The 243,793-nt window shown below is 43.1% G+C and overlaps 6 protein-coding genes, 1 non-coding gene and 2 pseudogenes across 13 annotated transcripts; 4 read left to right on the top strand and 5 right to left on the bottom strand.

Moving 5' to 3' along the window:
• Nucleotides 1-5,171: 5,171 nt before the first annotated feature.
• On the top strand, nucleotides 5,172-24,913 carry LOC106999112 (uncharacterized). The gene is made up of 4 exons (XM_077939061.1): nucleotides 5,172-5,623; nucleotides 7,614-7,661; nucleotides 19,670-19,781; nucleotides 24,392-24,913. The coding sequence occupies exons 1-4, from the start codon at nucleotides 5,597-5,599 to the stop codon at nucleotides 24,562-24,564; spliced, it is 360 nt and encodes a 119-aa protein (XP_077795187.1). The 5' UTR covers nucleotides 5,172-5,596; the 3' UTR covers nucleotides 24,565-24,913.
• Nucleotides 24,914-39,971: 15,058 nt separating this feature from the next.
• On the bottom strand, nucleotides 39,972-57,051 carry GREM1 (gremlin 1, DAN family BMP antagonist). Of its 2 annotated transcripts, XM_015141773.3 has the most exons (2): nucleotides 56,771-57,051; nucleotides 39,972-43,932 (listed from the first exon to the last, which is right to left on the bottom strand). In XM_015141773.3, the coding sequence occupies exons 1-2, from the start codon at nucleotides 56,935-56,937 to the stop codon at nucleotides 43,377-43,379; spliced, it is 723 nt and encodes a 240-aa protein (XP_014997259.2). In that variant the 5' UTR covers nucleotides 56,938-57,051; the 3' UTR covers nucleotides 39,972-43,376. The 2 variants fall into 2 exon arrangements, with proteins under 2 accessions (XP_014997259.2, NP_001028020.1); NM_001032848.1 differs by lacking the exon at nucleotides 56,771-57,051 and having other exon boundaries at nucleotides 43,377-43,931.
• Nucleotides 57,052-77,380: 20,329 nt separating this feature from the next.
• On the bottom strand, nucleotides 77,381-133,536 carry SCG5 (secretogranin V). Of its 4 annotated transcripts, none has more exon segments than NM_001260672.1 (6): nucleotides 77,381-77,961; nucleotides 83,690-83,743; nucleotides 90,202-90,314; nucleotides 95,022-95,171; nucleotides 131,454-131,686; nucleotides 133,452-133,536. In NM_001260672.1, coding segments are annotated over 5 exon segments (639 nt in total). In that variant the 5' UTR covers nucleotides 131,680-131,686; nucleotides 133,452-133,536; the 3' UTR covers nucleotides 77,381-77,865.
• Nucleotides 91,439-91,710, bottom strand: LOC694228 (large ribosomal subunit protein eL38 pseudogene; annotated as a pseudogene).
• Nucleotides 133,537-136,682: 3,146 nt separating the features above from the next.
• On the bottom strand, nucleotides 136,683-160,541 carry ARHGAP11A (Rho GTPase activating protein 11A). 3 transcript variants are annotated; one of them, XM_028850693.2, is made up of 13 exons: nucleotides 159,378-160,539; nucleotides 155,134-155,204; nucleotides 151,814-151,910; nucleotides 150,980-151,233; nucleotides 150,163-150,326; nucleotides 149,773-149,919; nucleotides 146,620-146,694; nucleotides 145,662-145,829; nucleotides 142,311-142,440; nucleotides 141,386-141,494; nucleotides 139,527-139,665; nucleotides 138,951-139,184; nucleotides 136,683-137,972 (listed from the first exon to the last, which is right to left on the bottom strand). In XM_028850693.2, the coding sequence occupies exons 1-13, from the start codon at nucleotides 159,504-159,506 to the stop codon at nucleotides 137,596-137,598; spliced, it is 2,094 nt and encodes a 697-aa protein (XP_028706526.2). In that variant the 5' UTR covers nucleotides 159,507-160,539; the 3' UTR covers nucleotides 136,683-137,595. The 3 variants fall into 3 exon arrangements, with proteins under 3 accessions (XP_028706526.2, XP_001084475.4, XP_028706527.2); XM_001084475.5 differs by having other exon boundaries at nucleotides 136,683-139,184; nucleotides 159,378-160,541; XM_028850694.2 differs by lacking the exons at nucleotides 136,683-137,972; nucleotides 138,951-139,184 and having other exon boundaries at nucleotides 139,261-139,665.
• A 388-nt stretch (nucleotides 160,542-160,929) lies between these two features.
• On the top strand, nucleotides 160,930-193,225 carry LOC720095 (golgin subfamily A member 8F-like). Its single transcript, XM_077939059.1, has 21 exons — nucleotides 160,930-161,068; nucleotides 167,306-167,377; nucleotides 180,370-180,418; nucleotides 183,651-183,770; nucleotides 184,693-184,752; nucleotides 184,936-185,016; nucleotides 185,870-185,908; nucleotides 186,174-186,221; nucleotides 186,310-186,394; nucleotides 186,489-186,595; nucleotides 187,644-187,730; nucleotides 187,836-187,943; nucleotides 188,136-188,223; nucleotides 188,623-188,741; nucleotides 189,105-189,173; nucleotides 190,818-190,893; nucleotides 191,325-191,416; nucleotides 191,977-192,077; nucleotides 192,160-192,260; nucleotides 192,367-192,522; nucleotides 192,609-193,225. Exons 3-21 carry the CDS (start codon nucleotides 180,398-180,400, stop codon nucleotides 192,809-192,811), a joined length of 1,761 nt encoding a protein of 586 aa, XP_077795185.1. The 5' UTR covers nucleotides 160,930-161,068; nucleotides 167,306-167,377; nucleotides 180,370-180,397; the 3' UTR covers nucleotides 192,812-193,225.
• On the top strand, nucleotides 190,056-190,794 carry LOC106999109 (golgin subfamily A member 2 pseudogene; annotated as a pseudogene).
• On the top strand, nucleotides 192,078-192,159 carry MIR1233 (microRNA mir-1233). The gene is given in 1 exon segment (NR_032729.2): nucleotides 192,078-192,159. It is a non-coding gene; the product is annotated as a microRNA mir-1233 (primary transcript).
• Nucleotides 193,226-214,593: 21,368 nt separating the features above from the next.
• Nucleotides 214,594-237,200, bottom strand: LOC106992337 (golgin subfamily A member 8G-like). Its single transcript, XM_077938790.1, has 20 exons — nucleotides 237,176-237,200; nucleotides 227,381-227,484; nucleotides 225,572-225,691; nucleotides 224,609-224,668; nucleotides 224,345-224,425; nucleotides 223,452-223,490; nucleotides 223,139-223,186; nucleotides 222,966-223,050; nucleotides 222,762-222,871; nucleotides 221,619-221,705; nucleotides 221,406-221,513; nucleotides 221,126-221,213; nucleotides 220,512-220,726; nucleotides 220,176-220,244; nucleotides 218,458-218,533; nucleotides 217,595-217,686; nucleotides 216,935-217,035; nucleotides 216,752-216,852; nucleotides 216,519-216,674; nucleotides 214,594-216,432 (listed from the first exon to the last, which is right to left on the bottom strand). Exons 1-20 carry the CDS (start codon nucleotides 237,198-237,200, stop codon nucleotides 216,233-216,235), a joined length of 1,965 nt encoding a protein of 654 aa, XP_077794916.1. The 3' UTR covers nucleotides 214,594-216,232.
• Between the last annotated feature and the right edge of the window lie 6,593 nt (nucleotides 237,201-243,793).

Below are 243,793 nucleotides of genomic sequence, written 5' to 3'. Positions count from 1 at the left end.
TTGCATCCAGGCATAACCAGGCTCAGTTACACAGCTTGTATGTGACCGGGAAGCCCATTTTGTGTCATTTCTGCACACCTGTCCTCTGTTGACACCTTATTAGAGACACTGCATTTTGGTTTCACAATTCTTCATCTCCCTTCCCAAGGAATGGGCACTCTACCAGACTCTTCCAGATCAGTGCTTTGTTGGGAAGTGATGAGTTTTAACATGTCCAATTTGAAGCCTTGTCCAATTCTGTATCCTTATTTGTTCCGAGACTCTTAACCAATACTGTGATATAAAGTTTGCATTTGGGAGACTTGTATAGTTAACAACTTACTTGGAAATAAGAAGATACTAAAATGGCGGCTAGCTAACTCTGTCTCTTAAGTTACTGTGCAATTTCTACCAATGGAGAGATGAGGGAAGCAAATTAAGCTTCATTCAGTAGGTCTGCTGTCTGGTAGAACTTACGGAACTCATTTCCTCCTCTATCCCCAGCCCTTCTCCTCACTACTCTGGTGATAACCAGGGGCATGGACCTTTTCTCTCTTACCCTTCTCTTCTCTGATAGGTTGGCTTCCTTCAACAGCTCACGTGAACTCCAGACTTTATTCTGTATTACATCTCTGAAGTTCTTGATCTGGGGAAGAGTGACTTTTACTCCATTTTTATATGAAGGTAGTAGATATAGCCATCAATTTATTTTTCTACATTCCCTCTAACCTTATGTAACTATCTATTTTTAAATCTTCTCTTAAATATACTGAGAATCTCTAGTCTGTCTCCTTTTCTAAAGGCTGATCCAACTACACTTGTGGGCCATTTTTCCAAGCTTTGCATGAAACTTGATAACATTGGACCAGCAAAATGCTAAAGAGACTATAGTTTCAGGCAGCAAATCACATCCAAAGAATTTGGCGTGAATTAACCTCTGCCACACTATAGCTATCACATAGGCTGAACATTTTCCTAAATTCTACCTGTGCAGACACTGAGGGGCTCTCTACCTTTGAAACTATGAGAATGTCTTAAATGAATATGAATATTTCTCTCCATCTACATAGTATGAGCTGCCAATGCATTATCTTATACTTAGTACATCAAGAAGGAAATCAGATGTTTTCAGGCACACGTTAGCAATGGTTTGTTAACGTCCTTGGCAAGTAGTTTAAATTGTGTGCTTTCCTTCATTGTTCTCTTCAGGGACTTTCTTCCACTTTCCTGTCATGAAACTGCTGTATTTTTGATGGTTCAACTGGGTTCGCTTTCCAGATCTGTCTTCCTAAAATGAAAGGTTAGTCCCGTAGACCACTGGCTATTCAGGGAATGACTCTACCTCCCCATGACAAGGATGATAAGTGTTCAGGGATGAACCTGGAAACTCTTAGCATGGAGTTTGAATTCCAGATTTCTTTATAGGAGATGTATAAAAAGGAGTTTATAGCATACAAAAATTATACTGCTCTTCCCAATAAGGGACTAAAAGGACATTTGAAATCTTTATACTTTAGATGTTTTTGTGAGTTACAAATATCTCCTCCTTTTTTCTCTCTTCATGCTAACTTGTCTGTAGGTAAAATCTTATTTCTTCATACATTGGGCCACAAGGCATAAGGAAGGTAACTCAGCCCCACCGAGATTGTGTTCTGCATAATCTGAAAGGCTTCCATTTCTATTGAAAAATCCATGAGCGAGAGGGAAAGCGTAGTAACAATTCTCCTGTTTGCTCACAATGACACAAATAGGTTTTGGGGATCTACCTAAGGGATAGGTCTACAACAAAACTACTAATTTTATAATTCTGCAATTCTATAATTTCCCGAGGCATAAGTAATATGACCCTACTGTCAGCTAGATGGCTAATCTTCAAAGAGTGTATGTATTAATAAAAAGGATTTCCCTTTAAAGAACTAATCTAAAATACTTCTAAAAAGGCAGAAACTTTTAAAATTAGAAATTGGATAATTTTTAGTCTTTAAGAATCTTTAGAGAAAACGTTGATTTATCATAGTCTTTTTCTTTCATTGAGTTTTCATTTAGACTAGCATGGCAAGCAGGGTGGCCTTGGACTTCGATTTAGGGGATTGCGCTTTGGCCTGGAAAATAAGCACTGGCCTGCATGCCTAGAACCTAAGTGACGGCAGTCAGCATCCTAGTGTGTATCAGACCTAGCAGAAATGTAAATTATTTCAAGTACTTTAGTTTTCTTAGTGATACCCTGGACCCTGGATGCAGCTTTCTAAAGTGTGTCTGATCCATGCAGTTATATGTCTTCATAGAGCTGGGGCCTTGTGAGGTTGCAAGCAATGGGAAGAGCAAGAAAAAAAGGATGCATGGAGGGGAAAAAATTTGAACGAAGCTAATGCAATGTTTTGCTGATAGATTACGTTGTTAGGGAGCTGGTGATTTTTTGCCATGGTTGTATCCTGGACAGCTTTTTGTGGAAGTTCAAGACATCTGTATTAGGCAAATGTGAGTGCCCATGATCTTGTATTGATCAGTGCCAGACAATGTACTGGGAAAGCAGGTACCCCAGTGAAGCTGGTCTGTACTTGGTTTAACAGCTCCAACAATTTCAGATCCATGGGGCTGCTTGTCCATAGACCCTGTTTACTCCATGCCTGTTCAAAAGTCATTATGACTTCTAGCTTTGTTTCACTTTCTCCTTTCAATACTTCTGTTCCAGCTTCCTTTTCCTTCGTATTCCATGGCTATTTTTTTTCTTTCTTTACAGTTTCTCCCAGACCCAGATTTTTTCACCTCTCTGCATCATAGACAACTGAATATCTCCCTTGGCCCCTCCTCCCTCCCCTCACACCCTGTGCTCCATCCATTCCTCAGCCGTTTGGACAGGGAGCCCCGCTGTCACCAAGGAGCCCATGTGAGACACACTGCTGTGACTGCCTCTTGTTAATGTCAGCATCACCTCATCACTTAAGCAAAAAGGAAAATCCATAAAAGAGATGGAAAATACGTCTCTTTTTATTTTACTTTATTTTAAGAAGGTTGGGCAGGGTGGCGGGGGGGTGTTATTCTAGGCCTTCTCAAGTTTTCATAGATTTTACTTTAATTAAGGCCATTCTCTTGATAAATTTGTACATCAGAGCAGGTCACCAGCTATGATGCAGAAGGCCAAATTTTTCAATCTGAAGCAACTCCGCTGCTGGACAAATTGACTTAATTCTGTGCAGGCAAAAACACTTTGAATCATAAGGCTTTTTATTGCCACTCCATTCTTACTACTACTCATGATTCAAACATCTACCCCTGTTCTGAATCAGGATGCTGACACTTTTTGGTTATTTTCGGATGAACAGTAACTGCTACACTCTTGAAAGCACTTAAAGTGTAAGCGTGTCCTAAATAGCCATTTAACCTGGTAAAACATTGGCTTTTCTGTTTAGTTAAGTATTAGACCAATCTGTAGATATAATCTGAAAGGATTTTAGGCAGTCATGAAGACAATTGGGGAGAGGAGAAGGCCCTTTAAAAGACATGAAACCTTACGTGCTCTTGGATATTTGTAAGCATAATAAGCTCATTGGATTCAGGTATTTTCCCTTTGCGTTTTTAAAAATATGTATTTCTGATTTGTTTGCATATTTAATTTTGTCAAAGCTGAGAAATGCTCATGAGTTGAATTTATAAATGTCATTTGCAACCAAATGAAGTATTTATTTTTAAAAAGAAAAGGTGAAGGAACCAATACTGATTTGTACATAATAAAAATATGTGTGCGTATTATATATATATATATTTTTTTCCTCCTTGACAGTACTTGGTCACCATATCAAGTGTATTTTTGTATATAATATATATTGATTAGAAAAATGTCAATTGTCTAGTCAAAAAATTCTCTGTGATAGATTATATTTATCCTAATCTGTTGATACCTCTGTTAATTTGTTTTAAGAGATAGAATTATATTTTTTGGAATTTACAGAGAATTGCATTCATGACTTTCAATTGTAAATATGCTAAGGGCATTTTAATAAATCTTGGTTTCATGTCCATCTGGTATGCAATGCAGATTTGTTTTCAGGAGGCATGTAAAGCAATCTCCCAGTAGTACTGTAATGTGGATAATAGCTGTCATTTCTAACTTGTATTACCACTCAAGTACACTGTTACTTCTGAGCTGCAAGAGCTGGGTCTGAGGAAGTCTATCACTGGTATTTCCTTTTTTCTCCCATTTCTACCCTTTCAACTGTGGGCAACTTGGCCAGGCATTGAAGGCTAACAACCAACAGACAAAACCAGCCAGGCATTAGGCTTACCCAAAAGCAACACTGCTTGAATATAAATTGCCCAAGGGACGGGGCACGAAGAGATTGGTGACTTCAGGCTATGGGTTGAAAACAATAAACTAGAGAAACAGAATAGAAACATGATTGTATGTATTATCTTAGCACACGGTGCACATTATTTTAAAGGAATAATATGAAGCATGCAGGTATTTTATAAACATAAAACCAAAACACTTTAAGCAAAACACTCTTCTATTTAAATACAAAGGTAATTGTGTTCTTTAATTAATACATTTCTTTGGTGTTCCTGAATGCCATACACTCTAGAGTTCTAGATATTTGCTGCAGTATACCCTATCATGTATAGCAATGTTTAATGAACAGACAGTTATTATCTAGGAAGACATTTCACCACTACAAAATCTTCTAAATCATAGTCAATGAGCTGCAAAAAATCTTTGGACATTGGAGAAAATCTCTCAGTAAAACTGCTGAAGTTCAAGGGAATTGCTAAAAATCACAGTGTCGGTGAACACTTCAAGACTAGAACCCGGATTTTTTGACACTAAGGTCAAAGTCCTTCCAACTGATGGATTCATTCATCAAATTAGACTGCTCTCTCCTTCAAAATACTCTATCATGGAGAAATATTCCAGAACTATTTGAAAAGAAGAATCCAAAGGCTGCTAACATTTTTAAGAAACATTATTAGGGTTGTGTTCTGAATTACAACACCCATGTGAGGGTAGAGGCCTGGGTGTCATAAAGACTTTGGAAAAAATACCAGCACACCATAGGAAGAATCTCATTTCTGGTCTAACCAAGATTTATTCTCCCCTGCTTAGTTAATGAGTATACATTTTTGCCTAGTCTTTAAATAGTCTATGAAGCTGATGCTCCAACTAACATCTGTTTTTGTGTTTTGTGTTCCTGTAACAGAATACCTGAGAATGGTCAATTTATAAACAGAAATCTGTTGTCTAACAGTTCTAGAGACTGAGAAGTCCAATATGGCACCAGCATCTGGCAAGGACCTTCTTGCTGCATCATCACATGGCAGAAGGCAAAAGGCCACAGAGGCAAGGGGGGCCCTAGCGTTTTTCATAACTGCATTAATCCCACCCATGAAGATGAAGCCCTCATAGCCTCATCACTTCTTAAAGGTCCCATGTCTTAATACTGTTACAATGGCAATTAAACTTTAACATGAGTTTTAGAAGGGACATTCAAACCATAGCACAGGTTTTTAATCCCTGAGGCTAAATCTTCTCCTCCAGATCAGCTGCCCACTTTCACCTTGCTGTGAGTGTCATTACGGAAATAAAAGACTTTACAGTTCTCCACTGGCCCTTCATGCACATGAGATGCCACTGAGTCCAAATCTTCTGAAGGTAATGTCTGCTTCATGCCCATCATTGTGTAATGATAAATAGTAGGAGAAAATAACTTTATTAGTTATTAATTGCTGTATAACAAAATGCCCCAAAATTTTAGTGCATTAATGCAACAATATTACTCATTTCTCTTGGCTTTTGTTGATCAAGAGTTTGAGAAGGGCTCAGCTGTACTATTCTCACTTGGAGTGTCTCATAAGGTTGTAGCAATATGTTTATTGACATATCTGTCATCTAAACATCATAACATGTTTATCAACATATCTGTCAACATCTAAAAAAATTATTAATATGAGTCTGTTATCGTCTGAAAACTGGATGGCTTGAGTGGGACTGGAAGATGCACTTTCCAGTTAGCTGACTCAGCTGGCAAGTTGGTGCTGGCTCTAAGCTGGAAGCCTCAGTTCCTCTCCACATGGCCCCGTCTTGAGTGGTCCAAAGTGAAACATGTAATGTTCTTTCTGACCAAAGCTCAGAAGCTGGTCAGTTTCATCATATTAAGCTATTTATAAATCATCTGTGCAGATTGGGGAAGTGAGGAACTAGACTCTACCTCTTGATGGAAGAATGTCAATGCCACATTGTAAGAGCATGTAAGATGGGATGTCTATTGGTGAGACCATCTTTGGAAAATACAATCTGTCACAGCAGCTTGCCCTGTGTTTTTCTCTCTAGTCTTTCTCCTCCTTCCCTTGTTCTAATTTTTGTCCTAAAACTAGGTTTTAGATTTCTTTTTCAAAATTTTTCCCACTTTTCCCCAAATCTTCCCTCCCTCAATCTGCATATTGGAGCATAGACATGTTTGACTTGCCTCTCTGGAATAGAGGCACTCTTTACCTTGAAGAAAGTGAAATGTATCCTAACTAGTGGAGGAAATAACTGACTTTATATTTTATTAGTGACTTTACAAACACTGATTGAGAAAAGAAGGACTCAGAGATGATCCTAGGATTTTACTTTAAAATCATAAGCCTGTATTGTTTATCATATGTCTAGGAAAGATGATGATCCCTGCTAAAGCTGGGTCTTGGCCAGTAAGTAAATGAAATCACACCTTTTCAGTGGCTTGAAATATTCCATTGCCTATTATAATAATAGTATATATGTATTAATATAATGGAATATTATTCAGCCTTAAAAAAGAATGAAATTTCAACACATGCTACATGAATGAACCTTGAAGATGTGATACTAAGTGAAATAAGCCAGTCACAAAAGGACAAATATTGCATGGCCCATGATATGGTTTGGCTGTGTCCCCACCCAAATCTCACCTTGAATTGTAATAATCTCCACATGTCAAGGACAGGGCCAGGTGGAGATAATTGAATCATGGGTGCGGTTCCCCCATACTGTTCTCATGGTAGTGAATAAGTCTCATGGGATCTGATGGTTTTATAAATGGGAGTTCCCCTGCATATGCTTTCTTGCCTGCTGCCAGGTAAGATGTGCCTTTGCTCTTCCTTTGCCTTGCACCATGATTGTGAGGCCTCCCCAGCTATGTGGAACTGTTCCTTTAAAGAGTCCATTAAACCTCTTTTTCTTTATAAATTACCCAGGCCCGGGTATTTCATCATGCAGTGTGAAAATGGACTAATACAGTCCACTTACATGTAGTACCTAGAGTAATCAAAATTATAGAGACAAAGTAGAATGGTGGTTTCCAGGGGCTGGAGGAAGAGGGAATAGGGAATTACTATTTCATAGGTATGGAGTTTCATTTTGGGAAGATGAAAAAGTTCTGGAGATGGATGGTGGTGATGGTTGAACAACCATGTGAATGTATTTAATGCCTCTCAACTGTACACTTTAAAATGGTGAACTGGTAGGTTTTATGTATATTTTACCACAATAAAAAATAATAGTGTATACATATGTATTAAGGGCTTCCTGTATGCCAGCTAGTCTATTAAGCATTTTATATGTATTAATTTAATATGCATAATAATATTACAAAGTAAAGAATACTACTATTCCTATTTTACAGATTTTAAAAGTGAGTTTTGGAGAATTGAATAACTTTCCCATGCAGTCGGTAAGTGGCTAAAACAGAATTCAATCTAAAGAAACATTCTCAACCACGATTCTGTCTCTGTCTCTAAGGTCACAAAAATTGAATTAGCTAATTCAGGAGAAAGAAGAATGTATAGACAAACATTTTGAGGTCTTGTCACATGGGTGGTCTTATAATTTCATTTTTGAGAGAGAGTAAAAATGTACCATCTAACAGGATGCTTCTTTCTCAGTCATTTTGCTCTTTAACCTTGGCTTACTTTTTGTCAAACACCTAGCCCAAGAGCATTGAAGCCACCAGCACTTCTGTAAAAGGCAAAGGAACTAACAGAATACAGTTGTATACATATATGCTTCAAGGAACAGCTCATATACATCTGCCAACACTTTCTTCCTTCTATAGGTGGGGTGAAGCAGGGCATAATACAGACAAAAAGTGAGCAGGAGCTGGTGAGAAGCACTTGAGGGACACTATGAGACTAAGAGGAGCAGCCATCTAATCCACCCTTGAGTTGTTATCCTAAAGTAGCCTCATAGTGAATCAGTCTGCAAATATATCTAACAAAGTAGAACAATGTCCTAGCCATGGAAAAAAAATGTTTAAAGAAAATTGGATCATACACTACCCAGAATTTCCCAGCACCATCTACCAATATTGTGGCTATGTCATTGCTTGATCTGAAGCCAAAATGAGACCCAGTTGGAGCTGATTCAGGGTTATTTTGAAGATATTTGCCACTGAAATTAAATCTTCTGTTGAAAGAACCACAACAGATAGTTGTCCTCAATTTTCTTACGCTGGCCAGAAATAGAAGGAAAGAGAAAAATCCTTCAAGAATGAAAATGCCTTCCCTCATACTTCAAGTTCTAGAAAACATAAGAGTTACCAGATTATTCAGTCACTTTGCCTGACCTTCTAAGACTTCCAGCCTAGTTCCAAAGATCAAAATGGTTTAGCTACCTCTGGGAAACCATTGCATTTGGGGGGATTTGTCCCACAGAAGAATTTTGGCCTAAGTCGTGGGAAGAGAGTGCTGATTTACAAAGTCAAAACACCTCTGCTCTTTAGCTTCTGCTTCTGATTCAGTGTGAGAGAGAGGAGAACATGAAGGACCCCACCAAGGGCTCTCCCAGTGGCCCATTACAAGCCTCTCCAAAGAGGTCCTTTCTGATATAAGAGCCCGCTCATCTCACTGGATCCCCATGTAAAATTTAGTGGTAACTTAGAGAAAAATGGCCTCCTAAAATACACATTTTTATTGATATGTCCTCTAATGAGAAGTCATGACCCTAAGAAAACTGTAGGGGCAGCACAACATAAGGAAAGATCATGGCCTTTGTGATCAGACCCAATCTTATATCCCAGCTCTGCCACTTACTAACGTGGTGACCTGATGCAAGTTACAGCACTTTAAGCCTCAGATGCCTCATCTAAAAATAGGAATTAAAAAATATCTCAAATGGATTGTATAAGGTTGTCAAGGGTTCTTAATGGACACACACACACACAAATATTGTCAAGGGTACAAAGAAATAATGCAAAAATGTGTGACACAAAGCAATAAACATTATTTTCTTCTTTCATTTAAGAATAGTGGCATGAGTGGTGTAAGGTTAGAGAAAACTAGGTCCATGCATGTCTGTGTCTTTTCACAGTGTCAGGCTTTTATTCATGTTATTTCAATCACAAAAGCCACAGGCTACATGGAGTTTCCAAGGAGGCAATTCTTCGTACTATTTTCTTTTCACTCAGTAGTCAGAACCAGGGCATGCAGGCTCAAGCCACTCTACAAGTCAGTTTAATATTTCAAACCATAGATAATAGCATATTTAATTAATATATAAATGTTATAGGTTAAATACCTTACAGCAAAGTAATATTTAACATCAAGAGAAAAAAGAGATAGGAGAAAGGGTTAATGAACAAGTCCAGGGGGAGCTATGACGACAAAAGGAGTCCTGGTTGCGTTTGGGTGGTTCATAGGTGATATGGTTTGGCTGTGTCCCCACCCAAATCTCAACTTGAATTGCATCTCCCAGAATTCCCACGTGTTGTGGAAGGGACCTAGGGGGAGGTAATTGAATCCTGGGGTTCCATCTTTCCTGTGCTATTTTCATGATAGTGAACGAGTCTCACGAGATCTGATGGGTTTATTAGGGGTTTCCACTTTTGCATATTCCTCATTTTTCTCTTGCCGCCGCCATGTAAGAAGTGCCTTTCACCTCCTACCCTGATTCTGGTGCCTCCCCAGTCATGTGGAAGTGTAAGTCCAATTAAATTTCTCTTTTTTCCCAGTCTTGGGTATGTCTTTATCAGCAGCATGAAAATGGACCAATACAGTAAATTGGTACTGGTAGAGTGGGGCGTTGCTGAAAAGATACCCGAAAAAATGTGGAAGCATCTTTGGAACTGGGTATCAGGCAGAAGTTGGAACAATTTGGAAGGCTCAGAAGAAGACAGGAAAATGTGGGAAAGTTTAGAACCTCCTAGAGACTTGTTGAATGGCTTTGACAAAAATGCTGATAATGATATGGACAAATAAAATCCAGGCTGAGGTGGTCTCAGATGGAGCTGAGGAACTTCTTGGGAACTGGAGCAAAGGTGACTCTTGCTATGTTTTAGCAAAGCGACTGGCAGCATTTTGCCCCTGCCTTAGCGATCTGTAGAACTTTGAACTTGAGAGAGATGATTTAGGATATCTGACGGAAGAAATTTCTAAGCAGCAAAGCATTCAGAAGGTGACTTGGGTGCTGTTAAAAGCATTCCATTTTAAAAGGGAAATGGAGCATAAAAGTTCAGAAAATTTGCGGCCTGACAATGCAGTAGAAAAGAAAAACCCATTTTTTGAGGAGAAATTCAAGCTGGCTGCAGAAATTTGAATAAGTAACAAGGAGGTGAATGTTAATCCCAAAGACAATGGGGAAAATGTCTCCAGGGCATGTCATAGGTCTTCACCGAAGCCGCTCCCATCACAGCCTAGGAGGAGCAAATGGTTTTGTGGGCCAGGCCCAGGCTCCCCATGCTGTGTGCAGCCTAGGGACTTGGTGCTCTGTGTCCCAGCTGCTCCAGCCATTGCTAAAAGGGGCCAAGGTACAGTTTAGTCCCTGGTTTCAGAGAATGCAAGCCCCAAACCTTGGCAGCTTCCGTGTGGTGTTGAGCCTGCAGGTGCACAGACGTCAAGAATTGAGGTTTGAGAACCTACCCCTAGATTTCAGAAGATGTGTGAAAACGCCTGGATGCCTAAGCAAAAGTTTGCTGCAGGGGCGGGGCCCTCATGGAGAACCTCTGCTAGAGCAGTGCAGAAGGGAAATGTGGGGTCGGAGCCCCCACACACAGTCCCTACTGTGGCACTGCCTAGTGGAGCTGTGAGAAGAGGGCCACCGTCCTCCAGACGCCAGAATGGTAGATCCACTGGCAGCTTGCACTGTGCGCCTGGACACTCAACACCAGCTGGTGAAAGCAGCCAGAAGGGAGGCTGCTCCCTGCAAAGCCACAGGGGCGGAGCTGCCCAAAACCATGGGAAGCCACCTTTTGCATCAGAGTGACCTGGATTTGAGAACTGGGGTTCTCAAAATTTGGAACTTTAAAATTTGACTGCCCCACTGGATTTCAGACTTACATGGGTCCTGTAATCCCTTCGTTTTAGCCAATTTCTCCCATTTGGAATGGCTGTATTTACCCAATATCTGCACCCCCATTGTATCTAGGATGCAACTAGCTCATGATTTTATAGACTCATGAGCGGAAGAGACTTACCTTGTCTCAGATGAGACTTTGGACTGTGGACTTTTGGGTTAATGCTGAAATGACTTTGGGGAACTGTGGGAAGGCATGATTGGTTTTGAAATGTGAGGACATGAGATTTGGAGGGGCCAGGGGTGGAATAATATGGTTTGGCTGTGTCCCCACCCAATCTCAACTTGAATTGTATCTCCCAGAATTTCCACGTGTTGTGGGAGGGACCCAGGGGGAGGTAATTGAATCACAGGGATCGGTCTTTCCCGTGCTATTCTCATGATAGTAAGTCTCACGAGATCCGATGGGTTTATCGGGGGTTTCTGCTTTTGGATCTTCCTCCTTTTTCTCTTGCTACCACCATGTAAGAAGTGCCTTTCACCTCCCGCCGTGATTCTGAGGCTTCCGTAGCCATGTGTAAGGTATGTCTCAGTCTCAGGTATGTCTTTATCAGCAGCGTGAAAATGGGCTAATACAGTGGGTCTTGCAAGGAAGAGCGTCTGAGGTGGCACAGCCTTCAGTGGGAGATGCCAAGTATTAACTGCAAGCCTGTGTCAGTTAAGATGGCTGTTTTAAGCTCCTGAAGACTTAATTTTTTTTTATAGTCACAGTGTCTTCTGGTGAAAACTGATAGTGGAAGAGTTTGTTTGTTTGTGACCATATCTAGTTGGATGCAATCTTTATTTCTTTATATGTTTATTAAACAAAACATGTTATCCATATTGGCAAAGTGCCCTATGGAATATAAAGTAAAGTCTTTTTCTAAGATGGAGTTATGTCACAGGTGCTCTACACAAACAGCCAATATTGTTTTTCCTGGGCCATCCCCTTTTGAACTTCGCAATTGGAAAATATTGGCTCATCTCCTGAGCCTAAACCTTGTCACTTGATTGCTCAGTTTGCATGTGAGTTGATTCATCCTGGCCTTCCCCGTTCGTCTAGGGGTGAGATACTCTTTCAGTTCTAGTTAGCCCACAACAGTACTTTATTTATTCACTTGGACGTTTTGCATTTCAATTTCCACATTCGTTTAGACCAGATGATTTTTAAGTTTCTCTGTAAGCAGCTATTGTAGAAAGCACCGTGTGAGCTCCCGTCTTCGAGACCTACAGTATACCAAAGAGGAAACACACCATTAATAAAAATGAATGGGCATTTACAGTAAACACATAATATTTGGGAAGAGGCCATTGACGCTTAGAGCTGAAGACTGGCTCTTTAGACATTTCTCTTGAAGAACGGCAAAAAAGAGAGAGCCTATTCCAGGTAGCGTAATGACCCATGTGGGAAGCAGACAGTAAATACGGAAACCCTATAACCACATTTGCAGTAAATCAAAGGATATGGCAGGGTGTTGTCCAGACAACAGGAATGTGTGTATGTAGTTTCATCCTGTGTCGAGGCATGGTAGGTAAGATGGGTCTCCTCTTCACTGAGAGCAACAAGAAAAGAAAGAACATTTTTTAAAATTTACTAGAAAGACTTTACAAAGTAAAAATTACTGAACTAAGGTTTGAGAGAAGATCAAAGAGAGAAAGATGACATTTGGCATTGCTTTCCACCCAGGGATTATAAAAAAGGTTACTGAGCGGCTGGGAAACTTTGAGGTGTTAGAGGTGCAAAAGTGAGATCAGGCACCATTATGTTTAAAGCTGATAAAATCACCTTGTTTTGGGCTAAGGGAGTGGTTCTCAAGTACCAGGGGACTCTTGGCAACGTCTGGAGACATCTTCGATAGTCAGGACTGGGAAGGGATGCCGTTAGCAACTAGTGGGGAGAGGCCAGGGAAGCTGCTAAACTTCCTACAAGGCATAGGACATCCCTTCCACAATAAACAATTATCAGACAGAAGTTTCCATATTCCTGAAACAAGGTGACACCAGATGGCTAGTGCTCTCAAGTGCCTGGAACAACAGCAACACAATCCTTTCTGGAGGTATATAATGTCATCTTACATCTGTACAAACAAACCAATTTTTCAAATAAAATTTGTGTCACACAATCAAGGATAAACCAGCATACAAGGAAACAACAGTCATGAATGAGAATTAGGAAGCATGCTCGATAGAACCAAACATGCATAGGCTTCACATATTGAAGCTATCAGCTTACAATGTTCAAGGAGAAAAAAGGAAACGATTGGAAATTTTGGCGAAGAACTGAAAACCATGAAAGATTACAGGGCTAATTTGGGAGAAAGAAAAATTCTAAAACCAAAAAATGCAATAATCCCAATTAAGAATGCCCAGGATGGGCCGGGCGCAGTGGCTCACGACTGTAATCCCAGCACTTTGGGAGGCCGAGGCGGGCAGATCACAAAGTCAGGAGATCAAGACCATCCTGGCTAACACAGTAAAACCCGTCTCTACTAAAAATACAAAAAAAAAATAGCCGGGTGTGGTGGTTGGCGCCTGTAGTCCCATCTGCTGGGGAGGCTGAGGCAGGAGAATGGCGTGAACCTGGGAACCTGAAACTGTGAATGCAGTGAGCCGAGATCGCGCCACTGTACTCCAGCCTGGGCGACAGAGCAAGACTCTGTCTCAAAAAAAAAAAAAAAAAAAAAAAATGCCCAGGATGGGTGTTACAGCAAATTAGAAATAAAGTAATAGAGAATTGGTAAACTGAAAAGCAAGTCCAAAGAAACAATCTAAAATGAAACTCAAAAGAGATGAAACATTGAACAGAAGGTACGAAAAGTAAAGGATACAGTGAGAACAAAAGTATAAAGCTATATTAGCAGGATTGATGGCGAAATGTTCCAAAACTAAAGCAAAACATCAGCCAACAGATTCAGGAAGCTGTTGGAAACCCAAGCAGTATAAAGGAAAAGAAATTCACTCCTAGATGCATCCTAATTAAACTTCAGGAAAACAGAAATAAAAATAAAATTCTAAAGGCATCCAGGGGAAAAAAGACATTAAAATCAAACAGTTATTATACAGGTTGAGCATCCCTAATCTGAAATGCTCCCAAATCCGAAACTTTTGATCACTGATACGACGTTATATGTGGAAAATTCCACACTTGACCTCATGTGATGGGTTGTAGTCAAAATGCAGACGCACAACCTCAGTTTATTTAGGATTCCCAAGGGAAAACAGACCATCCAGCAGAATGCCTCCTCATTCCTAGAGGACCCACTTCCTGGTCTCTCAACTGCTTCTGATGTTTCTTCTCATCTAAAAAGTTAAAATTCAGTATATAGGAACCTTTTAATCAAAACACGCAGCAAAGGTAGAGATTGAAAACCTGCTGTTTGTGGTTGCTATTGTTTAAAAACTGATATAGGTATTCTGGTGACGCTACTGTGCTGCTTAGTTACCCTGAACATTATTTTTTCACTGCCTTCACGGTACCTCCTACTTTTTACTGCTAGGTACTTGTGTGAGTAAGTGTAAGAAAATGATTGCTTATCAGTTACATATAAATTCAGTCAGGAAAGATGGTGATGCCAAACAACCACAGATTGTCCATACAGGTGGCTGAGAGAGCGGCACCTATGCTTCCGGATGGTTCCATGTAAACAGACTTTGTTTCATGCACAAAATTATCAAAATATATAAAATTACCTGCAGGCCATGGGTTTAAGGTGTATATAAAACATAAATGAATTTCACATTTAGACTTGGGTGTCATCCCCAAGATACATAAATGAATTTCACATTTAGACTTGGGTGTCATCCCCGAGATATCTCACTATATATGTGCAAATATTCCAAAATCCAAAAACATTTGAAATCTGAAAAACTTGTAGTCCCAAGTATTTTGGATAAGAAAAACTCAACTTATAGTAGGATGGTAGATTTAAACTCATATTTGTAATTATGTTAAAAGTAAATTTATATGCCCCAATTAAAAGACAAATTCCATGAGAATTGATTTCTTGGGAAGACCAAAAATCTTTACAGCTATTGATGGGATATATAAAGATTCAGAAAGGGTGAGAGTGCAAGGATAAAAAACGTATAAATATACCATTTAAAGTTACAAAAACCAGATCGTTAGCTGATTTCTCGAGTGAAAGCATGAAATCCAGAAGATAATTATATGATTTATTCAGTGCTCAAACGACACACACACAAAAGAGAAAATTTGTCACCTGAAGCCCTGCCCTAAATTGATACAGTTACATTAATATTCACAAAAGTATACTTTAAGGAAAAAAGCATTATTGTACATTAAAAGGAACACTTCACATTGAGAAAAGGCTTAACTTACTAGGAAGATAAAACAATTTCATTTTGTATTTATGTAATGGCATAGTCTCAGAATATTTAATAGAAAAATAGAATTATAAGGAGAAACAGAAAAAGCCACCCAGCACTGTGGGAGTAACTGGCAGAACACACAGAAAGAAATTAGAAGGAAGTAGGATCATGAACAGCATGATTAATATATTGATCTAATCTACGCATATAGAACACAACACTCAACAACTGTCTAAGCACATACAAAATGTTTACAAAAATTGACTATGTGTTGGATCATAAGCAACTCTCAGCAAATTTAAAATAACTGAAACTATAAAATATGTTCTGTGAAAGCAAAGCAATTAAAATGGAGATAACTTTTTAAACTAGAAAATTTCCATATAAACAGTAAGAAATGTTCTTCTAAATGACCAGTGGGTAAAAAGAAATCACAATGAAAATTTAAAAATATTTTGAGCTGAGAGATAATATTTTTCATGGAAAAACTTGTGTAATAGAGCAAAATCAGTGTTTTGCAGGGAGGTTATAATCATAAGTGTAATATTACAAAAGATGATTAAATATTAATCTCAAGAAATTAGGCATGCTATAACAAAAGTACCTAAGGGGAAAAAAGAAATTAGACAAATAACAATATATAGAATCAAAAGAAAGTAAAGAATGAAATAATTAAAATAGAAAATAGGATTAACACCAAAAGTTGATTTTTTAAAGTCTAATAAAGTTTTTAAACCATTGGCAAGACTAAATGAAATGAGAGCATGAGAACCAATATGGGAAAGCAGGAACAGAGGACACCAAAACAATGGAAGAATATTTCATGTTCATAGATGGGAAAAATTAATATTGTTGAAATGTCCAGACTACCCAAAGCAATCTACAGATTCAGTGAAATCCCTATCAAAATACCAATGACATTCTTCAGAGAAATAGAAAAAACAATCCTAAAATTTATACAAAACCACAAAAGATCCAGAATAGCCACAGCTATCCTAAGCAAAAAGAACAAGACTGGAGGAATTATATTACCTGACTTCAAATTATACTAGAGAGCTATAGTAACCAAAACATGGTACTGGCATAAAAACAGACACATAAACAATGGAACAGAATAGAGAACCCAGAAACAAATCCACACACCTACAGTGAACTCATTTTTGACAAAGGTGCCAAGATCATACACTAGGGAAAAGACAGTCTCTTCAATAAATGGTGCTGGAAAAACTGGATATCCATAAGCAAAGGAAGGACACTAGATCCCTATCTCTTACTACATACAAAAATCAAATAAAAAATTGATGGAAACTTAAATCTAAGACCTCAAACTATGAAACTACTACGAGAAAACTTTTGGGAAAATCTTCAGGACATTGGTCTGGGCAAAGACTTCTTGAGCATTATCCCACAAGCACAAGCAACCAAAACAAACATGGGCAAGTGAATCACATCAAGTTAAAAAGCTTCTGCCCAGCAAATGATACAACCAGCAAAGTGAAGAAACAACCCACAGGATGAGAGAAAATATTTGCAAACTACTTCTTTGACAAGGAATTAATAACCAGAATATATGAGGAGCTCAAACAACTGTATGGAAAAAAAAAATCTAATAATCTAATCAAAAGATGGGCAAACAATTTGAACAGACATTTCTCAAAAGAAGACATACAAATGGCAAACAGGCATGTGAAAAAGGTGCTCAATATCACTGATTATCAGAGAAACGCAAATTGAAACTACAATGAGATATTATCTCACCCAAGTTAAAATGGCTTATATCCAAAAGACAGGCAATAACAAATGCCAGCAAGGATGTGGAGAAAAGGAAACACTTGTACACTTTTTGGGAATGTAAATTAGTACAACCACTGTGGAGAACAGTTTGGAAGTTCTTTAAAAAACTAAAATTTGAGCTACTATATGACCCAGCAACCCCACTGTTGGGTATACACCGAAAAGAAAGGAAATCAGTATGTTGAATATTTGTCTTCACTCTGGTGTTTGCTACAGCACTGTCAGAACTGTTTACAATAGCTAACATTTAGAAACAAGCCAAGTGTCTATCAACAGATGAAGAGATAAAGAAAATGTGGTACATATACACGATGGAATACTCTTCAGCTATACAAAAGAACAAGATCCAGTCATTTGCAACAACATGAATGGAATAGAGATCATTATTCCAAGTGAAATATGCCAGGCACAGAAAGACAAATATCACATATTCTCATTTGTCTGTGGGATCTAAAAATCAAATCAATTGAACTCATGGACATAGAGAGTAGAAGGATGGTTACCAGAGGTTCTAAGGGGAGTGTGGGGCCAGGAGGTGGGGAGGGGTCGAAGGTGGGAATGGTTAAAACAAACAAACAAAAAAAGAAATCAAGATGAAAGAAGGGAACCATGGAACATTAATGTAGAGCCAGTAGAAGATTAAAAAGATGATTTTAAAAATCTTTAACAACATATTTTAAAATTTAGGTGAAATGGAAAATTTCTTCTAAAAATGTTCAATTCACCAAAACTAACAAAAGAGAAATAAAATATCTGAATCCTTCTAAAATTATTAAACAAGTTAAACATAATCAAACTAAACCCAAAGCTTTCACTTAAAAAATTCTTTAATCATTTAATGAAGAGATTACATGAAACTTACACAAACTCCTCTAGAGAATGAAAAAGAAAGATGATCAAATAATCTTGAAAATAAAATTGGATAAAGGCATATAATGGAAAATTACAGGCGATTCTCAGTCATATGCTTAGATCCAAAAATCCTAAACAAAATATTAGCAACCTGGGTTCAACTAATATATAAAAAGACGATATACTATGACTAAATTGGCTTTATAATTCCAGGAACTCTATGGTTGTTTAATATTGAGAAATCAAACAATTTAATTCACCATGGTAACAGAATAAAGAGGAAAAATTATCATCTCTATTGATGCTCCCCAAAAACATTTGACAAAATGCATCATGAATTAATAATGGAAAAATACTTTTACCAAACTAGAATAAATACATCTGATAGATATGTATTCATAAAACAACCTAATTGAGCGTTATATCGAATGGTGAAATACTGAAAGCTTCTCTTTGAGATTGAGAACAAGGCAAGAATGCTGCTATTATTATCTCTAATCACCGTTATACCAAACGAAGATCCTAATCAGTGCAATAATCTAAGAAGATTAAAGTTGTAGAAACTAGAAGGGAAAAAATAAAACTTATTCACAGATATTATTGTATGCACACAAAATTCAAAATTATAGACAAAGTGTTAGAATTAATAAGCACATAAAAGAGGTTTTGAATATAAGGTAAACTATATATATGGTATATAAACACACACACACATACATATCTCAACAACCAATAAAAAATGTTTATGTGCCATTTGGAATCACATAAAAGGAAACACATGACTTCTACATAGAAAATTATAAATCACTATTGTGAGCAATTGAAAACCTAAACAAATAGAGGGATATAAGCATATTTCTACGTTAATGGAGTATGAAGGATGTGTCTTAGTTTGGGCTGCTATAAGAAATTACCATAGGCTGAGTGTGGTGGCTCATGCCTGTAAATCCCAGCAATTTAGGAGGCCGTGGCAGGTGGATTGTTTGAGCCCAGGAGTTAGAGACCAGTGTGGGCAACATGGTGAAACTCCATCTCTACAAAAAAATACAAAAATTAGCTAGGCATGGTAGTGTGTACCTATGGTCCCAGCTACTCAGGAGGCTGAGGTGAGAGGATCGCTTGAGCCTAGGAAGCAGAGGTTGCAGTGAGCCGTGATCAAACCACTGCACTCCAGCCTGGGAGACAGAGTGAGAGCCTGTCTCAGAAAGAAAGAAAAGAAGAAAAGAAAGAGAAAGAAAGAAAGACAGAGAGAGAGAGAGGGAGGGAGGGAGGCAGGGAGGGAGGGAGGGAAAAGGAAAGAAAAGAAAAGAAAAGAAAAGAGAAAAGTAAAGAAATTACCAAAAATGGTTTCTTACTCTCTTTTGTGTTGCTATAATGGAATACCTGAGGCTAAGTGATGTATTTTTTTTGAAAAGCCTTGTTTGTTTCATTGTTCTACAGGCTGTCCAAGAAGCATGGCACCAGCACCTGCATCTGGCCAGAGCCTCAGGCTGTTTCCGCTTATTGTGGAAGGTGAAGGGGAGAGGAAGGAAGCAAGAGGGAGAAAGAGAAGGTACCAGAATTTTTTTTTTTTTTTTTGATATGGAGTTTCACTCTGTTTCCCAGGCTGGAGTGCAGTGGCATGATCTCAGCTCACTGCAACCTCCGTCTCCTGGGTTCCAGCAATTCTCCTGCCTCAGTCTCCCTCTTGGGCTGGGACTACAGGCAGGTGCCACCACGCCTGGCTAATTTTTGTATTTTTTAGTAGAGACAAGGTTTCACCATATTGGCCAGACTGGTCTTGAACTCCTGACCTCGTGATCCGTCCACCTCAGCCTCCCAAAGTGCTGAGATTACAGGCGTGAGCCACCGCATCCGGTCGGTGCCAGGATCTTTTTAACAACTAGCTCTTGTGGGAACTATTAGAGCAAGAACTCACCCAGAGGGAGGGCATTAACCAACTCATGAAGGATCCATCTGTAAGACCCAAACACCTCCCATTAGGCCCCACCTCCAACACCAGGGATCAAACTTCAACATGTTTGGAAGGAACAAATAGCCAAATCATATCAGGTGGGGAGGCTTAAGCAATAAATACTTATTTCTCACGTTTCTGGAGTCTAGAAGTCCCAGATCAGGGGACCAGCATAGTCAGGTTCTGGTAAGGACCCTCTTTCGGGGTGCAGACAACTCACTTGTTGTATTCTCACATGGTGAAAGGACAGTGAGAGAGCCGTCTGATGTATCTCTTTTTTTTTTTTTTTTTTTTTTTTGAGACGGAGTCTCGCTCTGTCGCCCAGGCTGTGATGTATCTTTTATAAAGGCACTTATCCCATTGACGAGGGCTTCATTCTTATGACCTGATTGCCACCCAAATCACCTCCTAAAACCGTCATATTGGGGATGAGAATTTCAGCATATGAATTTCGGGGGGCCATAAGCATTCAGTCCATTTCAGGATGTTAATTCACCCCCCAACTAATAAATAGATTCAATGCAGTTGCATTTTAAAATCCCAACAAATATCATTGTAAAACTTGACAAGCTGATTCTAATATTTGAATGTAATTGCAAAGTGTCAAGAATAGCCAAGATGATCTTGAAGAAGAGAACAAGTATTTTAGAAATGTATTCTACCAGATATCACGATTTTTTGAAACTATATAGCTACTATAAAAGTGTGAATTTGGTACAAGGATAGACAAATAGAATACAATAAAGACTCCCCAAACAGACCTATATATAACTATTCGATCTATTACACAAATGCCACTCTAGAGAAGTGCAGAAAAGCTGTTGCAGTAAATAGTTCTGGGATAATGGTACACTTATATAAGAAAAAGAAAACTTGACCTCTAGCTAATATATATGAACAAGTATCAGTTCCAGGTACTTTGTTGATCTACATGTGAAAGCAAAGCAATCAAGTTTTTAAAAGACTGTATTCATGATTTGTGAAAGGAAAATATTTTTAATTAGGACACAAAAAGCTACCAACCGTAAGATTTGATAAATTTTACTACATTAAAAGTAAGAGCTCCTCTCCTATTAAGGTAAAGACTGGGAGAAGCTATTTGCTACATGGTTCTAATAAAGAATTGTCATCAGAATGTATAAAGAACTCTTATAAATTAATATGAAAAGACCTCAACTAATAAAAGAATCAGCAAGAAACTGCACAAAAGGAGATAGCCAAATGGCCAATAAATTTTTGGAAAGACACTCAACCTCATTAGTGATCAGGGAAGACCACATAAAAATCACAATGAGATTCGCCCAGCACGATGGCGGTACCTGTAATCCCAGCTACTTGGGAGGCTGAGGCGGAAGAATCGCTCGAATCCAGGAGGCGGAGGTTACAGTGAGCTGAGATCACCCCACTGCACTCAAGCCTGGGCGAGAGAGAGAGACTTCATCTCAAAATAAATAAATAAGTAAATAAATAACAATGAGATTATTAGCGTGATTTAATACACACCCACTGGAATGGCTGAAATTGAAAGAACCAACAATATCCAGCGTTGATGAAAATGTGGCAGAAGAAAATCCTCTGATGCTGTTGGAGGGAGTGTGAATTGAGACAATGACTTTGGAAAACACATGGCATTATCAGTAAAGCTGAGCAAACACACAGCTTATAACCTAGCAAAATTCCACTCCTAGATAAAGTGCTCAATGGGAGAAGGTGCGCTTTGGTACGGAGATACACATACATAAATTTTTATAACCACCTCATTCATAATAGCCAAAACTGGAAATCTCTCAAATTTCCATCAAAAATAGAATATATTGTTTTAAATTATAACATATTCACAGATTAAAATGTTGTACAGGAATGAGACACGTGCAAATAACAAATGGAGGAATCTCACCAACAAGGTTGCCCACAAGATAATATGCCGTGTGATTCCGTTTACAGAACATTCTGACACAGGTAAAATAAACTACAATGTGCAGATATGCACACCGAGGTGATAAAACTATAGACAAGAGCGAAAAAGGGGACCCGTGAAAGTTAGAATAATGGGTATTGTAGGGAGAAGGAGATATGATTGGGTAGCAGCATGACTGGATACATAATTTGACAGGCCCAGTGCAAAATGAATATATAAGATTCCTTGTTCATAAATTATTAGGAATTTTAAAAGAGTGTCAGCAGAACACTAACCAAGGTGTGGTGCCTGCTAAGCACAGGATCCTGTCTCACATCCATGAAGCCCTCCTGGGTCAGTACACTCAAAGGACCTCCACGGTGCCGGCAATGTGACAAAAGTCTTTGACAATAATTCAATAAGCTCTACTTTGTTTTGTGGGTTTGTTTTTTTTTTTTTATATATATATATGATAAAGCATGATAAAGAAAGGACATTTTTTAAAGGACCAAAACAAAACAAAATGCAGGAGCCATATTTTATTCCGATCCAAGGAGCCTTGAAGACTAATGCAGATCAATTTATGTGGGAAAAAGAAGAAAAGGAAGGAAGGAAGGGGAGAGAGAGAAAGAGAAAGAAGAAAGAGAAAGAAAGGAAAGAAGAGAGAAAGAGAGAAAAAGAAAGAAGAGAGAGAAAAAAGGAAAGAAAAGAGAAAGAAAGAAGAAAGTAAAAGAAGAGAGAGAGAAAGAAAAAGAAAGAAAGAGAAAGAAGAAAGAAAAAGAAGAGAAAGAAAGAGAAAGAAAGAAAGAAAAGGAAAGGAAGGAGGGAAGGAAGGAAGGAAGGAAGGAAGGAAGGAAGGAAGGAAGGATGGAAGGAAGGAAGGAAGGAAGGAAGGAAGGAAGGAAGGATGGATCCTAGGGCATTGGAAGGCTGGAGTATTGTCACAGCTCTCATTTATGACTTTAGGCAAGTCACTTGACCTTTTAGAATCTTGGTTTCTCAACATGCCAAATGTACATTCACTTCCCTACTTCACAAAGTTATAAGAATCAAATTATATCAGACAGTAGCACTTTAGAAAGAACAAATGTCATACACTATAAGATAGTGGCACTGGAGAATTCTGTATGCTTTAAACTTCATGTTTATGTATCCCTATGCTATGTACACCAGATGATTTTAATTTACAATGAGATCTTCTGGTTACCTTCTTCATGTTTTGCTTTGGGCTAGGTCAAGGGATGGCAATCAAATTTCCAGGCTCCTTTGCAACCTCATGCGCATTTGAATTTCAGGACTCAGAGGCCAGACCCACATATAAATTTGTTACTACAGCCATCTCCCCTGCACACACAGTCTAAAGTAACATCCTGCTTCCTGCGCACAGCACTGAGACCACTCATTTCTATCTTGCTGATTGGGAGTCAGAGGGAAAGCCTGTGTATTTGAACTAAGAACTGATGCTCATTCTCAGGAATTGAATAAAAAGAGGGAGTCTGGTCCTTTGGGATAAAATCCTGTAGTCCCTATACAATTCTTTCTTAGGCCCAAAGTTATATAAGTAATTTTGATCACATAGTCAGAACCTGTTTGGCATTCATTTCACATATTGAAAGTCTTCGTTCAGTTAGGATGAATTTTTTTGAAAAGCAGAAAAATATAGAGAAGAAGCAGGTAACCCCCAGGTCTGAAAGGACACCTTGAAGCAGTCATTTTAAGAGACCTCTATTCAAAACATGAGCAAATCCAGCCACATGTGCAGTTCCACCACTGTGGGTGAGTGTATCTCCATGTAGAGTTGTTCAGATAGATTCTTGTAGGTGCTGACTTCAAAGATCTTTCTAAAGTGCTTTCGCTACCATAGTGTCTGTAATGCCCTTGGGTATACAGATTGGGTCTTATAGTTTCTTCACATTTTTTCAAAACATCTAGGAAAGTGCTTTGTGAGCACTGAAGAAATATCCTAGGCAGACTTGAGTGTCAGTGCAGTGAGGGCCTGCGTTTCCTCCCAAATTTACACCCCCTTCAGACTATTATTTAGGCTTCTGAAGAGCCTCTCTTGGGAGCCATCCCCATCAGACTTAAAAGCTTCAGCTGTGGCCATAGTTTATATTTTAGAACCATAAAGTAGAAAGAAATGCTTTATGGCCTAATACCTGATAGCCAAGGAATTGATTGAAAACTGTCTGGAAAATCCGATAGATGTGTTGACACAAAGGGGCACACTGAACTCTGCTTTCATGCTGCAAAGGTGAGCTGCACCATGGGCGCAGAAAAAAATCAAATCAACCTTTGCTGTTTGTTTTTCCAGTCCTCACCTCACCAAGTGCTTTCATGGCTTGTCTTTCTGCTAGAAGAAGTTCATCGGGGATTCTTGAGAAGAAGAATCAGAATTGCGCTGTAATGGCGGCATTTGTTTGCAAATGCTTCTTACAGAGGAAACCTCTGGCCCTGGTGGTACACAGGTGCAGAGGCAGAGGGTAGAGTGAGTCTCGCTAAGTGGACAGAAGAAGAGAAGAGGTCGGGCACGGAGGCTCACGCCTGTAATCCCAACACTTTGGGAGGCCGAGATGGGCGGATCCCCTGAAGTCGGGAGTTGGAGACCAGCCTGGCCAACATGGTGAAACGCTAACTATACGACTAAAAATACAAAAATTAGCCAGGCGTGGTGGCAGGTGCCTGTAGAATCCCAGCTACTCAGGAGGCTGAGGCAGGAGAATCTCCTGAACCCAGGAAGCGGAGGTTGCTGTGAGCCAAGATCGCACCACTGCACTCCAGCCCAGGTGACAAGAACGAAACTACGTCTCAAAAAAATAAAAATAAAAACTAAAAGAGAGAGAGAGAGAGAAGATGTCAGGAGATCTGAGTCACAGTATCACCTTTGTCTCCAACCAGTCACAAAGCTTTCCATTACTCTTGGACCCCCTGAGCTCGGCTTCTTCATCCTAAAATATGAAGGACAGTGCTGCCCTGGCTACCTCGCAGTGTGGTTATTTGGCTCCAGTAACATTCTGTTTGTAGAAGGACTTTTTAATTTAATAGAATGTTAAGCCAGTGTGAGTTTACCCACTCTTCCACAAGAGAAAATAGATGAAGAGAAGCCATGACTTACTCAAGGTCACATAGCTGCAGTGAAAACATCATGTACTGAGACTTGAACCCTTTCTCCTGCTATGGAACTGGTGCTCTCCAGGGTGGCTGACATCTTGGGGCAATTGTTCGTGGTTTGATCCGCTTGAGGGCAAAAACGGGGCCAAAAGTTTTTACAGATTCAATTGAATGCCTCATCAATAGTATTCACTGAAGATAAATTAAAGGAGGCTGGCACCGTGGCTCACACTCTTAATCCCAGCACTTGGCTTGAGGCCAAGAGTTCAAGACTAGCCTGGCCAACATGGTGAAACCCCCATCTCTACTAAAAATACACAAATTAACTGGGCATGATGGTGTGCACCTGTAATCCCAGCTACTCAGGAGACTCAGGCAGGAGAATTGCTTGAACCCTGGAGATCGAGGTTGCAGTGAGCTATCGCACCATTGCACTCCAGCCTGGGTGACAGAGTAAGACTCTGTCGCAAACAAAAAAGAAGGAGATTTCCAAATGCCATTTACCTTCTCTCAATGGGATGAGATTGGGTTCAGATATTTGCATCTTCACCATCAACAGAATGAATGAAATCGAACTCTTGGCCTCGTCATCTGATTGCCCAACACAGGCTGCATCAACAAGGACAGGAATAAAACTTTAACTGGGATGAAAGTCATAGAGGACTTAGAGAAGGAAGACATTCTGATTTGATATATTTCATTTAAATCAGATTCTTCTGCTTTACTGCTTTGCTAATAGGATTGTTCTGCAAGGATTTTTTTCACATATCTGGCTGGGACTTGGAGCGGGAAACTTCATTTTGAAGAACAACTGGAAAAAAAAATTCCTGCCCCCAAGTAAGCCAGCTTTGTTTCCTTACAGAGAAATGTGCATGAGGCTTTGCCTAGCACTTCTCATAAGCTACTGGCATTTTTTTGGCTTCCATTGAACCACCCCAGTTGCCTATATATAGCCCTGTCTTGTGTAAAGAATTTAAAAAGCATTAGAATGCAGAAATCAAAGAGACAATAAATTTAAAACCAATCTTATTGTCTGCAGCCTAAAGTGTTATTCAGATCAAAGGGGAGGGGACATCTGGCTTCTGGCTTGCTACAAAAGGCAGATCACGTTACCTACCAATTGCTGAATTCATCCACTCTCATTTTTGGGGTCTAGAGAACATGGCTTTTTCAGCTCCCACTGAGGCCTATTGGGTGAATCAGTCAAACCTCCTGACACTCTCAAAAAGAAACAAGCTCTACAGGATCACGTAAAAATGTACTGATGAGTTCGTTCCTTGCCTCTTTGGTCATCTGTGAGTCCTTCAAGAACCCAAAGCCATGGCCATGTTTTTGTCACATGGCCCAGTCTACCGACCCCTCCTGTATAGGCCCATTCCCCAAAGCTAGAACCTTCTGGTTTGCAAAGCTAACTTAGTTAAGGAGACACATCCGTGTTAGATTATTTGACTCTGTTTTTGCCCAAATCACAATTGGAGACTGAGTCACCAAATACGTCGTTGAAAACTTGTGTGCTTCCTTTCTCTCATTTTGGTTATAAAAACATAGATTTGTCTTACCATACATTTTTTCTAATGGAAGTTTTGAAAGCAAGGTCAATTGTGCTCTTCAACTAGGAATCTGCTTAATGTCTGTATAAATTCTACACATTGGCTGGGCACGGTGGCCTCTGCCTGTAATCCCAGCCCTTTGGAAGGCCAAGGTGGGTGGATCACCTGAGGTCAGGAGTTCGAGACCAGCCTGGCCAACGTGGTGAAACCCCATCTCTACTAAAAATACAAAAATTAGCCAGGCACCGTGGGAGGCGCCTGTAATCCCAGCTCCTTGGGAGGCTGAGGCAGGAGAATCACTTGAACCTGGAGGCAGAGATTGCAGTGAGCCGAGATTGCGCCATTGCACTCCAGCCTGGGTGACAGAGAAAGACTCTGTCTCAAAACAAACAAACAGACAAACAAAAATATAGACATGATTCAAGTGAAAGGCCTTTCTTAATATCCACAACAAGAAACAGTGCACATGGCTCTGACTTCATTTGTTCTAATGAACGAATCGCAAAAATGCAGGATGGGATTTTTTTTTTCAGACTGTTTCAGAGACAGCAATCAAAGAAGGAAGTGCCTCAATTAACAATATTTTCCAGTTACTCAGTACTTCCTCATTACAACCCTCTCCCCACTAATTCCTCACTCCAAAAAGTCTAGAAAGGAATGCAGACAATGGCAATATGGATTCTGTATTTGGAACATCACATAGAGCTCTTGGCAGCATTTTTTGACTACTGACATGGTTCACTCATTCTCCAATATAGTGGATAAGGTTCCTATTAAAGGGCTCCACAAATTGCTGTACTGCTCAGTCCCACGTGTATATTTCCCTTCCATTGCAATTTCCTTCTACTGATTTTGGTTCTCTACTTGCCTAGGGACCTTCTGGAAACCTACAAGACAAATCAAAATTTTCTCTTTAATTATTACTTCAGCCTTTTCCTCTCCTCACCTATTTTCACCCACCTTAATCTTTCAGGTAAAGCTTTCACTGCCAGCCAAAAGTTAAAAAGAGAAAACTCACCAAGAGATTTTGCATCATCCTAGGCTGATCATCTTCTCCAAAAGACATGATTCTCTTCCACAATCTTAATTCATTATTCACTAAGCATCCCATTTATTGCTGATGAAAGGCTTTCATTCACAAATAGAAGGAATCTCAGGTGAGAGGTAAAAATTAGTGAGGAGATCTTAATTTGATTGCAAGACATGTTTCAGGGTAGAAGAATATTTTAGAGTCTTCAATTCCTGGAGGGAGTTGGAATTGAGATTTTTCCATCTAGTATTTCATCACCACTAATGGCTCGTTACTTCTATTTTGAGAATAGTGTCCAGTTTCCCTTGAGTCATGGGTGAGAATTTGGTATAGATGTGGCATTCAGGTGTTAACAGTGTGTCTGGAAAGGAGGTGACTAGTTAAAATGGTTAAATAAAATACAAAAGAATAGACCAGCAGGGAATAAAATAGCTCTTCCAGTCTTCCTTCCAACAACTGGAATGCCAAGTTTTCAGTGTCAAGTATCAGGGTAAGAAATCCAAATAACATATTCTTTAACACCCACCTCTATTCTTCTCCCTTTTTCCTTGACAAACGGAGCCTGTCTCTGGAGCTCAGTGCCACATTCCACAAACTTTTCTGTATGCCTTCCTGCTCTCAAAAAAAGCCAGAAGTGGGGTTGTACAGATCCTCACTACTAACTCCTGAAAGAATAACTTAATGATTTTCCTAGTGAGGGTGTTAACATAAAATAACCTGTGGCTCTGAAAAGACTCAGGAATGCCCCCAACCAGGCTCTGCTCATTATATCTAGGTATTTATGGTAGATACAATAGCAAAAATGTTTTGTATTCCTCCATTAGAGAGCCTGGATTTTATTCTGACAGATATATAATTCTTCTCAGATTTCTAAAAAGTGGACCTTTTTTTCTACCCCTGCCCTCTTCCATCCTTCCATAAAGCGTAATCAATAAAGCCAAATTTTGGCAGAAGAGAAAGAAAGTGGAAAAGCAGAAATGAATGTCTAATAATTGAAAGCATCATGGACCCCATTATAGTTTATGGCCTTGTTCTAGGGGTCGGATGAGCACACTGTAAAGAATGTGGCACTAAATTTATTAGCATGGTTATCATCTTTCAGACAAGACATAAAGCTGAGGGGACCCACTTCTTCCATCACCTGCCATCACTATAGATCCCATGGCACCTTCTATAAGAAGAGTCGAGTTATCCTGGCCCACATCCAGATTCAACTATTTGATGACTTATATTTCCTTTGTAGTATGCCTGGGAGACATTATGGGCTCTTCTTCTTTGAAACTCTGTCACTACCATAAGCACAGCCAAAATGGCTCCAGCAAAGGGATGTAAGAGAAAAATTCTCACATCCTAGCATGTGGATCAAGTGAACAGATTGAGCAGTGTGGCCTGAAGTAGGAAGCTGAGCCTTGCCTGGTCTGACCCACTCCACCATGACTGCTCACGTCTATCAAAAATTCTAGATTGTGAATGGGCCACATCAATGCCATACAAATTATGGGTTTTCTGAACTCCACGCATTATATCCTTCTCTCAAAAAAGTTTTGAAAAGAAAAGAAAGGTAAGTTGTATTTTCTGACTTGCCCTTATTATCTTGAGACTTAATCCCCAAACATTCTAAAGTATTTAAAAGAAAGCAAATCACTCATGAGGTATTACGCAAATCATTTTATTTATATGATTTCAGCTTGCTTACCTCTAAAATAGTGGTCATTTAAATATCTATGTTGCCTTTCTCTCAAAAGTAATGAGAACCAAACAAAATGATGTATGTAAAAGTACATTTTGTTTTTATTTTAAAGCAATCTACATAATCAAGTTTTAAACAAGTAACAAAGCAGACAATGCTAGGGTTGGAGATTTGGAGAGGGAATGGGAGGAAATGGTAATGAATAGTGCAACAGCTCCTTCTGTAGCCCAGATCATTCATTTCTGTCTACAAACTGGAGCTCTGATCTGCTGGAAGATAAGTTATCTCTGCTATATGCTAAGGTCCTGCCTCTATAAAACCAGTTTGGGTGCTTGATTGTACAGATACAGGATAACACTGCACTGTTATCCTGCATCTGTACAATGTACAAAGAGAGTAACATTGTCTTGCTTGTATTAAATGATGATCTATCAATTCACTAGATTAAAAGCAATAAACAATAATATCTGAAACTTTCTTAACGACTCAGATGTAGATACTGATTAGGGCTCTTTGGCTGCAAGTGATAGAAACCCAATAGATAGAAGCTAAGCCAAAAATGGAATTTATCCATTCATGTAACTGAGAGTGTAATTTGAAAAAAAAAAAGCCACAGATTTTTGGGTGCTTCTCCATTCAAGAGGTGAAGCCCAAATACCCTCATCTTAGACGTGGGCAAACTTAGTGACTTGCTCTAACAAATAACATAAAGCAAGAGTAAAGGTTTGGAACTTTGGAGAGTAAGCCATGAAAGGCACTGTGCTGTCAAGGCTGTCAATCTTTTCTGTCTCTTGGATCAGTCACTCTAGAGGAAGTCAGTTACTAAGTCGTGAAGAGAGGGTCACATGGTAAGGAACTGAGGCCTCCATCCAACAGCCATGTGAGTACACCACATTGAAAGTGCATCTCCAGCCCCAGGCAAGCCTTTAGATAATTGCAGCCCACTACTGACACCTTGCCTACACACTCACCAGAGATTTTGACCCAGAACCACCCAGATTAGTCACTCCTTTATCTATATCAGAAATGCATGAGATAATACATACTTGTTGTTTTAAGCTACTAAATTTTAGCATAATTTGTTACCAAGCAATATATAAGTACTATAGGATACTTCAAAAGTTGGCTTGACTTCAGGCATGGCTCAATCCAAGAAAAAAATTCATCAAGATAGCCTCTTCCCTTTACAGCTCTGATTTTCTGTGTATAGAGGCTTCACTCTTCAGATAGTTTCATCCATATACCTGGGAAATGTGACTGCCAGCAGCTATTGGCCTACAGGCTTATTATAACTTGTCATCCTGGAGAAAGGAAAAAAATCTTTCTTCCAGCCTCCATATTCAAATCTTAAGGAATAATCTTATGGGCTTTGTTTGAGTTTAAAGTCCATTCCTAAAACCAATCCTGGAGGCCAAATGGAGTGGGCATTCTGATTTGCCGAAGTGGTCTCAGGTCACCCTTATGTCTTCTCTTCTACAGATTGCCTTTTCATTCAGTTGGTTGTTGGCTGTGCAGAAACATTTTAATTTGAGGTAGTCCCATTTGTCTATTTTTGTTTTTATTACCTGTGCTTTTGTTGTCATGTATATGAAATCATTGCCAAGGGCAATGTCATGAAACTTTCTCTTCTGTTTACTTCTAGGAGTTTTACTGGTTCAAGTCTTACATTTAAATAATCCATTTTGGGGCCGGGCGCGGTGGCTCAAGCCTGTAATCCCAGCACTTTGGGAGGCCGAGACGGGCGGATCACGAGGTCAGAAGATCGAGACCATCCTGGCTAACATGGTGAAACCCCGTCTCTACTAAAAAAATACAAAAAAATAGCCGGGCGCGGTGGCGGGCGCCTGTAGTTCCAGCTACTCGGGAGGCTGAGGCAGGAGAATGGCGTAAGCCCGGGAGGCGGAGCTTGCAGTGAGCTGAGATCCGGCCACTGCACTCCAGCCTGGGCCCCAGAGCGAGACTCCGTCTCAAAATAAATAAATAAATAAATAAATAAATAAATAATCCATTTTGAGTTCATTTTTGAGCATGGTATAAGATAGGGTCCAATTTCATTCTTTTGCCTGTGGATATTCCGTTTTCCCAACACCATTTGTTGAAGAGACTATCATTTCTCCCATTGAGTATGCTTGGCACCCTTACCAAATGTCAGTTGACTGTATATTCATGGATTTGTTGCTGAGCTCTCTATTCTGTTCTGTTGGTCTGTATGTTAGTCTTCATGCTGGTAACATAACTGTTCTGATTACTGTACCGTTGCAAGATATTTTGAAATCAGGAAGTATAATGCCTCCAGCTTTGTTCTTCTTTTTCAAGATTGATTTGTTTATTCATTGTCTTTTGTGGCTTCAGATGAATTTTAGAATTATTCTATTTCTGTAAATAAAACTGCCATTGGGATTTTTGATGGGGATTGCATTGAATCTATAGATCACTTTGGGTAATATGGGCATTTTAAGAATATTAAGTCTTACAACCCATGAATACACGATGACTAAATCATGAAGAAATACAAAGACTGGACAGACCTATGACTAGTATAAAGATTGAACCAGTAATCAAAAAGTTCTCAATAAAGAAAATCACAGGACCAGATCATTTCACTCGTGAATTCAACCAAACATTTAACAAAATTAATGCCAATTATTCTCAAACTCTTCCAAAAAATCAAAGAGAGAACACTTTCTAACTTCTTTTATGAAGCCAGAATTCCCTTTATACTAAAGCCAGCCAAAGACACCACAAGAAAAGAAAATTACAGCCCAATATCCTTGATGAATATATAGATGCAAAAATCCTCAACAAAATACTGGCAAACTGAATTTAACATTATATTAAAAGGATCAAACACTATGACCAAGTGGGATTTATCCCTCGGATGCAAGTACACTTCAAGATATGAAAATTAGTTAATGTGATAGTCCATTAACAGAATAAAGGATAAAAATTACATAATCATTTGATGAATGTAGAAAAAGTATTTGACAAAACTTAACACACTTTCCTGAGAAAAACACTCAATAAACTAAGAATAGAGGGAAAGTACCTCAACATAATAAAGGCCATATATTTTTTAAAAACCACAAGTAACATTATACTCAATAGTAGAAAATCTTTTTCTTTAAGACAAGGAACAAGGCATACATGCCCACTCTCATCACTCCTATTCAATTTAGTGCTGGAAGTCCCAGCTAAAGCAATTAAGCAAGAAAAATAAATAAAAGACGTTCACGTTGAAAACCAAGAGTGAAATTGTTGCTGTTTGCAGATGACATAATCTTATACATAGAAAACCCTAAAGATTCCATCAAAAAACTGTTAGAACTAATAAATTCAGTTAAGTTGCAGGATACGAAATCAAAAATCAATGGCATTTCTATACCAACAATGAACGATCTTAAATAAAAATTAGGAAAACAATGCTATTTACAATAGCACCAAAAAGAATAAAAGACCCTGGAATAAACTAAGAAAGTGAAAGGTCTGCATACTGAAGACTACAGTACTTTGATTTGTTACTGTTCCCCAATATCATAAAAACAAGGCTTAGATACTGTTTACTAAAGGATTTTATTATCTCCTATATTTATGGCTGAAATCATTTTCTCTGTTTTCCCCTTATTTGTCACTAAACAATGTAGCATGAATCTGTTGGAAAAGAGGTTCCTTGCCTTCCAGACTATTCATTTTAAATATGTCAATACTAACCCCTTAAGTATAGAAGTTTATTACTACACCACAGTGAATGAAAAACATTAAATGTGGAAAAGGCTTTTAAGTAGATATTTATTATTTTTGACACCTTGTATCTCTTTTCCTTACAACAATTTTGTTTAACTACTTTCCCCCTATTCCATATGGTGCCATCCAGTCTTCTTATCACCATGCCTTTCATCTCCTGTGTCCTTTCTAGGCATAGGGATAACATGATACCACATTGACAAATCAGAATGCTCATTCCATTTGGCCACCATGATTGATTTTAGAAATGAACTTGAAACTCAGACTAAGTCCATAAGCATTTTCCTTAAGACCTGAATATGGAGGCTGAAAGAAAGATATTTTTCTTTCTCTAGGATGACAAGTTATAATATGCCTGTAGGCTTTGAGATCACTTTTTTATGACCTTTGGGCTTCTTGGATCAGAATGTTCATTTTCTTCCCCTGATTTGGGAAGTTTTCAGCCGTTACTTCTTTTAATACGTTCTCAGTTCTTTTCTCTCTTTTCTTCTGTGATGCCAGTAATGAGTATATTGTTCAGCTTGATGGTGTCCCATAAGACCCTTGGGCTTTTTTCACTCTTTTTCATTTTAATTTCTCCTCTAACTGAATTATTTCCAATGACCTGTCTTCAAGTTCATTGATTCTTCTGATTAATCTAGTCTCTTGTTGATGTCCTGTCGTAAATTTTTTCAGTTCAGTTATTCTGTTCTTCAGTTCCATTTCTTTGTGGTATTTTTAAATATACTCTATCTCTTTGTCAAAATTCTTAGCTTTTTTCATGCATTGTTCTCTTGACTCTGGTGAGAATCTTTATGAGAGCTATTCTGGATTCTCTGTCAGGTAAATCACATAACTTTATTTCATTAGCTCAGTTTCCAGAGATTTATCTTGTTCTTTGGTTTGGAACATCTTTGTATGATTCTTCATTTTCCATGGCTCTTTGTGTTTGTGTCTGCACATTAGACAAAGCAGCCACCTGTCCTGGTCTTCACAGGTGGCCCTCAGAGGAGAAGACCCCCACCAATAAGTCTGCCCAGCAACTTTGGGGCCTTTAACAAATCATTCCTTCTCCAGGGAAAAGTAGGCAGCCATGATTTTTGGCCTCTCTGTGCTGAACCAGGAGTGAGGGAGTAGAGGGCAGGGTGCCATGTCATCTACTGGTCTAAACGTCTGTCTCTGTCCTTCCCCAGGTGGCTAGATTGTACCAATTCTGTCAGAGCTCCAAGGCTGACAAGATAGAAGCCAGTCCTCTGAGGAATCTCCTCAGAAAAGTTGGAGGTCCTAGATATGTGAACCAACTCCTCTCACCTGGGAGAAACTGAGTACTAGGGAGTCTCTTGCTGACTATATGGCACGGTGCTGGGGTTAGGGGTTCGGACAAGGTGGTATCTCAAATCTCTCTACCAGCTTTGGTGAGTCTGGTTTTTGCATTTGCTTGGAGTGCAGGAGTCCTTTAGTTTCTGGATTCCTCACAAAGGAATTTAGCCATGAATTTTTGCAGAGTAAGTGTGTTTGTAGATTAAAGAAGGATGCAGCATTTGCTAATACAACATCTTGCTGATGTCACCTGCCCCATTATCCAATTATTTTAAACTTCTGCTCAGTAAACTTGTTGGTGCCAGAGGAAGAAGCAAACGTTTATAATCCCCTAGGTGGTAATCACTATCAGGATTATAGAAAAAGGTTTAGGACTGCTGCCTTAATTCAGGTCTTATCTTTTCTCATTTAAACTGTTTGTAACCAGACTAAGGTGTTGAGTTTAGGAATGCACACTTCAGTGATGAAAGTATAGCTATAAACAAGGAGGTAATTGCTTTAAGCTTTAGGAGAATTATAACTATAGTGGTACAGGAAAAGATTAAAATTAAGTGAGGTATAAGGAGAGTTTCTGTGAAGCATGGAAAAATTTCTTCACCTAATGGGAATTACAAGGGTGTTTGCCTTACAACAATTCTTTCAGAGTAGCAGTTCTTTTGTAAATTCCTTAAGATTTCTATATACAATATTATGTCACCTGAAAATTGAAATTATTTTATTTCTTTTCTAATCTGGATGACTTCTTTTTCCTTTTTTTTTTTGCCTAATTGCCCTAGCTAGAACCTCCAGAACAATATTGAATAAAAATAGGGACAGCAGGCCGGGCGCAGTGGCTCATGCCTGTAATCCCAGCACTTTGGGAGACCGAGACGGGAGGATCACAAGGTCAGGAGATCAAGACCATCCTGGCTAACATGGCAAAAATTAGCCAGGCGTGGTACGGGCACCTGTAGTCCCAGCTACTCGGGAGGCTGAGGCAGGAGAATGGCATGAACCTGTGAGGCGGAGCTTGCAGTGAGCCAAGATCGTGCCACTGCTCTCCAGCCTGGGCAACAGAGAGAGGCTCTGTCTCAAAAATAATAATAATAATAATAATAATAATAATAATAATAATTAGAGACAGCAGCAGCAGATATCCTGTTAGTTCTTGTATGGGGAAAGCTTTCAGTATTTTTGTTGTTGTTTGTTTTGTTTTGTTTTTGAGACAGAGACTCACTCTGTAATGTAGGCTGCAGTGCAGTGGTACAATCTTCTGGACTCAAGTGATCCTCATGCCTCAGCCTCCTAAGTAACTGGGATAACAGGTGCATGTTACCACACCTGGCTAATTCCTTTTTAAAGTTTTAGTAGAGACAAGATCTCACTATGTTGTCCAGGCTGGTCTCAAACTCCTGAGCTCAAGCAATCCTCCTGCCTCCACTTCCCAAAGTGCTGGGATTATGGGCATGAACCACCGTGCCCAGCCTGGTATATGTTTTGAAATCAGGAATTGTGAGTTCTCCAACTTTTTAAAATCTTTTCTAAGATTATTTTGGCTATTTTGGGTCCCTTTCAATTTCTTATGAATTTTAGGATTAACTTGTCAATTTCTTAAGCCACCTGGGATTTTGATAAGAATTGTATTGAATCTGTAGAGCAATGTTAATTTTTTTCATCCATGAACACAGGTTTTATTTCCATTTATTTTGATGATTTTAAATTTTTTCACAATGTTTTATTGCTTTCAATGTACCAGTCTTGCACTTCCTTTGTTACATTTTTTCTATGTATTTTCTTCTTTTTGATACTATTGAAAGGGTGTTCTTTTCTTAATTTTATTTTCAGATTTTTCATTGCAAGTGTGTAGAATACAATTTATATCTGTATATTGATCTTGTATCCTGCACCCTTGCTGAAATCATGTATTAACTCTGTTATTTTGTAAATTCCTTAGGATTTCTACATACAATATTATATCATTTTAAAATTGAAATCGTTTTATTCCTTTTCCAATCTGGATGACTTTTTCTTTTCTTTTCTTTTCTTTTTTTGCCTAATTACCCTATGTAGAACCTCCAGTATAATATTGAATAAAAATAGTGACAGCAGAGATCCTGTTAGTTCCTGTTGGGGGAAAGCTTTCCGTCTTTCACCTTTAAGTATGATGTTAGCTGTGGGTTTTTCTTTTTCTTTCTTTCTTTTTTTTTTTTTTTTTTTGAGACGGAGTTTTGTCTTTGTTTCCCAGGCTGGAGTACAATGGCATGATCTCAGCTCACCACAACTTCCACCTCCTGGGTTCAACCGATTCTTCTGCCTCAGCCTCCCGAGTAGCTGGGATTACAGGCAGGTGCCACCACACCTGGCTAATTTTTTGTATTTTTAGTAGAAATGGGGTTTCTCCATGTTGGTCAGGTTGATCTCGAACTCCTGACCTCAGGTGATTCGCCCGGCTCGGCCTCCCAAAGTGTTGGGATTACAGGTGTGAGCCACCGCACCCGGCCAGATGTGGGTTTTCATAGATGCCATATGTTAGGTTGAAGAAGTTCCCTTCTCTTCCTAGTGTGTTGATTTTATTACAAAGGGGTGTTGAATTTTGCCAAATGATTTTTCTGTGTGTATTGAGATGATTGTGTGGTTTCTGTCTTTATTCTATTAATATGACGCATTACACTGATGGTTAAATCAATCTTGCATTCCTGGGGCAAATCCCACTTGGTCAAAGTGTATAATCCTTTTCATATGTTGTTGGACTCAGTTATCTGGCATTTTGTTGAATTTTTTTTGCATTTACAATTAAAAAAGATACTGGTCTATAGTTTTATTTTTGATGTATTTGTCAGAATTTGGTATTGAGATAATACTAGTTATAGACGATAAGGTGGAAAGTGTTTCCTCCTCTTCTATTTTCTGGAAGAATTTGTGAAGAATTTGTACCAATTTTTCTTTAAATATTTGTTAATATTAATCACTTAAGACATCCTAAATTGGGCTTTTCTTTCTGGGAAGTTATTTGATTGCTTATTTAATCTCTTTACTTGTGATAGCTCTATTCAGAGTTTTATTTTTTCTTGAATCATTTTCAGTAGTTTGTTTATTTATAGGTGTGGTGGACACCTGCATAAACCAGATGAAATGTCACCAAAATTTGGTTTAAATGCTGAGACTGATGATGTTACACACACCCCAAGAGAGTATGAAACATTTATTACTCACATGAGGCTTTTTGTGGAGAGCAGCTCACATCTCCTAACCTGGTCTGAAAAGGACTTGAGAGAGCCAGGAAAGGAGACTGGCTTGGGCTTTTTATGATGGTTAGAAAGTATGACTTGGAAGAGGATTCCCACAAGCAGGCAGGGCCATGCATGGTTTGATCATACTACATTTCCCCAGGGTTTGTTCATACTGCATTTCCCCAGGGTTTGTTCATACTGCATTTCCCCAGGGTTTGTTGTTGTTTCTGTGTTTAATGACTTTTCTGAACTAATCTGTGAAGTCTGTATTTTTTGTTGTGTGTGGACACTAGAGTCTCTGCTTGGTTAGTGGTCATCTAGTAGTTGGGCAGGGATTTCCTCAATGATTGGAACCAATCATTCAACCAGTCTCTGCCAAGGAGCTGTGTGTGAATGCTGAGGCACACTCAACACTCCGCCAGGCAATTAACAACTCTGCATTCCCTTTACTTATGGCTTGTGCAGAGCCTCAAGATCAGCTTGAAGTGACAGCTTAAGGCTTTCTTGGGTCTTTCCTGAGCATGCGCACAGTCCTGGGCATGGATGGAGTCCTATTGTTGCATTTGGCAGTCTAGATTGCCAATAGCACTTTGGAGCTTTTCAAAGCCCCTATGAAAATCTCATTTTCCAGCTTCTTTTAAGCTTTTTATTTAGCCAATTGCTTTCCCCAACTGTTATACATTGCCCCAGGCAGCCACGAAGATAATCAATTGCCTCTAGTTGTTTTGACAAAGTTTTTCACACTGGGAAGCTTCCAGTCAGGTCAAATAAAGGTAGCCTTGCAAGTGGAGCTTCCAGGGCCTGCCAAACAGGTCAAAATAATGACAATTGTCTAGGAATGGGACTTTGAAAGAACTCCAACTCCATCCTGCCCCCTTCAGTGGCTGCCAGACTGCCAGTTTTCATGGTAATTGCTGGCTGTTGGTTTCAAAGCTATTGTGGAGCTGGAGAGGGGCAGATGAGAATAGTGCAAGTTACACAGTGCTCACAGAGATTTCTTCTTTTTCTTGAATAAGTGCTCTGCAAATTGCTACAGGTCTTCAGTTAATTTCCAGAGCTGTAAGAAGTTGAATCTATTTTTGCCAGATTCTCATTGGTTTTATGGAGGAGAGATTCTTTGAGGGTCCTTAGCATTGTTGCTGACATCCTCCCACATACTTTTTTTGAAGCTTGAAATGCTCTTCCGTGTCAAGTCCCACTCACCTTTCAGACCTTGTATTTTTCCTCTTGGTTGTGGCTTTTCTGAGAACACTGTTTCCTTGGTACTTGCTTCCATTTTCCCCCTCCCAGTCCAAGAAGACCATAACAAAGAGTGGTGGCAAAGAGGCTTTGACTGAATGCTTCAGTTTTTGGGCTCCTGACGATGCAACTATAATCTCAGGGTGGCCTTAATCGCTAGATGTGAACAATCTAGTTAGATCTATTTTTCAAGTGCTGTGTTATGTTCTTAAAAGAACAAACCAATGAAAGTTGCTCACAGTTTTGCAGTGTTTAAGGACCCAGTGCCACAGTAAGACCACGTAAGTTCACTGCTTTCTAGCAGTGATCATGGTACTACCTCACTGAGCTACCGTGAAGATTGAGTGAGAAACAATTTAAAGAAAATCCTTAGCACAGTGTCTGGCGTAACCATCCCATACATAGCTGCTGGGATTTTCATGATCGTCACAGCACCCATACCTAATAGAAATCTTGTATTATGTATCTGAGTAGAAAGGGACCTCAGAAATTGACGCGTTCACAATTGCACACCAAGGGCAGTGACTTACTCTACCTTACATCCCTGTTAAATGATATCTAGCCTGTGGTTTAGTATTTCCAAGGACAGGAGTTCACCATCTTTTAAAGGCACCTCATGGTATTGCCAATCACTCCTATCATCAGGAATTTTTTCCTTCTACTGAGTCCCCAATTTTTCTCCTGTTTTTACCCTGAAACGCCCTGAAATGAAGTTATTATCATTTCTGTGTGATGGCCCTTCCATCTCTGGGCCTCCCTTATAACATTCTATAGCTCTTCTTTCTAGGTGTGCTCTAAGGAAGAGGCTGGTGCTTCCAGCTTCAGACCAGCTCTCCCTTGCCACGACCTGAGGTATCCTATGGAAATCAAGCAAGGTTTGAAAGGCCTAGGCAAAAGGAATAAATTCCACTGAAGATCATGGCGATCCAATTCTCTTTTCTACCTCCCTTCCCAGGGTAAGTGCATCCCTGCTCCACCTCTGCCCTAGGAACACTACCAAACACAAACGCACACTCACACACACAAAAAGAACAGGTTTAATTTATTAGTTGCTCTTTGGCAAAAGCTATATAGAACATTATTGGGGTGAAAATTAAATTCTAGTTACAGATTCATGAAACTTGAAGCCAGATTAGTTTTATGAGACTATCAACTCCCCTTTCATCCTCCTACACAGCAAGGTACCTCAATCATAGTCTATATAATTTTTTGCTGTTTTTAAATGATTAAAGCAGACATAATACATAATGCAGTTGATATTAAATATCTTGAGGAATGACAAATCAATAGATCTACTTTCACTCTTAAGCATTAACTGGTCACTTATAAATGTTCTGTTTATCCACTTTTCATTTTAGATTTTCTCCTTAAAAGGGCTTTATGTGTGAGCTATTCACCATTATCTGCTATTTGTTTGTATACACACATCATAAGTCTTCCAAAATAGCATTTAAAGTCTTTCTTAATATTGCTTTAGAAATGTTAACCTTTAAGGAACATTCAATTTAAAAAATAAAGGTTCAGGCACTGACTCAGTAACACACATTCAGATGGGTCAAGATTTTGTTCCCCCTGACCAGATAAGAGACTCCAACAACATACAATGTGCCAGCTTCTTCTTTGCCCAACTCAGAGAAAGTCATATAAAGGAGAAAAAGAAAACATGCTTGCAATCACAGTGACCAAAGGATTTGAATTAATAATTACATTAAATAACCATAACTTTTCATTTAACTATTCACATTCCACACAGTGGAAATTATCCTCTCCTCCAGATTTTTCACTTACACTCTTAACTTTGAAGAACTACAGTAACAAAAAAACAACCTACAGACTTCCAGGATGTGTGTTTTTTTCTTTTAATGCCAAGCACAAAGTACATCATAAAATTCATATCTGGTGTTTGGCATTATTTTAATAGGTACAATCAAGATCGCAAATATCTTGCCATAAAAATATTCTACTATAATAATGAAAAAATATATCATGACATCATCAGTGACTCGAATAAAATATGTCACAGATATGGCATTTTCAATGAAAGCTGGAAGCCACACCACATTTGTACTAGTCTTAATATAGGCACAGTAAGAAGAATAGACATTTCCCTCTTTGGCTAGTGCTGTGCTTTTAGGGTAGTTATGCTGCTGGTTATTCCAGTGGAGTTAGTGTTGAGGAAATTCTCTTTACTTGAGCCAAATCTGCACTTATAGGCAAGACTGTGGTACAAGCTCCTAAAAAAAGATTACTGCTGCCAACTTAAGTCATCTCTGCTAACAAAATTGCATGCTTGTGGCAGAGTTAAAACAACAAGAGAAACTCACTGTGCGCTGGTTCTGAATGTCATTTTTCCTCTCTGGTGTGGTTTTACATTTTCAGTTTCTTTCCCTTTTCCTCTCGCCCACCCTCAAAATTCTGCCTTGGCATTTGTGTGCTTCATTAAATCCACTCTGTGCTTTATTGTTGGAGAATATGGACAATACAAATATTTGGGGCAGGGTCATACAGTGTATACAAAACCCACACACTATGTGTTTGGACAAATTCGCCTAGTGTGAGAATCATCAGTAGTGAGTTTAAAAGTTTGAAAATTAGACCCAACATTTTGGGCGTTTAAAATATCTCCCGCCTTGAAATGGCTCCTGTTTAGTTTGTTAGATGGGAGAGCACTGGATCAAAATAAAAACAGCTTCTCGAGTTGCAAGGGTTCTCTGAATGCCAGAGCCTTGATGGGCAACCGAATCTCAAGTCTGCAGTGTTTGTTTTCCATATTACATAGGACTTGGCTAGGAGGCTGAGGAGATACAAAGCAAAAAGAATATTCAGGGAGTTTGTATATAAAACCTCAGGCTTGAAGAAAACAGGTTAACCAAATCCAAAGTGCAATAAGGTTCACCCACCCTGCACTTTGGCCCTTAGATAAATCCTAAGTAGGCACTGCCAGTAGGCCAAGTTTAATCAGAGGACAGTGCCTACCAGTAGATACTGAATAGTTACAATCAGTAGCAGATGAACAGCTAATACACCCGGATGCTATGCTCTCCTAACAGGGTCCGCTCGATCCTCAGTGAGCACATAAAGAAAGGGAGGTCATATCCCTTACATCTCTACCAGGTATTAACACCTAACTACTCTCTAGCCAGAAGCAATTCCCTTTATTTCCTCACTCTCCTCCTCTTCTCTCTAGCCCAATCTCCTGACAACTGTTAAAACAAAAAGACCCCAAAAATACCTCTTGCTAAAACAGAGTAGTCCCTAAACTCTCTCATCTTAGACTACTGTCAGGTACACTCAGCACCGGCAGAATCTTTATCAGTCAGGCTAGTGGCTCTCAGAAGCATTATGGGAAATACTGAACCGGGAATAAGCGGATTTTAACCATGAAAAAGGAAAGCTATTAGGAATTTCAGCCTCTGAGATTTTGTTTAATTCCTACCCCTATGCAGAGAGTTCTAAACTGCCTCTCTTTTCCATCCGAGGGACTAAGCAGAGGGCTTGGTTTGGTTTGGCCAACTTGCTTGGGTCTGAACACAGGAGTGGTCAATGTATGTTTTCAGTTTGGTGTTAGGTTTGAGCAGATCGCAGCAACGGCCAAAGTTAATCACTTTCTGGCAACCTCATTTCTCCTCTGTTCACTTGGGTTCTGTTAAATACCAGGAAAAGACTTTCTCAGAGGCATGGGCCTCACTGTGTTCTGGTATTGGCCTTTCAAGCTTCTGCAATGTCCCTACTGACTTTTGCTGGGCCTGATTTGGTCTCACCCTCCATCCTCCCTTTCTCACTCCACTATCCTGGTTGTCCTTGCCCACATTGGCCTCTCCCAGAGTCTGGAGGGTCTTCACAAAATGAAAAACATTTGCATCATGGTAAGTGAATTAATTTAGAAACCTTGGCAAACAAGAGATTAGACTGACATAGTCACTGACAACTTAAGGAAGGATGGACTGTGGGGAGGAGGAGGAGAGGAGGATGCAAGCACAGGTTAGAAAGGACTTTTCCATGTTGAATGCAGCACTAAAACAGGTCTCTTGCCCTCAGAGGAGCCTCTTCCATGAACCTTCATTCAGAAGGGAGATTCCGGTTCCCAGGAGGGCACAAAAACACAAAGGCAGAACCAGACCATGGCCCCGCCCCTTTAGATGTGAGCTGGGGTGATGCGGATTTCTGGTACATCCCCATTAAAGCAGATAATGTTTACAAAATAGGAAGTGCTCTCTAGCCGAGACTGTGTTTCCTCTGGTGTCTAAAAACACCCACCGGCACCCGTCCACACTCATGCACACAAACTACGCACAAGCAGGCTCCTGCCAGGAGGCAGCTGGGGGTTCTTCTGGCCTCTAGGTTTAAGCCAAATAAGAATCTGATTGTTTTAGGTCTGGGACTTCCTGGGGCTGCATTCCTAGGACAGGCTGGGTGCACCTGGATTTGGCTTAATCCAAATCGATGGATATGCAACGACACTGCTTCACACGCGTGACTCTCTTCTTCTTGGTAGGTGGCTGTAGTTCAGGGCAGTTGAGTGTGACCATCATGGTAGTGAATTTCTTGGGCTTGCAGAAGGAGCAGGACTGAAAGGAACCTTCCTCCTTCCGGATGTGCCTGGGGATGTAGAAGGAGTTGCACTGGCCGTAACAGAAGCGGTTGATGATGGTACGACTGTTGCAGCCTTCCTCGTGGATGGTCTGCTTAAGCGGCTGGGTTTTGCACCAGTCTCGCTTCAGGTATTTGCGCTCGGTCACATGCAGGGCCTCTTGGCTGGACTCCAGCACCTCCTCCCCCGGCATGGCAGTGCCCCGCCCTTGGCCCCGCCCCCGGTTCCTGGAGCCAGGCTGCTGGGGCGACTGAGTCTGCTCTGAATCATTGTGCTGAGCCTTGTCTGGCGGGGGGATGGCACCTTGGGACCCTTTCTTTTTCCCTTCAGCAGCCGGCAGCAGGGTCCCCAAGAGGAGAAGCAGGGCTCCCACCGTGTAGGCTGTGCGGCTCATACTAAAGGAAGCAAGCACAGAGAGGGGAAGACACAAAACATGGCAAAGTTAATTTAAAAATTAATAGTAGCACCTAGCATTTAAATGCACTCGTTAAACACTTACGTAAAACATTCCATTTACTTCTTACAGTACCTGTATGAATTAGGTACTATCATCTCCACGACCCAGCCATCAATCCATGGAGTAACTCCCCCAGATTCCCACAGTGACTAAGTCAAGTTTTAAACTCAGCCCCCTAGGGCCAGCTCTTCTCTGCACCTATTCTCACAAGAACTTCTTCCTGGCCTCTGGCACCAACCACATTTGACTTTGTATTGCGTTCACTTAACCATATTCATTCTTGTATTTGATAATATTTAGTAAGCTCCTACTGTGTTAATGCCATATGACCTTTGCACCTTTTCAGGGGAACTCATTTTCTATTTTGTTTTACAGCAGGATGAATTAACCTCTCTGCCCAGAGGACTTCATTCCTCCAGAAATGTCCCAGTCTTTTCTCCCCAGCTAGCCTGAGGCTTCCTGAGCTGTGAATGCTTCTGAGACTTTGCATTTTTATCCTATGTGGAAGGAGAGATTCATGGAGACCAGAAAGCATTTGACAGAGGGAAAACAACAAAACAGGAAAGGTCGGGATCCTGGTGCAGTAACTTGCTATCTGATCTTAAGGATGTCACTTTATCTCTCAATAAATGACTCCATTTAAGCAAAGATACCAATACTTTGTCTCCCCAGGTAGGTTGTTCAGATCCAACTCAGTGTCAATGTGAGAGCAATTGGAGAACTAACCAAAAGTGTGGCAGTGCTGCACATAGAATGAAAGACAGAAGCACGTAGGTGACGTGACTCATGAAGCTGCTCCACCTCTCACTTATTCTCATCTTGAAACTGGGCACAGATACTCAATCTATCATTCTTTGTACCACGATATACATTATTCTACCTTTTAAATGGTGAAACATGGCCGAGCACGGTGGCTCACGCCTGTAATCCCAGCACTTTGGGAGGCCGAGGTGGGCGGATCACGAGGTCAGGAGATAGAGACCATCCTGGCTAACATGGTGAAAACCCATCTCCACTAAAAATACAAAAGCTAGCTGGGCGTGGTGGCGGGCGCCTGTAGTCCCAGCTGCTAGGGAGGCTGAGGCAGGAGAATGGCGTGAACCCGGGAGGCGGAGGTTGCAGTGAGCCGAGATCGTGCCACTGCACTCCAGCCTGAGCGACAGAGCAAGATTCTGTCTCAAAAAAAAAAAAAAAAAAAAAAAAAGTGAAATATGTCACTCACATGTGTCTGTGTATATATAATTTAAAGGGTAGAAAAATGGGCATGGTAGAACAAGTATGTGCAAATATTTACATTAATAAATGGCATGGGTATGTTGAATAAATTAGTGGCAATGAATTACTGTGGATAGGTCTGAAGCTAGATATGGGTCCGCGAGGGCAGTGACATGTGAAGAATGACAAAAAATAACAAGGAGGTGAGGTGAGGGAAAATCAACAAAAAATCGGAAGCCATAGACAGAGAAAAAAATGAATGAAGTGAAGAATACAATTCAGAGAAAGGGGAACTCTTCTACAAGTTGAGTGTTCAGAGGAGGTAGTAAAGGCAGACAGAAAGGGAGGAAGAAGACAGAAGGGAGTGGGGTGGAGAAGGAGCAGCATAATTTTAAAAAGGAGAGTGCAAGAGAGAAGCCTCAGACTCAAAAGATTTTCCTCCTGGGACAGTGCTTCTTAGACTTGAAAATGCAGACAATTATCTGGGGATATTGCTACGATGCAGGTCTGCCTTTTTATTAAGCTTTGAGTAGCAAAGCCTATAAGCACTTGCTGCCATGGGGCACAGAAAGAATTATTAAAATGTGGAAGGATTTTCTTTTCAATGGATGCAGTTTCAAATTCACAGCCTCCCTCCTGCGGCCATCACAACAATCGGACCTGAATCCTGAAGGTTCTCCTGTCCCACTCCTGTGGTTTTCTGAACCTAAGAATATAGCTGTGTAGCACCCATTTTCCTTCTCTCTTTGGAATACCAGTATTACACATAATAACCACTACGTGCAATTTAACAGTAACCTTATTATTTCTCCCGCCAAAACTGGACAAGTTGGTATTATTAGTCAGAGCAATTACCTTGCACAAAGGCAGTGTAGGATCTAGATTTCTAATGAACAGCACATGGTAAGTAAACACCATTCAACCCTAGGATAATGTCAAATTAAAATAAATATTGAATTTAAGATATCTTTATATGGCACCATCTTTCCAACATTAACCTAGTACTTTTAGACCAGTTCAAGTTTGGAGCTGATAATGTGCCATTCAGCTTTTGCTCCAACTGTAGGTTTCCCAGCTTTGGTCAGTTTATGTTACAACATCCCTGCTCTTTATACAGAGTTTTTGTTTTACCCTAACCACAAAAAAATTGATTTACTTTGTAGTTTTTTTAAAAAAAGCACTTATACCATACATGCTGTTTGTCTTACTGTAGCCTTGTAGTATAGTTTGAAGTCAGGTAGCATGATGCTTCCAGCTTTGTTCTTTTTGCTTAGGATTGTCTTGGCTATACGGCCTCTTTTTTTGGTTCCATATGAACTTTAAAGTAGTTTTTTCTAATTCTGTGAAGGAAGTCAATGGTAGCTAGATGGGGATAGCACTGAATCTATAAATTACTTTGGGCAGTATGGCCATTTTCATAATATTGATTCTTACTGTCCATGAGCATGGAATGTTTTTCCATTTGTTTGTGTCTCTCTTACTACCTTGAGCAGTGGTTTGTAGTTCTCCTTGAAGAGGTCCTTCCTTCACATCCCTTGTAAGTTGGATTCCTACGTATTTTATTCTCTTTGTAGCACTTGTGAATGGGAGTTCACTCGTGATTTGGCTGTTTGTCTATTATTGGTGTATAGGAATGCTTGTGATTTTTGCATATTGATTTTGTATCCTGAGACTTTGCTGAAATTGCTTATTAGCTTAAGGAGATTTTGGGCTGAGATGATGGGGTTTTCTAAATATACAATCATGTCATCTGCAAACAGAGACAATTTGACTTCCTCTCTTCCTATTTGAATACCCTTTATTTCTTTATCTTGCCTGACTGCCCTGACTAGAACTTCCAATACTATGTTGAATAGGAGTGGTGAGAGAGGGCATTCTTGTCTTGTGCTGGTTTTCAAAGGGAATGCTTCCAGCTTTTGAGCATTCAGTATGATATTGGCTGTGGGTTTGTCATAAATAACTCTTATTATGTTGAGATACGTTTCACCAATACCTAGTTTATTGAGAGTTTTTAGCATGAAGGGGTGTTGAATTTTATCAAAGGCCTTTTCTGTATCTATTGAGATAATCATGTGGTTTTTGTCATTGGTTCTGTTTATGTAATTGATTACATTTATTGATTTGCGTATGTTGAACCAGCCTTGCATCCCAGGGATGAAGCCAACTTGATCGTGGTGGATAAGCTTTTTGATGTGCTGCTGGATTCATTTGCCAGTATTTTATTGAGGATTTTCGCATCGATGTTCGTCAGGGATATTAGCCTGAATTTCCTTTTTTTTGTTGTGTCTCTGCTGGGTTTCGGTATCAGGATGATGCTGGCCTCATAAAATGAGTTAGGGAGGAGTCCCTCGTTTTCTATTGATTGGAATGGTTTCAGAAGGAATGGTACCAGCTCCTCTTTGTACCTCTGGTATAATTTGGCTGTGAATCCATCTGGTCCTCGGCTTTTTTTTGGTTGGTAGGCTACTAATTACTGCCTCAATTTCAGAACTTGTTATTGGTCTATTCAGGGATTCGACTTCTTCCTGGTTTAGTCTTGGGAGGGTGTATGTGTTCAGGAATGTATTCGTTTCTTCTCGATTTTCTAGTTTATTTGTGTAGAGGTGTTTATAGCATTCTCTGATGGTAGTTTGTATTTTTGTGGAATCAGTGGTGATATCCCCTTGATCATTTTTTGTTGTGTCTATTTGATTCTTCTCTCTTTTCTTCTTTATTAGTTTGGCTAGTGGTCTATCTATTTTGTTAATCTTTAAAAAAAAAAAAAAAAAAAAAACAGCTCCTGGATTCATTGATTTTTCAAAGGGTTTTTCGTGTCTCTATCTGCTTCAGTTCTGCTCTGATCTTAGTTATTTCTTGTCTTCTGCTAGCTTTTGAATTTGTTTGCTCGTTTCTCTAGTTCTTTTAATTGTGATGTTAGGGTGTCGATTTTAGATCTTTCTCACTTTCTCCTGTGGGTATTTAGTGCTATAAATTTCCCTCTAAACACTGCTTTAGCTGTGTCCCAGAGATTCTGGTACATTGTGTCTTTGTTCTCATTGGTTTCAAAGAACTTATTTATTTCTGCCTTAATTTTGTTATTTACCCAGTAGTCATTCAGGAGTAGGTTGTTCAGTTTCCATGTAGTTGTGTGGTTTTTAGTAAGTTTCTTAATCCTTAGTTCTAATTTGATTGCATTGTGGTCTGAGAGACTGTTAGGATTTCTGTTCTTTTGAATTTGCTGAGGAGTGTTTTACTTCTAATTATGTGGTCAATTTTAGAATAAGTGCAATGTGGTGCTGAGAAGAACATATGTCCTGTTGATTTGGGGTGGAGGGTTCTACAGATGTCTATGAGAAAACTACTTTAAATTTCATATAGAACCAGAAAAGAGGCCGCATTGCCAAGACAATCCTAAGCAAAAAGAACAAAGTCGGAGGCATCACGCTACCTGACTTCAAACTGTACTATAAGGCTACAGTAACCAAAACAGCATGGTACTGGTACCAAAGCAGATATGTAGACCAATGGAACAGAACAAAGGCCTTAGAAATAACACCACACATCTACAGCCATCTAATCTTTAATAAACCTGACAAAAACAAGCAATGGGGAAAGGATTCCCTATTTAATAAATGGTGTTGGGAAAACTGGCTAGCCATATGCAGAAAACTGAAACTGGACCCTTTCCTTGCACCTTATACAAAAATTAATTCAAGATGGATTAAAAACTTAAATGTAAGACCTAAAACCATAAAAATCTTAGAAGGAAACCTGGGCAATACCATTCAGGACACAGGCATGGGCAAAGACTTCATGACTAAAACACCAAAAGCAATGGCAACAAAAGCCAAAATTAACAAATGCGATCTAATTAAACTAAAGAGCTTCTGCATGGTGAAAGAAACAACCATCAGAGTGAACAGGCAGCCTAAAGAATGGGAGAAAATTTTTGCAATCTATCCATCTGGCCAAGGGCTAATATCCAGAATCTACCAGGAACTCAAACAAATTTACAAGGAAAAAACAACCCCATCAAAAAGTGGGCAAATGATATGAACAGACACTTCTCAAAAGAAGACATTTATGTGGCCAGCAAACATATAAAAAAAAGATCATCACTGATCATTAGAGAAATGCAAATCACAACCACAATGAGATACAATTTCACACCAGTTAGAATGGCAATCATTAAAAAGTCAGGAAACAACAGATGCTGGAGAGGATGTGGAGAAACCGGAACACTTTTACACTGTTGATGGGAGTGTAAATTAGTTCAACCATTGTGGAAGACAGTGTGGCAATTCCTCAAGGATCTAGAACCAGAAATACCATTTGACCCAGCAATCCTATCACTACGTATAGACCTGAAGGATTATGAATCATTCTACTATAAAGACACATGCACACATATGTTTATTGCAGTACTATTCACAATAGCAAAGAGTTGGAGCCAATCCAAGTGCCCATCAGTGATAGACTGGATTAAGAAAATGTGGCACGTATACACCATGGAATACTCTGCAGCCATAAAAAAGGATGAGTTCATGTCCTTTGCAGGGACATGGATGAACAAGCAAACTAACATTCTCAGCAAACTAACACAGGAACAGAAAACCAAACACCGCATGTTCTCACTCATAAGTGGGAGTTGAACAATGAGAACACATGGACACAGGGAGGGGAACATCACACACTGGGTCCTGTTGGGGGGTGGGGGGCTAGGGGAGGGGTAGCATTAGGAGAAATACCTAATGTAGATGATGGGTTGATGGGTGCAGCAAACCACCATGTCACGTGTTTACCTATGTAACAAACCTGCACATTCTGCACATGTATCCCGGAACTTAAAGTATAATAAAAAGAAAAAGAAAAAAAAGCATTTATGAGAAAAGCCCAGTTATAATACAGGACTGAATTTTTCCAGAGACCAGGTTAAGACAGTGTGGCAACTCCTCAAGGAGCCATTCTCCTGGTCTCAAAATATACTGTGAATTTGAGAAGGTTTTACGAATTTCTGGTACTTATTCAACTGAGACAAAGATCTAAAATAAAATATAATGCAATTCACTTACTCCCCATTTCAGAGGAGGAGTACACGAGATGGCCCCAGGCCTATTCCCCAAATCTTCCTCCATACCTCCTGAAAATGGCCTCCAGACAAATTCACCCGTCCCCTCCTAACCAAGACCCTCTGAGTTTGTCATCACAGAGGCCAATCTGAGACTAACTGGGAATATATGCTGACTGCATAGGACAGGTTTACCTCGTAAGGCCCCTTCCACAAACATCTATCCGAAAAATGCAATTTTATTTCTCTGAACCAACTTAAGGCTTTCTTTATACTTAATTTTTCCTTCTTGGCATTTTCACATGTGTTATTGAGTAAATATCTAGGATGAGAGTTGATGAGGGCTTATTCATCACCTTACCCTCAGTGCCTGGCATAAGGCAGGTGCTTGTAAAAATTTGGTAAATGCATGATTGTTATGAACCTCATTGATTTACAGAGTTACCATCCTTTGCATTTTAAAATGCCTTCACCAGTGCCCATGAGCAGAAGAGCCAACCGCAGTCCTTTGGATGTCTGACTCTCAGTGTGGCAAATTCCTTCCATCCCAGAGAGCTTCCTAAGACTTGTCTTTCTTTTGCTAGGAAAATTCCAAATGTCCCTGACTTTTCACCTGTTCTCGTATGGAATGCTATGGGTTTCATTTTCTAATTGAAGCCATTGAAATTAATACTATGGCAGAAGCCAACAGCAGAGCTATAAATTCAAAATTAGTCAACTGTGGTTTTCAATTTTAATTTAGACAGACTTTCTGTTTCTATGGGAGGGTGCCTACCTTCTAAGCCAAAAGGTCTACAGTGACAGACAGACTTTTTTTTTTTCTTAAAAGTACATTTTTCTCAAAATAAGATTTATTAGCTATGGAAAGTGAAATGCTTTTTCGTTTTTTAAAAGTCTATTCTTCAAAAATCTTTAGTACTAATTGTAAGATGTCTGAGTTGTCAACCTTTGTTTATTCAGAGAGAAGTAAACACCAACTTCAAGAATGTCACAATCGAGATCTCAGCTTCTCACAGAACAGCAATGCTCTGAGGCACACTAGCTGCCCCACATGAATGACAGTAAGCAGGGTAAGAACTATAATTCATAGTGGAACCAGGGCTCTGCCACATCCTTGTCAATCACCCAAGCTCTCCCCACCCCCAGACTGCTCTTGATTCTTCAGTGAAGGAAATAGGAATGATACGCACTTGAAATCCCAATTGTATTGTCACCAAATAATGTGCACTTTGTAAATATCAGAGATGGAGAGGAAATGCAGAAGATGTACATTTCTTGAAGACAATTCTTTTCCACAGCAACATGTAGAAGGGTGTCCCATAGTAAAAATTCAATCCATAGCTCATCCAGACTTAGGTTCCTATGACATCATCCATGCCCTGTCATTAGCTGCAAACGCTTTATGGTAATTTCTACCACTTATGAAATGGCCTATTCACATCATTAAATTAAATTAAGCTGCATCTCATAGGCTCAGTGTGCATCAAGATACCTAACATCTCTGCTGATTCTTTTTTGCAGACAGTATATCTTCGTTTCAAACTCAGCCTCGGTTTCGCATCAATGCAAAAAAATGTGATGTTATTCTCATCATGAGTTTTCTTTGCAACTGTCCTCCACCAGCAAGTCTCACCTCCTCTCCCCTTTTTATTATCTTTGCCTCTATCCTCTCTTTCATTCCACTTGTCCCAGAGGACACATACTCTCAAAGCAGGTCCTCTCTATAGCATGCTTTCCTTCCAGTTTCCCTTAGGGATGAAGAGTAAACATCTACAAGCAAGATAAGCCATATTAACCACCTCTATCCTGTGCAGGTCATGGCAATGTATTCCAATTTTCACAAAGCCTCTAGGAACACAATATTCTAATTCTGAGGGACTGAGAAATAAAAATGGTATATGTATGACCTGTTTCCAGTGTTCATGATGTCTTTGGGACAGTTGAAGCCAGCTCCTTCCATCACTCTTCTTGCTGTATTTCTCATTTTAGCTAAGCAACCTGCTCATAATCAGTGAAAGGGAGTTTTGAGTAGGAATTACAGTGAAAGCCAAATGTCTGTGCATGGACTTCTGGTCAGTTCCTCCTGATGAATCAAGCTTTAGAAAGACATTCAATAGGCATGACATCAAATTATTCTCCCAGCATAAGATATAGTGGAAGTGGCCGGGTGCGGTGGCTCACGCCTGTAATCCCAGCACTTTGGGAGGCCAAGGTGGGCGGATCACAAGGTCAGGAGATCGAGACCATCCTGGCTAACACGGTGAAACCCCGTCTCTACTAAAAATGCAAAAAATTAGCCCGGCGTGGTGTCGGGTGCCTGTAGTACCAGCTACTCGGGAGGCTGAGGCAGGAGAATGGCGTGAACCCGGGAGGCGGAGCTTGCAGTGAGCCAAGATCTCGCCACTGCGCTCCAGCCTGGGCGACTGAGCGAGACTCCGTCTCAAAAAACAAAAAACAAACAAAAAAAAGAAATAGTGGAAGTGACTACAAATGCTCTAAGTGCAGGCCAGGTTTTAGAAAGATCTATTACTTTTTCTTAGGTCTAAATCTTTGGGAAAAGTATAGCTTATTTTTAATTTGATCTTTAATTTTTAAAAAGATAGTTGTGCTGATTTTCTTTTTCAGACAAGTTGCACCAAGGAGATAAGAAGAGTCCCTTGTTGGCACACAGGTAGAGGACAAAGTCTCATCCCCTTTGTGTTGTAAGAACCCTAAACACCCTCTCTAGTCTGAAGACCAGGTTGGCTCAATCAGGCTAGGGCCCAACATTGCACAGGACAGGGAGGAGACCACCTGGTTGTGAAATATCTCAGGAGCTCTATGTTTGTCAAAGATTTTCTTAGGAAAGTTAACGACTATATACAATTCTTGAGATCAACAACCAACGAGTTAGAAAGTAATAAATATTAAACGTTCACTGAGCAGCACTGCTAAGAGACGGCCAAGTTATGGGTTCTATTCTGTAGTGAAGATGTGTTAGTCACTGCGTAACGTGGGATTCAGGATTTTTTTTTTTTGAGATGTCACCCAGGCTGGAGTGCAGTGGCGCGTTCTCGGCTCACTGCAAACTCCGCCTCCCAGGCTCAAGTGATTCTCCTGCCTCAGCCTCCCGAGTAGCTGAGATAACAGGCGCCTGCCATCACACCCAGCTAATTTTTGTATTTTTAGTAGAGACAGGGTTTCACTGTGTTGGCCAGGCTGGTCTCGAACTCCTGACTCCGTGATCTGCCTGCCTCAGCCTCCAAAAGTGCTGGGATTACAAGCATGAGCCACCCCGCTCAGCCAGGATTCAGGATTTAATTTCAGAACTACCCTGTGATATAGCTTGGTTCTGTATAACATTACTACTTTTCCTAACACCATTACTAATAATAAGAGTTACCTCTTATTTTGAAGCCCTTACTGTGCCAGGCATTATGTTGAATTCTGACCCAATTTTATCATCTATTTTTCATAACAAAATATGAGGTAGATAATGTTATCTTCCTTTTACCAATCAGGGAATCTACACTCAGAATTATAAATTTGTCCAAGGTCACAAAAGTGGGAGAGCCAGCGTTTTTTTTGTTTTGTCTTTTGGTTTTTGTGGGTTTTTTTTTTTTTGACGGCGTTTTCACTCTTTTCACCTAGGCTGGACTGCAATGTCGCTATCTGGGCTCACCACAACCTCCGCCTCCCAGGTTCAGGCAATTCTCCTGCCTCAGCCTCCCAAGTAGCTGGGATTACAGGCATGCGCCACCACGCCTGGCTAATTTTGTATTTTTAGTAGAGACGGGGTTTTTCCATGTTGGTCAGGCTGGTCTTGAACTCCCGACCCCAGGTGATCCGCCGGCTTCGGCCTCCCAAAGTGCTGGATTACAAGCGTGAGCCACTGCGCCCGGCCGAGCCAGCGGTTTAAAACCAGTTCTATCTAGCCCAAATACAGGTCCTTAACCACTGTCCTAATGACACCCAGTGCTGTCCTTAACAGTGGGTCAATGGATATTTTTCTAATGCAATACAATTTGAAGAGTGCTACAAATAAAATAATTATCTGTTTTGTATCTTCATGTTCACATGTGAATAAAAAGATTTCTCTTGTCCCAGGACTTCCTGTTGTACTTTGAATTTCTAAGAGCATATGTTAAAACTAAAGAAAATTCCTGCAGGTAGATGTAAGACACGGGCTGGTAGCACTTGCCTGATAGTTGCCTTTTGGTTAGAGGCTACAGTCACCTCCCCTAACCACTGTCCCCCACCTACCTTTCCTTTACATACAAGGTTTAGATTTCCTGGCTGTCCTTTACTGTTGAACACGCTCCAACAACAGTTCTTGGGGGAGGTGTCTGTGGCATGAAATTTCTTTGCATTTTATCACTTTTAATACCTGACCATTAAGACTGAAGGCATCTTCGACTTAGTTTCAAAGACAGGGTAGGCAGCCCTCATTCAGAGATGTGGGGACATAATAGGTTTTTATTCTTCCCTGTGTAACTACTCACATAAAGACCACATTAGCCAACCTGGATTTCCTACAGAGCGCGGGTTACCAAAACATTTCACTAAAAATGAACTTTTAAGAAAATAGGAAACCTGTGAAATTACAAAGTTTACAAAAGACTCTAATTCCTACAATGACCTGGAGGTTAAACACACACACACACACACACACAGCCACTACCCTGCTAAAAAAAACCCTTAAATAGTTAATATTAACAATTTGACAGTGCCATTTATCCAGAGATAGTAATCAAATCACCTACTGTTGTAGACTTGGCTTGGGGGGCAGTAAGAATCTATAGTTTTCTTAAGATCTTTCCCTCCTTGCTTTGAAAAGTACATCCCCCCTCTTATGCTCCCCCTCCTTCCAAAAAAAAGATAAAAGGGGAGGGGGAAGCCCTAGGGATGAAAGAGGACTCCTCACCCGAGAATGGGGTTATCTTAACCTCTTCTATGCTATTTATTTAACTTGTGTGTACAGCCAGAAGGAAGCCACTACTCTGGGGTCCCTGGGACAGCTTAAAACCCTAGTGACCCACTTAACACAATAGATTGTTTTAATCAGTTCGTGTCCTGGCACCATCTCGAAGGGGAACATAAACAGACGCGCACACCGCTCAGATTCGCTCTTTCCAGCAGGAGATCCAATTACCTATCGGTGGTCACCTCTCTGCCCTCGGACCCTTTAAGAGGAGATTTTAACCCCTAACGCTGAGGCTATATTTCTGTCTATGAGAGCCGGGATTCGGAGTCGGTCGAGGAGCGCATTAGGGACAGTTCCGGGCGCGCGGGAATTTCTTCACAGCAGAGGCTGGTCACCTGCCGTCCGTCCCTCCTCGCCTGGCCCGGGGACCGTCGCCAGAGCCTGGCGCAGGTAAATAAATACCAAGCTGGGGCGCCCCCAAGGAGGAGCTGCGATCTGAAAGCAATGCCAAGCGACAGCGGTGGCGCGTCTGTTCTTCCGGAGCCTGTAGTCTACAAATAACCCCGGCCAGCAAGGAGGTGACAGCCCCGATGTACCTCCCACTCCCCTACTCTGGCCTTGCTCCGCAGGCTGTGGAGGGGCCAGCGGAGCGAGCCGGGCAGCAAGAGAGAACCAAAGACGCCCAGCTCGCTGCAGCCGCCAACCCGCCTCAGCCGCCAGTCCTCAGGAGCTAGTGAGGCGCAGCGAGGCGAGGCCGGGGCCTCTAGAACACAGTTTAAGGGGTGCGCACGGAAGTGGAAACCAGCCGGTGGCCGCTGCCCGGCGCCAGAACGTCTACCATTCAGTCCGGGCGTGTGCGGGGCCGGGAAGAGGCTGGAGTAGAGAAGCGAGCGCCCGCGAGTGCGTGGCCGGTCCGCGAGCGCGTGTGGTGTGCGCCTTGTGAGCACTGCGGGTTCCCTGGACCCCCGCGGCCAGGGCCGCGCCCCGCACCCCAGCTGTCGGGTTACCCACAGTTCGGTTTTCCGCTGTGGCTGAACACAGCGGCTCTGCTCTTGCCAGTCTCCATCTCACCTCGGGGATGGGCAAATGCACACATCATGGATTCTCCGGATGCTCCAGCCCGCGGACTCCAATGGGAGCCCCAAGACGCCCCCAGACCCAGCGCGGCGCCTCAAGCACAGGGGACCCTCTGAAGGCAACTGGCCGCGCCGTCAGCGGCCGACTCGCAGGTCCCGATGCTGCTGCGCTCTGGCGGCCCGGACTCCGCGCCCTCGCTAAGCCGGCGCGTCTGCCCCGCGCTGCTACCACGAGCACCAGGAGTGTGTTCGGGGCCCTCCGGGAAGTGGAAACGGGATGTGGGGTCATCCTGCCCGCTCCTGATAACCTTTTTTCCTACGTTTCCCTGCAGACCCAGAGCAGCGAGGTCACGGTGTCCTCGACCTCAGCAGGAAGGACCCCGCCATGGTTCTTCACGATTCGCCCACGCGAACAGCGCACCCGGGCCCGAGCGCACGGAGGCCTGCAGCGCGTGGAACTGAGCGGGTCCTGCGTCGTGTGCGGCCCTCTTCCCCCCAGCCCACTCACACCCCTGCCCGGTGCGTCCGCGCTCACCTGTCAATGCGGCTGGTCCTCGGGGCCTGCGCTTTCGACGCGTGGCGCTGAGTGCGGCCGCGGCCAGAGCCGCCGGGGCTCGGCGCGGGGTCAGCGGGACCGAGAGTGACGCGGCGGCCGTGCACTGGGTCGCCCGGTCCGCGGAGGGCGCACCGAGTGCCAGGCATCGCGCCGTCTCCCGTTTAAATGCCGGCGGCAGCGCGCGGCGCCCGGGGCCGCGCCTCTCCATTGGCCAGGCGCCGCCGCCGCCGCCAGACCCGCTATCCGCCCCCTTTCCCGGTACTGCCCCCGCCCCCCGCACCCCTCCTGCTTCCCCGCGGGGTCCCCTCTCCGCCCGCCTCGCCTCTTTGTCTGCTCCCCCCGCCCGGGCCGGCTGGGAGAGGTCACCCCAGGGAACCGCGCCTGGAATGCACAGCAAATCACATTTTCCGCTCCCGTTGGAGAGGGAAGAGCGGGAGGAAATCCCCCCGGCTCCCGGCCCCTCATTCCTTCGCTGCCCCAGGTCTGGGCTTTCCCTGTCGGCCGCCCGGCATCGCCTGCGCTGGTCCCGCGCTCAGTAGCGGAGACTGCACCGGGAAGAGGAAGATCTCCGTGGGATCGTGCTGGATTCGGCCATTCTTCCCCTCTGGAGGGAACGGGACTGCGGGATGCTCTGGTCGAGCGACCGTCGTGGCTCCCGCGCGGCCCCGCCCGAGGCCCCCAACTTCGAGGGCGTTGACCCCGGCGCCCCCGTTAACCCGCGGGCTCGCCGGCCGCCAGCAGGAGCCTGTCGCCAATATGACACCCTCCTCTCCTCGCCCGCCACGGGTTCTTTCAGCCCAGATGCCGGCGGCCTCTGTGAGTGTACAGAGGGCAGTCACGGGAGGAGAATAAAACTAAAAGGACCGTCAAAAGTCAAGGCTTCCATTCCTAAATAATATTAAGGAGAGAGAGAGAAAACAGTCACTGAGCGACAGGGGTTTTCTGTAGCATATTAAAGACGAATAAGTGAGGAAAATAAAACGTTAGATGACGAAGTAACTTCCCAGAAATTTAGGACAAAAACCTACCAACGTGTAAAACCAATGTCACATTCTGGATACCAAGAACATAAATATTTTTCGAAAAATGAGTGAACACTTTCATTTGTTCTCTTAGCTTGAAAAATTGGTTCCTCAAAGAGGCCGTAAGTTCTGTGTGTCGAAGCTAAAGTCCGTGCAGACCAGCTCCATCAGCCATGTCAAATGAGGACTTTGGAAAAGATTTGTTACAGAAGAAAATATGAAGGTGTCTGTATTGTCTAAAGCAAAATAAACAAAACAATGAAATCCATCAGAAGATACTTATGAAGCACCCGTAATTTAAGTACTCGACTAGGAAAACAAAACCAGACGAGGAAACAGCCTATTTTTTTTTCTCTTTAGTCTGGCGTTGGGGGGAAGAAGCAAGAAATATCTCCTAGATGCTGTTAGGAACGTGCAATAGATTTTTTTAAAATAAATGAAGCAAGAAGGAAGTCTGCATTCATAGCTTTACAATCTTAGTCCTCTGAATGTTTTGTCTGTGCAGATGGCAGTTTCTACACACGAACTCGAGGCTGCACTGTACAATTCTCATTTTTTGTTAAATCATCCAGTGAGCCACAGTTTGTAGTTGCCTGCAGGATGGGAGCATTGAACCAGGTTGAAGACCTGTCTTGCTCACATGGGCTCCTGGAGAGATAGGTAATCAGAAATACACAAAATACTTAGGCGATGACCAGTCCAGCCAAAGCCCACCACCAAGCTGTATTGGAGCCAGCTGTTCTCCCCACGTGCAAACTGCTGTACTCCTTCGGAGCATATTTTACAAATTCATTAACTCCTTCTCATCTAAAATAAAAGCTTTAGTCACTTCTTTTTTTCCCCAAGGCTTACATCCTGCCCCAAATCAACACACAAAGAGGCTGAAATTACCTCCAAAAAATGGAAGTGATTTTTTTTTGGAGCCCTGACGTTGTGATTTTCTCTATCTCCATCTATCAAATCATGATGACTCTTCCTCATGCAGTTTCTCAGGCCATATTTTCTACAATAGAACTCCCACCTCCTCCCCCCAACACACGCCCCCTCCTCTGTATCCCAAAGAGACAGAAAGAGCTGTGCATCACTGCAACATTTTTCTTCATTCTCACTTCTCTCTCCCTTCTCCCTGGCATTATAGTATTTCCTGCCACTAGAATGTAAGGTTCGTAAGGGCAGGGATTTTGTCTAGGTCGCTTTGATTACATGAAGCACATAGAATAGAGATTGTCTAACACAGCACTCAGATTCAATAAATAGTTGTGGATGGAGAATGTTGAGCACATTTCCACTAAGATTATCAACTGAGCCAAATGCTGAGGATATAACCATTGTGGATAGAGTAAACACAGGCCCTCACCTCACAGAGTTTATAGTCTAGTATGTTTGTAAATATTTATATAGAAACACAAGTTTTTTGCCCAATATTTTTGTTTCCACAGCTCCTAACAAGTTCTTGCAAACCATTTTCCAATCAGGATGAAGGCATAAGGGTAAAAACTCCCTAGACCTCTCTAAACATGGTTACATAATTAAAACCTGCTTTTAGTAGGGGAGAAGACATAGAATGACTCGATGTAGTCAAAGTTAAACTCTTAAATCTGAGATGCCTAAACCATGATCACTTAATGATTAATTTTATTTAATGAAAGTACTTTCAAACTACTTTGAGGTTGTGAGAAGAGTAGATTCTGCTCAGCCACTGGTTTGTAAAAGTAAAGTCCATTTCCTCTTGTTTTGCTCACCTGTGTATGGAATGTGCTAGCCTCCCTCTAACCCCAAGAAGCTAAAAGAGGGCTGCTCCCCAGGTTTGGAGAAGAACTTTGAATACCTTTATAGAAGAGTTTTTACTTAGATCTGCAAAAGCTGCGTACAGCTGTTCATCCAATTGCAGAGACTATGTATGCCATCTTGCATAGGATTAGAAAAGAAGCCCTTCACACAGTTTGAACTGAACTTGTATGCCTTTTCTAAAGAAAAGAAAGTATTAAACTATAAACCTGACAATGATTAAGTAAAAACATATTGACAACAGTCAAACAGCAGTTAAATGGATCATATTTGGAACGAATTTTTGTTACGTTAGTAAGAAAAAAAATCCCCACAGATAACCCAATGGGAAAAAAAAAAATTGCACATGGCCAAAGCACATGGGCAGGTAATTCACAAAAAAAGAAACCTGGACAGCCGGTAAATACAAAAAGATGCAACATTACACCAGTAAATCAGGGAAATATAAACTGAAATAAGAAGATACTGTTGCTTATCTATTAGGTTACCAAAGATCTAAAAGTCTGACAATACCCAGCATTGGAAAAGGTAGAGAGAAGCAAGCAATCATATGCATTGCTAGTGAGAGGGTAAATTAGTACCATCATTTCAGAGAGCAATTTGTCAATATGTGTTAAAATTAAACATGCACTTAGTATGCCACTTCATATATTCTATGAAACACATAGAATATAGATTGTCTAACACAGCACTCAGATTCAATAAATAGTTGTGGACTGAGAATGTTGAGGCATTAGACTTCTAGGTAAAAACCTTAGAAAAGTTTGAATGTGTGTATGAGGGCTAGAAACTTGTGTAAGCATGTTGATTGTGGTATTGTTCATAACAATCTTAATGTCCATCAACAGATATAGGAGAGGGCATAAGAAATTATTTTATTCATATGGCAAAAACCTACACAGCTAATAAAAGAAATTGATTAGGCTTTTATATTTTAACATAGAGCTCAAAACATAGAGATGCTTTTTTTTTTTTTAAAAAAAAAAAAGGAAGCTGCAGAATGATATAAGTAGCATGATACCATTATGTGTATTTTGTAGTAAACATATAAAAATAGCATAAGTTGCTTGTGAAACATGTGGTCATGTGCATGTATAAATAGCGGATTGGAACCTAGACCTCTAATGATCTTTACCAGAATGAGGAGGGGAGGAGGTGGATCAGGCATGGACAACAAAAGAAATTTCAACATTACAAAACATTTAAACATTTTATTTCTTTAACAAAAATCTTGAAAGAAATATGACAAAATGTGGACAATCTGAATTTCTGGGTGATGGGTACGTGGATGTGTTTGTTAGATAATTCCGTCTCCATGTTGATAAGTTTTTAAACCCTCAAAGTTAAAACAAATGTGATGTTTCTATTATGATTTCAAGAGTGACTTTGATCATCATTTGGAAACTGAACATTTTTGCTTCCCGTGTGTCCTTTGTAACCAGCTCCAATCTGAGTAGGCATGTTTTCAGAATGCAAACAAACCCTTATGTAAGTGTGTATGTCTACTGACCTGTCTGAAGGCTGACTCCTGGCTATCCACCTTGCTATCTATGCCTAACCAGTTTCCTGTGTATGAAAAATGCACGTGCATATGAAAATTTTGGACAATGTTGCCAAATACAGGTATATGAAATGAGTTATTCAGGACCATTATAATACAATTCATGCCCTATTTCATGCACATATTTATTGTGTATACTCCACGTGCAGTGCAATATGCAAAAGGTGAAAGTTTCAAACTATGAACATAATCCTTCATAGTCAATAGTTCTGGCACAGTGGGAAAAAGCACTGAACTCAGAGTCAGGAAAGTCAGAGTAAATTCCTGATACTTCCCCTTAGAAGCTGAATGTCTCAATTAAGTATTTAAAGCCTCTGGGCTGAAATTCAACCATCTGTATTACAGGAATGGTGATAACACCCACCTCTGGGTAGATGCTGGAATTAAGTAAAACAAGCTCTGTGAAAGTGCCAGGCACCTAATAAACATCAGTGTCTGCATGGATACCAGAGTTCAACTGGGAGCTAACACAAAAAAAAAAAAACAGTACGTCTAATATCAGCGTGTGTTGGGTCTTATGTGTCTTTATATTCACTCTGGGTAATGCAGGGGTGGCACACAGCAAATGCTTGACAAAGCTATGAAATGAGTACTTGCATAGGGAGAAAGAAGGAAGGGAGGGGAAGAAAATAAGGGGAAAAGAAGGAGATAGAGGAAAAGATAAAGAGAGAATGGAGGGAGGAAGGAAGGAAAGAAGGGAGAGAGAGGGAAGGAGGAAGACAGGAAAGAAAGTGATACCTTTCAGTAAATGGCACAGAAACTTTGTGTGTGTGTGTGTGTGTGTGTGTAAAACCAGTAAATAGTTTTACCAAACACTTCTGGCTCTTTTTTGCTTGCACTGTAAGAATCACGCTAACCTGTGGCCGGGCGCGGTGGCTCAAGCCTGTAATCCCAGCACTTTGGGAGGCCGAGGCGGGTGGATCACGAGGTCAGGAGATCGAGACTATCCTGGCTAACATGGTGAAACCCCGTCTCTACTAAAAATACAAAAAATTAGCCGGGCGTGGTGACGGGCGCCTGTAGTCTCAGCTACTTGGGAGGCTGAGGCAGGAGAATGGCGTAAACCCGGGAGGCGGAGCTTGCAGTGAGCCGAGATTACGCCACTGCACTCCAACCTGGGCGACAGAGCGAGACTCCGTCTCAAAAAAAAAAAAAAAAAAAAAAAAAAAAAAAAAAAAAAAGAATCACGCTAACCTAAAGTTACCCTTCTCAGGATGGTTCCACTGCAGTAATAGAAGCTAAGAATAAGAGACCAGAAGATGCCCAAATGTGTAGTTAGACAGGCTGAAACTCCCATCCAAGAGACTGGGGAGCGAAACAAGACAGGAAGCCAGAGACACCAATGTATTTCTCAGCAAATATTCACATACCCAGTGCTTAAATGGAACAGAGTCTATCTGAAAGCAGGCTCGTTTCTTTGTCTGCAGACAGGATAACTTGTTACGTTCGAAAGGTTTAAACCATGTATTTGTTTTGAGCTCTTTGATGTGACCTCACTCTTGGGAAAAAGATGTGATGGGACTTTATTAATAATTTTGTTTTCCCTTATAGCTTGTGTTCTTCATTTTCTAATTTTTTTTTTTTGGTGGAGGAGTTCTCTTCGAAAAAAACTCATTTTACCGCAGTTTTAAAATGCTAGTTCATTGGGGAGGATCTGTTGAAAGTATCTGTTAAACTGAAGGTTGCAAGGTTTTACCCCACTGTCTCTGGCTATCCTGCTCCTCACTTTTTTTTTTTTTTTTTTAAACTTTTGGCTTACTTAGTCCATTCCCAGTCTTTGTTTCCTTGATGACTCTGCTATTTACTAGAAGTCATTTTAGGATCCACCTTTTCACTCTTGTGTCCTTTTTTAAAGGCATGTAAGTATAGGTGTGATTTTACTCTTGCTGCAGCTCTCCTAATATGTCACTTGGACTGGTTCATTACATCTTATAAAATATTTTATAGGCTGGGCATGGTGGCTAACGCCTGTAATCCCAGTACTTTGGGAGGCCGAGTTGGGCGGATCACAAGGTCAGGATATCAAGACCATCCCGGCTAACACAGTGAAATCCCATCTCTACTAAAAATACAAAAAATTAGCCGGGCGCGGTGGCAGGCGCCTGTAGTCCCAGCTACTCGGGAGGCTGAGGCAGGAGAATGGCATGAACCCGGGAGGCAGAGCTTGTGGTGAGCAGAGATCACGCTACTGTGCTCCAGCCTGGGTGACAGAGCGAGACTGTCTCAAAAAATAAATAAAATAAAATATTTTATAACATAAAGTTATTGTAAAAATATTACAAACTCATCACAGAAAACTTGGAACTAGAGAAAAATATAAAGAAAATAAAAATATGCCGTAATCTCACAATCCCCAAATAACCACTGTTTGCTCACACACACTACATATATGTACATATATGGATTTCCTTCTAATTATATAGTGTATGTGTATGGTGTGTGTGCGTGTGCATGTGTATATGAGAGAAAGAGAGAGAGAGAAGATGCTCTATATAATAAGATGCCTTATTTAACTTTTAAATTTAACCTAATATTTTAATTATTTTGGGGGACATTATTAAAAGTTTTCAAAAATATCAGTTTAACAGTAGTAGAATATTCTCTTGTGTGAATAACATACTATAACATACTATAACATTTTATTTTCTCTTGTAAGAGTAACAATGTGTGTATGTGTGTATACATGCATTTCTTAAAGTGGCCTTTTATTCATTACCTGATGTGTACCAAACACAAGGCTTTATGTGCATTATCTAATTTAATGATCATAACACTTGTATAAATTGCTACTATTGTTTGTTCTGTGTTAAAGATGAGGAAGCTGATGTCTAGAGAGGTGGTGTGACTGTCTCAAGGGCACACAGCTGTATGAAGCAGAGGAAGAATTCACAGCTGCTGACCCCCATGCCCCACACACTGAGCTTCTACCCTCTATACCGGGAACAAGAGTCTACACCATACACTCTTAGAACTGGTATTCAAATACCACTGTTTTTTCACCAAAGAAAAGTATTCCTAAGTGTCAAATGTCTTAAATAATTTGATAGCTGGTATTGTCAAACATTTGGTTGTGTAAAATACGAACACATGTATGAGGAATATGGGTTTAGATATCACATGAGTTTACTTATAAAGAATGCTGAACACGGCCGGGCGCGGTGGCTCACGCCTGTAATCCCAGCACTTTGGGAGGCCGAGGCGGGCGGATCACAAGGTCAGGAGATCGAGACCACGGTGAAACCCCGTCTCTACTAAAAATACAAAAAATTAGCCGGGCGCGGTTGTGGGCGCCTGTAGTCCCAGCTACTCGGGAGGCTGAGGCAGGAGAATGGCGTGAACCCGGGAGGCGGAGCTTGCAGTGAGCCGAGATCGCGCCACTGCACTCCAGCCTGGGCGACAGAGCGAGACTCCGTCTCAAAAAAAAAAAAAAAAAAAAAAAGAATGCTGAACACATGGCCATCGAAAACCCATATGCTGCCGGGCGCGGTGGCTCACACCTATAATCCCAGCACTTTGGGAGGCCAAGGCGGGCAGATCACAAGGTCAGGAGATCGAGACCCTCCTGGCTGACATGGTGAAATCCCGTCTCTACTAAAAATACAAAAAATTAGCTGGGCGTGGTGGCAGGCGCCTGTAGTCCCAACTACTCCGGAGGCTGAGGCAGGACAATGGCGTGAACCTGGGAGGCGGAGGTTGCAGTGAGCTGAGATCACACCACTGCACTCCAGCCTGGGCAAAAGAACAAGACTCCATCTCAAAACAAAAAAAAAAAAAGAAAAGAAAAAAAGAAAACCCATATGCCCTGTCTTGAAGTTTCCTACAAAAACCCAAGCCTGACTTATTGCCATTAGAACCGTTATTAATGACTGTATCTGTCTTTCTCTCTCTCTCTCTCTCTCTCTATATATATATATATATATATGTATTTTTTTTTTTTTCTTTTTTGAGAGGGAGCCTCACTGTGTCACCCAGGCTGGAGTTCACTGGCGCAATCTCAGCTCACTGCAACCTCTGCTGCACTGGTTCAAGCGATTCTCCTGCCTCAGCCTCCTGAGTAGCTGGGATTACAGGCACCTGCCACCACGCCCCGCTAATTTTTTATTTTATTTTTGTATTTTTAGTAGAGATGAGGTTTTGCCATGTTGACCGTGGCTGGTCTTGAACTCCTGACCTCAAGTGATCCGCTTGCCTCGACCACCCAAAGTGCCGGAACCACGAGCGTGAGCGTATCAGTCTACCTTTAAAATTAGGAGCTTAAAATTAAATTCAGTGTTTTGGGCTTCTTCTCAAGGTAAAGAAGGATGGAGCTAAAGGTGGAAAGCAAATTCAATACCTGCTTTCCCTTCTAAAGATCAATGTGAACTTGTACACCAATTTGCACTTGGCTCACAAACAGTCCAAATTTAAATCTCTTTTCAATCTTGGTTCCTTCACTCTTCCCTTCGTAGCGTAAAAGGTTGGATCATCTGGAATATGATTTGTCGTTCTTTTTTAAAAGAAAGATGAAAAATGTAAACTGTGGGCTCCTCACTGCTTATGTCAGAGCAATACATGTGTGCTTTATATAAACTAACCATTTGTCTATTAATGTTTGCAAAGTACTCCGTAGACATGAGGCATTTGGGACACTCTGGAGAAATGTGGTGCCTTTGGAGAGAGGATCAGAGAAGGAAGAAACCAATAGTAAGAGAAACTCCTTTATATGCACATGTATAATAGAATGTGAAAGAAAATCTTCAAGTTGAGCATCGAGCTGCCTTTTCCCTTAGGTTGAAAGTTAGCCAGTAGGAAGGAAACATTTCCAAGGAGACTAGGTAACCTTGCCTGCAGTGTTTGTTTCTACACTCTGTTTTACTTGTTCGAGTGACAGAGAAAGAAAACAAAGCTGATGGACTTTGGACTGGACAACGTAGCAGTGTGTCCCCAGATACCAGCTTCCAGATGATCTCCCTTGGGTCTCCCAGATGGAGCAGAGGTTTTCTGGTGACTCTGGTCACTGCATCAGCCTGAGCAGACAGGATCTCAGGATCTCCCAAGTGCACGTGTCTGCCTGCCCACGTCGCCACGATTTTGTAGAAAGGTGGCTGAGCATGGGATAGGCCCTTAAAGACTGTAAAGCGTGATTCTTTGTCATGTGGACATTAAGCCAAAGAAGAATAACTTTCTGGAAAAAAAGAAAAATCATAATGATTTTTGCAGCACTACTCTGCTAGCCAGAGCAATCCATGGATGTCTGTGGAATCATTAGGATGTACTTCCCCTGGAGAAATGTATGTGCTGGTCTCTTGGCACAAGCAACTCTAAAAAGTTTACCTAGCCAACACCTCAGGACACTAGCCAGAACCCCTCGTTATGTTTCCACTCTTCCAAGGAAGGAAGAAAGAAAAGAGGAAAGGAAGGGAGGGAAGGAGGAAAGGAGGGAGGGAGGGTATTGGTTCTTTTAAATAAGAAAGACAAATTATTTCAGATAACAGCAGCTTCCCTTAAATGGTATTTAAGCTTTAGCTCTGTAGTCCTAAATATCTATTCTAACAGCAGTTATTACTATGTGAGCTCTGCACTGTCAATCTAGAGAAAAGAATCTTGCCACTAAGAAGGAAAATTTCAAAGTGAGAGTTTGCTTTTAATACACACGTATAATACAGACGTTCAGTTGCACAAATGTAGCAGAGAACAAGAGAGGAGTGTGCAGTTGAGCAGTAAGCATCCACTCCTGCCCCTGGTGTTCAATGCCAGCCTGATGGTCTCCAGCTAATGTTCTCTCTGCATATGCAACACTTGAGCCCAGCAGGAGCTGAGCACATACCACAGGTCACCACGTTCACGCCTTTGCTCTTGCTCCTCCCTCCCCTTGGAATTCCCCACCCTTCTGTCTTCTGGTTGAATTCATACTCTGACTTCAAGCCTCCTTTTCAGAGCGTTCTGCCTTTTCTATTATTCTTGTCATATTTTTCCTTTATTATCGTTACATGTATGCTGGATGCATCTTCTTCAATGAAACGTAGACTCCTTGCATGGAGGAAGTGTCTCCTTCTCTTCTTTGAGTCCCTGTGGCCCTAGCAGAGGCTGAGTTGAATCGTAACTAAAATGTTCCAGGTCTCCTCATCATTTCCACTGCTGTCTTCTATTTTTATCCCATCACCTGTAGGAACCGTGTCGGAAGAACTAACTGCTAGTTTCTCCAAAATGTCGCTGCCAGTGGCAGTCTAGTTGCTGTCTTGAGTCCATCCTGCCTCTTCACTGCCCACTCCCAAGTCCAGGTCATGGTCATTTCTCACCTAGAAGGTTGCAGTTGCTTCTTTACTGCTCTCCCCACTTTCGCTGATGCTGACCCACAGCCACTGGACGCTTCTTTTTTGTTTGTTGTTTGTTTTGTTTTGTTTGTTTCATTTTTAGATGGAGTCTTGCTCTGTCACCAGGCTGGAGTGCAGTGGCACGATCTCAACTCACTGTAACCTCCACCTCCCAGGTTCAAGCAATTCTCCTGCCTCAGCCTCCCGAGTAGCTGAGATTACAGGCATGCACCACCACACCCAGCTAATTTTTTTGTATTAATAATAGGGATGGGATTTCACCATGTGGGCCGGGATGGTCTCAATCTCTTGACCTCGTGATCTGCCCGCCTTGGACTCTCAAAGTGCTGGATTACAGGTGTGAGCCACCGCGCCCAGCCTAGACATTTCTTAACTCATGTACTAGGCTATGTCCTTCCTTTGACTAATACCCTTTCTTCCTGGTTCTTACCAAATTTTTAAATTATGCAATTTATAGATTTGCTTGGTTTTTGTCTGTTTCCTCCATGTGCCTTAAGCTCTGTGGTGGCAAGAACCATCTCTGTGTGGCTCACTGACTCCCCGGCCTCTACATGGCACTTGGAGTACATGGATGCTCCCAGACCTTTGTTGAATTCATAGATTAAAAGTGCAGCTGTTCTCATTTTCCTTCATGTTATAACCCTTGCTGTAGCCCCCTTTTTGCCTTGCTCCTGTTTCTGATTTCTCCTTCTTCTTCTTCTTCTTCTTCTTCTTTTTTTTTAGAGACAGGCTCTTACTCTCACCCAGCAGGCTGGAGTACAGTAGTGTGATCACAGCTCACTGCACTCCTGACCTCCCAGGCTCAAGTGATCCTCCCACTTCAGCCTCCCAAGTAGCTGGGACTATAGGTAACCACTAATTTTTGTATTTTTTGTAGAGATGGGGTCTCACCATGTTGCCCACATTGGTCTTGAACTCCTGGGGGCAAGCGATCCACCCACCTTGGCCTCCCAAAGTGCTGGGATTACAGGCCTGAGCCATTGTGCCTTGCCTGGTTTCTGCATTTTACCTGGAACTCATTGGAGAACTCAATGAAGAACTCAATGGAGAACTCATTGGAGAACTCAATGGAGAACTCATTGGAGAACTCATTGGAGAACTCAATGGAGAACTCATTGGAGAACTCAATGGAGAACTCATTGGAGAACTCATTGGAGAACTCAATGGAGAACTCATTGGAGAACTCATTGGAGAACTGAGCCTCAGGAGCCTCTGAATCCATTCCCTGTAGGGGAGCCTCAGTCCTTAGTTTTGTCACAGAATCAGAGAGCACATTCCTGTGCTCTGGGCGCCCCACCCACTGAACAACAGTGGAGGCAATGATGGCACAGACTCACTCTGGGAACTGCAACTGCACCCCAATAAGTTCTCCCTGTAAAACCAAACACAAGATTACATTCCTCAGACCCCAAAGAAGTGAGTAAGTTTTATGGCCTGTGTCAGGGCAACACCCACTCTGCTAAAAATATCATGGTAAAATTTCATAAGAAGTAAATAATGCACTGTTGCTTTGTGTTTCTGGGAAACCTTAAGGATTTGTTGTAGAAAGATATTTTGGTTTTCTTAGCCTGATGAAAAAGCATGCAAAGGAAAAAGTCATATTGGATAAGAGAAAGACTATTTGGGTATGTGGCCAGGAATGATGCACATTTTGCCACTTACTTCATTTTATGTTTTCATCTTTTTGGAAATGGAGGCAAGTAACTAGCCAAGTACATTTGAAGGGCATCCATAGTTCCAAATGCCTCTTCCTTTGTAATTTATTGATGAAGGACTAAGTAGCTCATCTAATTCATCTTGAGGAGATAGGAAAATGCTTATGGCAACAGCATTTTATCATGGTTGTAAGGCTTCTGAAAACATAATTCCAAACGATAGGAGTGGTTTGCAGAGCCATCTGGGAGGAGATGGGCTGATTAGGAATGTCTGGGGTCTTAGAAATAAATTCAGGTGAAGTCGAAGCATGTTTTCCAGATCTGGTAGATTTTCATAAGACTATTTATGGCTGGTGTAGTTTAGCAGGCTTCTCATAGAGCAGTGGAGTTCCTGTGTTCTACATCCTTCCCACCAGGGCTCTTGTCTTCACCCATTCTCACACCATTTCTGCGTGCAGTGTTTCCCCAAATTCACTGTGTATCAGAGTCACTGGAGAAACAAAACAAAACAAAAAAATTGATCCCCAGAGCTTGCTCTATACTACTGCATGAGAATTTCCTGGGCTGAGGCCCAAGAATCTGTATTTTTACAAAGCTCTCCAGATAATTCTGATAAGCAGCCAGGTTTGACAATATGAGGTGTGGTGGAAAGAATTCTATTTGCATCTAAGCTCAACCATCAACTACCTAAGCAACTTTAGAGACACCAACTCTTGGGCTATCAGGAAACAGAGAAAATGATGCCTACATCACAGGGCTATTGAAGAATTAAAGGAAATTACATATGTGATCTATCCCACTGCAAATTTAGTAGGCTGCGTTAGTTAATCCTCTGCTGATGACCTAGCAGCTTAAAAGAGTTTTTTTTAACCTAAAAAAGTGTTTAACTTCCTCTTCTGTGTTTGATTCCTTATGAAACTTGGTTTCCCCTTTCGTCAGTTACCAAGGATCAGGCCATATGTAGATGAATCATAAGACCATTATGCCATGTGTTCCAAGAGCCTTCCAAGTGCATTGCTGCAAGAAACGCTCAACATTTAATGTATATTGTTTTTCGATATCTCTTTCCAAATTGCCAGTACAATTTCCATTTCTGGGAAATTACATAGACATGTCTGGATCCAGTTCTTTTATCTTTGCATTTCCAACTGGTCTGTTTTCCTTCTTTCTTCCCATCGAATTATTATATTTTGACAGTTTTAAGACCAGCTCTTCCTTGATCTTTTCCTTCCTATAATATACTGAATTGAAATGAGCCCATTTTCCTTAGTGAGCCTTCTCTCCAAACACAAAATACTCTGAAGTTCAGATTCTCCTTCTGTGAGTGGGTTAACATCACACAAAGTTTGTGGTTTCATCCATCATAAACAAGAGTGTTTTAAATGAACTCTGTTTCTTGTCTCCCAAGAATCACAGAAAGGTTGAGGGAAAGTGAAATAAATTTTCAGAAAGAAAAGTTACTTATTAAAAATAGCAGTGATAAAAATATGTAGATTGATTTAGGAGGAAGAATTTGTAAATTGTTTTAACTTAAAAGGAAACGCTCTTGCAGGCATTCACAATGAATCAGGGGGAAACACTTTGGCTTCTTCAAAAAGCTGTTTACTCTCTTTGGTGTTCACAAAACATATCCAACAAAAGCCTCTTCTCTTATGATGCGAGGGAAGAAGGCACACTGCATTTGAGAGCATCTGATCATACTTGACTCAGGAATGTTACGGGTTTTGGTTGTGTGCCCAGTTGATCTGAGCATATTAGCAAACACAGTAATAGTATTAGCTGCTGACAGGGTTTGGTATCAAACACATCCATTTGCAAAAATAGAAGAAATACCACATTCACATTTTTCAATGCTCCCCTTTACTTAAATACTGCAATGTGGTTTGAGTTGTGAATCTATTGAAGACATCTTTGATGAATCAACAGTCAAGGCATATGTAGAAAGTGATTTGGAAACAGTTCCCTGGGTTGTTGGTGGGGGAAGGGAGATAGTGTTGGGGCATCTTGCCATTCTCGTTCCTGCTTTTTCATTGGCCCCCGCCGCTTCCTAAGTCTATCTGCTGTTAAATGAAGGTAACTCCCTCTCTCCTACCCCAACCTCTCTCAGGGTATTCTGGAGTATGATAGACTAATTGCAAAGAAATGTGACCTTCTTGGATAACTGGTACCATCTAAATACCATGCATTATTCCCCTGTCAGACACTCTAAAATAGGATGAGCCAGGCTGAAATCTTCCAAAAGCTGTGGAGGATAAATAAACTCACATTCCAACTCAAAACTCAACAATGACAAAAAAAACAAGCATAGTGAAAAATGATAAAGATCAGCCTCCGCTGTTACCTTTTTCATTCATACCATTGTCCGTTTGGGGTCTATGTCATGGGGATGGTTCCTATGCCAATCCTAATGATAAAGCTTGAGTTTGGTTTACATCTGTGCTGTGATTATTCATCTTCTTTAAAGCACTATTTCTTACTTTATCAGCCAGGAAGGTGGGAAAAAATAATCTCTAAAATTCTATAGTTTTTCACCTTTCTCCTTTGGAGCTATTATAAGATAGTAAATTGATAGTAAAACTGAGAGCAGGACAGCTGGGCTCTACTTTGAATTTTCATAGAGCTTCAGCTTACCTGGGTTTTGGCTATCCCTATATGGAAAATATATATCAGTGGTCTTCAGTGTTTTTGGCACCAGGGACTATTTTTGTGGAAGACAGTTTTTCCACAGATGGCAAGGGGCATATGGTTTTGGGATGCAACTGTTCCAACTCAGATTATATCAGGCATTAGATTCTCATAAGGAGTGTACAACCTAGATCCTTCACACGGACAGTTCACAACAGGGTCTGCGCTCCTAGAAGACTCTAATGCTGCCACTGATCTGACAGGAGGGGGAGCTCAAGTGGTAATGTTCACTCGCCCGGGGCTCACTTCCTCCTCCACTTCCTCCCGAATGGCCAGGTTCCTAACAGACCACAGACCAGTATTGGTCCATGGCCCAGGGGCTGGGAACCCCTGACGTGGTTGATACCTGACTCCTCAGGAGACAGGCTTTTGGAAGCAAACTGGAACACCAGATAGATACACTCCCACAGATGCTGAAGTTGGAAGAGAAAGAAAAACATCTCTTTTTCTGCTGCTGTTTCTGCTATGAGAGATGGTAGCTGCAGGCAAACCCACCATTCTTGGGTCAAGACAATGACTTTGGGAGTGTCACACATCAGTGGTAGTGATGTGGTGGTGGCAGGGACACCAACCACTATTTCCTGACCTCTGGATTCCAGCTATGTGGGTGAGCTTGAACTGGTTAAGCCCAGCTGTGGATCCCTGCCTCATGCTCCTCCACATCTTTAAATAATTTTGTAAGCACATAATTCCTCGCATTATATCCCTTTCATATGGACATATCCAGAGTAAAGAGTTTGTTTCTTGCACTGAAATCTGATGAATTCTGAATTTGGAATCTAAATCGAGGTTTAACACAGGCGCTGTATTGCAGGGAATTTATCTTCACATCAATATGATAAGGTAAGTATTATCTTTCCCGTTGGTTACATGAAAGAACTAAGGTTTGGTGAGATGGAATTGTTTGCTCAAGGCCACACAATTTGAAAGTCACAGAACCCAGAGTCAAATGCAAATCTAATTACAAAGTGTCTGTATCTAACTACTCTGTTAAACAGTGACGCCATGGGATCAAGTGTGTAATAATAGTGTACAAATAGCTGAATATTTATGGTTGCAAATGTGCTTTAAACTTCAAGAAGGAAGAGCCTGTATCTTATACCTCTTTGATAAGACTCCCCAGTCCCAGAATATAGCTCAGTATTTGGCACATAGAATAGATCCTTGATAAGTTACTGCTGAATGAATAAATGAATGGTATTGTGATGAGTCCTGTCAAGGAAGGTGACACCATATGATGGCCACCTTGTGAGGAAGTGACTATAGTTTCCAAATGGGCTTTATTAAGATGCTCTGACTCCTCAGGTGTTCAGTTGCCACGGCTAAAAGCCATTACAAATATTTTTGTTTCCTGTGTATATAGTTACGGTTTTTGTTGGGAAGAACGGCTTATCAACAAGTTCTACTGGCACATAACATTCATCAAACAATAGAACATTCAGTCTATTAGGATGGGCTGTTAGGTCTTTCTAACTCAGCCCATCTTAGAGCAGCTCTTTTCTAAAAGAGTCTTTCTTTTGCAACTTAGAAGTTAATAAGTTTTTAAGCCCAAATTCAAGGACATGGTTCTACAAGAATCTTTGCAAACACCCTGCCTTAATTTATGGACTTCAGAAGCCAATGTGTGAAACCCATAAATGTCTTAGCAACTTTCTCCATGGATTCCTCTGTGCCCATTTGGAACAAGTTTTCTTTTACTATATAGTTATGATAATTTTCAGTGGCCCTTGCCTTCTCACAGGGCTTTCTGGCCACCAAATCTGCTATATTCTACACATTTTCTTTGAATTGCCACATTCATGTGTATTTTAGCAGGAAATTTGATCCACGTTTCTGATTCACCTATGGTTAAGTCACCAGACAATTTTGGAAGAGCAGCCTGATGGCCAGAAAGTCTTAGTAGAGTCTCTCTTTCCCTTTAGAAACAGAAAGTTGAGTATGTGAAGTACAAGCTCCCCGAATCCTGCCAGGCCTAGGCTGTTGGTAAAACCCAGGCTTCAGGAGGCTTCAAAAAATACTACCTTCTCAAGATATGCTCCTGGCTAGGTATGCCAATTGCCTTTGGAAATAATGTCCGGGAGCACTTCGAAAGGTGATGGCCTGGATCTCTCCCTGACCCCATCTTAGGACTCTCCTACCCTCCAAGCTTGCTCCCCATTGAGTGGCCAGTGTTTCCCCAGGTGTCTCTGTTCTAACCCCCAAGACTGTTGCCACAGCACATGATACCAGTGACGGGCTGGGATATGCCTTCTGCACTGCCCAAGTGGCTATGCCATGGTCAGAGGAACACTGGTCAATGAAAACCCACAGCAGAACCCGATGCTCTGTCTGCCCACAGATCTGCCCGATGCTCTGTCTGCCCACAGATCTGCCTTGATGTTGAGCAGGGCCGTCCCACACATCTGGTCTGTCTCCCTAATAAATGAATCATGCACAACCGTCATGGTATGCAGCAAATTGAGATATTTGGCAGGAACTCTGTGCCTTGACACTTCCTGAACTACCGACATTTGGGCAGTGACTCAGAAAAGAAGCGGGTAGTTCCACTGGCTGATTCTAAGACAGACTTGAAGGCCGGGTGTGGCGGCTCACGCCTGTAATCCCAGCACTTTGGGAGGCCAAGGCGGGCGGATCACAAGGTCAGGAGTTCGAGACCATCCTGCCGAACATGGTGAAACCCTGTCTCTACTAAAAGTACAGAAAAACTAGCTAGGCGTGGTGGCAGGGGCCTGTAGTCCCAGCTACTCGAGAGGCTGAGGCAGGAGAAAGACGTGAACCTGGGAGGCAGAGCTTGCAGTGAGCTGAGATCACACCACTGCACTCCAGCCTGGGAGACAGAGCGAGACTCCGTCTCAAAAAAAAAAAAAAGAAAGACTTGAGAACCATGTACACAACTTCACATCAATTTGTAAACCCCACCAAAGTGCGAGGTAATTCCACCTTTCCCTCTGTACACAGTCTAAGATGATTGACCTTTTATGACTTCTTTAAAACATTCTATTGACCGGGCACGGTGGCTCACGCCTGTAATCTCAGCACTTTGGGAGGCCGAGACGGGTGGATCACAAGGTCAGGAGATCGAGACCATCCTGGCTAACATGGTGAAACCCCGTCTCTACTAAAAAATACAAAAAACAAGCCGGGCGTGGTGGCGGGCACCTGTAGTCCCAGCTACTCAAGAGGCTGAGGCAGGAGAATGGCATGAACCTGGGAGGCGGAGCTTGCTGTGAGCTGAGATCGCACCACTGCACTCCAGCCTGGGTGACAGAGCGAGACTCCGTCTCAAAAAAAAAAAAAAAAAAAAAAATTCCATCATACTCATTCATTCAGCAGTTATTATTGCCTTTGTTAGGCTGCGTACAAGATATCAAGATAAAAAGAAAAATGAGACAGAGCCTATGGCTTCAAGGAGCTTATAACCCAGTTGAATGAGGCATACACATAATAAGTAAACAAGTATTGGGTATGCTAAATTAAGTTTAGCCCAAAGCTGCCTCCTTACATAGTGTAAGCTCGGCCTAAAGTTTTCTCTGTACATAGCAAACTGTAACCTAACTGGATGTGTAAACAGGCTGTAACCTACTCTTATGCCAAACACTGAGATTCGGCCAAAGGTGGCCAACTGTTCAAATCATGTTCAGATAAGGCAAACGCTGAAATGTAACCAATCCAGCTGTTTCTGTCTCTCACTTTTGTTTTGTATACCTTACTTTTCTTTTTCTGTCCATCGGGTTTTTTCAACCACACGGCAGTGCAGAGTCTCTCTGAACCTATTTTCCAAATTGCTCTTTGCTCAACTAAAGTCTGTTCAATTTAATTTGTCTAAGGTTTCTCTTTTAACAGGTGGTAGAGCAGGCTCTGTATATAGAGTAATTCTTATCATTACACCCTCTTACAGGGACTATATGAAAGGAGGCGTGAGGTCCCATAGGAAGACAAAAAGGGGTCATGAGAGAGAAGTAGCTGGGATTACAGGCATATGCCACCACACCTGACTAATTTTGCATTTTTAGTGGAGACAGGGTTTCTCCATATTGGTCAGGCGGGTCTCGAACTCTCAACCTCAGGTGATCCGCCTGCCTCAGCCTCCCAAAGTCCTGGGATTACAGGCATGAGGCACCACACCCAGATTCCAGGCCAGTTTTTACCATGATCTACTCTTACTTTTTAACCATCAACTGTGGTTCTATTGTTGAAATTTTCGAATACATACAAACACAGAAATAAGAAGTGCAAGCCGGGTGTGGGGGCTCATGCCTGTAATCCCAGCACTTTGGGAGGCCGAGGTGGGTGGATCACTTGAGATCAGGATCGTTTGAGAGCATCCTGGCCAAGATGATGACACCAAGTCGCTACTAAAAATACAAAAATTAGCAGGGCATGATGGTGGGTACCTGTAATCCCAGCTACTCCGGAGGCTGAGGCAGGAGAATCGCTTGAACCTGGGAGGTGGAGGTTGCGGTAAGCTGAGATCACGCCACTGCACTCCAGCCTGGGTGACACAGCAAGACTCTGTCTCCAAAAAAAAAAAAAAAGAAAAAAAAGAAATAAGAAATAAGAAGGACAATTAACTCCCAAGTACCCTTGACCTAGCTTCAGCAGTTATCAGTGTATGGCCAGTCTTGATTATCTTGATTATCTATATCCCCATTCCCTCCCGACCCTCTACCTCATCACTACCACTGGATTAATTTAAAGCAAATCCAAGACATCATATCATTTCATCTGTAAATAATTCAATATTGCCGGGCGCAGTGGCTCACGCCTGTAATCCCAACACTTTGGGAGGCTGAGGTGGGCGAATCACAAGGTCAGGAGATCGAGACCATCCTGGCTAAAACGGTGAAACCCTGTCTTTACTAAAAATACATAAAAAATTAGCCGGGCATGGTGGCGGGCGCCTGTAATCCCAGCTACTCTGGAGGTTGAGGCGGGAGAATGGTGTGAACCTGGGAGGCGGAGCTTGCAGTGAGCTGAGATCGTGCCACTGCACTCCAGCCTGGGCAACAGAGCAAGACTCCATCTCAAAAAATAAAAATAAAATAATAATAATAATAATAATAATAATTCAGTATTTATCCCTAAGAGATAAGGGCTCTTTTAAAAAAATAGCCATAATATAAATACTATGTAACATTTAAATCATACCAAAATATTCAGTCACTACTCAAACTTCCCTGATTGTCTGATCAATACTTTTCTTGATTTGATTTGAGTCAGGATGCACATAAGACCCACACACATTGTATTTGGCTCATGTCTCTTAAGCCTTTTAAAATCTATGACAGTACCCCAGCACTTTTCCCTCCTCCCATTTATTTGTTGGAAAAAGCTAGGCTACTTATCCTGTAGCGTCTCTTCAAGCTGGATTTTGCCGATGATTCCCAATGGTGTGTTGAATGCATCTCAGTTCTGCCATCTGTAAAATGGGGATAACACCAGATCCATTAAGTTCACAGTATTATTGTTAGGGTCATATGCTATCATGTATGTAGATCAGGCTGTTCTATTACACAAAGAAATTGTTCTTTATCATGCTTTAAAAAGAAAACTTCATATGCCAATGCTTGCATACATGTTTATTAAGACGCAGCCAAGTGAAATGTGTCAGCTCCTCCTCTTGAGTGCAGCCTTCTTTATTGGTGTATAACAATGCCCAAGGGCTGGATGAACTTCATAATCAAAATCGAATGCCAGCTTTTTACAGACTTGGCCAACATAGTATGACCTCAGACACCATTTTAAACTGCAAGAAATCTGAGCCTTTCATAGTCTTGCTTTTTATTGTTGACATTTACATTTTAATTTTTTTATGATCATTGCAGATCCACATTTTAAAAACCCAAAAAACAAAAAAGCTCTTATTCTAATTTAGCAGAAAGCAGAGTCATCGGTGTGAAGACAATACACTATCAACATACAACTTCTTTGTATCCATAATTATCTATGTAAGAAACATGCTGTCATTCACAGGGGCTCCATTAACACGTGCACATAAGCCATGCTGAGGCCTAATAGGTAATGTGGGTTTTCATCCAGCATCTTCTCTTTACTCTGGGTCCTTATCCTCATCTGAAAAATGGGGGACAGACTTCTTTGCCACAACATTATCCAGTCTCTGTCCTTGTAGATATGGATTGACACTCTGAAAAACGAACAAACAAACAAAAACCACGTGGTTTGGTGTTATATGTGAACATCAGATACAGACAGCTCAGAAAAGAAATGAACAAGAATTGTTTCTGGCCTATTGGGTTAACAACAATGTACCAGTGGCACCTATCAACCACCAAACAACTACTCCAGTGTATGAATTACTACCTCAGTGGCCTATGAAACATTTTCTGACTGATAGATAGCTCTAATTGTGTTTTTCACACAACTATATAGCCCTTTATCAGATGCAATGTGGTCTTTTTAAAAATTAGTATTTTTGGCACAAAGCTTTGGGGTAAACCAGCTCATAAGTCCTTGCTACTAAGTTAGGGACCAAAACCCATAAGAAAGATAATTATTATTCTATGGCCCTATTTAGGTAGGAGGGGGAATCTGAAATGCATTAAATTATATTTTGCATGAAAAATGTTCTAAAGGCCGGGCGCGGTGGCTCAAGCCTGTAATCCCAGCACTTTGGGAGGCCGAGACGGGCGGATCACGAGGTCAGGAGATCGAGACCATCCTGGCTAACACAATGAAACCCCGTCTCTACTAAAAATACAAAAAAATTAGCCGGGCGAGGTGGCGGGCGCCTGTAGTCCCAGCTACTCGGGAGGCTGAGGCAGGAGAATGGCGTAAACCCGGGAGGCGGAGCTTGCAGTGAGCCGAGATAGCGCCACTGCACTCCAGCCTGGGCGACAGAGCGAGACTCCGTCTCAAAAAAAAAAAAAATGTTCTAAAGAAGAAGAGTAGGGCCAAGTGGGAATTAGCATCTGAAGACTGGTCGCAGATCACCCTGCTGCTGGGATTGATTCTTCCTCGCTAGTATTTTACTGAGGAGAATTCATTAGGGGCTCAAGCGATCACTGCCACCTTCCTTCAGTCAAATTCAAAAACTGAAGCACAAAAGGAAGCTTCCTGAAAGGGCTGGAAGGCTCCTTTGTTTTTGACTGAAGACTCCGTACTCTGAAATCGCTTTCATGTGTTGATATTCTTAATGAGTAAATGTTTCTCCATTCCTTCTCTAATACATATCTATTTTTTGAGGTTTGGATTTGAACTAGTAATTGAAACTTTACAAAATAGTATTTAACAAGCAGGAAAAAAATTCAGAAGATTTGGAAGATGTTTGTTCATTGAAGTTGCCTTCCAATAATGGAACAAAAATATAAGAAAGAAGCTGTAGCCGGACGCAGTGACTCAAGCCTGTAATCCCAGCACTTTGGGAGGCCGAGGCGGCCAGATCACAAGGTCAGGAGATCAAGACCATCCTGGCTAACATGGTGAAACCCCGTCTCTACTAAAAATACAAAAAAATTAGCCGGGCATGGTGGCGGGAGCCTGTAGTCCCAGCTACTCGGGAGGCTGAGGCAGGAGAATGGTGTGAACCCGGGAGGCGGAGCTTGAAGTGAGCCGAGATTGAGATCGCGCCACTGCACTGTAGCCTGGGTGACAGAGCAAGACTCCACCTCCAAAAAAAAAAAAAAAGCTGTAGTTACAAACAATCAGCAATTGAGCAGCAACCTGTTGCATGCTCAATCCCCACATACGAACGAATGGAGGCTGTTCACAGGGGAGCTCTCTGGTCCATGACGTGGCCTGCCATGACTCTTGAAAGGTGAACAGACATTCATCAAAAGAAAAGGAATGAAACCTGAGTTTAGCATTTACAAATGTTCTTTCACATTCTGACTGCTAAACACATGAATCGTGAAAGGTCCGACTCACTCTGCAAAGATGCATCACAAAGTAGGTGAGAATTACAAAGTGAGCAATGTCCTCAGACATTTGAAAAGTGACATGTCACAAGACAACACCTCGCTGAGAATTCATCTTAGAAATATTTAAAATAATAAAAATTCCTTTTATCAATTACAGTGGTTTGGCCTACCCCAGGGGATCATATCAGAATCTTTGGGTAAGTAGAGCAAGTGTGGACTGAAAAAGTATATTCAGTATCACAAACATTTTGTTTAGTAATAGCTATTCCAAAAATTCTAATTTTTTTTTTTTTTTTGAGACGGAGTCTCGCTCTGTCGCCCAGGCTGGAGTGCAGTGGCGCTATCTCGGCTCACTGCAAGCTCCGCCTTCCGGGTTTACGCCATTCTCCTGCCTCAGCCTCCCGAGTAGCTGGGACTACAGGCGCCCGCCACCTCGCCCGGCTAATTTTTTTGTATTTTTAGTAGAGACGGGGTTTCATTGTGTTAGCCAGGATGGTCTCAATCTCCTGACCTCGTGATCCGCCCGTCTCGGCCTCCCAAAGTGCTGGGATTACAGGCTTGAGCCACCGCGCCCGGCCAATTCTAATATGTTAAAGGAGGACATGAGAGGTTCAAGTTTATCAAATATGAGATTAAAAAGTTCATAAGCTGTTTAAGTAAGATAAATAGTACAGCTCAAATATTAACAAGAAACAGCTTAAGAGTTTAAAAGTTCATAGTCATTTAAAAGTAGATTGACCTTTTATTTGTGAAGCAATGAGGAATTCAGTTGGATTTGGGTGAGTACATAAAGTTGCACACAGCCATATGGGGCTTGGTTGCAACTTTGAGGAGAACCTCTCTCTCATGGGAGAAGTCCTGCCCAGACCCACAACATGCAAAGGTTGGAGGGGAGGGGAAAAATTAATGAGGAAGTAAAAAGAGGAATCACGTGAACTTTTTTGATAAATATTTAACTGAGTATTGAATCCAGCACTTAGGAATAATAATAATGAGCTTTGGGTTTGTTTTGTTTTCGTTTTTTTGTTTTGTTTTGAGAGTCTCACTCCATCACCCAAGCTGGAGTGCAGTGGCATGATCTCGTGTCACTGCAGCCTCCACCTCCCAGGTTCAAATGATTCTCCTGGCCTCAGCCTCCCGAGTACCTGAGATTACAGGAGCGCACCACCATGCCTGGCTAGTTTTTGTATTTTTAGTAGAGACGGGGTTTCATGTTGACCAGGCTGGTCTTGAACTACTGACCTCAGGTGATCTACCTGCTTCAGCCTCCCAAAGTGCTGGGATTACAGGCGCAAGCCACTGCGCCCAGCTGAGCCTTGGCTTTAATTGTGCTCTGAAAAACTCAGGGCACTTCTGTATTTATCTTCTCTCACTTGGGCAAGAGACTGGGTAGGGCACACAGAAACCATGATTCCCATTTCAAAACTGGAAGAACCACTGGGATTGGATCTTTGCTTACGATGTCCTCTGGAAACTCACAGCAGATGCTGAGTTTCGTTGGAAGAAGGCTTCATTGTTCAAAAAAGAAAGCTTATAGTTTCTTTATATTGATTCATGCACTGGGGGTGGTGTGGGGGCAGTGTTAAGGTCTTCAATCAAGATGGGAACAGTATCTGAGACCTGATAATGGGCAGGACCAACTTGCTTCCTTATCAATCCAGAAAGGCCCATGGTTTATGGCATGAGAATGGGTCTTCGTAGATGCCCAAGAATAGGAAGAATTTGATATCTCTGGGTCAAAGTGACCCTTCTTTTCCTAAATTCTAAGCCTTTCCTATGTGGAGGAAATTGAGGCTAAAGTAAAATCCTTTATAACATGCGTCTTAGCCAGTATGCTGAGTTTTGGTAATCACTAGTCTCATGGAAAAATGACCTAAGTCATGCCCCATGGTCATTCACTGAGTCAGGGCAGAAGGAATGGTGGCCCAGGAAGTAGAGACAATTAAAGCTTCAAGCTAACTTATTCATTTTAAGTCAGTCATTGCTCTTATTGGGAAATGTTCTTGTTGTGTTGTAGGGAGATATTCAAGCCATGTTACTGGTAAATTATGTGTATTTTGAGCTCCTAGAATGGAATTTCTTGATGCTCCCTCAAGACCACATTATACCCTTTGGACCCTTTCCATCACCATCTGCTATTGGAAGCTGTAATCACCAAGAAAAACTCTTAATAACTCTGTTAACTCTCCTCAAAAGAGATTTGTTTCCAGAGGTAAAAATGTTCTACTTCTTGCATAGAAAACTGCTGTATGTCTTCTGTGTTTTGTCAGGCAGCACAGGGGCTTGGAACCTTCTGTTGTGGGGGCCTGAGGACTGATGCTGAGGCCAGAAAATCCACACCTCTTAAAACTCGCTCTGACTATATTTGGCAAAACCCTTCAGAATGGCCACAATTACCATTGCCCAGATTCCCAAATTTTGAGAGGATCCAGGCACTTGCTCTTCTGAATAAATCGTCAGTGGCTTTGAGTACATGCTTAGGTTTGTATGTTTTAACTAAAATGGTCGCTATCTCATAGCATTTTACCATGTAACAGTGGCGCTGTTTTCCTCCCACCTTCATCTGATCAAAAAAGAGGCAGGTGGCCAGGCCCTTCTGACTAGTACGGTACCAGTGGATTAGCAGAATGGACCTTGATCACTAGTTAAGTCTTGATGCTATAAAATACCCTGGAAAGCCAAAGCAAATGTGACATTGAGTTTTGTGTGAGGCAACACTGTATATGAAGTAGCTAAATGTGGAGTACCTAGACCAAGTTCCTAACTTGGGCGGCCCTGGGATGGTTAAAAACTAAGCCTGCAGCAAATTCAACAGACAGCAAACGAATATTACAGATCTAGTAGATTTTACATCAGTCTGGCTAGGCCAAGAAAAAAAGATATATAGGAGAAATTAGGTTTGTTCATCTCATCGGTTGCTCCCAAATTCCTTCAAAATTATTTCCTGGAGCAGGAGTTTAGCACTTCCCTGTTTCTGTCCTGTGTTTGTTTGTTTTTTTTCTTTTTGAGACGGAGTCTCGCTCTGTCACCCAGGCTGGAGTGCAGTGGCGCGATCTCGGCTCACTGCAAGCTCCGCCTCCCGGGTTCACGCCATTCCCCTGCCTCAGCCTCCCGAGTAGCTGGGACTACAGGCGCCCGACACCACACCCGGCTAATTTTTTGTATTTTTAGTAGAGACGGGGTTTCACCGTGTTAGCCAGGATGGTCTCGATCTCCTGACCTCGTGATCGTGATCTGCCTGCCTCGGCCTCCCAAAGGCTGGGATTACAGGCGTGAGCCACCGTGCCCAGCCTGTCTTGTGTTTTTTTTTTTTTTTTTTTGGAGACGGAGTCTTGCTCTGTCGCCCAGGCTGGAGTGCAGTGGCCGGATCTCAGCTCACTGCAAGCCCCGCCTCCCGGGTTCACGCCATTCTCCTGCCTCAGCCTCCCGAGTAGCTGGGACTACAGGCGCCCGCCACCTCGCCCGGCTAGTTTTTTGTATTTTTTAGTAGAGACGGGGTTTCACCGTGTTAGCCAGGATGGTCTCGATCTTCTGACCTCGTGATCTGCCTGCCTCGGCCTCCCAAAGGCTGGGATTACAGGCGTGAGCCACCGTGCCCGGCCTGTCTTGTGTTTTTTATAGAATTGATGTAGATGTGTGATCAGTTTTCCCCACTGGCCTACAGACCCTGGGAGGGCAGACAGACCCTCATGTCCCCCCAGATATGTCCCACACTGATGGGGGAAGCAATACACATTTCCTGAACGGAAATGGAGTTAATAGAATCACCACAAACTAGGTGTTCCACTAAAAATCATCTGCTAAAGCTTGGGGAAGCCATCGCAGAAACCAAGGACAGACTTTCTGGGTGTGGCCCTCATCACACGGACCAGTGTTTCTCAGGACTACACAAGCCAGGATTCTGTGACTTCCCAGCAAGCGAGGGTTTCAGCCTGTTCACTGCCCCACTCAGAAAGCTCCAAGCATCCCAGCAACAACCCAGCCAGCCGCTATTACCCTCCGCTTTCGTCTCTCTCCTCCCTTCATCTTCTCATAAAGGAGTTTCTTGTTCTAGAATGGGGAGAAAAGAAAACAAAAATGCAGAAGTATGGATCAAATTTGGTGAATGTCTATTTTAAAAGCAATACTTGGTGTGTCCCCTAGATATTTGCATACACATATTTTGGAAACAAAACTAGATGAAAGGAATGTCGTGTCAGAAAGATAGACCACAAGAGAAAAGCTGGTGGTGGTTCAGCTTTTAATAAAGTCCTCTGCAATGCCCTGAGGCACTCCAGTGTCATCAACAATCACATAAACAGGGAAATACGACATTTTAAAACATGAGGGGTGCTGGAAACCCGTCTCCTCACTTTGAACAGCCTTTGTTTAAAACAAATAATTTTATCTCGTGTATTTTTCTATCTAACTCCCTTTTTATAAACTGTACACATAAACCGCTCTCTGGAGTGGTGTCTGACTATTACCAACAATCCCTCGTGTAAATAAATGAGACATTCTGACTTCTGCAACCATTTCGTCTGTGGCGTAAGTCAGTGCCCCCAGTCGAGACAATTGGAAAACCATTTGGTCTGTAACATTTTTAATAGAGTGAACCTTTTAAAAACTGCCAAAAAACTTCTTGGCAGAAAGGAAAGTTATTTGGGTTGGGGGGCAGGGCTCTGTTACCACAGTTTGTGTAAGTGTTTCCACATATTGCTGTATTTCAAACACATAGTGGGCTTAAATGAGCTCTAGAATATCAGACACATGCTCAACAGATTTCCCTTCTATTGAGATTCTAAAAGACAGAACGCTTAACCTGAAGACAGAAAGGGAGAAGGGGATTTGGGGCGGGGGGCTTTGCTTGGGTTGTTTTATTTATTTGATTTTTTTATCTGGAGGAAAATAATGTATAAAAGAGGTGATTCATTTTGTTCTAAATAAAATACCCTGACATTAAGATAAAAAAAAAAGACAACGATAGAGTTCTGGTAAGAAACAAGTTTATACAATCTGTATCCTCTGAGCTGTCCACTTATAAAGATGTATTTTTAGTGGTGGATTTGGAATTGAAAATGACCAATGCCAAGAATGAGCTTCGTCATGTTTCATGTTCATTAAAATCTGCCCCACCTGCAATTTACAATGCAGATCTCTTGCCCAACCTCAACTATGCAGGGAGGCGGTGCCAGAGTGAAGGAACTTCTACTGCTAAAAACGCCAGTGCTGGCTGCGGCCTCTATATCCTGCTTACTTGGGGAATGAATCAATTTAATATCAGAAGGGAGAAAAGGCAGACTTGCGGATCATTTTCTTGAGCAATGAGGATATTGTTGTGAGGCTCATTCTCTACAGTCTGTGGTTGCCCTTCTGTGAATGTAAAAACTCCTGAGGCAGAGAATGTCCGAAGAGCTGGTGTTAGAGCTGGGAAGGGCGGGAAGGGGTGAGGACAAGGGCTTCTTCATGTGCACCATTGTTTTCAGCTGCCTGAGCTGGATGGGGTGTGGAAGAACCTGAGAGCTACTACCATGGGGTGGGACTGTCAGCCAGCCCTGGCAGAGCTCCACTGTGCCATCAGCCAGGTAAAGGCAGCATCATTTCATTATTTAGGAGATCCTGGGGCAGGTCATACCCATAAGAGTCTTCATTCAAAAAGAAATACAAAAGGCCTGGCTAATCTGCCTCTCAAAGATGGTTCCCGTGTCTCCTTAAGAGCTAGGGTTAGGATTAGCAGGATAATGCTTCCCTACCCCTGCATGAAAGTGTCTGGGACATTCTTAATGAGCCCCGTTATTGTATGGACTTGAAGGCATTGCAGGTATGGTATGGGTAAGAGAAGCATACAAATGGAAAGAAAAGAAATCAGCTCTCTCTCCTCACACCCATTCCTTGTTGATTCCTTGGGGAGTGGTAAGCCTGTTTTCCATGTGAGTAGCAGGTTCAAGTTCATTAAAAGGGCTTTCCATGGTGCCATCAAGATTTTGGACAACTGTCCAGATCCTGGTTTCCAATTACTCTCCTAAATAGAACCAGGGGGCTTCCTGGAGAAACGTCTAATTCCAGGGCTAGGAAGGAAAGTACAAAGATGGGTGAAGATGAAATATCTAATTAGGTCAAAAAGTAAAGAAGTGCTCCAAAAAATGATGGGGTCTTGTCAAAAGGAAAGAAAAGCCAGCTTGAGGAGACTCCCACTGGCCAAATTTTGGACAGTTAGAACACCAAAATACATAATAATATGCATTACTGAATCCACGAATCCATACTTATACTATATAAATAAACACATTTATAAATAAATAAATAGAGAAGCAGGGGAAACTCTTGCTTAGAATAGAATGTCAACTAGTAAATGCAGAAAGAATAGTGGAGTAAGAAAATCATCATTTTGAAGCTATCATCATTATCATTGAATCTGGTAGGCATCATCAGTGGATGTTACGTTTGTTGGTTAAAAGTCGAACGGGGAGCAGAATATTTACACAGCCCCAAAGCGTCTTCTCACAGATTAACTATTAATTTCTAAGGGAATTTTACACCAGAGAAACCTGGAGGGCAGGACTTTAACAAATTGAACAAAGTTAACATTGCCAGCCAAGAGACAGACTGACATCATGTGCTTCCTGATGTAAAGTACTAAGTAGGACATAAAATACGAAGCAGGTCTAATCACATGGAAAAACCTGAGTCAAATCCACACTGAAGAGCATTCAACTCATCAAACATGTTAAGGTCAGGAACGACAAAGCAAGTCAGGGAGGGGCCTGGTCCCTCATATCTCTGTGGCTCAGGCACTGGCTGTGCTCAGCTGCTGATGAAAAGGTGTGAAAACATTTGGAAAGGAGAAAAATTTGCTGTTTGAGACAACTTTTTCATAAGTAAGTAACAATCAGCAGTTAATGTGTAAAGGGGGAGTGGGTAGCCGGCATGCACAGTAGCCAGCCTTTGGTGTGGTCACCACTGGTGTAGTCACACCCACTGTCTGGAAGGCAGCCAGCCCTCAATAGGACTCCATAGGACTACCACACAGGACACATGAGGAGCAATGAGCCATGAAAAGGTAGGGAACGTATCCAGCTTGTAAAGTACTCTGGAGTCAGATGATGGGGTTCAAATCCCAGCTCTGCAGGCTGAGCAGTCTCCTCAGCTCTCCAAGCCTGCATTTTCTCATCTGGAAAGTGAGAATGACAAGGATGGCCAGATGGAATAAGATGATTGATTACTTAGAAAGGTGTCTGGCATATAGTATGTGCTCAATAAACATTACTATTTACTATGTATTATAGTATTATGTGTTATGTAATACAATTACTATTATGAGTCATCTTTGCATTCCCATTACCTAACACAGGGCCAGCAAGGCATATGATGTGCCGTTAACAAATGTGTCTTGATGCACTAACAAAGAGAGAGAAATGCAGGAAACAAGGTAGACACTGAAATGTGTAATATGTGAATCATCATTAAAGATGCAGCTCAGCTCCAGCTAGTGTCAAAAACAAGGAAGCATTATTAGCAGATAAGGAAGCAGGGTCTTTGTGCTGTTCTATCATGAAAGATGGTGACGCTGTTAACTTAAAGGATGGTTGGGCTGAAGACAAGCTTGAGACTGTCATTCCATCTAAGCACTGAGGAAGGTTTGTGGTTCCCAGTTTAGAAAAGCAAGACATACTCAGTTCACACTTCCGTGTGAAAACCAAGGAAATAATGTTTTACTGGTAGGTGGTAATGGGAAAATAAACAAGGAAACCTAAGTTTAAGTAACCACATAATTGAAGATGATAAAAGGTATCTAAATATTGTTCCTGGTCACTGATCTCTAATATTTTCCTTTTACATTTGGTCCTAGATTCTAGTCTTTAGCTCTAATGTGGCCAAAGAATAGGAAAGACTGAGAGAAACTCAAGTCAGTGTTTTGAGAAGGAAGCACAGAGAATGAAGGACAGTGGTTGGCCTCATGCTGGGGCACTGGAAGTGAGTGGAATTTGGTGAGAGAAATCGGTGAAGATTTTCAAGAAGAGATGAGGAAAGCTGAAAAGAGATGTATTCATCCCTCCCACCTCATCATGCCACCAACTGGGCTCCTTGCCTTCACTCACACCTTGACTCAGTCTCCCTCCTTTCTTTGTCTCATTTCTAGGCTACCAGTGAAGCTGAAGACCTTCCCGCCTGAAACTTCCGTGCTGCCCTCCTTAGTACCTTTGACTTCCTTCATGGCTACTATCCCAATCAGTCACACCAGTCCTCAGTTCTGGATCTTCCTCTACCCTTGTCTTCCATCTTCCCTAATAATTGCCCCTGGCCCTCAGAATACAGACAAAACATGAAGCTGAGTGGTGCAAAGTTGGATTCATTTCATTTTCATGCAATTCATCTCAAACACAGGACTATAAGCTCTCTGAAGACCAGCACCATGTCCTGGTGACTCCTGTATACTGAGCATCTAGCGCAGTGCCTGGAAAACAGCGGGCTCAATATGTTCTCTTTGTGCCTTATTGAAGCTGGCTTTTCCTTCTGTTTGGTAATGCTTTGATCACCTCTTGTGGATCCCTTCCCAGTACTCCTCAGTAATCTACTCTTTCCCTCACTCTCTCTTCTCTTTTTTACATCCTTCCTCCCTCTATTCCTCTCTTCTTTCTTTCTAAAATGCACTCAAAGAAAAAGTTCATATTATCCATTTCATACAAACCTGACATATCTCTTATTTCCTCTTCACGCTGTATTTATCCCATATACCAATTCTAGATAGTTTTTCCCCCTTTACAATGTCTTGGATTCTCACCCTTCTTCACTGTGTTCACAGTCATCATAACTGAAATGATTCCCATATTTTCTTCCCGTCTAGGATCAGTCTCTTCTCCTTTTACATCATCCTTTAATATGCCACCAAAATAACTTCTTTTATAGAAGGCTTTTATTATTTCAGTCTCCTATTCAAGAACCTAAAGTTGTTTTTCTATTTCATTCAACATGTTTAAGCTCTACTAGGAGGCTGGAAAGTGGCTCTGCAAACCAATTCTTCCAAACAGAACTGTTTATGAAGGAAATGGAATAATGCAAATTGGAAGAAGCAAAATTAACTCAGGAACGTTGTTGTTTTGTTGTTTTAAGACAGGAAATGTGTGCATGTTGAAGACAGAGGGAACTGACAATGCATGTTAAAGCAAGACACTGAAAAAAATAAATGTGGTCATTAATGAAGATTTCTCTAAAACAATGTAGAAGGAAGGGAGGGAGTTTAGTTTTGAAATTTCAGTATTCCCAGTGAAGTAGTAAGCAAGGCCATCTGCCAATAATGCGCTGAGAAGAGATGAGGACTTTAGAAGGGCTGAGGGAGTTGGGATACTTGCTCATTCACTCACTCATTCATTCCACAGACGTATTGGCCACCTGCTGTTACATGTGAATGAACACTCCTAGGTATTTCCCCACTTTTCTCCCATGGCTTCAGCATCTGCTTACATAAGCCCAACCACAGAAACACAGACATATCCCCACTCAGTTCTGATCTCGTTTGGCTCATTGTTCTAGTCTGCTGGGATCTTCTTGAATCCCAACTCTGTCATCTGATGGCATCTCTTCCAACTTCATGTCATCCTCTGGGAATCTGACAAGTACATGTTCTATCTATTTATTACAAACATTGATAAAAATGTGAAGTTGGGTAGTGCTAAGACACACAGAATACCATGTGAAATCTCCCTCCCTATGTACACGGACTCTTTAACAAGCCCCATTCTGGTGATATTCTGTTGCCTAGGCTGTCTCTCTTCACCTCTTTCAATAGGGGAACATAAAACGATCTTGCCAACTGCTTTGCAAAAGTCCAAATGCACCATGCCCACTTCATTTCCCTCATCAAGCTGGCAAATAAATGAATGATGCTGGCAAACGGAAGAATATCATTGGATCGGCAAGATTTGCTTTTAGCACGCCAATGCCAAATGGTCATGATTTCTCTTTCCAAGTGCTTATAAACAACTCCCTTAACTGACAGCTATACGCACTTACCTAGGACCAACAGCAATCTCACTGTTACACATCTTGGAATTTTTTTTTCTCTTTCTATAAAGCAGAATTATATATGTCTGTTTCTAAGCTCTGGTATCTTGATTCCCTTGATTCCGCAGAGATCATCTCCCTTAGTTAGAGATGAAATTTGCAAATTTTCTGTGTCACTTTAAAAAAAAATCATATCCTTTGATAAAACCCTGTAGAGATGCATGAAACACTGGTGATATTTAGGATGTGTATGACACAGGCTGTGAAGTAGACCAGAGTAGAAGCCTCTGGAGACTACAGTCAATGTTAGGTTGTGTCTCTTTAGATGGATTTGGTAGACTGCTGCCTGGACACATAAGTGTGGTTTTGAATAGTAATGACTTGAAGGTCTGTCAACCAGAGATCTCTGAAAAATTCGCTTCTAAGTAATTTTTCTTCTCTCCTTCTGCCCATATTGCTTATCCCTGCCATCAGCACCTTCAGAGTACTGAAGTGCAAAATCTACTAACAATTGAGATAGGACTTACCCACTTGCCCAAGCCTGGATAGTCATGTTCCGGATCAAACAGATGCTGATGCAACTGGAACTCTCGACTGAACTCTGCGGTGTCGGGGGTGTTCTCTAGACATCCATCATCTACTGCAAACAGCCAAAGGTTTTTGAGGAACAGCCAAGACATTTATCATTACTCTAAGAGTTAATTCACCAAAACAACTAGCATCCACAGGTCAGAATCTGTTCACAACAGTAGTAACTTAGAACACCAGAAGCCACCTTCCCTCTAGGATCCAGTTGGATAGGACTGCTCATCTCAAACTCCCACTCCTGTGCAGAGACTCACTGGCTGTTCACCAAACCCACTTCCCTTTCCTCCTCGGCACCTAGTTAGACGAATTTCCCAGCCTTGCTTTGCAATCACGTGGAGTCATTTGCCTGAGTTGAGGCCAGTAGAATGTGGGCACAAGTGATGTATTCCATTCCCAGGCCTGGAAGTGAAATACATCACCGAAAAGCATAAAAACCTCTCATACCATGCTCCACTTCTCCTCATCCCCCATCCCCATCTCCTGGTCAGCCTGTTACATGTTGCCAGGGCAACTGTGGGTGTCAAGTGTAAACATGGCAGTCTGGGGTGCTGAACCATCCACCACACCACAGCCTCACTCACCTCTGGCAGGGCTTCACACGGGTGAAAAATAAACTTCTATTGCATTGAGCCATAAAATTTTTTTGTCTGTTACGACAGCAAGTGTTTCCTTAAGTAACATACTTCTATTGCACATGACCCACTCTGTTTTCTCTTGAGCAAGTGGTTTAGAAAGTACTTTGGCTTCCTGGAGAAAGCCAAATCTCCACAACCTCCACACAGCACTTCATCACTCGCTGTTGTGTTTTATTGTGATACTAACTTCAGCTTTGCAGTCAGACAAGAACAGAGCTCACGGATCAAATCCCAGCTCCTAACATACAGATAGGCTTAGTTCCTTTGGAAAGTTAACTTGGTCTCTCCAAGTTCATTCATGGATTTGTGAGATGCAAATAATCAAATACTTACCTACAGGATTGCTGTGAGGAATAGAGATGATTACATTTAGAGCACCCGGCACATAACAGGCTTGCAATATGCTTTAGTTCCCTTCCCATCATCTCCCTTTAACTGACAGTTTATACTACGACTGCCCTTTGAAATCAGCAAGTTTTCCACTCAGACCAAAGAAAGAAGCCTATGTGTCTCAGATGCTGCTTTTTTTTTTGGGGGGGGGGGTTTTTTTAGTATTTTAATACAGTTCAAATCAGTGTGTCTGGCTCATTTCAGTTCCTTCACTGCCAAACCAGGGGGCAGGGACTGCTTCAGTTTCTCTGCCTTCTCTTTGTCAGTGATGACCAGGGTGTAAAGGTATCTGCTGCATTGAACTTTAAACTTCACATTGTCCTTATTTTTCTTGATCTTGACAGATTTGGCATCCTTTCGTCAGGCTGTGAGCAGAAAGTCCTTGATTTCCTCAATTTTCTGATGCATGGCGATGAGGCTGCTGGGAGCTGGCGCGGACCGGGACCTGAGGTCCCCAGATTTCACCTGGCCGTAGATTGCCCCAGATTACCCTCCAGATGCTGCTTTTATGTAAATTCTATCATTATTAGGCATGATGCTCTAAAAATGAGTCATTTTTCCCATGTCTAATATATTTTAGACAACAGCAATAAAAAGGGGGACAGAGGAGGGATTGTGAATTGTGTGCAGGGTTAGGAGGAGGAAGGAGGGTCTCATTTTAAAGACATAATGAGACATCAAGGCAGTGCTGAAAGGGGGTATTTACAATTAGCCAGGATGTCTAGCTCTTGACACTGCTCTTAACTGCTCTCAGCGGCTTTCAGCACACAGTCTCTCAGCTCTTAGCAGCGTGCAGCTAGTGTGGAAGTCATCAGCATTCTGAACAAACCCCTATCACCGCTCTCCACTTTTCCATGAGCTATTTATCTAACTTATACAATATATAGCAATTAACATGTAGGAAAATATACCAATTCAAGAGAGTTCAGGCAATCTGCATACGGCACCTTCATAACCTTTCATAATTGTTTCTGGTGTACCTCTGAGTGGGCCCCGACTGAGATGCAGATAAAGCCTGCTCTGGGAACCGAACCGAAGGTGTCTCCGGGCCTGAAAATGTGCCTTAAATTCACATCCTATCTCTGAAGCTGAGATGGACTCTTTGAGCTTTGCTGCTCTGTCCAGGGTGAGTGGGCCAGGATTCAGAGGGGAGCATGGCATGAAAGGAGAAGTCAAGGTTTTATTCTTGGATTGCTCAGCTGTGCTCTGCTGTGTCATGATTCAAGCAATTCCTCACAAATAATGGCTAAGTTTAGCAAGCGATTTCATTCTTGGAATGCAGATTGTGCAGAACAAAGAGTGAGGGAATAGGTTAGTTTCATGGAAGGATAGCAAAGGAAATGGCAGACAACCTGTGACAAGAAAGTGTCTGGGTTTGGGATTTTGTCCAATTCTAATGGGCCAGCTTGCTCTCCTCTCAGAGCTCCTAAGTGCACAGACTAGAGCTTGATTCCATAGGTCTGTACGGTTTTGTGTTTTTATTGTTTTTGTTTTCAGACAAGCTAGAACTACACTGTATGCTTTTTGAAGGCACTGTCTATGTCTTCCCTCCATAGGTGAAGAGATTAAGGCTCAACAAAGTGAAAGTGGCATACTACAGTCAACACTAGAGCTCAGATCTCTTGGTTCAAACTCTGGACCTCTTTCCATTCTCCTATAATATTCTCCAACTTCAGTGTGCACTAGAGCCATGAGGAGGACTGGTTACATACAACAAATTCCTGGGTCCCACCCCCAGAATTTTCTGATTCAATAGGCTGAATCAGAGTAGGGCCTGAGAAGTTGCATTTTTAGCAAGTTTCCAGGTGCTGCTGCTGGTGGTGGTGGTCCTGGGATTTAAGAACCACTGCACTATACCACATCCAGTGGATTTCACAATGGAGACTGTCGCTTTCTAAACTCTGATCTAGTCTTTCTTCCTCTCCATCCAAAACCCTACAAGCAAGTAAAAGGTGGCTGAAATGATTAGAGCCAGGCAGTGATTCAGGTTTTCCTGCCTTCCTGGCCCAGCAGCCACACATTGGCTTGGTCACATCCAACTACTTTGGTTGTCCTGCCTCAAGATGCAAGCTTTGTGCCCCATGGGAAACAGAGGCCTCACCCGAAACGAAAGGAGGAGCGTCCTTTTTTAAGACAGTCTCTTTAAGAGAGAGCCTGCATTGTGTTTAAGAAAAGGCGAGGTCAGACCAGTTATGGGCATCATAAGAAAACAAAGTCTGGGTGTGGTAGCTCACACCCATAATCCCAGGACCTCGGAGGGCCAAGCTGGGAGGATCGTCTGAGCTCTGGAGTTTGAGCTTAGCCTGGGCAACATGAGACTCCACCTCTACAAAAAATTTAAAAATTAGCTGGGCATGGTGGTGCACATCTGTTGTCGCAGCTACTCGGGAGGTTGAGGCAGAGAATTACTATAATTGTGCCACTGCACCCCCACCTGGGCAACAAAGTAAGACCCTATCTCCAAAAAAAAAAAAAAAAAAAGAAGAAGAAGAAAAAGAAAAAGAGTTGAGTAGTTAATGTTATCATAATTTTCAGAGCCAGGCAGTATGTCCTGGTGGTTGAGTACACAGTCCTTAATCAGGTAGACTTGGGTTTGAGTCTTGGTTCAGCTACTTGTTACCTGGATAACCTTCCGCAAGTTACTCTCTAAGCTTCTGTTTTCCTAATATAAAGTAGAAATAATATTAGATTGGTGCAAAAGTCATTGCGGTTTTTCCCACTGAAAGCAATGGCAGAAACTGCAATTATTTTTGCACCAACCTGATAAATCCCAACTATTATTATTAGGCTTGCAGGAAAAGAATACTCTGGTGCTAGAAGCTAACACAAGCCCAAGGTAAGAGGTGCATTATTTACTAGCGGCAGCAAAGCTAATTATAAGCAGGATGACATTTTTAAAGAGTCCTTACTCTGTGCTAGGTGCTGTGCTAAAATGCTTTACATGGATAATTTTATTTAATTGCCACAATGACCTCCATTTTGCAAATAAGGAAATTGAGGTAGAAAGTGATTAATTAACTTAAGGTCGCACAGGTTGACCTGGAGTCTGAACTTAGGTAGTCAGAGTCTAGAGCCACTACTCTTAACCACCAAGGTCAGCTGCTCGAAGCTCGATGTAAGTGAAGCCCACTCACCATTCTCTTTGGCATTAGCGGGTAGCAAAGTGGGTGGGATGCGTGAACAATATGGAGAATTTCAACCTTCTTCCTTAACCAACTTCTTCCTGAACCTCTTCTCTCTCATGCTACCTCGTGGCCCCCAAATAAACAGGATTTTAGGATAGATGCTAACTCAGTGTTGACACATGACACTGTTAGAATGTTGACTGTCATGAGGAGTGAGGAAAACAAACAGGCATGGATAATCCACAACATAACTAGTTCCAAAGACATTAAAAATCAGCAGAAGTTGTATCATGGAAAAGGAAAAAAAAATGTTGCCCCTTTTCATGAAAAGAGTAGCAAGCGCAGAAAAGTGCATCAATTCCCAAAGAACGAGAGACACAGAAAGAAAGTAAAGCCTTAGCAGGGGAAGATCCTATGTGGGTGTGTCTGAACACAGAGCTCACACAAAAATTCTAGAATAAATTTCCCCTTCCCATCTACTTACAAATATGCATGGGCCCATCAGAATGGAAATAACAATTTCTGGGAATATTTGTAGCTGATGTTAGAATTTCTCATTTCCTTCCAAAGCCCCAACTTTCCGTGGAAACCCAAGGGCATGTCTGTTACCTGTTTTTCCAACAGGACAGGGATTTGGAGGGTCTGGGTACCCCTGATCCTCACTGAAGTCCTTGGGAATGTTGTCTCCAGTCAACTCTGCCACGATGTTGGGGATGTTGCCAAAAGGACCCAAATGCTGAAGTCCCTCATGAGCTCCACCTGCAAAGGAATCAGAAGTAGTTCGTTGCAGTGCAATTAAATTAATTTCAACTAATATTTCTTCAGGCATATCAAACAGGAGAAGCCCTGTGCCTTCTGCTGCGGGGAGAGAAAAATAAATGAAATGGTTCTTGCCCTCTAGGGGTTTAGAAATGTAGTTGCAGAAACAGACGCATACTGTACACATATGATTTCCATACAAGGCAAATTGTATACTGTCCTGTAAAATAAATGTGAATACAGCATCACGAGAGCATGGGAGAGGGGCCAGGCGTGGTGGCTCACGCCTGTAACTGCAGCACTTTGGGAAGCCGAGGCAGGCGAATCACCTGAGGTCGGGAGTGCACGACCAGCCTGGCCAACATAATGAAAGCCCGTCTCTACTAAAAAAAAAAAAATTACAAAACTGGCAGGGCATGGTGGCAGGTGCCTGTAATCCCAGCTACTCAAGAGGCTGAGGCAGGAGAATCACTCGAACCCGAGAAGTGGAGGTTGCAGTGAGCCAAGATCATGCCACTGCACTCCAGCGTGAGCCACAGCAAAACTCTGTTTCAAAAAAAAAGAGAGAGAGAGCGTGGGAAAGGGAGAGTTCCATTTGGCTGACGGGATGGGAGGGCTTCTTGGAAAAGCTGGAAATTGAGTGGCACCAACACAGGCAGGGCTCTGGAAGCTGGGCACGGAGCTTGGGCAGGACTTGGGGCGAGAAAGGAAGGCAAAAGCAGATATACAGGCTGAAAGCACATTATGAAAAAAGATAAAGTCACTGTTATCCTGCTGTTTCAGCTCAGCCACTTAAAATTTGGTGTACTTACTCCAATTGTTGCTATGTATCTTTTTATACAAAGGATATATTCATTTTTATTTAATATTGAAGCACAAGCGTCTTTCCATTTGGCAGCATGGTCTCTATTCCTGTAATTATAAATGGCTATGTAGTTTTTAGTCCAATGGCTCTACTACAGCATATTAACCACTCCCCTATTGTGAGACAATTAGTGTTTCCCAATTCATTTTAGACATTTAATGTTTTCCATATTTTGGATTAATTTTCCTCAGGATAGATTCCCAGAAGTCAAATTACTGGGTCAAAGGCTATAAAACATCTTAACGACTTTTGATACGGTATTGCCAAACTGTTTTCCAAAAAGGAGGTACCAATTTATAAGCCATCACCAGCAAACTATGAAATACAACTTTTGCAACATTCTCACCAGCATTGGGTTTTATGAAAATCAATTTTTATATTTTCTTTGCTAATTCAAATGTTTTAAAATTACTGTGTTATTTTGAATGTCTTTGATTACCAGCTTGGTCAAATATCTTCCCATATGTTTACTAATTTTAATTTCTTTTATGTGAGCTGTTTGTTTATGCTCTTGGAATTTCAATGTTTTTCTTATCAATTTGTATGAACATTTTACATAATAAGATACAAGGCCTCTGGCTGTCGCCTTTTCTGCAAATATTTTCCCATGTTGTCTGACTTTGAATTCTGGTTACTATTATAGTATTTTGCTAACATACGTTTTTAATATTTATGTAGTCAGATTTCTCATTTTTATTCTCCTTTTTGATTTCTTCTTATCCTTCTAAATGCACAAAATCATTGCCCCTTCAGAAGTACTACTGACATTTGGATAATTCTTTCAATTTTTCCGTTTATGAGTTAACTCTTTAATCCATGTTATTTATTTTAGTGTATGTAAAACAGTTAACCAATTATCCCACCAGCATTTGCTAAATAATTCTGTCCTTTCCTACTTGTTTCACGTCTTTAACAAATACTTAAGTGTCTCATACATACCAAAACCTACTCTGAGAACCAAAACACAGCAGTGAATTAAGAACAACTTATACTCCATAACTTGTTTTACCAAGTTACCAAGTTAACATATGAATGCATGTGAATTTCTGGACTTTCTTTTCTTGTAGCCTTAACAATCTATAAGGCTCATGAAGCTTCCTTGTCCAGCACCACAGCAGATCATTTCTTAGCAGGATTTCATACTTACCGACTCCATGGGGACACAGGAGCCTCACACTCAGAGTTCCCTTAATGCACAATCATGGTGTACGCAGACCTATACAGGAGAGGCTGGTTTACAATCAAAAGGTGCCTCGGTGGGCATGAAATTTGAGCAAAATCAGGCAAAAATAACACCATGCTTCCATCTTCTCCCGAAGGAGGATCCTGCCACAGGCTGGATTAGTTAAGTCCAGTTGAATGAGGCTCCCTTGTCCCTGGATGAACATGAGCACTTGCCTTTGTTGTTTTGGCTAAACCAGCTCTTTGTTGGATTCATACTTTTTTCCCCCCTTGGAAATGTTAATATATTCAGTAGAATCATGACTAGATCTCAGTGCCCCGGGGATCATATTGTCTCCTTGAAGTGACATTGCATCACTCTGTCTTTGTGTGCTGTCTTGATTAAAGTTTAACCTTAAAAGGACAATCTTACCTCTGCTGATTCCTCTAGCCCCCAAATTCAAGCAAAATCAAGTGGTTGTTTGTTTGTTTTGTTTACATTTATATTATATTTCATTGCTTTGTGACGAGAATGATGACAAGTATCTAGCCCAGATCTAGGTCACTGTTCTGTAATGAGAGAAACTGTAAAATTTCTGCACTTTTGGCTGGGCACGGTGGCTCAAGCCTGTAATCCCAGCACTTTGGGAGGCCGAGACGGGCGGATCACAAGGTCAGGAGATCGAGACCATCTTGGCTAACACGGTGAAACCCCGTCTGTACTAAAAAAATACAGAAAACTAGCCGGGCGAGGTGGCGGGCGCCTGTAGTCCCAGCTACTCGGGAGGCTGAGGCAGGAGAATGGCGTGAACCTGGGAGGCGGAGCTTGCAGTGAGCTGAGATCCGGCCACTGCACTCCAGCCTGGGCGACAGAGCGAGACTTCGTCTCCAAAAAAAAAAAAAAAAAAAAAAAAATTCTGCACTTTTTAAAAAAAAATAGGTGGTCGGGTACCATGGCTCACGCCTGTAATCCCAGCACTTTGGGAGGCCGAGGCGGGCAGAAAACAAGGTCAGGAGTTTGAGACCAGCCTGGCCAATATGGTGAAACCCCGTCTCTAGTAAAAAAAAAAAAAAAATACAAAAATTAGCCGGGAGTGGTGGCGGACACTTGTAGTCCCAGCTACTTGGGAGGCTGAGGCAGGAGAATCACTTGAACCTGGGAGGCGGAGGTTGTAGTGAGCTGAGATCGGGCCACTGCACTCCAGCCTGGGAGACAGAGCAAGACTCTGTCTCAAAAAAAAAAAAAAAGGATTTCTTTTGTAAACTACCATATTATTTTTGGAAATTTTCCATGTGAATATGTAATATAAGGTATTTTATATAACCCGTACACATCTAAATATAGCCAATTTATCAACACTTTAATTATATTCTTTTTATATCCATATTCACATTTCATCTCTAGTCTATCATAATCTGATGGTTATACGTTAAACTCTACTACTAACAATAAGTGACTGTCATTCTCTTATTTCTTACTGTTTTTATCATTTTGATGCTATACTAGTTAGCATATCCAAGGGTATAAATGTTTCACTTTAATTGTGTTGGTAATTGGTTGCTAAATATAAACTGATAAATCATACATTGATTTATAGTTCTATTAGTTTGCCACTCTCACTCTATTTGTGTTTAATTGGTAAATCTTTGATTATCCTTTTAGTTTTAACCTTTCTGTATCTTTCTGATGATTCATCCAGTTCATCTGTGATAGCTACCTTTGGAGCTAGTGCAGGGATACATATCATTCCACATTAACCCAATAGCTGCAAAGGTTAGACATATCAGTACACTTGGTATTGATAGACTTGAAGCTTTATATAATGTTGGCACTACAGCCACCACTGTGCTTGCTAGAGGGCAGGCTGTCTGGTGTGTCAATACATGTCTCAACTTTTGAAAGCACTCTAGCATTAAGTGCCAGGAATTATCCAACTTGGCTCAAGGCGGAATGCGTGTCTTAATGCTCCATTAGTAATTAATGAAGGAAGCAAACAGTTTCCCTTATGGAAGGCCTGCCAAGGCTCTGTTTACCTCTGTGCACCAGTGCCATTAAAATGAATGCAGCACTTGTTAGGAAGCAACAGATGTTTAGCACTAGGCAGATAGATTAGAACAGACTCCTTTTAAACTGCATTTAATGATGTCAAATCAAGAAACACTCACTGACGTAGGAACTGAGAGAGATATGCAGAAGTAAAAAATGCTGTCCTTTGCGCTCCAGGAGCTAGAATTTTATAGACAATTAAACAGGTATAGAAAATAAAATAATTTTAACATGATACAGTTGCAAATACAGCCAAATGCCAGTTATCTGGTTCACTATAATATTTAGGTCATGTTGATCTATCGTACCTGAAGCCAAGTCAAACAAAATAATATGATGCTATGGATGCCATTTGGTCTATTCATCCCAGCCTCCTTCACCGTCTTACTGCACTAACAACCAACAACAAATAACTCAATCAATCTAATAATATGTATTGAGCACGTAATATATAATCAAAACCTGGACTAGGTACTAGAGGGTCAGTGATGAACCAGATAAATGTAGGCTCTGCTCTCATAGTTCATAGAGAAACAAAAAGAAACAAACATAATACAGCCAGTTGTAATGCACTGATAATGTAACCGGGGTATGGCAGTGTGTCACAGTTGTGTAGAGGAGAAGTATCTAGCCCAGATCTTGGTCATGGAAGACTTCCTGTAGCAACATACTGTGTAGCAACAATTATGTTAGGTGCTATAGAAGATATAAATGTGAAAGACATAGTTCCTGTTCTCTAGTTCCTTCTTCATTCTAGTTGGTTACTCATGACTAACACAATAAGCCAGTAGTACAGAATAAGATATATTCCCAACATAATGTATTGTGGTATAGACAATAGATGGTGGTATAGAGACCAGACCACTGTACAAAGCTAGGTTGGAGAGAAATTAAATTCTGCTGTAAGAGTGTTGCTGAAACTCAGGAGTGAAATGACAAGGATTGGAATTAGGGTGGCCGCAACATGAGTTAAATAAGATTTCTAGCAGTGCACAGGAGAGAGATGAGTCAAAAGCTTGTGAGATTTCAATATCTGCTGATTTGAGAAAAGAATACCATTAATAAAGACAGGATCTTTCACTTACAGCTTTGAAATTATTTCAGGCAATTAATTAATCCTGTCCTGTGATGAGGCTTTATTTATGTTTCCACCACAGCCATGGCACTCTACAAATGTCTCTAGAATAAATGGAAAATATTTAATGCTTGCCAAATGAGTTTTAAGTCCAGTTGTGTTTATATAAACTTTGCTTTATATAATAAAATTGGTACCATGCAGCTGTTTATTTCCAAGCTCTAGATATCAAATCATTGGTAGACTTTCTTTGTATTGCCGTGGCAGTAAAGTTGCACTCAGATGTAATTGTCAAAGGAGAGAGAAGGAGAGTTGGTCTTATTTGAGTCAGAGCTCTTAAATCTCTTTCTTGGCCTGTGCTGGAACCCTCCATAAAAATCTGCCGAGCTTTTGACCGCATCCTGCTCTTCTCTGCATTCTCACCCTCTGCTATGTGCCTCCAATTCTCCCTTCTGTACGTATCCCTTTGAGGTTGGCAATTCAGCTGGCAAGTTGACCTGGTTGGTTTCGGTCTCTCCTGGCCTTTGAGATCTGATCAACCACAACTCGAAGCTTTGTCACTCATGGTCTCGTTTGGTGTCAACAGAGCCCCCAACAGCACTCCCAGGGACCACCAGCTGGAGTCTAACAACTCCAACGATCGCTTGTCCAGAACAGGGCACTAACTTTTCTGGTTACTTACAAACTCCCTTGGGTTTCAAATCCATTTTCCTGTCTCCATGATTTTGAAGATCAGTTGTTAGTACCTAGTAAACGGAAATATGTAAAGTAAATATCTTCTGACCCCCAAAGTTTTACTTGGCTCTAAACAGTCGTGGCCTTCTTGTTGCACCGGTAGAGTTTTTTTCATTGTTTAATGTTAGAGTAAATCTCTGTTATCACATCTTATCTTGATATCATTTGACTCTCCAAAATGTTGTGCACAAAAACCAAAATCTGAGTTAACTGAGGTTTCTGACTATAGGAACATCTCTTCTCTCTTTAGAGAGAATGCGCTGTTTCATGTAGTATTCAGATCACTGAAGCATCGGTTTAAGATCAAGATTTATTTAACCATTTTAAAGGAAAATTTTCCACTACGAATATTAGGTAAATAAACAGCAGGGGAATATGACCTTGCTGTTCTTGATAATATGGGACTATTACTGGGAATATCAATGACTATACAGTGTTGTAACAGTGTATTCTCAGAGGATTAAAAGGCATTCGGGGCCGGGCGCGGTGGCTCAAGCCTGTAATCCCAGCACTTTGGGAGGCCGAGACGGGCGGATCACGAGATCGGGAGATCGAGACCAGCCTGGCTAACACGGTGAAACCCCGTCTCTACTAAAAAATACAAAAAACTAGCCGGGCGAGGTGGCAGGCGTCTGTAGTCCCAGCTACTCGGGAGGCTGAGGCAGGAGAATGGCGTAGACCCGGGAGGCGGAGCTTGCAGTGAGCTGAGATCCGGCCACTGCACTCCAGCCTGGGCGACAGAGCAAGACTCCGTCCCAAAAAAAAAAAAAAGGGCATTCGGATATAAAACTATATTAAATGGGTCGGGCGCGGTGGCTCACGCCTATAATCCCAACACTTTGGGAAGTGGAGGTGGGTGGATCACGAGGTTAAGAGTTCAAGACCAGCCTGGCCAAGATGGTGAAACCCCGTGTTTACTAAAAATACAATTACAGGCAGACGCCTGTAGTCCCAACTACTCAGGAGGCTGAGGCAGGAGAATCACTTTGAACTCGGGGGACAGAGGTTGCAGTGAGCCGAGATCACGCCACCGCACTCCAGCCTGGGTGGCAAAGTGAGACACAGTGTGAAAAAAAAAAAAAAAAAAAAACTGTATCAAATGGTCCCAGATGCAATCGTTTTTAATGTTGTCACCTCACTCCTTCTAAGTTATTAATTGTAGTCATCCCAAATCCTTTCCATAATGATACACAATAAATTGAGAGTGCACCTAGGCCCTGCAAGTCTCTTCTAATTTTACCCTCCCCCCAAAACACACACACGCACACACACACGCACACTACACCTGCACGCACACACGCACACACCACACACACACGCACATGCACTCACGCAAGCACATACGCGCACACACGCACGCACGCGCACACGCACACGCACACGGGGATCTTATCCCGATGTGGATTCTGATCCAAGGTGAAGGGTGGGGCCTGAGGTTCTGCATTCCTCACGAGCTCCCACGTAGTGCAGACACTGCTGGTCCATGAGCCACATTTTCAGTAACAAGGGGCTAGAAAATGAGAGAGCCAGGCCTATTAGAATTATATTTAAAATGAGAGAAAATTAGCTCTGAGATTGTGCCTAGGCAATCTTGCTTTATGGAATCTGTGACATCGGTGTGGCTGCTAAGAACTTTCTTAAAAGTCTGCGGTTTCAGATAAAGGAGCTGTCACTGCAGTTGTAGTCCTTTTACTTAAGGTTTTACTCTACAGAGGCACCTGCTCACACTTTGCAAGGAAAGGATCCTGCTGCCCCATTTCTTGCGCTAATTCTGTGAGAATGAGAGGTAAACACCTCCCTTGAAAGTGAGTTCTCATGGTATCAGTGATGTCCTTTGCAGAGCCTGATGATGTCCCACCACGATGCAGGGGCTCTTCCGGCTGGGGCTAGTGGGGGCAGTTTTGACGGACGTTAAGGTTGGTCAGAAATTAAGAACATAAATGGGACCTGCGCTACTTGGTCACTCTTTTTTTTTTTTTCATCATGTTACAGTTTCAGCAGTTGCAAAGTGCTTTCCTCCTTATTAAAAACGTCCTAGTGAGGTCAGTAGGAGAAGAATCACTCTTCATAATTCTAAGTGAGAAAGTGAGTCCTGGGGAAAGGTTTCTTGCCTAAAGCCACTCAGCAAGTTGGTGCTAGTCTGGATTCCAGCCCCGTGTCCACTCTACGGTGGCACTGGGAGAGCCCCGACGAGGCCTTCTGCGTCCGTTCGTACCCTTTCCAGTGCGTTTCCGTCTTCCAAAAATGAGCTGGAGCTGCACAGCCACCATTAGTAGAATGACCTGTTGGGGTAACTGGGGTCTCTCACAGTTTCCTGGTCACTCAGGGGATCTTCAGCGTCAGTGACCACTGCAGAGCCAGGCACTGGCAAAATGGCTCTGAAACGGGACGCCACCTGTCGGCCTCGCCACCAAGGTTCCTTCGCACCTGAGCGCCCATCTCACGCTGGAGGTTTGGAACATCCAGACAACCCCTGCCCTCCAGACTCTGCCACACAACTTGGGAACACCCTGACAAGCCCGCAGCCAGCGTCGTCCCATTCGTACCCCTCACCCTGCCTGCAGCCCTGGGGACTCAGGCAACGGGGCACTGGCGCTGGGCAATAAAGGAGAATTTTGGTGGGGCAGCCTGGTGCCAGGGAGCCAGTCGCCCACCTCGTAAAAAGGGAGTTCCATGAGGAGCGTCTGGCAGGGAGCGGGCACACTGCCCTGAATACCAGCCATTCAGCTGAAGGGAACGGGTCCAGCAGTTTTCACTTATGTTACCACAAACAGCAGATGCTAAAAATACACTGCGGTCTCGATACATCGTTCAGAAAGCGAGGGACCAGTTTTCCTTTTGTCAGCAGTCTGGGAGCGTGAAGCAGAGGGATGGGGCACTCCAGACATCGCCTGGCTTCCTTTGGTTTCCCCCGCTCAGACTCTGACAGAGCTGAAGGCTGGAGTGCAACAGCGCCCAAGGAGACCGGGAGAGAGGTGGAGGGCGGCAAGCCCCCCGGGGCTAAGGGAAGGCAGCGTGGAGTGGGGTGAGGAAGGGGCGGGGTGGCTCCTTCTGGAGGCCACAGAACAGCCTGGGACTCCCTGAGGCGACACTGGCCGTAGGCACCAGGCACTGGGGGCTAAGAGAAGTCACAGACCCAGAAATCTCCTTCCTAAGGTCCAACTTGCCCCACAAGTTTTGTTTTGTTTTGTTTTTTCACAACTTGAGGTAAACACACAATTATACAAAAAGCGCAATCACTTGTCCACAACCAGAGGGCTCATCAGTCAGCTCCTGTACAATCTGCGCTTGGGTTTCTCCTTCTCAGTAAGCACTCAGGCAGTCCCACCACACGTTGTGTCTCCACTGGAAAGAAGACAGCGGCAAGGAGAAAGAGCAGGAGAGGGACAAACAGATTGGCCCCTGTGAATGGGGAAAGGAGCCTGAAAGAAGTGGCCAACATGAGGATGGAACTTCACATTTTAGATGTCTGACCCCCATGTTTCTGCTTCCTGCAACCCAAGTAATTGAGGTGAGATAAAAGAAAAGAAGAGTCATTTCCACACATCCTTTCTCAAAATCCACTCTATGTATTAAGACCTTTCGTCCTTGACTCCTGGTGAGAAACGAGGGTCCCAACATTCAAACCGATTTACGAAAAGCAACTATTTTCATTTCCGGAGGACCCGCAGAAACGAGAGCACTGTTTATACAAAGAGGCTTTTTTAGCTTCCTGTTGTCAGGGCCCTGAGTTCAAGTCCACATTCTGCCACACACTGTGGGATAACCTCCCATAGCCTCCCAATCTCACTGGACCTCAATTTTCCCCTTTTAACCTGGGGATAACATGCTTGTGGGAGGATCAGATCAGATACTGGATGTCAAATGCTTACCTCAGTACCTGGTATGGAATAAGCACTCCGTGAATGGTAGCCGCTTTTACTATCTAGTCAACATTTCCTAATCGCACAATTAACAGAGCTGAAATGAACGATCCTACATATTTTTCATTGTGGTGATCATGGTCCTGTGTTTGAGGTATTGAGCAACAGGGCTCAGAACATTTGAGCTTTTTACTAACATCAGTGCCTTCTTATCAATTCAAAATTAAATAAAGTCATGCTTTGCCTAACAAAGTTACTTCTCCGGGCAACATAATCCCTTCTCTCAAGGAGCTTGCTCTCCAGTAATAGGGGACAAAATATGTCCACATAAACACATATCTGATGTTTGTGCTTGCTGGAAGAGACCAGCAGCACTAGCAGAGAAGAGAAATGTGTCTCCTGGAATGAGAAAATGAACACACGATAGTTTATACTTAGAAATGGATATTATCACCTCAGCTCTCCTCCCTAGGAACAGAATTGAGTTTAAGCTGTTTAGAATGGCGAGGGTTTATGTTGCAATATCCACATTCTCTAAACTCACACAACAAGTGACCCCAAAGCACACAGCATTTGGTAATTGAGAAAAACAAAGGAATGATTCTATCTGTGCTGAATTGGCTTATTCATTGACTTGCCTCAGGGCAGAGGGCTGGCCCAGGCAGTTTGCTAGAGTGATCCTTCTGCTCTGAATTGAGCCTGGTCCCTCACAGGGACGGCCCCACATAGACGGCAAGGGCAGACACCCCGGCTGGCACTATCCTGTCCTTGTAGGAGAGATCTAAATTGGGTTGAGCCTCTTGGCAGATAAGCAAAGTGAAACCCATTCGGATATTTTGTCTTGAAAGGCATTTGTTTTCATTCCTTTCCTTTCTTCTTCTGCTTTCCCCCCTCATACTAGGATCTAAAAAACTCAGGCTCCTTGGGGACCAAAGGCAACATTATCATCGTGTACTCAGAGGCACGCAAACAGTGAAGGCAGAGACGCAAATTCTGAGTGCACTGCATTTGTAGCTTTCACATCTACATGTGGTCCCAATTTAGGATCACAAGCAGAGTTGTTTATTTTAGAAAAGCTTTTTAGTTCACTTTTAAGGTATTTTGCTTAAGCATTGCTTGCTTTTCAAAAGGAGAAAATGTATTTTTTTTTTCTGAAGTGGTGTTTGTTTTGGCTGTTTACTTATTTGCAAAAGTTCAAATTTTATCCTATGAATTTAACTAATTTTTCTGTAGTCACCACAAACCCCACCCCCTCTAACACATACACACAAAACCCCAAAATAAAATAACCTGGAAATGAAGCCTTTTTAGGAGAGCTGTGAAGTTAGCAGGTTTCGAAAAAGTCATTTCAAATAGGTAATTTGCAGTAGTACTTTTAGCTCCTTCATATAACTTTTATTTGCTGTCTGAAATGAAGTCTCAACTTGGCAACTCGTATGAAGGCTAAGCATGTCTTTATACTAAGGTCAAGGCTCGTGTTTGTCCTTTAAAATCTTTATTTTATAATCTTTGGTGAAATTATATGGCTGAGCTGAGGGTCAGAGTGGAGCTTGAGTTGAGGATCAGGTATATTGAAAAAATAATGGGATATAGAACTGTGGTGGTGGTGGGGAGTAGCTAAGGATATGGACACAAAACTGTAAAGTAAAAATATGGACGTGGGCCCTCCAGCATCTGGTTCCACATACAGGCCTACCACCTCCAGTTATCTAAAGCTCCCACTTCATCTTCCTTTCTGAAACTATACTTACTTATGACATCATTTGTCCAGAACCTGAGCCCCACCTCTCTGTTCTCAATGACATAGCAGGTCCTATGTATCATTGTTTTGGGTAAGCTTCTCTACTAACATGATAATGAGTGCTAATTCACATGTGGTACTCTGCTCCTGTATGATATATTTGCAACTTAGAGGATTTCTGGGATTATTCTCTTCAAGTAGTGTCTTCACCAACAGGAATTCCAGACCCCCTGGTGTGCCAGCTATAGGGATAAGCAGAGTATGTCAGGTTCGCAGGTAAGGAAAAGGGGCAATGGCAATGACAATCCTGCAGGCAGAAATAAAGTCATTAGGGGCCAAAGCAGAGCCAGGTAAATGCACAGGAAGTTTATAATTAGTGACCCAGCGTCCAAGGAGATAGCTTCGAACACGAAAGAAAGAAGTAAAGGAGATCTGCAGGAGCTTAGGGAAGAGGGAAGCAACGAATGGCTGAGCCAACAGATGACATTAACACCAAGACACCGTGACAGTGGAGGTGACCCTCCGCCCCAGACCCACAGCTCTCTGCTGGTTTCTGTTGAGGCTCACCTTCCGGTCAGCCTGGGCTTCACAAAGGAAGCAGGTCACTGGGGACTATGGTTGAGGAGGTGTGAATAAGGGGAAGCAGGAACTGTGTTGGGCCCATTCTGGATGGGATGAGGTGGGAGTGGCAGGGCCTGGCAGCGCTGTGCCCATTCAGAGCCCCTTCCATCAGCTGGCCTGGTTCTGCACTGGCCAGGGGAGTGGCCCTAGCACAGACTGGGGGTACATGGCTTGCGAATGTAATTATTCCATCATGCCACTTCCCTCCATGTGTCTGTAGACTAAAACGAGGAGACTCCATTTGGATCTGACAAGGCCTTTTGGGCCACGACAAGGCACGTGATTCTCACTTGGCGTTACAAATTTGTACCTGCATTAATTACCATTCCCCTACTTCTTTTTCTCTATCCTAAACTGCCGTAAATCCGTAAGTGTCCTTTATAAATGGCTAGAATAAACATTTGTTTTGGACAGTAATCTCGTAGAAATTCTTTTCTGTTTCTGAGTTCCTGGCAGTTATTACTATTTTTCGGTGGCTGCTGTTGGTGGAGCGGGGATTAATTCTAGCCTCAGAATGGCATGTGGTGTGTGTGTTGGGGAGGGAGACGGGGCTCAGACTAAATCCTCTACAACTCTTTGGTAATGCTTTCCTGGCCTATGGTTTCCCATCTCATACAAATATTCCCAATTTCTCTCTTTTATATCCATGCAACCTCTGCCTGGCAATAGGTATTAAGAATAAAGTGGGCCCAGTGGCTCACGCCTGTAATCCTGTAAGTTTGGGAGGCCGAAGCAGGCGGATCACTTGAGGTCAGGAGTTTGAGACCAGCCTGGCCAACACGGTGAAACCCCATCTGTAATACAAATACAAAAAAGTTATCCAGGCATGCTGGTGTGTGCCTGTAGTTCTAGTTACTCGAAAGGCTGAGGCAGGAGAATCACTTGAACCCAGGAGGTGGAGGCTGCAGTGAGCCGAGATCGCGCCACTCACTGCACTCCAGCTGGGGCGACAAAGTGAGATGTCTCAAAATAAATAAATAAATAAATAAATAAATAAACTACAACAAACCAAACAAAACAGTATTCACTGCTTATTATCAGCTTTGTGCCAGGAACCACACCTGGAGCCAGAAGCCAATGTTATGTTAGAAGAGAGAGACTCAAAGGTGGTCACAAAGCTATGCGGACAGTGGTGAATGATTCGTGCCTTACAGGCCAAAAGCGGTGCCTCTGGCGATGTGCTCAGACAGCTGCAGCACTACACACAGACACTGGAAATACACCTCACAGAATTCTTTTCAGCCTTAAAAATGGCAAGTCTCTTACCCACCCATGGTAAAAGGGGTGAAGAAAGCACACATAACTCAAATTCATAAAAACACCAAACTTATCTTTAAAAATGGCTTCGACCTTCCCATCCACCCACTCCAACCAAATTTTTAACTAGAACTACTGATGAAAAATAACGTTGGCCTGAGTCAGTTCCAGTCCCCTTTATATATTATTTTAAATTAGTATATAGCAGTGCTGTTCTATAGAAACAGAATATGAACTACATTTGTAATTTTAAATTGTCTAGTCTTCTCACTTCAAAAAGTAAATACACTGAAATTTAATAATTAATTTTTATCCCAATATATCCAGATTATCATTTCAACATGTAATTGATATAAACAATTGCCAACGAGACTTTTTATATTCTTTTTTGCATACGGTCTCCCAAATAGGGTGTGTAGTTTATACTTAGAGCACATCACAACTCGAGATGGCCATATTTCAGGTCTCATGGGCCTGTGAATACCAAGTCGGTCAGAGCAGGTGTATAGAGGAAGCTAGGCATGGCGATCAAAAGTGCAGCCTGCAATCCAGATGCTTGAGTTTAAATATTGGCCCCATCACACTAGGTGTATGACCTAAGAATATTTAGGTAATACCATCCTTAAGCCGTTGGTATGAGGATAAAATAAAATAGTCCTCGTAAGGCTTTTTGCAAGAATTCTGGCAAATATTGTGCTTCATAAATGTTAGCTAGTGTGGTCACTTTATAATGCATGAGCTCGATACTTAAAAAACATGTGGTCCTGAACAAGTTATCTTACCCCTTTGCATATTAGTTTCCTTCTCTGTGAAACAGGGGTGATAATAATACTTCACTGAGAAGATTAACTGGTACAAACATAGCACTTAATAAATGTTCGTTTCTTTCTCCTTGACTTTAGGTGCCAATGAAGACAGAAATAGCCAAAGGGCTCGCTGAGTGGGACCAGAGGTAAATGGGCCTGGATAACTGGCAAACTGGATAGTCACGAGGTTAACTATGGCACAGGCAAGCATCCAGATGGTTCCAACCTACCTCGGCCAGTGTGAGAGTGCCCAGTAGATGTGTCTCTTTTGTAGTTCCTTTACTAGACGCTTTATAAGAGCAGGCATGTTCACTGTTCCACAGGCTAATAGAAATAAAGTATGTATATGCATCTTATGTAACATATCCCTACGTATGTACGCTGAATTCAGTAGGCAGCCATGTTCAGTATTTTAGAGCTGTAGCCATCACTCAACTCCCTTGTGTTGATAAGAAGAAACATTTGGGGAAAAGAAGACCTATTTGTTTATTATAAGATTCAAAATCTCTAAGGGTAATGGCCTTTATTGCTTTCCTACTCAGAAGTTTTTTTCATATTTAATAGCTCATACAGGATTCTGAAAAGGAAAACTTAAAAATTTTAATTAGAACCATATCCCAAATATCCTTCGCTCCTCTGCATGTTTATTTTTTCTTAGGATTGATTTGTTCAGAGTTTTGAAATTACCATGGAAGAGCTTTTGAGGATGTTTGAGATCCATGATTCAAAACAGGGAGGGACACATGAGTGGCAGGATTGGTTGTGAAATCAGAAGCCACCAGCCATTCCTCAAATTGCCAGCTCTGGAGCCCTCCATCCTGCACTCGAAGGAGATACTGCAAACCCTGCCAAGGTGTTCATGCCCCTCGCGCTTTAACGTGTCAAAAAGCTCAATTCCCAAAGACAGTGAAACTGCCACGAAAAACAAAATGAACTCTGGATGATAAGGAGGCCCAGTCGTTTCTCCTATCAATGGAAAGGGCAATTTTGACTAGAGACAAATAGTACTTGATTTTACCTATAGGGACTTATGACTTCTTCACAGCTCTGACTCCTCCTTCCCCACAGGAATTCAATAATGCAAACCTAATAATTAAAAATGACATAAAATGAATGTAATGAGAACACCCTAAAACTAGTTTCCCTCCTGGCCTATCTCCAAGTTGTATCTTTCAGAAAGGGTCAGAAACTAGACTTAAAACAAACAAATAAAAAAAAAAAACCACCCCAAACCAGAACCTAATGCTGTTGTGATCATTTAAATAAACACAACTGAATAAAGAAGTTGTTTTACAAAAATAAAAATAGAAAACAATTTCTTGAGAAGAGGCATGGATTATTCAGGATGCCTATGTTATTCTAATTGTTTCAGTGCCATTAGGTGCATTTAGGTGAATGTGGCCCTGATGGATAAATGCACCTGTAATCCATTTCAAGGCAGTGATGTGAGATATGAGACTTTTTTGGGTAGGCACAACCCCAAAAATGTCATGTAAATCTTGAAAAATTTTTCATCCAAAAACCCCAAAGGGTTTACTCATGTCAACATCCACTTCCCCATTTGATAGGCAGAGAGAGAAGAATGACTACGAGAGGAAGATTCTCTGAGACCAAAACTGGAAACCTACTAGAGGCTGGGCTCCCATAGGCGCCCTGGCCCAGACCACAGCAGGGAAGGAATTCCTCCTTTCTGCCTTTGTGTCTCATCTCCTGACTTAGAGATGGTAGCTTATTTTCCTCTCTTGGTTTCCTTCAGTATTCCTTACAGATAACAGATGTTCAATACATATTTGCTGACCGCGTGGCCTCCATTCTGTAAGAGTGGAGGTGACTTAGCAGGACACATGCTATTTATACAAACAGAAGAACCTAGCAGCACACATGTGAGTAGGGATCTCCTTATTACTGCTCCTGGAGGTGGATTTATAGCGAAGTGAATGAGGGCCCCTCATGGGTGCAGACTGCTTCTGAGGCCTGGAACCTACCTTTTCATTTGCAATTGTGTTTCATTTTTCTTGAAAAAAGTTTTCAAATTGCATGAGTTTCAGGCCTCACGAAATTTGAATCTGTTGTGGATTGCTCTTAAAAGCGGTATACAAATGCCATCTTGGATTTTTCATCTGTCATTATTTTAACTCCTAGTCATCCAAAGCAAATATAAATCAATTAGCCTTGTAGCCATGGACAAATGAGGCCTGGGTTTCCTCATTTCTGAAAATGAAAAGTGATTGAATGTGATTCCTCGGATTCCAAAAGAGAGCAACGTAGGGAAGAAGGGCACACAGAAACAGAAGGAGGCAAAGGCTAGGTCACCCTGGTGCTGGCTACACTACTAATAGCTGGCATATGACCCTCAGTGAAGAACTTGACCTCTCAGGGCATCATTTTCTCTACTATGAAATGAAGCAGGTGGACAAGATATTCTCTAAAGTCCCATCTTGTCCCATGATTCCAGTGCCCTGACTTGTGCAGTGTGTCACCTCTCGTGGCCACTCTCACTGGGTGCTCACAGTAGCCCTGAGACTAGTCAGTGGAACACTCTGGTGAGATTCAGAATTCAAATTCAGTGCTCTTCTTACTCATACCACATGGGAGATATTTTCCAGATGAACAGTACACAAGGCTAATATCATTGGTTTGATGGCCTTCAAATATGCACTGTTGTCATGCCTAGTCAAAGATGATAGTCTGAGATGAACCAGTGTTGCAGTGTAGATGTGGCACATGACGAGGGTGTGGTTCCTTTCCCACAAGAGGCACTGGACTTGAAGCTGCAGCTGGTACAGCCCATCTGCAGGGAAATGCCATTTTCTTCTCATGCCTCTGTTCAAAACTGGAGTCCCACTGCTTCCAGCTAGGCAATCGTTAGAGTCACTGGTGGCAATGAAAAAATCCCAAGCAGCTCAGACTCCCTGGAACTGCCATAGTTGAATTCCTGGAGAGATTGGGGGCCAGGAGTCTTTCATTTTAAGCTTCCCAGGTAATTGTGATGATCCTAGCCAGCCTGCAAATGCTGTTTCTCTTAAAACAGTTAAGTCTATCTGGATACCCTGATGCCTCCTGCCACAAAGTCAAGCTAGTGTAGCATTGTCTAGGACAAGCAGTGACAGCCATAAAAGACCACCTATTCTATGATTCCATTTATATGAAATGTTCAGAAGAGGCAAATTCACAGACATAGAAAGTAGAGTAGTGGTTTCCAGGGCCTGGGGAAAGGAGACTGAGGGAAGGAGTAAGGGGGCAGAGATGAGGGGAATGGATAAGGGGAATGGAGTTCCTTTTGGGGCAATAAAAAATCTAAAATTGATTGTACTATGTGAATATACTAAAAACCATTACATTGTATACTTTAAATTGTTGAATTGTATAGTATGTGAATATCTCAATAAACCTGCCATTTATATATACGTATTATATAATATGTGTATATTATATATGTATATTTTATATATATATATATTCTTTTTTTTTAACAGCCCTAATCTTCTCTTCCCCACTCTACACACAAACACACGTGCACCAACTCACGATCATTGACAGGTTAATTACAGAAGCCCAACTAATGTCCCACATGTATGAACGGCACTCCAACCACCTCACTTGAGACCACCTTATTAATACTCTCCCCAGCTCTCCAGCTCTCCTGCACCAGAGACATCAAATCGTCCCGGGCGGATGGCACCACCTGGTGGCCACTACAGGAAATCCTGACTGGACACCTCTGCACTACCTCCTCTTTTGCCATTCTTCCCTCTTCTTCCAACTTCAGGGCTCAGTTAATTCTATAGTTGAGGTGATCTCCAATTTATACAAAAGCACTCCCTTTCATCTCTCCTCCAAACTCTTGCCTCAAGTCTTCCTCTACGGCTGCTAAACAGCTTAAAGAACTGTAGTTTTAAGTCTACATGTGAAAATGGAAAGAAACAAAACTTGAAGTGGATAGACACAAATTAGATCTAATAAAGAAGCAATGCATTGTATTAACAAATATTTCAGAGACTAAGAAAAACAAATAGCTATATAATAGGAAGAGATATTCCGTTTCATTGGTAATCAAATAAACACAAATAAAACAATGAGATGCCATTTTTGCCTATCAAATTAAAATACTTTAAAAAGGTAATACTCATAGTTAACAAGTGAGACAAGACACCCACGAACGAGTGAGAGAGCACAGCCATATAAGTCCAACACTTACAGAAAGCAACCTGACAGCATGTAGGAAATGGGGCCTAAACAATAGGTACAGAGCTTGACTCAATTATTCTTCTTTTCATAGAAATACATACCCCAGAGAATTTATCAAGACTGGACACAAAGTTTATACACAAATATGTTCATTGAAGCCATGTTTATGATGGGATAAACTGGAAAAACTCTAAATGGCCATTTGGAAAAATGCTTGGGTAAATTGAGGCAAAAACATATAATAGGATATAATGCAGCTACTAAAAATAATTACATTGATTTTAATGTAGGGATAGGCTCTTGATACAATATTAAGTATAAAAATACAGATAAAAGATTTACTGTATGATTTTAAAAACTACCTATGTGTGCACAGAAAACAGACTGGAAGAAAACATAGCCAAATGTTGAAAGTGGGTATCTCTAGGTGGTAAGATTATAAACAATCTTTATTTTGTTTTCTAAATGATCTGCAACAGCTTTTATTATCTTCATAAGAAAAAAATACTGAAACATAAGTAATCCATATAGCATCCTTAAAGGTACCCCAAAATTTCCCTCCGAGCGTGCGATGGCAGAAAAACAAAGCCTCTAGAGCCATGGGTCTCCACAGGGGGTCTGATTTTGACCTTCAGAGGACATTTGACGATGTCTGGAGACATTTTCTTTTCTTTTTTTTTTTTGAGATGGAGTTTCACTCTTGTTGCCCAGGCTGGAGTGCAATGGTGTGATCTTGGCTCACTGCAACCTCCGTCTCCCAGGTTCAAGTGATTCTCCTGCCTCAGCCTCCCTAGTAGCTGGGATTACAGGCATGCGCCACCATGTCTGGCTAATTTTGTATTTTTAGTAGAGATGGGGTTTCTCCATGTTGGTCAGGCTGGTCTTGAACCCCTGACCTCAGGTGATCCGCCCACCTCGGCCTCCCAAAGTGCTGGGATTACAGGCGTGAGCCACCGTGCCTGGCCTGGAGATATTTTCTGTTGTCACAAATGGGGGAAATGCTACTGGCAGCTAGTGGGTAGAGGCCGGGGATGCAGCCTCCACCACAGAGAATTATCTGACCCACATGTAAATGGTGCCAAGGGTGTAAACCCTGCTCTGACTTGAATCCTGGTCCTATGCCCCTTCTGTTCCATCTTGGCATGTTGTTCACCTGCTCTAAACCTCAACTTTCCCTTGTAAAATAGAATCATCTGCATATGATTTCTGGGGGCAAAATAACAAGCGTTTGGCACACAGTAGATACAAAATAAGTATTTGCTTCCTTCTCCTACAACACTATTACTCAATTTTGTATTTCCTTTTGCTAGTTATAGCAAACTTTTGCAATTATGGAAAAAATATATTCTACCCTTTAAATTATATCTCAATTACCCATTTCAAATATAATTGTGGAGTCAGTCAGGTAAGCTTTGTTGTGCTCTTCCCAGATTCTACAGCTTTAGTATCAGGTTGATACCATGAAAAAATTAAATTGATGGCTGTACAATATTGATTACCCAAAACTCATGAAGGCAAATGTCTTAAGTACTAGGGGTAATCGAGGTGAAATGCTGATCTTCTTTTGGGGTCTGCCCTGCAGTCAGAGGGCTGAGTCTGGAGAGCACCTGAGAGGGGTGCAGGGCACCCAAGGACAGCAGCTTGTGTATCATGCGTGCATCTCTCATTACACACCAAAGCTACATGTGAATGACCTAGGGCTCATGCAGTCATCTGGGTTAGCTGGATCTTTTTCCTCTGCTGAATAAGCTCTATTAATAGATCTAAGGTAGGCTCATTCTTACTGCTTCTCCATCAGAATAGTGCTGGATACTTGACACCTTTGGGTAGACCGAAGAGAGGCTGATGGTCATTCACGCAGTCTCCTTGATGTCCAAACCAAGCGAGGGAGGTGATCTGATCTGCCCGGGAGCACGGACGCATGGAGGCAGTGTCAGAAGATGGCCTGGGTGGGTAGGCAGGCTGCAGGAGGAAGCTCTGTAGGTACTGATAACTCTCTCGTCAGAGCCACGGATCTGGCAAGCTGGGAGTAACCTGACCACGCCTGCCTGCAGGTAGTTTGCCTGTCCACAGCCCAGAGCCCTAGGCACCAAAACTCTGAATGAAAAAAGAGCCAGAGACCCTTACGAAGCTCCAGTGTGCTGCAAACAGACCTAGTGAAATGACAGACGACTGCCAAAAATTCTGTTCACTGACCACACGGGGAAAAAAGAATCCTTCCAATATTAGTATTATGCATCATTTACTGTCAGAATAACCGCTCTTTCCTCTCTTCCTTTGCAAACATTTCAGACCACAGCAACTGCACTGCTGCCATGTTTTTGCACACTTCAGTGACCAAAGGCTATTCAGAGTCTGGACAAACTCAGCAAATAGTTCCTCCCATCATCTGCTGAAGATTTATATGTGTGTGTGTGTGTGTGTGTGTGTGTGTGTGTGTGTATATATATATATATATATATATATATATTTTTTTTTTTTTTTTTTTTTAAGGAAAGCAAGCCAGATACAAGAAGGGACCCGCTGGTTCAATTCAGGAGACAGGGGTCTTAGGTAGTTTACAGCAGAGGGATTCTTCCCAGCAGGCCCATCCATTCCTGCTGCTCCGGAGGAAAACCTTAGTCACTCACATCTTGTCCAAACTGTGCAAGGCTTGTTGACACAGGCCTGCTGAGCGGTCGTACCAGAAAGATGGCATCAGGAAGGTCCCTGGGCTTCTGCAGGGCAGGCTAGCCTTCTGGCCTGGCTGTTTCCTCAGCCATAATCTCTGTCTCATGCAAAGAAAAATTTGAACGGGCCACTGGGGGAAATGACCAGTAGTGCCAGGAGCCTGCCACAGATCCCTGCTGGCAAGGCCTATTGCCATGGTCATTTTAGGCCCTGGATCAGTGTCCCTCTGTCTTGGTCAGACCAAAAGCCAGCAGGAAACTTTTCCTCCCTCCCACTCACTGCACTGCCACCTGGGCACCTGGGATGGTCTAACTTGCCATGAGAGGTCCGTGTCTGACACTCTGGGAGCTTATAATCAAATATGTCCAAGCGAACAATCACCTGGAAAAGGTGGAGCTCCTAGAGGAAAGATCCATTTCACAGATTATCTGGCACATGCTGTGCAGTGCAAGTACAGGATGCGCAGTGGCGCGATCTCGGCTCACTGCAAACTCTGCCTCCCGGGTTTACGCCATTTTCCTGCCTCAGCCTCCCAAGTAGCTGGGACTAGAGGCGCCCACCACCATGCCTGGCTAATTTTTTTTTGTATTTTTAGTAGAGATGGGGTTTCACCGTGTTAGCCAGGATGGTCTCGATCTCCTGACCTCGTGGTCCACCTGCTTCGGCCTCCCAAAGTGCTGGGGTTACAGGTGTAAGCCACCACGCTTGGCCCTCTCTGACAGTTGTCCGTGCTGAGTGACTGAAGAAATACCTACCTCAGTCTCCAGAGATCCCAATGGTGTTGGTGCCATCTGTGCATGTATTTGAGCAAAACAAAGGGAAATATCCAACTCACCGTCCCATCCAATAACACTGCTACCACCCCTGCCGCCATCGAGGGTATCGCTAGTCTGCTACCACCCCTGCCGCCATCGAGGGTATCGCTAGTCTGCTACCACCCCTGCCGCCATCGAGGGTATCGCTAGTCTGCTACCACCCCTGCCGCCATCGAGGGTATCGCTAGTCTGCTACCACCCCTGCCGCCATCGAGGGTATCGCTAGTCTGCTACCACCCCTGCCGCCATCGAGGGTATCGCTAGACTGCTACCACCCCTGCCGCCATCGAGGGTATCGCTAGTCTGCTACCACCCCTGCCGCCATCGAGGGTATCGCTAGACTGCTACCACCCCTGCCGCCATCGAGGGTATCGCTAGTCTGCTACCACCCCTGCCGCCATCGAGGGTATCGCTAGACTGCTACCACCCCTGCCGCCATCGAGGGTATCGCTAGACTTGGGGCAGCCTTTTTATCTGCAAGGACAGAGAGGTGTTACAGAACATTCTGTGGGCAAGGTGCAGAAGAGAGGCTGGAGCTTCCCAGGTGAACTTAGGGGCCTGAGTAATACAGACCATGTGCCACTGTGCCCAGATGCTCTTCTTGCCTGAAGCTGAATCTTTACCATCTACGCCTCCTCAAGGAAGTCTAGCTCAAGTTTGATCTGTGATGTCTTCTCTGGGGGCCAATGCCCTATCCCCGTCCTGAACTCCAGTGGTGACTGTCTGTCTGATCCACATACAGGGTTCTCAGCTTTTATCTAGTAGGTTGCAGCTGTGCATTTTAAGTTTGATGTCCCTCTCCCCCACCTAGACTTCAAGTTCCTTAAACAAGGGCTGTGAGTCATGATAAGAGATGATGGACAGGCCCAGGTACTCCTCTTTGCCATTCCCTGGATATCAGTTTGTATCACATCCTTTTAGCCGGCCCACCTCACTGGGGTGAGGCACTGCATGAAAACACTTTGTTACTCCTAATCTTTGCTGTGTTTTGTTATTCTTATATCTCTGGATGCCTCTAGACTCAAGTACCAATGGAACATGCTGTAAGGGAATGGAAAAGTAAGGGGAAAAGCAGTCTAATTCTGTTCCATCTCTGATTTTCTGCAAACACACTCAATTCCTCTGGTCAGAGTTTAACCTTCACTGGAAAGGTTAAAAGATGATAGTGTCTGATGGGGATCCTATATAAACAAGTTAGATGCACGTTTATGGGTTTTGAAACATATTAGGGCCACAGTTCCTGGCATGTAGTAGGCACTCAGTAATTACTGAGTAAATACCAGTGGAAATGTACTAGATAATATTTTGATAGGCTATTTGGCTCAAAGAAGTGTACTGATCATAGGCTGCCAGAGATGTCCACAAGAGGACAGTGTGTTCCCAAACCACAGAGAGCAAGCTTTTCAATTCTGCACACCTTTCTTCCACTGACATCTGTTATATCCACATGGACAGGTTTCACTTTTAGTTTGGCAGCATAGTCTCCTTCCCTTTAAACCTGCTTCTATAACCTATTTCATGGCAGAATACGACATTTGTAAAGTCACAAGGGCAAGAATGGAACAGAGCAATTTTGAGTATGAAAAGTTGCTATTTATGAGTTTTTAGAAAGCATCCATCCTCATTAGAGTCACATGTTTCTCACTCCTAAGGTTAACACCAACACAGAGCAGCGCACTTAAGGCCAGGTGGGAAATTGATTCTGGCAAAGTTTAACAGGCAACTACTGGGGGCAGTTTTCTGAGGCCACGTGAAGGACACAGGGAACCTAAGATAGAAAGATATGACGATCTTCCAATCCCAAAGCCACTGACACCTGGAAATATATATATATATTTATATATATATATATAGAGAGAGAGAGAGAGGAGGATGAAAGAATTAAGGACCATGAGAATAATGCTTTGCACCTGTGTACCATTTTATACTTTCCAAAATACTTTTTTATATATTATTTAATTTCTCTGCCCTATCAACCCTGTGAGATGGACTGGACAGTTTATCTCCATTTTTAGATTGGGAAGCTAAACTTTGCAGGACTGAAGGGACTTGTTCAGTGCCACGCAGCTGGTCTGAGCTAGGACTAGAACCCCTGGGCATCCTGCCTCAGTGCTCTTCCTGCATGCTGTGCAAACCCAGTCCCCCCAGCCTCCACCGCCAGTGCCCCTTCCTCTACTAACATCACACAGCACACCATGGTCAAAAGTGCACGCTCAGTTATATTTGTGGTGTGAAATTGTGGTCTGCTAAACCCTTTCAGCCACCTTCAATGGTTTTCTTTACCAACTGTGGTGCCCAAGGTATTTGCACCAATTGGTTCCAAGAGGGCAGTTTGTCAGAAAATTTGCTTCCAGAAGCGGCATGTCCCTGAAACACCATCCACTCAAATCCACATGTGGTTTACCACGACTCCCAGCATCGTTATAGTTTCTCAGTTAAATATCACAGGATTGTACTAGTCTACCAGGATAGAAGACAGCTGGTTGGGGAGACGCATTTAAACCTAACACAGCTGCCCTGCCAACAGCACATTTAACTCATAAAGCTCAAGCGGTGTGATTGTGGGCAATGTTAAACTTCTTTAACCTTTTTAAAGGCTGCATCAAATGAGACAGAATATAGAAAAGTATTTCTGCAAACCACAAAATATATACCATTTAGTTACCACAATTCCACTTCTACATGTGCCTGATCCACTTTGTCAATTACCTGTGGGAAATTGTTGATTGTGGCTTCCCTGGTGAGTCCGCAGGCTTCCTGTTGCCTCCCCCTTTCTCCAGATGGCATGCCTCAGGTGACATGAAACAGGGTCCCGGCTTGAACACTCTGAGTTTTGAACAGATAGGTCTGGGAGGACATCTGCCAGAAGTCTGTTTGCATGAAGAACTTAGAAACCTCCTGGAGAACGCTCACACTGAGGGAAAGAGGAGTCCGGCTTGCCAACCCCAAGGCGGCAGGCAACCAATAATGCCTTAGTGGGTCAACGGGAAGGATGGGATGTTTTAGAAACTATGGTTTCCAGTGCTTAGCTTTGTCTCCATGTCCAACTCCCAACATGTGAATCCTACAGAAAGCTGTGGGGCAGAGGGGCAAAAAAAATAAAGCTATGTTTCCCTAAAAACTCTCTAGTATTTAGGGATGTCAAGGCACACTGTCTTGCTCCATTCAGGCTGCTGTGAAAAAATACCTTAGACCAGGTGATTTGCAAACAGCTGAAATGTGTTGCTCACAGCTGTGGGGGCTGGGAAAAGTGCCTGCAGATTCTGTGTCTCGTGAGGGCCTGTTCCTCACAGATGGCTCCTTCTCACTGTGTTCCATGGTGGAAAGGCAAACAAGCTCCCTCTGGCCTCTTTCATAAGGGCATGGATCCCATTTGTAAGGGTGAAGCCCTCATCACCTAATCACCCCTAAAGACCCTGTCTTTTAATACTATTGCAGTGGGGATTAGGTATCAACATATAAATCTGCAGGGGACACAAACATTCAGACTATAGCATACACTGAAGGGATTTCCCATTGCCCTCCCAAGTCAGCACCCACTACAACAGAACACTCTGAGGCTGCATAGCTTGGAGGCACCCACCAGCTGCAATGGGAAACAATCACAGCCGAAGTGCATGGTGGTGCGAACTTAAGGGGACAAGGGGAGGAAAAGGGGAAAATGGGTAACTGTCCCATGGAAGTGGACCAGTTCATTATGCCCACGATCATATATGGTGTATGCTCTATGATCTCCAGAAATATGTAGAGCACTTTCCAGGAAACTGCAGTCCTAAGTGACCAAGTATGAGAAAAGCCAGTGACTTTTAGGTTATTACCGTCAAAATGCTCCAGATGTATTTACAGGTTGTGAAGCCTGGATAATCTTGACTGGAATAACACGAGTCCTACTAGAAGGTGTCTCAGAGGTCAATGGCTGTTTCAAGGGAGCAAATATGGCAAGGTTGTTTCAACAAGTATTTAGTGGGTGTTATTTGCCTGGCCTGGTCTAGGCACTACAGACCACCATGTGGTCAAGGTGTAACCCTTTCTGCATCTGTACAGTACCTATAATCAACTGGATCAACTAGCCAAAGAAGCAGTGTGATGTGCTGGACAGACAGAAGAGGAAAACGCCAGGGTCCAGCTCAGGCTCTGATCCCACAAATACTAGCTGGGCTATGGATGGAATGTTTGTGTTCCCCTTCAAATTTACATGTTGAAGCCTAATCCCCAATGTGATGGTAATAAAAGAGGCCCCAGAGAGCTCTCTCATCTCTTCTGCCATGTGAGCACACAGTGAACATCAGCCACTTACCAATCAGGAAGCAGTGTCTCCCCAGGCACGGAGTCCGCCGGCACCTGGGTTTTGACTTCCCAGCCTCCAGAACTGTGAAATCAATCTCTGTTATTTAAGCCACGTAGTTTGTGGAATTTTTGTTACAGCAGCCTGAACAGACCAGAAGACAAGCTGTATCCCTAGATAAGTCACATCTCTGAGTTTCTTCTTCCACATTTGTAAAAGGTGGCAAGGAATACTCACCCTCCTTGCCTGCCTCCATGACGCTGTGCATGAAGACAATTTGAGACCCAGACCCTATTAGAGAGATTCAAAAGCAAAATACCATATTTATGTGGATTATAATAATTTTCCTGAGAAAATGGGAGCTTGATGACAACTGTGTTACTTAATTTTACTCCCCAACACCCTATTAATTTCATGTGTCAGACTGCCTAGGTTATAGTACCCAGTTGTATGATCATGAGCCAAACACTAGATTTTTCTGTGAAGGTATTAAAGTGAGTAACGTTTAAGTCAGTGGACTTCAAGAAAAGCAGATTACTCTCCATAATGTGGGTGGACTTCATCCAATCAGTTGAAGACCTAAAGAGAAAAGACTGAGGTCCTGCGACAAGGAAAGAATTCTGCCTCTGGACTGTCTTCAGACTCAAAATTATCAACTCTTACCCAAGTCTCCAGTCTGTTTTACAAATTTTCAATTTGCCAGTCCCCACAATTATATGAGCCAACTCTTTAAAATAACTATCTCTGTCTCTCTATATATTCTATTGGTTCTGTTTGTCTGTTTCTCTAGAGAACCCAGGATTTACATCTGGTTCTAGTGACTTCCATACACTGGGCCTCAGACTTGCCCAGGTTCCATCCCATATAGAAGTGAACATTTCACAAGGATTATTCTATAGTCAGACAACTGGCAGAGCAATTAGTAGTTGCCATACAGTAAACTTAATTTCAGGAGTTGTTATCTGGTTTTCTGTGTCCCTCTTTGATATTCTAAGATAGTCACATTTTATTTAAGGAATGGACTAAAGATCTCACTCATGTGATTGAAAATTCACAAAATTCAAGAACAATCCTAATTGAGGATGATGACAAATTCTGCTATCATTGTTTACAATTACTAAGCCTACTACTTTGAAATTGTGATTCTTCACAAATTGTTATTTGGGAAAGATTCACATCATTTCGCATTTTGTGCATGCAATAAGACTGTACTAATTTTTTACATTGTACTGTTTCAAAGACACATGAAGTGTTCACATAAAATTCCCCAACACCCTATTAAGATTATTTTCTATTTTGTTCCAGGTATATGCTTCACTAAAACATTTATTACTATTAAGCGAGATATAAAATAGACAAAGATAACACTTTAGATCTTTTGATCTACAAGGTATCTAGGAGTTATAAAAAGTAAATATTAAAAGTTTATAACTAGTAAATAACTAATAGTTACAGCTATAAAAGTTAAAAATAGCGCTGTCCAAAATTTTAAAACATCGAAAGACATTATCAGTGTGGTGTATGAAATGTATAAGCAAAGGAAAGAGATTTGGGAGACTGCATGCATTTCATTCTTGTATTCTTATTTTAATTGAGCAGGTGGCTAGAAATAGTACAGTGCTTGCAAACACCTGAGGGTCAAAACTGCCAAAGCTCTGTATCCCAGCACACCTTTGCCGCTTTCCTTTTTCCCCAATGGAGGAAGGAATGACCTAAGACGCAGGCCAACGCCTGTGCTCCAGTCCTCATCCTCTCCCACCTCCACACTTGCTGCTCCCCATCCCACATCTTCAACTCTCCCTCTCTGCTGGTTCTTGGCAATGAGCACTTCAGCAAGTTGAATTTCTCACATCCTACAACAACCTTAACAGAAACCTTCCTCAGCTCTGAATCATTCACCCTTCCCCCAATCCTTCCACAGCTATTACTCATCTCCCCTTTACCTGACATTCTGGGAACACATTTATACGTTGTATCTTCTTCCTTGTTTCCTATTATCCCCTCCATGCACTGCGGCCTGCGGTGGGCCCCCACTACTCCCCAGAGCCAGATCTGCCCAAAGGCCCCACAAAGTAGTAACTTCCGTGTTGCTACCCGCAGTGAACACTTGACATCCAATGGTTTTTAGTATTTCATGTGACCTCTCCGCTGATCCTGACAGAGGTAACCACTGCCCCTTCTCGGAACACTATTTCCTTGTTTTCATTACACTCTATCTTTCTGGTTCTTCTCCTTTCTGGCCGATTTATCCCAGTTTCCTTTGTGTTTTCTTCTTCATCTACCTGGCCTTTGTCTTAGGTGCCCTGCTGTTCTCGATACCCACCCAGGGTGACCCCATCCATTCCTACAGCATCAGCCACCACTGACACAGGGATGACTCCGAAACCCTTCCTTTCCCAGATGACTCTCCTGTGCCATACACATCTAAGTGCCTTCTGGATACCCAGGGCATCTTAAACACACACAAACATGTCATCATGTTCATCTTTCCTATCCTGTCCCCCTCCCAAAAAAACCTCCCCCTGTTTCTTTTGAATTTCTCATTACTAAACATGCAATTGCTCAACAGAGAAAACTGAAAATCATCCAGAGACTTTCACGATTGAAGTTCAAGGTGGACAAAATGTAACCCCAAAGGCACGGGTGCAATTTGGGGGTCCCAGTCCATTCAAAGATGGCCTACAAACCCAATGTTCTCATTGGTTCCTCCAGGGTGAGGATGACCTAGAAACAGATTCTAGTCAAGATACATAAGAGTCAGCTGCACTGCTTTCTCCAACTGCAGAGAGCGACTAGCCAGAAACTGAGGGTCCCCTATTGTTCCAGGTTTGCTTCACCCTCCTATCCTCAAATGGGAAGCAATCGTTGCCACCCTGTGGTAAAGCAGAGGCACTGCCGCTCCTTTACCAAAGCCAAAGCTTGGCAGAGTAGAGGCTCCTAGAACCTACCTCTTCAAGGAGCCTATCATCCACAGGACTCTTTCTCCACTTGGTATTTATTAAGAAAATAACCTTGGGTCTCTATTTCTAAGTGAAAAATTTGAAGTCCAACAGTCAGTGTTACAAAAAAGGATTTCTTTTTTTTTTTTCCTGAGATGGAGTTTTGTTCTTGTTGCCCAGGCTGGAGGGCAATGGTGCGATCTCGGCTCACCACAACCTCTACCTTTTGAGTTCAAGCGATTCTCCTGCCTCAGCCTCCCGAGTAGCTGGGATGACAGATGCCCGCCACCATGCCCAGCTAATTTTTTGTATTTTTAGTAGAAATGGGGTTTCACCATGTTGGCCAGGCTGGTCTCGAACTTCAGACCTCAGGTGATCCGCCCGCCTTGGCCTCCCAAAGTGTTGGGATTACAAGTGTGAGCCATTGCGCCTGGCAGAACGTGGGTATTTTAATGTTTGGCAATATAGATTTAAAATTATTCAGAGCCATCAAATGTGAATGTTCATACAGTTCTATCTTAATGGCTGGATATCTGGTGTTATCACAGTGCTAGATATCTGGTGGCCTAGAACTGTGGGGAAACTGAACAGCTGGCACTGAGGAGCCATCTTTTACCTGAAGCTGTTAATGTTCTGAAAACGAAAGCACATTTTCCGGTTGGATTCATCCAAGGCCATCGAAGGCCATCATCAGTGTCAGCTGGCACAACCAGTTCTGACTCCCAAGAGCTCCCATTTCACAGCACATGGTTCTCTGAATCAGTCCCTTGGACAGTTGGTGGCTTTATTCGTTTCTGGGGATAATACAACAACAGTAGCCATTTAGCTATGTCTTGGAGACCAGCGAGCAACCGGCTGGGCTTGGGAGAATATGGTTACTGCTGAAATACATGGTGCACTGAAGCATATCTGAACTGCATTGCTAACTGATGAGTAATCAAAAATAAGATCTGGGCGCCGGGCGCGGTGGCTCACGCCTGTAATCCCAGCACTTCGGGAGGCCGACGTAGGCAGATCACGAGGTCAAGAGATCGAGACCATCCTGGCTAATACGGTGAAACCCCGTCTCTACTAAAAATACGAAAAAAGTATTAGCCGGGCGCAGTGGCAGGCGCCTGTAGTCCCAGCTACTCGGGAGGCTGAGGCAGGAGAATGGCATAAACTCGGGAGGCAGAGCTTGCGGTGAGCCAAGATCGCGCCACTACACTCCGGCCTGGGTGACAGTGCAAGACTCCGTCTCAAAAAAAGATAAATAAATAAATAAATAAGATCGGGGCAAGCCATTAAAGGTTGAAAACATGTTGTCGATAATCCACAAAGTGAGAGGAGGAAGGCCTGCAATTCAGTTGCTAACAGCACCCACTGATTGCACGTTAAGAGTGGGCTGGACACCCCATTTTATTTTATTTTTATTTTTCAAACACCAACTCGAACCAGATAAGCCCATTTTATTTGGGCCCATTTTATTTGACAGAACGAGGCTTAGAAAGTTGCCAAGATTACACATAGCTAGAAAATAGCATGGCTACGGCTCAACCCCAGTTATCTGCCATAAACATACACACTCTTTTCTTCATGTAATGCCAAGTAGGTCCCTGTTTGTCTTTGTGTTTCTATCTGCTTTGGACTAAGAATTTACACATTTGAAAGACGCTCCTTACCAAGCTGTTTTTAAGGCACCCATGGAGAAGTTAAACATAACCCCCAATCCTCTCTGGATGTTTTGGCAAATGCTTCTACCCCGTGACCATTTAAAGCTATTAAGGACCAGGAGGCTGGCTACCAGGGTTCAGGAATCCTCCAAAAGAAACTTCTCGTCTAGTTGGCCTCTGCTGGTTTAGTCCCAGAACTGCAAAAAGTCCTTCTAGCTCCTTGGGAGGCGCTGTACAAAGGGTACAAACCTTGCACCGTGGTGATCACAGTCACAGTCAATTCTAGATAACAGACATTTTTGCTCAGCACATTATCACTGAGCTCATGGCAAGAACTTCTAGGCAGAGATTTTTAAAAACGCAGAATAGAAATGGAATATTTTCCTTGAACTAAAAGGAAGAAAGGCTTGACAGATCCAGATGTAAAACAGTATTTACATACTTATTGCCATTAGATATATTTATTTTCCCCAATATTATATATTAATTCCTCAAATATTTACTGAATGCTTACTATGTGCCTAGAATACGTTGCAGTTAATAAACAGATATAGCCTCATGGAGCTTACATTCCAGTGGAGAGATAAACAATAAGCAAGAAAACAAACAATGATTATAAATGACAAAAAATGCTATGGAGCTTAAACAAAAAAAAAAGAGACTGCAACAGAGAACGGAGGGGGGTGCTACTCAGACAGGGCAGTCAGGCAGGCCTCTCTGAGTGGGTGACTTTGAAACTCGCTACACAAGGAGTGGGAGGAACAGCCTGTGTTGATAGCCTTGAGGTGGGAAGAGGCCGGTGTGACTCAGGGCCAGAATGCGCGGAACCAAGTCGGGGGTACAATTGACCGGAGCTGTGGATCCCCGTAGGTCATGGCAAGAAAGGTTATTTTTACTCAGGGTGCAATGGGAAGCCACCAGTGGAACTGTAACTACGGAGGTGACAGTAATATGGTTTAAACTTTTCAAGTTTAACTCTGCCCTTCCTGTGAAGAACAATTGAAAAGGGATCAAGAATAAAAGCAGGAAAATGAGTTAGGAGGCGATTTCAAAACTTCATGCTAGACACGATGGTATCTTGGACCAGGGTATTTGGAGTAGAGCTAGAGAGAAGCAGACAGGCAAATTGCACATGGATTTTAGAAATAAAAAATGAAATAAATTACTTAAAATTGAGGCATGAAGTGTGATGGAGAAAATCAAGGATTACTGTAGGTATTTAGTGTGTATACATGGCTAAGCAGCGGCACTACTCATTTAGACAGAAAAGACTGATATAAACAGGTTGGGGAAGGTGGTGGTTTGAGAAATCAGGATTGAAACCTGGCAATTTAGCAATTAGTGTAAGTCTATGGATATACAACAAAGAAGTGTGGGCTGAAATACAAACACCAGAGTCACGAGCCAAGAAATGGATGAGAGTCAAGAGAATGAATGAGATCAAGTAGATAGAGAATTGAGGGAAATAAGAGAAGTGGACCCAGCACTGAGCCCTGGAGAACTTAACATTTAAAGGCCGCCAGAGACACCTGTAAATGAAACTAACAAACAGGTAAAGGAAAAAAGGAAAGCCCAATACTTACTTGTTTATTTAAGGACTACATTTCTTTGCCCTGCTACTTTGCTGTTCACATTTATTTCCTCAGCACCTAAAACAGTGCCTGGCACTCAATAAATACTAGTTGGTTTGATGAATGAGTGGTGAGAACAGTGGGCTACAATGGACCAGGAGAGAATGAGAGGTGAAGAAGTACAATCAGCATGTGAGGAAAGGTTGCTGTGAAAGGCAGCAGAAAATTGGAACAGTAACTAGAAGGGATATGGAATCAAAGAAGAAAAAATTTTTTAATGGGATATATGATACCTCCCTGACCTAACATTAATTTATACTGATGGTATATTCCTATACTAAAAGACCAATTTATAATTCTATATTTGAGAGGAAATATACACATTTGTTAAAATCCATTGATCATACAATTAATTTATTAAAGTAGACACGATAGATATTTGTCTTCTATATACCATGTGTTGGGCAGTGAACAAGTCTGCCTGCAAGGAACTTAACACCCAGTAATTATCTAAAGTGATGATGATGATGATGATTCGTTTAGAAATGATTTCCTGGTAGTGCGGTTATCCATGCTAAAACTTTATTTTTGCTTCTCTGGACTGGAACATTACCTGCTTACAAGTAAGTGAATTCAAATCCTACCCCTAAGCTAAACAGAAGGTTATAGGAGTTAAGTAACTTGCCCAAGGTCACATTAGTAATAAATGATGAAGGTGGCATTCAAATTCAGGTGTCTCTGACAATGGTTTGTGCTCATAGCACCATGTTAAATGTATTTGAAATTCACACCAGAATACGGTATTACTATACAATATAATACTATATTATGTGTATTCTTTCTGTAACAATTAAAAATAAACTTCCCCAACTTGGTTCTTCATAATAAAATCGTGAAATCAATGTTGGAAGGGTATGGAAGATACTCCATGTGTCTGTCAAAGAGAATTCGCATCAGGGAGTGTGAGCAAAGATAATGCAAATAAATGGATGAGGGGAAACAATAACTAACTCACATGAATACATGATCAGACCACCCAACAAATTCAATGCCAAGGTCCCAGACTGGGAAAAACCCAGGCTTCTTCTTTTGTTGTTTTTGCCCGAAGTATCTTTGGACTATTCTCTTTGTTAGTTTTCATCCTAGCTATAGCAGACAATTCTAGGATGACTCCCAAGATTCCCACCTGCTGGGAATATAATGAGATATGGGTCCCTTGTTATATGAAAAAGGTCATGGGATAGTCACTCCCAGGATCATATTACATTATAATCAGAAGACTGAGGAGATATTCTCCTTCCAGCTAGGAGAAGTCACGTGGCTTACAACCTGCGGCGGCCTCTAGGAGCTGAGAGGGGCTTTGGTTGGCTGACAGCCAGCGAGAGAAAGGGAACTCAGTCCTACAATATAATTCAGATGGAATTCTGCCAGCAGCCTTCACGAGCTTGGAAGAGGACCCAAGCCGCAGCCAAGACGACACCTCTGGTCAGCACCCGAACGCTAACCCACACCAAACTCCTGAGCAGAGGGAAACTCAAATAATAAATGAGTGCTGTGTAAAACGGCTAAGTCTGTGGTAATTTATTATACAGTAATAGAAAACTAAAATTCAAGTCAGTGTGCATCCCTTCCACAGACACCGATAGGGGAGACTTCAGATTGCTATGTTAGCACATGATTCCAAGGGTAATAAGGGAAACTGAGTTGTTAATTCTGAATTGTCCTAATCCATGATCTTTCATGTCTCTGTACCTTTTCTTTATTTTTTTAGTTTTTTTGTGGGTACGTAACAGTTGTACCTCCATGCCTTTACACTTATGGTTCCCTGATGGACTCTTACTCAAACTTCAAAACCCAGGTCACATGTTGCTTCTTCAAAGCAGCATTTCCTTAGAGCCACCCCACCCACTCCTGAGCAGACTAAATTACTCCTTCTCTTTGCTTCCACGGCAGCAGCTTGTGTGTACATCTATCAAAACACCTGCTGGGAGGCACTGTCATAACTTTTGATGTGTATCCCGGCTTCCCTCTCCACTCAGACTGTGAATCTTTAGGGCAGAGCTGCATCAGTCTCCTGCCTAGTGCCTGGTATATAGTGGGTACTAAATAGTTGGCTAGTGGAGGGAATGGAGTCTCTGGATAAACATAGGCTTTTCATGCCCTGGGAGTGGCTGTTTCTTTTCCAGCGCAGCTGATCAGGCCTCAGGTATTAGTGGAAACTCAGAGAGCCTTCTCCATGACAACAGCTTAGGTGAATAACCAAGCACTTCCTGCCTTAAAAAGGTAGATATTTATTGTTTGTCTCAAAAGAGCTGGCCTGAAATATATAGGCGTGCTTGAAGTAACAGGTGACAGATGCTGAGAAGGATTGAGATTCTCCCCAAAAGGGATGACAGGAAGCTCTGTCAGATTTGTTCTCATTCAAGCCATGTGCTAGGTTTGCATGCTTGCTGAGTCAACACATTTGTGTTAATCTACTCCTGAAATCAGATGTCAACCTAAACAGACTACAATCTCACAGAATTAGTTTTACTCAATGGCTTAAAACTATGGGTAACAGGCCGGGCGCGGTGGCTCAAGCCTGTAATCCCAGCACTTTGGGAGGCCGAGACGGGCGGATCACGAGGCCAGGAGATCGAGACCATCCTGGCTAACACAGTGAAACCCCATCTCTACTAAAAAAATACAAAAAACTAGCCGGGCGAGGTGGCGGGCGCCTATAAGTCCCAGCTACTCGGGAGGCTGAGGCAGGAGAATGACGTAAACCCGGGAGGCGGAGCTTGCAGTGAGCTGAGATCCGGCCACTGTACTCCAGCCCGGGCGACAGAGTGAGACTCCGTCTCAAAAAAAAAAAAAAAAAAACTATGGGTAACAAAACAAAAATGAGAATCATATATCAACAATATTCACGACATTCACAGAACCCTGGGGCAGATAGCATTTTTAGAAAATCACAGACTCAGGCAAAATAGTGCATAATCAATCTGTAGGGAACAAACAGCATTTGTTTGGTATGTTTTTAGAGATAATTATCATTTTCCTTCGGACCTACTCCATGGGCAAATCCCTGAACTATAAGGAAATGCTCCCTTGCATTTAACTTAAATTAACCATGCTACCTCTTTAGGATTCTGCCGTAGTGGAGAAGGAGATCATTAGAATCAGAGGATAAAAATCAAGGCATGGAAATAAAGCATCTGTCTAATGCTGCGTCACCAGCTCACAGGAGCTAGATTCTCTTTATAAACAGATCATTAAACAACAAACAAATGAGGTACTGCTTACTAATACAAGTATTATGACCACATTGCCAGAAACTTGGAAAACTTCGGGGGGAAACGGTCTTGCCACCTTAAAACAAATTATTCTTAATTTATTATTTAATAAAATTGTTATATTTTTAAATATTTTCAAAAGCTTTCAGCGTAAACTCTTAATGTCAGTACCTCTTTTGTCTCCTCTCAGGTATACTGGAGTCATTCCTAAGAATCAAGTCAGATCCTGTAGGTTCTACATTTTGAAGCTCTTTTACAAGTCCTGGCTGGCATTGACCCAAAAGGCAGCTATCTGACGACACAATTTCAGTAAGATCAGCAGTGAGGAGAAAACATCAGGTCTGGGTTCTAAGCTTTCTTTAGCGATAACACTAGATGCTCCTTCATTCATTCAACAAACATTAATTGAGCACCTATTGCATACCAGATGTTGTGCTAAGTGCTAGGGCTACAACTGTGAATTAGACAGATAAGGTCCCACATCTCACAGGACTTACATTCTCATGTGGGTGTGTATATGTAAGTATGCAGACACTGTGTAGAGGAAGAAAGGGAAAACCATGAGAAAGCAGAGTCTCTTAAAGATTCGCTTCCTCCTCTGAAAAAAAATGGGATAATAAAAGCATCTACTTATAAGGTTATTGTGAGGAGACGTGCACAAATATATTATTTAAAATGCTAATGGAAACTTCAAACCATCAGAACATAGTAAATACCTTCGATGCTCTGGGGGCCCACAAGATTCATGGCCTGGTGAGCTGGATATTCCACTCGGGGCCTGGCAATGCCCAATTGCTCCATAACGCCGTGAAGCAGCCTCTGGATATCTGTTTCTGAGACCCTGTCAGGGGTCCGGGGGCTGTAGGCAAATGCTGGAGTCCATCCCGATGCCAGCCAAAACAGTAAGCCAGATAGCATGGTAGAGACCATCCTGGAGACCATTTTTAACCTGCAGATAAAAGACCAAATGTATACTGACTGGCTACAATCAGCAATTGTGATAATACAATTATAATGATGCAACTACTCCAGGTTGTGGTTCAAGGACCACTCAGAAAGAGGATGTAATTAAAAAATCCTTAGAAGGTTGCTTCTGTCTTAAGTTTCTATGCTAGGCACAACATCATTGCAGAAAGGTATTAAACAAAACAGTTGCAGGTATCCATTTCCCTCTGTTTGCATTCTTGGGAAAGCTAGGCTGGAATGGCGGTTCTTACTCATAATTTTTATCCTCCTTATAGCTCCCTGAAAGTTCTGCGTTACTCCTAACTTCATCACTCTCTCCTTCTCTTACTAAAACAAATAAACCAAACTTGCCTCAATTTTGAGAAAGAGATAGTGGCATCTTGAGTTTTCCCAGTCTCAGGGAAGAAAAGGCTAACAGGAGTCAGGAAGACACAAATGGTAAAGAAGCTCAGGCAGGTTGGGAGTGGTGGCAGGAAAACATTTTAGTTTAGCAAATATCCAATACGTTTGAGATCCTGAAAGGAAGGAAAATGTTGCTTAGATCCCACCCTGCAATCTGCTGGGGTAGTTTGAGGTATGTTTACTCAGCCACATGCTGAGTGATCGTGGGCAAATCCCTCGGTTTACTCCTCTGCAAAACGGAGATAATAAAAGCATTTACCTCATAGGGTTGTTGTGATACATGTTAAGAGTGTTTAGGACAATGCCAGGCACAGAATGAGCCCCTATATTGCTATTATTATGTTGGTAACATTGCCTTACAGTTCTGGAGGTTAGAATTCGGGGAGGCAATGGTGGTCAAAGGGAGAAAACTAGCCTGAGGGTCAGCCTGTCCTAAATGTTGGTTTCTATGGGTATGTCTACAAAACAAGGGAACATTATCCTTGCAGCTTACCCGACAGCTGCTTAACCTGTTGGGATGGATGCTTCAGGCAGCAGCCTTGCAAATGCCTTTTTTTTTTTTTTTTTAATATACTCTTGTTGCACTCACTGCAACCTCCACCTCCCGGGTTCAAGCGATTCTCCTGCCTCATCCTCCCTACCTGGGATTACAGGCGCCCACAACCACACCCGGCTAATTTTTGTATTTTTAATAGAGGCAGGGTTTCACCATATTGGTCAGGCTGGTCTCGAACTCCTGACCTCAGGTGATCCACCCCTCCTCGGCCTTCCAAAGCGCTAGGATTACAGGCGTGAGCCACCATGCCCTGCGCAAATCCTCCTTCTAATCATTCTTCTACTGGGGATGGGGGATGGGGGATGGGGGATGGAGAGATGGGAGGCGGCAAAATTGTGCATTTCCTTCACTGAAACTAAAATTTTTATACCCTCCAATTTCTTTTTCTGAAAAAAAAAAAAAAAAAAAAAAAGCCTATTTCTAGTCACTAGATACAAATCCTCGCTCTCCAAAGAGCTGGGAGTAGCTGTTTTAACAGCAAAATCTGCAATTCTGATGGAAAAGGCTGGAGGCAGGCACGAGGCTCTCCATCTCCATCTTTCCCTTGTCCACTCTGAATGCAGTCTTTCACCTCCATTCCAGCAAAAGCCGCTCTGATTTGATGAACTGCCCAATCTCCTCCCTCAGTACTCCCTTCCCCTTACTGATAGCCAAACATTCTAATCCTACCCATCCTTTGTCTGACCCCAGCCTCCACCTCGAGGATTTTAGCAGGACGCCCTCCCCCACTGGCGATACTAAATCTCGGCATGGCAGCAGGCGGCCGAGCCGACATCAAAGCTGTACTCACCGAGGAGCAGCCCGAGGAGCCTACTGCGGTATGGGCCTTGGTGGGGGTCAGGCCAGGAGCGGGCGAACTGGAGAGCTCGTGCGTCACCTTCCTCCGCATCTTAGCTCCGCCCCGGCCCCTCCTCCAGCAGGTGGAAGTTAACTCGCCAGGCGTCCGCAGACTGCATCCCCGATAAGTGAGCCTCTCACCGAGCCGCACAGCTCTTCAACCCACACATTCTGCATACAAACCACTTGACTACATTTCCTTCAGCTCCATCGACCTCTGTGGCAGTCATTCACCTCCTTTCTCAATCTCAATTACAATGTGCCAGATCACCACTATAGCACACCTTTAATTTTGCCAACTTCTAGAACGTGGTTTTTTTTTGTTTTTGTTTTCAAAGTCTTTTAGCTTCAAGAGGGAAGAGGCAATGAATGGTAGAGGGACAGAAGATGAAGTCCTAAGAACTTTTAATGGTGGCTATGATAAGGTATACCCTGCTCTGAGGGGCCTCTTACTGATCAGGAAAACTATGAGGACATTTAATACAAGAAGCTAGAAACTTTCATTCAAGTGATAAACTTGAACATCTGTAGAAATACCAGCTCTGAGTGTTATTTCTAAACTTCCACACAAACCATCAAGTAAAATTCCACTTTGGCCTGAAGAGAAACCATACTCCCGGCATACTGTAGAAGTATGTCCAGCTAGTCCCAGATTCTTAAATGAGGGTTTATGGAGCACCTACTATGTGCAATGTTGAACACTGAAATTTGTTCAAATACTAACATCGACATATAAAGCCACACAATAAATATGGCACTGCAAATTTCATCAAGACAGAGAATGAGTAAAGTACCTGGGAAGGAAGGAGGGGTCTCAAAATAAGAAACCTGATGAGGTTAGAATCCAGATCTATTTATCTTAGCTCCAGACAGCAAATCCATTGTCATCTACAGCAATTTTATGCAATGAATAGAGGCTGGCAAAATTCAGTTATGTGACACATGGCCTTTCATTTTGAAGTCAAGTCTCTTTCCCAGTATTTTTTCTTCCATGGATGCTCTTCTGCTTCTTGCATCTTGTTTCAATGCGTGCTAAACTCAACAGGACAAACACTATCCACTAAATAAATGGCTCTAGGCTCACTGGCCATGCTGGAGTATTTATTATTGATGCATAGAGACTTTCTTCAATTCTGAATTTACTTTAGCTATGTTCAATTGTTATCTTCATTTTGTGGTTGGAAAAAATGAAGTCACTACAATTTACTGGTTTTGTGTTGAATTTAATTGAAATACATCAAAATGCCTATGCTTCATCTGAATTTTTTTTTTTTTTTTTTTTTTTTTTTTTGAGACAGTCTTGCTCTGTCACCCAGGCCGGAGTGCAGTGGCACGATCTCAGCTCACTGCAAGCTCCGCCTTCCGGGTTCACGCCATTCTCCTGCCTCGCCTCCCAAGTAGTTGGGACTACAGGCGCCAGCCACCTCGCCCGACTAATTTTTTTTTTTTTTTTTTGGCGACAGAGTCTCGCTCTGTCGCCCAGGCTGGAGTGCAGTGGCCAGATCTCAGCACACCACAAGCTCTGCCTTTCAGGTTCACCATTCTCCGCCATTCTCCTGCCTCAACCTCCTGAGTAGCTGGGACTACAGGCGCCGCCACCACGCCCGACTAATTATTTTGTATTTTTAGTAGAAACAGGGTTTCACCGTGTTAGCCAGGATGGTCTGCATCTCCTGACCTCGTGATCCGCCCACCTCGGCCTCCCAAAGTGCTGGGATTACAGGCGTGAGCCACCATGCCTGGCCGAAATTTGGTATTTCAAAAATAAAACTTCATATATATTTAAGAGATCACAGAGGCCGGGTGCGGTGGCTCAGGCCTGTAATCCCAGAACTTTGGGAGGCCAAGGCAGGCGGATCACGAGGTCAGGAGTTCGAGATCAGCCTGGCGAATGTGGCGAAACCCTGTCTCTACTAAAAACACAAAAATTAGCCGGGTGTGGTGATGCGTGCCTGTAATCCCAACTACTCTGGAGGCGGAGGCAGAAGAATCGCTCGAACCCGGGGGAGGGAGGTTGCAGTGAGCGGAGATTGTGCCACTGCACTCCACCCTGGGCAACACAACGAGACTCTGTCTCAACAAAAAACTCAACAAAACAAACAAAAAAAAATCACAAAATTAAGGTTTAAATTCTGCCACAATTAAAAAAACATGATTATTAAAATTCTACATTAAGTTCTTAGTGATCATATTATAAAATGTGGTTGAACAGTCTATTAAGTTCTATGTATTAAGTTGTTTGTTGCTTATTAGATAACCAAATTAATATTAGATCTTTATTTACATTACTAAGACACAGAAAAGAACCCATGCGGTTACTGCACATGTCCAGACACTTTTAACTTTGTAAAGTGTATTTATATCATTTCTTCAAATATCCCATGAAGTTAGCAACATTATCTCTATTTTGTGTAAGAAAAAATAAAAATACATTAAATCAAGTCTAAAACAAAACTTTTCTGACTCTCTAGTTCCCATATCTTCAAGCTATTCACCTTCATATTCCTGTAATACTTTGTATTGCAGCTTTCGGCTAACAAAAGTAGTCACATGTGGCAGTTTTTTTTTTTCTAAACAGACATTTTTCATTACTGATTCATCTCTCAGAAAAGCCAGTTCAGGTAGTATGTACAGTTAAACCCCTAGGACTTCTTACTGAATTAGTCTTCAAATTCAACATTTCATCCTTCCCTTGATGGATATAAAAAGACATTAATGCATTTTTAAAATTTAAAAATTGTTTAAAGCAGACAACATGTATCTGAGTATATGAATATTTTGTCTCTATTTACAATTAGAAATACCATAAACATCTACAAACCTACTTGATATCAAATAAACAAAGTAGAACTAGCCAAGCAAACATCCAATGATCTGAAATTCCTCGTCCATACTTACGCTGTAAGTCTGGTTGCTCCAAGTGCATGAATGCTGCTCTAATCTGCTCCAACATCTAAACATGACATTCTAACAACTGATCTGAAAAACTATCTTTAGTGGTTGATTCTGTCTGCTTATTCCTTCCTCTACAACCTAGAGAATATGTTCTATTGTTCATAATACTCCTTCCTCAAAGATGTGTAATTTGTAATAAGTTAAAATATAAATTTAGACAGATTTGCTTGACAATTTGTTGTATGTTCTAAATGGCACTTTGAATTTCATGACAGCCTTAGTCAAGTCATTTTCCAGAGAGTTATCTTTAATGTCTATGCTAAATAAATAACATTTACACACAGGACAAAATCATCATAGGTTTTTATCCAAGTAAAAAAGGTTAAAGAGGTACATCTACTATTTCAAATTCCAAAATCAAGCATCTACATATAAGAAATCACCTTGATTAATTTTTTTCAAGATTATCCCTCTTTAAATAATTGCCAAATCTATATTGGACAAAACAGATACAAATGTATTTGTGCAAATTGTCTTTAAAATGGTAGTATGGCTTAAAAGTTATCAATTATTTCCGCATCATAATATGAGAACATACTTTAGTCATTACTCCATCTTAGCCATTTGTTCTTTGTTCAAGTGAACACATGGTACACCTACAGGCAACATAAATGAAATTACTCTGCCCCAAATAAAAATAGAATATTAGGATGCTATTGAAGGAAATTAATTTCTAGGAATTTTGGCAAGGACAAACATTAATATAATTCCAGACATAAGATTTGCAGGGTTTATCTCTACCCTTTACATGCTAGAAATTCATTTATTTTAGAAACCTTATCTGACTTGAGGAAATAGGCACAACTTGCTCCATTCTTCCTATCACACAAAAATATCATGTAATTTTCAAAAATTAACTTCTTATAAATCCAGTCAACAATTTCTTTAGAAAGGTAAAGTCTAACTTCTGCTTTAAGAGATCACAATAAAATTAAAGTTTAAAAATTGCCATCATTAAGAAAAACAAGTAATTTGTACAAATAAAAATCCAAGTTGCTTGTACAGTGAAATAAAAATGTTTCAGAGCAAATCTATTGCTTAATAATCATCCTGAGCTACAAACTAACAGGTAGATTATCCTGCAAGTCATACCATCAACTGCTCACTTTATTTACATTAATGACAAGTATAACATTTACCAATTACAAGTCTACAGGTTTACTTGTTGGTAGTAATTGAGTTTTTCCGATAGGATGTTTTGGAGAACCTTTGTACCAGGCCCTTTCTCTTTCCGATGGTCTCCTAAGGACCCTGTTATTTATCCCAGAAGAAATGCCTATATTGTTATTTACAACCGGTTTTAATATATCATGATTAGTCAGATCATCCAAGGGAAGCTTAACTTGGCCATCAGATAACATCTTCTGTTTACAAACTGTAGTAGACCCAAGAGAAGCATTCACTGAATCTGGGTGCTTCTTCATCTTTAAGAAAGATTTCGAAGGTAACTCCATGCTTGACTTTGAAATCGCATCAATATTTGACTCTTCACATGACATGGACTTCCGTTCTTTAGGACCTGATTCGACACATGAAACAGAGGAATCGTTTGATGTACTTTCCATATAAGAGGAAAGAGCACCGTCACAGCTCACTGATTTCACCAGAGGAGAAGCTGTATCACCAAGACTCGCCAACTTATGCCCTATAGGCTGTCTGCTATACTCCAACAAAGAATTAATTCTTCTGACAGACTGACGAACAGGAGTACGCTGAAACTTAAGAGGTGACTTGACTTTTGCTCTATTTGGTTCATTTAAAGAAAGCTTGTTAAACCACTGTATGTGATCAGAAACCTTTCTATGTTCTGTCATTTGTAAACTTTCAGAAACTGTTTTCTCACATGTTTCCAATGACTGCTGTTTAGCAATTCTCATAGGCCTAGGTTTTGACAAGTTTGTTATAACACATGTACTCTGCTGTGAGAAAGGGGCTCTAGTCTTGTCCGTGCTATGTGCTGCATACTTTGGTAAGTTACCTTCAATCATATTCTCATTCTCCTTTAATTTATTATTCAGTTTAACCTTTGGGGACTGCTGTTTCTTTATTTGTTCATCACTGGGGAATTCTTCCTTGCTTAAATAATCTTTTGGCATATTTGAATGAATGTCTTTTTCATGTTCCATCTTCATCTGAGTTGAATAACATTTTATAGTTGCTTCTCTATCAAATGTTTGAGTTTTAAGGGGTGAAAAGTCCCTCTCTGAAAAACATTTTTCACCTTTACCAGTGTGGTGTTCATATTTCTCCTTTGATTCTACTACAGTCAAATCATTAGTTTCAAACAGATTTTCCTCTGGGCTATCTTCTAAATAAGATGGTTCAGTTAATTTTACTTTCCCCACATTAGGTACTGATGACTGCCTGTCATTCATCAATGCATGAAGATTACTTCCAGATTCAGAAAATGCTTTTTGAACTTTCACCAAAGTCTCTTTGGTCACGTTATTTTCATCCCCACTAAGAGGGCTACTTGTTATGTTGCTATTATGCTTACTGTTTAAATTGGAAGGGATGAGTTCACATGAAGTAGCAGGTGACTTTTCAACCATAACATCAGGCTCCAAAGAGTTTTCTACCTCAAGATTTTCCACCATTGAAGAAGCTTCATTTGTATCTACTTCTTGAAAACTTGAATTATTAGGTCCTGTCCAAGACATCCGGTAATTTGTTCCAACTAGTCGCTCTGGAGTTAGTAAGTTTTCCTCAGACTTACTGATCTTTTGTGAACCTAAAATAAAGCAGTTTAGTGCTTAATCCTTTATATTTAACCTTGTTTTGAAATAATATCCAAGCACATGGCAAATAAGTCACTAAGCATTTAATTCTAATAAAGTATTTGTGTTATAAGAAATAATTTTTAACATAAGAATGTCAAACATTTTCATATTTAAATGTATAAGCATTTCCCAATTGTTGATATAAAAATACATTGCCAATTCTAATATTTTCACTATTCAAACATGAACTTCTAATCTCTAGAACAGTAAATTAATTAATATATTTTATCATTAAAGAAGCAACTAAAGCAGGATTTTTAGGTAAAACTCTTAACAGTAGTATGTAAATGTACCTTTCTTTGGTAACTTTTCATCAACATCTGGGCTAAAAAGCAAACCTGTTTTTACAGATTCAATTCGATTTTTTAAACTTTGTTGATTTGCAAGTCGCTGACCAACACTTTCATATCTACTGACACCAGAACATCCATTCTGTACGGAAAAAAAAAAGTTTTAGTTAAGAAATAAGCCTAGTTAACTGAAAATATAAAGACAGAATAATTTTTTTGTAGTTATCAAAATCTTTAGCTGATTTAAAAAGGGATATATAATTGAGAAACAATTCTTAACAATGACAAATATTCTTGCCTGCTAATGAAAACTGTCATCATTTGATTTTGCTATTAGTTGGTATTTTATGATCTACTTTTAAAACAGTTTGACATATTAATTAAAATAATTTTTGTGTGTGTTCTGACTCTGTGCTAGGGCCTGTTCATAAATAGTTGGGGCAGTGGGGTACCTAGACCAAAATCTTATCCTTATGTAATTTACACTCTATTTAGATGGGGAAATTTAGACTTAAATAAGATAAACAGTAAATTATATTGCATAAATACAATACACAAGGTGAAAAGTGCTATGGAGAAAAGTAAAACAGGGTAAAAAGGATATGGAGTGGTGAAGAATGGAGGTTTAGTTTAAAATAGGGTGATGAGAAGATGATTTGGCAGTAAAACAAAACAAAGGCGAGAGCCAGGAAGATTTCAGGGGGAAGAACATTACAGTAAGAGCAGAATGCCAGTGCAGTCTCAGACTGGAGCAGCGTGAGCAAAGGGGACTGGAGAAGAGCTCAGAAATGCAGCCTTAGAACAGACCACGTGAGGCATTGCGGGTCAACGTGAGAACTGTGGCTTTTATTCAGAGTGAAATGAGGAGTCATTGGAGAGTTCTGAGCAGAGACTACATAACCTAACAGATTTTAAAAGAACAATTTCAGCTACAGAACTGCAGCAAGGGTAGGAGAAGGTAGAACTATTAACAGGAATTTATTAGAGTAATCCAGCAGAAAGATGACGGAACTTAGAGAAAGTGGGAAAAGTAGTGATAGTGAGAACTGGTCAGTTTGGACATACTCTAAAAGCAGAAGTTAGACAATATTCTCTAATGGTTTAGACATGGTGTGTCGGAGAAAGTGAGGAATCAAGGATGTGACCATGGTTTTTGGCTTAAGTGACTGGAAGAACGATTTGCCATAACTGAGATAGGGAAAACCACAGGTAAAAGTGTTGTTTGGTGCAGGGGATAGCAGCAGCAAAGAAATGCATCTGCTTGGGACAGGTTACATTTGAAATGCCTATTGGATTAGATAGCCAAGTAGGAGAGTCAAAAAAGCTGATGTTAAGAAACAGTCAAGTCATTCAGAAGAGCATTTGGGATTAGAGAACATAAACTTGGAAGTTTTAAGTAAATACAGGTTGGGCATTCCAAATCTGAAAAGCCAAAATTCTGGATGCTCCAAAATCCAAAGCTTTTAAGCATTTGACATGATGCTCAAAGAAAATGCTCACTGGAGCATTCCAGATTTTCAGATTAGGGATGTTGAACTGGCAAAAATCATGTAAATATTCCAAAATTCACCCCAAAAATGGGGAATCTGAAATACTTCTGGTCTCAAGCTACTCAACCTGTATATAACGTTTAAAACTGATAATCGCCTTGAGTGAGTGGAGAGAAAAAAGAGAAGTCCAAGGACTAAGCTTTGGGTATTCCAATGCAAGGAAATTTGATATCAACTCAAGTGTAAGAGTTTTGTATAAAAAGAACAGAATGTGACAGTCACTGGAGGGAAGGCAGGGTTATGAGTGTTTTTTAGTATCAAGTTTATAGCATTATGCTAATATAAAGATTAATAAAATGGTAAGAAACTTACTACATCTCTGCCATTTTTCCCTAGATTGAATTTCAAACGAAGAGATCTTCGAACCTTTTCTTTATGGCTGAGTTTAGGAGAAAAGCAGCCTGCTTTTCCTGATTCTACTCTAGAAGTGGAATTAAAAATGTCAGTTTATAGTATAAACACCAGAGAAATACCTGAAATATAAAATTTGAAATAAAGTCCACAGCAAATCATATTGATAATAATTGGGTGGATTAATAATTCTTTAAAAACAGTTCAACTTTAAGATACCATATATGAACACATTATATTTGCATATAAAAATGATCTCTTAATCTTAAAAGTTATTTAGTCAGTTATAAATCAGAATTGTTAGAATAGGCTAGCTTTTTAACCTAACAGGAATTTTTTTGTTTGTTTTTTTTGAGACAGGGTATGACGCTGTGGCCCAGGCTGGAGTAAAATGGTATAGTCACAGCTCACTGTAGCCTCGACATCCCTGGACTCAGATGATCCTCTCACCTCAGCCTCCCAGGTAGCTGGGACTACAGGTGTGTGGTACCATGCCTGGCTACTTTTTGTACTTTTTATAGAGATGAGGTTTTGCCACATTGCCCAGGCTGGTCTTGAACTCCTGAGCTCAAGTGTTCCACCCACCTTGGCCTCCCAAAGTGCTAGGATTACAGGCATAAGCCACCGTGCCCAGCCTCTAACAAGAAATTTTAAACTTACACCATCAATATAAAATAGGATTTTAAGCAAGCACAGTGGACTCAAATTAGTAATTTTTCTCTGGTGGGTATTGAAAAGGCAATTGATTAATAAGACTATAAAGCCGGAAGAGATTTTTAAAAATTATGATTCAAATATGATGCTTGACAGAAAGATAAAACATTTTATTAACTATGTGTATACCAAATATTTATCTGATGAAAACAAAATGTCCTGGATAAAGTACCTGCAAACTTTTTTGCCTGCAATTCTTTTACTTCGCCTTGGCGCACCTGCAGTGATCAAATGGTTTCCACCACTGGGTACAGGAGAGAGTGAACTCTGAGATGACCCTTCTGAGTTTGTATCGATGTGAACTACGAAAATAACCACATGTAATATACCACGCATACCTATTTTCCTTTTAAAGTATAAAATAGTAATAGCTGCAATTAGATTCAAAGCCTTAATTTCTATACCAAGCAACAACTGAAATCACTTAATTTCTAGTTAGAAACTTCAAGTGTCAAATAACCCAACTCAGCTAAGAAAAAGCATTCATTTCTTACTTTTGACTTGCCAATTAAAGGTCAGATTAAGCATTACTTTTATATTAGAACTTTTCTTTAAAATCTTTTAATAATACAAGGCAGGGATAGGCACCATTGCAGACTGGAAAAAAACAAGATTTGGAGACAGGCTTGAGTTTGCTCCATCACTTACTAAATGGCTTTAGGCTCTGAAAATGGACTTCTATGATGAATATTACTGTTATCTATATAAAATAGTAAGTAGTACATAATACTAATTAATGGTATTATAAAAAATAAGCTATTGGCAAACAAGTTGGAATCTGAATATTTGAGATACACCTGCTGGCCAACTGCTACCCACCTGACTCCAGAATGTAATTTGTTCAATATTTTTGGCAAGTAAACAAAAACTAATTATTCTATAACATGTCTAATCACTTGGCTGCTGCTGTGTTCCATTCAAATAATTATTGGTACAACAGAAGCTCGATTTAATTATTTAACACCATTTATATTATGAAATCAACTACAGTAAACAATTATGAAAGAAGTAAAATAGTTATGAACAAAGGCTCCATATACACTTGACTTATGTTTGAATCGTACCCAGGACACATTCAACAAACATGAACCCTCTCAATTCATCTGAGTTATTAATAACGAATTCACAAAGTTCCCCAAACAGACACATTCACATTTTTTCAATTATGAAAACAGAAAAAATATGACCATCATAGTAACTTTTGGGTACATTTAGCGAAAGAAAATTTTGGAAGCCTTTATTATACATCTAAAGTGACATAAGTAGCTTTATTCTAGGGCTGCAGTCTAGTCACTTTAAAAATGTGTCCAGCCAGGCACAGTGGCTCCACTTCTGTAATCCCAGTATTTTGGGAGGCTGAGGTGGGCGGATTGCTTGAGGCCAGGAGTTCAAACTAGCCTGGCCAACACGGTGAAATCCTGTCTCTACTAAAAATACAAAAATTAGCTCGGCGTGGTGGTGCATGCCTGTAATCCCAACTACTCGGGAGGCTGAGGCACAAGAATTGCTTGAATGTGGGAGGCGGACGTTGTAGTGAGCCAAGATCATGCCACTGTACTCCAGTCTGGGAGACAGAGCGAGACTCCGTCTCAAAAAATAAAAATAAAAAATGTGTCAATGGTCGCAGGAGATACAGTCAGAATATATGGAACAATGCAAATTTATCACATATATAAGAAAATTATGGCCAGGCGTGGTGGCTCACACCTGTAATCCCAGCACTTTGGAAGACCAAGGCAGGTGGATCAGCTGATGTCAGGAGTTCAAGACCAGCCTGGCCTTATGTGGTAGAACCCTGTCTCTACTAAAAATACAAAAGAAAATCAGCCAGGTGTGGTGGCGGGCACCTATAATCCCAGCTACTTAGGAGGCTGAGGCTGGAGAATTGCTTGAACCTGGGAGGTGGTGGCTGCAATGAGCTGAGATCGTGCCATTGCACTCTAGCCTGGGCAACAAGAGCAAATCTCTGTCTCAAAAAAAAAAAAAAAAAAAGAAGAAAATTATGAATAGATACTCTATGGACTACAGATTAATGTTGCCTTTATATATTTTAAAAAGCATCATATTTGTTACAATCTAAACATAGAAATCAATCTATTTTCAATTTTGCATATGGAATTTGTTGAATTGTAGCTGAGAAAGTAGGGTCAAAGAAAAATGGTGTAAAAATAATAGAATTACTGTTGTTGAATTTTTAAATTTTTTTATAAAGAAAATTCACTGATTAGGCAAGCTCAAACTGAAAATAGCACAATTGTTTAACCTCTGTTTTGGGAGCTTGGAGGAGGAGAAGAAGGAATCCATATGTTCATCTTGGGGAAGATGCAATGCTAATAAGCAAAGGCAGGTAGAACTACAATTCTCATTTGCCATTTGGAAAAAGTCCTCCAAACTGCAAAGCCTCTTAAATATTCAAAAAAAAAAAAAAAAACTGAACTATGTGGCTTAAAACAGTTTAAGTCTCTCCAACCTGTGAACATTGCAAAAGCCATAGACATGAGCTTCAGAGTTACTGTCGCCACATTTCAGTGAGCCCTAGAGAACCTGTGAAGTGGTTTCTTCTGGAAAACCTCAAGTTGCTATTCCGTTCAACTTCTCAATAAAAACAAATAAGAACCCTTTTGGACACCAGAAAAAAGAGAGGCTTTGGGGAAGAACTCATATAACTCAGACAATGAATTAAAAATGAAACTTAACATTGTCTGAAACCAACAAAATAAAAATCTAAAATAATCAGAGATCACTCACATTTTGACTAAATGTAAAATAAATGAGATGGAGGACCCTGGGTTTAGAGTTTCATTTCATTTTTGGTTGATCATAAGGTTAATATAAGCCAACTTGAATTCTGTATATGCTAAAAGAGCCAATTCAATCTAAGACCCAGACTAATCTTCGGATTCGCGTGATCATATTCTATTATTCTCTGAAGGCTCTGGTTGGCCACATTAGAACTTGTTGTTAATTTGGAAGAAAATGGCTGGGCTGGTAAGGGATTTGGAAGCCATGGCACAAGGAACAGTGTCAACAAAGTTCTAAAGCTTTTACAAAAGGTACTTGAGTCTAAAACTTTAAAAATACCCTCATTTTCAAACCATAACCTGCAATAGTAACACTCCCACTTGGGAATCAGAGATGATCAAACATCTGGCAACCTCAATTCAACAAATGACAGCAATAAAGCCACAGCTATAGACCCAGAAGTACCTATAGCAGGATTCAGGATGTCTAATCACATAAAACCTAAGCACCAATGCTATCACCAGAAGCCCAAACTACTACTCTGGGTTATCATAACTTTCAACAGATGTAGTCATAACACACACAGATACACACACACACTATATTGAAACAGTGTCTATTGTAAAAGGCAGGGGGTTTTATAAAAATTCATAAATTTGATAAAACACAGAATAAAGTTGTAGCTCCTTAGGGTGGTACTATTCATATGAAATTGCACTGTGCCTGGAATAGGCACCCATTTTAATGTTTACAATTCATTTATATAAATTCTATTTGCTACCTGATACTGGTGTAGAACTGCTATTGAAGAGGTTACTTGGCAACAGCTCAAAGTTAAAATTATGCTTGATGGCCTTCCTTTTCTTACTTGAGAAACCATGAGAAGAATCTACTGGCAATTTACGTTTAGCATTTGGTGTAAGAATCACTGGTGATACAGACAGCTGGGCTGAAAAAATATCAAAACAAAACCAACTTGTTGTTTCTACTGCAGAGTTGACAACATACAAAAGCTTTACATAATTTCTTCTTATAAAGCTATTACTTAAAGCTAAACAAAAAATGAGGATATATTTACATTATCAGTTAAACAGATGTTAACTAAAACACTCTGCAATTCCTTAAATGAAAATAAGGAAGTCGCAGAGGCAGGACTCTTAAGAGAGAGCAGTTACTTAAATCTACTAGACTAAAAGATGCATATGATATATATTAAAAAATATTAATTTAAGGAAGAAATTACAATCAAGGAGTTGAAACAAAAACTAATCTAAATATTATTTTTGCTTTTCATCATAGTTGAGTATTAACCAGTTCATTTCTTCACTCTAGAAAACAAAAGATCATGTTGCCTCTTACTGGCTGAATAATTGCAGCCACAGCAAATTAGGATAAAAAGTTGAAATACACAATAATGAACTTCTAGTCCTAAGATAAAAATGAGGTTGAACTATTTTCACATGCTCAATAGCATCTAAATTACAAACAGAAAAGCATGATTAAGAAGATTAAAGACATAACAGACTAAAAAAATTTTTGCCTACAATGCTGGGTTCATTATAGCCTATGTAATTAGCAATGTCACAACATAGTATATATAGTACAGTATGTCTATTAAAAATAATATTTGATTTGATTAAATTTGATTAACTAATATAAGTTAGATAATTATTGTAATTATATTTTATAGAATACTATACAAATTTTAATTAAAATAAATGCATATAATAAATACCTACCAATTCTTTCTTGTTGAGGTGTAATAGAAGGTGTTCTGTTAGATTTAAATTTATTTAGTGCTCCACTAACAAAATCTGAAATGCAAGGCATAAGCAATTACAACTTAACATTTACTTGTCTTGCACCAATAATTCGTATTAACATTTGCGGTCTTTGTTCAACATGTAACTTTACATCAGCTTATAAATTTTAAGTTATTTAAGAGGAATTATTTCAAAATAGGAAAAACACTAAAGGACATATTTTTATTCATTCCCCACTTATACTTCCATATCCCTAAAAACAAAAGAAAAAAAGACATAATACAGAAAGAAATGTAATACAAATACACATAACGTACAGTAAGGGTAGGGAAGAAGAAATCATTACATGTTAAGGCAAAAGATGAAGGTCTGAACTGAGGAAAGAACCATGGAAATGGAGGCATGAATAAAGATATTTAAAAGATCAGTAGAGATGGAAGTAAAAACATTGTATCAATAAAAAATGTAAGCAAATGAATAAAAGTGTCTGGAAAACAATAAATAACATAGTTTGACTAAAGTTGCTCAAAGACAGGAAATAGTAGACAGGTATGCTAGAGTAACCCTATGAAAGACCTTGAATGCCAAGCTATAAATATCACTATTATCAATTAAAATTCCTGAAGGGTATGTGTGTGAGATACTTGAGTAGAGTTATACATTTAAAATGTAAGCCTTGGCCAGGTGCAGTGGCTCACACCTGTAATCCGAGCATTTTGGGAGGCCGAGGCAAGCAGATTACTTGATGTCAGGAGTTAGAGACCAGCCTGGCCAACATGGTGAAACCCTGTTTCTACTACATATACAAAAATTAGCCAGGTGGGGTAGTGTGCACTTGTAATCCCAGCTACTTGGGAGACCGAGGCAAGAGAAATCACTTGAACCCAGGAGGTGCAGGCTGCAGTGAACCAAGATAGCATCACTGCACTCCAGCCTGAGTGACAAAGAGAGACCCCATCAAAAAAAAAAAAAGTGAGCCTTAATAGCAATACACAGGGTAGATTCAAGGAGGAAGCATAAAGACCAGATTCTTTTTTTTATTTTTATTTTTAATTAATTTATTTTTTTGAGACGGAGTCTCGCTCTGTCGCCCAGGCTGGAGTGCAGTGGCCGGATCTCAGCTCACTGCAACCTCCGCCTCCCAGGTTCATACCATTCTCCTGCCTCAGCCTTCCGAGTAGCTGGGACCACAGGCGCCCGCCACCACGCCGGCTAATTTTTTACATTCTTAGTAGAGACGGGGTTTCACCGTGTTAGCCAGGATGGTCTCCATCTCCTGACCTCGTGATCTGCCCACCTTGGCCTCCCAGAGTGCTGGGATTACAGGTGTGAGCCACCACACCCGGCCAGGAAGATTCTTACAGTAACGATGCAATAAACATTACAGAGATAGGATCTTATACGACATGAAAACTGTCTGATAATAGATGTTAGAGGACGAGGTGGAAGCCATGGTTAAAGCCTGAGTATCTAGGGAATAGTGGTGCAGTTAGAAGAAAATGGAATTCACACAGAACCAGGTTAAAGAGGATGAAGATGGTCATTTCAAAATGTTAAGCTTAAAACACCAATGAAAAGCAAATGTGATGAGGTCTGCCTAGCAGGCCGTTAGTAAAGCGGAACTGACATTTTCAAGATAACGGTGGTACAGATGTGATGGTTATCTATTTAGATGTGATAACTGCACCTACAGGACTGGGAAGAGGGCGATCAAGACGATCTGCATCTCAGAAATATCTCCATTTGGGATAGGAAGTTTTATGGTTTGCATTGTGTTCTCCAAAAAACCTATGTTTAAGTCCTAACCCCCAGTACCTATGAAGGTGACCATACTTGGAATTAGTGTCTTTACAGATGTACTCAAGCTAAAATGAGGTCATTCAGGTGGGCCCTAATCCAATGTGTCCTATAAGATGGAAGTTCTGACACAGAGCGACACCACGGGATGACACAGGCAGGGACTGGAGTGACGCAGCTGCAAGCCAAGGAATGCTGAGGACTGACAGCCACTACCAGGAGCCAGGAAGAGGCAAGAAAGGATTCTCCCCTGCAGGTTTCAGGCATTCTGCCAACACCTTGATTTCAGACTTCTAGCCTCCAGAACCGTGAGACAAATTTCTGTTGGTTTAAGCCACCTAGTTTGTAGTACTTTGCTACAGTAGCCCTAGGAAAATGATACATAAGTCATCAATATTATCCTATCTACAAAGGAGGTAAAGAAGAAACACAAGTATGCAATAACAAGCCAAAAGATGAGAAAGGGAATGGGACAGTTAGTAACATTTGGTTCTGATATTCAAAAGATAAGAAATTTCCTAAAGTAATTGGAAGAAGAATGGTCTCTGATTTCTTGATCAAGGAGATTGCAAGTTTTATTACCAACTCCACCATCATAAAACTTTTGGTCTTTCTGATTCTTCCTTGATAATATTTCCTTCATTATTTAGTTTGTACTCCTAACTAATCCATGTCACTAACAAGTTCAAACAATAATCTGGTGCCTGGATTACTGACACACATTGCTGACTATTCTCCCTACTTCCAAGTCTCAATTCTTCAAATCAGGTAGTTTTCTAAAAATTTTTAATCATATCATGCCTCACATCATAAATCTTCAATGATTCACCAACACCCAGGTTAATATTCTAATTCTTTAGCCTGGCATTAAGTTTACCATAATACCATCCTTCATCCTTATGCTGAACACTTCACTCAAGTCATACTGCTGTATTTACATTAGACCTAGGTTACTTCTTCCCTACACAAACCATTCTTCATAGCATCCTTCTCCTCCAGAATAGGATACAAGTATTCTGATCCTCCACCCAATCCCACTAAATTCTACCCATTATTCAAGAAGGTTCAGTTTGACTCCTCTTTGACAAGTTCCTGATTGTTACAACCCAGGGAACTTTTCTCCTTTTAACACATTTTACATTTATGCTGAAGATTTAGCACTTAACATTAGATTGTACTATCGCTTTAACTTTTTACATCCATACGTCCTATCTTTCCAGCTGTGCTATAAGCATCCAAAAGGCACATACCACAATTCATGCTTCTTTATGTGAAATGTACTTTCGATTAAAGCACATCACTCTACCTCCATAAAATGGGACTGCCACTTACCTCCTACACTTTGTCTTCTCTTTCTCTTATATTCACCAGGAGTTTCATATTCACCTTCTTCAAAGCCTTCTAGTGATGGAGTAGCACAGAGACCATCAATACCCAACATAGCTGGTATCTTTTCCAGGATAAAATCTGGTACACGCCCTAAATGAAAATGTTCACAAATAAGACAATTATTATCCTTCCTCCACTCTTCCCCAAAAATGTTGAGATAGTAATATACCAATTTCTTTTCTTTTTTTCTTTGCAGGAGGGGCCGGCACTGTGGGGTGGGCGTGAAGTCAGTAATATACCAACTTTCTAACAGTTGCCTTCATAGCTCCTTTGGAAGAAACAGAGATTTTCCTCATTTAAACAAATTCTGTTAATAATGCAACTACATCTTACCAATATCTGATGCATCATCGATAAGAGTCTGTACTACTGCAGCCTGTAATCGTAGCTTTTTTTCTGTGTTAGAAAACATCTTTTCATGTCCTTCATTTGTCTGAAGAAGATTTGGTGCAAATATTACTGCAAGATTGCTGCTATCCATCTTATTCTCACTGGATCTTAAGTGAATAAAGGCTTTATTAGATGGAGTCCAAGGTAAAAACATAGAAGAGTTAAAATCACGTATGTAGTACATTTTGAAGACCTCTTACTATCCGTCATACACAAGGGAAAATAGTTACCCTTCATCTACATGATTGGCTTGAACACAAAAAAGAATCAGAAATATATAGCCGCTCTATATTTAAATATGTATTCTAAAAACTATGCTAATCTTAGAGTTCATACTTTGCTTTTCCACAGAAATTGAACATCTTTATCTGATTTTCAAGCCTATACATAAAAAGCTGGAAGTACCAGAAGGCAGCAAGTACGTCTAGAATAAGTAGGCTCACTGAGAGCAGGGAGAGGGAAATTTTGAAAAGCAAAACAGAAATATTTAAACAAAGCCTTTCAGTGGACAATGAATTTTATAAACAGCAATGAACCATTAAGGCATTCATGATGATGACTTTAAGATAAGGAAGTATTAAATCATTTGGTATGCTGTTTCTTAAATTACACAGAGTATATACTCCTCATAGTAAAGAAATATGTAATTTTTAAAGAAAAATTTCCATTCCAAATAAAATGGAACATATCTACAAGCATTAAACATTAGTTAGTTGAAAAATTCAACTATTATTTGCCAAGAGTTTTAATTACCACTTACCTAAGAGAAACATTCCTGAGGAAGTTAAAGAAGTATCTTAATACATGAACTGTGTGGTCAGCCAGAAGACAGGAGAGCAACAGTGTAGCTTTATTCTTTTCCTCTGTGCCTAACTGTTGAGCTTTCAAAAGTGCTTCATGCAAATCAGCTGGGAGAATGGGCTCTGGCAATTCCCTAAAAAATAGCTTAAGAAGTCCTGCAACATCACAAGGAGGTGCAGAAGATAGGCAACCTTCACCACGATCCAGTTTATTCTGAAATACATATAATAATCTTGAGTATTTTGGCAACTTAAGAGTTTATTGCAAATAAACTATCTTTTGTTATACTCTAATAAGAGAGTTTTATTTAATAAATTTCTCTTAACTCTTATTTTAAAATATGTCACTACTTTATTTTTAATGATTTTTAAATTTATTTTTATTTTTATAGAAATGTGGTGCAGATTTTGTGGCCTGGGTTGGCTTCAAATTCCCAGGCTCAAGCAATCTTCCTGCCTCAGCCTCCCAAGTAGCTGGGACTACAAGCATGTGCCACCACACTCAGCTACGTCACTCCTTCTAGAAGGCTAACAACAATACAATTTAACAAGTTTTTTCATTTTACGTAATAGTTGATAGAAATAAGGACCATGAATTTAAAATTTATTAAATTTTTAAAGCACGATAGAAATAATATACCATTTCTTTTGGGAAAAAAAATTCTTCTGCCATGAAAAAAATGCAAATTCAATTTCTGTCAACTACTCATATTAATAGTTCTAAATATTTCAGTTTTAAAAACCAAATCAGAAAATGGTTCTAATGAAAAATTATAGTTCAACAATATGCTTACCTTTAGCGCTTTTAGGCGAATCACAGATCCTGATTTCCGAAAAAGCCCTTCAGTATGAATATGTTCTTCTAAAGATGTGCAAGCATCGACAAGAAAGCTGAAAGAGATGTTTTTTCAGTTGGCTAGATATACATCTTATCAAAGCCTATTCCTCTGCTAACACACATGAGCAGGCCAAGCACTACATACCTTTCAGAAGCTCTAAAGTCACAAATCTCTGTAGTCTTTGAGATAAAATGTTACTTTTACTTGTCTACTTGCTTCCCAAATTCTTTTCCAATGCCCATCTTTTCACTCATAACAACTCCAATGTGCACACTAAATTTTATCTCAATCCTACTTCATTTCTGTTTCCCTTCAGGACATAAGACATGTCTTTTTTTACTGCCTCTACCTCTTCATATCTCAGTCTCCACTCACCCCTCTCCAATCATTCTCATACCTCATAACTCCAAAGCAATAGCTGTCTTCAAGCTCACTAACAGCCTCTGCCTTGCCAAATCCATGGTCAGTATATGTTGCTCTCATATTGCTTGATGTATCACCATCTGACACACCTGACCCCTTCCCTGTCCATCTCAAAAATACCTTTTCACTACTCTGTTACTTTTCCTGCTGTCTCCCTGACTGCTCCTTCTCAAACTCCTTTTCTCATTCCTCTCATGCCAGACCTCTACATGCTGGAACAACCCAGGGCTCCGTCCAACGCCTTCCTCTTTTGTCTACTATCTCTCCATGGGTGACCTTCTCATCTCCTACGTTACCCAAAAACAGGGCGACGTTCTTTTTTTCCTCACCCCAACATCATCCCTCAGAAAAGGAGGACCTCTCCCAGTCCTCGTAAGCCTTTTCATATTAAGGGGAATGTGCCCAATTTCTTTATTTTGAACAATAATCTCAATCAATGTTGGCTTTAGATACCTAGATACCGAACAGCTGGCACCCACAAATTAGAATGAATATCAGCTACAAACAACTGAGACAGTTGTATTGGTGCAGTGGCTGAATGTCAGCCTTATTTACAGACAGTAACTGACAATACAGTCTTTTAATTAAATAAAAAGTAGGTAATGAAATTACAATGAAGATTTAGTCATTATTCCTGGGAATATGACTTTGCAATTCCAGACACTGAAAATCTGTTGTTTTTTTTAAAATTTTTTTCTTTCAGTTTTTATTTTGAGACGGGGTCTTGCTGTGTCACCCAGGCTGGAGTGATGCAATCACTGCTCACTGCAACCTTTGCCTCCTGGGCACAAGTGATCCTCCCACCTCAGCCTCCTGACTAGCTGGGACTATAGGCACACATCACTACGCCCAGATAATTTTTCTATTTTTTGTAGAGACAAGGTTTCACCATGTTGCCCAGGCTGGTCTTGAACTCCTGGGCTCAAGCAATCCACCACCTGGGATTCCCTAAGTGCTGGGATAACAGGCACGAGCTCCTGTGCCCAGCCTGTTGAAAATCATTATAGGTGCTTATTATAGGAAAATCAAGCCTTTCATAGGTCATTTACAGACCATAATGGTTAAGCGATTACCTAAGAAGACTATGAATCTACACCTATAGGATGAATGGGGGGAAGCTGTCCTAAGGCAACAAGGTGTTCAATAATTGCTTTTGGATGACATGTTGATTAAAACCTAGATTATTGGTCTATAGTAGCCAAAAGGAACCCTACTTTAGATGGAGTTCGGGAAATGAATTAAGAGATAAGTTTCATCATATGCATTTTTAAATTATATTCTTAAAACATAAACTTTCCTAGTAATTTCTGATGCAGTTAGAATAGGCCAGCACAGTGGTGCACACCTGTAATCCCAGCACTTTGGGAGGCTGAGGTGAGTAGATCACCTGATGTCAGGAGTTTGAGACCAGCTTGGCCAACATGGTGAAACCCCATCTCTACTAAAAATACAAAAATTAGCTAAGCGTGGTGGTGGACACCTGTAATCCCAGCTACTCGGGAGGCTAAGGCCAGGCGAATCACTTGAACCCAGGAGGTGGAGGTTGCAGTGAGCCGAGATCATGCCATTGCACTCCAGCCTGGGTGACAAGAGTGAAACTGTTTCAAAAAAAAAAAAAAAAAAAAAGATTATTTATAAATAGTAAGTGGCATAGAAAAGCTAAGTGATACATAATACATTTTCACAAATACTCTAATATCTTAGCTTAAATATTCTTTTATCCAATATTTCTTTTCAAGAGACAGGGTCTCACTCTGTTGCCAACGCTGAGTGCAGTGGCAATGGTCATAGCTCACTGCAGCCTCAAACTCCTAGGGTCAAACAATCCTCTGCCTCAGCTTCAGGAGTAGCTGGGACTACAGGTACACACCACCTTGCCCAGCTGATTTTTCTTTAAAATTTTTTTATAGATGGAATCTTGCTTTGTTGCCCAGACTGGTCTCAAAATCCTGGGCTCAAGCGATCCTCCTGCCTCGGCCCTCAAAGTGCTGGGATTATAGGCATGAGCTACTATGCGTGGCCAATATTTTTTAAACAAACAAACAAAAAGTCAAAATTATTACTGAATTGGTAATTCAGTATATTACTTAATCTGAATTGTGGCAAAAGAATTCATGTAGAGGCCGGGCGCGGTGGCTCAAGCCTGTAATCCCAGCACTTTGGGAGGCCGAGACGGGCGGATCACAAGGTCAGGAGATCGAGACCATCCTGGCTAACATGGTGAAACCCCGTCTCTACTAAAAATACAAAAAACTAGCCGGGCGAGGTGGCGGGCGCCTGTAGTCCCAGCTACTTGGGAGGCTGAGGCAGGAGAATGGCATAAACCCGGGAGGCGGAGCTTGCAGTGAGCTGAGATCCGGCCACTGCACTCCAGCCTGGGCAACAGAGTGAGACTCCGTCTCAAAAAAAAAAAAAAAAAAAAAAAAAAAAAGAATTCATGTAGAACTGAAAAGTGACTTTAACAGAACAAATTTTTTTTGTGATTTCTAACATTTACTCTAACACTTGCTGGTTTGAAACAAGTATGTTTTAATCAACTATTTCTTTTAAACTCTCTAAAACCAGTTTGAAATGTTTACTCTCTTCTTCATTTCCCTGGCTAAAAGGCTCACTGCAGCCTCCACCTCCTAGGCTCAAGCAATCCTCCCACCTCAGCCCCCTGAGTAGCTAGGACTACAGGTGTGCTCCACCCAGCTAATCTTTGAATCTTTTGCAACAAGGTCTCACCATGTTGCCCAGGCTGGTCTTGAGCTCCTGGACTCAAGTGATCCGCCCACCTGGGCCTCTCAAAATGCGGGGGTTACAGGCATGTGCCACTGTGCCTGGCCTTCTTTATTTCAAACTCTGCTTACCTTGGAATGTGTCCATATTCTGGTACAGCAGAATGGGGCAGTGCATTAAAGGGTACTCCAAATATTTTACCCTAAAATGACAAATTCAGTTACTCTAACACAAATATTAGGCATAATATCAGTTTTCTTAAACTTTAGGCAAATTAAAGACCTCGGAAAATTAAAAAAAAATCAGAAATAAATGATAAACTGTCAATCAAGGAAAAAACAATCATTTCAAGTGCATTCGATAACAAATAATTACTATATTAGACAGGATGCTAAGTGCTGGGAGTACAAAGATGGCCAAGATAATGTCATTCCCCTCAAATAATCTAGTAAACTCAAGTTTCCAATCTGATCATAAAAAATCAATTGGGTTAGTGCTTAGTAAATTCTTAAAACAGAATTTGGTCCAAAACACTAACATTTACCCCAAAAATACTATAGGTTCCTTTAATGACATTACAAATACTGACTATATACTTTCTTTTGCACACCTTATAAACACACAAAAGACTAAGTTAACTGAAAAGCAAAACAGTAATTCCTGTCATTCATTGAGTCTTCCTAAAATTATATCAGAAGAGGTTATTTTTATACCTAAACCATTTTCCACCTTCTATAGAAGAGTGCTTTTCAAACCATGCCGTGAGGTAAGCAAGGCAGGGGTGTGCAAATATTTAAGTCAAACTTCATTCAACTAGCTGGAAACCCATTTTTAAAACCTCCCATTCAAATTTTAATACATTGAAGATCCCCAGAGTAAAGCTGTGTTATCTTGAATGTTTTTGCACACTGAAGAATAAAGAATCTGCCGCTATCTTTGTGCGCACATTCGAACTTCTTAAAAATGTGTTGCTTTCCATAGCACTGAAAGGTAAATTCAAGCCTGTAAATGTCTGGTTATTCAAAATTAAGTGGGTATGTAATCTCACGTGTTAATTTAGTTTACATGCATCTACTCTGTGAATGCTGCTGAAGTACTTTTTTTTCGATATCACAAGTTATCAAGCAAGCAGCAGTCATGTTTTAAGAGCATTAAATTTAACTTTATATTTACAATAAAAATCACTCAGCATTGTTAATGACACAACACAGTAACAAAATTTTACTAATTCCTTTTCAAGCGCCTGGCTCCAATTAATTTACAAACGTTTTAAGCTGAAAAGACAGTATGGTATAGTGAGTGCTTAAGAGAGTAGGCTCCTAAAGGCAGAAAAGCCAGGTTTTTTTTTTTTTTTTTTTTTTTTTGGAGAAGTCTTGCTCTGTTGCCCAGGCAGGAGTCCAGTGGCCCAATCTCAGCTCTCTGCAAGCTCCGCCTCCCGGGTTCACCCATTCTCCTGCCTCAGCCTCCGGAGTAGCTGGGACTACAGGCGCCCGCCACCACGCCCGGCTAATTTTTTCTATTTTTAGTAAAGACGGGGTTTCACCGTGTTAGCCAGGATGGTCTCGATCTTCTGACCTTGTGATCCACCCGCCTCAGCCCCCTAAAATGCTGGGATTACAGGCATGAGCCACCGCGCCCGCAAAAATGCCAGGTTTTAAATCTTGACTCTTGAACTTATCAGCTGAGTGACCTGGATCAAATTAACGTTTCTGTTCCTCGTATCCTCGCACAGATCCTAAGTCATAGAGGTGTAGGAAGAATTAAATAAATTAAAATATACAAAACACTTGTATCAAGTATCTGACACAGAATAAGCATTCAAAACATATTTGTTAATACTATGATCATCATTTTAAGCTAAGCTATTTAAAAAATGTTAGTATGGGGACCCCTTTATTGGGTAAATCAGAATTTTCTTGATACTGTGCAACCAAACCAAATGTAAAAATAAACCAGATACTTAAGCTGGTAAGTCTACTTCTGTTATATGTAACTAGAATTCAGCGTGTTTTCTTCCTTAAGTCTTACTATTTAGAATAACTGGCTTCACAAGCAACAACTATAATTTAATCTCATAAAATGTTTTTAAAACTTTATGTATTAGAATCTCACCTATAGTATCATTTTAAAAAAGATTTATAGTACTTTTCTTTAAAAGCTCAAAAACAGGCCGGGCGCGGTGGCTCAAGCCTGTAATCCCAGCACTTTGGGAGGCCAGACGGGCGGATCACGAGGTCAGGAGATCAAGACCATCCTGGCTGACACAGTGAAACCCCATCTCTACTAAAAAATACAGAAAACTAGCCGGGCGAGGTGGTGGGCGCCTGTAGTCCCAGCTACTCGGGAGGCTGAGGCAGGAGAATGGCATGAACCCGGGAGGCGGAGCTTGCAGTGAGCTGAGATCTGGCCACTGCACTCCAGCCTGGGCGGCAGAGCGAGACTCCGTCTCAAAAAAAAAAAAAAAAAAAAAAAAAAAAAGCTCAAAAACTACAATTAGCTAACAAACACAGTGGGCTAAAGAAATTGTTTTCAAACAAAATACCTATCCCATTAGATCTCATAACACAATGATCTTCTATATTGCTTCATTAAAATATTCTTGTAAGTATTTCTAGCTGAATTTATATGGCATGATTACCAATTAGGAGGCAGACCACTGATATGACAACTATCATTAGATGAAGAAGTGGCCTGTGACACGCACTGTGCTAGGCCTACATAAAGAGCTTCACTTTTTAAAAATCCCTAAACAATTCAAGGAGAAATACTACTGTTCCCACTTTATAGATCGAAAACTGAAGCTTAGGGAAATCAAACAAGCAGCCCAAGTTTACAGATGTAGTAGGGGTGGAACAGGACTCAAACTCAGGTCTATCTGACTCTGAAAGCAGGCATCAGTTTTTCTTGTTAAGGAGTGAAAAGGCCGGGCGCAGTGGCTCAGGCCGGGCGCGGTGGCTCACGCCTGTATCCCAGCACTTTGGGAGGCCGAGGCGGGGGGATCACGAGGTCAGGAGATCAACACCATCCTGGCTAACACTGTGAAAGCCCGTCTCTACTAAAAATACAAAAAATTAGCCGGGTGTGGTGGCGGGCGCCTGTAGTCCCAGCTACTCCGGAAGCTGAGGCAGGAGAATGGCGTGAACCCGGGAGGCGGAGCTTGCAGTGAGCTGAGATCGTGCCACTGCACTCCAGCCTGGGCGGCAGAGCGAGACTCAAAAAAAAAAAAAAAAAGAAAAGAAAAGAAAGAAAGAAAAGGGGTGAAGGAGTGAAAAAAAGTCCATATACAAACTCTTCCATATACTTACAAAATCAGCTACATTTGAGATCTTGGAAAGCCAGTTTTACAATCAGAAATCACTGTAGCTTTTTAAATATAAGTACATGTATTGCCATTAGTTTGCTACCAACAAAAATAACTTCTCCAAAGTTTATCAGCGACTAAGAGGTACACATATTAGTTTTGTTAGTGGTTTTCTTCTCCAAGCACTTTTTTAAAGAAACCATAAACTATTAAGAGCAATGTATATTTTTATTAGCTTGTCTCCAAGTACTAGGAAGTGCCATATAAATTAGGCACATAAATTTAAAATAAAATGCTTTACATTCAGCTTATTTTTCACAATGGAATTCTTGATGATGTGGCAGAGTTATTAAAATCTCATTCAAAATCCCTTTACCTCAACCACCAAAACATCAACAACTTTTCAATTATTCCACTCTGGCTTCTCAATTTACTCAAATAAAAAAAAATTGCTCTCTCAAAAGTATGACATGGCCAAGCAGCAAACTTATTTCTCAAATTGGTGAATATGCAGTTATCATTTGAAGCCTATTTCTAATGTTCTGTCATACTTCTTCATCTACAGATTCTTCTAGAAAATGCATTGGTCTCCCTTGTCCCTCTACAACCTTACTCTAAAACAAGGGTGGAGGGGTAGAGTTTTTGTCCCTCCCAACGTACTACCTGTTTCAAATACAGTAAGCTGGCAATATCTGGAGACATTTTTAATTGTCACAACCGAGAGATGCTACCAGCATCTAGTGGGTAAAAGACAGACATCCCGCTCAACATCCCAATTCACAGAACAGCATTTCCTCTTGCCCTAACAAAAATTATCTAATCCAAAATGTCAATAGTGCTGAAGTTGGAAAATCCTGCAACTTTCTCTCAATGATCAAAAATCCTTAGGGGGGGGAAAAAAAAACCACTACCAAGAAGGTCCCTTTTAAAATATCAGCAATCAACCATCTGAACTGAATTACACACCTAACCATTCTTTGTGATAGACTGAACATTTTAGCACGATCTGGTAATAAGCGATGATAAAGGGGGTGCCCTTTCTTTTAAACCTAAATCCCTTTTCACAGAACTTACCCCTATTTCCGTGGCTGCTGTTTCGTGTCTCCTGCGATCGCACTGCCCACGGACACCCTTCACCTTAATACCATAGAAGGCCCGCAGATGCTGCAACAGGGCCAACCTCACCAGCCTCTGATCCCACATTCCGGACACGTCGATTGCTCTCTGAGGCAGGACGCAGGTCCTGACCCTCGTTCGCCACCAAGTCTTCCAATTTCCAAACGCTCTCAAATCTGAACTCCGCTCCGCTGCCTTCCGGCCCCGTCTGGCACTCCTGCGGCCCCGAACCCCGGCCACTTCCACGGCTTTTCCTTGATCCTCACTTACATCCACTTACACAGACCCTCTTCTCTTAGCCCTTTGATCCAGCCACACCTCACTCTTCCTTCACTTACACCGACCTTCTTTCTGGTCATCCAATCCTTTCAGCTACTCACATAGACTTCGCTTCTTTTTGATTCTTTCCGTTTCTCGCCTATTGCCAGATTCTCACCACTTCCGGCTGCTTCCAACGATCCCCCTTCCTCCAAACCTTACTGTCCCCGTCTGGTTCGCTCTGAAATGTGAAGAGGACCCTTCTCGCTCCTCCAGCCCCAGCAGGCTCAACTGGGCGCTCGCCCCCGCCCCAGCCTGGCCGCCGGACCAGCCGGCTGCTCGGGCAACTCTTCCAGTCCCGGTGCCCGCCCGGGCTGGTCGCCGCAGTCACCCCGTCTCACAGGCTGCTCGTCCCCTCCCCCATCAGCCTGCCTCTAGCTCCCGGCCTGCACATCCCGGTGCGCTCACGGAAGCCAAGCCGTTAGCCTCATGCTTCCGCCCCCACCTCCTCCGCAGACACCCGGAGCCACCGCGGTCGTCACACCCGCAGTTTCAGCCCAGGCTCAAACTGCAGCGCCAAACAGCGCTCCACATCTGATTGGTCCACTCCTCTTTTCAAAATCAGGACCCCGGAGGGTGGCCGACAGCTGCCTGTCTTGGTAGGTGCGGGGGAAGGGGTGTAACGGGCCAACCTAGCAAACATGAAAAGCAGGATGAGTTTCACTTGTTCCTTCAAGGTCAGTTTTTGGGGCGGGGGAGTACTGTTTAAAGGATATTTAAATACACCTGACCTGCGCCTCAGACCATACACGGTATTTGAGGAAATGTAAAAGACACCTTGTTCCCGTTTTTTTCCGAGCTCGGCTGTCGCTGAAGGACCTCTTACGCAGAAACTGTTCTACGGAACCCCAGGTGAGACAACTTGAGACAGGATTCATAAACGCTGATTTTAGTAACCCTTACCCACCGCCCTTGGTGGGAACTTCGGCTCTGTGAGAATTGGTCTTTGGGGGACTGATGGTGATGCTGAAATCTTGTTGCATAGGAAATTAAGTACAACAAAGAAGACCCGTCGTGAGAGGAGAATGCGGAAGAAATGAGAAGTCTACGGGAGGTGGCAGCTGCAGAAGCTTGGAGTTGGATTTGGAGTTAGGAGACCCGGAGGAGCCCAGCTTTCGGTTCAGACGGTTATCTTGTTGACTTGCACGACTGCAAACGCCCTGAGCTACTTTTGCATTCTGAAACATCAGCAATCCCATCAAAATACTCTGTTTCTTGGGATGTAAGAAACATCCCAAGGCGGGATTTAAAGCGGGAGATTTGGACTCGATTTAAATACAGACAATGTAGTATGCATTTACTAACACCACATCTCACCCCTACTAAACTCGGTAAGGGCAGCAACAGAACTTTATCTGCCATATGCACTTCTGTATTCCCATTACCAAATAGTGCCAGGGACTAAATGAATATTTGCCCAATTAATGAGTTTTAAGGAAGAAACGTTTGCATAAAATCATTTTGTTTCTTTTGGAGTTCAAGTCTTCGGGTATTTTACCCTTCCCAATCCAAAGAAAAGTCTCTGAGTGAAGAGATGGGAACAAAATGGAAGTTAAATATGTTGCTTTAACAACTGTTTATTGAATTCCTTCTATATACTATAGAATGATGAGCAAAACCAGGTACAATTTCGGCCCTGGAAGAGGAAAGGCAGGCATGTATTTATCAAGTAATTACATTAATGGGGGTACTTATCAGTTGAGAGAAGTGCACTAAGGAAAGGAATATGATTCTGTGATAGGGTATAATAAAAGATCCTTGACCAGGGAGGGGAAACGTACCAGTGATGGACTGACCCGAAGAATCAGTATAAATTGACTTGGTAGAAAGTGTAGGTGGATGGCTGAGTGGGACCATCATTCAGGAAGCAAATGCCTGCAGAAAAAAACATCAATTTTAACAAGAAACGGTGTATCAGAGATGAAACTGAACCTATTCCTTGTCTTTTCTTCTTGCTTCAGACATAACTTTAAAAAATTGCTTACGCTGTCTTGAGCCTCATCTCTATCCCAAACTCCACACTCTTCTGTGTTTTAGCCGTCTCAAATTTCCGTTTCTTAAAGACCCATGACAATCTTGAGTGTTGTGTCTTTTTCTACGTCGTAATCCTTTTTTAAAGCTGAGCTCTTTTTGTCTCCTTTCTCTTAAGATGAAAATATTGGTTCTTTTTTTCCTACACACATGAAGGCAATGAAAATATTGATTCTTAATATTAACATAATGCTTATTTGCTTCATCTACGTATATTCACAGGTATATAAAAACAATAACAATAATAGCAGTAATAGGATAAAGAATGACTAAAAACAGAATAACAATAGTGATATTGCTAACGTTAGACAGATAATGAAGTTTAACTTTGCACGTGCTTCCTTTTTTCTAAAACTGTATCCAACTGGGGATATACAGTCAAGATACTATGTTGTAAATGAACTGGACATAATTCTTTTTGGTTATATATGGGTGTAGTGTAGTTTATTTAGCCAGGCTCTTATTAGTGGATACGTGGACTATTCCCAGTCTTTTGCTATTACAAAAGGTTCCTTGTGCATATATAACATGTTTTTGCTAGTGGGTCTTTAGCATAGATTTCTATAAATGGGATTGTTAGGTCAAAGGGTAAAAGAACATGTTATTTTGTTTAATACTACCAAATTCCCTTTCATAGGGGTTGTGCAATTTTGTATTCACTCCAGCAACGTTTGCTGTTTCTCTGCAGCCTCTCCAATAGAATGAATTGTCAAACTCCTAGATGTTTGCTAAATCGATATGTAGGAAATGTTAATCAAAGTATAGTTGTTTTTTTGTTTTGTTTTTTTTGAGACGGAGTCCTGACCTCAAGCGATCCACTTGCCTCGGCATCACAAAGTGCTGGGTTTACAGGTGTGAGCCGCTGTGCCCGGCCTTCAGTATAGTTTTGTATTGATCTTTTGTGAAGGAAGTGGAACATCTTTTCAAATGATGCATGCATACAACAAAGTATTATGAAGCTCTTAAGGAATGTGGAAGATATATGACTATGATGTGAAGTGAAAAAGCAAGGCACGAAAGAGTGTATATAGTATGCTACCTTTGGTATACAGGGTGTTACAGATACATATACAAACGAATACTTATATTTTCAAAAATAAACAATAGAAAGGTAAACCAAAATCTAATAAACATGGTAAACAATAGGAGAGATCAAGAACAGGTGCGGGAGAAGATAGGAATGGAAGCTAGACCTCTCTGAATAGATCTTGTTTCATATATACACTTGGAACCCTGTAAATGTGTAACATGTTTAAAATACAAAATAAGGCCAAAATAAGGTGGTGGCTCACGCCTGTAATGCCAGCATTTTGGGAGGCTGAGGTGGGCGGTTCACTTAGGTCAGGAGACCAGCCTGGCCAACATGGTGAAACCCTGTCTCTACTAAAAATACAAAAATAAGCCAGGCGTGGTTACGCATGCCTTTAATCCCAACTACTCGGGAGGCTGAGACAGGAGAATCGCTTGAACCTGGGAGGTGGAGTTTGCAGTGGGCCAAGATCCGGCCACTGCACTTCAGCCTGGGAGACAGAGTGAGACTCTATCTAAAAAAATAATAATAGGCCAGGCGCAGTGGCTCATGCCTGTAATCCCAGCACTTTGGGAGGCCAAAGCGGGCAGATCACAAGGTCAGAAGATTGAGACCATTCTAGCTAACAAGGTGAAACCCCGTCTCTACTAAAAATACAAAAATTAGCTGGGCATGGTGGCGGGCGCCTGTAGTCCCAGCTACTTGGGAGGCTGAGGCAGGAGAATGGCATGAACCTGGGAGGCAGAGCTTGCAGTGAGCCGAGATTGCACCACTGCACTCCAACCTGGGCAACAGAGTGAGACTGTATCTCAAATAATAATAATAATAATAATAAATAAAATAAAATGTAAAAGCAACTCCTAAAATGGAAAACAAAGTGCAATCAATCAATCAATCTTTTCACCTGTTTAAGGGCTATTTGTACTTCTTTTTATTTAAATTGTCCATCCTTTACTTTCTATCAGGATGGACTTTAAAAATATTTTAGAGACTTTTTTTATATATTAGCCCCTCATGATATAAGTTGAACATATTTTTTAGACTTTTTGCCTTGCTTTTTTGTTTGTTTAAATTATAGTTAATCTCCTCCCTAATGCTTCTGGATTCTGATCATAGGAGTATTTTCCCCACTCCTGAGTTATAAAGGTATTTACTCTTGTGAATTCTAGTACTTAATTTTCTAGTACTGCTATGTTTTCCATTTTTTAATATTAGATCTCTGAGGCTGGAGTGCAGCGATGAGACCTCTGCTCACTGCAACCTTCGCCTCCAGGGTTCAAATGATTCTCCTGTCTCAGCCTCCTGAGTAGCTGAGACTACAGGTGCATGCCACCACACCCGGCGAATTTTTGTATTTTTAGTAGAGATGAGGTTTCACCATATTAGCCAGGCTGGTCTTGAACTCCTGATCTTAGGTGATCTGCCTGCCTCTGCCTCCCAAAGTGCTGGAATTACAGGTGTAAGCCACCGCACCCAGTCCTTAAATTTGGAATTTATCCAGTGTAGAAAGAATGGATCCAATTTTATGTGTTACCCCACGCAGCTATCCAGCTGTGGACATTGTAATTTTATTTCACTTAGTGAACTCCCACACCTACTTCTAAAAGTAGGAACACACTACTGAAAACCTCGCTGAGTTCCCTGAGGATGAAAAGGGAAATCTTCCCTTAAGCATTAGGCTTCGCTTTTAGTGCCACTAGATGGCACACATCCTTTTCCTCAGATGTTAGCTCACCTAGCTTTCATTTCTGTGAAATCAATACACGAAGTATCTGCCAAAGGGCCTTCCTGAACCTTTTACCGGCATCCCTGCTTGAAATAAGATGATTTGTGCAACTTTCAAATTAGGTCAGAGTTTTTTTCTGTAAAACCAGAATGACTGTTCCTAGAATCACTTGCCTCTAGGGCCTGGCACGTTCCACAGACACGTTGTCCCATTTATTATTAAAACAGAAATGTTTGAAGAAATGTCTATCATATTCTGTCCTAAATGTGGACCAAGATGGAAAACAGGACAGTGATTTCTTGAGGTCACTGGAGCTATCACCAGAGTAGTAGACACTGGTACTTCACCTAGATCCCCCTCCAGGCTGAAGTGCTCACTGGCCCCGCTGACAGGAGTGCTGGCTCCTCATGGCTCACAGCTAAGTCCCCCTCTGAGAGCTGCTCCATGGAAAGGACCTGCCTCACCCCAAGTGACGCCTTCCCTGGGGCAGTCTACATTCCATGCCTGCTTAATATGGGGTTTCATAGGCCTGGCCCCTTATCAAGACAACTGAAGGACCTCCCAGCTCTAGAGCTTCCTGAAGGAGCAGCTGAGACGACGGAGCTTGCAGGACTGGAAGTTACTCTGGGTGAGTCAGTGAGTGGTGAGTGAATATGAAGGCCTAGGACCTTAGTGTACATTGTTATGGACTTTATAAACAGTGTATACTTAGGCTACACTAAGTTTATTAAAATTTTTTCTTTCAGTAATAAATTAACCTTAGCTTACTATAACTTTTTAATTTCATCAACTTTTAAATTTTTTTAACTTTTGACTCTTGTAGTAATAGCTCAAAACACAAACACATTGTACAGCTATACAAAAATATTTTCTTTCTATCCATATTCTATAAGATTTTTTCTATTATTTTTATGTTTTAAACTTTTTTGTTAAAAACTAAGACATAGGCCGGGCACGGTGGCTCACGCCTGTAATCCCAGCACTTTGGGAGGCCAAGGCGGGCGGATCACGAGGTCAGGAGATGCAGACCATCCTGGCTAACATGGTGAAACACCATCTCTTCTAAAAATACAAAAAATTAGCCGGGCGTGGTGGCGGACGCCTGTAGTCCCAGCTACTCCAGAGGCTGAGGCAGGAGAATGGTGTGAACCCGGGAGGCAGAGCTTGCAGTGAGCCGAGATTGCGCCACTGCACTCCAGCCTGGATGACAGAGCAAGACTCCGTCTCAAAAACAAACAAACAAAAAACTAAGAGGGCTGGGTGTGGTGGCTCACACTTATAATCTCAGCACTTTGGGAGGCCGAGGCAGGTGGACTGCTGGAGTCCAGGCGTTTGAGACCAGCCTAGACAACATGACGAAACGCTGCCTTTACAAAAAAACATGAAAAATAGCCAGGCGTAGTGACACGCACCTGTAGTCTCAGCTACTTGGAAGGCTGAGGTGGAAGGATTGCTTGAACCTGGGAGGCACAGGTTGCAGTGAGCTGAGATTGCACCACTGCACTCCAGCCTGGGCGATAGAATGAGACCCTGTCTCAAAAACAAAACCAAAATGAAGATACCAACTCACACATTAACGTGGGCCTAGGCAGGGTCAGGATCATCCATATCCGCTGGTCCCATAAGATTATAATGGAGTTGGAATATTCCTATTGCCTAGTGATGATGTTGCCGTAGTAGCATCACTATAGCACAGTGCAATCCTCACGTATTTGTGGTGGTCTGGGGGGAGGTATTCCAGAAGAAGGCATTGTTATCATAGGAGATGATAGCTCCTTGTGTGTTACTGCGCCTGAAGACCTTCCAGTGGGACAGAATGTGGAGGTGGAAGACAGGGATGTATTTATATGGTCCATTGTTGACCAAAACATTGCTATGTGGTGCATGAAAAAAAGTAACTCAGGCCCCACCCTAGACCTACTGAATCAGAATCTGCATTTTTATGATTCTCAAAAAAAAATTTGTACATCAAGATTTAAGAAGCCCTGATATAGGCTCAAAAGATAATGGCCTAAGTTCAAGAGAAAGCAAGCAATGTTTTGTTGTGCTTTATGATATGCAAATTAAACAAACAAAAAGTAGAAAGCATCCAGAAGAGAAACTTCATTATCTGACTAGATAATTTTCGGTATCCTAGTCTCCTCAGGTAACAGGGGTTTCTCTTACTCTTGAGGTTGCCTTGTAGGCTGTTCTGGCATCCAAAATGATAGGCTAGGACTTGTGAACAGTCAACTCTGACTTGATCAGATGTAGCTCAGACATCTCTGAAAAGAGAAGGGAAGGAAGGAGGATTGAACCTCAAACTACAGCATCCTTCTAAGACATTTTGGACAAGTTGATAGGGAATTCCCCACCGAAGTCCCACGTTAGAGTTCTGCATCCCACAGGAATGGACCAGCACTAGTAACCCTCAGTCATTGACTGGGGACAGCCCAGAGTGCAAAGGCAGTGATGGATCCCGAGACGAGCAGCTAGGTCTTTCAGTCAACGATGCTCCTTGCAGCAGGAGATCTGACTGGTACATTTTTTTATGGCCGCCATGGGGAATGAAGTCAGATGACCTGGGTTTGAATTCTGGTTCTACCACTTAAGTGTGGAAAAATTATCTAATTTGTCTGAGCCCCAAATTCATCAGCTGTAAAATGGAAATGAGTAAGGTATCTATGTCAAAGAGTTGTTATGTGAATCACATGAACCGTATAATATTCTTACTTAGATCATGTTATTCTCAGACACCTCAGTATCAAACACCTCAATAAACGTTAACTATTTTTATTACAGATACTTTTAGCTGATACAAAGTCAGAGGTCTCAGCCCTCAGGAAATGTTGACAGCTGGCGAAATGCTGAAAGGTAGGAGAAAGCCTATACTGTGTGTATCATGTACAGTGCCACAAAAACTCTTCTCTAGGACCTTTTGAATGTGACTGTTCTTGCTTCTCAGACAGCAAAAGCCTTATCTGCTGAACTTCACCTCCAAATGCTTAATATCAGGGAAAAGGACGACGGCCTCATTTACCTGCTAGATTGACATGGCTGGTATGGGGACCCTCATCTGCATGTTTCCCTTGCAGAGTTTAGTGTGTTTATCTATTTATCCTGCGTGCATTTTGTAGAGGTCAATGATGCTGTAAACACAAGAGAGCTCCAGGATCAGTCAAACACATGACAGAGTATTGAAAAGGTCATCACAGTAAAGTACATAATTTTAATCCACAGAATGTATGAGGCATTACATTCCTAATGCGTCAACTTATTTATTTATTTATTTATTTATTTTTTTGAGACTGAGTCTCACTCTGTCACCCAGGCTGGAGTGCAGTGGCACAATCTTGGCTCACTGCAAGCTCCGCCTCCCGGGTTCACGCCATTCTCCTGCCTCAGCCTCCTGAGTAGCTGGGACTAGAGGAGCCCGCCACCGTGCCCGGCTAATTTTTTGCATTTTTAGTAGAGATGGGGTTTCACTGTGTTAGCCAGGATGGTCTCAATCTCCTGACCTTGTGATCCGCCTGCCTCAGCCTCCCAAAGTGCTGGGATTACAGGCATGAGCCACCGTGCCTGGCCCCCTAATGCATCTTTTCATCAGAATTTATAGAACATGACAAAAATGAACTACCTCAAAGTATTTTCACCACCAAAATTGAGATACGGTTAGATTCATTCGGCCCGTGCCAGCAGTCTTAATTTCATTGAACTGCTTTCTGTGTTCATGGAATTCTGTCTTAATGGAACTTGATAAGATGGGGAGGTGTTACCACTTTGAAACCCTTCCTGAAGACTTAAGGAAAAACAAGAGATGGGTGAAAGTTGAGCCAGCTGGTGAGACTTCACGCATTTGAAACCAGCCTGATGGTTAAGGTAATGCTGATGGTTTCTCAAGAATATTGGTCATATAATTTATGGCTCCATGATGCTGATGGGCTCAAAAGCATGATGTACCCTTCCCACTGGGGACACTGGTGACCTTTGGAGAAGTCTCGAGAGCCAACACCTTTCGATTTTAGGAGCAACTGAAAATCTTATCTAAAAATGCCCCACTCTGTGATCTCCATAATTTCCTATTAGGGGCTGGTTGCTTTGGCTTTAGTTACTTTCTTCTAAAATGCAAATTACCCTGAGATATGAGACACCCATTGTGAATAACTGTTTTATGTACTTTATTTTCTAAAGAGAGAAATTAATAGAATTAGACCATGGGCTACCTGAGGAAGAGAGAGAGGGGCTCAGAGGGAGAAATGGTTAAAAAAAAAAAGGGGAACATTTGGAGGCAACAAATCTGAGTCTATTTCAGAATTTTACCTGGGGCTGAACCTAGTGATTTTTTTCTATTTTTTAGAAGAATACAAAAAATTAGCTGGGCGTGGTGGTGGGCACCTATAGTCCAGCTACTCGGGAGGCTGAGGTGGGAGAATGGTGTGAACCCGGGAGGAGGAGCTCGCAGTGAGCGGAGATGGCGCCACTGCACTCCAGCCTGGGCGACAGAGGGAGACTCCATCTCAAAAATAAATAAATAAATAAATAAAAAATAAAAAAATAGAACAATAAAGCTCTAGATTTTGGAATGTGCATACTTATCTTGCGGTACCATTGTGTGAAATAAATGACACATGTGAGAATGTTTTCTAATGTAAATATCTTAATACAAACAACATATGGTGAGGTACTATTTCAATTTGTAAATTAATTCAATGTTTTGTTGTTGTTGTTGTTTGTTTGTTTTTCTTTTTGCCAAAATACACCTCCTTTTCCACCTGGCTTCCTTATCTTGACTGTGTATCAAGTATAAGGGGGGAGGGGAAGGACCCTACCAAAAACATATCTGGACACTAGAAACAAATTTTTCAGATCAACGACCTGTTCTAAAAAATAATGTTGAAAATTTCAAATGGAAAGAAATGGGTTTTGGGAAGGATTGAGTACATTTTTGTGATGTTCAACATTATTTTTTCTTACAGTTTTAAAAACACAATTGGGCCGGGCGTGGTGGCTCACGCCTGTAATCCCAGCACTTTGGGAGGCCGAGGTGGGCGGATCACAAGGTCAGGAGATCGAGACCATGGTGAAACCCCGTCTCTACTAAAAATAGAAAAAATTAGCCGGGCGCAGGGGCGGGCGCCTGTAGTCCCAGCTACTCAGGAGGCTGAGGCAGGAGAATGGCGTGAACCCGGGAGGCGGAGCTTGCAGTGAGCCGAGATTGCGCCACTGCACTCCAGCCTGGGCGACAGAGCGAGACTCCGTCTCAAAAAAAAAAAAAAAAAAAAAAAAACCACAATTGATGTTTCTATCAATTTGACTTAAAAAAATTAAGAACTATGTTAAAATTTACCAGCAGAGGGGAGTGAAAGAACACAAAACAACTTTCAGTTTAGGGAAATTTTTGGCATAAACAGGGCAGCAATGCCCTCAAATCTATTCTTCTTTATTAGCCAGTGAATCCATGTGAGCTAATTTAATGTTATTAACAGCTCAGTCTATAATGGAGGGCAAATAAACAGACCTGTAGGTCACAAAGGTATTGACTTTTTTTTTTTTTTTTTTTTTTTTTGAGACGGAGTCTCGCTCTGTCGCCCAAGCTGGAGTGCAGTGGCCGGATCTCAGCTCACTGCAAGCTCCGCCGCCCAAGTTTACGCCATTCTCCTGCCTCAGCCTCCCGAGTAGCTGGGACTACAGGCGCCTGCCACCTCGCCCGGCTAGTTTTTTTGTATTTTTTAGTAGAGACGGGGTTTCACCGTGTTAGCCAGGATGGTCTTGATCTCCTGACCTCGTGATCCGCCCGTCTCGGCCTCCCAAAGTGCTGGGATTACAGGCTTGAGCCACCGCGCCCGGGCTGACTTTTGATCATAAGTTCCAGGGGGCGAAAATAATAAACTATCTCCATGCATTCTTTTTTTTTTTTTTTTTTTTTGAGATGGAGTCTCGCTCTGTCGCCCAGGCTGGAGTGCAGTGATGATCTCGGCTCACTGCAAGCTCCGCCTCCTGGGTTCATGCCATTCTCCTGCCTCAGCCTCCTGAGTAGCTGGGACTATAGGCGCCCGCCACCACGCCCGGCTAATTTGCTTTTTTTTTTTTTTTTTTTTTTTTTTGAGTAGAGATGGGACTTCACCGTGTTAGCCAGGATGGTGTCGATCTCCTGACCTCGTCATCTGCCCGCCTCCGTCTCCCAAAGTGCCGGGATTACAGGCGTGAGCCACCATGCCCAGCCATCAGGATGAATGTTTTTATCTAATCTTTTTGAATGTTTTCCTTTGTTAAAAAGGATTATAGTACAAATAACATATATAAATACAGTAACAAAATATGACAATATGAATTATAATATGATATGAATAACCAAGAAATCTATTTCCTTTTTCAGGAAAGGTACTCTACCCTTCCCCATTTCTATTATCATGCTTTAAGTACCACGTAAAAGAGTTCAACATTAACAGACATAGAAGTATCTCTCTGGGAGTTTACAATCTAAAGACTATGACTGCAAGGTAGACAATTATCTGGAAAGGGTATAGACAGAGGGTTGTCTGAAGTGTGTCCGTGAAAGCATCCACACACACACGCACATGCTGAGGCTGGGGAAGCATCCATGTGTCAGGGTTTTGAAGAGTTCAAACAATGTCGATAAATAATTCTGCAAAAGGTGTATGTTGAGAAAATGTAACTAAAGGAGAAAGAAGAGCTGGAACGTCAAAGTGTCTCTACCAATCTTCATTGATTTTAATAGGTTGACATAAAACCTCCAAATAACAATCACCAGTCATCCAAAAAACGGACCTCAGTTTGAGCTAATTCCTTGGTCTTTAACAGTTCTTTAACAGCAGGAAACATCTCAAACTGTTCCAGTTGGGTTTCAGCAATTTCCTGTTTTTGAACCTACACACTTTTATCTCTCCCATGGAAAACATAAACATCAGGGGTGAAATGGAATTCAGGATTCTTAAATGGTCCCCTATTCTGATATGGCTAATTTTCCATCATCGAACCTCTGGGGTTACTTCAATACAAAAGCCTGTTAGCCATGGAAATGGAGCAGCTGATTCAAAGTGGTGAAATTGATAAGAGAGGATCTGTGCAAACTGCCAGGCGCCTAGGGTGGAATGTGAAATTCCTTAATACAGTACTACTTTCCTCTGGATCTGTAGCTTGGGGACGCAGCACACCACCGGACTTGGCTCCTCACCCCTTTCAAATCTGCAGGAAGTGCATCTCTGCTGGTCTGAACCCTGCCATTTCTGAGTTGCCTCAGAGCTATAGGAAAACATCACTAACTCAATCTGTTGCCCTGAAATGCTGAAAATAAAAATAGCATTCGAGAGGCTACTTCCCTAGATTCCTGTTATTTCATATAAAGATTTTATTTTTCCTTGAGCTACTGTTCCTTTCTGACCATCTTCCTCATTACAGATGCTCTTTCAAAATTTCATTTTGCACCCAGTCCTGAATGTCAGCAAGTTTATTGGGGAGAAGAGGAAATATCCTTCTCCCTTCTGTGCAGAGGCAGGAAACGTTGGGGGAGTGGGTCCATTGCACCATAAGGCCCCCATCCTGGGCCCACATGTGTCTATGCAGATGGCACCAAATAAAAGAAAATTCCTGGAGGAAGCAATCTGAATGGGAGAAATCACAAGAGCTAAAAACCGTTGAAAACCTTTTGAGAGAATCTGGAGGAAGAGGCTAGGCATGGAGGCAATTTCATGCACTTAGACTTGGGGATGGCGGAGGATTCCTAGGCTGATTGTATGTGTGTTTGTATGTGACACATGCCTGTAATAATGCACTAAATCTTGCCTTTGATTTGTTTGCTTGCTTGCTTGTTTTTTGGCATGAGCTTACTATAGGACCACTGAGACTTGGCTGTCTCCTTCAGCACATCATCCTGGGAAACCGTTGCTTGGTTTTCTGTTCCTAGCTGAAAGGTGTTTCCTGTAGAGAGGTTACCCCGACTTACCTATGAAGGATGACCATATAATTTGTCATATACACAGAACACATTTCAGAGTCCAAGTGGACACTAAAAAAGTAGTAGACAATTGATCTACAACAAATGAAAACATGGACATCACATGGTCAACGGTTGACTCAGATAGTGGTGATTACTGGAATCCAGAATGGGCCCAATTCACATTCTCTAAGGGCTCACGAGAAATGCTCTTTCCCCCAAAACCCTGGAAACAAGCATGAAACAATAAGCTCTTGGAGTATTCTATTTCTGCTTCATATTGCAGTCTCAAAAAGAAGCCTCTTGTTTTGTTTGTTCAAATGCCAGATTACAGTCTCTTCTCAGTCTAGCCTCCATTTAATTACTTTACTGCATCTTTGCTATTTCCCTTTGGCTTGTCAATACTCCCTTTAGACTTCTATCAGCACATTTGGATATTATGATAGTGCAGGCAGTCCAGAGTCATAAGCCTAAGACCCTATACAACCCAGGTGGGAAGATCAATCTAGCATACATGCACGAATTAAAGAACAATGAACTATTGTTCTGGATAGAATGCACTGTGAGTTCAGATTTAAGAAGCACGAGACTGGCCTGGGCTAGATTTGTCAAGAAAGTCTCGTGGAGACAGTAGTAACACGTGCTGGGTCAAGGAGGATTAAGACTGACATATAGGAGACAGTAAGCAACCCTCTGCCAGGAAATAGAGTATTGAAGGGGAAGGAGTAAATTGGGCTCCAAATAGGCAGACCCTTGAATGAGAAATGTGGCTTTGCAAAGATTTGTCATAGACCATTTTCAGCCTTTGAGCAGGAGAGTGACCAGGTAAAGTGGTACTGCGGAAAGGCAAATCTGACGGTGGTATGCTGACCATTGGTGTGGGAAGGCTTGAAGTGGAATCACCAGGATAGAGTCTGTTTAAAGAATCTAGTTATAACAAGAAAAACAACTTCATTGAACTTTAATACTGTGCCTCTGTCTCCATCCCTTTGCATACATGTTAGATGCCACTTTCTGATACATTTCTTTAAATATTTCATTGTAAGTACAGGCATATATCTTCTCTTTATTCATCATTATATTCCCCCAGAAAGGATGTAATGTTTTACTCTGGCACTTCCACATTTCACTAGGCACCCCCAACATCCTGAATATTTAAAAAATAATCTAGCTGGCCGGGCGCGGTGGCTCAAGCCTGTAATCCCAGCACTTTGGGAGGCCGAGACGGGCGGATCACGAGGTCAGGAGATCGAGACCATCCTGGCTAACACGGTGAAACCCCGTCTCTACTAAAAAATACAAAAAAATAGCCGGGTGAGGTGGCGGGCGCCTGTAGTCCCAGCTACTCGGGAGGCTGAGGCAGAAGAATGGCGCAAACCCGGGAGGCGGAGCTTGCAGTGAGCTGAGATCCAGCCACTGCACCCCAGCCTGGGCGACAGAGCCAGACTCCGTCTCAAAAAAAAAAAAATCTAGCTTTCCCCACAAAATAGGGTACTACCCTTTCTCCATTTCCTTCCATTTATTATTCTCACAGATTTTTAGGGGTGACTTTATGCTATGTAAACTATCTCCACTTCATACATTTAAAAAAGAAAAATAAACAATTGGTTATGTTTATTAAAGGGGAATCCAAAAGGTGGAATCTTTTTGGTGTGGTCATTTTGCCAACGTCAAAGAGAGTCGGGGTCAGACTGGGAATGTGGGAGAGCTTTTCCTTTCCAGTCTTAGATACTAGAGAGAACTTGGGATCCTGGGAGAAACATGGAGTACACAGGTGGAGAATAACAATGCCGTCAGCATGGTGTCATTTACAATATGCTTGCGGCAGGTCTTCAGGCCCAGTTTCAACATCAGGCCAGTTCCCTTTGGCTGTGTGACACTGGGATAGTCACTTAACATCTCTGAGCCTCGGTTTCACCATCAGTCTAACAATGGTGTTTTACTTGATGATCCTTTTCTTCCAGGTCTTAAGTTTTTTATTTTCACAATTTCAGGAAATACATATTTGGCAATAAAGCTCCATGTTTGTTGGATTTCTGTTGAATTAAAAGCTTGGTCAGCCTATTTATGCATGTCATGTTGCATACTTGAAGTCCTGACCAAAAAAGTTAGAAAATGCTTTTAAAATAAGTCTTCCTGTATAATATTCTACAAAGAAGAGATATTTATGGTAAATTGCTTAGCAAAAATATGTATTTATATCAGGCTATTATAAAGCAAAACTTGGCTTCTTTATTACATACTAAATGTTGAACCAATAGCCTGATGCAGCTGCCAAAAACTTAACACACAGCCTTAGACCATTTCACTTGATGGACATTTCCAAATTATAGGCAATAATAATCCCATTCTTTTCTGCACTAATCAGGCAACATCTGGGGTCTTTTTATTTAGTTCTGGAGTCCATATTTATGAGAGATATATTGACACACTGAGTTCACTAAGAGAGAAGCACTACCGAAGTGGTGCAGGGTCTTGGAAACCTTTGTTAACTCTTGGAGGTATAGGCCTGAAGACTAGAAGAGAAGACATATGGGTATTTCAGCCTTTTGGTATAGAAAAGTGTAAGTACTGACTTATGCTGTGCTGTGTTAAAGGATCGGTGACGGAAAATGGATGTGAGTTTAAGAGAGACAGATTTTACCTCAAAATAATGAAGACATTTCTAACATCTAAAATCATCCAACAGGGGAAAGAACTAATTGATACACTAGTGAGATCTAGAGGCTTGATCACATTTACACTCATCCCCAAAAAATTCAAATAGAGGCACAGATTGTTTCCATCCTGGGTGACTTTTTGAGGCATGGCTTTACCACTCTTCTCATGAAGAGGTGGGCTTTGCTTTTCGTCTCCTGGAATCCAGGCTGACCCCATGACTTGATTTGACCAGTGGAACTCAGTGGAAGCAATGATGTATGTCTTTCAAAGCTTCAAAGCTTAGCTTTTTTTTTTTTGGTGGGGGGTGGGGCAGGGTCTTGCTCTGTCACCCAGGTTGGAGTGCAGTGATGCAATCTCGGCCCACTGCAACCTCAGCCTCGCGGGCTGAAGCCATCCTTCCACTTCAGCCTCCCAAGTAGCTGGGAGTACAAGTGCGTACCGTGCCCACCTCATTTTTGTGTATATATGTATGTGTATATATGTACATATATGTATTTATAGATATTTATAGAACAGGGAAGGGGCATACCACCGAGGGGGGCACACGTTTTCAGCCACAGTCACACCTGGAGGTGTCAGCTCACCACTACAGCAGACCAAGTCACAGATGAAGGGGGCTGGCTTTGGGGCCGAGGGAGCCACTGTCAAGTCACAGAACAGCCGCCCAGGCAGGCTTGGAAAGGAAGATCTCCGAGAAGAGGGGGGATCTATTTAGAGGTCGAAGGAGGGCCTGGGGCTCTCAGGACGGGATGGACTTGCCACACCTGATCGGCTGGCGGTTGGAGAGAAAGCAGAGAGAAAACAGGAGAGAGAAAAGTGAGCAGAGAGCTGGTGAGGCAAGTGCAGAGCACAGGTGTGCCACAGCAGCTGTGGGAGGGCCAGGGAGGGGAGGGCACAGGTGTGGGCGTGTCAAGCTTCCTGGAAAAGAGGGGCTGGAAGGGAAAGGGGAGGAAGATGGAGGAAGGAGCCAGAGCTTCACAGGTAGTGCCTGGGGGCTGTGGCCACCCTCCCAACCCCATGCACGCTGGCCTCGTCCACGGCACCCAGGCAGTGCACCCTCTGTTAAGACCAATGCTCGCCCCCCTCAGGCTTCCCTCTTCTCTGGTCACCCTGTCTTCCAACCCACTGGTCCGGGGCCACCTCTCGCCTTGGGGAGCCCAACGCAACAGCTACCAGGTCTGATAGAGAAGGAACACTGCTTGAACCAGGATGATGAAGCTAAAAGGGATGGATGGCTGGAGTGATCGCCGGAGAACCCTCTGGGTGGTCAGAACGCCCAGGATCCTCTGAAGGGACCCTGGGGGAGGCAGGGAGGGTAGGCAGCCAGATTCCACTGGCTATAGACTTATAAGTCTAAGAGGGGAGCCTCAGCTTGTTGGGGGTTGCAGGTCGCGTAAGTGAGGCTGGGCCCTTCCTGTTGGGAAAAGCAGAAGAGGGAGAGTCCATGGCAGGGGAGGTGGGTGGGCTTGCTGGGCAGAGCTCAGCCGGCACACCAGGCACTGTGGTCCCCTTGTCTGAATAGCAGAGGCGACCTCTAGGAGCAACAGGCCAAAGTGTGTGAGCCTGCTGACCTGCGATAGTGCTTCAGCGGGGGCCAGGGACCCTGCCTTCAGTCACATGCTGGCAGCTATGATGGGACCTGGGAGGGAGGGAAGGGGCCGTGTGTTCCCGCCTGGCCTGTGAGGTGTGTTGTGGGTTGACCATGTGTATGGGACTCTTGAAGTTTTATCCTGGATCACTACCGGATTGCCGACAGATAGAGGAGGTGGGACCCTGACTCTCACCCCTCCTCTGCAGTGGATTTGGCTCTCAGCACTCCCAGGCTGGGAGGCGGATACTCTGCCCTGGCAGCATGACTCGGACTGCACAACAGGTACGGCGTGCCCAGGATGACATTCCTAGGCCTCTGGCGTCCTCAGAGTGCAGCCCCACACACAACCCCCTCCCAGCTCTCAGTCCTTACACCATAAACCACGAGCTCTCTGACGATTCCAGAGAGCACCCACGTCTGCCAGCTTGGGCACAGAGCCTGTTCCAAGAGCCCCCAAGCTCAGCCATGGAGGCCAGGGTGCTTTCGGGCCACGGGGGCAGCCCTGGTACCTGCGTCCAGCCAGGACGCTCTGCACCTGCAGCCAGGAGTTGTCCACGGGCCCCCAGGGTCGTGTTGATGTCGCTGATCTTTTTTTTGGCAATATTAAGTTTATCCCTGTCTTTTTGTCTTGAAAGTCCATCTTTTTTTTTCTTTAATTGAAAGTCCATGTTCTTAAATTTCGATTTTCTTGTTTTAAACAAACTTCCTCCTCATTCTTTGTGTGTGTGGTTTGTTTTGGGGTTTGTTGTTGTTGTTGTTGTTGTTGTTTTCTTGAGACGGAGTCTCGCTCTGTCACCTAGGTAGGAGTGGAGACAGGGTTTCACTATGTTGACCAGGCTGGTCTTGAACGCCTGGCCTCAAGTGATCCACTTGCCTTGGCCTCCCAAAATGCTGGGACTACAGATGTGAGCCACTGCACCTGACAGTAGTTGAGGGCCACGCTATTGTCTTAGAGTGAAGTGAGGAGAACCTACATTGGTTTGGTAGTCATGGGAATGGCAGGAGGAATGAAATGTGTAAACTCATTGGCGGCAGAATCAAAATGGCTTGGTCTTTGTAGTCCACTATTAAGTGAGGAGGAGGAATTTTTGGCTGACTTAGAAGAAGTAAAAAATGTGAAATACCAATAAAACACAAATCTCATGATTTCAGTCAGGGTAAAGCTTAAGCACTGTGTGATTCTAGTTAGATTATTGAGCAGTTTTGTTCCATGTATTTTATATCCCACATCTTCTAGCTATGACCCTATTTCTTTGTTTCTTGACATAGCCAAACATTTTTTAAACTAACAGCTTTATTGTGATATAGTTTTTGTATGATAAGCCTCACCTTTCAAGTGTACGGTTCAGTGGTTTTTAGTGTATTCAGAGTTACGCAACCATTACCACTCCCTAATTTCAGAACGTTTTCATCTCCCCAAAAAGAAACCGCGTGCCCATTAGCAGTCACTTCCTGTACCCGTCTCCCCCACCGTTGATCCTGGCAACCTCTGATCTAATTTCTATCTGTAGATTTGCCTCTCCTGGACATTTCATATAAATAGAATCATACAAAATGTGGCATTTTGTGACCGGCTTTTCTTTACAGTGATTATAAATCAAATGCCTGAAGAGGCTAAGCTTAGGATAGGGTTTGCTGTATAATTTTGACAACTGAACTTTTTTAAAGTTGAAAATATGACTGTGTCTGTATATGTGGCGTATTATCTTTAGATGACCCTTACTTCAATTATTAAGAATTTTTTCCCCTAGTAATCTTCAACTGTCTCAATATTCAGCAGGAACCCCTTGGAGACAAAGAGCAGTAGGAATTTGGAACACATATTGACAAAATGAATGTAATTTAATTTAGTACAGTAGTAAAGTCGAACACTTTTAGGTGTCGATGCTGCTGAAAGTGTATATTAGGGAAAAGTTTACTGACCTTACTTTTGGCGGAGGTGCTAGAACTACTTCTGTCTTGTGTTTAGATTTCAACAAACCTTTGCATAGGTATTATGTGGTTGTACAGATGTACTTTGTTTTGATCTGAAAATGCAAAAACTTCCTTTCTTCCCACTTTCTGAGACTCTGAAACCTTAAAGGAAGAGTGGGGTACTTTAAAGGAAAGGTGGTGGTGGCTGGGTAATGGGTAACAATGTCTACTGTATACTTCCTTTCCCAAAACAAGTCCCTGTCTACTGTCAGCATTTCCAAAATGTGAAGATCAAGTGTAGTGTTAACTCATTAACTAATCACTAGACTTTGAGTGGTTGTGGAAGCAAAATCTCAGTGAGTGCCTGGATGTTCTAATTCTGTTAAATCAGTAAGTGCACATTCTATACAAAACTCTCTTAGCCCAGTGGCAGATTTAAGGAGTGGGAGACAGATTTCTACATTTCAGAAATGAAATACATAAAGAATAAAAATTTTTAATCCCATGGTTCTTTGCCTGAGTTTAATTTTTTGGAGAGTTTTTCTTTTAGATTTTCTTTCCCTTCCATTAAACTTTTATTTTGAAAGGTCCCAGGGTTTGGGCAAAGCAAGTGGGAAAGACACTGGCTTGGATTCTCCAGGATAAGGGAGTGAAGAGGACTTCTTGCCCTCATTTTATTGTTGAATAATGTCATGATAACAATTATTAAGGTGAATAGTCTACAGTAGAAGTTTTTAGATGCCTTCTCTGCAAAATAATTCGGTTTAATCAACACAAGGATGCCTTTGGTTAGCTGGAATGGAAGATGTGCAGGCTAGAGTGGTCTTGGCAAGTCTTCTGGGGGGAAATACAGCATTTGGAAGGGTGAGAAGCAGAAGGAATCTCAGGCAAGGGAAAGGTATGGGCAGAGCCCCAGAGGACAGAACAGGTTGTGGTGGACTTGGTGTCCACATAGACCTAATTAGTGGTCTTAGCTTTTGTGTTTTCAAAATTACCACAGTTTGTGTTCTAAAACTGTCATTCCCTTGATTGTATTTTAGGCATACTATCTGTGTATTTTGAAATTTAAAGTAACAGTAAAGGAGAAATGAAATTATTTTGTTTGAGTAAGAGTTAAAAGGTTAAAACGTCTTGATATAAATAATTTTCTAATGGGAGATTTGGTACACCCCCAGAAGTTGACTTTGGTTCAGAGAATAGTCTTCAGATCTAGAAAGGACTTGAGGAGTCCCAGAGAGGAGCTACATGGTCTGAACCCTTTGATTCTCACGACAGAATGGATAAAAACAATTCCAACCATGAAGCAATGAGGATGTTCATATTTTGGATAGGGTAAGGTCAGTGCCGTTGTCAGAGGAAAAACTCTTGGCCATCACAAGATGGGAGAGAAAGTTTCAGTTGTAAAGAATACTCAAATGCCATTTAAGGAAACGGGTTCTTCTGCCCTTATTCTTTGGAATATTTAGGGTTAAGTTCTTAGTTTTTGACATCATAAAAATGTCAAAGAATCCTGTTCTAAGAGCCATTTCACACAATTGACTAGAATTTCAGAGCAATTACATGAGAGTAATACCATTAGAATTTTTAAATTACTCACAGCCTATATCCCTAACAAGTATGTTCATGCTTGCATGTTCTCTTCTCATTTTTACTGTGTGCTTGCTTTCTTAGTAATGGCACGTAGAAATTGTTTAAGCAGGAATAATTCTTGAGATAATTTTCTATGTTTTCTTTTTTCTCTTTGAGGTATATATTGGGTAGAAGAGCATTATGTATGGAACTTCTCACGAAACAGGTGATTTTCTTATGATACTCAATTTTCACCCTCAATAGAGTGTTTTGATTATGTAAGCTAGATTTAAGCTAGATTCTCTTAAAGAAATTTTAGCGTGTGTTCTTTTTTTTTCATAGCCCCTACTTTCAAGAATGAAAAAGGTCAACCAGTAAAATGAGATTGTACTTGGTGGTGAATCTATGCTAGGATCGGCATTAAGAGTGACCTTTATTTAAGGTTCTAACTTGCTCATGGTTGGGCACTTAGAACGTCAGTTTGTTGGTTTTTGTGAGATTCTGGAAATGGTCCAATTTTACTTTTTCCCCTTGTCTCCAGACATTTTAACACTGATTTGCTGCTGTTGAGGTACATGCCATTTTGTTAGGCCTTCTCAAATGGGAATCAGGAATGCTGCTGTGTTCTAGAGATGTTTTGTTCTTCCTGTAGGGCTGAAGCAGTGCCTACTCAATAGAACCGGTCATCGTGCAAAGAAATGCCACCTGACTCAAAGGCAAAGCAAGAGTGCAGCTTGGAGCAAAGAAAGTACTTGTATTAAGAATTTTATATAAACCATAAGATATATTTTATATTACTTTGTGCACCTTCTTGTTATCTTAATTCTTTTTGAGAGAATTCATTTCATTTTCATTTGGTTTGCTTTCTTCTTGTTACAAAGATGATCTGTAGAAAATATAGAAGTAGACTGGGCACGGTGGCTCAAGCCTGTAATCCCAGCACTTTGGGAGGCTGAGATGGGCAGACCACAAAGTCAGAAGCACAAAAGCTTTGTGTTTCTACAGATATTAGACTTGTTCCTTGTTTAACAAAAAAAAATTTGTAACAATAACATAAGAGAATAAAAGAAATGTTTTTCCAAAAAAGAGAAATCATTGTGGTTATCTTATCTTATTAGAATGTTGGATAATATAGTCTGCTTCATTAACCATCAAGCACGCTATAGATTTTCCATTTTTATAGGCTCTGTAACTCAGTTAAGGTAATACTGGTAATTTTTGTACTGTATTTGAAGGTGAAAAATACAGACCAAAATCAAAGACCTTGCATAGAAGCTGGATAATGAAGACAGCTCTGGAGGAATACATACACACACACGGACACACACATATATAAAGTATACACACTTTTTTTTTTTAAGTTTTAAAGCTTTTAAAACAAAAACCGGCCCCTTCCCTCTCCCAGATTGGGCGGCCCCTTCCCTCTCTCAGAGTGGGTGGGGACAGTGGTTGCATGGGCAGCTTTCCTTGTGAGCCACAGGCCCCTCTGGACACATTGCTGCCTGCTGATTGGCCACGCCCCAATTCCCTTTCATCTTCTCATGGACCAATGGGCTTGGAGCATTAAGGCCACGCCCCTTTTCTGCATTCTACTGGAGTCCTGGTTACGCCTCCTCTGGTTCAGTCGCTCAGCTGCCTGGTAGGTGACTGGAGGCGTTGATCAGTGCTCGCTGGGATTTTGCTGACGTGGCCCCAATCCCGCTTCCCTTCCCACCCTGCGATGGCAGAAGAAACTCGACAGAGTAAACTGGCCTTAGCCAAGAGAAAGGTAAAAATGCACCAGGTCATGGCCCCCCAACCCAGCCACAGATCCCCTCTGATGACAAGACCACTACCAGAGTCCATATCACTCCTGAGGCACACCAAACTGGGCCCCCCAACCCCGGCACCTCTGGGCTGCCCCCACCAAAGTCTTGTCAATCAGCCCTGCCCCTTCAGCAAGAAGCCCAGTCCCTGCCCTCACCAATCACCCCAGGGTGACTTTGGGTGTGTGACTACTGGGGCTTCCCACTCCATTACTGGGCTCTCACCTTCTGCCTACCCAAACTTGACCTCCCTGGGTTCTTCGGGCTCACGTTTCCAAGCACCTGGGTCCCCCAGCCCTAGGCCCCACCCTCGCCAGTTGTCCCTGGGTGACTTTGGGCTGGTGATTCCTGGGGCTCCCTACTGCAGACTCGGTCCTCCCCTCCTGCTGCCTCAAGGTCAAACTCCCTGGGCTCTTTGTGCTGGTGTCTGCAAGGAACTAGGTCCCAACCCTGTGTTTCCCTCCCCCATAGTGGAGTGGGACTCGGACATTGCGCTGATGTGCCCCCACCCCCAACCAGGAGGAGTGGAATGTAGTGATGTCACAATCCGCCTACTAACTGTCATTACTGGAAGACCGGCCTTTGATCTTATGACCCAGTCCCCTAAGTGTTGTCACCCCATTTCTTGTTCCTCTGGTCACAGCACAAATTTGCAGCTGGAAGGGGAATGGAGACTATGGGATCTAGGAGCAAGCACTTTCAGGCTGCCTCACTCCCTTAACATAGACATTGACAGGGGGAAAAACCTACACTTCCCCCGTGAGCTCAAAACGTTGACAGTATCTCTAGGTGGCAATGGGAGAATGGGTTTGGTTTGGTTTTCTCCCAGGCTTCTACTTTGCAGAGAGATTTTAACATTTTTTTTCTGAGTTCTCCACCTCATATTCTAATTCTCCATGGTTCTGGGACCAGACTGCCCTTCAGTCAGTGGTCTCTGAAGTGAGATTTGCTCATCTTCTGTGGAATAGATCTTGGGGAACTGAACTTGACAGCTTGAATCTTCCTCATATTATCTTGACCTGGGGATCTTTGAGTGCCACGGGATAAATGTGAGACATCTTTCTGAAGCATCAGGTTCCCTTGATTCTCTTGAGATCAGGAGAAAAAACATTAATGTACTTAGGGATGACAGTCACATAGGCTTCTGAGAGTATACCAGACTTCTCTCTGAAATGAGGCTTGGGTTGTCCTCTTTCTGATGAATTCCCAGATTTAACAGAAAGGCTGCCTTCTGCCATGAGGACACATTGATATAAAAGTTTGAGAGGTACTGGTGCACTTCTTGATACTAACAGATGTGTGAGGATGTATGACTCTAAACCATGCAGTGCCTGCCTACCTAATGTTTACTTTTCTACCTCTACCTCTGGTTTTGGTCCCTGGCAGCTGCTGATTCTTGGCAAAACCCTAGAGCTTGGAGTCAGAAGACTGAGTTTCGAAGTTCCAGTATCACCTTTTTCTTTCTTTTTTTTTTTTTTCCTAGCCATTATATCAATCCCTCTCAGTCACTAAATGATGGTGACAACACCTTGTACAGTTGTTGGTGTCATTAAATCAGATGGTGTATAAGAGCATTTTGTTAAAACTATAAGGGAGGATGTGGCTGTAGGGGCCAATAGTTCTCATGAGGATTACTGCTCTTCTTTCCCACAGTTAAAAGAATATTGGCAGAGAAACAGCCCTGGTGGTCCAGCAGAAGCGAAGAAGAACGGGAAAACAAATGGCAGTGTCCCTAAGACAGCCACTTCTGGTGGTTCCCACTCACCTGGGGATGTGAGTCTTGGCTGACCAGGCTCCTGGGGACAGGGGTCCCAAGGGGCAGTAGAGGGTAATTGTTAAGATTGTGAATGGACTGTTGGGTACTGGTTCAGAATTCTGGGTTTGAATCCTGCCTCTCCATCTGCTAGGGATATGATTTAGGGCAAGTTGCTTGAGCTCTTTGGGTCTCTCTTTGCACATCTGTGTAATAGAGGTGGTATTATTGTTTGACTTCCATTTGTGAATTTTAAATGAGATTTGTTATTTTTTTATGTTTTTTTTTTGTTTGTTTGTTTGTTTTGGTTTTGTTTTTTTTTTGAGACTGAGTCTGGCTCTGTCGCCCAGGCTGGAGTGCAGTGGCCGGATCTCAGCTCACTGCAAGCTCCGCCTCCCGGGTTTACGCCATTCTCCTGCCTCAGCCTCCGGAGTAGCTGGGACCACAGGCGCCCGCCACCTCGACCGGCTAGTTTTTTGTATTTTTTAGTAGAGACGGGGTTTCACCGTGTTAGCCAGGCTGGTCTCGATCTCCTGACCTTGTGATCGGCCCGTCTCAGCCTCCCAAAGTGCTGGGATTACAGGCTTGAGCCACCGTGCCCGGCTTATTGTTTTATGTTAATCCCTAGTACATGGCCTACTGTAAACACCCAGGACACCAGGATATGGTCATTGCTGTTTGATTTTCCTCATCCCCAGTCTCAAGGGGAAGCCAGGACAATGAGAACAGCCATTTGCCATCAGGAGTCACAGAAAGGGCCCCAGGGTGGGATGATGGGGAGATAAGAACCATGAGAGACGTTGGCACAAAGGAGTTATGGGACGAAGGGTCCAAGATAGGCAGAAAAGAAAATGTTGCCCATTGATGGGGAAAAAAGGAAGTGAGAGGGCTTAGACACTGAGAGGGACAGAACATCTCCATGTGCACTCTCACCTCTTGTAGTCAGCAACAGGTATCGACGGAGAGGGCCCTACGTCATCTGCACCCCTCAAGGATCTGGAGGTAAGAGGCTCTGGGTGGAGGGGCAGTGACCCTGCAGGCCAATCCTCCAACCTCCTCCCACAGCAGGGACTGGGTGCCCCTCTGCCAGCTGAGACAGCCCACACACACCCCAGCCCTAATGATTGTTCTCTCTACCTCTCCCCCGACTCTTCCTCCACCTCCTCCTCTCTGCATGTGCCTCAGAGCCCGTCCCAAGAACTAGCAGTAGTCCTGGACTCGAGGTCTGTCAAAATCAGTCAACTGAAGAACACCATCAAATCTTTGGTAAGAGTCCAGTGGGGTCCCCTGATTCCAGGCTGAAAATCCTGGGCTCCAGTTTCCCCTTGGGACCCTGAAGAAAGGGACTGGGGGCCCCTGGTGCCAAGGGCAAATAGGGAGCTGGGGCACCCAGACCTCACCTGGAGGGACCCCAGAGCACGCAGCATGGCTGTTGTTTTGCTGCCCTCTTTGCCAACTCTCTCCTCTCCACACACCCCTGCTCAAGTCCTTGCTACACACGCCCTGGGGTTGTTGCCTCTTGGGGGAGTGTAAGCCTGACTGGTTGTCAGGGGCCCTGTATTTCTGCCGTGACTCAGTCCCTAATTTGCTCTTTGATTCTGGACAAGCCGCCTCTCCTTTCTGGACTCGGGTTTCCAGAGGAGGTAGTGAGTATCTAAGGTTTCTGTTAGCTCTGAGAGTCCGAGATTTAAAGGCTGCCTAGAATGGAAACCTCAGGGCCAAGGGCTGCTGTCTGTCCTTTTCCATCCTATATCTGCTGTGAAGAGCCGTACCTGGCCCGTACGTGCTCAGTAAATGTTTATGGAATGAACACACTTTTCTAAATCACAAGCAGGCGGGGGGGGGGCCTTTCTCCAACTCCATCTCTAGAGGATTGTGTTCCTGTCCTCTCAAGAGATTCCACATTCAGACTTTGAGTTCTGTGGCTATGGGTGAAAACCAACAAAGACCCAAATCCTCTGTCCTTGGGAGCTTGAGGAGAGTTGACCAGTTCGTGTTCCCATTGGGTCTGAGAACTTTGCCTTTAAAATCCATTCCTGGCCCCACCTACCGCTTCCTGGTCTGGAGAATAGAGTTGAGGGGGCCACCCTCCATCACCTTAATTTGACTCTCCCCACAGAAACAACAGAAGAAACAAGTGGAACATCAGCTGGAAGAAGTAATGTGATTTCTTTTTTTCCTCGCGACATGACGGCTGGGTTTGGGGGGCACTCAGATGTAGAGGCCCCGGTCTCATCTCACCCACTCCCAGCCTGGGGAAGAACGCTCATCCCTCAGATTCCACCCCATCCCCACAGGGTCCCTGATAACCTGGTCTCATGGGTGGGCCTGTCCTGGGGCAGTGGTGGCTTTCTGGGGGCATGTCTCTTGCTGTGCCATCTCTGCCTCCCCCTGGTAAGAGCTCTGTCTTCCTCTTCCTATAGGAAAAGAAGGCAAACAATGAGAAACAGAAAGCCAAAAGGGAGCTAGAGGTGAGTGGAGGGTGTGAAGTTTTCTCCTGTCCTCCGGGGAATGTTTCTTTCCTTCTCTTTCAGCACTTGCTTGGCTTTTCTCCCAAAGGTTCAAATCCAGACATTGAACGTACAAAAAGGGAAACTAAGTACGGACCTGTATCGCACGAAACGCTCGCTCAGATACTTTGAAGGTGGGAATCTGGGCGCCCTGTCATCCTTCAGCCTGGCACTTTGACAGGTCTTTAGGGGAGTCCTTTGGGACCCATCTCACATCTGTCATTACAGAAGAGTCCAAGGATCTGGCTGGCCGCTTGCAACATTCATTGCAGCGTAAAGGGGAGTTACAGCGGGCTCTGTCTGCTGTCACCGCCACACAGAAGAAGGCGGACAGAGTGAGTCTGACCACCTGCCCCGTCCCTGGGAGCCTGGCTTCGCAGATGGAGGAGTGAGCCTAAAGGTCCCTTCTGCAGGATGGAGTGTCCTGCCCAGAAGGCGGCATGGCCATTCCTCACTGCTTTTGTGTCTGGTTGTTAGAGGCAGCCTGGGGCTGAGTCAGCTGCTGTGGGTGAGTTGGGGGGTGCGGTGGGGAGCGAGTACTGGACACTGAACTTGGAGGCCAAGTGCCTGCCCTGCCCTTACCTGGCTGTGGTCTTGGCCAAGTCCTAGGTGCGGTTGGGTACTTGTACTGTGAAGGTACAGAAGAGTACCTTCAGTATGTTACCATTTCTGTAGAGAGAGAAAACCTGTGTGTGTGTGTGTGTGTGTGTGTGTGTGTGTGTGTGTGTGTGTGTACATACTATGATAATATACAGAAAACATGTCTGCAAGGTTCATAAAAAACTCAGGAGAGAGCCACGGTGGCTGGGAGATACTTCCCTTCTGTTCCTTCTGAGTTTTGAACTATGCGAATGTATCATCCTTTCAAACAGTGAACAAAAGATTCATTTTCCCCTTCCTATCTGTACCCCCATCCCCAGCAAGAAAAATGGGCTTAGAGAATTGGATAGACCTGGGTGTTCAAATCCCAGCTCTGCCTAAGTGATGTTAGGCAAGCGCTTAACCTCAAATACTTCACGATTTTTCATCTACACAATAGAGGGAATCATAGAACTGTCTCCTATATTGGTTGTGAGGATTAAATGGGATTGGTACCTGGTGAAACACTCCATAAAGGTTCAGACAGTGGTAGTCATAACAGTAATAACAAGAGCAATATTATCTGATCTCTCTGGGCCTCTGTTAGCCAGCTGTAAATTCGATCTCTTTCCCTGTCCCTTCCAACTTTACTGAGTTCTTTTAAAAACCAGACCACAGACTTGGAAATGCCTCGATCTTTACTGACTGAGTTGTATATTCAGCCTAGCCCTAGCCTGTTTAAGGGGTACTGTATGAAATGGCCCAGGTTCCCCAGATAGAAACTTCTCACTCTTCACCGTCCAGTCCTCGAGCCGCAGTAAAGCACGTATGGAGTGGAAGTTAGAGCAGTCCTTACGGGAGCAGGCACTGCTGAAAGCTCAGCTGACACAGGTGAGGTTTTACAGAGGGAGGGAGGGAAGGAAGATGACCCCAGGTGGCCAGGAGCAGGTGAGGACCAGTGACAGCCCTTCCTAACTTCTGTGCCCATTCTTGCAGATGAAGGATTCACTTAAACAAGCCCATCAAGAGAGAGACGAATATGTTCAACATCTAAAAGGAGAGAGGGCCCGGTGGCAGCAGAGGATGAGAAAAATGTCCCAGGAGGTGAGATCTGACCCTTCAGCCCCGCCACCTTAGATAGGTCACTGGATGTTTCTGGGCATCTGTAACATGGGAATATACAGCCAGAGGTGGTCATGGGTCGGGGCTTTGTGGAGGTGGGGGCAGAGAGGGAGATGGCAGAAACCAGCCACCAGCCCCTCTCTCCAGGGCCCTTTATCCCTGTGCTTTGGGCAGGTTTGCACACTAAAGAAGGAGAAGCAGCATCACATGCGTCTGGTAGAGAAGCTGGAGAGGAGTTTATCGAAACTGAAACACCAGATGGGTAAGATGGGGCTGGTGTGACCTGGGAGCAGGCCTGGCATCGGAGGGGGCTCTGGGGGTGGCTTAGAATGCCCCAGGGAGGTGGGTGGATGGAAGGGCTTTGAGGCAGAAGGAAAGAGGTCTGTGCCAGGAAACAACAAGTCTTGTTATCTCCATAAGCCTGAGTGTCCCCATCAGCAAAGGGGGCCCGTTGTCAGTCACCCACAGTGCTCTCCATCTGAAAGTGGTTTGGAAGATTGGCTACCATCGGGTGCGAGGAATCATTAGCAGTGAGGCCAAGTTTGGGGAGCCTGAGAGGAGCTGTGCTCCAAGAGGAGGGTTTTTTTTTTGTTGTTGTTTGTTTTGTTTTGTTTTTGTTTTTGAGAATCCAGAGGCCCTTATTGTCTGCTTCCTTTCTCAGCTGAACCCCAGCCCCCGGAGCCCCCAGCAGTGCCCGCTGAGGAGGAGCTGCAGCACCTGAGGAAGGAACTAGAGAGGGTGTCAGCAGAGCTCCAGGCCCACGTGGAAAACCATCAACACGTAAGTCTCCTGAACCAGCCACAAAACGAGAGGCTTGGGAGGCAGGAGGAGAGGCTTCAGCAGCTGGCCGAGCCACAGAGCGGCGTCGAGGAGCTGCTGCTTTGCCCCAACTGGGGAGCCTGCCCTCCTCCCTAGCCCTCCAGGCCTTTGTTTCCCCACCTGTAAAATGGGGCAACGTAGCCCTCACGTGAAATGTTACTTTTAAAGGCAGCTGTGAGCCAGGGCCCTGCTCTGGTGGCTGTGGGAGAGAGGGGATGATTTTTCTAACCTGCCTCCACCCTTCCCCGTGCCGTGGGAGGCAGACACCAAGTTCTGGGGTCTCCAGTTTCAGTGGGTGGCTGCTGATTGCTTCTCTCTGTCCAGAACAATGAGAACAAGAGCGCACTGCAGTTGGAGCAGCAAATGGAGGAGCTACAGGAGAAGCTGGACGAGGTGAAGTAGATGTAACCCCCACCCCATCCAAGAAGGGCTGGGAAGTAGGCACCAGCCTCTGGGGAGGGGAGGTGCCAGGCCAGAGGCAGCTGCAGCCTGGGGGCAGGTTACCCCAGCACCCTCCAGGGCAGTCTTGTGACCGTTTCTTCCTTCCTGCCTTCTGACTTTTACAGGTGGGTAGCCCTGGGCTCCTCCCAGGTCTGGACATCATCATCCCAGCTAGAGGCATAGAGCCCCCCATCATAGGGGAACAGACAGTGGGATAAGAGGCTCCTTATGCCAGGCACAGTGGCTCAGGCCTATAATCCCAGCACTTTGGGAGGCTGAGGCAGGAGAATCTCTTGAGGTCGGGAGTTTGAGATCAGCCTGGCCAACATGGTAAAATCTCATCTCTACTAAAATTACAAAAAAAAAAAAAAAATTAGCTGGACATGGTGGAGCATGCCTGTAATCCCACCTACTCAGGAGGCTGAGGCATGAGAATCACCTGAGCCCAGGAGATGGAGGTTGCAATGAGCTGAGATTGCACCACTGCACTGCAGTCTGGGCCACAGAGTGACACTCTGTCTCAAAACAAAACAAAAATGCTCCTTAGATTAAAACTGGATTCCAACCTCGGTTGCACTGGTCACCGTTCAAGTACTTTGCATCTCTAAATCTCTGTTTCTTTTTGAGATGGAGTCTCACTCTGTTGCCCAGGCTGGAGTGCAGTGGTGCAATCGCAGCTCACTGCAAGCTCCACCTCCCGGGTTCACACCATTCTCCTGCCTCAGCCTCCCGACTAACTGGGACTACAGGCGCCTGCCACCATGCCCAGCTAAGTTTTTGTATTTTTTAGTAGAGACTGGGTTTCACTGTGTTAGCCAGGATGGTCTTGATCTCCTGACCTCATGATGTGCTCACCTCGGCCTCCCAAAGTCCTGGGATTACAGGCACGAGCCACCACACCCAGCTGCCTCTGTTTCTTTAACTTCGAAAGGAAGGTAGCATTTTCCTTACAGAGGTGCTGAGGATTAAATGAGATAATACATGGAAAGCATTAGGCCTGTAGCACACTTAGCACATAGTGGTTTGCTCCCACTGCTTTTCCACCAGTCTGTGGCCTACAGTTTAAATGGTGAAGTAGGGTATGAGATTTGAGGCTGAGGAAGGAAGCATGGGGTTCTAGGAAAGGGAGGCAGTCACTTAGGCCTGGAGTAAGGGGCCAGGGGCCTGGGCAGGCGACAGAGCCCCACAGTGCCCTCGCTACCCTATTAATGGGCCCAGAATCTGGAAGCCAGTCGCCACGTGCCCTCACACCCAGGGTCTTCCTGCAGGTGGAGCTGAAGAGCCAAAAGGCTCAGAGTCTACAGCAGCAGCCAGACCATTACCTGGGTCACCTGCAGCAGTCCGTGGCCACCTATCAGCAGCAGGTGGCCGCCTATCAGCAGCTGACCTCTGAGAAGGAGGCGCTGCACAGGCAGTTACTGCAGCAGACCCAGCTAATGAACCAGCTGCAGCAGCAGGAAGCTTGGGACAAAGCGGTGGCTGAGATGGCCCACCAAAAGTTACAGGAGACCCAGGGGAGGGAGCAGCTGAGGACGGGGCCATGAGGGGGACGACCTGGCAAACTCAGTGCCTTGTCACTCTTTCCTGGCCCCTTAGGAGCACCTGGAGGCTGCCAGCCATCAGAAGCAGCAGCTGCAGGACCAACTGAGCCTCACGGCTCTCCCTGGGGAAGGTACGGGAGGCCACTCAGAGGAAGAGGACAGAGCCCCAGGAGGAAGGGGGGACTGTTAGCAGCACAGGATTGAGGAGTTGGAAGAGACCTTTAGAACAGCTGGTCATTATGCCGACCGGGTGCCTGCACTAAGTTCGGCATCAATATGGCGACCTCCTGGGAGCGGGGGGGCCACCAAGTTGCCTAAGGATGGCTGAACTGGCCCAGGTCAGAAACGGAGCAGGTCAGAACTCCTGCACCGACCGGTAGTGGGACTGTGCCTGGGCGGTATAGCAAGATCTTGGTTCTTAAAAGGAAAAATAAAGAACAGTAGCTTATTCCTCTCTAGGAGGGGCTGGCTCAGGGTTACATAGTGAGGGTGGAGGCAGAGGTGGGCCCACAGTACCTGCCTTGTTGGGTTGTCTGAGGAGCCCTCTGGCCACGCCCTACAGGAGATGGAGGAGGACATCTGGACAGTGAGGAGGAGGAGGGACCTCGGCCCATGCGGAGCGTCCCAGAGGACCTGGAGAGCTGGGAGGCCATGGTGAGCCTGACTCCCCCCGCACCGATTTTGCCACCTTCCTCTGTGGTCCCTGCAAGACCCCTTTATGCTCTTACTTTCCCTGCCTTCTGATTTCTCTGCGCCCTCATCCCTTCCGAGAGCCAGTGGTCAGACCCCATTTCACCTGTGACGAACTGAGGCCCCAAGGGAAGGGGCTGCGCTCCACCCCTCTGCCCCGTTTGTTCTGTGTATGCCCCTACAAGAATGCTCACGTCTTGCCCTCAGGTGGCATGTTTCAAATCCGCTGGAGCCAGTGCCCAGGAGGAGCAGGCACGGTTACGAGAGCGGGTGACAGAGCAGAGGGTGTGCTGCCAGCACCTGGCTTACCTGGTGGCCTCGGCCCAGAAGGAGCCAGAGGCAGCGGTCCCAGCCCCAGGGACTGGGGGCGAGTCTGTGAGTGGGGAGACCCACCGGGCCCTGCAGGAAGTCGTGGAGAAGCTGGCCCATGCCAGGACTCACCTCCAGCTTCTCCATGACTTACTTGAAAATGCCACCTGAGGGCAGGTCGCTGCCGAGATGTGACCCCATTATTTTGGCTCCAGAGCGGCTTTATGGACCACCGGGAGGAGATGGCGGACCTGAGTGAGCTGGTGGAGAAACCCGAACTTCCGTTCATCGAATACTGGGGAGAGAGATGCCATCAGTGAGTGGGAGGCCAGGGCAGGGCAGGGGGAGCTGCAGGGCCTTCGGAGGGGCCCCAGCGTCTGAGCCCTGTCCTCCCGCAGGAATGTTCATCAGCTTCTAACAGAGGCAGGGGGCAGTGCCGAGGATGCAGCAATGGGAGGAGGACATCATCAGGCTGGTCCAGCACAGGGAGGAGATGAAGGTAGGGTGTGCAACATCTCTGCGGGGGTGGGGGCGGGCGTGGGGTGGGGGTGGGCGTGAGGGTGGGCGCCGGCCGCGGTGTGACAGCTGAGCACCCCTCCCTCCAGGTGAAACTGCTGGCGCTGCAGGAGATGCTGTTATGGTTGGCAGCGACTACAACAACAAGCACAGCAAACTCCTGATCTCTGCCCAGAACCCTGCTCATGAGCCCCGTCCAGGAGCCCCAGCCCCCCAGGAGCTTGGGGCTGCCCACAAGCATGGCGGTGAATAGAGCCCTCAGGCGGGGCGGGCAGGCAGGGGCAGGGGGTGCTGGCGCTGCACTCAGATCCCCGCCTCCCTCTCTCCAAAGATCTTTGTGAGCTGAGCCTCAGCGTCAGCGCCGAGACTGGGCAAGGAGAGGCCAGGGAGGGGTCTCCCCACGACAACCCCACTGCACAGCCCATCGCGCAGGAGCACCAGGAGCACCAGGAGCACCAGGAGCACCCAGGCTTGGGCAGCAACCGCTGCGTGCCGTTCTTTTGCTGGGCTTGGCTGCCAAGAAGAAGGAGATAAACATCACCGTCATCAAAGAGCTGGTCAAGAAACTTTTTAAAAAGAAACAAAGTTATGGGGTTAATCTCCTACACAATTCATTTAGTTCATTTGAATGTTAGAGCCACTCTTGATTATTTGTGTTTCTAGTTTGTAGTTTAAGTTTATTTGTAAAAAGTTAAAAGAGATTGGGTCTCTGTGGCTTTCACTGAGGTTCACTCTGGCATCCTTTAGCATTTTCTTTTTTAATTTCATAATTGTAGGTCATTAGCATGTATATCGAGTTTGCCCTTACGTGGTGGGAGTTCAAACACCCAAAGACCCACTGTTTGCACAGAACTATTCTCGCTGGTTTGGAATAGGCTGCCATGCTTTTGTAATGTTATTATAGCATGTATGTTCATTACAGAATTCAGATAAAATTTGCTTATGTTCTGCTGCTGTTTGATCCAATCTTAATCACAGTGAGCCCTTCATTAGCTCAATATGCGGTTTGCCCTCAAGTGTGCACTGTTGATTACTTTGTAGGGACATATTTTGTGCAGTATTTATGTGATCGTGCCTATGCATGAGGAATGAATGAATTTCAGTCACACATTCCCTAAATCATAACTTGATGATGCTTGGGAAAGACTCAACAGTTAAAACTTCATGAGGTTCTAATGTCTGTGTCCAAAACACATCACAGTATTAGGATGTAGGCAGATATGTACGTGTGCTCCCTGGGGTGGGGATTTCTAGTTACTAGACCATCTCCATTTTCAGCATTTGGCATCCTCATGATACTTTTATAAATATGACGTTAACAGGAGACTAAAATACGATTTTACTGATGAATAACAGATTTGCCTGCATTCACTGAAAGAGCGCAAATATTGGGTCCTGTGACTTCAACTGATTCTTCCAAATTGTATGAATATATCAGTGTATTAGATAAGCCCAGTTTCAGAATAATAAAGAAAAAATGTTAGACCAAATAATGCGACTAATTAACAGTGGTACAATTTCTAGCCCATGGGTTTAAAATGCACTTAAAGTCCTGTTCTTGCCTTTTATTTTCTGAACTTCCTGCTTTTGCATTCTTTGAGTTCAGTTTAAAGACCGTTACTTTAAGTCCATTTTAAACCCTCAGGCTAGAAATTGGACCACTGTGAATTAGCCACATTATTTTGTGTAATGTTTTTTTCTTTATCATTCTGAAACTGGGTTTACCGAATACATTGATAAATTATTTCAAAGGTACTTTTGTCGTTGAAATCACTTCACTTTTGCCCTGATAAACATCAGTGACTGGGCATGACCTTCAGATAGTGTTTAGCATCTGTGACCAATCTGACCATACTGTGTTCATCAGGTGCCGATGGGTTAAATCACACGCTGGCGTATTTCAGTTGAATGTCCATCTGGAAAATAAATTTACTGTGTTAACTGAAATTCCACTCTTTGTGTAGGTATTTGGCATATATTTAAGAAACAGCTAAAAAGGATGGAAATCGTAGGACAATAACTTAAGTCTTTCTTCAAAGTGCACGCAGTCTTTTGCGATACCTCATTCAGCCAAGTATTTGTGCTCTTCCTCATTCAGTGTAAGGCAGCTTTCAATTTGCTTAGAAGGCAACATTGGAAGGTTAGAGTTCATTAGAAACATAGAATGTTAAAATGTGAGTTCAACTGACTAAATTTGAATTTTCTTAGGAAGAATCAAAACACCTATTTAAATATTGCAATATATAGTAACCATTTTTAAAGTATTTAATTAAACCTGATAGGTTTTCCAGAAATGAAAAAAAAAAAAATTCAGCTCTAATACCAAAGCTGATTTTTAGAAAATTTGAACATGTAAATCCGCCCTATCCATAATATAGTTTCTCTAAAACTTTATCTTAGTCATTTTAAAATAATATAACTATTAAAAAATGTAACTGCTATCAATGTTCTGAAATAAGTTAAAACATTTTAAAATATGAACACTGTAGTTTAAAAGAAAGAAACGGTGGGAAGGAAAAGTAGAGAAAGAAATGCCAATTCCAGTCCAAAGCATTATCTGCCAAGTTTTCTTAGAATGACTTTTACCAATTTATGAATTCTTGTAAACAGAATGTATAAGGAAATACTGAAAGACTTTTGCCTAAAGTGGCATTATTGTCTGCTGGTGTCATGCTACTGTAATGTAATAAATTCTTAATTTGTTGCAAAGTGCTGTTTTTGCCTTAAAATTTTATTTTGCGTGTCTTGAAAACTATAGTATTAAAGGTATTGATACTGTGCCAATGCTGGGCATGCCTGGCATGAGATAAACTGTTTCATTTTTACAAACTTGTAATAAAACTATGCAAGTGTTTATTAAAAGAACACAAAATAAAAAAGTTATGGGATTAAAAAAAGTTATGGGGTGAAAAAGTTATGGGATAAAAAATGTAAAAAAGTTGTGGCAAAAAAACCCTGTGGCAAAAAAGTAGAAAAAAGTTTCATGAAAAGTTGCAAAAAAATTATGAAAAAGAAGTTCTGGGATTTAAAAAACAAGTCATGGGATAAAAATAAAAATTAAAAGCAGACCCCTGTCAGCAAAGCCTGGAGAAGCGGGGCTGGAGTCTCCACCGCCACCGTGTCCCTACCACCGCTTCCCAGTCACCGCTTTACAATTAGGGTAGCAAGACAAGACCTCTGTCTAATGGGGAAAGACAAACAGACCCTTTGCCACCTTGACCAGGGCTGAGTCTTTAAATTTCCAGATGACGATGATTGTTATTTAAGAGCCAGAGGCTGGTGGAGTTGGTTTGTTTCGAGGAGGTCTGATGGCCTTTCTCTCACCATAGCAACTTTTCCCTCAGGGGGGCTCCCAGCTTCTTATTCAGAGAGGTAGCTGAGGCAGGACAGTGGGGCTAACTGTGGACCAGGGAGGACATGGGCTGCTGGGGTGGCCCCCCTTCCCCGGTGTACATACTGTGTCTGTGTAGCATTTTGTATATAAGATATAGGGTAGAGCTGCCCTTGTGTCTTAACTAGGCTGTGGTTGGAGCTGGCACATGGGGAGGAGGTTCTAATGATTATTTGTGGCTGGGAAACTTATTTATTGCTAGCATAGGACAGAGGAAGGAGGCGGGGATGGGGTCGTGGCTCCGTGGTGATGCGACTCCTGTTTATTTTGCTTTTTATTTTGGAATAAACGGATTTAGCCATACTCCTCGGCCTGGTGTGTTCCCGTTTCCCTCACTGGGTCCTGGAGTTTGTGCCACCGAACGAGGAGCCCCAGAGTGTCTTGAGCATGTCCAGCTAGGCTGTTGGGGACCTTCCAGGCCTGTTACCTGTATGCTGCCTGGTGGCACCTGGGGGATTCCACAGGGACTGCCATGGCGCCTACTGGGCGCAGTCCGGCCCTGACAGCCAACAGGCTCAGAAGCCTGATTTAGAGGTGGCCGGGAAGACAGGTATCAGCACCTAAGGCCACTGACTTCCACCCAGCCCAGGCGTCTTCCATTCCGTCCCCGTGCCTCCCTCTCCTGTCTGCACCTGGTGGCCTCTTCTGTCTGTCCCTCCAGAGCGCCGGCTGCCCCGCAGGCTCCCTCCAGGCTGCGTTCATGGCCCTGCCCCCTGGTGGCCAGAGCCGGCTTCACAGGATAAGAGCCAGGGAAGCTCCAGGGGCTTTCCAGGAAAAGTGTGCCTTGGAAAGGGTATGGCCTTTTCACCGCTCCCGACAGCACCCTAGAAATGGCTTGGCCTTTCCCCTCCCCTGAGCTCCACAGAGAACACAGCCAGCAGAGGACACATTTCCCCGCCATCCAGAAATGGGTGTGATTCTCAGCCGAAGGACAGCAGGACTGGTAGAGACTGTCAGGCCACACCGCTGCCTGCACAGCACTCCCATGCTTGGTGGGGGCGGGAGGGATGGCGGGGGCTGTCCGCAGGCCGGGCAGGACAGGGAGGCTCACTGGAGGTGCTGCACTTTGGAGGGGCAATGTCAGGGGACAGCTTTCTCTTGTTGGGACACAGGACTCCAGACGGACAGCACGGTGACTGATTCCCAGTGCTAGAGGTGAGGCGGTCGGCCACATGTAGGAGAGTGTGTGTGTGTGTGTGTGTATATGTATGTGTATATGTATGTGTGTATATGTATGTGTATATATGTATGTGTGTATATGTATGTGTGTATATGTATGTGTGTGTATGCATGTGTATATATGTATGTGTATATATGTATGTGTGTATATGTATGTGTATATGTATGTGTATATATGTATGTATATGTATGTGTATATGTATGTGTGTATATGTATGTGTGTATATGTATGTGTGTATAGGTATGTGTATATATGTATGTGTATATATATGTGTATATATGTATGTGTATATATGTATGTGTATATATGTACATACATGTATTTATAGATATTTATAGAACAGGGCAGGGGCATACCACAGAGAGGGGCACACGTTTTCAGCCACAGTCACACCTGGAGGTGTCAGCTCACCACTACAGCAGACCAAGTCACAGATGAAGGGGGCTGGCTTTGGGGCCGGGGAAGCCACTGTCAAATCACAGAACAGCCGCCCAAGCAGGCTTGGAAAGGGAGGCCTCCCAGAAGAAGGGGGATCTATTTAGAGGTCGAAGGAGGGCCTGGGGCTCTCAGGACGGGATGGACTTGCCGGACCCGATCGGCTGGCGGTTGGAGAGAAGGCAGAGAGAAAACAGGAGAGAGAAAAGTGAGCAGAGAGCTGGTGAGGCAAGTGCAGAGCACAGGTGTGCCACTGCAGCTGTGGGAGGGTCAGGGAGGGGAGGGCACAGGTGTGGGCGTGTCAAGGTTCCTGGAAAAGAGGGGCTGGAAGGGAAAGGGGAGGAAGATGGAGGGAGGAGCCGGAGCTTCACAGGTAGTGCCTGGGGACTGTGGCAGCCCTCCCCACCCCACGTACGCTGGCCTCGTCCATGACACCCAGGCAGTGCACCCTCTGTTAAGACCAATGCTCGCCCCCTCAGGCTTCCCTCTTCTCTGGTCACCCTGTTTTCCAACCCACTGGTCCGGGGCTACCTCTTGCCTTGGGGAGCCCAACGCAACAGCCACCAGGCCTGATAGAGAAGGAACACTGCTTGAACCAGGATGATGAAGCTAAAAGGGATGGATGGCTGGAGTGATCGCCGGAGAACCCTCTGGGTGGTCAGAACGCCCAGGATCCTCTGAAGGGACCCTGGGGGAGGCAGGGAGGGCGGGCAGCCGGATGCCACTGGCTATAGACTTGTAAGTCTAAGAGGGGAGCCTCAGCTTGTTGGGGGTTGCAGGTTGTATAGGTGAGGCTGGGCCCTTCCTGTTGGGAAAAGCAGAAGAGGGAGAGTCCATGGCAGGGGAGGTGGGTGGGCTTGCTGGGCAGAGCTCAGCCAGCACACCAGGCACTGTGGTCCCCTTGGCTGAATAGCAGAGGTGACCTCTAGGAGCAACAGGCCAAGGTGCGTGAGCCTGCTGACCTGCGATAGTGCTTCAGCGGAGGCCAGGGACCCTGCCTTCAGTCACACGCTGGCAGCTATGATGGGACCTGGGAGGGAGGGAAGAGGCCGTGTGTCCCCGCTTGGGCGGTGAGGTGTGTTGTGGGTTGACCGTGTGTATAGGACTCTCGAGGTTTTATCCTAGGTCACCACTGGTTTGCCGTCAGATAGAGGAGGTGGGACCCTGACTCTCACCCTGCTCTGCAGTGGATTTGGCTCTCAGCACTCCCAGGCTGGGAGCTGTATACTCTGCCCTGGCAGCATGACTCGGACTGCAAAACAGGCACAGTGTGCCCAGGATGACATTCCTAGGCCTCTGGCGTCCTCAGAGTGTGGCCCCACACACAACCCCCTCCCAGCTCTCAGCGCTTACACCGTAAACCACGAGCTCTCTGACAGCTCCAGAGAGCACCCACGTCTGCCAGCTTGGACACAGAGCCTGTTCCAAGAGCCCTCAGGCTCAGCCGTGGAGGCTGGGGTGCTTTGGGGCCATGGGGGCAGCCCTGGTACCTGCATCTGGCAAGGACGCTCTGCACCTGCAGCCAGGAGTTGTCCACAGGCCCCCAGGGTCGTGTTGATGTCGCTGATCTTTTTTTTTGGCAATATTAAGTTTACCCCTGTCTTTTTGTCTTGAAAGTCCATCTTTTTTTTCTTTAATTGAAAGTCCATGTTCTTAAATTTAGATTTTCTTGTTTTGAACAAACTTCCTCCTCATTCTTTGAGTATGTGGCTTGTTTTGGGGTTTTTGTTGTTGTTGTTGTTGTTGTTGTTGTTGTTGTTATTTTCTTGAGACGGAGTATCACTCTGTCACCTAGGTTGGAGTACAGTGGCACAATCTCAGCTCACTGCAACCTCCGCCTCCCGGGTTCAAGCGATTCTCCTGCCTCAGCCTCCTGAGTGGCTGGGAATACAGGCACATGCCACCACACCTGGCTAATTTTTGTATTTTTAGTAGAGACGGTGTTTCACCATGTAGGTTAGGCTGGTCTTGAACTCCTGACCTCGTGATCCGCCCGCCTCGGCCTCCCGAAGTGCTGGGATTACAGGCGTGAGCCATCGTGCCCGGCCTCTTTGTGTGTTTTCTTTTTTTTTTTTTTTTTTTTTTTTTTTGAGACGGAGTCTTGCTCTGTCGCCCAGGCTGGAGTGCAGTGGCCGGATCTCAGCTCACTGCAAGCCCCGCCTCCCGGGTTCACGCCATTCTCCTGCCTCAGCCTCCCGAGTAGCTGGGACTACAGGCGCCCGCCACCTCGCCCGGCTAGTTTTTTGTATTTTTTAGTAGAGACGGGGTTTCACCGTGTTAGCCAGGATGGTCTCGATCTTCTGACCTCGTGATCCACCCGTCTCGGCCTCCCAAAGTGCTGGGATTACAGGCTTGAGCCACCGCGCCCGGCCTCTTTGTGTGTTTTCTTATGTCTTTCATCTTAGTTGCAAGAAGCACCTGGGTTTCCAGGAATTTTCTTAGCTAACTCTGTTCCTTTATCTATTTCCTTTCCTCACTAGTTTTGGATAATTTATTTTCCTTCTTCCTTGCTTCACTGATTTACTTTTCTATTTTATTTAGTTTGCTAGTCATTGTTTCTTTTAAGGTTCTTAAGCATAAATTCTGTTTTTCTTTTTTTCCCTGCTGGGAAATACTGGGGCATAGCACTAGGAATACAAATTATGTTTAAATAGAGCACAAGGAACCATCTTAAAGGAATAACTAATGGTGAATGGTGATTTTTTTTTCCAATTATCATTTAATAAAACGAACTTGTATCTTAGAGATTCTCGAGGGATCAGAAAAGTGAGTGTCGAGTGTTTAGTCTGCAATCATTAAAGACAGAGAATGTCTCATAAGTTTGGATTTGTGTTACTTACATGATTGTGATTTATGGACTCTTTCTTTCTTTGCCTTTCCCTTTTATTTTTTCTTTTGTTTCCTTTATTTATTTTATTATTTTTATTATTTTTACAGACTCACTCTAAAAAAAATAGGGTCTCACTGTGTCCCCCAGGCTGGAATGGGTCTACAGGTGCATGCCACCATGCCTGACTAAATTACATTTTTTTTTTTTGTAGAAACGGGGTCTCACTTTGTTGGCCAGGCTGGTCTTGAACTCCTGGCCTTAGTGATACTTCCATGGAGTCCTCCTAAAGTGCTGAGGATTACAGGTGTGAAGCACTGTACCTGGGCAAAGTTTTCGTTTTTTCATATGATGTATAAGGTATATAGAAGTGCTTTATTTATTTATTTATTTATTTAGGAGATGGAGTCTCGCTCTGCTGCCCAGGCTGGAATGCAGTGGTGCAGTCTTGGCTCAGTGCAACCTCTGCCTCCTGGGTTCAAGCGATTCTCCTGCCTCAGCCTCCCGAGTAGCTGGGATTACAGGCGCCCACCACCATGCCTGGCTAATTTTTGTATTTTTTAGCAGAGATGGTGTTTCACCATGTTGTCCGGGCTGGTTTTGAACTTCTGACCTCAAGTGATGCACCCGCCTTGGCCTCCCAAAGTGCTGGGATTACAGGCGTGAGCCACCGTGCCCGGCAGAAGTGCTTTTAACTCCACAAGTGTTTAGGCGTTTTGGTTTATATTTGTTATTTTTACTTTTCTCCTTTTACTACATCAAAATGAGTCCTTTATGATTTCTGCCCTAGGGAAGAAATCATATCTTTGTGGTTTAATTTAAAATCATTTTTAATATATGCCATGACTGTAGTCAACTATTGCTAATAATGTAGTAATAGTAGCTTGCTCATTCTGCACAAATTGTCAGGACACAGTGGTAATTTCTCCATGTGGATTATCTCCTGATTCTTAGAACAACACGAGGTACATATTATGATTGGTCTACTTGTTGTGCCTACCAGGCCCATGAAAGATGAGTAATTATCCCAGGCCACTGTCTCCCTCACCTCCAATGGTGGGCCAGGGCCAGGGCCAGGGCCAAGACTTTGAATTCCAGAGTGTTAGACACCACCCTATACAGCCTCCCACTGAGTAAGGGTGGTCGCTGTTTGCAGGGTGTAGAGTTTGATAGATACATCTGTTACTTTGACTTCATTAGTTTTCTTTAGGATGCTTGAATGTGTGAATATATTGATGAATATATTCATTGTTGCCTTCTCTCTGTGCTTGGAAGAGAAGAAAATTGAAGTTTACCACTACTATGGGTTTACTTTTCATGCTTTGTTATTTGGTGTATAAAGATTCACACCTTGTATCTTTTGTAGGTCATACGGTTTTTAGTTTAAAGGGAATCATTTTCTCATGAGTTTAGCCTTGAATTCTACTGAGATTTACATTGGCAATCCTGTTTGCATTTTGTTTGCCTTGTACAGCCATACTTTTATGCACTTCTTTCCTACTAATGTGTTTATTTTGCTTTTGATGTTGATGTATTTATTCAACAAACATTTTTAGATGCCCGAGTACGCTCCGAGCACTGTCTAGGTGTCACAGTGGCGATCAATATATAGCCCTGCCTTCATGGATCTTCTGGGCTGGTCAGGGAGACATAGCAAACAAGTAGACGAATGAATAAGTAAGTTCAAAATTTTAGTTCTGCTCTAATGTGGTAGCCATTCACTTCATGGGGGTTATTTAAATTAAAAATTAATAGTAGCTGCTCATTCAGCACGTATTGTCAGACGCAGTGGTGCTTTCTGCACACGGATTATCTCCTTTGATTCTTTTAACAACAGAAGGTATGTGTTGTTATTGGTCCTACTTATGAGGTAACCAGGACCAGGCGCATGAAATGTAAGTAATGACCCCAGGGCGCTGCCTCCCTCACCCTCCACTGTAGGGTAATTTTTAAAATAAAAATTAAGGCCAGATGCAGTGGCTCACAACTGTAATCCCAGCACTTTGGGAGGCCGAGGTGGGCAGATCACTTGAGCTCAGGAGTTCAAGACCAGCCCGGACAACGTGGCAAAACCCCGTTTTTACTAAAAATACAAAAATTAGCCAGGTGTGGTGACAAACACCTATAGTCTCGGCTACTTGGGAGGCTGAGTTGGGGGGATTGCTTGAGCCTGAGAGGCATTGCAGTGAGTGGAGATTGCACCACTGCACTCTAGCTTGGATGACCCTGTCTCAAAAAAAAAAAAAAAATTAATGTACATAAAATATTTTGTTCGTCACTTGCATCTGTCATATTTTATGTGCTTGATAGTCACATGTCTAGTGGATACTGGATTGAACAGTGCAGATGTGGGACATTTCTGTCAGTGCATGAGGGTTTGGTAGACGGTGGTGCCTTAGATGCTGTCATGGAGGTGGGTTGATTCTGAGGTATGGTGTCGAGTCACTGGGGGCACCTGGAGTGGTGACCTGAGAAAACCTGAATTTTGAGAAGGAACCTGTACTGTGAGGGTGTTGTCTATAGGGCATGTGGTACTTGTATTTAGGATTTTGGTAAAAAGTGACTATTTGTAAGCTATTTAAAGTTTCTATTTTAAAAGTATAGGGTTTTAGGTAGTATGTTTTCTCTTGTTCTAATATGAAATGTTTTGGTCATATTAGGGAAAATAATTGGCATGTTGATACATTTTTATTTTCATTGATTAAATCTGGTAGCCATTATTTACTTTTATAGATTGAACAATGGTTCAGTGTTTCAAAAGTATTTTGAGTTTGTCTTTGAAAAGAGATAGACAGGCAGGTGCAGTGGCTCAGGCCTATAATCCCAGCAGTTTGGGAGGCTGAGATGGGAGGATTGTTTGTCAGGAGTTCAAAGCCAGCCTGGGCATCATAGCGAGACCCCATCTCTACAAAAAGTTAAAAAATTAGCTGAGCATGGTGGTGCACGCCTGTAGTCCCAGCTACTTGGAGGGTTGAGGTGGGAGGATGGCTTTTCCAATTATTCTACAGATATTTTTCAAAATGATTACTTTTAAAGTATAATCTTTTTATTCAGAGGTGGGATGCTAATTCTACAATTGCCTAGGACTTCTTTAATTTGTATATGTTAAGAAATTTTAATGGGCAATGTAATAAGTGTTGAAATTTGTGGCCGGGCGCGGTGGCTCAAGCCTGTAATCCCAGCACTTTGGGAGGCCGAGGCGGGCGGATCACAAGGTCAGGAGATCGAGACCACTGTGAAACCCCGTCTCTACTAAAAATACAAAAAATTAGCGGGGCGCGGTGACGGGCGCCTGTAGTCCCAGCTACTCAGGAAGCTGAGGCAGGAGAATGGCGGGAACCCGGGAGGCGGAGCTTGCAGTGAGCCGAGATCGCGCCACTGCACTCCAGCCTGGGCGACAGAGCGAGACTCCGTCTCAAAAAAAAAAAAAAAAAAAAGAAATTTGTAAGAATTATTTCTGTATGTTAGAGTTGTGGTAGCGCAGACATTTTCCCTGTAGTACTTCTCTGAGTCTGATTTGTTTTCCTCCATCGGTGCCACATAGGTTTGTTTTAAGAAGGTAAAAAATAAAAGCTGACTAAGGTACATACTGATTATCCCAGACAACATGCAGACATCACTAAATGAGAGCAGTTCTCATCAACTCACCATTTGTTTCAGTTAGAAAAAAATCTCATCAGAATTAACTTATCTGTTTGAAATACCTTTTCTTTTCTTTTCTTTTTTTTTTTTTTTTGAGGCGGAGTCTCGCTCTATCTCCCAGGCTGGAGTGCAGTGGCGCGATCTCGGCTCACTGCAAGCTCCGCCCCCCGGGTTCCCGCCATTCTCCTGCCTCAGCCTCCCGAGTAGCTGGGACTACAGGCGCCGCCACCACGCCCGGCGAATTTTTTTGTATTTTTAGTGGAGACGGGGTTTCATTGTGTTAGCCAGGATGGTCTCGATCTCCTGACCTCGTGATCCGCCCATCTCGGCCTCCCAAAGTGCTGGGATTACAGGCGTGAGCCACCGCGCCCGGCCTGAAATACCTTTTCAAATCACACTGAATGTGATTTATTAATAGTGATTTATCAAATTCAGTTTTCTGCTGGATACTAAAGGAACACCTCATTAAGACTAGTGTTTATAGTCTCAAAAAAAAAAAAAAGACTAGTGTTTATGCAAATAGTACAGTATTTTAAAAACTTTTGATTGTAAAAATTTCTTTTAAACTGAATCCATACAGATATGTTATTGTTCAGATATTTAGCACTTACATAGAAACTCATTGATCTACTAACAAGTAGAACAGAGACCTTTAGCCAAATGCCTCCGTACTCAGCAATAAATGATTAATTACTGTTTTGCTCTTTTCTCTGGATAAGGCTTTTAAAAATTTTTATTTTCCCTTTTGCTGTTACACCACAACTGGTTTAAATTTTGTTACTATTGCAGAATTGCAGCAGATATTACAGTTGATGTCTCCCTGTGTATACAAGGGAGAGTTTCTCTGGGCTGTGTATATGGGGGAGTGTGGGCCTGACCTGTCACATTCAATTTTTATTTCACAGTCTTATATCTAATGCTGATCATGGCATAATGTAACTAGCTTGGGTTAGTTTCCTCGGTCCCTGACTCTTCAGAGCCTGTTTTCTCTCTGTTTACAGACGGGCCAAGGTTGCTTGGGTGAGTGGTTTACTGGCTTCGCACACAACTGAGCTCCAGGAAAATACACCTGTTGTTGAGGTAATGTCTTCTATGACTGAAATGTGATGAATGACAAGAAATACTGTTGTTGGTTCTGTAATTTAGAACATGCAGCTTTCCTTGACCTTCACTTGATTTTTCTTTGTGGGATTGTGGACATCATTCTAAAACTATCACCTCAACAGACCTCTAGGCTTAAACACAGCAGCTCATCTACAATGTAGTCCATCATTAAAACGGCACAGCTGAGTTAACAAGGCTCGTGAGCCCTACTCATCATTATTTCATTTGTTTTTGAATAGGGCTTTTTTCATTTCCAGTTTTCTTGTAGTCTGTCCAACATTTTATTACAGCTACTGTATTTCCTAGTTAAAGCATACCTTAAAATTCAAAATTCAAATTCTTTGGCTTTTCACCTTGAATTTAGTGTTTTCGTATGAAAGATTACTTTATGCCTGTTCTGTTAATGTATGTTACACTTAATTGGTAATAGACTTTTCTCCCTTGAACTGTGAGAGGCTCAAGAGTCAGCGTAGGTGAAAAGAACGAAGGCTTTTTAGGGGAAACAGCAAGAGGTCCTGAAGGACGTAAAAAAGGGGTAAGGAGTGGGGATTTTGTGGAACTGAAGCTGGTTGTGTGGTATTTGGGGCTTTAAGAGGAATTGGAAAACTTTCTATATCTGTGTTACCCACTATAATAGCCAACTGGTATTTGGAGCCTTAAGAGGAATTGGAAAATTTTCCCTCTGTGCCGTTCACTGCAGTAGGCAATTGCTGGGATGGTATCCCAGCTGTCCTTATAGTGTCTGGGTGGAGATTAATTTAATTTCACTTTATTTCCCTTGCTTACAATTCCATCTCTATTTCCTGCAAACGGTTGGATCTTTGAGATACTAGTAAAATGCCACTAAGTCTAATTTTTTTTGCCTTTTTGGTGGGGGCCTAAAATAAATGAATTGTGACCTATGTGATTACTGATGGTCCCCAACTTGGTTCTCAGAGATGTGTTGAGTAGATTTTTATCTAAAAGATTGAGCATATAGGGCAGTATTACCAGGAAGATAAGAAGGCTTAGGATCTCAAAAATGGGGATTTCTTCTGATGGCTCAGAGGAATCTCCAGTGATATGGAGTAGCTGTAGGAGATGGCAGAGAACATAAGGTCCAAGACAAAGTCCCAAGATTTCAGAGGACATTCCTGCATCATCAGAGCAGGCGTTTGTTGCTCAGGAGCTGTGAAGAAAGAGCCTCTGAATATGTAAAATATGACTGTTGAATTAAATGATTCAGTAGTTGCAGTAGTAAGTAGGATAGATACTTCAGGAAGCTGAGTTAGTGAATTTGAAGATCAGTTGCATGAATTCTTTTAGGATTCAGAAAGAAAGAGGATAAAGATTATGAACTAAAAAGGCATGGATGATAGTTTCAGATTTGTTGTGCTACCTAGTATAGTAGCCACCAGCCACTGCGGCTGTTGAGCGCTTGTAGAACAGCTAGTCTGAATTGAGATGACTAACTTATTGAAAAGAGTACTAAGGGTACCCTGTCATTTCCAAACCCCATTGTTCTACTTGATCTTTTTCACAGCATATATCACCACCTGGCATTTTATGTATTTATTTCTCTTTCCACACTAGACTGCAAGTTCCTTTGGAACAGGGATTTTGAACTGTCTTGTTCAACACTCCACCCCAATGCCTAGACAGTGTCTTGTATATATAGATACAGACAAATATGTCAAAATAAATGAAGAAAACTGTATCAGTATGCTTGGGACTCCCCGTAGCAGTGCCTGGAAGATGGTGTGTTTGCTGCTGCAGGAATTCTCAAGGGACTGGGCAGAGGGCATGTGAAGTAACCTGGGACCTGCTGGTCACCCTGGGGGATGTGCTGCCCTCATTCTACTGGTACTTGCTGTTGCTGCTGCTGCACTCCCACTTGGAGGGTTTGGCCCCGCAGTTCCTGAACCCTATTTGTTACCTGTGCTCACTCAGGTTGAGTTCTGTGGCCAGTTTGTGTTCTCAAAGTATTTCTGCTACTCCACTTGTACTTTGTCGACGTTGTATTCCTGGTGCTGCCTCAACGGAGAAGAAAGGGTGGGTGTTAATTCCTGAGCTTCTTGTATCTTTTATTCTGGTACTGTTCTCTTCATGGGTGTTTGCTGATGCTTTATTAATGTGAAATGCAAGAACGTAGGGAAAATCATACTTATTTCATTTGAAAAAATGGTGTGTACTGAACTCTCTGGTGAACTGTTTTGAATTACACACACTGTATTGTGAACTACATTTGGTTGGATAGTAGGGAGCTTATATAATAACTTGAAATTGAGCCAGGTGCTCCTTTGTGATGCCATCTGAATTTTGTTATTTCTCAACACCTTTTAGTTCTTTAGTTCATTACTTTTAACGGCAAAAACTGTAATTACTTTTGCACCAACCTAATTCCTGCTGTGAGCAATTGGCTGTGATAATTTAAGGCGCCACTAGAGGTCATTCGAGCACTAGAAAAAAAGTTGTGTACTTTTTAAGAATTTATGTTTCGGCCGGGCGCGGTGGCTCACACATGTAATCCCAGCACTTTGGGAGGCCGAGGCGGGTGGATCACGAGGTCAGGAGATCGAGACCATCCGGGCTAACACAGTGAAACCCCGTCTCTACTAAAAATGCAGAAAAAAAAAAAATTAGCCAGGCATGGTGGCAGGCACCTGTAGTCCCAGCTACTAGGGAGGCTGAGGCAGGAGAATGGCATAAACCCGGGAGGCGGAGCTTGCAGTGAGCTGAGATCGTGCCACTGTGCTCCAGCCTGGGCGACAGAGCGAGACTCCGTCTCAAAAAAAAAAAAAAAAATGTTTTAACTTCCAGAAGCAGGATCTGTGGAGGCTGTGCAGGTACATGGTACCAGGTTTCATCTTGTTCTTGTATTGTTAGAAGTTTCCGCTACAGGATCTGTGGCTCCATTCCACTGGTGATTTTTACCATTTGAGAGGAATAAGAGGAGTGAAAACCATTATGGCCTCTCCACAGCAATGCAGTCAACACCGAGCATGTGACTTCAGGGGATCTGGAACCCTGTGGGGTCCACTGGTGAATCTTTGGTTCATAACTCTTGAGACCAGCTTTCTGTAAAACTCACAATTGGGTGCTTGTAGATAATTTTTCAGTAATCAGTAACAAAATTTCAAGTGTAAGATAAATCCCGAAATCTCTATTAGGTTTACTATCAGTGAACAAGAAAAATTGTGGTTGAAGATCCTATAACCATTTTATTTTTAATTTTACTCATTTATTCATTTATTTTTTGAGACAGAGTCTCGCTCTGTTGCCCAGGGTGTAGAGCAGTGGTGTGATCTTGGCTCACTGCAACCTCTGCCTCCCGGGTTCAAGAGATTCTCAGCCTCAGCCTCACGAGTAGCTCGGACTGCAGGTTCATGCCACCACGCCCCACTAACTTTTGTATTTTTAGTAGAGACAGGGTTTCACTATGTTGACCAGGCTGGTCTTGAACGCCTGGCCTCAAGTGATCCACTTGCCTTGGCCTCCCAAAATGCTGGGATTACAGGTGTGAGCCACTGCACCTGGCCCCTATAAGCATTTTAAAGGCATAGAACCTCATTTTGTTACTCACCTTTGTACCTCACAGTGCCAAGTCAGCAAAGTAATGTGTATTTCAGGCACTCAGTCAATGCTGAAGAGTTTAATGAATGATTAAAAGAATGTTGGAAGAGTATGATGGTGTAATTTGTGACAAAGAGACAGAAAAAATGGAGCAAAAATCTATTTTGCCATCCTTATAATATAATTTAAATCTCTTTCATCTTATTTTCTCATCAACAGCTACAGAAACTAACTGGTCATGATCTCCTTTATACATTTGGAAGCATTTATTGGCATCTGTGTCTTTTTCACAGAAAAATAAAACTTATCTGAAGCTTATTTTCCTAGATTACACATTTACCACTATGTAATCATTGTGGTTTCTATGTGTAATAATTTAAAGAAATATTACTGATATTAAGCCAATATATTTAGTCTGAAGCATGCAGTGGATATGTTTTAGGAAATTTAATATAGACTCATCAAATTCTATAACTGGAAGGAATTTTTTTTTTCTTGTGACCGAGTCTCACTCTGTCAGCCAGGCTGGAGTGCAGTGGCGAAATCTTGGCTCACTGCAACCTCTGTCACCCAGGTTCAAGCAATTCTTCTGCCTCAGCCTCCTGAGTAGCGAGGATTACAGGCATGCACCACCATACCCAGCTGATTTTTTTTTTTTGTATTTTTAGTAGAGAGAGGGTTTCACCATGTTGGCCAGGCTGGTCTCAAACTCTTGACCTCAGTCCACCCACCTCAGCCTCCCAAAGTGCTGGGATTACAGGCGTAAGCCACCACACCTGGCCAAAAGGAATATTAACAGACATTTTAGGTTAACTCATTCATTAAATTTCTTTATTATCGGTTGGACATGGTGACGCACGGCTGTAATCCCAGTACTTTGGGAGGCTGAGGTGGGAGGATAACTTGAACCTAGGAGTCTGAGACCAGCCTGGGTAACATAAGGAGACCCTGTCTCTAGAAAAAAAAGAAACAGTCTGGCGTGGTGGTACGCATCTGTGGTCCCAGGTACTCAGGAGGCTGAGACATGACCCCGGGAGGTTGAGGCTGCAGTGGGCTGTTATCATGCTACTGCACTCCAGCCTGGGCAAGAGAGCAAGACCCTGTCTCAATTTTTTTTTTAATTATGGAAAATTTCAGCATATATAGAAGTAGAGAGACTAAGAATAACAAGGCAGCATCATTTGCTTCCAGCAATCATCAACACTGGTTTATCTTGGTTCATATATGTCTCCTGCTTTCATTCTCTGTCTCTCTTTTTTTTTTTTCTCTCTCTCTCACTGGAGAATTTTTTTTTTTTTTTTTTTTTGAGATGGAGTCTCGCTCTGTCACCCAGGCTGGAGTGCAGTGGCGCGATCTCGGCTCATTGCAAGCTCTGCCTCCTGGGTTCATGCCATTCTCCTGCCTCAGCCTCCTGAGTAGCTGGGACTACAGGCGCCCACCACCATGCTCAGCTAATTTTTTGTATTTTTAGTAGAGATGAAGTTTCACCATATTAGCCAGGATGGTCTCAAACTCCTGACCTCGTGATCTGCCCGCCTTGGCCTCCCAAAGTGCTGGGATTACAGGCATGAGCCACTGTGCCTGGCCTCTCGCTGGAGTATTTTTAAATAAAATAATATCATTTTATTAACAAATACATTTTTCTAACTGAAAAGGATTAGAAAAATATATAACCACAATTTCATTATCACACCCAATACATTTAACAATAGTCCCTGAATATCATCTAATAGCCAGTTAGTGTTCAGATTTTCTTGATGGTTTCATACATGTCATTTTGTAATTTTTCTTTGAGCCAGGATTATATTTAGATAATGTGACCCTTAAGTCTCTTAATTCCTGGTCTTTTTTTTTTTTTAGTGTCATTTATTTGTTACAAATTGTCCCTTGTCTTGGCCCAAATTGGAACCTCAGAAGCTTTATTGTACCCTTTGGTGTTATTTAACAGAGTCCTTTATCACCTGCCTTTCCTTTCTTGCACGTGGCTGCTTATATGTGGACCCTTGGTTCAGTACTTTTTTTGGGGGGAATGGCTTGGGGACATAGGAATTTGTCATAGTTGATGCTGTATTTTTCCTATTGCTTCATAGAAAGTGAGACAACTAAACATGCTATGCCTGTATGAGAGGGGTGAAAGTTGATCACTGGAGTCAGATGTTGTCTGCCTTATTATAAATATTCCCATCACTCTTTTTTTCTTCATACCATCATCTGTGAGCCAGGAACTCATCACTCTTTTATTTCATAGTTTTAACACCATTCGATTATTGTCTACATGTAGTCATCCTTTAAAGTTGCAAAATGATAATTTTCTTATTCCGTAATTTCCTTTGTATTTGTAGTTGGAAGTTTTCTTACAGAGGATCTTTCCGTGATCAACTGTTTGGTTATCCTAAAATAGAGTTTGTTTCCCAAGGCAGGATAAATGCTTGTTTCTCTTCATAGGTCAGTTTTCAGAATAAAGAGTTGGTACCTTAGAATTCTCCATAAGTGTCCAGTGAGATTGATTTTATATTCTTAAGAACTTATAGATGTATATATGTATATGTGTATCATCTAGTCCTTTGCAGTCCTTAGTCTTTTCGATGCTTAAATTGTTTCATCTCCATCCAGTGGGAGCCATTCAAGTTTGCTCCTTTCTCCCTTTGGCATGAGCCTGCTCCTGTCTCTGATGGCTTGCTGGCTTCTCGGCAGTGAGCTTTCACAGGCTTGTTTTGGGAATCGTCAGTCACTAGTTTTGAAACCACTTCTATAAAAAATGTTGTTTACTTTTTGTTAGATGTAGTTAGAGAATGCAGTCTACGTTCTCTAGGATTTCTTTTTTTCTTGTGGAGCTTTTCAAAGGTCAGATCTAGGTACTATTGTTTCCTAAAAAGAGAAGAATTCGGAGTTTTTTTATACCTTTCCAATTCAGATTTTTTTATTGAGATGGAGTTTCACTCTTGTTGCCCAGGCTGGAGTGCGATGGCGCGATCTCTGCTTATGGCAACGTCTGCCTCCCGGGTTCAAGTGATTTTCCTGCCTCAGCCTCCTTAGTAGCTGGGATTACAGGCATGTACCATCATGCCTGACTAATTTTGTATTTTTCATAGAGACATAGAGACAGGGTTTCACCATGTTGGCCAGGCTGGTCTCAAACTCCTGACCTCAGGTGACCCGCCCGCCTTGGCCTCCCAAACTGCTGGGATTACAGCCGTGAGCCTCTGCACCTGGCCCCAATTCAGATTTAAAATTTGTTTTTACCTCTTGATTTACAATGTTTCTTTTTCTTCTCATAAGCTAAAAGTCCTGGCTGGGCACAGTGGCTCATGCGTGTAATTCCAGCATTTTGGGAGCCGAGGCAGGTGGAACACTTGAGTTCAGGAGTTTGAGACCAGCCTGACCAATATGGCAAAACCCCATCTCTACTAAAAATACAAAAATTAGCCGAGCATGGTGGCGGGTGCCTGTAGTCACAGCTACTCCAGAGACTGAGGCAGGAGAATGGTGTGAACCCGGGAGGCGGAGCTTTGCAGTAAGCCGAGATCGCACCACTGCACTGTAGCCTGGGCAACAGAGCAAGACTCCATCAAAAAAAAGAAGAAAGAAAGAAAGAGAGAAATAGAGAGAGAGAGAGAGAGAGAGAAAGGGAGGGAGGAAGGGAGGAAGGAAGGAAAGGAGGAAGGCAGGCAGGCAGGAAGGAATACACACACACACACACACACACACACACACACACACTCTCCTACATGTGGCTGGCCGCCTCGCCTCTAGTGCTGGGAATCAGTCACCGTGCTGTCCTTCTGGAGTCCTGTGTCCCAACAAGAGAAAGCTGTCCCCTGACATCGCCCCTCCAAAGTGCAGCACCTCCAGTGAGCCTCCCTGTCCTGCCCGGCCTGCGGAAGCCCCCGCCATCCCTCCCGCCCCCACCAAGCATGGGAGTGCTGTGCAGGCAGCGGTGTGGCCTGACAGTCTCTACCAGTCCTGCTGTCCCTCGGCTGAGAATCACACCCATTTCTGGATGGCGGGGAAATGTGTCCTCTGCTGGCTGTGTTCTCTGTGGCGCTCAGGGGAGGGGAAAGGCCAAGCCATTTCTAGGGTGCTGTTGGGAGCAGTGAAAAGGCCATACCCTTTCCAAGGTTCACTTTTCCTGGAAAGCCCCTGGAGCTTCCCTGGCTCTTATCCTGTGAAGCCGGCTCTGGCCACCAGGGGGCAGGGCCATGAACGCAGCCTGGAGGGAGCCTGCGGGGCAGCCGGCGCTCTGGAGGGACAGACAGAAGAGGCCACCAGGTGCAGACAGGAGAGGGAGGCACGGGGACGGAATGGAAGACGCCTGGGCTGGGTGGAAGTCAGTGGCCTTAGGTGCTGGTACCTGTCTTCCCGGCCACCGCTAGATCAGGCTTCTGAGCCTGTTGGCTGTCAGGGTGGGACCGCGCCCCGTAGGCGCCATGGCAGTCCCCGTGGAATCCCCCAGGCGCCACCAGGCAGCATACAGGTAACAGGCCTGGAAGGTCCCCAACAGCCTAGCTGGACATGCTCAAGACACTCTGGGGCTCCTCGTTTGGTGGCACAAACTCCAGGACCCAGTGAGGGAAACGGGAACACACCAGGCCGAGGAGTATGGCTAAATCCGTTTATTCCAAAATAAAAAGCAAAATAAACAGGAGTCGCATCACCAGGGAGCCACGACCCCATCCCCGCCTCCTTCCTCTGTCCTATGCTAGCAATAAATAAGTTTCCAGCCACAAATAATCATTAGAACCTCCTCCCCATGTGCCAGCTCCAACCACCGCTAGATACAATACAGAGGCGGCCCTACCCTCTGGAATATACAAAACGCTACACAGACACAATACGTACCCTGGGGAAGAAGGGCCACCCCAGCAGCCTGTGTCCTCCGTGGTCCACAGTTAGCCCCACTGTCCTGCCTCAGCTACCTCTCTGAATAAGAAGCTGGGAGCCCCCCTGAGGGAAAAGTTGCTATGGTGAGAGTAATGAGGCCGTCAGACCTCCAAACAAACCAACTCCACCAGCCTCTGGCTCTTAAATAACAATCATTGTCATCCAGAAATGTAAGGACTCAGCCCTGGTCAAGGTGGCAAAGGGTCTATTTGTCTTTCCCCATTAGACAGAGGTCTTGTCTTGCTACCCTAATTGTAAAGGGGTGACTGGGAAGGGGTGGTAGGGACATGGTGGCGGTGGAGACTTCAGCCCCACCTCTCCAAGTTTTGCTGACAGGGGTCTGCTTTTAATTTTTTTTTTTATCCCATGACTTGTTTTTTAAATCCCAGAACTTCTTTTTCATAATTTTTTTGCAACTTTTCATGAAACTTTTTTCTACTTTTTTGCCAAAGGTTTTTTTGCCACAACTTTTTTACATTTTTTATCCCATAACTTTTTCACCCCATAACTTTTTTTAATCCCATAACTTTTTCTATTTTGTGTTCTTTTAATAAACACTTGCATAGTTTTATTACAAGTTTGTAAAAATGAAAGAGATTATCTCATGCCAGGCATGCCCAGCATTTGCACAGTATCAATACCTTTAATACCACAGTTTTCAAGACACGCAAAATAAAATTTTAAGGCAAAAACAGCACTTTGCAACAACTTAAGAATTTATTACATTACAGTAGCATGACACCAGCAGACAATAATGCCACTTTAGGCAAAAGTCTTTCAGTATTTCCTTATACATTGTTTACAAGAATTCATAAATTGCTAAGTCATTCTAAGAAAACTTGGCAGATAAAGCTTTGGACTGGAATTGGCATTTCTTTCTCTACTTTTCCTTCCCACCGTTTCTTTTAAACTACAGTGTTCATGTTTTAAAATGTTTTAACTTATTTCAGAACATTGATAGCAGTTACTTTTTTAATAGTTATATTATTTTAAAATGACTAAGATAAAGTTTTAGAGAAACTATATTATGGATAGGGCGGATTTACATGTTCAAATTTTCTAAAAATCAGCTTTGGTATTAGAGCTGATTTTTTTTTTTTTTTCATTTCTGGAAAACCTATCAGGTTTAATTAAATACTTTAAAAATGGTTACTATATATTGCAATCTTTAAATAGGTGTTTTGATTCTTCCTAAGAAAATTCAAATTTAGTCAGTTGAACTCACATTTTTTTTTTTTTTTTTTTTTTTTTTGAGACGGAGTCTCGCTCTGTCGCCCAGGCTGGAGTGCAGTGGCCGGATCTACATTTTAACATTCTATGTTTCTGATGAACTCTAACCTTCCAATGTTGCCTTCTAAGCAAATTGAAAGCTGCCTTACACTGAATGAGGAAGAGCACAAATACTTGGCTGAATGAGGTATCGCAAAAGACTGTGTGCACTTTAAAGAAAGACTTAAGTTATTGTCCTACGATTTCCATCCTTTTTAGCTGTTTCTTAAATATATGCCAAATACCTACACAAAGAGTGGAATTTCAGTTAACACATTAAATTTATTTTCCAGATGGACATTCAGCTGAAATATGCCAGCGTGTGATTTAACCCATCGGCACCTGATGAACACAGTATGGTCAGATTGGTCACAGATGCTAAACACTATCTGAAGGTCATGCCCAGTCACTGATGTTTATCAGGGTAAAAGTGAAGTGATTTCAACGACAAAAGTACCTTTGAAATAATTTATCAATGTATTCGGTAAACCCAGTTTCAGAATGATAAAGAAAAAAACATTACACAAAATAATGTGGCTAATTCACAGTGGTCCAATTTCTAGCCTGAGGGTTTAAAATGGACTTAAAGTAATGGTCTTTAAACTGAACTCAAAGAATGCAAAAGCAGGAAGTTCAGAAAATAAAAGGCAAGAACAGGACTTTAAGTGCATTTTAAACCCATGGGCTAGAAATTGTACCACTGTTAATTAGTCACATTATTTGGTCTAACATTTTTTCTTTATTATTCTGAAACTGGGCTTATCTAATACACTGATATATTCATACAATTTGGAAGAATCAGTTGAAGTCACAGGACCCAATATTTGCGCTCTTTCAGTGAATGCAGGCAAATCTGTTATTCATCAGTAAAATCGTATTTTAGTCTCCTGTTAACGTCATATTTATAAAAGTATCATGAGGATGCCAAATGCTGAAAATGGAGATGGTCTAGTAACTAGAAATCCCCACCCCAGGGAGCACACGTACATATCTCCCTACATCCTAATACTGTGATGTGTTTTGGATCAGACATTAGAACCTCATGAAGTTTTAACTGTTGAGTCTTTCCCAAGCATCATCAAGTTATGATTTAGGCAATGTGTGACTGAAATTCATTCATTCCTCATGCATAGGCACGATCACATAAATACTGCACAAAATATGTCCCTACAAAGTAATCAACAGTGCACACTTGAGGGCAAACCGCATATTGAGCTAATGAAGGGCTCACTGTGATTAAGATTGGATCAAACAGTAGCAGAACATAAGCAAATTTTATCTGAATTCTGTAATGAACATACATGCTATAATAACATTACAAAAGCATGGCAGCCTATTCCAAACCAGCGAGAATAGTTCTGTGCAAACAGTGGGTCTTTGGGTGTTTGAACTCCCACCACGTAAGGGCGAACTCGATATACATGCTAATGACCTACAATTATGAAATTAAAAAAGAAAATGCTAAAGGATGCCAGAGTGAACCTCAGTGAAAGCCACAGAGACCCAATCTCTTTTAACTTTTTACAAATAAACTTAAACTACAAACTAGAAACACAAATAATCAAGAGTGGCTCTAACATTCAAATGAACTAAATGAATTGTGTAGGAGATTAACCCCATAACTTTGTTTCTTTTTAAAAAGTTTCGTGACCAGCTCTTTGATGACGGTGATGTTTATCTCCTTCTTGGCAGCCAAGCCCAGCAAAAGAACGGCACGCAGCGGTTGCTGCCCAAGCCTGGGTGCTCCTGGTGCTCCTGGTGCTCCTGCTGCTCCTGCGCGATGGGCTGTGCAGTGGGGTTGTCGTGGGGAGACCCCTCCCTGGCCTCTCCTTGCCCAGTCTCGGCGCTGACGCTGAGGCTCAGCTCACAAAGATCTTTGGAGAGAGGGAGGCGGGGATCTGAGTGCAGCGCCAGCACCCCCTGCTCCTGCCTGCCCGCCCCGCCTGAGGGCTCTATTCACCGCCATGCTTGTGGGCAGCCCCAAGCTCCTGGGGGGCTGGGGCTCCTGGACGGGGCTCATGAGCAGGGTTCTGGGCAGAGATCAGGAGTTTGCTGTGCTTGTTGTTGTAGTCGCTGCCAACCATAACAGCATCTCCTGCAGCGCCAGCAGCTTCACCTGGAGGGAGGGGTGCTCAGCTGTCACACCGCTGCCGGCGCCCACCCCTACCCCTGCAGAGATGTTGCACACCCTACCTTCATCTCCTCCCTGTGCTGGACCAGCCTGATGATGTCCTCCTCCCATTGCTGCATCCTCGGCACTGCCCCCTGCCTCTGTTAGAAGCTGATGAACATTCCTGCGGGAGGACAGGGCTCAGATGCTGGGGCCCCTCCGAAGGCCCTGCAGCTCCCCCTGCCCTGCCCTGGCCTCCCACTCACTGATGGCATCTCTCTCCCCAGTATTCGATGAACGGAAGTTCGGGTTTCTCCACCAGCTCACTCAGGTCCGCCATCTCCTCCCGGTGGTCCATAAAGCCGCTCTGGAGCCAAAATAATGGGGTCACATCTCGGCAGAGACCTGCCCTCAGGTGGCATTTTCAAATAAGTCATGGAGAAGCTGGAGGTGAGTCCTGGCATGGGCCAGCTTCTCCACGACTTCCTGCAGGGCCCGGTGGGTCTCCCCACTCACAGACTCGCCCCCAGTCCCTGGGGCTGGGACCGCTGCCTCTGGCTCCTTCTGGGCCGAGGCCACCAGGTAAGCCAGGTGCTGGCAGCACACCCTCTGCTCTGTCACCCGCTCTCGTAACCCTGCCTGCTCCTCCTGGGCACTGGCTCCAGCGGATTTGAAACATGCCACCTGAGGGCAAGACGTGAGCATTCTTGTAGGGGCATACACAGAAGAAACGGGGCAGAGGGGTGGAGCGCAGCCCCTTCCCTTGGGGCCTCAGTTCGTCACAGGTGAAATGGTGTCTGACCACTGGCTCTCGGAAGGGGTGAGGGTCCAGAGAAATCAGAAGGCAGGGAAAGTAAGAGCATAAAGGGGTCTTGCAGGGACCACAGAGGAAGGTGGAAAATCGGTGTGGGGGGAGTCAGGCTCACCATGGCCTCCCAGCTCTCCAGGTCCTCTGGGACGCTCGGCATGGGCCGAGGTCCCTCCTCCTCCTCACTGTCCAGATGTCCTCCTCCATCTCCTGTGGGGAGTGGCCAGAGGGCTCCTCAGACAACCCAACAAGGCAGGTACTGTGGGCCCACCTCTGCCTCCGCCCTCACTATGTAACCCTGAGCCAGCCCCTCCTAGAGAGGAATAAGCTACTGTTCTTTATTTATTTATTATTATTATTATTATTTATTTATTTTTTTTTTTTTTTTGAGACGGAGTCTCGCTCTGTCACCCAAGCTGGAGTGCGGTGGCCGGATCTCAGCTCACTGCAAGCTCCGCCTCCCGGGTTCACGCCATTCTCCTGCCTCAGCCTCCCGAGTAGCTGGGACTACAGGCGCCCGCCACCTCGCCCGGCTAGTTTTTTGTATTTTTTAGTAGAGACGGGGTTTCACCGTGTTAGCCAGGATGGTCTCGATCTCCTGACCTCGTGATCCGCCCGTCTCGCCCTCCCAAAGTGCTGGGATTACAGGCGTGAGCCACCGCGCCCGGCTACTGTTCTTTATTTTTCCTTTTAAGTACCAAGATCTTGCTATACCGCCCAGGCACAGTCCCACTACCGGTCGGTGCAGGAGTTCTGACCTGCTCCGTTTCTGACCTGGGCCAGTTCAGCCATCCTTAGGCAACTTGGTGGCCCCCCCGCTCCCAGGAGGTCGCCATATTGATGCCGAACTTAGTGCAGGCACCCGGTCGGCATAATGACCAGCTGTTCTAAAGGTCTCTTCCAACTCCTCAATCCTGTGCTGCTAACAGTCCCCCCTTCCTCCTGGGGCTCTGTCCTCTTCCTCTGAGTGGCCTCCCGTACCTTCCCCAGGGAGAGCCGTGAGGCTCAGTTGGTCCTGCAGCTGCTGCTTCTGATGGCTGGTAGCCTCCAGGTGCTCCTAAGGGGCCAGGAAAGAGTGAGAAGGCACTGAGTTTGCCAGGTCGTCCCCCTCATGGTCCCGTCTTCAGCAGCTCCCTCCCTGGGTCTCCTGTAACTTCAGCGGGCCATCTCGGCCACCGCTTTGCCCCAAGCTTCCTGCTGCTGCAGCTGGTTCATTAGCTGGGTCTGCTGCAGTAACTGCCTGTGCAGCGCCTCCTTCTCAGAGGTCAGATGCTGATAGGCGGCCACCTGCTGCTGATAGGTGGCCACGGACTGCTGCAGGTGACCCAGGTAATGGTCTGGCTGCTGCTGCAGACTCTGAGCCTTTTGGCTCTTCAGCTCCACCTGCAGGAAGACCCTGGGTGTGAGGGCAAGTGGCGGCTGGCTTCCAGATTCTGGGCCCATTAATAGGGTAGCGAGGGCACTGTGGGGCTCTGTCGCCTGCCCAGGGCCCTGGCCCCTTACTCCAGGCCTAAGTGACTGTCTCCCTTTCCTAGAACCCCATGCTTCCTTCCTCAGCCTCAAATCTCATACCCTACTTCACCATTTAAACTGTAGGCCACAGACTGCTGGAAAAGCAGTGGGAGCCAGCTACCATCTGCTAAGTGTGCTACAGGCCTAATGCTTTCCATGTATTATCTCACTTAATCCTCAGCTCCTCTGTAAGGAAAATGCTACCTTCCTTTTGAAGTTAAAGAAACAGAGGCGGCTGGGCGTGGTGGCTCATGCCTGTAATCCCAGGACTTTGGGAGGCTGAGGTGAGCACATCATGAGGTCAGGAGATCAAGACCATCCTGGCTAACACAGTGAAACCCAGTCTCTACTAAAAAATACAAAAACTTAGCTGGGCATGGTGGCAGGCGCCTGTAGTCCCAGTTACTCGGGAGGCTGAGGCAGGAGAATGGTGTGAACCCGGGAGATGGAGCTTGCAGTGAGCTGCGATTGCACCACTGCACTCCAGCCTGGGCAACAGAGTGAGACTCCATCTCAAAAAGAAACAGAGACTTAGAGATGCAAAGTACTTGAATGGTGATCAGTGGAACCGAGGTTGGAATCCAGTTTCAATCTAAGGAGCATTTTTGTTTTGTTTTGAAACAGAGTGTCACTCTGTGGCCCAAGCTGGAGTGCAGTGGTGCAATCTCAGCTCATTGCAACCTCCATCTCCTGGGCTCAGGCGATTCTCATGCGTCAGCCTCCTGAGTAGGTGGGATTACAGGCATGCTCCACCATGTCCAGCTAATTTTTTTTTTTTTTGTAATTTTAGTAGAGATGAGATTTTACCATGTTGGCCAGGCTGATCTCAAACTCCCGACCTCAAGAGATTCTCCTGCCTCAGCCTCCCAAAGTGCTGGGATTATAGGCCTGAGCCACCGTGCCTGGCATAAGGAGCCTCTTATCCCACTGTCTGTTCCCCTATGATTGGGGGGCTCTATGCCTCTAGCTGGGATGATGATGTCCAGACCTGGGAGGAGCCCAGGGCTACCCACCTGTAAAAGTCAGAAGGCAGGAAGGAAGAAAGGGTCATAAGACTGCCCTGGAGGGTGCTGAGGTCACCTGCCCCCAGGCTGGAGCTGCTTCTGGCCTGGCACCTCCCCTCCCCAGAGGCTGGTGCCCGCTTCCCAGCCCTTCTTGGATGGGGGGGGGGTTACAATCTACTTCACCTCGCCCAGCGTCTCCTGTAGCTCCTCCACTTGCTGCTCCAACTGCAGTGCGCTCTTGTTCTCATTGTTCTGGACAGAGAGAAGCAATCAGCTGCCACCCACTGCAGCTGGAGACCCCAGAAGTTGGTGTCTGACTCCCATGACACGGGGAAGGGTGGAGGCAGGTTAGAAAAATCATCCCCTCTCTCCCACAGCCACCAGAGCAGGGCCCTGGCTCACAGGTGCCTTTAGAAGTAACATTTCACGTGAGGGCTACACTGCCCCATTTTACAGGTGGGGAAACAAAGGCCTGGAGGGCTAGGGAGGAGGGCAGGCTCCGCAGGTGGGGCAACGCACCAGCTCCTCGACGCCGCTCTGTGGCTCGGCCAGCTGCTGAAGCCTCTCCTCCTGCCTCCCAAGCCTCTCCTTTTGTGGCCGGTTCAGGAGACTTACGTGCTGATGGTTTTCCACGTGGGCCTGGAGCTCTGCTGACACCCTCTCTAGTTCCTTCCTCAGGTGCTGCAGCTCCTCCTCAGGGGGCACTGCTGGGGGCTCCGGGGGCAGGGGTTTAGCTGAGAAAGGAAGCAGACAATAAGGGCCTCTGGATTCTCAAAAACAAAAACAAAACAAAACAAACAACAACAACAAAAAAACCGTCCTCTTGGAGCACAGCTCCTCTCAGGCTCCCCAAACTTGGCCTCACTGCTAATGATTCCTCGCACCCGATGGTAGCCAATCTTCCAAACCACTTTCAGATGGAGAGCACTGTGGGTGACTGACAACGGGCCCCCTTTGCTGATGGGGACACTCAGGCTTATGGAGATAACAAGCCTTGCTGTCTCCCGGCACAGACCTCTTTCCCTCTGCCTCAAAGCCCTTCCATCCACCCACCTCCCTGGGGCATTCTAAGCCACCCCCAGAGCCCCCTCCGATGCCAGGCCTGCTCCCAGGTCACACCAGCCCCATCTTACCCATCTGGTGTTTCAGTTTCGATAGACTCCTCTCCAGCTTCTCTACCAGACGCATGTGATGCTGCTTCTCCTTCTTTAGTGTGCAAACCTGCCCAAAGCACAGGGATAAAGGGCCCTGGAGAGAGGGGCTGGTGGCTGGTTTCTGCCATCTCCCTCTCTGCCCCCACCTCCACAAAGCCCCGACCCATGACCACCTCTGGCTGTATATTCCCATGTTACAGATGCCCAGAAACATCCAGTGACCTATCTAAGGTGGCGGGGCTGAAGGGTCAGATCTCACCTCCTGGGACATTTTTCTCATCCTCTGCTGCCACCGGGCCCTCTCTCCTTTTAGATGTTGAACATATTCGTCTCTCTCTAGATGGGCTTGTTTGAGTGAATCCTTCATCTGCAAGAATGGGCACAGAAGTTAGGAAGGGCTGTCACTGGTCCTCACCTGCTCCTGGCCACCTGGGGTCATCTTCCTTCCCTCCCTCCCTCTGCAAAACCTCACCTGTGTCAGCTGAGCTTTCAGCAGTGCCTGCTCCCGTAAGGACTGCTCTAACTTCCACTCCATACGTGCTTTACTGCGGCTCGAGGACTGGATGGTGAAGAGTGAGAAGTTTCTATCTGGGGAACCTGGGCCATTTCATACAGTACCCCTTAAACAGGCTAGGGCTAGGCTGAATATACAACTCAGTCAGTAAAGATCGAGGCATTTCCAAGTCTGTGGTCTGGTTTTTAAAAGAACTCAGTAAAGTTGGAAGGGACAGGGAAAGAGATCGAATTTACAGCTGGCTAACAGAGGCCCAGAGAGATCAGATAATATTGCTCTTGTTATTACTGTTATTACTACCACTGTCTGAACCTTTATGGAGTGTTTCACCAGGCACCATGCTAGCAATCCCATTTATTCTCACAACAACCATAGGAGACAGTTACTATGATGACCTCTATTGTGTACATGAAAACACATGGAGTATTTGAGGTTAAGCACTTGCCTAACATCACTTAGGCAGAGCTGGGATTTGAACGCCCAGGTCTATCCAATTCTCTAAGCCCATTTTTCTTGCTGGGGATGGGGGTACAGATAGGAAGGGGAAAATGAATCTTTTGTTCACTGTTTGAAAGGATGATACATTCGCATAGTTCAAAACTCAGAAGGAACAGAAGGGAAGTATCTCCCAGCCACCTATGGCTCTCTCCTGAGTTTTTTATGAACCTTGCAGACATGTTTTCTGTATATTATCATAGTATGTACACACACACACACACACACACACACACACACACACACACACACAGGTTTCCTCTCTCTACAGAAATGGTAACATACTAAAGGTACTCTTCTGTATCTTCACGAGTAAAGTACCCAACCGCACCTAGGACTTGGCCAAGACCACAGCCAGGTAAGGGCAGGGCAGGCACTTGGCCTCCAAGTTCAGTGTCCAGTACTCGCTCCCCACCGCGCCCCCCAACTCACCCACAGCAGCTGACTCAGCCCCAGGCTGCCTCTAACAACCAGACACAAAAGCAGTGAGGAATGGCCATGCCGCCTTCTGGGCAGGACACTCCATCCTGCAGAAGGGACCTTTAGGCTCACTCCTCCATCTGCGAAGCCGGGCTCCCAGGAGATGGGGCAGGTGGTCAGACTCACCTTGTCCGCCGCCTTCTTCTGTGTGGCGGTGACAGCAGACAGAGCCCGCTCTAACTCTTCCGTACGCTGCGATGAACGTTGCAGGCGGCCAGCCAGATCCTTCGACTCTTCTGTAATGACAGATGTGAGATGGGTCCCAAAGGACTCCCCTAAAGACCTGTCAAAGTGCCAGGCTGAAGGATGACAGGGCGCCCAGATTCCCACCTTCAAAGCATCTGAGCGAGCGTTTCGTGCGATACAGGTCCGTACTTAGTTTCCCTTTCTGTACGTTCAATGTCTGGATTTGAACCTTTGGGAGAAAAGCCAAGCAAGTGCTGAAAGAGAAGGAAAGAAACATTCCCCGGAGGACAGGAGAAAACTTCACACCCTCCACTCACCTCTAGCTCCCTTTTGGCTTTCTGTTTCTCATTGTTTGCCTTCTTTTCCTATAGGAAGAGGAAGACAGAGCTCTTACCAGGGGGAGGCAGAGATGGCACAGCAAGAGACATGCCCCCAGAATGCCACCAATGCCCCAGGACAGGCCCACCCATGAGACCAGGTTATCAGGGACCCTGTGGGGATGGGGTAGAATCTGAGGGATGAGCGTTCTTCCCCAGGCTGGGAGTGGGTGAGATGAGACAGGGGCCTCTACATCTGAGTGCCCCCCAAACCCAGCCGTCATGTCGCGAGGAAAAAAAGAAATCACATTACTTCTTCCAGCTGATGTTCCACTTGTTTCTTCTGTTGTTTCTGTGGGGAGAGTCAAATTAAGGTGATGGAGGGTGGCCCCCTCAACTCTATTCTCCAGACCAGGAAGCGGTAGGTGGGGCCAGGAATGGATTTTAAAGGCAAAGTTCTCAGACCCAATGGGAACACGAACTGGTCAACTCTCCTCAAGCTCCCAAGGACAGAGGATTTGGGTCTTTGTTGGTTTTCACCCATAGCCACAGAACTCAAAGTCTGAATGTGGAATCTCTTGAGAGGACAGGAACACAATCCTCTAGAGATGGAGTTGGAGAAAGGCCCCCCCTCCTGCCTGCTTGTGATTTAGAAAAGTGTGTTCATTCAATAAACATTGACTGAGCACGTACGGGCCAGGTATGGCTCTTCACAGCAGATATAGGATGGAAAAGGACAGACAGCAGCCCTTGGCCCTGAGGTTTCCATTCTAGGTGGCCTTTAAATCTCGGACTCTCAGAGCTAACAGAAACCTTAGATACTCACTACCTCCTCTGGAAACCCGAGTCCAGAAAGGAGAGGCGGCTTGTCCAGAATCAAAGAGCAAATTAGGGACTGAGTCACAGCAGAAATACAGGGCCCCTGACAACCAGTCAGGCTTACACTCCCCCAAGAGGCAACAACCCCAGGGCGTGTGTAGCAAGGACTAGAGCAGGGGTGTGTGGAGAGGAGAGAGTTGGCAAAGAGGGCAGCAAAACAACAGCCATGCTGCGTGCTCTGGGGTCCCTCCAGGTGAGGTCTGGGTGCCCCAGCTCCCTATTTGCCCTTGGCACCAGGGGCCCCCAGTCCCTTTCTTCAGGGTCCCAAGGGGAAACTGGAGCCCAGGATTGTCAGACTGGAATCAGGGGACCCCACTGGACTCTTACCAAAGATTTGATGGTGTTCTTCAGTTGACTGATTTTGACAGACCTCGAGTCCAGGACTACTGCTAGTTCTTGGGACGGGCTCTGAGGCACATGCAGAGAGGAGGAGGTGGAGGAGGAGTTGTGGGAGAGGTAGAGAGAACAATCATTAGGGCTGGGGTGTGTGTGGGCTGTCTCAGCTGGCAGAGGGGCACCCAGTCCCTGCTGTGGGAGGAGGTTGGAGGATTGGCCTGCAGGGTCACTGCCCCTCCACCCAGAGCCTCTTACCTCCAGATCCTTGAGGGGTGCAGATGACGTAGGGCCCTCTCCGTCGATACCTGTTGCTGACTACAAGAGGTGAGAGTGCACATGGAGATGTTCTGTCCCTCTCAGTGTCTAAGCCCTCTCACTTCCTTTTTTCCCCATCAATGGGCAACATTTTCTTTTCTGCCTATCTTGGACCCTTCGTCCCATAACTCCTTTGTGCCAACGTCTCTCATGGTTCTTATCTCCCCATCATCCCACCCTGGGGCCCTTTCTGTGACTCCTGATGGCAAATGGCTGTTCTCATTGTCCTGGCTTCCCCTTGAGACTGGGGATGAGGAAAATCAAACAGCAATGACCATATCCTGGTGTCCTGGGTGTTTACAGTAGGCCATGTACTAGGGATTAACATAAAACAATAAGCCGGGCACGGTGGCTCAAGCCTGTAATCCCAGCACTTTGGGAGGCTGAGACGGGCGGATCACAAGGTCAGGAGATCGAGACCATCCTGGCTAACACGGTGAAACCCCGTCTCTACTAAAAAATACAAAAAACTAGCCGGGCGAGGTGGCGGGCGCCTGTGGTCCCAGCTACTCCGGAGGCTGAGGCAGGAGAATGGCGTAAACCCGGGAGGCGGAGCTTGCAGTGAGCTGAGATCCGGCCACTGCACTCCAGCCTGGGCGACAGAGCCAGACTCAGTTTCAAAAAAAAAAAAAAAAAAAAAAACACATAAAAGAATAACAAATCTCATTTAAAATTCACAAATGGAAGTCAAACAATAATACCACCTCTATTACACAGATGTGCAAAGAGAGACCCAAAGAGCTCAAGCAACTTGCCCTAAATCATATCCCTAGCAGATGGAGAGGCAGGATTCAAACCCAGAATTCTGAACCAGTACCCAACAGTCCATTCACAATCTTAACAATTACCCTCTACTGCCCCTTGGGACCCCTGTCCCCAGTAGCCTGGTCAGCCAAGACTCACATCCCCAGGTGAGTGGGAACCACCAGAAGTGGCTGTCTTAGGGACACTGCCATTTGTTTTCCCATTCTTCTTCGCTTCTGCTGGACCACCAGGGCTGTTTCTCTGCCAATATTCTTTTAACTGTGGGAAAGAAGAGCAGTAATCCTCATGAGAACTATCGGCCCCTACAGCCACATCCTCCCTTATAGTTTTAACAAAATGCTCTTATACACCATCTGATTTAACGACACCAACAACTGTACAAGGTTTTTTCACCATCATTTAGTGACTGAGAGGGATTGATATAATGGCTAGGAAAAAAAAAAAAAAGAAAGAAAAAGGTGATACTGGAACTTCGAAACTCAGTCTTCTGACTCCAAGCTCTGGGGTTTTGCCAAGAATCAGCAGCTGCCAGGGACCAAAACCAGAGGTAGAGGTAGAAAAGTAAACATTAGGTAGGCAGGCACTGCATGGTTTAGAGTCATACATCCTCACACATCTGTTAGTATCAAGAAGTGCACCAGTACCTCTCAAACTTTTATATCAATGTATCCTCAGGGCAGAAGGCAGCCTTTCTGTTAAATCTGGGAATTCATCAGAAAGAGGACAACCCAAGCCTCACTTCAGAGAGAAGTCTGGTATACTCTCAGAAGCCTATGTGACTGTCATCCCTAAGTACATTAATGTCTTTTCTCCTGATCTCAAGAGAATCAAGGGAAACTGATGCTTCAGAAAGATGTCTCACATTTATCCCGTGGCACTCAAAGTTCCCCAGGTCAAGATAATATGAGGAAGATTCAAGCTGTCAAGTTCAGTTTCCCAAGATCTATTCCACAGAAGATGAGCAAATCTCACTTCAGAGACCACAGACTGAAGGGCAGTCTGGTCCCAGAACCATGGAGAATTAGAATATGAGGTGGAGAACTCAGAAAAAAAATGTTAAAATCTCTCTGGAAAGTAGAAGCCTGGGAGAAAACCAAACCAAACCCATTCTCCCATTGCCACCCAGAGATACTGTCAACGTTTTGAGCTCACGGGGGAAGTGTAGGTTTTTCCCCCTGTCAATGTCTATGTTAAGGGAGTGAGGCAGCCTGAAAGTGCTTGCTCCTAGATCCCATAGTCTCCATTCCCCTTCCAGCTGCAAATTTGTGCTGTGACCAGAGGAACAAGAAATGGGGTGACAACACTTAGGGGACTGGGTCATAAGTTCAAAGGCCGGTCTTCCAGTAATGACAGTTAGTAGGCGGATTGTGACATCACTACATTCCACTCGTCCTGGTTGGGGGTGGGGCACATCAGCGCAATGTCCGAGTCCCACTCCACTATGGGGGAGGGAAACACAGGGTTGGGACCCAGGTCCTTGCAGACACCAGCACAAAGAGCCCATGGAGTTTGACCTTGAGGCAGCAGGAGGGGAGGACCGAGTCTGCAGTAGGGAGCCCCAGGAATCACCAGCCCAAAGTCACCCAGGGACAACTGGCGAGGGTGGGGCCTAGGGCTGGAGGACCCAGGTGCTTGGAAACGTGAGCCCAAAGAACCCAGGGAGGTCAAGTTTGGGTAGGCAGGAGGTGAGAGCCCAGTAATGGAGTGGGAAGCCCCAGTAGTCACACACCCAAAGTCACCCTGGGGTGATTGGTGAGGGCAGGGACTGGGCTTCTTGCTGAAGGGGCAGGGCTGATTGACAAGACTTTGGTGGGGGCAGCCCAGAGGTGCCAGGGTTGGGGGGCCCAGTTTGGTGTGCCTCAGGAGTGATATGGACTCTGGTAGTGGTCTTGTCATCAGAGGGGATCTGTGGCTGGGTTGGGGGGCCATGACCTGGTGCATTTTTACCTTTCTCTTGGCTAAGGCCAGTTTACTCTGTCGAGTTTCTTCTGCCATCGCAGGGTGGGGAGGGAAGCGGGATTGGGGCCACGTCAGCAAAATCCCAGCGAGCACTGATCAACGCCTCCAGTCACCTACCAGGCAGCTGAGCGACTGAACCAGAGGAGGCGTAACCAGGACTCCAGTAGAATGCAGAAAAGGGGCGTGGCCTTAATGCTCCAAGCCCATTGGTCAATGAGAAGATGAAAGGGAATTGGGGCGTGGCCAATCAGCAGGCAGCAATGTGTCCAGAGGGGCCTGTGGCTCACAAGGAAAGCTGCCCATGCAACCACTGCCCCCACCCACTCAGAGAGAGGGAAGGGGCTGCCCAATCTGGGAGAGGGAAGGGGCCGGTTTTTGTTTTAAAAGCTTTAAAAATTTTTTTTTTTAAGTGTGTATGCTTTATATATGTGTGTGTCTGTGTGTGTGTATGTGTTCCTCCAGAGCTGTCTTCATTATCCAGCTTCTATGCAACGTCTTTGATTTTGGTCTGTATTTTTCATCTTCAAATACAGTACAAAAATTACCAGTATTACCTTAATTGAGATACAGAGCCTATAAAAATGGAAAATCTATAGCATGCTTGATGGTTAATGAAACAGACTATATTATCCAACATTCCAATAAGATAAGATTATCACAATGATTTCTCTTTTTTGGAAAAACATTTGTTTTATTCTCTTATGTTCTTGTTACGATTTTTTTTTTCTTAAACAAGAAACAAGTCTAATTATCTGTAAAAACACAAAGCTTTTGTGCTGGGTGCGGTCGTTCACGCCTGTAATCCCAGCACTTTGGGAGCCCGATGCGGGTGGATCACGAGGTCAGGAAATCGAGACCATTCTGGCTAACATGGTGAAACCCTGTCTCTATTAAAAATACAAAAAATTAGCCAGGTGTGGTGGTGGGCACCTGTAGTCCCAGCTACTTGGGAGGCAGAGGCAGGAAAATGGTGTGAACCCGGGAGGCAGAGCTTGCTGTGAGCCAAGATCGCACCACTGCACGGCAGCCCGGGCTACAAAGAGAGACTCTGTCTCAAAAAAACAAAACAAAAGAAGAACTTCTATTTCTCTCACTTTATAATAAAATTTTAATATCTCCTCCTGGGATTCCACTAAGACTTATTTTAGACCTTATTCTGATCTCCCTCTCCCCCTCAACCCCACCAACTTCTGCTCAATCATCTATTCTCAAGTCTCTCTGTGTAACATACTAACATACTTTTTGGAGAGAATTGTCTAACCAATGAATTCTTTCTTCTGGTGTCTAATCCATCCACTGAATTTCGTATTTCAACAATTACTTTTTTTACTTCCTTATTTCATTTTATTCTGGGACAGAGTCTCACTCTGTCACCCAGGCTGGACTGCAGTGGTACGAACCTGCAGCCACAGCCTCCTGAACTCAAGTGATCCTCCACCTCAGCCTCCTGAGTAGCTGGGACTATAGGCAGGTGCCCCACACCCAGCTAATTTTTCTTTTTTTTTTTTTTTTTTTTGGTGATGGTGAGGTATTTTTTGTAGAAACAAGTTCTCACCCTGTTGCCCAGGCTTGTCTCCAACTCCTGGGCTCATGCCATGCTCCCACCTCAGCCTCCCAAAAAGGGCTGGGATTACAGGTGTGAGCCACCCTACCCAGCTATATATTTTATTTCTGTAAGTTCTGTTTCTTCCATTTTCGTTTCAGATCTTCCTCATCACTCCTGGTGGTCTTACTGCTTCCTCAATTTTATGAGTGAATTTTTTTTACATATATTAGATTTCACGTGTAACTATTTTCTCACAATTCTAATATTTGAAGTCTGTGTTCTGTATCTGATAATTCCAAAACCTATAGTCTTTGGGAAACATATGATTCATTGTTTCTGATCATTCTCAAGTATGTTGGGTTGACTACTTGAATGCTATGATTTCACTGAATTCCTAGTTGCCTGCTCTTAATCTTCGGGAATACTATAGGCTTAAGTTAGAGATAATTTCCTACAGAAAGTATCTGTGTCTGCTTTTGATGAGAGCTGTGGAGACAATTAACATAAGCCCACTTTACCACCAAGCGTAATCCTGACATTCTCTTGAATTCTCTTGGAGAATCTCAGAATTACACAAGGTTCTCAAATTTGGCTGGCCAACCTTGCTCATTTATACACAGAAGACTAGACTGCTTAGTATTGTTGGTGACTCACTTCCTCCTACCCTGGAATAAACAAAACAGATCTCTCCTCTGAATGTGATCACAGAAGATTAAAATCTGAAGGTGAATAACTGGAGGCTGTGGGCAGCAAGGAAAGACAGGTATCTTTCCTCACCACAGAAATAGGTCAGAACCTGGCCTAAAGGCTGTGTGCTCCAGGATTTCACTATTTAGCTCAACTACCAGTCCCTCCATAAGCGTGAACGGAAGCTTGTTAGAGCACCATGTGGCCTTTAAACCACAAACTCTTGCTAAAAGTCATGCTCATGGTAAAAAACCTATGGCTTTGGAAGGCTTTCTCGGTAATGCGGTAATGTCCTGGAATGAAGGTTACAGCCTGCGTTTCATGTTAACTGAACCGAAAACCAGCCTGAACAACATCCTTCTGCCCCGTGCAGGCTCTCAGCTCCTCTTGGTTGGGCCTTGGGCAGCCAGACTGTCTGGTTTTAATCCTTGCTCTGCCACCTGTGACCTTGGATAAGTTACCGACCGTGAGTTACCTCATCCACAAGATGCAGATATTAGTAATACCCTCTTTTTAAGTTCTTAAGAGGATTGAAAGAGTAAATAAAAAGTAAAAATTAAAAAGACTTGGTAAGCATAGGCACAGAGTGGGGAAAAAAGTAAAAAATAAATAAATAAATAAATAAAAAGACTAGTGCCTAGCACATAAAAGTTCATCAGGAATTAATTCTATAATATGAACTCAACTTTGCAAAACTTCAAAGTATATATAACTTTTAACTTACTAGGGTATACATACCAATAATAAATTTACAACTGTAGATATGTTTGTCTACAGTAAATATAACAAAGACTAAACAAGCAGATACTAAATCATTAAGTGATTATCAGTTAGTATCTTTAATTTTCCTATACTTCTATATTTTCTTTTTTTTTTTTTTTGAGACGGAGTCTTGCTCTGTCACCCAGGCTGGAGTGCAGCGGCCGGATCTCAGCTCCCCGTAAGCTCCGCCTCCCAGGTTTACGCCATTCTCCTGCCTCAGCCTCCCGTGTAGCTGGGACTACAGGCGCCTGCCACCTCGCCCAGCTAGTTTTTTGTATTTTTCAGCAGAGACGGGATTTCACCGTGTTAGCCAGGATGGTCTTGATCTCCTGACCTCGTGATCCGCCCGTCTCGGCTTCCCAAAGTGCTGGGATTACAGGCTTGAGGAACCGCGCCTGGCCTACTTCTGTATTTTCTACAGATCATCTTTGTAACAAGAAGAAAGCAAACCAAATGAAAATGAAATGAATTCTCTCAAAAAGAATTAAGGTAACAAGAAGGCGCACAAAGTAATATAAAATATATCTTATGGTTTATATAAAATTCTTAATAAAAGTACCTTCTTTGCTCCAAGCTACACTCTGGCTTTGCCTTTGAGTCAGGTGGCATTTCTTTGCACGATGACCGGTTCTATTGAGTAGGCACTGCTTCAGCCCTACAGGAAACAAAACATCTCTGGAACACAGCAGCATTCCTGATTCCCACTTGAGAAGGCCTAACAAGATGCCATGCACCTCAACAGCAGCAGATCAGTGTTAAAAAGCCTGGAGACAAGGGGAAAAAGTAAAATTGGACCATTTCCAGAATCTCACAAAAAACAACAAACTGACGTTCTAAGTGCCCAACCATGAGCAAGTTAGAACCTTAAATAAAGGTCACTCTTAATGCCGATCCTAGCATAGATTCACCACCAAGTACAATCTCATTTTACTGGTTGACCTTTTTCATTCTTGAAAGTAGGGGCTATGAAAAAAAAAGAACACACACTAAAATTTCTTTAAGAGAATCTAGCTTAAATCTAGCTTACATAATCAAAACACTCTATTGAGGGTGAAAATTGAGTATCATAAGAAAATCACCTGTTTCGTGAGAAGTTCCATACATAATGCTCTTCTACCCAATATATACCTTAAAGAGAAAAAAGGAAACATACAAAATTATCTCCAGAATTGTTCCTGCTTAAACAATTTCTACGTGCCATTACTCAGAAAGCAAGCACACAGTAAAGATGAGAAGAGAACATGCAAGCATGAACATACTGGTTAGGGATATAGGCTATGAGTAATTAAAAAATTCTAATGGTATTACTCTCATGTAATTGCTCTGAAATTCTAGTCAATTGTTTGAAATGGCTCTTAGAACAGGATACTTTGACATTTTTATGATGTCAGAAACTAAGAATTTAACCCTAAATATTCCAAAGAATAGGTGCAGAAGAACCCGTTTCCTTAAATGGCATTTGAGTATTCTTTTTTTTTTTTTTTTTTTGAGACGGAGTCTCGCTCTGTCGCCTGGGCTGGAGTGCAGTGGCCGGATCTCAGCTCACTGCAAGCTCCGCCTCCCAGGTTTACGCCATTCTCCTGCCTCAGCCTCCCGAGTAGCTGGGACTACAGGTGCACGCCACCTCGCCCGGCTAGTTTTTTGTATTTTTTTTAGTAGAGATGGGGTTTCACCGTGTTAGCCAGGATGGTCTCGATCTCCTGACCTCGTGATCCACCCGTCTCGGCCTCCCAAAGTGCTGGGATTACAGGCTTGAGCCACCGCGCCCGGCCTTGAGTATTCTTTACAACTGAAACTTTCTCTCCCATCCTGTGATGGCCAAGAGTTTTTCTTCTGACAACAGCACTGACCTTACCCTATCCAAAATACGAACATCTGCATTGCTTCATGGTTGGAATTGTTTTTATCCATTCTGTCATGAGAATCAAAGGGTTCAGACCATGTAGCTCCTCTCTGGGACTCCTCAGATCCTTTCTAGATCTGAAGACTATTCTCTGAACCAAAGTCAACTTCTGGGGGTGTACCAGATCTCCCATTAGAAAATTACTTATATCAAGACATTTTATCCTTTTAACTCTTTCTCAAGCAAAATAATTTCGTTTCTCCTTTACTGTTACTTTAAATTTCAAAATACACAGATAGCATACCTAAAATATAATCAAGGGAATGACAGTTTTAGAACACAAACTGTGGTAATTTTGAAAACACAAAAGCTAAGACCACTAATTAGGTCTATGTGGACACCAAGTCCACCACAATCTGTTCTGTCCTCTGGGGCTCTGCCCACACATTTCCCTTGCCTGAGATTCCTTCTGCTTCCCACCCTTCCAAATGCTGTATCTCCCCCCAGAAAACCTGCCAAGACCACCCCAGCCTGCACATCTTCCATTCCAGCTATCCAGAGGCATCCTTGTGTTGACTAAACCAAACTATTTTGCAGAGAAGGCATCTAAACACTTCTACTGCAGACTATTCACCTTAATAATTGTTATCGTGACATTATTCAATAACAAAATGAGGGCAAGAAGTCCTCTCACTCCCTTATCCTGGAGAATCCAAGCCAGTGTCTTTCCCACTTGCTTTGCCCAAACCCTGGGACCTTTCAAAGTAACAGTTTAATGGAAGAGAAAGAAAATCTAAAAGAAAAACTCTCCAAAAAATTAAACTCAGGCAAAGAACCATGGGATTAAAAATTTTTATTCTTTATGTATTTCATTTCTGAAACGTAGAAATCTATCTCCCACTCCTTAAATCTTCCACTGGGCTAAGAGAGTATTGTATAGAATGTGCACTTACTGATTTAACAGAATTAGAACATCCAGGCACTCACTGAGATTTTGCTTCCACAACCACTCAAAGTCTAGTGATTAGTTAATGAGTTAACACTACACTTGATCTTCACATTTTGGAAATGCTGACGGTAGACAGGGACTTGTTTTGGGAAAGGAAGTATACAGTAGATATTGCTACCCATTACCCAGCCACCACCACCTTTCCTTTAAAGTACCCCACTCTTCCTTTAAGGTTTCAGAGTCTCAGAAAGTGGGAAGAAAAGAAGTTTTTGCATTTTCAGATCAAAAGAAAGTACATTTGTACAACCACATAATACCTATGCAAAGGTTTGTTGAAATCTAAACACAAGACAGAAGTAGTTCTAGCACCTCCGCCAAAAGTAAGGTCAGTAAACTTTTCCTCAATATACACTTTCAGCAGCATCGACACCTAAAAGTGTTCGACTTTACTACTGTACTAAATTAAATTACATTCATTTTGTCAATATGTGTTCCAAATTCCTACTGCTCTTTGTCTCCAAGGGGTTCCTGCTGAATATTGAGACAGTTGAAGATTACTAGGGGAAAAAATTCTTAATAATTGAAGTAAGGGTCATCTAAAGATAATATGCCACATATACAGTCACAGTCATATTTTCAACTTTAACAAGATTCAGTTGTCAAAGTTGTACAGCAAACACTATCCTAAGCTTAGCCTCTTCAGGCATTTCATTTATAAATACTGTAAAGAAAAGCCGGTCACAAAATGCCACATTTTGTATGATTCTATTTATATGAAATGTCCAGGAGAGGCAAATCTACAGAGAGAAATTAGATCAGAGGTTGCCAGGATCAATGGTGGGGGAGACGGGTACAGGACGTGACTGCTAATGGGCACGGGGTTTCTTTTTGGGGAGATGAAAACGTTCTGAAATTAGGGAGTGGTAATGGTTGCGTAACTCTGAATACACTAAAAACCACTGAACTGTACACTTGAAAGGTGAGGCTTATCATACAAAAACTATATCACAATAAAGCTGTTTAAAAAATGTTTGGCTATGTCAAGAAACAAAGAAATAGGGTCATAGCTAGAAGATGTGGGATATAAAATACATGGAAAAAAACTGCTCAATAATCTATCTAGAATCACACAGTGCTTAAGCTTTACCCTGGCTAAAATCATGAGCTTTGTGTTTTATTGATATTTCACATTTTTTACTTCTTCTAAGTCAGCCAATAATTCCTCCTCCTCACTTAATAGTTGACTACAAAGACCAAGCCATTTTGATTCTGCCGGCAATGAGCTTTCACATTTCATTCCTCCTGCCATTCCCAGGACTACCAAACCAATGTAAGTTCTCCTCACTTCACTCTAAGACAACAGTGTGGCCCTCAACTACCATCACACTCTTCAAGGCTCTGTGAGGACAATGTGTCTCATATTCTCTTCTCCTGCCACCAGATTTATTCTGAGACAGTTACTTTACTGTTACTTCCCTGTTTCTCAACCAGTTCCACAGAAAGATGAATATCCAGGCATGCTGTCATGTGACTGTAGTCCCAGCTACTTAGGAGGCTGAGGTGGCAGGATCGCTTGAGAATGGGAGGTTCAGACTGCAGTGAGCCATGATCATGCCACTGCACTCCAGCCTGGGCAACGGAGTGAGATTGTCTCAATAACTAATTAATCACCTAACTAACTAAATAAATGTGGTCTATCCATGCAATGGAATATTATAATATTATGAGCCTTAAAAAAGAAAGCCCTGTCACGTGCTGCAACATCGATGAACCTTGAAAACATTATCCTAATTGAAATGAGCCAGTCACACAAAGACAAATCGTGTATGATTTCTCTTACATTAGGTTCGACATTAGTCAAACTCATGGAAACAGAAAATAGAACGGTCGTTTCCAGAAGCCAGGGGAGAGAGAAATGGAGTTGTTGTATAGTGGGTATAGTTTCAGATCTCCAAGAGGAGCAAGTTCTAGAAACTCATTACTCAACAGCATGTATACACTTAACACTACTGCACTGGTTAATACGGTAAATTTTATGTTGTGCGTTATCACCATAATATTTACAAAATAAGGGGCTTGTGTTTCCCTTCGTTGTGATCTCCCATTTTTCACTTCAGCATTTTGAACTTTAGGTTTCCTGTAGCTGTTTTACTGAGCCCTGGAGTTACCGGCTGAGAATGTCTCCACCACCTTGTAACCTCGTAGGCAGACACTTCTCAGCATCTTATTGGGCTCCTTGTGCTTGACTCTTAAAGTGACATGGAGACATGCCACTTGCTGAGAGGCAAAGCAAGGCAAAATGTGACTGCCTTCCTGGCATCAATGAAGGCAGAGAGAAGGGATCTTGGAGGCACAGATGTTAAGGCATAAACAATAACAAGGGTTGCCAGCAAAAGAACTAATCCCTCTCCTGGTAACATTTGCAGGTGTTTTTCACACGGCCAGTGGATTTCATAATGTGAGCGCTGTCCAGCACCAAAGGCAATGGCCAACAGGCATGGAGCAGCCTGCAGCGTCCAGCACCCAGGAGGACGGCCAGCAGGTAGGGAGCAGCCTTCAGCGTCCAGCACCCAGGAGGACGGCCAGCAGGTAGGGAGCAGCCTTCAGCGTCCAGCACCCAGGAGGATGGGCAGCAGGCACGGAGCAGCCTTCAGCGTCCAGCACCCAGGGGGATGGCCAGCAGGTAGGGAGCAGCCTTCAGCGTCCAGCACCCAGGAGGATGGCCAGCAGGCACGGAGCAGCCTGCCTGTCCCAGGAAAGCAGGAGTCACAGGACACAGCTGGACCCAGGTAGGCATGTATATTAGTTTTCTGTGGCTGTTAGAGCAAATTACCAAAACTTTGGTGACTCAAAACAACAGAAATTTATTTTCTCACAGTTGTGGATACCAGAAGTCCAAAATCAGTATCACTGGGCTGAAATCTAGGTATCGGCAGAGCCAGTGCTCTCAGAGGCTAAGGAGAAAAATGCATCCTGGCCGGGCGCGGTGGCTCAAGCCTGTAATCCCAGCACTTTGGGAGGCCGAGACGGGCGGATCACGAGGTCAGGAGATCGAGACCATCCTGGCGAACATGGTGAAACCCCGTCTCTACTAAAAAAAATACAAAAAACTAGCCGGGCGAGGCGGCGGGCGCCTGTAGTCCTAGCTACTCGGGAGGCTGAGGCAGGAGAATGGCGTAAACCCGGGGGGCGGAGCTTGCAGTGAGCTGAGATCCGGCCACTGCACTCTAGCCCGGGCGACAGAGCCAGACTCCGTCTCAAAAAAAAAAAAAAAGAAAAGAAAAGAAAAATCCATCCTTTGACTTTCCCAGCTTCTGGTGGCTGCTGGCATTCATTGGCTTGCAGCTCCACCACTCCGGGCTCTGCCTCCGTGGTCACAGGGCCTCCTTCTCTTCTGTCTGAAGTTAAATCTCCTTTATCTCCCTCTTATAAGGATACACGTGTCAGGATTTAATGCCCACAGAGACAATCCAGGATATCTCTCCTCAAGATCCTTAACTTAATCATACCGGAAAAGATGCTTTTTCCAAATGAGGTAACATTTACAGGTTCTAGGAATTAGGACTTAATTATTAGTTTCCACTTATAAGTGAGAACATGCAGTATTTGGTTTTCTTTCTCTGGTTTAGTTTGCTTAGGATCATGGCCTCCAACTGCATCCATGTTGCTGAAAAGGACATGATTTTGTTCCTTTTTATAGCTTCATAGTCTTCCTTGATGTGTATGTGCCACATTTTCTTAAAAAGAGATTGATTATGGGGTCATGGCTTACATTATTATGAAGGCAAAGAATGTGCCATCTGGAAGCTGGAACACTCAGGAAAATTGGTGATTTAATTCTGTCCAAGTCAGAAGGCCTGAGAATCAGGAGAGCTGATGGTGTACATCCCAGTCCCAGGGCAGGAGAAGATAAGGAGATGTCCCAGCACATGGAAAGAGGCAGAAAGAAAGGGGGCAAATTTCTCTTTCCTCCTTTTGTTCTACTCAAGTCCTCACCAGGTTGGATGATGTCCATCTCCATGGGGCCATCTACTACTGAACTCACTCAAAAGCTAATGTCATCTGGAAACACAAACACACAGAGAAACAATGTTTAATCTGAGCACCCTGTGGCCCAGTCAAGTTGGCACATAAAATTAACCCTCACTGTGTAATCCCAGGAGCAAGGCCCAGGCTGGAGTGCAATGACGGCTCACCGCAACCTCGGCTTCCCAGGTTTAAGTGATCCTCCTGCCTCAGCTTCCCCAGTGGCTGGGATTGCAGGCCTGAGCCACCATGCCTTGCGAAATTTTTTTTTTTTTTTTTTTTTTGGTTAAGACAGGGTTTCTCCATGTTGGTCAGGCTGGTCTCAAACTCCCGAGCTCAGTTTATCCACCCACCTCAGCCTCCCGGGGTGCTGGGATTGCAGGCGTGAGCCACCAAGCCCGACCCAATTTATTAATCAGAAAGGAATGAATCTGCCTGGTCTGGTGGCTCACCCTTGTGATCCCAGGACCGTGGATGGCCGAGCACGGGAGATTGCTTGAGCCTAGGAGTTCCAGACCCGCCTGGGCAACATGGTGAAACTCGGTCTTTTTGTTTTTTTTTTTTGAGATGGAGTTTCCCTCTTGTTTTCCAGGCTGGAGTGTAGCAGTGCGGTCTCAGCTCACCATGGCCCCACCTCCCCGGTTTAGGTGATTCTCCTGCCTCAGCCTCCCCAGTGGCTGGGATTTCAGGCATGGGCCACCATGCCAGCTAATTTTGGTTTTATGTTTTTGGTACAGATGGGGTTTCTGCATGTTGGTCGGGCTGATCTCGAACTCCTGACCTCAGGTGATCCCCCTGCCTCCGCCTCGCGTGGTACTGGGATTGCAGGCGTGAGCCAGCGCGCAAGGCCTAATTTATTAATCAGAAAGGAATGAATCGGCCTGGTGTAGGGGCTCACATTTGGAGTCCCAGGACTTTGGATTGCTGAGCAAAGCAGATCTCTTGAGCCTCGGTGTTCCAGACCGGCCTGGGCAACGTGGTGAAACCCGGTCTCATTTTTGGTGTATTTTTAAGACGGAGTTTCGCTCTTGTTGCCCAGGATGGAGTGCAATGGCGCGATCTCAGCTCACCACAACCTCTGCCTCCGGGGTTTAGGTGATTCTCCTGCCTCGACCTCCCGAGTAGCTGGGATTACAGGCAAGAGCCACCATGCCCGGCTAATTTTGTATTTTCTTTAGTAGAGATGGGGTTTCTCCATGTTGGTCGGGCTGGTCTCCAGCTCCCGACCTCGGGTGATCCCCCCGCCTGGGCCTCCCAAAGTGCCGGGATTGCAGGCGTGAGCCACCCTGCCCAACCGAAACCCAGAACGGAAAAACAAAGCAAAAACCACAAACATTAGCCCAGCTTGGTGGGCCGCAGGCAGGTAGTCCCAGCTACTCTGAAAGCTGATGTAGGAGGATTGCTTCAGCCCAGGGGTCTAGCTGGCAGTGAGCTATGCTGGTGCTGCTGCACTCCGGACTGGGCGACAGAGCGGGACTCTGTCACAGGAAAAGGGAAAGGAAAAAATAAAAAAGAAAAATTAAAAAAAAGAAAAAAATGTAAATAAAATCGCTAACTCAAGGAACAGCTTGACAGTGTATTATTGAGACAAACAGAGGCAAAGGTTAGCTGACACCAGTGTTCACTTAGTGGGAACTGCAGGTGTTCTCCCGACAGGAGGCTGCTACTTTTCCACAAGAAATCCATTACTGACTACCAGTAAAAACACATTGTAGGTTTGTTACAATATATAAATAGTAAAACTTTATATAGCCACGATCATATTCTAGCACTGCTCTAAGCCATTTCCTGCTCTGAAATAGCTACTATTGTACCTCCATTGTAGAGAAAACAGATGCCCAGAGGTGGTTGTGGAAGGACCAGGGAAACTGACTATGAAATTGACTTGTTGTAAGTTTCCGACTTAAAGGTTCTTCCTGCTCTGCGCCTTATATTGCCACATTTTAGTTAACATACCTCTTACAATACTGGTCCTTTCTATATTTGGAGGGACTTCTCTTGCAAATTGAAGTTTTTTCTTGGGCTAAGTATTTGGCCATAAGATTATCTGCGTTTTATGTCAGTTTAAGTACCTCTTTAGACATTGTTCAGTTAGGAATGTAAATAGGAATGTAAATAACATTGTGGAAAAGGAAAGAACATCTGCTTACAACCATTTTTGTTTCATAATACAAATGTAAATCAATATGTTAATGGAAATGCAGGCTGGGAGGGGAGGGAAAATATGCAGAGAGAAAAGCCCCATCTCTGCTTGGAGTTCAGCACCGGGTCTCTTCCCTTCCACCTTTCTTGTCAAGGCTGCCACAGTGACAGAAGCACATGTCTGCCTTTTAGTGACACCTGCTGGGACAGACCTGGCAGAAGGGATTGCAGATCTGCATGTTTCCTGGCTGCCTCTGCTGGCCTGACTCAGCAGCCCACTCCAATTCATGCTGAGCTTGGAGAGCTCAGGTTTGAAAAATTCCCCCTTCCCTTGGAGCAACCGCTTTCCAGCCTCATCATTCCTAAAGGAGAATGACCTACATGCCAGCATGACAGAGATTTAGAAATTTATAGAAGCTTCATCGTGAGCCTAAATCCTTAACAGGGGCTCAAACTGCCAACACCGAATGAAGAGAGAGGTTTCACAGTAAAGCAGGAAGTCATTGCAATAATGAATCACCCGGCTGGGTTTTGAGCTCCTTTCCCATTAATTTAATGGAAAGTTTTATTGTCTTTACAATGTACACTTTCATAAATTTTGCATAAATTTATTACTCACATCTTAAGTAACTCCTTTGTGTTTTATCACTGAGCAAATTACATGTAGCAAACCAATGCTATATTTTGGCAAACGCAGCTTAGAAAATACTGAAGACTCATTGTAACCTGAGGGCAGCATTAAGCAAATTATATTTACCTTTGTGACTGTGAAAGGACACAAAGATAGATGTGTACCCGCCCCCCACCCGCTACACCCTTGTTCTGCTCTCTAATCTTTGCACATACCAGAGATTTCGTAAGTTCTGTGAGTACCTGGTTTTCTGCACGTACCAGAGATTTTGTTTTGCACATACCAGAGATTTTGTAAGTTCTGAGGCAAGGTCACAAGACGTGTTTAAGTAAGATAAACTCTTGCTGCCATAAACCTGCTCTCCCGCCTCAAAGTTTGAACCAAAATATCAGAAATGGCGGGAACCAATCATAGTTAGCCAAATCGCCTTGTTCAAACACTAGCCAATCATATATCTGATTTGTATAATAACTCTATGCCCACTTTTCTTAGACTATATAACACTGCTCGGAGCTCAGTGGGGGAGCTCTCCTGCCTGTCTCGTTTCACGAGCGAGGGAGAGTTCCAGGTTCGAACCTGTAATAAAGATCCTTGCTGCTTAGCTTTGACTCTGGACTCTGGTGGTCTTCTTCGGGGAATAAACGGTCTGGGCATAACAAATGGGGGCTCGTCCGGGATTTCCCCCAAGCCCACCAGACCCCCAAGTCAATGGATCTTAATCTGTAGGTAAGCCGGCTTTGTCACTGTCTCTGTCTTTGTCTCTGTCTGTCTCCCTGAAATTTCGCGAAATCCGTAATCTGTAATCTGTATTGGTCTGTTCTGTAAGTGGCACGGTCTTGGCGGACGCGCTAGAAGACAGCCACTCGGGACTGGTGGGAGACGTTCCCCAGTGCCCATCTGGGGGCCTCCATCCTTGGTTGCCCCATCTGACTCAGGTCGGAAGTCCGACACGCGCTCGCGAAGGCTCATCGTTTCTCACTGTCTGTCCGTTATTGTTAAGTGTTAAGTGTAAGTCCAAAACGAAACATAAAACCTTTTCTTCCCCTTCCAGGACCGGACCTGTCGGATACTCCCCTCTGCTTCACACTCATTTTCGTCCCTCCTTCTCTTTGTAGGAGCAGTCCAAAGATGGGCAACAACCAGAGCACGCCGCTCTCACTCCTTGTTACCAATTTTAACGATGTGAAGGCTCGGGGGCGTAACTTAAGCGTAGAACTAAAGAAGGGAAAGCTAGTTACTTTCTGCCGTTCGGAGTGGCCCTCTTTCGGCGTAGGGTGGCCCTCTGAAGGAACTTTCTGTCTCTCTATTATTACTAAGGTAAAAACTAAGATTTTCCTGCCAGGGCAGTCAGGACATCCTGATCAAATTCCTTATATTCTAGTGTGGCAAAATCTTGTGGAAGACCCACCGCCCTGGATAACTCCATTAATCCTTGAGCCTTGCAAGGTCCTAGTAATGCGACCTACAAGACAAAGGACTCCCTCTGCTCCCTCGGCCCCTGTGCTGCCAGACAGCCAGGACCCCCTAACGTTAGAACCCACACTTCCCCCACCATATCCGCACCTTATCCCGCAGGACCCAGTCCCCCAGGGTGGTGCTTCCGTAGAGGGAAACCGAGAAGCGGAAGCAGCCGAGAGCGAAAGTAACCCGGCGGGGCCGGCCGGCCTAACGCGAGGCCGCGTACTGCGGGACCAAGCTTCCCGACTCCCTGACTCCACCGTAGCCCTGCCTCTCAGAGAAATAGGATCGCTCGATGATACCGGGCTCTCCCGTCTCATGTATTGGCCTTTTTCCACTAGTGATTTATACAATTGAAAGTCCCAAAATGCTCGGTTCTCCGATAATCCCAAAGATCTAACCTCGTTGTTAGACAGTGTCATGTTTACTCACCAGCCAACCTGGGATGACTGTCAACAGCTCCTCCGAATCCTGTTCACAACGGAGGAGCGGGAAAGAATCCAAGTTGAGGCCAGAAAGCTGGTTCCAGGAGATGACGGCCAGCCAACTGCAAATCCTGACCTCATTAACGCGGCTTTTCCTTTGACCCGGCCCAGATGGGACTACAACACGGCAGAAGGTAGGGGACGACTGCTCATTTATTGCCAGACTCTAATGGCGGGTCTCCGGGCTGCAGCTCGCAAGCCCACCAATTTGGCTAAAGTATATTCTGTGTTACAAGGTAAGACAGAAAGCCCCGCTGTGTATTTAGAGAGATTAATGGAAGCTTTCAGACAGTATACCCCTATGGACCCGGAAGCACCGGAAAATCAGGCTGCGGTAGTAACGTCCTTTGTAAACCAGGCAGCATCAGATATTAGAAAAAAACTCCAGAAATTAGAAGGTTTAGAGGGAAAGCAGATTCAGGACCTCCTTCAGATGGCCCAGCGAGTTTATAATAATAGGGATACTCCAGAAGAAAAACAGTTCAAGGCAACCAAAAAAATGACCAAAGTTTTAGTAGCAGCTTTCCCCCAGGCAGGGAATGGCCAAAGCAGAAAGCAGACAAAGCAAGGCTCTAGGCAAAGATTAAAAAAAGATCAGTGTGCTTATTGCAAGGAACGTGGTCACTGGATTAAAGACTGCCCAAAGAAACAGAGACCAGCTAACCCTACCTCCGTACTCGTTACCCAGGACTCTGACTAGGGAAGACGGGGTTCGGACCCCCTCCCCGAACCCAGGGTAACTTTGCAAGTGGGGGGGTCCCCAGTTCGCTTCTTGGTCGATACTGGGGTGGAACGCTCAGTCCTAACCAAACCAATTGAAAAAATGTCTAAGAAAACATCCTGGGTGCACGGGGCCACAGGCATCAAAAAATACCTCTGGACAACCCAGAGGACTGTAGACTTAGGAACAGGAAAAGTCTCCCATTCCTTCCTAGTCATCCCAGAGAGCCCCTGCCCTCTACTAGGGAGGGACTTGCTGACAAAAATGGGGGCCCAAATCCACTTTGAGCCAGAAGGGCCCAAGATAACTGATTCCCAAAACAGGCCAATATCTATCCTGACTGTCACCTTAGAAAATGAGTACAGACTCCATCAAGAGCAAAAGCCCCCCAATCAGGAAATTGACTCTTGGCTCCAGCGTTTCCCTGAAACATGGGCAGAAACTGGGGGCTTAGGGCTAGCTAAACATCGACCTGCCATATTTGTGGAAGTTAAGCCAGGGACGGACCCGGTTCGGGTTCGGCAATATCCTATGCCCCTGGAGGCAAGAAAAGGAATTACGCCCCATATCCGCCGACTCCTAGACCAGGGAGTCCTGCGGGCTTGCCACTCATCCTGGAATACTCCACTGTTACCTGTTTGTAAACCCAACAGTACGGACTACAGGCCAGTACAGGATTTTTAAAAAGTTAATAAAAGGGTCATGGACATACATCCCACTGTGCCCAATCCATACACCCTTCTGAGTGCTTTACATCCCGAAAAACAGTGGTATACCGTTCTTGATCTAAAAGATGCTTTCTTCAGCCTTCCTCTGGCTCCCAAAAGTCAAGGACTCTTTGCATTTCAATGGACGGATCCTGAGAGGGGCATCAACGGTCAGCTAACATGGACCAGGCTGCCACAAGGGTTCAAGAACTCGCCAACCCTGTTCGATGAAGCCCTTCATGAAGATCTGGGTGAGTACCGGCGGCAACACCCTGAAATAACTCTTTTGCAATATGTTGATAATCTCTTAATAGCAGCCAGATCCCCGGAAACTTGTGTTCAAGGGACTGAGGACCTCTTGAAGACTCTGGGGGAGCTAGGCTACCGAGCCTCAGCAACAAAGGCTCAGATCTGCAAGTCGGAGGTAACTTATCTGGGGTACCT

Source organism: Macaca mulatta, chromosome 7 (genome assembly GCF_049350105.2).
Source record: "Macaca mulatta isolate MMU2019108-1 chromosome 7, T2T-MMU8v2.0, whole genome shotgun sequence".
In the NCBI taxonomy this organism is placed as follows: Eukaryota; Metazoa; Chordata; class Mammalia; order Primates; family Cercopithecidae; genus Macaca; species Macaca mulatta.
The sequence above is the reverse complement of the archived record's forward strand: the minus strand, read 5'-3'. Positions and strand labels throughout refer to the sequence as shown.

Bases quoted from the DNA above. Each gene is read 5' to 3' on its own strand.
- LOC720095 (XM_077939059.1), top strand. From the start codon at position 180,398: ATGGAACTTCTCACGAAACAG. The intron at 185,909-186,173 runs GTAATGTGATTT...CTCTTCCTATAG, and splicing joins TGGAACATCAGCTGGAAGAA to GAAAAGAAGGCAAACAATGA. The intron at 186,222-186,309 runs GTGAGTGGAGGG...TTTCTCCCAAAG, and splicing joins AAGCCAAAAGGGAGCTAGAG to GTTCAAATCCAGACATTGAA.
- ARHGAP11A (XM_001084475.5), bottom strand. From the start codon at position 159,506: ATGTGGGATCAGAGGCTGGTGAGGTTGGCCCTGTTGCAGCATCTGCGG. The intron at 151,911-155,133 runs GTAAGCAGAGTT...CATCTCTTTCAG, and splicing joins GAATATGGACACATTCCAAG to CTTTCTTGTCGATGCTTGCA. The intron at 141,495-142,310 runs GTACTTTATCCA...TTCCACTTCTAG, and splicing joins GCAGGCAAAAAAGTTTGCAG to AGTAGAATCAGGAAAAGCAG.
- GREM1 (XM_015141773.3), bottom strand. From the start codon at position 56,937: ATGCCTGGCACTCGGTGCGCCCTCCGCGGACCGGGCGACCCAGTGCAC. The intron at 43,933-56,770 runs GTGAGCGCGGAC...TGCTTCCTTTAG, and splicing joins AGGACCAGCCGCATTGACAG to TATGAGCCGCACAGCCTACA.
- LOC106999112 (XM_077939061.1), top strand. From the start codon at position 5,597: ATGCCACTGAGTCCAAATCTTCTGAAG. The intron at 7,662-19,669 runs GTAAGTGGCTAA...ATTGTTCTACAG, and splicing joins ATAACTTTCCCATGCAGTCG to GCTGTCCAAGAAGCATGGCA. The intron at 19,782-24,391 runs GTACCAGAATTT...TTGTTTTTCCAG, and splicing joins GCAAGAGGGAGAAAGAGAAG to TCCTCACCTCACCAAGTGCT.
- SCG5 (XM_015141775.3), bottom strand. From the start codon at position 131,679: ATGGTCTCCAGGATGGTCTCTACCATGCTATCTGGCTTACTGTTTTGG. The intron at 95,172-131,453 runs GTATTTACTATG...ATTCCTTTGCAG, and splicing joins GGGCCCCCAGAGCATCGAAG to GTGGAGCTCATGAGGGACTT. The intron at 83,744-90,201 runs GTAAGTCCTATC...TCCCCATTCTAG, and splicing joins ATCCAGGCTTGGGCAAGTGG to AACAAGAAACTCCTTTATGA.
- LOC106992337 (XM_077938790.1), bottom strand. From the start codon at position 237,200: ATGGAGATGGACATCATCCAACCTG. The intron at 225,692-227,380 runs GTAAAAATGCAC...TCTTTCCCACAG, and splicing joins TGGCCTTAGCCAAGAGAAAG to TTAAAAGAATATTGGCAGAG. The intron at 222,872-222,965 runs GTGGGAATCTGG...CTGTCATTACAG, and splicing joins CTCGCTCAGATGCTTTGAAG to AAGAGTCGAAGGATCTGGCT.